Source organism: Chionomys nivalis, chromosome 19 (assembly GCF_950005125.1).
Source record: "Chionomys nivalis chromosome 19, mChiNiv1.1, whole genome shotgun sequence".
In the NCBI taxonomy this organism is placed as follows: domain Eukaryota; kingdom Metazoa; phylum Chordata; class Mammalia; order Rodentia; family Cricetidae; genus Chionomys; species Chionomys nivalis.
The window spans coordinates 47,565,952-47,854,309 of record NC_080104.1 but is presented as its reverse complement, the minus strand read 5'-3'; the positions used below and the strand labels follow the sequence as shown (position 1 = coordinate 47,854,309).

General features: G+C 43.7%; 1 protein-coding gene across 4 annotated transcripts; it reads left to right on the top strand.

Moving 5' to 3' along the window:
* Nucleotides 1–69,298: 69,298 nt before the first annotated feature.
* On the top strand, nt 69,299–245,270 carry Arid5b (AT-rich interaction domain 5B). Of its 4 annotated transcripts, none has more exons than XM_057751065.1 (10): nt 69,299–69,342; nt 69,860–70,114; nt 101,176–101,401; nt 154,136–154,366; nt 202,787–202,899; nt 208,579–208,783; nt 210,801–210,829; nt 219,665–219,762; nt 235,145–235,340; nt 239,146–245,270. In XM_057751065.1, exons 1-10 carry the CDS (start codon nt 69,322–69,324, stop codon nt 241,306–241,308), a joined length of 3,537 nt encoding a protein of 1,178 aa, XP_057607048.1. In that variant the 5' UTR covers nt 69,299–69,321; the 3' UTR covers nt 241,309–245,270. The 4 variants fall into 4 exon arrangements, with proteins under 4 accessions (XP_057607048.1, XP_057607047.1, XP_057607049.1 ...); XM_057751064.1 differs by having other exon boundaries at nt 210,777–210,829; XM_057751066.1 differs by lacking the exons at nt 69,299–69,342; nt 69,860–70,114 and adding an exon at nt 71,125–71,209 and having other exon boundaries at nt 210,777–210,829.
* The last annotated feature ends 43,088 nt before the right edge of the window (nt 245,271–288,358 follow it).

The window sequence follows — 288,358 nt, the reverse complement described above, 5'->3', positions numbered from 1 at the left end:
TTCTGGTGTGTCCTGGCCAAAAATACTTTGTGTTCCTCCTCGAGGAAAATTAATCTGTTACCAGTTCCCTGACCTGCAAGTCAGGTTTCAGTCAAATAGGCACCCAGGGAGGAGGGCAGAGGAAGGGGGTAAGCTAGGCTGGGTAGAGAGATAAGATCTCTTTCTTTGACTAAGGGAGGGGAGAGGCCCGAGTGTGGGTAGCTAAGAAGAATGTCTCAACCCAGTCATGCCATCCGATGACAGAAGCGGAAAGACTATCCCAGCAGTAGTGGTAGAAGACATTTATTAGCTCCGCCCATAATGACATTCGCCGCAGGAACAATAATTGTTAAAAATGTTCGGCAATTATTTCTTTAATGACGGCGGGGGGGCGGGGCGGGGCTGTGGTCAATGGAAACTCGGCTCCTTGTTTCTCTTTTTTCCACCTCCACGGATATTTTCAGTTTAAAAAAATAAACATATCTAATGTTATGAAATAAGTCCGATATCAGGAAAGCTTGTAGCACAAGCGGACACAAGGCAGTGTTGGAGGACGAACGCTTAGGCAGAAACAAAAACATCAACGGTAACATTTTGTTCCTGATTAAATTTGCACTCCCCAGTACAGTAGATTAAAAATAAGTCCAACTGTTAAACGCATTAGTGTTCAGCCACGGCCCTGGTGCCAGAAAAACAGATACTATGCCCGACTCGGCCTCTCTCTGCTAGACTTGAGGAGCCAGGGGAAATCTGACCCCCTGGAAATCTGAGCCCCCAAGTCAATCCATGACCCTGCAGTTTGGGGATTCCTTATTTTTGTCTGGTGATGAAATCCCAGAACCCTCTTAATATTTTCTCACACTGGGTCAAAACTCAGCATCTCTCAACAAGGCTGTAAGAAAAATATGAGCTAGAAAAATGGACGAAAGAATTGCGAATGGCCACCATCAGGGTAGTCGGGAAGGAATATTAAATGAAGTTGTAGTATATTGAACAGGTATTTGGGAAACTTGCAGCTTTTAAAAAGAGTTGTAAGCCATGCTTTACCCTGTCCCCGAGGATTTTAATGGGCTCTCTATATGGCTCCAGAGTTAAGAGGGCACATTGATCCTACAGAGGACCCAAGTGTGGTTCCCAGCACCTACACCAGGAGCCTCAAGACCACCCGGAATGCCAGCTCCTGGGGCTCCTCTTTTGGATGCTGAGGCACCTGCACTCACACCTGCACACACCTACGCATATATACACAAAATCAATATTCATAATATTCATAAATGCAATGACTCTCTTACTTTAAAAAATCAGTTTAACTAAGGCCAAGACTAGCGTGATTCCTCAGCTGTCCAGCTGACCCTCCAGAGATCATGGCCATCCGTTGTCTAGTGTCTAGAGGAAGTTGGAAAGGGAGCTTGGCCAGGTCATGAAGGGCAGTCCCAACTCTGCTGGACATAGAATGCAAACATTGACTTCCCCAGGTCTGTCTGTTGTTGTGGAAGCACATGGCCCCTTGAATTTATTCAAAAACAAAAACTGGCATCCAGAGCGATGGCTCAGCAGTTGAGAGAACCCAACTTCAATTATATCAGGGGGCTCACAACCACCTGTAACGCCAGCTCCTCTGTGGACACCTGCACTATTATGTGTGTACACACACACACACACACACACACACACACGGTGGGAGGATATATAGTTAAAAAATATTTTAAAAAGAAAACTAAACTAATATGTTAAAAATTAATGCATTTTTGAGGTAAATATATATGAATGCTCTTTCCCTAAAGTGTGTTATTCCTTTCTTTTTAAGCTTTCCTCTAATGTATATCTTTGTTGTAACAAAAATACCAACTCTTAGTCCTCATTCCCTTCTTCCCACAGATCCTCCCCTCCTCACCCTGCCCCCCACCCCTCCTCTGGCATATTTTTCTGGTCTTTGGTCATTCTAGTTTAATAGGTTACCTGCTGCTGACACTCCATTTCACACAGACATGGCGTTTTCTGCTGTGACATGTTTTCTGGGAGAAACGGGGGATGGGGCTGTAAAATCTGTAAATCTACGAATAATTCCCCAAAAGCAATGCAGATAGCTGCAGATATTGCCAGGAAAAAAAAATGGAGAAGAAGAACAGTTAATTGAAACTATTTGGGGCATGCAGTATTGAACAATGAGACGGTTTCCGAGCAACACATATCTAAACGTGGCTTGCCAAAGACCTGCACACATTTAATTTGTTCTACAAACTTGGTTAACCCAATAAAGTGTAAACATCAAACATTGGTCGTAGAGAGCATTAAACATTAACCAACTGAAACCTTAAAGACTTAGGCAGAACATTAAAATTAGCGGCGAAGATGGGCTGGGCAACTCTGGGAAATTAGGTTAAGAATCTAAAAGGGAATGTTTGTGGCTGGGTTTAAAAAAAAATACAGTATAAACTATTTTGAGATTGGTAATCATTTGTCTCCATGGACAGGCTATTTTCCCCTTGGGATCATATTTTTAAAATCAAGCAAACATACCAAAGTCAATTTGATTTTCTGATTGTTCTCCAGGATGAAATGTATTACCACCCAAATGAACCCTGAAAAAGGGTATTTCGATGGCTGTTCCCAGATCCATGAACCCTGGGATGGAACTCTGCCTTTTGTTCATTTTTTGTGTTTATGAGTGCTCCACATTGCTTAGCCTAAAGCTCAACCCCTGTTAAGGTTCAATAAACCTTTGTTGAACAACAGAATGAAAATGCCTTCCAAAGAGATAAGGATGGCTCTCAGGCTCACCTATTTAGATGTGTTCTCTATCTGAGGAAAACCTTCTCACACAAAGCAATAAATGCTTAAGTCTGAAAGAGACAAAAAATAATAATATCATGTTCAAGTTATTATGTCGTAAGTGCTCTTGGCCCAGTGAGCCTCGCTAAGTAAATCCCTACAAAGCAAAAGCACTTTTTTCTCAGAAGACTCTTTGGTACATTTTCTCTTCCATCTTGGCTGAGGTCCTGGGATATAGTAGGTGACACCTCCCACCAACCTCAGAAAACTCCTGGGGGTGCAGAAGCTAAAACACCACTGGACTAAGATTTAACTCATAAGAATCACCTGTAGCCCCTACAGCCTATGGCTCAGAATCACTGTTAACAATGTAAAGTACAGCAGAACTCTGCAGAGTCCTGACTTAACTCACTCCCTAGAAAGCAGATCCTGAGACCACACACACACACACACGTGCGTACACATACACAAACACAATCACATGTATGTTTACATACACACACACCTGTGCGTTCACATACACATGTGCATTTGCGTTCACATATACACACACGTGTGTCCACATACATACACACGTGCATTCACATACACAAACACACTCACACGTGCATTCACATACACAAACACATTCATACGTGCATTCACACACACACGTGTGTGTTCACCTACACAAACACAACTACATATGTGTTCACATATACATGTGCATTCACATATACACACATGTGTGTTCACATACACACACATGCGTTTACATACACAAACACACTCACATGTGTATTCACATACACACACCTATGCATTCACATGCACACACGTATGTTCACATATACACATGGGTGCATTCACACACACATGAGTTCACATACACACACACACACACATACTTGAAGATCTAACCAGCTACCACCAGGAATCACATTTAAGATGCATTTTACCCTTTACCTAGTCTTTTCAGACTCGTAATCTTATTTCTGGAACAGGCTTTGAATTTAAAAATCTCTAACTCCACACGTACCCCCAAGTTTGTTTGTCTTTGGCTTAAATGTTATAAAATGGCCCAAAGACCTACAAAGACTAAAACACGGGTGCCTATAGGGAAACTGGCTTTAAGCAATGATGGTTGATCTGGCCGGGAGAGAGAACGATCATCAGGGGCGTGTCCGTGTAGGTCCTTCAGGCTTGGGCGCAGGACGGAGTGTCTAGAGACTAGGAATTAACCAAGAGGAGGTTGTAAAGAAGGAACTGTTGACTCACTGGGATGACTACAAGGATGCTGGCTGGAGTGGATTGGCAAGCAGGGCCTTATTTACTCACATCAGGGACATAAAAGCCTAATTTGGGGGAGGGGCTGATAATCAAAATATTACATCACTAACTACCTGGTAGGCAGAGGAGAGGGTACAAAAACGAGTGCCCTTCTTTTATATCTAGTTCATTGACAGTAAATTTGAGGCTTACAAAAAGAAAAGAATGTATGAGCCCAAGCTACAAAAACCAGAAAACCAAGTTTATCTGATGCCTGAGTATTTTAAATTTCTACCCAATACTCACTTCCTACAGTACCAAAACACTTGTATGTCATGCAAAAGAGAACTATAACAGGAACCAGGGATGCAACCGAGTAGGTAGAGTTCTTGCCTCCCATACATGAGAGCATGGGTTCCAGTGTCATCACTGTATATACACACCATAAAGGTTACACCTTTAACCCTAGCGCTCAATAGAGGAGGTAAGAAGATCAGAAGTTCAGGGTCATCCTCAGCTACAAATCAAGTTCAAGGCCAGCCTGGGGTGCAGGAGGCACTGTCTCAAACACAAACACACACACACAATAAAAATAAAATCGAATGTATAATATTTTTCAAACATTAGGCATCTCTAGGGGAAAAGTTTTTTACAACAAACTATTGCCAGTCCGTGGACTTACCACTGAAGTGACAAATATACCTTGTAAAAAAAGACAAAATCCTGGTCATTAACTTTCTAAAATCTCTCATCCTAAAGTATTTCTGCCTTTCCGGAAGAATTCAGTCAACAAGAATACATTTAAGTAATTAGTGTAACTTTTTTCTTAGTGCAACTTTTCCCTTCGTTACATCTCAATGAGCTTGTTTTAAATAAAGGGATCTGAGAATCAAATCATACTTGCTAATTTACTGTTCCTAACTGAGCAGCTGAATGTCTCACCTAAGCTGTGGCATTCACTCCCAGACCCTCCTCCCCTTTAGCAGACTCAAAGCGGGAGCTCAGACTGACAGCAGAATCTTCTCAAGGTCAAGCAAAAGCACTGGACCTGTGTTCACCCACGGCAGATTCCCAAGTTCTCGAAGCCTTATGACTGCTCACTTCTGCTTCCACAGACCTTGTCACGAGCAACACTTTTCAGTACTGTAAGCAGCAGGGTTTTTTTCCCCCTAAATGCACTTCAGCAAACTTAGTTCCTAAGAATTCTTGAAAACAGGCTTAGATTTTAAAATACGAGGAAACTCTCCCAAATGAGCCTGGTTGTGGGAGAATAGGGTTTAAAAGATGGATGTATAATTACGCAAGGCATATGATTTCAATTTCTTTTTTTTTTTCAGGAAAAAGAATTGTTTTATTCCTGATTTCAACTTCTTAAGTATGTTTTTAAAAATTCCTAGAAAATGTATGTTAGTAAAATTTTACTTTGAGTAAATAGAATATTTTATATACAAATTCATTACTTCATGAGTGCACAGTCTTTGTAATAGCATGGAGGAAAGTTTCAGAAAAGCATACATCAGATGTCAAATGTGATCTCTATTTTTTTTTCTTCGATTGTCTAAGAGCAGGAAGTGTTATGTGGATTGTCTGGAAAAAAATGAATATTCATGTTTTTTTCATTGATCTTGGGTTAGGAACAGGGCTGCGTTTGCTCTGGCTATTGTCTAGCTAATATCCACAGCAAGCTGTTGCTACGGCTCGTATTTGGTTCTATTTATAAATCAGGAAGTCGGGTTCAGAGAAATTAAGGGGCACTTCCAGGGTCATAGGACTGAAGAATGTCCAAAGCAGGATTGCAGCTCTTTCTCAGTCTAAGTGGACAGCCCCACGCTACATCCCAATCCACGATACAAATTATTTAGGTGGACATCCAGGCATGTCCCTGTGACAGGAACACTCATTCTTGGTTTTGGAGGGGACTAGAAATATAATAGCATTTCCCCTCCCTCCATAAAAATGACAGCAGGGTGCCTGGCTCTGTTGGAGGAGTAAGGTTCAGGGGAGAAGGACTGAGCTCCTGAGAGACAGGATGGGGTGCTGGGTCTCCAGAGAACTTCCCTCACCAGGCCACAACCCAGGCATTTTGATCAAAGTCTTCTTCAGCTTAGCTCAAGGTGACTATGGTGACTATGCTTGGCATGTGGATGCCTCGGTTTCTCAAAGCACAGTTTAAAGACCTCCAGGATCTCCAGTCAAACTCACAGAAGCGAGTTTTCCTTTGTCAGGGCAGGGTTCAGATTCAGCAACAAGGAGGCTCCTCTGACACGCAGAGGTTCCCCCCCACACACTTCTCTGAGGCCTCTGCCACACTGAACCCATTGGCGGCACACTAGGGCTCTGGTTCTCAACCTGTGGGTCACAACCCTTTAGGGTTCTAAAGATCCTTTCATAGGGGGCCGCATAACAGATATCCAGCATATCAGATATTTACGTTATGATTCATAACAGTGTCAGAATTAGTTATGAAGTAGCAATGAAAATAATTTTATGATGGGGGGGGTCACCACTACATGAGGAGCTGTGTTCAAGGGTCTCAGCATTAGAAAGGTTGAGAACCACTACACTAGGGAATTCATCCACACGGGCGGGAACAGACAGGACCACAAAGTGGAATAGATAGGGACTGGGGGACACGGCTCAGAGGGTAAAGTTCTCGCTTTAGCGTACCTGAGTTCAAGTTTCAGAACCTACATAGAAAACGCTGTGTGCAACGGGCATGCATTTGCATTCCCAACACTGAGAAGGTAGAGACGAGTGGCAACTAGCCTAGCTCCAGGCCAGTGAACACAAACTCTCACCAATGGGGCCGGGAAGGGGTGGAGGGGGATACCTGAAGAAGGAAGGATACCTGAGTTTGACCCCTGACCACTGCATTCACGAGCACACGCACCAATTTGGTGGGTACTCTACCAACCCGCTGGAGGTACTACCTTCGAAAGCAGCCACTGGAGGAACAAGGTTGCCCTTTGGAGTGGGAGGAGTTGACTACCAACCCGAAGGATCCCAAATTCCACAGAGCAGCCCAGGTTATGCCGGGTGCCCTCTTCCAACAGGAGCCATTCTTTTTCTCTCCTCTAGCGTTGGCCTCTGTCACAGGCTCCACCTCAATCATTAGTGATGAAAAGAAAGTATGGGGCGAGCGCCAAGAAAGGTCTCTTTCCTCGGAAACAGGCAGATGCCATTGCTTGTGCCGGGGCCACGAAGAAGCAGAAGCGAGGCCATTCCCCAAAGCCCGCTCTGCGCGCGCGAGCTCATTAAACGTTGGAACGAGGTTCGTCCTTTGTGTGCATATGTGTTTCCAAGCTGTTTTGTGACACATTGTCAGGAGCGCAGGTACCAGGCCTCTGGAACTCTAGCTTTCAACAGCTGCTTTTACACTTCCCTTTCACACAATTAAACACCCTCCGGTACTTAACAGAGCAATAACTAGCACATCAATAGAGCAATAAATAATCGGGCTCCAGCAAACTCTGGGGCCTTACCAGCAACTATGAGCAATCGTGAGCAATAGTTTTGTTTCCTCAATGAGCTTAGATAACAGGAAGGGGAAAGGTAGTCGAGGCCTGGAGACAACCTGCTAGACTCCCACACTGTGAAAGGGTCCAATCTCTGACCGACTTACCTACCACCAATCCAAAGAGCTAGCCCAGAAAGGAAAGGACAGCCGTGGGAAACCCCGCCACCAAAAACTAGTTTAAAATGCTTAAGGGGTGAAAGGCAGAGGGCCGCCTGTTGAGACAAGGGGTAAGGGCCCCCAGACAGTGTTCTTCAGTGAATATTCACGGTTGAGCTGGAGGCTGGAGCTGAATGGGACTGGATCTAGGACTACACCTCCCCTCACCATATGTCTGAGAAGAACATCCTCAGATAGGATGGGAACTGGGAGGATGGGGCCAACTGGGTCCTCTACCAAGCAGGGACCTGTATAAGGATGCTGATGATAGGCCCCTCAGGCCTGCAGGCCAAATCAGCCCAGGACCGAGGGAGTAATGGGGGAAATGCTAAGAAACCCCTGAATACCCTATAGTGACCATTCTCTCTCGTTCTCATAGCTTACCTGGATCTCAAGAATCTATGTCTCAGGGAGCAGAGTCCAGGAACTGATTTTATTTGTGCATATATGTATATATATATATATATGCATGTATGCATGTGTGTATGTATGTGTATATATTCCTATGTAACTGTGTGCATGCACACATTGATATCTATGTGCATGCCTGAGGACATCAGAAGAGGGTTTCTCACTGGTCAAGTAGACTAATCTGGCTGGCCAGTGAGCTCCATTTCCCCAGTGCTGGGTTTGCAGGTGTAGGCCACCATGCTCAGTGTTATTCAAGGAAAGAAGGAGAATGAGGAAGAGAAGAAGAAGAAGAAGAAGAAGAAGAAGAAGAAGAAGAAGAAGGAGGAGGAGGAGGAGGAGGAGGAGGAGGAGGAGGAGGAGGAGGAGGAGGAGAAGAAGAAGAAGAAGAAGAAGAAGAAGAAGAAGAAGAAGAAGAAGAAGAAGAAGAAGAAGAAGAAGAAGAAGAAGAAGAAGAAGAAGAAGAAGAAGAATTCTGCAGCAGCAGCAGCAGCAAGGGGCCAAACTCCAGTTTTTATGCTTACACAGCAAGCACTTAGTCAACAAAGCCATCTCTCCACCTCAGAAACCTGCACTTAGAATATGCCCCTAAATGGTATTATTTCATGGCTCATCTAAATGATCTTCCTTCATGGCTCATACGAACTATAGAGACCTGTGTGCCACTGAGCTGGGCTAGCCTTGTCATCTGGGATCATGAGGCTTCTGTCAAGGTCCTCTGGAGCTTACAGCATCAAGCAGATCTTAGGGTTCCTAGTTTTTTTTTGTTTGTTTTTTTTGTTTTGTTTTTTTTTTTGGTTTTTCGAGACAGGGTTTCTCTGTGGTTTTGGAGCCTGTCCTGGAACTAGCTCTTGTAGACCAGGCTGGTCTCGAACTCACAGGGATCCACCTGCCTCTGCCTCCCAAGTGCTGGGATTAAAGGCGTGCGCCACCACCGCCCGGCCCAGGGTTCCTAGTTTTGAAAATAAGTCACAACTCTGCTTGTTCAATAGTCATCTGATTGTGGGAGGGCCTTGCGCAATCTCAGGGTATTGCATAAGTAGCTGCTTTAGTTACTTCCCTTTTGCTGTGCTAAGACACCATTAATAAGGCCCCCTAAAGAAGAAAGAGTTTATTGGGCTGACCGTTTTAGAGGGTGAGTCCATGACCATCCTGGTGGGAGCACACGGCAGCAGGTAGGCAGGAAGGACGCTGTAGCCACAGCAGAGAGCTTCCATATTGAAACAACTGTGAAGCAGAGCAACATAGCTGAGAATGACACGAGCTTTTGAAACCACAAAGCACACCTTAGTGACACACTTCCTCCAATAAGACCACAGGTAATCCTTCCCAAACAGTTCCACCAACCAGGAACCAAGCATTCAAATATATGAGCCCCTGGGGGCCATTCTCATTCAAACCACTACTAGTCTGATGAAATCAGCTTCATCTCTGTCTCGTCGAGATACACCATTCACCTTATAAAAATGGAGCACCTGCTATAGGAGCTAGAGACTCCTCTAACACTGGAATCTACCAGGAATGGCAGGAAGTTAAACTCCATAGTCCTGAGGAACGTCATTATGGTAGTACCCCAGGAGTTTTCTTGGTGTTTCTGGACATAAGAGGATGCAGACCAAGATGGGGGAGCTTTGCTCACCCCATCTCTACTTCAACAGGATAGTGTATGGCTTCATTATAGGGGTGGTAAGTCACATATAGAAGTAGAGAGAGGGACTGGAGAGATAGTTCAGTGGTTAAGAGCTTGTATTGTTCTTGCAGAGGAACCAAGTTAGGTTCCCTAAACCCACATCAGGCAGCTCACAACTGTCTGTAACTCCAGCACCAGGGGATCTAGTTCTTATGACCTCCTTGATTACTTGCACTCATATACATATCCATACACATCCAGATAAAGTGAGGATTTGTTTAAATAGAACAAAAGGGCTGAAGAGAAAGCTTAGAAGTTAAGATTGCTGTCTACTCTTGTAGAGGTCTCAAATTCCATTCCCAGCACCCACATGGTGGCTTACAGCCATCAGTAAAGCCACTTCCAGAGAAACTACAACCCCTATGCAGATATCCTGCATATTAAATATTTACATTACAACTCATAACAGTAGCAAAATTACAGTCATGAAGTAAGAATGAAATAATTTTATGCTTGGGGTCAACACAACATGAGAGACTATATTAAAGCGTCACAGCATTAGGAATGTTAGGAACCACCAATCTATAACATCATCTCTAGATATTAAGCTGCTTAAAATCTTAACATTAATTCTGTAATATTATTAAATACAGTGCAAATATTTTCCCAGGCATCTTGTATCTTTTTAATTGAATGGGTTCAAATCAGGACCAAAATAAGATCCATACATCGAAATCAGATCTGTTAAACCTCTTTAAATCTACGTGTTTCTTTTTCCTATCTCTCCCTCTCCACCCATCCTCCATTCCCTGTAAATCATGTCCTGTGTTGTATAGATGCTGTATTTTGCGAACATTCCTGTAGTATCACTGAAAATGTTTCTCTCTCACGCATATGTTCCCTATAATATGGAAGGTAGAGCCAGAGGCTTGCTCAAAGATGGTTTTATTTATTCATTTTTATTGCCTAGCAATAGTATTTTAAAGGTTGATGGCCTATCTGGTCTTATGTCAACTTGACATACAACTAGCATTTTCTGAAAGGGGAGACTCTTAATTGAGAAAATGTCTCCATAAGATCTAGCTGTAATTCATTTTCTTAATTAGTGATTGATTGGGGATGACCCAGCCCATTGCAGGTGCTTCCATCGCTGGGCTGGTGGTCCTAAGATCTAAGAAAGCAGGTTGAGCAAGCCAGGGGGAGCAAGCCAATAAGCAGCACCCCTCCATGGGCTCTGCATCAGCTCCCACCTCCAGATTCCTGCTTTGTTTGAGTTTCTGTCCTGATTTCCTTTGATGATGAACAGAGACGTGGAAGTGTGAGCCAAATCAACCTTTTCCTCCCCAACTTGGTTTGGTCATGGTGTTTCATCACAGCAATAGTGACTCTAAGACAGCTGATAGAGTTTCGTAAGATTAGTGGATTCTGCTCTGTTTGTGATCTTAGTAGCCCTGTGTGGTCTTTACCTGAATCATGTAAGTTACTAGGGTTCCTGAAATGGTTTATAAGCCATTAGGAGGACCCCCAGGTTGATTGCATGAGATCTCATTTCAATTGGTGGTATTCTAAGTCTAATAACACCATCAGCTGGAAAACTTACACGATGAAAATTCATCATCAATGCTCTGATTACCCTAAGGTACAAAAAAAGCAGGCTAAACTACCTACTTCTTTATCTCTCTTCGAAATGAGTTGGTCCCTGTTTTATTCAGAGTTTCTATTGCCATGAAAAGCAACTTGGAAAAATGGTTTGCTTTAGTTTATAGTAGTAGTCCATCACCAAGGGAAGCCAGGGCAGGAATTCAAAACAGGAACCTGGAGGTAGAAAGGAAGCAGAGCCCTTAGAGGAACCAGCTTGCTCCTCATGGCTTTGTCAGCCTGTGTGCTTATACAACCCACTATACTAGTCCAGTACCCGACTGAACATACTTTATTGTGTTGTAGCTAATGTTCTTTTTCTCTCAGGGTGAGATGAATAGAAGATAGATGAGAGATGAGAGAGAGAGAGAGAGAGAGAGAGAGACAGAGACAGAGACAGAGACAGAGATAGACAGAGACAGAGAGACAGAGAGAGACAGAGACGGAGAGAGGATAGATACGTCTCCATCACCTTTGTCCAGTGGGACCTGACAGTTGATGCTTGGTCTTCATTCTCACATGGCACTTGTCCTCCCTGGTAACTCTCCCCAGTACGTGAAAATGTTCTCAGTGCCTTGGTCATTTACTACCCCAAATCTGACGTAACTACATTTCTAAAGAGTCCTGGCTTATTTTTGTGAGCAATTGTATTTAAGGATCACATTCTGCAGCTCCAAATTTATCCACGGCATTTGTCAAGCTTTGGCACAAGAGTCACGCTGAATAAAAGGTTTGGGTTCTAAAATACGCCTTTGAAAGTCACATATTTTAAGTTTGCTGACAAATACCTGAGAAAAAGACCTGAAAGTAAGAACGATTGTTTTGGCTTTGTTTCAGGGGTTATGAGCCAGGGTTGACTAGCTCCATTGTTTCTTGGCCTGCCATACGGAAGAAGATCATGGCAGTGGCGTGGCAGGTTGGAGTCGAGCTGGAGATCCTGGGGAATAGGCATATATTTCTAAACAATTCCCCTGGTGACCTACTTCCTTCAACATGGCTCTATCTTAATAGACAAGTGAGAATAAGAAAATACAAATACACAATGAACACACACACACAAACACAAAACCTTCTATCTGTTAAAGAATTTCACCAATGAGATAGATACTAGTTTTCAGGCTTCAGTGTACCAGAATTTTTAAATTTAGAATTATGTTCCAGATGATGGCAGAGGTAACAGAAATCAGGAACTCTCATGGCCTGATGTCAGGGATGTTCATTGTCCCAGCTCTAAAGATTCCTAATGTGTTGTCCCTTGGCTTTGCAATCCCACTTCTTCTAGAAATCCAGCAGACAGAAATGAAAGAAAATTATACATATGCACACACACACACACACACACTCACACACACACAAGCACATACATAATAAACTTGTTGCACATTGTTTTCAACCAGGAGACAAACAATAATTTAAATGTCTGCTGGTAGAGAACTGGTTAAATAAATTGTGATACACTCTATGGAACATGATGCAGAATTTTTAATATTGTAAACATCCCCCACGTATGTAAAAATATATTCCACATATCCATTTTTTAGACTTAAATAATCATGATGATCTCATGTAAATGTGCATATTCATGACAGCTAGAGACAGATAGGTAGATGACAATAATGATGAAGATGATAGCAATTTATATAGATTGTAGAAGTTAAATGATGAGTAAATTATAGATAGATGATAGATAGAGGGATGGCAGAGAGAAATTATATAGGTGATAAAGAAGTGATAGGTAGATGATAGAAGATAGACAGACAAATAGAGAGACAGATAAATGATAGGTGGGTGGATAGATAGATGGATGGATAATAAAAATTAGATAAATGATAAATGAGTGGTAGATAGAGGATAAAAATATATGATACAGATAGATGGATGGATAGATAGACCGACAGATACACAGACAGATATATAGAAGATAGATAGACAGATAGATGATAGATAGATAGATAGATAGATAGATAGATAGATAGATAGATAGATAGACTGACTTTAAATAACTCAGAAAAGGTACACAACAAAACCTTTGGTAGATGGAATGCTAACATCATTTTTTTACTTCAGTATTTACTATTTTATAATTGACAACAAAAATAGTGACTCTATAACTATTTTAACTCCTTTTCTCTGGGAAAAAGGGGGAATGGGGGTGAGGAAGAAACCCTACAATGTTAGCACAAGCTGAGACAATAGCATTTACTGAAGACTCTGGCATGAATCAGTTGAAGGCCTTCTTTCTAAACCCATCCCAAGCACATGTCGGGAAGCACCACACTCTTGATGTGGGATTTCCCTTTATATACTGTGATTACCATTGATTAATAAAGAAACTGCTTTGAACCTATAGCAAGGCAGAACTTAGCTAGGCAGGAAAAACTAAACCGAATGCTGATAGGCAGAAGGTGGAGTCAGAAAAAAAGCCATGCACCAACCCCCCACACTCCAGAGACAGACACCGGACAGAACTTTACCTGGTAAGCCATAGCCACATGGTGATACACAGATTACTAGAGATGGGTTAGTTTAGGATATGAGTTAGCCAGAAATATGCTTAAGCTATTGGCCAAACAGTATTGCAAATAATATGGTTTCTGTGTGATTATTTCAGGTCTGAGCAGCCAGGCGGCTGGGAAACAAACAAGCGACCTCCTTACAACACACTCAGGTATGATAGGCTGATCTCATCCATACAATTGGTACTCAGCTTTCACATCCTTCAAGCCTCTGGGAACAGTCAGTATCCCCCAGGGTTCCTCTGTAGCATTACTCATATCTCTTTGGGTCTCCAGAACCTTCTCCCAACAAAACCAATGTCTCTGGCAACTGGGGCCGCTGCAGAGAGTGTGTTTCTGGGCACCATTGCTAAGCCATAATTCTGCAAATCATTCCTGGCCTCCCATGACTCTTTCCAACACACAGTCACTTCTACTCCACAGGCTAGTCAAAAGAACTCATCACCAAAAGGCTAAGGCAACTGTTGAGAAGACTGCAAAATGCAATCGGACACACAAGCATGCAGTGAGTGGCCTTAAGTGGCATGGCAGCTGTTCTCTGAGGCTTCTCCCTAAGTCCCATAATCCTCTGCAGGACAGGGTAGGGATGTGGCTTGCCCTCCTTGACTTTCACAGAGAATGCAGTTAATCAAACCTAAGACCCTAGAAATCTGGATCTGTGTCCCACATAGGAAGCCACCTCATTCAGTTCCACGAAAGCATTCCTGAATGTTGGCGCACCTCCCAAGCCTCCATTCCCAGGATTGTCCTTCCGCAGGTATTTCTTCCTCCCTGGGATTTATGTCATTGTTGCATTGCCAGGCCCCGTGGCCAAAGAACTGAGAAGAATCAGTCACTTGTCTGATGCCAATCTGTTTCCTGTCACCATATTCCATAAATTGCTTCCATCTTTCAAGGGATGGCCACGAGTCCCCTACTCTCATGGTTCCTGTTCTCCATCCCTGTGCCCTTATTCTAGTCCTCTGAAGCACTGAGTCATCTAGATTTTGGAAGGAAATTATAGATTATGTACTAATCTGTGATTACTTACAGCCCTTACTTACACCTAAAGAAATCATTATACTGAGAGTGGTAGCTTCTGCCTATAATTCCAGCACTGGGAAACTGAGGCAGGTCAATCATCCTGAAGCAGTGTGGTGCTTAATCTTGAGTTTTCAAGTTGATTGAATTTGGAAACAGCAGAGAGGCCGCTGGGTATGTCTGTGAGGGTGATCCCAGAAGGACTAACTGAAGGGAAAGACCCTCTGTCAGAGTGGGAAGAACCTTCCAGTGACAGCCCAGATATCAGGAGGAAGAGGGGAAAAACTGTTTGCCTTTTGCCTGCCCAGTTTCACCACTTGCTGGTAAGGCTATCACTTGCTGTTGCTGTTACCATCCTTCACTGATAGCAGAACCCAGTTTCTCCAGTTTTCCAACATGGATGAACAACCACCACCTGTCCAGAAATCCTCAGGGACTTCATCACCAGACTCTACTGAAGCATCCAGCCTCACAGACTGAGCAGCTACCAAGTTCTCAGTCTCTCTAACATGAATGGCTGCTTTTGAACTACCTAGGCCATGTCACATAAGGCAGGCTAATAAATCTCTCTAGAATATGTATTATTTCTATCTGTTCTGCACCTCTAGAGAACTCAGTCTGATATAAGCGGTAAGGGACACACAGACGCGATCTAGGCATTTGTTTTCCTCCACCATGCAAATCCAGCTCTGTCTCTGGTGGGATCGACAGTGTCAGCAGCGGAAGTGGTTGTGAGATCCAATGTTGTCAGTCCCATCAAGCCCCAGCATACCTCCAACTTGCTTCTTGCAACAAAATAAGTTTCTGGCTTCACCACCAAGCCAATACTTCCTTCCAACGTATGAGCATTTGTTGAGCTCCTGAAATGACTTTCCGATTGTTTATCTGAAAACAGCAGGTTTCTATGTAACCTGCCCCAATCAGTTGTCTACTGGACTGGGTTTAGAATCTTTTAGAATCACCTATGAGACAAATCTCTAGGAATGACTGTATGAGTTCGTCTCCAGAGACATTTGCTTGGAGTATGAAGATTCACCTAAAATATAGCAGCTGCCTTTCCGTAGGCCAAGGTATCATACTCAATAAAAAGGAGGAAGTGAGCTGATCACTAGCGTTCTTCTCTCTCTCTTCCTGATTATAGATGCAATATGAATAGTTGCCTAATGTTCCTTCTACCATCCCTTCTTTACCACAATGGAGTACCTTGAAGTGTAAACCAAAACGAAACTTTCTTTACCAAGTTGTTTGGGCCAGGAATTTTGCCACAACAACAGCAAATCGAACCAGTATTATACCCTTCTCAACTATCACATCCCGTAGTTTTCCCTGTAACATCTTTACTCTTTGTCTAGCATAATTTTCTTGTATTGATCCGTGCTTTTATTTATTTATTTTTTGACATTTTGGCCTCTTCTGCTATGCTCCAAACTCCTTAGGTGAGACTCCACATTTCATTCCTTCTTTACCCTCAAGGTAGAATGGTTGGCCTATGATAATAGTCTGATGGATACTTATAGACACGAAAAGAAACTGAGCCCAGGGCTGTGACTGGTTGGCAGAGTGATCACCTTTCATGACCATGCACAAAGCCCTGGGTTCAATCCTGAGCACGCCATAAAACAAACTTGGTAGTGTGTGCCTGTAATCCCAGAACTTAAGAAATAGAGGCAGATGTTTCAGAAGTTCAAAGTCATCCTCAACTACATAGTAAGTTTGAGCTCTTGTCTGTAAAGGACAAATGAAAGAAGAAAGTACATAAAGAATAAAGGAAAGGGAGGGGAGAGGCAGGAGGGAGGAAGGGGGAGAGGAAGGAGGGTGGAGTAGGGAAGGAGAGAAGGAGGAAAGAAAGCTAATATCAGAGGAGTAGATGTTTACATGCCAGACAAAAATTCTCCGTTTTCCTTCCTATTTTCTTTTCCTGTTGATCTTATTTATAATTTCTCTGTAGTTTCTGCTTTTAAGTCTCACACATTACAGCCTGAACATGTTGGGATTAAAAGCATTTGTAATTACTAGATACCATCAGAGTGGGATGTCATACATAATGAAATGTTCAAAATTTCCAGCAATATTTCCTAATTTTAATTAATTGTTGACGACCTTTTCAAAGAGCGCTGTAGACACCCCTACTTTCTTAGAGCGGAAGGTTGTAATGCTCTGTTTTCTTGATGCGCTAGGCAATTTTGTGCACACCAATTACTGTGTTCTAATATCCTATAACGAAGTCCCTGGGGAGGCAGTCAGATAAGTAGAGCTGTCAGCCTCAACACTGAGACTCCTGGTTTCTGGTTTTGAGTATTTGATTCTTGGGTTAGAACGTTGTGTTCCCCTATTTCAAGTTTAATTATCATTTTGTTACCATCACGCAGTGAGGCCCGGCTCTCCTTGTTCACGTTACACCTTCAATATATGACTGTTGAATTTGATGGATTGGTTAAGAAGCAGGGCTTTGGGACAGCAACTCTGTTGCTGCTCTCCAAGTAAAAGGAGTGTCATCAACATGATATGAGAATAGTGAGCTTCTGAAGAGCCTGCCACGGAACAAGGGAAATGCTGGAGGAGTTTTGGTGGCCGGGCTTGTGAGCGGAGACACTTTTAAAACCCTGAAAATGCAGGTGCTTCGTGTGGCATTTCACTGGGCAAGCCGGGCAAAACTAGGCAGCAAACTCACACTCGCTTTCCCTTCTACCTCTCACGCCTACCTCTTCGCCACCTCTAAGCCTCACAGGGTGGCAGACATCACTAAGTCCCTAGGGCTTCATCTCCATCAGAAAAGGCCCTCACTTCTTGTGAACGTCAGTCAGAAAGGCAGTGTTGATCAGCCGAAGAATGACATCAGCAAATACAAATGATCTTCCAGGCTGGGCGGTGGTGGCGCACACCTTTAATCCCAACACTCGCGAGGCAGAGGCAGGCAGATCTCTGGGAGTTCGAGGCCAGCCTGGTCTACAAGAGCTAGTTCCGGGACGGGCACCAAAGCTACAGAGAAACCCTGTTTCAAAAAAAAAAAATGATATTCCAGGACACAGACTTCATTCTAGGAAGGACATCTTCAGCACACCATGGGGCATTCATCTAACGGTCAATCTACCAGGTTCTACCTGGAAGCCCAAACCATTTCTGTTTATTGGGTGTTAGCTAGGCATTGACCAAGTATTTTATTTTGATCTCATCGAGGATCTATCTATTAGTGTGCTTTCTGTCATTGTGTTGTTGGAGAGGGGAGGATTTATTTGGCTTACTGGTTACAGTCCGTCATCCAGAAATGTCAGGTCAGAAACTCACGCAGAGGTTGTGAAGGAACGCGGCTTATGGGCTTGCTCCCTGGTCCATGTTCCACTACCTCTCTTACATAGCCCTAAGCCACCTTCTTAGGGATGATACCACCCACAGTGGACTGCACCTCCCTACATCAGTTAAATGCCCCACAGACGTGCCCACAGGCCAATCCGATGGAGGCAGTTCTTCAGCTGAGGGTCCCTCTTCCCAGGTGTACTGGGTTGACGACCAAAATCAGCCATCACAGTTCAGAACCATCCAGGACCACAAGCATCGTCATTTCTCCTGCTTTGAAGAGAGGGTGGGAGCAATAGCTAGAGGTGTCTTATAATTTCCGAATGGCAAGGGACTGTAAAATAGTAGCATTGAGAGTAAATCTTAGCGCCCGCCTGCCCCATACCCCGTACTCCGTACTCCATGCTGAACTCTCCTCCGCTGCGGTGGGGAGGGGCTGCTTCCCAGCACTGCATATACTTTAACACAGATTGAACACCCACTTGGCAGGGATATTATAGAAAGGATTGAAGTATCAGATGGAGCTCAACCAAAAGACCATTTAAATCCCTGGCAATTCTGACAGCCTTGTATTTCCATGTGTTCTTTGAAAATAGAATCGCATAGATGAGGCAGATCTCATGACTCTCAAATGTCAGGAGACAAATTTGGAGGTTTCTGTGTGTTTGTAGTTTTAGGATAATACACACGAGGGTGTTATTGATGATGTTTGTCTGAGAGGAGCCATTTTACTGAATCTGTTTACCAGAGAAATGCGATGGGTTTAAAGAGGCAATTAGCTGGGAGCGAGAAAGAGCTGAGCAGTCTCCAGAGCTGGCAGGATCAGGGTAGAAAGGGTCTATGCTCACATGACCTCACGCTTCACCTTGGGGGTGGAGAGCGGTTCAGGTGCCCCTGACCACACACCGCTGAAGCCCGACCCTTCTCAAAACAGATCGTTCTCCATCAGGATAGTTCTAAGGAAGAAGAAGTTCTCCTTCAGATGATTTTTGAGCCTTTGAGGAACCCCAGAATCCATCTCTCATCTCTTTTATATGGTTATGGTCTCTCGCTGGCTCCATGCATTCATCTCCCTCATCTCCCACAGTCCTCAGCTGTTCAGTCTAGACCCTATCTCCCACGGCCACACATCTGCGCTGTTTGCTCTCAGAAGGCCCTGCATGCCCTAGCTCCTGGTCCAGGACAACAAATGAACTTAGTGCAAGCATAGTCCTATTGTGTTTTAGCTATAAAGAGCGCACTAGTCTGGCTCTGTTCTTTGTGAGTTTTCCTGTTTTCTGATGATCCGAGGAAAGAACAGATAAGAACAATAGTTGCTAAGAGACACAGTGGTGTCATCTATTAAGGACCTATGATGGAGCTGGCACTGTGTTAAGAACTTGTGCATTTGCTGAGTGTGGTGGAGCATGCTTTTGATGCCAGCATTCAGGAGGCGGAGACAAGCAGATCTCTGAGTTCTAGGCCAGCTCTGGTCTACAAAAGGAATTCCAGGACAGCCAGGACTACACAGAGAAACCCAGTCTCAAAAAAACCACCACCAACAACAACAACAATAATAATGTTTGCATTCATTCATACCTCAATTATCCTCTCCCTTTCAAGTACAAATAACCTCACATCATTTTCAATCACCCTTTTCCTTTTAAGTACAAAGATCCTGAGGTCCTGAGAAGTGGCCTATGACTTGGTGAAAGTTACATTTCTAGCACGCGCTGTGACTGTGATTCAAAACATTAAACCAAAGCTTACCATCTCCCAAGGCCAAGGTCTTTATCTGTACATTGCACGTGACCAATCAGAGAGCATGCCTTCCTGCCCTGACATTCAGCCCCCGAATTCCCACAGTAACCATTAACAGGAAGGACACCGCAGACACACAGCCGCGGCTTTCTCCCTGTTTACTCCACCACTTAACAGACAGCGCACAAGCTCACTCTTCTCTCTTCGTCATGTCACAAATATTTACCGAGCGAACAGTAAATAGCAGGCCTCTCACTCTGGAAGATGCGCATTGGCGGGGCAATTGAGAGCCCAGCTCTTCTGCCCGACGGAAGAATGATAATAAGAAGAAAACAAACATTTAGGGGTGCTTTTAGGATGTGGGCATGGGAGTGCTTTAGGAGAAAGTAGAATCCAAAAGTGAATAAGGATTGGGGTTTTACAGTGTGCACATTGTTTTCATTCGAGTGTGGCGAGACCTGCAAATCGGCAGGTGGTCGGCAGGGACAAAAAAAACGTTTACTGTTCACCGTGTCCAGGATGAAAAGCACGTGAACCATAATGGGCCCCATGGTGAGAGATGGGATGTACCATTGATCTGGGATACAGACAGCAAGGGCAAAGTCTTTGCCATGGTTTTTATGGGGGTGAGTGGGGAGACTTGGCTAAGCAAGGGGAAATCTGGTGAGATGTGGGGCATAAAGGGGTGCTTCAGTGTTCGAGCACCTGGTCCTGGGGTGGTCCTAAGGATGATGCTTCCGTCTGCAGGAGCCCTACTCCAGGATAGAGGGCTGGGGATGGACCAGGCCACAGCTCGTTGCATGTCAAGTCAAGGCTGTGCTGCTTTGAGAATACAGGGAAGCCTGGGGAGGGAAGTACCTCTTTGGTTTGTAGGGCCCCAAGGTGCAGATGCATCTGGACGTGTAAAAAATAGGATGATTTAAATATCACGGGGGTGAAGAAAGGGACAGTGACTGTGTAGGGTGACGAGAAAAGAAACTGGAATACAGCCAAGACGTGGAGGAAGTCAGGTCTGGGTTAGAGGTGATGTATATGCAACAGCCAGAGGGCCAGCGCAGGCAGAGTGGAGGGAGTCAGGGAGATGGACTTGGTGACCAGACCCACGGGAGACGATGATAGAGAGTGGAATTGTTTTCTGAACGACTGCAAAAACCGTCTGACCAGCTGATGGCTCGCATGTTTTCTTTAGAAAACACCAAGCACCTACAGTAGAGACACTGTAAAAATCTCTCATACTTTTATCAGCCAACAGTGACAATTGTCAACTCAGATGACCTAATGTCACCTAAACCCAAATCTCCAAGACCCCTAGCCCTGCCCTCACTACTGTACCCGTCTAGCTCTTCCCCCTTTCCCGGCATTCTGCTGCTCCACTGAAGCCCTATCCCAGCCATCCCATGGCTGCAACAGGCTCTTGTTCATTTATCAGAACTCCCATGAGGAGCCAGCGGCTTCTCCTCCCTGCTTCCCCGACTGAGCATTGTCATCAGACACTTCTTCACATAGCTGTTGAATTGTCATCCACAGCTGCCCCCAGGTAATGGTCAGAAAGCACAGTACAGGGCTAGCTGATTTGAATCTCAGAACCCTGAGTCTTTTCACCTGCTTGGCATCTCAGAGTTACTGAAGAAACAGTGAGTGGACTCAACTAATCTCTTCCAAGCAAGCAAGGTTCGTTGTGTGCTTAATCTCAGAACTCGTTCTGATTCGACTCTCAATTTCATCTGAGATTGACGTAGGCGATGGCCCGATTATTATCACTTCCTGAACACACAAGCTGGGGACTTTAAACACACAGCCTCATCTGCCTTTCTACCCATTGGTGGAGCAGGCCCTGGGCATGTTGTCTCCAGCTAACCTTCCCTCTCCCTTCATCGCCTGAACTGGATGAAGTTTCTCTCTACAGAACTGTCTGCCCCCCACCTGATGCTAACACTGAGCAATGCAGGAGGAGGGAAAAGTGAAGACACACCCAGCAGCAGCGCCGATGGCACAGGACAAAACAGAGAGCTTATTGAATGAATGCCTTGGCCACAATCATTGCTTCGGGGATTGGAATGTGAGCCAATCAGAGATTAAAAAAAAAAAAAATGACTCAAGAGTTGGGTCACAAAGGCAGCCAAGGTGCTGATGTAACTGAGGTAGCCATCTTGTCCCACCTGGTCATCAAGAGAAAACCCATGGCAGAAGGGGAAGAGTTCAGTGAGCGGTAGGAAACCACGCCTGAAAACTGGACTTGTCATTTACCTGGAGAAACCAACGTTGATTTGTTGTTGTTGTTGTTGCTGTTGTTGTTTTGAGCTTTAGTCAATGGAGATCAAGCTTGCAAATCAAAAGTCCTCCTCCACAAGCCTATAAAGAAAATGCAACTGGAAATAATTATTATAAATTGAAACTAAAATGTACCACTTTCCACAAATTATAGCTAATAAAGAATGTGACAATGTTTTGAGTTTGCAAATTTCCTCGGTGTTCTGTTTTTGGTCACAAAAGTTTAAGACCTGGAACAATATAGATAAAGGGAAACACACATATCCACTCATGCATACATGCACACAGGCGTATACATGCATGTATTCACACATATGTGTGCATGTACACGCACGCATTAATGTGCACACATACATATACAATCTCTATACTTTAATACGAAGTTTTAAATGATGGTCTTCCTCACACAGGGCATGCATGCACGAACTTTCTGTGGTTTGTGGGGGCCAGCTTATGGATGGCTGAAACCAAAGACGCTGACAAGGATCATCCCAGGACATTGCCTTACACCCGCAGAACTATGATGAAACTGAACTCACAAATCAGACAGCAAGAAACTCACAGTAACAGAATTCACGACAATACACAGTAATAACTATGAATCATTTATTTCTGGAATTTCCCATTTAATATTTTCGGATCACTGTTTGGCTATGGGTAGCTGAAACCATAGAAAATTGGAAGCACAAAAGACAGAGGACGAGTGTATTCAAAGACAAGTACAATGCAAAACATTTTGTATTCATCATGTTTTATAGAGCAGGAATAGCCTGCTTATAAAGAGAGACGATTGTGAGCCTTCTGCAAAGTAAGAAACCTTGATTTTTATTTATTTTTGTGTATCTATATGTGTGTGTGTATCTGGGAGGGTTGTGTGAAGATACCATCAGAAGCCAAAAGAGGGTATCAGATCTGCTGGAGCTGGACTTAAAGGTGAGTGTGGGGTTCCCAATACAGGTGCTGAGAACTTGAGCCCTCTGGAAGAACACTATACCACTGAGCAGTCTCTCCAACGTCTTTGTTTTGAAAGGAAATTAATGCCCTAATCTTAAAGAAGACAGTCATCAGTCAGGATCACTTAAAACATAAGTTAGGCTTAAAATCTGGAAGAGAGAGATTCTCTGTAGGCATTCAGAGCTGTGTAGTAAAACTTGGTAAATCTACTGGAGGAATTAAAGTATCTATCAACTTTTTTTGTTTAGAAATTTTATTTTGAGCCGGGCGGTGGTGGCGCACGCCTTTAATCCCAGCACTCGGGAGCAGAGGCAGGCGGATCTCTGTGAGTTCGAGACCAGCCTGGTCTACAAGAGCTAGTTCCAGGACAGGCTCCAAAACCACAGAGAAACCCTGTCTCGAAAAACCAAAAAAAAAAAAAAAAAAAAAAAGAAATTTTATGTTGTGCACTTAAGAAACTTCAGGAAGCATTTAGTCCTTGGAATATGACAGGAAGCTTAGACAAAGTAGCTTGGCCTCTCAATAGTGTGACCTCTTGGAGTTTGGATACAAAATTGTCTTCCTTCATGCTGTGCTAGCAACTGGGTGCGCAGAAGTAAATAAAACTGTCAACTCTGCCCTCGCGGGCCATGGCCAAGGACAGTGTGGCTAAGCTTTTCTGACTCTTGCATTCCATTACTAGAAGAAGGGGGAAAACATGAGTCCCCACCCCTAGTAAATGAGGAATTTTTATTTATAAACTATACTGCCGCTGTTTTCAAGTATGTGTAATACATAGCACATTCGTACAGTAAAGAAAGAAGGAAGGCCAGTTTTGTTTTGTTTTTAAAGCCGTTGTGAGCACATGTGATTGGGTGTTATCCAGACAGACACCTTATTTGCTCTCCGCCTTATTTCTTTCTTTTTTTTTTTTTTTTTGGTTTTTTCGAGACAGGGTTTCTCTGTGGCTTTGGAGCCTGTCCTGGAACTAGCTCTGTAGACCAGGCTGGTCTCAAACTCACAGAGATCCTCCTGCCTCTGCCTCCCGAGTGCTGGGATTAAAGGCGTGCGCCACCACCGCCCGGCTCTCCACCTTATTTCTTGAGACATAATCTCTCTCTGAACCTGGGTCACCTACCGGCTACATTGACGAGTCAGTGAGTTCTCGTTATCCACCTGTCTCATCTCCCTACCCTTTCCTTGTGGTTACAGAGGTGTACAGCTAGGCTTACTCTCAATGTTGGTGCTGAGTATCCAATCTCAGGACCATATGCTATGCGACAATCCAGAAGACCATATTTAATATTAAATCTGAGTACTTTTCTCACAGCCATCTTGGAAGACCAGGCAGAGGCTTAGTCACATTAGACACCTTCAAAAAATGAGCTTCCGGCTCAGCAACTAAGGGCACTGGCTCCTCTTTCAGAGGACCCAGGTTCAATTCCCAATATCCACGTGACAGCTCACAACCGTCTGTAATTTCAGTTCCGGGAGATCCAAGACCCTCTTCTGACCTTGCGGGGAACCAAGAATCCAGGTGGTGAGCATATTTACACGCAAGCAAAGCATCCACAGAATAAAATGGAATAGTGTCAAAGAAAATAAGATATAAAATTACAACATTAAAAAACCTGAGTTTCTACCCTGAGGCAAGGGTATAAAGTTGATGATGTCGCAATCAAATGCCTGCCCGTCATCACTGTTACCTTTCTCAGTGGGAATCTGTGGACGCTTGGCAACCAAGCTCAACTGTACAGCTGGTTGAATTTTTGACTTTTAACCACATGCTTGGCCGCTGAGTAGGCACACAGCAGTCCTCACGAAGTATCTTACTTGCACACTAAATACAACTCGTTCATTGACTGGTACTGGAATGCAGCGAGAGGCGGCATCGCCTCCACCACAGTTTCTCCAGAAGAACAGCAGCACCTGGATGAGGCTGGCTGCATCCTCCAGCCAGGCCTTCGATCGCAGGACATCAGCATTCCTGTCAGCTGTCTCCGAGACTAAACCGTGCGGCTCACAAAACACCAAAAATTGATGTTTCTTTAAACCAATCTCTACGTGTATTTCTGCAAATCCTATTTAACCAACATTTATTGAGTGTCTACCGTGAACAAGATTTTAATTTTTTTCTTTTTTTTTTTTTTTACCAAATGGCCTGAGCCGATTTGTATTTGTGTGTGTGTGTGTGTGTGTGTGTGTGTGTGTGTGTGTGTGTGTGTGTGTGTTAAAGACCCAGCTATATAAAGAGTCCTCGGTTAAAGCAAATTATTTTACGGCAGATGATTGCTAAGTAAAGTCCGTGTGCTCCTCTCCCTGCATGGTTATGAGCACACATTAGCAGTCCATAGCATGCCTCATTCCCAGCTACGCTAATGAAAAACGATGGCTTGTCTCTCCAAAACTAAACCAATTATTCTTGGTTTTGTTGAATGGAAATTTAGCTTGTGTTTAGTGGCAGGGTAACTGAATCAGGCTGATTTGGAAACCAAGTGTCAGAGTAGACCCTGCGTGTCACTAAGCTGACAGGAAGTGCAACCCAGGTAGCTGATTTGATAAACCAGGGCTGTGTGGGCTTTGAAAACAAACAAACCAACCAAAGCTTCACTCAGATGACGTCTTAGCGAATAGCCCACGTGTCCTCACCTCCACCTCTCTCTTTCTTGGCTTCCGCACTAACACATCATATAACAAAACAGCGTTTTGCATCAGCAGCAGCATCTGCTTGGAGCTAGTACACACACAAACGCCCGCTTGATTGAATATCACCATCTCAAAATTGCTACTTTAATCACATTTTTGCAGGCTGTGTGAACAAAATAATGTTTCTTTAATTACGTGAACTCTTTAAATTTTTTTTTTTGATATTTTAATGACATTTTGGAAGACAGAGTGGTTGCCTCCCCTGGATCGGGTGGCATTAATCAGGTGTGACAGCTAGTTATTTGATACGTTTCAAATCCTACTTGTGTTTGCACACAAGTGAGCTAGGACGGGATTTCTCAGTCCCCGGGTCTGTAATGTCACTTGTGTTTCTGCCTGTAATGAGCAAAATAATTGAACCAAATTAGCACTATCTATAATTCAGCTCTAGCTTAGAGGCATCATTTTATTTTATTTTTTTAAACAATGAAATAAAAAAGCAGTCTCCCCTAGGACACATGTTAATAAATAAAGGTCCAAGATCTCCATTCTACACACTTAGGGACTGTCCGAAATTTTATTTTCCCCAGGGCTACACCCTGTTGCTGGGCTGTAAATGAGGGGCATCTGCTTCTTCATGGAACCCAGATTTAGCGAGAGGAAATTGATCAGATACCACTGGGGACGCCTTCACCTGGGTTAGGACACCAGGGACTATTTAGTGTATGTCAGGTGCTGTTTGGGGATATGGGAGTGGTAGCATCTGGTGTGATATGGGCACATACTTGTCCTAAATTCTATAATTGTTATTTTATTGGTCCCTCCAGCATGGCAAAGAAAGGGCCCAAAGGGCAGGCCTGGGCAACCTCTGCCCAGATTTTGAAGCCTGGTCACCCACCCCAGAGTGAAAACTCCTGCCCAGCAGTCACAACTCTGTCGAGGTTTTCTGTGTGGAATGTGGAGTGTAAAGTACCACCCAGTTCTCTCATATTACAGAGAAAGATGGTGAGGCCAGAGACCCAACTTAAGTCACAAAGCAAATATGCTCAGATTCCCTTCTCCTTCCCTCACCGGCTTTCTGTCCCCTGCACTGGCCTGAAGTGAGCTTTACACAGTCAGTAATAAGAGCTACGAAGCAACATATCTCAAATTGTGTGTGCTGGGGTTTAACGTGAGTTCCGAGACTCTCAATGAGTAACGGTGCCAAGACGATGTCGGCTTCCCAGTTTGTGCCCTATCCTCTGGGTAGAAAGGCTGGAGAGGAGAGCGATACATCCCACTGGTGCTGAATCAGCCTGACAGAATTCCACACCTGACTCAATTACTTTCTGCATACTCTACCAAACACAGTTAACCCATGGGTGTGCACAGCCCGACACTTTTGTGGATAGCAATGGCATGTTGCATGTCAAAAGCAGCAGTTCTCAACCTGTTGATCCTGACCCCTTTGGGGATCACATATAGATATCCTTCATATCAGGTATTTTCATTATGATTCATAATAGTAGCAAAATTACAGCTATGAAGTAGCAATGAAATAATAATGTTAAGGTTGAGGGGGTCACCACCACATGAGGAGCCGTATTAAAGGGTCACAGCATTAGGAAGGTTGAGAGCAGCTGGTTAAAAGTTTGGATATTGCTGTGAGTCTATGCCAAGCCTAGCAAGAGAGTCTGATATGAGATTCCCCTCTGTATGTTATGAGTATGTTTTAATGCCATTGGCTAATAAAGAAGCTGCTTTGACCTATGGCAGGGCAGAATACAGGTAGGTGGGAAAACTAAACTGAATGCAGAGAGAAAGAAGGCAGAGTCAGGCAGATGCCATGTAGCTGCCCAAGAAGCAAGAGGTAACTCAGGCCCCTTTGTCCTGCAGTGAGGCATAAATGGACATTATTAAACCTCCAAACATCTCTATTCCAAACTCTGGGGAAAGAAGTGGTACTTTGGAAAGAAGGCAAAAGCTGACCCACACAGTATGGCATAGAGAAGGTACCCATCAGCTAGAGTCAAGGACTGAGACATTTAGAAATCAACAAGGGCAATCCATGGTCATTAATCCTTAGTTTAAAGATGTTAAGTCGCTTGCTCAAAATCATTTTCCTTTCATTTTAATTGATTTTACTTTATGCGTATGAGTGTTTTCCCAGCTTGCATAGCCACATACCATACACATCCTACAGAGCCCAGAGAGGGGGCGTTCAATTCCCTGGAGTTACAGAAGACTATGAACCACCATATAAGTACTAGGAACCGAACCTGGATCCTCTGAAGAGCACTTGGTGCTCTTAACCACTGAGCCATCTCTCCATTCTTGAAATGGTGTTCAGCCAGGGCTCAGGATTCTTCCTGTTTTACAAGGGACTCTCCTACCAGTCATCCCTGTGGTGGTAGCTTCTTCATTTGAAATGTTCAGCGCTGTGAGATTTCCTATTCTCTTTCTGGCCCTTCCCATCCCAGTCTTTCCTGTAACTAGATAGGCCATGGAAACTAGTCCCTGGAAATAAAGCATACAGACAGCGGCTTGGGGTCAAACACTCTGTTCTGGGGGGTTCACATTAAAGGCAGGTCCTATTTGGGGACCTGCCCCTTTCTCCTTTCAAGCCGGCCTGTGGGGACAGTCGAGTAGTCTCCCTCTTGGATCTAAACTATTTTCAAGTGGCTCAGATTTCCAGGATGGAAAGCTTCTTTGATAGAGATCAAGTTCAGCTTTGATCATGAAACCATTTCCCACTTCCCTGTGAATTTTGACCAAAGCAGGGAAACTGAGCCAGGGCAATGCTCATCAACCCAGGGTGGATGCTGCAGATCAAGGCAGGAGATAGATGAGTGGGGACCAGCAGGATCCCCGGGCACCACAGGAAGGCTCCCTGTAGGCACCAAAACCCAGGAGGAAGAGAGGCACTTTAAATAGAAATAAAACACCATGCTTCCCTCTCTTCCTCTCTCTCCATGCGCTTACAGATAAACACGCGAGGTTCGGGGCTGAATACAGGCTTAGTTTCATTGCAAGCATAAAAACGGGCTTAGAAGAATTGGGTTTCCTGTCTTCTCATTTTCCTGACCACAAATACTTTTTATTGTAAGCCCCAAAAATCAAGGGTTATTTAAGAAATTAACATGTCGGCTACAATGGGTCCCCCAGTCATCCTGGGTTCAGTTATTGGTCCCCTGTTCTTCACTGAGTTTGGCAGCTAGTTCCACCTCACCTCTCCTCACTCAGGGAGCATTATTTTCCTGCCACGGCTGTGTTTTATGGCTAGACAATACTTTACAAATTGCTATATTGTAATATGTCTGCCCTGCTCCTACCCACCCCCCCTCCCCTCAAGTAATCCTTCATGAGGAAGAGAAACAAGGTCTGGAATGCAGTGAAGTAAGCACAGAAGACTTTATGGCGTTTTACAAATTTCTCTTGGCCTCAGGAACGGCAAAATAATCGCACAAAGAAACCAAGCCCTTTGCCTGCAGGACAATACATGGGTTTTTATTAAAAGAGGAATTTAAATGCCTCCTGTGCACAGACTGTTTTAACTAGAAAGACTTAGAAAATTAATTTCTGCCTATAATCTCTTATAGATAATACTGTAAAAATAGTTCCTTTTTAAGTAGCATATTTCATGCAAATATCAAAAAGCCTTTTATCTGTGTTCAAGATTCCTTGTTCTATTTCTGTCCCCTGTTTCCTTCCCTTAGCTGAAGATCAGGCTTTGGAGCCCCAAGCTTGTTGCTAAGGGGCAGAGCCCAGAGGCAGGAACAGGGTTGGCCCCGGGCATTATCCAAAGAGAGAAACTGAGGAGCAAGCCTAGTTTCCTACTATGTGCTGGGCACCCGTGTCAGCGCTGGGGTAGGATGCAGTGGGTTCTCACGGCAAGCAGGGCAGAGTTCCAGCCACACAGACCCGGAAGTTGTATGTCAGGGCTTGAGCCGGGCATGGAGACAGGAAGAAGAAAAAGAGAACCCTTTACAGACATGTTCTCTAAACTTCTCACTCACAGGTTCCTTGGAGATGTCTGAAGGACCTAATATTTCCATGATATTATTTATTTAATATTTTTCACTTGATAATGAAGTTGTTTTTCTCTAATTTAGTCTTCTTCTAAACAGTAATGTGGTAAAAAAAAAAAATCAGTGATGAATGTTCAAGCTGTATTTTTCTCCAAGCTGTATTTAAGTAAGCATAAAGCTATTAACATAAAGAAATGTTCATCTAGAGAGTCTGAAAAATTAATTCAGCTGTCCCACCCGGTAATCCCACCACGCATGCAGGGAACCACTGGCTTAAAACAAACAACAAAAAAAAAAATCTGAAAGGGGAATGGGGGACACAGTTAGGTGACAACGTAGAGAGGGATTTCCAAGCTCAGTGTTTATTGTTGGGGAAGGAAGCAAGGAAGCTCTCCCAGGAATGCTTTTGGTTAAGCTACTGCTCTGTCTGAATTAGATTTGATTTGATATTTACTTATTTTCTTATGCTGTACTAGGAACCCAATCCAGCCTAGTATGCACGCTAGGCAACGGCATTACCACCAAGCTACACCCCTGTCTCAGGTTGCTAGGTCTCAGTAGATCTTTCCTAAGCCATTATAATCATTGGAACACCCATCCAAACATACACATTGTCAATCCTGTCCACTGGCGCCTTGAAAAGAAAACTCCATATTGGGTGCTACATTCAACTACCATCTATATGGTAAATGTATTGCTGATCCTATTGGTCCACTTAGGATGCAATAATGAGACCCTATAGACTCACCTAACACAACAGGAATTTATTGCATGCAGTTCTCGTGGCTTAGAGATCCAAAGTCAAGATGCCAGTAGGCGTTTCGGAAAGGCACATTTTCTAGTACAAGATGTCACATTGTTGGGTACAGGAAGTGAGTTTCTCACCACATCCTCACCTGATAGATGAGGGTATGTGTGATTCCCTAATTCCATCAGAGACTGCTACAGTCCTGCCACCTAATCTTTTCAAGGGGCCCCATCTCCAGGTACTACCACCTTAGAGTGTGGGATGAATCCGGAGGCAGCATAGAGCCCACTAAAGAATGGTAGCAGGACAAGTCTGGAATGTACAATAGTAATGTCTGTCCTGCCCAATCGTTGACTAGAAGTTAGACTTGGGGTTAGTGACCTAAGCCTATGCCTCACAACTTCCATGTTTATGAATGAAGATGAAGTGAGATGACACATTCTAAATTTTTTCTTCCAGTGGGGGAGGGGCAGGGAGACAAGCTGTCTAGTGTCTATAAAAGCACAACGTTTACCACATGATTTGAAATCAGTAAGTCTACATCTAATAGAAATCCTACATAAATCTGAAATGACAAAATTAAAGGAATGAAGACTATCAAGTTAGCATTAAAAGATCCATGAGATGGTTTTGAAATGTGCTAACATTTCAATATATCCTTGTGTGTGCAGGCGCACTTACGTAATCATTCAGAACAGTTATATTTGTGAAAATATATTACATGAAAATATAAAATACTGCATAAAAATCTAAAAACTTTGTGTGTGTTAGTGTTGGAGCTGTCTCAACTATGGTTTAAAAATATTATTTATTATTTGACATTTATATGTCTGTATGTGTTTGCCTGTGTGTATGGCACACGTCTGTGTAGGTGCCCTTGAAAGCTAGAAAAGAAAGCTAGACTCCCTAGGGTTAGAATTACAGAAAATTGTGAGCTGCCCAGTGTGGATGCTGGGAATTGAACTCTGGTCCTCTGCAACGGAAACAAGCTCTCTTAACCCTGAGCCATTCCCCTGGCCCAAGAACATTGTCATTTTGAAGCTACTGAGCATAGATTTAATCCTAGTGGGATCATTTCCCAGCTGTATAGCTAAGCTAACTTAGACCCTCTCTCTAAGTTTCTCTTTCCTTTCCAGAAAAAAATAAATGAAGACTAGTAGTTTAATATGGGTACAGACCCCATAGGTTGGCTTAGTTGCCTTTGCTCAGCAAATTTGTAACAAGTACTATTGACATTAGGATGTCGGGGAGATGGTTAATACGTCTGTATTTCCAGAACAAATCTCTCTTTGTCCACTGGAATGTGAGTACAGGGTAACTTTCAGTGGGTGCGTGTGACTCAGCTCCAAATTCAGACCATGGAAAGGCAAAGACGCCCTCACCACTAGGCTGCCCCACCAAAGCCTGACCACCTCTGGGCAGCTTGTAATGAGGACGAGGAAGACACAAGTTTGCCTCCCACCTGGCATTTCTAAATAGAAGCTAATGGTCCAAGCAGTTTTTTTTTTTTTCTTACAGAGAACAAATGTGCCTTAAATATCCCTGGGCCACACAGCTACTACTGCCACTTCCAATTTTCCCTCACAGCCACATGGGAAAATTTTCAACCCTCTTCAATTTAGCCTGCTTTTATTTGTATTCAGACTAAGATAGAGTATGTGCCAGGGGACAACTTGACCATTAAAAAAAATCTATTTGACGACATATATTTTTATCAATTTGGGAAAGCAATCAAAGAAGGCATTTTCACTTAAATGCTCGGGAAGAAAGCTGATATCATCTGGTTGGAGGAGAGCTGGGGAAATCACTAGAGGGGGGGAAGCCCTTTTGTGTATCCAATTTCATATGACTGTTGTCATGAACAGGATGTATATTCAAACGTGTTTGCATATTTCCAAATTGATCATACATCAGAATTAGAGCCATATTGTTCCCCTTACATTGAAATTGTTTAGATAAAAAATATTGTGCAAACGGTCCCTGCCTCCACCCCTAGTCGTGGCTGATTGCAGATCGAGATAAAGACAGTTATGTCTACAAGCACAATAAAAAAAGTCTATATGCTTGTCAGAAATAAATAAAAAAAAAAAGGTGTGATTCTAACACAAACTCCATTATCGGCCAAAAAAAATAAAGAAAAAGGAGAAAGACAGACCGCAGGAGTTTATGCAAATTCAGAGATAGCAAAAAGCGTATACTTACACACTGATAGGCTGAAAATTAGGGGTTGGTTAGATAGCAGTAGAATTCAGTTTGATGTGGTTCAAAACAGTCCATCGACGCTGCTTTGTGCTCACGTGACAGAGTGAATTAGAGTTATTTTACAAGAGACAGGATCGGCCCACTAAGGGGATCCATTTCCTAGTTTACTATGGGAAATGGTAATTTAAAGCTGGCCGCTTGGTGCGTGAGTTATTTCTAGTAGAGGCGAGTCGATTTCAATAAATTCAGTTGAATTTTCCCTTCTCTGCACTTGGTCATTTTTTAATTTTTTTTATTGTTCATTTGTTTCATGTTTTTGTTTTTCAGATTCTTGCTCAAAACGTGGGTCCAAGTATGAAGTGGGTCCAAGCGATAATTTGATAAAGAACCCTGTAAATTCAGGTCATGCTCTCAGGACGACGTAATAGTAGATCTGACGGAGCTTAAAGGAGTTTTAGTGATTACTGCGTCCTCGGGATTTCAAACATCAAATAATGTGTTAACGAAATCACATGTAGAGCTCCAAGATGTGACGTAGGGTTGAGCGGTGTTTAACTAGTAGCCCCTGGTCAAAGATTACAGAGCACAGAAAAACAGATGCAGCGTTTGTGAACACTGAAAGATGCTCCGAAGGTGGGGATGGAAAACCACCTCGGCGTGAAGAGAAGGGGACGGGACTCTGGCTGAGCCAATGTGGGAAATCTATGTGACCCTGATGTCGGAGTGTGCCTATAGTTTAAATAATCTTTTCTCTGCTCCTTCCCCCCTTTTTTTGTCTAAGATCCCAGGGAAAACTCTGACGCTTAACACAGCACCATCTAAAGCAGCGGTCCTCACGCGGGTCGCGACCCCTTTAGGATGAACCACCCGTTCATAGGGGTCACCCAAGACCATCGGAAAACACAGATTTTACGTTATAATTTATAACTAACAGAATTACAGTTATGAAGTCACAACGGAAATAATTTTATGCTTGGGGGTGGGTCACCACAACATGAGGAGCTGTCTTAAAGGGTCCCAGCATTAGGAAGTTTGAAAACCACTGCTCTAAAGAGAAGGAAGAAGGGAGTTGTTTCATCCCAAGCATGTGGTCAGTAAACCTGAGAGTCCTCCCGGCCTTCCTTAACCTAACCTCGCCTCTTTTGAACACACTAAATTTCCCAGCCACCTCTGCAGCAGAGGCAGCCACATCACCAGACTCAAACCAAGGTAAGGAGAAAGAAGAAGTGTCTTCTTGGCCTGGCCCCAAAAGCAGACTCCCTCTGATCCACCTCCCCTCACCTCCATGCCCCCTCCATTTTTCCTGCTAAGCATTGACATCTAGCATGACATGGACTGAGAAGCAACAAGCTGAAAATGGCAGAACTCCTGCTAGCACTGATAGCTGAATGAGGCATAGAGCCCTCCCTCATCACTTCCTAAAGAGAGAAGCCTCCCTGGACTTCACACAGATAAAGAATAAAATTCCATGAAGCTAACATTTCCTGTGAATGGCTCTGTATTAGTATGTTCCTTGGCACATGAGTGCCCTGGGAGGTGAGAAAGACAGCCTCGGATCTCCTGGAGCTAGAGTTACAGGCATCTGCGAAAGACCACCAGATGCGGGTGCTGGGAACTAAACTCAGACCCTCTGACAGTGTGAACAGCAGCACGTGCTATTGACCACTGAGCATACCCTCAGGACCCATTTTAAGGTTTGATGTAGTAAATGTCACAATTCTGAACAGAACTCATCGTGTATCAGAGCTGATACACCCTGGATTCTCCTAAATACCTTTGTATTTTCCCTTACACTTTGTATACCCCTCTAAGGTTTTATTTATTTATTTAGTTGGTTGGTTGGTTGGTTGGTTGGTTGGTTGGTTGGTTGGATTTTTTGTTTGTTTGGTTGGTTGGTTTGTTTTCGTTTCTTTATTTTTTTTCAAAACAGAGTTTTTCTGTAGCTTTGGAGCCTGTCCTGGAACTAGCTCTTATAGACCAGGCTGCCCTTGAACTCACAGAGTTCTGCCTGCCTCTGCCTCCTGAGTGCTGGGATTAAAGGCGTGTGCCACCACTGCCCAGCCAATTTCTTAAGTTTTTATGGATTAAAAAAGGCATAATCTCTAGAGAGTAGCTGTAAATGAATTTCAGTTCAGGGTCTTGAAGGAAGAGATCTTGTTTCCAAACAGATGTTACTGCAAGTCCCCAGGGACCTATTTTCTTTACAGACTGAAAACGTGGGCTAGACTCAGGCTAACCCCAAGTGTAGTGTGAGGCCATCTGCTGTGATGTGGAAACTGGTTTGTCCATGATGGCAGGCATTGAGACAACTTCAAGGTCAGGTCCTCTTTCCCCAGTTCCTGACCTCAGAAGCATCATCTATTCTCCGAGGGTCCTTGTTTGTAAAGTAAGCACGCTTGCTTGAAGGACACACTCTCAAGACTGTCATTTACTCGTTCATCAGCCAGTAAGAAGGCACCAGCGAGAGGACAGTGCCAGAACGGAGGGAGAAGGCATGTCTTGGAGAACCTTGGAAACTGTGTTGGCTTGAATGTGAAATCTCCATATAAGGCTCCTCCTTTTGGACACTTGGTCCCAGGTTGGTGGCACTCTTTGGGATGGTTATAGAACCTTGAGGAAGTGGATCTTTTTGCTGACGGAAGTTCTTTACTGGAGGTGAGCTTGGAGGGTTTAAGGGTTTGCCGAACTTCCTCTTCTAGTCCTCTGCTTCCTGTGTGTGGAAGAAAAGCAATCAGTCCACTTCCGGCCCTGCCACTTCTGGATTCTGTTTCCCTCTCTATTATTGCTATGCCTTCCTGCCATGATGGACTGCATCATCTGGAATTATAATTGGAAATAAATCTTTTTTCTCTTCCCTCGCCTTTTCTTGGAGTGTTGTTATCACAGCAACTGAAAAGTAACAAATGTGCAAGCTAACCAGGGCTGATGGCAGTGTTCCTGTATCTTTCCAACTAGCTGAACTCCTGCTAATGCGTGTCCAAGCTTGGAACCACTCAGAAAGGACTGAGTGTCCCATATCATTTTTTTAAAAGAATTATCTCTTATCTCAGAAAGTATAAAGAATGGTTTTTAAAATACTGAATGCCTGACCTGTTTGCCTCTCTGCTATTTCCTCAAGGCCGCAATGCCAGGTCTCACTCCCTTCCCCCTCCGTGGGAACCAGCATTAAAAGCACTGGGAGACCTTTTCTTTTATACTGTCCTAGCTCCATTTACATCAAATAGGCAAGAATTTGGATTTGCAACAGCACTGGGCAGGAAGCTAAATGAATCTGCAGTCTACAGTGCAGTACCCAATTACATGCGAAGCCAGGACTCACTCAAGATATTTCCTTCATGAGTGGGCAGAGATCAGTGGGCAGATCTCAACTCTCCAATTCTCCCTGGCATTAAAGGCCACAGGAAAAACTGGAAGCTGGAGAGAGCTTTGCTCCTTAGCCATGTTACAATTACCTGTCATGTGACTGTTGTCAAGAATCCTTCTGTTCTTTGCTCTCCTAGACTCAGAGTCTGGTTATATGAGGGCAGGGCAGGAAAGTGGGGATCCTGGGCTGTTACCCACTTCCTTTTTTCTCTCTTCCAGAGCTCATTCTAACTTATGAAAGGGCCCTACAACCAAAGCGACCTGAAGGCTGGTCTACCTCTAAACAAGTTTCAAGAGAAAATGACAAATCTTAATTTTCTCAGCTGTAAAATGTTCATAATGGTCTGTGTTCCCTCTGCCACTTGGGGACTGCAGTGAAGCCCAGGTGAGATCAATTCTGGCATGGAGGGGTGCCTGAGGTACTCTCAACACCATTATCTTTACAATTAATTAGCTTACTAAAAACCAGTGCCAAGAACCACCCTTACCTCAAAATCACATTACTGACAGGCCAATTTCTTAATCAGTCATTCCGAGGTTAAGACTGCACTATTTCAGATTGAAAGGAGTATGGGTGTCTTTAAATTGAAGTCTTAGAAAATAAAGTCCTGATAATCCAGACATGGGAACTCAAAATAGATCTCCTTGAAGAGCACACTAATCTAAAATATACATTGTATTAATTGTGGAATATGGGTTCCAGTATCAACAAGGTTTCATGGGACCTGTGGACTCTACTCCTGAGTAAAGCTCTAAAATGTTGTTCTTAGATAATCACAGGCAGACACACACACTCACACATATATGCATGCACACACACAGAGCTACACACACACAGAAACACGCACTCACATGCACAGTAATAATACACTCATCTGTCCATTCACACATATACCCTATGGTCCTTCACAGACAGACACATGGTAACACACATGGCAACATACACACTCACACACAGTAACACGCACACACACATGGTAACACACACATGACAACATGCATACTCACACAATAATATGCACTTGTTCTTCCACACACATAAATAAACATAATAATTTCTCTAATTTCCAAAGGACTTTCTTCCTGTAAATAAGTGATAATAAAGCAATTCTGAATTATTCTTATCTCTTTGTTATGCAAGTCCCATAAGGGCCCTTCATGAAGATTTTGTTAACTGGGTTTTCTTAATTAAAAACGCGTTTGCTTAAAATACTCTATAATTTAACTTTGTACAGTGAATAAAAATTACCTTTTATTGAGAGCTCACAGATGTCAGGACACTGCTTTCAACATGTTCACACACATCATCTCCTTTATCCCAAGGACAAATCCATTATGTGTTATATGGACAATTATTTTACTTTGCCCCGAGGACGGCCAGCCTCTAAGACTTTTAGTGACCCCTTCAGAGTCCTAAAACAATAAGGTGATAATGCAGAAATATCAACATAGGACTATCTTATTCTAAGCCCTTTCTATTAACCATGTTGTTAATGGGTCTCTTAATTAGAATATTTTAATTGAAGACTGCAAAGAAGGGTTTGATAAAGTTGAACACATGAGCTATTTGCATTTTACCGATTTCACTGCGATAAAATATTACAACAGAAAGCAAGTTTTTGAAGAAAGGGTTCTTTTTGGCTTACAGTTCCTGAGGGGATATAGTCCGTCACGTGAGGAAGGCAGGGCAATAGTCAGGGAACACATGGGAGCAGGAGAAAGCTCACTGATCACATCTCAGTCACACACAGGGATCAGAGAGCGACAACAGGAAGAGGATCCAGGCTATAAAACCTCCAGTCCCGCCCCACCCCCAGTGATGTAATTCCTCAAGTCTCCAGCTCCTAAAGGTTCTACACCCTTCCATCAGTGCCACCCACTGAGGACCAGATGTTCAAATGCATGAGCCTGTGGGGGGCATTCTCATTCAAACCACCACAATCTGTAAGATGACAAAGCAGAAACAAACAGAATCACCCGGGTTTAAGTAACCCTTTCTCTCAATGATGTTGCTAATTAAGATATTATTTTTAACTTGGAGAGAGCAAAAAAAAAAAAAAAAAAAAGAAGAGTAGATTTTGATTAAAATGTCTTCTTCTTCTTTCGATCATGTGTGCATGATGACAGGGTTGGGGACATGCAATGTGCAGATGCCTACAGAGGCCTTGGAGCCGGAGGCACAGGCAGGTGGAAGCTGCCCGTGAGTTCTTGGAACTGAGTCTGGGTCCTCGGCAAGAGCAGCAAGCACTCCTAACCACGGAGCCATCTCTCCAGCACCCCAAAATAACTTTATAAAGTTGACCATCTGATCTATATGCCTCTTTTACCATTTCTTCAACTCAACAATGCCAGCTTGTAGTCTCTTCCCCTTCCATGGGTACAACATCACCAACACTGGGTCTCTACATTTTTCTGTTTTTATTTGTATGCCTGTGTGTGGAGGCGGTGCTACTGAAGTTGATACCACAATGTTTTCCTCTATCACCCTTCACCTTATTATGTCGTTACAGGCACCCTTCGTAATGACAGGCTTTTACATGGGTACTGGGGATCCCAATCAGGAATTCATAACAGCAAGCATTGGACCTGCTGAACCATTTCCTCAACCCCTCTACCTTTTTAACAGACGGTATCACACACCCAGTTATCCTGGTAGGCAATGACTGGATTTGCAGCAACAATGAGCATGAGGCAGAGCCAGGGGCTGCAGTGCCATCCCCGATTGCCTTCAGATTTCAGGACGCCACTCACCGAAGCAGCTCCACTAGGGGACAGAGCTTACTCTTCATCTCTGGGAACAGCTCAACGCTTGCTCTCTCAACCTCAGCGTGGCTCAACTCGGGAGGTTCTTTTCTGCAACGAAGCATGCTAAAAGGAGGTCCATGTTTGCGATCAGCTGACACCTAAGGGTAGTGGCCATCCTTGACAGACGCTCGATTGTAAGTTCATTCAGCGCACCCGGGTGCAGAGTCACATCGTATGCAGGTGTCGCGAAGTCTGACCCGTGATGACTTCCAAGTCTCTTCGCTGTCAGATAGTTGATTGAGTTTAATAAACGGCCTGTGTACAGTCAGGAAACCATCCAGTCATTGGGCGACAGGTCTGGGAAGATTAACCCATCTGCTGTCTTCCCTTTGACTCTGTACGGATCTTGCTCCCAACAGCAGCTGGGACGAGAGGGAGGGTAAGGGCTAAGGAGCCCAAGTTAGTCTCCCTTCATCCATTCTAGAAAGCAAAGAGAAACAGCTGGAGAGGGCAGTGCTGTGTGTCACAATAATGCCAGCTCGAGAGGGAACTGGCCCCAGCTTCAGGAATGCGAAACCCAATCCTCAACCAATTTTCTCCCCGAAGAGAAACGCCATAGAACATAAACTACCACCAAGAATGGGATTTTTCTTACAATGTCAACAATTATTTGGCTATTAAAGAAAAGAATATCTGGGTTGGGAGATGACAGAAGGGCACATCGGATGTGGATGCGGGAGGGGCCGTGTCCAGGCAATAGAGAAATTGTTCAGGATAATTTGCATGGAAAAGCATGAGACCTCATAATTCTGTAGCGTCAATAAGGTGGAAGACAATCACTTGCAGAATTGAGTCTGTCTACAGCAAGGCGGACCAGCATCTTAATTTAGGTGCCATGCCTTGTTCTGTGCTAGCTTTCAGGTTTGGGTTGCTTTTTTTTTTTTTTTTTTTTTTGTCAAGGCAGAAACAGAAAAACAGGGAACTGACATGAATCCTCTTCCTTGTCTAGCTTCCACAGGTGACCATGGATGTTGGCCGAGGGGTGGGAGAGCCACCATTCTGCTCCAGGCCCGACCGTTAACTTTCTGTTTCTTCCCCGCGTAACAGGAAGAGGTGGGAGAGCTATTTAGCCAGGTGCAGAGAGCTCCAGCTCATGACAGTCCAAGTCTGCTAGGGAAGGATTGGTTTTTCCTTGTTTGTACTCAATCCCCAATGCTGGGACCTTGACTTCATAGTAAGAGGTCATTCAAACTTGTGACCGTAATGACTGAAAAAGCAGCCACCCATCGACCGTACATTCTCAGAGAGAGCCGCCAATATGAATGGGGTTTTCTCCTGTGGAATTACAAGTAATAGTCATTGTGGGGCCTAGAGATGTGAGTGAGTCCTATCCGTCTTTACTGAAGGTCAGAGAGTGTGAGCTTATTTTCACTCTTTCAAAGTTGTTGACAACAGGTGTGGCTACAAATAAGAGATCCTGACCTAGGGTGTGGTTACTTGATGTTTTGGACATTACGATGGCCCATAGAGGTGCATCTACTCCATGCTGACCAAAGGTCAGAGAAAATTCAAGCCTCTTCCTGCTCCTTCATTTTAAAACAAGAGGTTTGACACAGGGAGTGGCGCCCTACAGGATACTTGTTCTAGGGTGTATTTACTGCATACCCTGCCCAAAACATCAGACTGCTTAACTCAGGCAATAGTGACTTGATGTCTCAAATATTAAAGCAAGTAACTGTTCTGGTGTTTTTCAAGACATATTAAAGCAGTCTTTTGCCTCCCCATTTTTGTATTGGAATATATAAATGTATGGAAAATAAATACAGTGGGTTCAATGCTCAGTATTCACTGAGTTGCCCTCCTGGTACTATCCTATGTCTCTGTATTTCTTTTGTAGCACCGTCTATTCTACCTCACAGGATTCCCTTCGAAGGGAATGGTGCTGCCCACAGTGGGCTGAATTTTAAAAAACGTCTTCATGTCTGTGTGCATGCACTACATTTGTTTTTGTTTCCGTGCTGGTTGGTTTTAACTGTTAACTTTGACACAACCTAGAATAACCTGGGAAGAAAGTGCTAATGAGGAATTAGCAACATCATGTTGGCCTATAGTCACATCTGTGGAGGATTGTCTTGATCATGAATTTATATAAGAAAATGCAGCCCACTGTGGGTGGCACCATTCCCTAAGAAGGGAATTGTGAACAGTGCAAGAAAGAAGAAAGTCAGCAAAGAACAAGCAATCAAGGTTGCACCGATTCTCTTTGTCTTCATTAGGGTCTCTATAGCTACGATGATACACCATGCCCAAAAAGCAAGCTGGGGAGAAAATGGCTTATTAGACTTACATTTTCATGTTGTTGTCTGTCACTGAAGGAACCCAGGTCAGTAACTCAAACAGGGTAGGAACCCGGAGTCAAGAGCTGATGTGAAAGCCACAAAGGGGTGCTGTCTACTGACTTGCTTCCCCTGGCTTGCTCCCCCTGCTTTCTTCTAGAACCTAGGACCACCTGCCCAGGGATGGCACCACCCACAATGGGTTGGGCTCTCACCCATCAATCACTAATTAAGAAAATGCTCTACAGGTTGGCTCACAGTCCAATCTTATGGAGGCATTTGTCAGTCAGGGTTTCCTCCTCTCAGAAAGCTATAGTCTTATCGAGGTGACGTAAATCTAGCCAGCCTACTTTACTGTAGATGTGGGATGACTGGCTGCTTGACTTCTCTGAGATGATGAACGGTGATTAGGAACTGGAAGCCAAGGAAGACATTTCTCCCGTAGGTTGTTTTTTGTCAGGATGTTTTATAGAAGTGTTGTAACAAAATTCCCAAGGCAGGCTAACTTTATAAAGAAAAACGTTATTTTTTTATTAAACATACTTTTTTTTTTAAAAAAAAAGGCAAGAAAAAGAAAGAAAAACGTTTACTTAGCTCATAATTTGGAGGCTAAAAAGCCCAAACAGCATTTAGAGATTCTGATGAGGGACCCCCCTGACTCTGTAACCCTCAGGCACACAGGAAGGCAAGGAAATTGGTTCCCAGCAACTTAAGGACCTCCCACTAGGTCCCACATCTCAAAGGTTTCACTTCCTCTCAGTTATATAACACCAGGGATAGCTTATGAACGTTGCAGGGGCTGACTACATCAGAATTCCAGTGTCTTCGTTACTTCTCTCTTGCTGTGATGAAATGAGAAAAATACATTATTTTGACTCACAGTTCTGAAGAGTCGTGGACTTATATTTTCACATAGAGAGAGTTCCCATCATGGTGGGAAAGGCATTGAGATAGGACCATGGCACGGGCCTGTCACATGGCAGCAGCACAACATAAGCAGAGTATAAACAGAAAGTGAGGTCAGGCTGCAAACCCGAAGCCTCCAGCAAGGTTGCAAACTCCCTCTGACAAGGTTCCGCCTTCTAACGAGTCCATAACCTTCCCAGCATCCCCAGCGGAGGACAAAGAGTTCAAGCCCACGAGCCTGTGGGGGAACATTTTATATTCAGCCTGCAACACCAAGTAGATGCAAAACTCCACAGCTGGATCTGGTGTCTGGGGTCAAAATTGCTCCAGGACCAGTTAAGGGCAGCCTCTCTCCAGATGCCATCACTGTTTTGGTCCTGGACCCCTCAGACTCATCTCCTTTCTTAATATCAGTTGCCTGGCCAGGGAAATAGATGATGCTTAATTAACTTCTCAACTAGGCTTTCCCTTGCTCTGAAATTGCAAGAGCCGCTGACAAATAGCATGGATTCGCTAATGGGCTTTTAATAAAGGTGACTGCTTGGTCAGACTGAGTTGTGACTGCGTAGCTTGCTTATTTTCTAATATCAAGGCGATGGTAGCGCTCCGGCCCTCAGTTTCCTCAACAGTCAGTAAAGAAATGCTAAAAGTGGGCTGGGTGCTGCCAGCTGGCCTGGCTTGGCACTGAAGGTGGAAGGACCAGGATGTCCCCTCCGCAGCTGCTTCTCAGAGACGCCCAGGTATCAGCAACTGAGTGAGTGTAAACTGACAATTTTATCATCACCATTCTTCCAGTCAATGAAGAGGCTAATATAAGTTGTAAGAGGTACATTTTTCCCAGGAGATTCAATAAAGCTATTTTTACTTTGAATGGAAAATAAATACACCCCATAAATGTTGTTTATCTTTCCTGAGCTCTGCTTGCTATTTTTCAAATTCTGTGAATCTGCGTTGTGCGTGTCTTTTTCCACCCAGAATAAAAATACTTTGAGACCAAAGATATCCTACAAATATCACACGAGCTAGAGGAATAAAACTGAAATTGCCTATATGCGCCCTAAACGGTCTCTAATACAATCCAATCTTTGCCTCGCAGCGGCTCTATGAAGTAGACAGGATGAATGTAAAACTTGTAACAACAGGAATGAGAAACCAAGCTCAGTGCAGTCTGACTAAAATTCCAAGCTCTTTCTACCTTGCACCTTGCATCCTTGAAAATTCTGTTTCTCAAACTATGACGCTGTGGGTAGAAGTAAGCACTGCATTAAACACGCCTCCATTACTATCTGTGAATAAACAGGGGGAGCTTGTTTCAGGCATAGATAAAGGTGTGTTCATTTCTCTTGTCTATTTTAAATGACTTTTTGTTGTTTTTTTGTTTTTTGTTTTTTGGGGTTTTTTTGAGATAGGGTCTCATGTCACCCAGGCCTTGAAGCCACTAAACTAGGTCCACAGCCAAGGATGAGCCTGAACTCCCAACAGTCCTGACTCCAGTTGAGAGGTGCTGATTAGAAGCACTCCTGGCTTATTGAGCACTGGGGAGGGAGCCCAGAGTTTTGTGCATGCTAGGCAAGCACTCACTGTAGCAACTGAGTCACACTCCCAGCTCTTTCAATGCTTTTATTGTTGAATTTTACTTGGAAGAAGAGGAAAAAGAAGAAGAAAAAGAAGAGGAGAAAGAGAGAGGGAGAGAGAGAGAAGAAGAAGAAGAAAAAAAAGGAGAAGGAGGAAGAGGAGGAGGAAGAAAAATTAACCTGAGTGTGTGGTTCATAACTGTAATCTCCACACTTGAAAGACTGAGACCAAAAAGGATTGCCGTGAGTGTAAGGCCAATAAAGCTCCAAACAGCAAAACCAACGACAATTTTAAAAGCCAAACTTCTAAATCATACCGTTTCCATTGCACTTACTTTTATGATTACATTATTTCTATTGTACATGGATTGTTTTCTTATTCATACTCATTCAGAAATTGTGTGTGTGTGTGTGTCCATATAGAGGCCAGTGGTCAGTATCACTGTCTTCCTCAGTCTCTATCCACTTACTTCTTGAGACAGGGTCTCCCACTGAGCTAGGAGCTCACCTATTTGGTGAGAGTAGATGAGCAGCAAGCCCCAAGGACCCTCTTGTCTCTGCTTTCCCAGCACTGGGGTTACAGGAGTGGGATGCTGTGCCCAGTGCCCAGTGCCTAGCCTTTCATCCTTGGTGCTTGAGATTCAAACTCGGGTCCTTGAAGAGTGCTTGTGAACACTACCAGCCGAGCCGTCTCTCCTGCCCCCGAGAACATGGCAAATGTCAGCAAGAAGACATGCCAACGTCTGAAGTTCCAGGAACACCAACGTGAATGAGGACAGAGCTGGTCAGAGTTCTCAGCAAGGGCTTCCTTCAGCTCCATGCTAAATCCCATCGCAGGCATAGCCATTTGGGAGGGGGGAGATGACATGGAAAGAGCCCAGAAACAAGGAATGTCAAAGCAATGTGCTGGCCACATGGAGAAGCTCCTCATTGCGTGTTTTCTCCATGCTGTCTCCCCAATATATTCCCATCTATTCCTGTCACCCGAGACCATCCCACCCGCATCTCTATTTCCCTACAACAAAGTTCATGATTTTTTACACTCAACCTAACTAGTCACTCATGCATCTAGCTATTCTCTTTAGCACCAAAGTCACCCAATCAAGTAATAATAATAACAAATCAAATAAGCAAAACAAATAAGCAAAATCTCTTCAAGAAAGACCCATAAAGAGCACAGAATAGAAAACCCCAAGCGCTTAGAAAGACAACTACTGTTTCACTATATTTAAATGTTCCAATGTTAGCAATAAATTCTTAATAGCTTGAAATCTAATTTTTTCTACTGTACGTTTTTTTCTTGGTTACTTGGCCAACATTGGCTTTTTTCTTTCAGCCTTTCCTTTCTGCCTCTTCTACCCCAGTGTACAACTGGAAATTTGGATAAATGAGTCCTGAATTAAGAATTATTACAATAAAAATATCAGCCCTGTACTGGGAATAGCCCCCCAAAAGAATAAAAGATGTGGACTCTTATGAACTATTTGGGAGAGCTCTCCACCCTGCTAAGAAAGAAACAATCAGAAAACAGAGACAGGAAGTCTAAGAGGGTCTGTTTCAAACCCTTAATAATTCAGAAGACACAACTATGCTTAACTTTTATACTAACCGCATATCACTCATTTCATAATTACTACAAAATTGAGAATGTTTGATAAATGTACCACAAGCTCAAGCTCTCCCCAGCCCCGCCCCCATGGCAGACATGACTAATCAACCACGGAACTCTGACATACTAAGCATTCTTAGCAAGCCCTGATGTTTTCTTCTCATAAAAGGAAGTACCAGCACTGTCCCCTAGCATCTTGTTTGCCTCCCTGGGGGACAAAAGAGACAGAGTGGTATTGTTGAGAGCTGAAGAGATTAAGAGCACTGACGGCTCTTCCAAAAGTTCTGAGTTCCATTCCCAGCAACCACATGGAGGCTCACAAATGTCTCTAATAAGATCTGATCTCCTCTTCTGGCATACAGGTATATATGCAGAACACTCATACAAAAAAGTAAATTAATAAACTCTTTTAAAAATTAAAAAACAATCTTATTGGTGAGTTTTGAAAGGAAGGTTACCCATAAGGTGCCAATGTCCTCCTTCCGGGAGAGGGCACACTGTTTTATAGATCATGTGCTTCTAATTGTTCCCAATCCTCTGGGTTTTTCTGTGAATTTTGTCCCTGGTCTATCGGGAGAGCAGCAGTATGATGCTACCTGGAGTCTCAGTGAGGTTCTCAGAATTAGAATTAAGAAAGAGGAAGTCTGCCTACAGTCCCCACTCTAACAATACAAATGTAATGTTCTGATCTCAGCTACTTCCCCTCTTAAACAGATTCTGATCTTGAACCAAAATAAAAAAATAAAATTAAATTAAAAAGAAAGGGATTTGAAGTCCCTAAACACCACCATCTGCAGCAATTTATTAGGGTTTTTAGGAAACCACGTACAATATAAGGTATTTCTAGTGTGCTATAATACAGCTCTGTTTATCTGTTTATAGCTAAAAGTTCTGTGGGGTCATTGTTGTTTAGGGCAATCTGATGAATGGACCCTGCTTAAGAAAAGCTCTCTTGCAATCAAAGACTCAAGACTACAGAGATCACAGTTTTGCCTTAAGAGCAGACTTGATTTGTCCCAGGCAACTTACCCAATGGATAAATCTCACAGTCAAGTTTCTTTATAGATACGTACTCTATCTGCAAGTGTATATTTCCTGGTATCTCCTGGTAGAGATGTAAATTAGTACCAGTTGCGGGGGGGGGGTGCTAATTTTGTTGTGTGTAGCTTCATTGTAAATTTACTTACATGTTGTCATGGAAATTCCACTTCTATGAATCTGTCTCACAATGTCTGCACAAAAATAAATGCCCAAGTTCATTGTACTATTGAAATGATGGAAAAATTGACACTCTCTGAATCCCAAGCCCTAGAAAGCTGGTTAAATAGCTGTGAATATTATGACTTGGATCCTAGAGGTTTGTGTTTTGAATGAAATGTATTGTATTATGTCTGAGTCAAGGAGACGGATAAGAGGAGAAGGAATGTCTACCCAGAATTCTGAATTTCTTCCATTTCAAATGTTAAAAAAAAAATTGCTGTAATTTTATAACTGGTAATCAATAAAAATGAACACGACTGTCACAATATTAATTCATAGTAATTTTTTTTCTTAGATGCTGCTCTGATAACATTTAGTGTGCTCCCATCACTGAGCCTGGAAGCTGAACAGGTGGTAAAAAGGGTGACAGCTGAGCCTAGAACTGGGGCCCAGGCAGTGGCAGTATATAGAAGGATTTGTACCAGCCCTAGGCATATCTATAAAGTCCTCCATCCTAATATAGTCTGGCTTAAGAGATCCATGGTTGAAGCAATCAATCTCCATGACTGTGTGTGTGTGTGTGTGTGTGTGTGTGTGTGTGTGTGTGTGTGTGTGTGTGTGTGATGTATGATAATGTATGTATGTATACGTGTATGTATATATGTGTGAATGTATTTGGGGAGGGGTGTGCATGAAGGTTAGAAGAGAAGTCAGATCTGGAACTGAAGTTACAGATGCTTGTGAACTGCAATCTGGGTGCTGGGAACTGAACCCCAGTCTTCCACAAGAGCACTTAATGCTCTGAACCGCTGAGCTATCTCTATCTCTCCAGACTCCAGAACCCTTAAGTGTTAAGGTAAGAGGTGAACACCATTCAAACTTTCAAAATTCGGAACCTCCAGGCCCGTCTTGCACAGCGACTTTCTCCATTCAGGTGTTAACTCAAGGTCACCGCCCTCTAGAACAGTAAAACTTCCTCCCAGGGCCTTCTGAAGTATTGTGTTAGCATTCTAAAGGCTCAGGGAACATCCATTTTCACTTTGTCTAACTCGGATTTATTTGACCCATTTTTCTTCCAAAGAAGCCTGTTCTAACAGATAAAATTTCAGACAGCGCTTTAGAAGAAGAAGAAAAAAAGGACAAGTTTAATTTTCATTTTTAAAAAATCATCCTAGTTCTTTCTTGTTATTGTTGTGTATGTGGTATTGTGAGGAGAACTCCATGAGTAGAGGTCAGAGGGCAACTTTGTAGGGTTGGTTCTCTCCTTCTGCCTTCTCTGTAGGGGCCACAGACTGATCTCTTCCACAGATTGACCTCAGAACGTTGGACTTTTGTGGCAAGTGTTTCGCTCACTGAGCCATCTCACTGGCTCTCCGAGTTACATTCTTCAAAGGCATCAATATCCTCCCTAGACTGAACACGAGCCGTCCACATTGCCCCACAACTGTCTCAGTCATTTGGGATTCTCCAGACTGGATGACATCTCCATGGAGAGGCAATCTCATTGGTTGCAACTGAGTTCTAGGAAGGGTCACCTCCTCCCCTGACCTGGCCCCTGTTGTCATTGCCTTCTCCTCCACACACAGGGCTGGGAATGGGTCGGTTTTCTTTCATTTTGTTTTTAACAATACCAAACAATGCCTTTGACTACGATAGACTGATTCACATCTACTGTTCTCATGGTGCTTTGAAGGAATGAGTAGTTTCGTGTCATCGGTCACATTCACGTAGGAGGAACTTGAAGCTCTTAGAAGTAGCTGAGAATATTTCTTACTTGTGAAATAGTAAAGACTCTAACCATGTTAGCATTCACGCTCCCATTTTGGGGCTTGAATCAGGCTCTTGCCCGTGAACCTTTCAACCCACAGAGTACCTGGTAGGTTGAAGGTACAGTCTGGTAACTGATACCTTTTTTAAGCCACTGGGCTTCATGGTACTGGAATAAGTCAGTCCACATTTTTGCAGAGGCCATGGCTGTCCATTTACTATAGCTCTTTAGGAAATCGAGCCACAAGTCATTGTAAAGCCCCAGCCAAGGAAAGAGAAATCAAGTTTTCCCTGGAGTTCCTGATAGACTGAGAGCCTTGCTGGCTGGCAGCAACAGAGAATTCTTTACAGGAGGACTTGGAGTTGGTGTCCATGAACGAAGAGGAGGGGAGCGGGAAGCAGAGGCATTTATTTGGTGAAACAGAAATGTCCCAGTGGAATCGCAATCACCTAGATTTTCCCATCCTTCCAACACTCTGGTGTCCAGCTTCTTACAGAGCCTTGGAGAGAGTTTGTGCATAGCAGTGAGTGTCCTCTGCCTGACAACCCCTCAGGCTAGACAGAGACCCAAGAGTTAGGGCACCGCACAGGTGCCCTTAGGCTGCTCCCCAACCCTCTACTTGTCCTAGGGACTGTGTCACTTATCGGCTGACCCACTCTTTTTATTTAACTCAAGTGATGTCTTTCTTATGCTAAGTACTTTGCAAAGTCAACTTAAAGGCTCGCCTAGCCACGCCTCCAGTTGCCCTACCTCCTCTCCAGGACCCTGCTAAAGGAAGCTCTAACCTTTTCTCAGCACTTGCGACTTTTGTGTCTGTTTCCCCAGATTGTAAGGGATGGAGAAAAGCCACGTGCCAAAGTTGGAGAACCCCAAGATCACAGAGATCAATGATTATAGAGACAAATACGGTAAAGGGATGCAGGAGAGGCTATCCAAACAAAACTCCCAAATTACCGAAATTGAATTGAATTAACTACTTAGAGGCGCCTCCACAGATCAAATACCCCCTGTATTCCACCCAACTGAAACAGAAAAAAAAAAAAATCAAATCAAGGAAGTGCTTTTCTCTGGCAGAGAAGTTAACTGTCCTGGCAGACATGACAGTTATTTACCCACGCTGGCTTCCTCGGGTAGTCCATCTATACAAAGGGTGGTTTTATTTTTATTCAGATAAACTGATCCTGTGTGTTGGGGTAACCAGCAAACAGGCCTTCCCCCCAGGAACCCATGGCTTAGCACCCCAGAGTCAACTTCGCTCCTTTATCTCAAAATCCTACAAATTATTCACATCCACTTAGAAGCTGCCTCCTCAGTGAACCTGGGTGAGTGCTTCGGTCTCTTTGTGCTTCGGTTTCTTCAAGGATTACAAAGCATGACTGAGGGAGGTTCCTATCCAAAGGGTTGTAAGGATGAAAAGAAATAACTCAAGACATTTCATAGTTCTCCTGCCCATGATGAGTGTTCTGTAAATGTTAGCTATTAATTTGGCTTTGAACTCACTCCTGATAGACTCACGGCACACATGCAGAAAGTTTGCTAATGGTCGACGATGCAGGGAGGTCTAAGCATTATTTACATTCTTTACACGTGCCCTAAGCAATGCCTTGTGGAGGGAAAAGCAGCTGAAGGCTACCAGAAAGTACAGAGATTTGTAATCCCATTGCTTACGTTGTCAAAACTTATATTTTAAGTTTTTAAAATTTCCCTTTTAAACTTAGCATTATTGTAAACATCTGCCCATGTCAATAAATGTGTTTCTATAACATTTTCAATACGTGTGAACAGTTTCTTATTGGTGTGATACCATAATCTATTTAGCCAGTTCTTAATTATCCATATTAATTACTCATGTTAAATTTCATGTTTTTTTCTGATGTTCTTTTCTTCCACTTCAATGTGTTCTATAAATTTTGCACATCACTTCTTTTGAGAACTTAGCCAATTCTTTCCTAAGGATAATTTCATAGAAATAAAATTTTTGACTGATGGTCCACTGTATCAAAGAGACCTCTTGAAAGTCTATGTAGCCAAATTGGTGTTCAGAGGTACTGCGTAAATTGGCAGTTCCACCAGCTGAGCAAATTCCATTTTGTTACTTCTATCCAAACCCTGACTATAATTGAAAATCTTTGCCAAGTTGATGGGTTATTAATGTAATTTCATATTTTAATTTAAATTTTTTTATCAGACAGAGGGATGGAAATTTTAATACATTCATTCATCAAGTGTGTGAATTATTTTTTTCTCTTGTAACATCTAGGACACTATCATCAAACTGATGATAACAGGTGTTATTAAGAATACAGACTGAGGGACTGGAGAGATGGCTCGACAGGTAAAAGCACTTGCTATTTAAGTATAAGGACTTAAGTTCTAATCCCAGCTCCTATCTAAAAAGGCATGACATATGGGCAGGGACAGAAGTATGGCTGGAATGTTCTGGCTGACAGCCTAGCTCTAGGTTCAGGGAGAGACCTGATCTCAAGGGTGATGTAGGTGGGTCATGTGTTATTTTCATTGATTAATAAAGAAACTGCCTTGGCCCTTTGATAGGACAGAAAATTAGGTAGTCGGAGTAGACAGAACAGAATGCTGGGAGGAAGAAGGCAATGGGACAGATGCCATGAAGCCAACCGCCAAATCAGACATGCTGAATCTTTCCTGGTAAGCCACTACCTCATGGTGCTACACAGATTATTAGAAATGGGTTAATCAAGATGTGAGAATTAGCCGATAAGAGGCTAGAACTAACAGGCCAGGCAGTGTTTAAAAGAATACAGTTTCCGTGTAATAATTTTGGGTAAAGCTAGCCGTGCGGGAGCCAGGCGGCAGGGAAGGAATCGGCCCGCAACTCCTTCTACACAAGGGAATACATTAGAGAGTGATGGAGCAGGATATCTGATCTTTGGCACATGTCTGCCAAAGGATGTCTCTGCCTTAGACATTCATGGATGCAAACAAGAACAACAACATGCACATACACACTCACATTCATGAAAGTAACATCAATTCAAGACTGGCCACCCAGTCTCAATCTATTCCATGCCCCATTGGAGTAGGGCCGATATCGATGTTTACCACCAAGAGAGGTCCATGGGCGCATTGGGGCCAATAAATTGCTGTTATTGTTTGTCCATGCTTTCCTTTCTGTGCTGGGCTCTTTCAGGTGGGTGTGCTACAGAGTACAAAATGAAGATCGGCTAGAAGAAGCAGTACACAGAAAGAAGGAAGGGCTGTGAGGTACCGTGATAGCTCTGATTTGGAGTTTCCCAGTGCCTTCGTGTGGTTTGTAGGTTTAAGAAAGATGATGGCTCGCACACTGTTCTATACTTGACAAAATCCATCTTAAGCTTTGGCAAGGTAACAACATGACATGCTTTCTGTCTGCACATGATGCTCCCCCACAGTCAAACTGGGTCATTTTTTACCTAACAATGTACATTGCAGGGGGAATGATAAAAGGTCATTGCATTTACTCACAGAATCCCATAGGTCTAGGCTTCTAGATTCTCAGATACCCTTTCATTCCACCGCACTGGGACGATCTTGAAGACCAAGCCTGGCTCTCATGCTGGTTACAATTTGGATGCCTATGGCTAGAACTCTGGTTTTTAACCTTCCTAAGGCAGCTACCCTTTAATACAGTTGTGGTAACCACCAACTATAAAAGTATTGCATGACTACTTCGTTTTGCTGCTGTTATGAATCAGAATGTAGATATCTGATATTCAGGATATCTAATATGCGACCCCTGTGGGGTCCACAGGTTGAGAATCACTAGTTTAGACCACACACAGCCACCATCCACAGGGGCTCGAAGGTGACTTCAGAGGACACAGCTCGACCCCTGGTTTCACAGGGCTTCTGGATCACTTCTATCAAGATAAATCCAAGGATCTTGCTAACTTTGGAGTGTGGAGAGCTACATCCTCCATTAGCAACATTCACAGTGAATCCCTGGGTTGAAGGAGTCAGCTAATGCTGGAGAAGCTGTGATTCCTCTGGTCTATTCTATTCACACATACTGTCAGGAAAGGCTTGAAAAGAGGAAACTCATGGCATAGAAGAGAGGACCATTTTTCGGATGGAACAAGCCCCCTCTCCCTCCCCCAGTTAATCCCAAAGCTTTCTTCTCGTTCTTCACCTTCCATACTTGCTGCAGCTCCATGTCATGTCGCCATCTCAGTTCCTGCCTATGTTGAATGAAAGATGCTGTTCTGAAAAACATTCTGGAATAAACTTCACACTTCCATATGAATGCCTGTGTATTGACCCAAGGTTATTGAGACAAGACAGTAGAAGATCACCAACTCCATAATCATCATGATTGGAAAGCAAGTTTGAAGCCCCAGCCAAGGCTGGGGAGTCCAGTTGGTAAGGTGTCTGTCTTGCAGGCATGAGGACATGGATTCAATCTCCAGAACCCGCATGGGGGGGAGAAAGAAAGAAAGAAAGAAAGAAAGAAAGAAAGAAAGAAAGAAAGAAAGAAAGAAAGAAGAGAGAGAGAGAGAGAGAGAGGGAGGGAGGGAGGGAGGGAGGGAGGGAGGGAGGGAGGGAGGGAGGGAGGGAGGGAGGGAGGAAGGAAGGGAAGGAGGAAGGAAGGGAAGGAGGAAGAAAAGAAAAACAGGAAATTATAGCACATGCTTGCAGTGTCAGTGTAGTGAGATACAGAGGAGTGGGCCCCAGCCAGCCTAGTTTTTTGGCAAATTCTAGGCCAATAACAGGTCCTGATTCAAAAAAATAGATGGTTCAGTAGACTGGCCTCTGGTCTCTACACACACATGCACAAATATGTGTGCATCTACACACACACACACACACACACAAAACGGGGTACACTCAACCAAGAGCAAGATACAGTTCAAGATATTTCACTCTCAGCCTTTGACTGGCCAGGTACACCCAAAATGGGAGCTGTTCAAGACGTCAAAGTGTGGACACTGACTTAGGAAAAGCCTGAAGACTAACTTAGCCAAAGCATGGGCACTGATTTACATAGAGCATGGGCACTGACTTACATAAAGCATGGGCACTGACTTACATAGAGCATGGGCACTGACTTACATAAAGCATGGGCACTGACTTAGGTAAACTGTTGGCATGAACACTAACTTAGGTAACACATGTACAGTAAGGTAGAGTGTGGACACTGATGTACGATGCCAAAAGAAAATTCACAATTTTACAAAATGTAACTTTTTGGCATTTCAACTTTAAAATATCAAGATTGGCTTCACCCTTGCTTTTTCCGGCTTCATGAAGGCCACCATGCTCTACATGGCACTCAGTCTTCAGTGACTTGACCACAATGGGTGACACACCCCTCCAAGGGGTCCCAGAGGAGCACATTTGTAGCCTACATTAAGCCTTCCTAGTCTAGATGAACTGTTTCCAAAGCAAGGCGCATAGTTAATCAACATTCGGAAACAAATCGGATTGCACACACGCGTATATAAATAAATACAGCTGCCTCAGCCTTATAGATTTATCTGTGATTAATAGCTTTGAGTACATTAATATATGTGTGATATCTGTGTAACAGATTGGTGCAATAGCAAATATTAACTTACAAGAACAAATATATTTATCTGACATGCATTCTAAATCAAGGGTCTAGCGAGAGACAGAGACACTTCAAAGACTTGACCCTAAATATTTCATTAGGGAAGTAGCTATTCTGGCAAAGTCGGCATTGCTTTAATTATGGTCATCTGTGCACTGACTTCCATATTGTTATGTGGCTTTTATTTGGGCTCTGTGTCTTATCTCCCAGAGTAGGCTATAGATGGCTTAAAGACAGAGGCTCTGTTTCTTGCTTTGTCTTCTTTCTCACATCGGTGCTAGGACCCATCAAACTCTGTCATTTGCTGGCTACTGAACTTTGATGAAGCCTCAGTCGCCTCTCTCAGGAATACTGAAGAGTGCCACCCTCCCAGCATCGATGTGGATTAAATTCAAGACGGTTGTGCAGAGTGACTAAAAATGCATTCGGGACTTGATGAATTAGAGTATCCATGTATCACTCATTGAATTAAATTCCCCATATTGTGTGTATATGGGATGCCAGCTGCCGTGTTAGGGAACAAAAAGAACAGATGTGGCCTCTCCTTGGCAAATGTAGAGGGTAACATCAGGTGATTAAACATGAAGTCAGGTGCTACATAATAAAGGGTCTGGGTCGGGTACGCAGTAAGTTCTACCCAAATCCAGCTAAAAGATCTGTCAATATATAGACCTCCCTCCTGCTTTGAAATATGAATAGGAGCTTTCTGTAGGCAGAGAACAGCCATAGACTTGGCAGAACAGCACAGGCAAATATGCACAATGCTAGCTCTTCAGGTATGGTCTGGGAATCTAGACATTTCCGGGAGGTTGTGGGGTCAAGACAACAATCACCACAACACCAAGACATCATTTGCTTCTCTTAACTATTTATCTGTCACAGACTACAGTGGGGTTTCCAAGCAACCTTGTGGCCTTAAATAGTATCTTTTCCCATCACAGTTTATCATTTTTGGAAGGAAAATTATTTTTATAAAAATACATTTTCTCAGCCGGGCGGTGGTGGCGCACGACTTTAATCCCGGCACTCGGGAGGCAGAGGCAGGCGGATCTCTGTGAGTTCGAGACCAGCCTGGTCTACAAGAGCTGGTTCCAGGACAGGCTCCAAAACCACAGAGAAACCCTGTCTCGAAAAAAACCAAAAAAAAAAAAAAAATACATTTTCTCAATGAATTTATTACTTTACAGTAAGTTAATGAATAAATAATTGTAGCTGTTCCCACTTTAAAGTCTAAGATTGGGATCTATGTAGAGCTATGTATATGTGCATTTATGTTCAGAGTTAGATGCGTATAGACATCTCCACCATAAACAAAGACTCTGATGTCCCCATTAATTGTCAAAAGTGAAAAGAGATCCTGAGACCGTCAATATAAAGACATAAAATTGCTTGGTGTGCTCAAGGAATAAATGAATAACTGAATGCCTGCAGTTAGCTGGCTCCAGTTCCTTTTGGAAGTAGACAGAGCATAAATTATAAATACACACATTGCATATTTCATATACAATGAATATGATTATCATATCCTCTCAGCCATGAGAACCAGATAAAATATGTCCAAATTTTGAAAGAGTTAACCTGAATTTATTGGTGATTTCAAGAAAGGATGAGAAAGCAGATTTAGCTAATCCAAGTGAAAGTCATCACGTATAAATTTGCAAACTAAAATATTCCCTTGGCTGAGGTCATGTGTTTAATTTTAGCAAGTAGGGTGAGCATGTTTGGGGAGGTATTTATATGTGCAGTGGACTGAGCTGGGGATGGGTTTGACAGGGCAAACAACGGTACTGCCTTTATTATTTTCAGTGCAAAAAGAAAAAATGAACTATTAATGTGATGTTCTGGTTGAGAACTTAAACTCTCCAAAAATCTGGAAATTCAAAGTCATGGTACCCATAGCAACCATCACTCTGCCCCCTTGCAGGCCCAGTAAGGAGTATTTTGTATCGAGGTACATGCTGTGAAATCTATGCCTAAATGTGCTATATAGCAGAGTTACAGTTGCTGTGGGACCTGTAAGTTTGAATTGCCTGCCTTTTGTGTCATTAAACTTTCAGCTGAAGCATTGCATTAAAGGAGTTTTTTTTTTTCCCTCCATTGCTTTTTCTCATTTAAAAAATGATTGGACATTTTTTAAAAAATAAGATATAAATGATGTTAGATTCAAATGGCAAGGTGATACATGTCTGTTTCCCAGATATATGGGCTGATATAGGATTAGTGAATAACCACATTTCCATATTGCAACTTGCAACAATTCATAAAATAATCCTTTATTTATATTGCACCTTTCATTCTGAAGGGTCCCTTCACACACATAGTAACTGAACCACACTGGGCAAAAAAAACTCAATAAATATTTAATAACAACCAACAAAATTATACAGTGTTTTAGGACAAACACAAAGGGGGAACAACACTGTCATCCACTGGCTGGGGAAAAAATTCAAGGAGTGCTCTGTTCCTACACTAGTGGTGGGTGGCACTAGCAAAGTCCCTGGTATTCAGTCAATAAGCTTCATTGATGTGGGATATCTCTTTGTATGCTGTGAAAATGTTTTATTACCATTGGTTAACAAAGAAGATGCTTTGACCTATAGCAGGGCAAAATTCAACTAGGCGGGAAATCCAAGCAAAGGGAAAGGGAAAAAGATGGTAGACCCAGAGAAATACCAGCAGCTGCTGGAGAAGCAAGGTGTGAGGTAACATCACAGCCACATGGTAATATATAGATTAACAGAAATGGGTTAATTCAAGTTGTAAGAGCTAGTTAATAATAAGCCAGAACTAATAGGCCAAGCAGTTTGTAATGAATATTAAGCCTCAGAATGGTTATTTGGGAACTGGAGGTAGAAGAGAAACCTCTAGTTACAAATGGCACCCACAATCTGGCATGGATCTACATAAAACCAAAAACAAACAAAAAAAACACCAAAAAAAAAAAAACCTTTAAAAATAAGGCTTTTCGACCCACAAAAATGGGAGTCAAGCACAGATTTTTGGTAGCCACATGTTTTTCAGATAAGTTCTGTTTCCTGGTGATGAGCAGATGCACAGCTCCTTTAGAAGATGGCTTCCTAGTTCATGCTGATGGCACAGATGGCTTTTGCGGCAGGTCCTGCTATGAAGCACTTAAATAGGGTTTGTGGGCAGTGTGTTATAAGCTGCTTGATGGTGACATGAACCCACGGTGTTCCTAGAGTTTAGGCAATTAGCATGGCTCCCAGGTGGTGAACATACCTCCTCCATGTTGGAAAGCCAATGGGCAGCAGCCAACAGCTAAAACCATTTAGTTGATCCTGGCCATGCCCACTTAACATTTTAAAACTCTCCTGGTCAGAAAATGATTACAGATACACAATAAAGACAGATTCAGACAAAAAGACCTCTAAACAGTTACAATTTTTTTTATATATGCATAGGCTTAAGAGAGGGAGGTAAAGGATAGACAGAGTCATAGATTAAATGAATAATTTAAAGATAATAAACTGAGGTTCTTAAAAAGGAAATAGAACAATAAAAATTATAATAAACCACACAAAAATGGCAAATACACAGAGAGTCTGGATTATGTATGCTATTGTGTTCCATTTGAATTTTTGACTGTTAAGGAACTAACTATGGCAGACATTTGATTATGGCAACTGCTAAGCTAAACCAGCATAAAGATATCTCGACTTCAAACTTTGGATCTGAGGATATGTTGCTTTGGAAAAGAGATTCTGCTTTTGGTTCCACAAAAGATGAGAACCTGTAGGTGAAAAAACGGTAGATTATTGAATCTATTTTAATCCAAAAACAACTATTAATCTCAAAATACTTTACAATAGGATACAAATTTAAGGTTAATTTTGTGACATTATGTATATATTTCTACTCTTGTTTAAGGTATTATGTTTAAACAATTCATTTAAAAATTAATGTATAGTTAATAGTCATCTGTAATAGTCAAACTTATAGACATGTTAGGTTTTCTAGATATGCAGACATATATTTCAAATAGATAGGTAATCTTCACACACTTCAAATTCCTACAGAATATGGCATTTAAAATATTTTAGGAACTTAGACTTTTCTTGACAGTGATATCTGCTTCTGGCAGCACCAGTTACTTCAAGAGGATAATGGTCATCAAAGAAATTCCTTATGGAGTTTGTTTTCAATGTAACAAAGCTAGCCATTTGGGCTAGAAACTGCTCTTGCCTGGTCAATCAAATTCACTTAAAAACCTGAGAAAGATTTTAAAGGAATTCTAGACACACACACACACACACACAAAAAAAAAAAAAAAACAGAGTTTGACATAGCTTCTTGCTCTGTTTGCTGGTGGAAAGCAGAGACGTGGCTCCTTTAAGAGGCTTCTTGCCTCCGCTTTAGCAGTAAAGACTGCATGGCTTCTTTAGGAGACAGCTTTCTGGTTTGCCAGCACAAATGGCTGTAACTCTTTTAGGAGGTCCTGCTACAGAGCATTTAATTGGGATTTGTGAGCAGTGTGTTACAAACTGCTTAATGGTGCAACATAGACCTGCTATATATGTGGAATTGGGGCAGTGTGCATGACTAGCAGAGGTGGTGAACATACCTATGCCATGTTGGACTAGGCAGAGCCAAAAGGCAAAGCAGCCTTAGTCCTAGCCCTACCGCTTACCACTTTAAGAAGTGGTCCTGGTCAGGAAAGGGTTACAAATACATAATAAAGACAAATTCAGAGGAAAAAGACCTTTAAATGTGTCATATTGTGTTTAAAAAATGTACATAGGCTTTGGAGAGAGAAGAAAAACAGTATAGAGAGTTATAAAAAGAAGTAAATTTTAAAAAATAATAAAACAAAGTCTTTAAAGAGACAGAGTAAACTTGTAGAAAAAGTAATAGAGTAAGAAAAAGTCAAATAAAGATGGAATATACACAGAGAGTCTGGGATTATGTATATTATTGTGTTTTCATGAATTTTTGAAAGGAGCTAAGTACAGAGAGACATTTCATTGTATGGCCTGCTAAGTTAAATGAACATATATATTTTAAAGGTATCTTGACTTCAAAATTTCAGTCTAAGGATTTGTTACTTTGGAAAAGAGGTTCTTCTTATGTTTCCATAGAGGATGAGAATCTATGGATTCCTTCCAGGCTAATGTGGCTTGATGGACCAAGACCCTCTAAAAGGTTGCCATGAACACTCTCTAACACTGCCCAACAAAAAGCAGGAAGCAATTTGGAGAACTATGCCCACATTCCCAAATATTGTTTATAAATGTTTGTTTACATTTAAAGGGAGATATAATATTGAGATGAATACTTTGCATTGGTATGGATCTTGGTCTATTGATACAAATTTAAGATCACTTTTGTGATATATTCTGCTCTTGATTAAGGTATTGTGTTTGCACAGCTCATTTAAAAATGTAATGCATAATTAAGAAATATAGGTTAATAGATAATCATCTATAATATTTAAGCTTGTAGTCAGTTAGATTTTCTAGATGTATAGATATATTTCAGATGAATAGTTATTCTTCAAACCTTTCAAAGACTACAGAATATGGCATTTAAGATGTTTTAAGAATTTAGGCCTTTTCATGATAGTGATACACATCTGCTCCCGGCAGCAGCAATCTACTTCAAGAGGATAATGGGCATCAAAGAAGCTACTCATGGAGTTTGTTAGTCATTTGGACAAGAAAGTGCTCTTGCCTGAACTGCTTGACTTGACTTGCAGGGCCCACAGAAAAATGACTACTGAAGTTGCCTAAAGGTGAGATCATCCTTCAGGGTTCCTGCTTCATGAAAGAGTCTGCCAGACATTCTGCAGGACATAGAAGAAAGTGTCTGACAAAAAAACAAATATAGGCAGAACTGTCTTTGAAATTTCCTGCTTCATGGAAAAGTCTGCCAGAGACTATGGGCCAGTAGGCTGAAGATGGGTACCTGCAGCCTTACTGAAGAACTTTGGGTGACTATCCAGCAGTGAGACATTTCTGTCAATTCTAGAATTTTGGAAGTTGCTTACAATGCACTTCCTGTTTACTTAGGTAATATTATATCCTTCTTTGATGGAGTTGCAGAGTAGATAGTTATAATTATAGTTTTCTTTAGTTATGATAAAAGATAAAGTAGATATGGATACTGTAACTGTAATTCTTGCTTGATACCTGTTTTGTTATATGTAATTTTACTGTGTTAAAACCTTCCATTTCATTTAGACAGAAAAGGGGAAGTGGTGTGGGAAGTCCTTCTGTATATGTGTTGCTTTATTGGTTAACAAATAAAGAAGCTGTTTCAGCCAGTGGCTTAACAGAATAGAGTTAAACAGGAAAAACTAAACTGAATGTTTGTAGAAAGAAGACAGAGTCAATGAGAAGCCATGTGGCTTTCAGAGGAGAAAGATGCAAGCTGCCAGTTGGAAAACTTTGCTGGTAGGCCATGACCTCATGGTGATGCACAGATTAATGGAGATGGGTTTGTTTAGAATATAAGAGCTAGCTAGAAACATGCTTTAGTTATTGGCTAAACAATATTGCAAATAATTTAGTTTCTGTGTGATTATTTCAAATCAGGTCAGTTGGGAAATGAACAAGGAACTCTCTCAACATGTGCATGTGTCTATGTATTATAAATATGGTACTTATATACATATGTACCTGTACATACTATATAGATGTCTAGGTATCTATGTGTGTATGTATGTATACCTAATTGTACACATACATACATATAAGGGGATATAAGGGGATAAAAGTTTGTTATACACTGCTGTGATATGAATGTACAATGTCCCCCATGGGCTCATATGTTTGAATACTTGGTTCCCAGCTTGGAAGGGTGTGAGATCCTTAGGAAGAGTGGCCTTCCTAGAGGAAGTGAGTCACTGTGGGTGGTCCTTGAAGCTTAACAGCCCAGCCCTGGTGTTTGCTCCAGTCTGCAGAAGCAATGTGGTCAGTCGCCTTACACTCCTGCCTCTTTGCCTCTGCAGGCCTTATGAACCACATGCCTTCAAATCAAAAGACAATACAACGATGGTGGTGGTGGTGGAGGTGGTGGTGGTGGTGGTGGTGGTGGTGGTGATGGTAATGGTGGTAAGGCCTTCATTCCTTAAAATGCCTTTTGTCAAACATCTTATTACATCAATGGGGAAAGTAATAACACATACATTTTACTGACAGAAGAAAGTTCCAAATAGTAATAAAATTATCAATTCTGCTCATTACATACAGCAATTTATTCTCACTCTATCATTTTGTAGATATTTGCTTAACTCTATCCATAACTACAGTCTCAAAATGAATAAATAGATGCCACTTGACATTTTCATTTCTCCCAAAGAATAAAACAGAAGTTAAAAAATAAACCTTAAGGGTGCATCCCTGAATTTCATTCTCTCCTTAATAATACAAGCAACTTCTTTCTGGGAATAAATGATGAGTTTCAATATATCCTCCATTTCTGTGCTAGTCATAAAATAGTTGGAAACAGATTTTTAGCATACTTTTAGGTTTAATTCACAGATTAGTCAAGGGTCTCCAGGGGAAGAGAACCAATAAAGTACGCGTGTGTGTTTATGTGTGTGTGTGTTTATGTGTATGTGTGTGTGTGTTAATTTATTATAAAGCATTGGTGTACATGATTGTTAATGGATACTAAAAAGTCTTTAGGGCTGAAGTGAATAAGCAGAAAAGCCATCATGTACCTCCAGAGTCCAAAGGCCTATGGACCAGGGGAACCAGTGTTCTGAGTTCACTCTGAAGGCCTAAGAGAATGACCAAATTCCAAGCTCAAGTCAGGTGGGGGTGTTCCTCTCCTATAAGCTGGTTTTGCTGAGCTTTTGACTGTATCTCCATCTGTATTAGGGGACACAGTCCACTTTAGCAAAGTATGAATCCCATTCAGTGACTTCCGAGGATAACATTTGGCCACCAATGCAGGCCAACCTGCTCCCGCATGGGCCCAGTCAACAGCTAAAATTATCCGCCTTAATCTACCAAATTTCCTCTGTCTTTTAGTTTCTTGGTTAGCATTCTGTTATGGGAACAAGAACTTGAGGGGAGTTTGAAGGAAGAAAAAATTGTCTGAGCTCACAGTTTTGCAGGTCTCAGTTGAGGGTCACAACGTTCCTGTCACTTTGGGTCTGAAGTAAAGCCAAAGGTTTTAGCAAACAGACAGCGTGTGGTGGAGGAAAGAGTCTCACACCTGGTTATAGAAAACACAGAGACCAAGAACAGCTGGGGGCAAGCATATCCTTCAAACTCAAGTACCCAGTTGCTTGCCTCTCTATTTCCTAGGTCTCTACAATCATCCAGCACGCGTATTAAGTGTCTACCTGGAAATTAACCCATGGATGGAATCAAAACCCAACCACTTCCCCCAAGTGCCATCAGCTGGCAGCCAGGCGTGCCTTCGAGAGACAATTCAGAGTCAAACCATAGTCCTCCCCTAAGTTGAACTTATCAATAAGCAATACGTCATATTCTGATGTATAACCTTTATTGAGTCCCATGTACTATCATTCTTTCATGTTTCAAAGCCGCCACTGTCATGTCAGCAGATGCCGAAGAAATATGCAGTAGTAAGGATGTCATTGGGAAGAGGGAAACATGGGATAGAGTTAACCTCCAGAGTAGAGATGGCAGTAAGCTGCAGCAGAATGCAATGTAATGGGGTTCGGGTGTGTTTCCTTGTTCATTAATATAATTTAGGGAACTGTGAATTTATGGAAGTTAAGGCTTAATAATGGGTGCGCTTAATCGCCTGCTTGCAAAGTCCCCCCAAAATGTAATAATCAACTCCGGGGTCCTGGTGGGAATTAGTTCCAGCACACCATTAAAGTGGTGTCACATGGGTAGCGAGTTGGCTTAGTGGATGAAGCGCTTAGCACACAGGCGTGCGTACTGGAGTTTAAACCCCAGCACCTATATAAATGCCAGGCAGGTATGGGACTAATTCCAACACTCTGGAGGAAAAGACGGGGGATGGAGGAGGGGCTGATAAACAGTCAAGCTAAACTGGCTAGAATTGGCAAACTTCAAGTTCAGCAACAGACATGGATTCATAAATAAAGAGGAAAGTGATAGAAGAAGACATGTAATGTGAACTTGGACTTCCCCATACACACGTACCAGTGCACACACACAAAAAAAAACCATGCACGCACGCATGCACACACACACACAAATGCACGTGCCCATATACAAATAAACATATATACACATGAACGTGTATACAAACCATATACAAATATACAAAAAAATTTAAAAATCACATTTTTAATGCCATTGTGCAACTCTCAGAAGACCCATCTGATCCCAGTTTTCTTCATGAAAGCCCACCCAGTTTCACTTTGATCAAAAGTCTTTGACATCGAGGATTATAAGAGTCTCCAGGCACTTCTTGGCCAAGGACATTGACCACTTTCTGCCCTTGGTGATGATGAGATCCATTTATACACTTCAGTCTCTGGAGAGAGAAGCCATGACCTTGCAGTCTGGGGCCCTGGAGGACGTGGGTGGGTACTGGCACTCCCACGGGTTTGGTTGACCACCCAGCACGGGCAAACACTGCACATAGACGATTTTGAGCCACGATTACCCAAGAGATTTTGGCAAAGTCAGAATAGGGCTTTATTCCTGTCACATAATTGCAACGACGGACATGGAGACACAGAAAATAAGTAAAGACTCATTCCTTGACTTTCAGTGCAGTGATTTAGCTTCCAAGTTCCCTCCGTGATTACATAAGAGTTTACTTAATGCTTGTCATATTAATTCAAGTTGTAAATCATCAAATTCAAGGCCAGCATTAATGTCCACTTGAAACTACACAGAGAAAAACTTCTGCAGGCGACGTACATTCCCACCAACCAGTGGAACAAAGATATCATATAGTGCTCATTTAAATATATATAAGAATACATATTATATATAGTTCTTATATATTCTTACATATTATATATTTTATAATAATACTATAAAATATACATTATATCATATAATATATTTAATAAATATGTGATATGTAACATATTATGTGATATATTATATATAACGTGTAACATATTGCATATATTATATAACGCATATTTTATATAATATATAAAAATATATAATGTGTATGGTTATTAGATATTTGATAAATATGTTATATATAGCACATATGACTCACATGGTAGATGACATATATATATAGAGAGAGAGACAAATATATACGTTTGTTTGATAACCTCAGATGCCCTGGGTTTCTTTTTTCTGTATAATATAAGGTAATTGTCCTAGGAATTAAAAAAAAAATCTAACTGAGATCAGACTTGGGAGGCAGAGGCAGGCAGATCTCGGAACTTCAAGGACAGTGGAGCCAGGAGGGTCACAGATGAATCTAAAGAACCAGGCGTCTGTGAATTACCACCACCTTGCCTTTTGAAATGGGATGGTATGCCATCTCAGAACAAAAGGAGATCGTGATTCTGCTAAAAGTCATATGTTATACGCGTCCGTGCAGAATAGGCAACGTTTTTAAAAAGAAGTTTGGTGTTTATGTGCTTAGTAAGCCATAAATGTCAGAGGTACTTAAAGGTGGCGGCTGGTTAAAATTAAGAAGTGCTTGGATAATTAAAGGAAGTTAGAACTCAAGTTTAACTTGAATTAAACAAGCAAAGCAAACAAACAACACAAGACAGACTCGGCGTTGATACTGTCACCGGAAATGATGTGCATATTTTCTAACCCCGTTTCCCTGAAATTAGGAGATTCATCTGCGGTAAGAAGGGACCTTGGGGCTTCCCCTGTCCACAAAGAACATCAGGTGACCTTTGTCCAAGGAAACCTTTATTTCCAAGTGTCCCACGTCATTCCTGGGTCCCATTCGAAATCCATTCAGAAAGGTCTCCCCCAGCCTAATTCAGAGCTGGCATCCCACTCCCACCCCAGTCCAGAAAACGGTTGCTGCAGTTAGAAATCCCAAATTTAAGGTGTAGCTCAACCTTTGACCACTAGAGGTCTCTGGGAAAGCATTGACCCGTATAACCCTGTTTATCATCCTAACCGTAGACTTGTTGCACAGCCGGGCGAGCCCGCTCTGCTGGAGGCGCCTTCTGACGGTCGCCAACCAGCCCTGGCTCGTAGTGGCGCCAGCATGAAAGGGGGATGGGCCAGGCGGTGGCTGACCATCACACGGGGTGGTTTTTAAAGTCACGATTCAATCCACACGGTCTAGGGGTTACCTCTGGATCCCCATTTCTTGGCCTTGCAAACAACTAAGGGGAGACTACCAGGTGGGCAGCTGGAGCCCTTCTGACTGTCACCCTACCCAGGACTAGCCAAGGTCAGGATGTTCGGAGTCACCTGGTATCAGGTCCCCTCAGCAGGCCGGGATCTGCCTCCCAGCTTTGCCCCCCGACCCCCACGTGCTCCCTATCACTCTCCCCTTTTTGCCCAAACCCTTCCCTATGGAAGGACATTAGGGTTCCATCCACCACCCGCCCCTATTTTCAACGGTGTAGATTTTTCTAGAAAAATAATATCGTCTGGCTGTAAGAGGAAAAAAAAAAAAAAAAGAGGGTGTGGGGGCGCCGAGGGGGAGCCAGAAAGGAAATAGCCAGGTTGAGTTTCCAGTTTTTAATCAAGCAATTCGCTCACCAATGAAGGCAAGCTGCAGTGGCAGATTCGAGCCACATGCGGTAGTGTGTAGCAATTAGTAGATAAAATGCTGACTGAAGCGCTAAAACATGAAGTATTATTGTAGCCAAGGTCAAAAATGCTTCAGTTGCCTTTTGCAATTTGGGGGGAGGGGAGGCCCAGAGGTGAGCGGAGAGATTGGCAGTTTCGAAATGGACGCCTTCTTTCTTCAAACTGTACTTTTTTTTTTTTTTATGATCCTGTTTATTATAGCCCAAGCTGCCTAATTGTGTCGCTGCTGGGTTTTGCAGCTAACTTAATCCTCCTGATCCTTTATGGAACGATTCACACACACTGAATAATGTGTCTCTGTCCCCCAACCCCTTGAGGCCCAGGGAATGATTGTTTTTCTTAATTTTTTAAACCTTTTAAATATATCAGGTAACTCAGTTGAATTGGGAGCTCATAAAGCAGCAGGAATATAGATGTGTGGGTGGAGGTTACTGTGTTTCAGTACAAGGGAGAAAAAAAACCAGAAATAGTGGCTCATGTAAACATACACTGCTCCACCCTCCTCCTCTTACGCCCAGCTAGTCCCAGCTACAAGCCTTTTTATAGATAAATAAAGCAGTTGCTTTCATGATTACAACTGTCTTGAATGGATTGTCTTCTTACAACAGTCAATCTGTTTATGAGTATTTACTTTATATTAGCCCAGGGACCCTGCACTGCAGGAGTTTGCCTCTATTCCCCTGGGTGTCGGTGTCTCTGGTCTTACATCTGCTTTGTGATTGATGGAGCCTGAATCTACGTTATTACTCTCTCACAAGCAGAAATCAAACAGGCTATTAACTACATTACTTCAAAGAACTGTTTCAATACAATCGCCTTATCTTAATTGAAACTTTCTTTGTATGGATAGTTGCTCCACAGATAATTTACAGGTGTCTATCAAACATCACATTAAAGAGGTAAAACAAGAGATATTTTGTGTGTGGGGGGGCACTACTACTGTGATCTGTAATTTTAAAAGCCCTTCTTGGTATTGGATAGAGCATTGATTTAGTAGATTTATTATGTTTATGGGATTGGGGATCATGGTGCTGGAGAAAGGGGAAGAGATTCACTTTTGAGATTTAGCATGGGACTGATTATAAAAATGCAAAAATACAGTAATATTCAGAGCTAGGTTTGGGAAACCTTATCAGGGAGATTAAGCAGTTGCTGCCTAGTGTGCTGCCTACCTTCAAGAGACACAGAAGAAGGGCTCTAATTAGGTGAAGTCATTTACAGACACTTAAAGACTTACAGTACCAAAGACTACCCAAGTTGCTCAAATGCTGTGCAAAGCCGTGTGTTTGTAAGGGAGGTTTAATACACAATCCAGGGATGCCCTCAGGCACTGTGTCGAGGTTTCCTGCATAAATGCAGCCGCCTTGGTCAGGCAGGAAACTGACTCACAGTTGATCTCAAAGAAAATCTTGTCAAAATACAGCAACTCTAGCTTTTTTTTTTTTAATATATCATCTCTTGAATTGGATGTATATATTTACACTAGCAGGACAGAGGCTAACAGAAGCCCCCAGGCATCTCATGAATATTTTTTAAATATGTAAAAAACGCCCTTCAGTCAAGTCCATTCATATGTTAAAAATGAACAAAATGGGTTATTCTAATCAAACGTCTGCAGTGTGCACCATAAAGTTAAAAAGAGAGGGCGAGAGGGCTGTAATTTCTCTCTCTAACCCATGTTTATGAAATGTTAAGATCAGATGAAATTTCAAGGAAGATAATTAAGGAGTGGTGTGCAAGTCATAATTTGGCTAATGCAAAAGATGGGAGACTCTAAATTGGTACACTGTCCTCCCCCACGGTGCAGACTTGGGATATTACTTTAAATTATTAAAATAGCTTTTCGACAGCTTCCAGAATACGGGCTTTTTGGCATGGGCTTTTATTACTTATTGTAATTGGAGGATCTGCCATTTTCTTTCGTTTATCTCTGTGTGTATAGAAACAAGATAGATCTTGCCTTTTTATTACTTCTCCGTGTTCTGAATCAAAAATGTGGTTTAGATAATGTTAAGTGCCCTAATTCTTACTGCAGCGGAGGCAGACGTTATGGAAAAAAAGCGTCAAAACACACACAGAGGGTCCTTCCACCGCCAGATCACCGAAGACGAGGCGTTTGTGCTCTGTTGGGTGTATTAACTTCAGCCATGTGAATATAATTTTCATTAAAGTAATCCTGTCTCAACTCGATGCTGCGAGTAGAGGTGAAACGTTGCGAAAGCGTTAAAAATAGCTTGCTAGTAATTTCAACATCCTGTAATTTTATCGCGGATCGAGTTTCAACTGTCGTACTATACAAACCTTATCCCCCATATAGTACATGTTTACTTTTTTAGCCTGCCAGACCCACTCTGGAAAGATTGGTGCCAATATAATAAAATCGCTGGGGGGTTGGGGGGTGCTGGAAAGAGTGGGAGGAGAGCCGGGAAGGGGTGGGGGAAGCGAGTACACCATTTTACATCAACGCTGCGAAAATGCAAGCGAGCCAGGCGGAGGACCGGCAGCTGGGTCGCAGCGAGCGAAGGCTTTGCAGTCTCTGCCTGCTCCTTGTTCTGTCTCTCTTAAGTTTCTCTGTTTGCATAATAGCCGTGCATGCAAACCGCGCAATGCTCCAGGGTTCCAGAACAATAAATATACACATTTAAAACCTTTATTGTCTTACGGTGCGTACCCCCCCGCCCTCGTTTTCAACAGCTTAATTTCTGATGATATTTAACTAGTTTGCAAATGAATTATTTTTTTCAGTTTCAAACTATTGCCGAGGAAGCTCCCCCTCCCTTTTGGGGGGGGCAGGGGAAGGACTGGGGGTGGGGTAGGAGTCGGTATATTATTCCTGTAGCGCCGGGTTATATAAACACATTATCATTTGAGAGAGCCCTTGGCGTCCATCAGCATTGTAAACACGTACGAGTGTATATACTTCAAAATTAAAGAATGCACACGCAGAACCCGGAGCCCGAATTCATATTCCGAGCAGACTCGCGGCTCGCATGTATTGATTTATCATGCACGGTTTATTGTTCCTCTCCCTAAATGCAGTTGCTGTCCGTTCAATATTGTTGCAAAATCACGAGACGTGTGTGCACTGCTCACTTGTCTTTCTGCTCTTCTTCTTCCTTTTTTTCCTGCTGAGTATTTTTTTTGCGAAGCGAACAAATGCATTAATATTTATATGTTTATATAATCGATAACCCACTTTTCCCTTCCGTGTAAATAGGCATCAGAAGATAATTTAACAGATTAGTTCTCTCAAACATGGCAGTGAGGAAGCGTAATTTAACTATCAAACAAATCTACATGTCTAATAACAGCAAATCTGCTAAGGAGCATTAGAAAGAGGAGCGGCGCCCCGGAATCTCTGCAGGAAATGTTCTTTATATTAGACATATACAAGCAGGTCCTGTCAGATGCACAACTCAGATCGAGAACCTTGGGCTGCTTCAAAAATCTCAGCTGACATTACCCGCAGATCCGAGGCACTGAGAGAAAAAGATACACTCATTACTTGGTTTTAGGGTGGGTTTTAATTTTTTTTACTCCTTTCTGTCTGGTTTTTGCCTTGATCAATTTGCTTCCCGCCGAGGTCGGACGCAGTCATTTTCTCTATTTCGAATTTGATCAATCCATCTTTGGCAGCAAACCCACATATTTTTTACAGGAGCTAAAAATTGAGTCATAGAAGAAATATTAGGATATATTTTCAATCATTTTGGTGCTGAGGGGAAGGCGAGAGCTTAGTTTTATATTGAGACCTCACACCGGCTGCAAGCAGAGAATGCTTTCCCCTGCCAGGACCTGATGCAATCCATTCAAGCCAACAAGTTTGGAGAGAATGTTGAGTTCAATCAATTCAGAACGTCGAGATGGAGCCCAACTCACTCCAGGTATTTCGCTCTCCTCCGCTCCTGCGGTCCCGGCGCCCCCCGGCACCCCCCAGCCCCCCAGCTCACCCACCCCCCCACCCCCCCACACACCCCCCACAAACTTTTCACCAAACTTTTACCCTCTGCATCCCCCAAAACCATTTTTATTGTTTAAAAAAAAATCCCTGCGCTGATCATACCTACATAATGTAATTTTATCGCCTCATATGGGGAGCTAGGGAGGGGTGGTGGTGGAGACCCGGAGGGCTTTATTTTTTCTTTTTCTTTTTTTTTTTCTTTTTTTCTTTTTCTTTCTTTTTTTTCTTTTTTTTCTTTTTTTTTAAAGAGAGGCAAAATTTAGTGAGGTTTGTAAGATTTTTTTTTCACCCAGCGTATCTGTGGGCCGGTCTGTATTGAGAGTCTGGCTGTCTTGTGTGTGAATGTGCCTGGGAATAGATATTTGTGCTTGATGGCTACATTATTTACGTGGTGCTTTTTTTTTTTCTCTCTCTCTCTCTCCCTCCCCCTCCTCATGCAGTGGGTCGGCTCACCGTGTGGGTTGCACGGACCTTATATTTTCTATAAGGCTTTTCAATTCCACCTTGAAGGCAAACCAAGAATCTTGTCCCTTGGCGACTTTTTCTTTGTAAGATGTACGCCAAAGGATCCGATTTGCATAGCGGAGCTCCAGCTGTTGTGGGAAGAAAGGACCAGCCGGCAACTTTTATCCAGCTCGAAACTTTATTTCCTCCCAGAAGACACTCCCCAGGGCAGAAATAGCGACCATGGCGAGGTGGTAAACCTATCTCTCTCTCTCTTCCTTCTTTATTATCCACCCCCCCCCCTCCAGTAATGCGTATTATAAGGCAAGCTTGAAAATACTGTATTCAGTTCTGCGGCGAGCAGGATCCGCTCGTTTTTTAAAGGGGTAGCGCCACTAACTGGGGCTGGAGTATTTTACCATTGTCAGAGTTTGGCTGTCAGCTTTACAAAGACCGTCCAACTGCTGATTTTAGTCAAGATCAAATAACTTGTCGAGAAGGGTTTTGTTCCAGGGTGTGTGTGTGTGTGTGTGTGTGTGTGTGTGTGTGTATTGGTTTTGCTACCTCCACTTGAAGATTAATATCCCATGCGTTAGTATATACATTTTTTTTTGATTTTTTAAAAATTTTACCTTCGTGCCTGGCTCCTGGGCTGGATGGATTTCTTTTGGTGGGTTTTGATATTGTTCACGTTATTTTTTTCTTTTAAGTATTTGATATGTTTAAGAGGGCGGAAATTACGAAACGGAGGCAGAATGAGATCAAAAGCGATTGAGTTGGCAAAGGCGTGTTGACTAAAGTGATAAATGACAGGTACTGGGATAATACATTCAAATAACTTGCGCATCTGCCCGGGCGGATTTCAAAGCGGTCGTGTAACCGGCACAAACACGTTCGGCATTAAGAACTATCTCGCGCCCACTCCCCCTCCTCCCGGAACCATTTGATGTTCTGGTTTCCAGTGACTCCACGCGAAGTGGACGTCTTCCAGTGGGGTGTGGGGCCGGGTGCAGGGGCCTCTGCGGTGCGGTGCGGGGCTGCGCGCGGGGTGGACACGGAGTGGACCCGGCGCTGCCACTCGGCCACCTCCCTCGGGCTCTGTCACTGCGGGTGTGACCGCGGCTCTACAGGCTCCCCGGGTCCGAGGGCCGAGCTCGGTGGCGCGGTCTTTACCCCCTCCCACACACACCCCCGGGAACTATTTTGGGGAGTCTGCGCCCAGGGCGCGGCGGGAGGGAGGACCACGGTCCCCTGGCAAGGCTTTGTGTCTCCCGAGACAGAGGCAGGGTGATCAAACTGAGACTTTTGAGGCAGCTAGCTCGACTTCAGGCTCGCGAGCTTTCGAGGTAGGTCTGTTGTTAAATGAATGATTCGGTGCTGAACTCCTCGGGGGCCCTGGAGCTGCCAGCCCGGGCAGAAATTCCTGGAGCTGATGGAGTTGATTGCACTTTTGGCCTCGCTAGCTCACTCCCTCTCCCCCCGGATCGAATTACCCCCTCAGTGGTCCGCGGCCGGTTAATTAAGGGAGTTCGTCAGGATCTCGGCCCAGGAATCTGCCTTTTCGGAAATAAGCTCCGCCCTCCTCCCCGCACACACCCCTCCCCCGCCCTCCCCGCAGCCCCGGGTTTCAGCGTTCGCTTTCCCGGCTCCGCCCGCAGCCTGACTAAGGTGCTGTGGGCTGCAGAGTGGGACCCCTGCAGCCCACCAACAGGTTGAGCGCCTTCCCCCTCCCCGGGCTCAGGCCCCTCCCCCGACCCAACTTTCCTGCGCAGCTGTCTTCCTTCTCCCTCCCCCTTCCTGATTTCTTATTATTTGCTTTTCAAATTTATTACTTCAACATGGCCTGTGATCTGGAGAAGGGAAGGATTAAATATCCAGAAAAGAGCTGGTGCCGAACAGACTTCGGACTAAACCCAGGAGGAAATCATTCTGTGTTTTATGGGATATTTGTGGTCACTCTTTTTTTTTTTTTAATTGAAATTGGAATATTTGCTTAAAAGACCCCGAGTTGACCCCACTGGGTCCTGTTTAATTTCTGTTAATGTAACTAAATGGCGAATTCTGGCTTAAGAATAAAAGCCTCCGACGATCCCATCTGTCTGTCAGAACTGTTGACAATGAATAGATACGTTTTTAAACACCCGGTCTCTGTTTAATTGTTCCTTATGGGGAGTTGTAATAATCTAGGCATTTCGTATCTACTGTATGAGCCATACCTCAGAAAATTAATCTTGCCATTTAAAAGTAAACTCTAGGGGGTTTGTGGAGAGAGGGCGGCTCTATTTATAATTCTCAGCTGCTTATACATAGTCTAATATTATGCATGATTTGTTTTTTAATGCTAACACGGCTGGTAATTAGCTGTATGATTATACTTGTATATTTCATTAGGACTTTGGCTGATGTCATTGTGAGTTATTCAGCCATATTAAAACAATTTTCAATTGAGATAATGACAAGCCTCAAAATTATGCAAATGGAAGCTGCATTGTGCAAAATAATTACGACAAATGGAAAGCAGGTAGAAAGTTTCCCAGTGCCGGATCGGTTTTCCACCCCGGTGATGTCATTTCCCCCCTGGCCTAAGTCAGACGTTAGCAGAACAGCAGCAGCCAGGCTCCTGGGGAGGAGAGTCAGAGACCAGCGTTTACTGCAGGCGCCTGGAGGGGGCAACAGGGCCTCTCATTAAAAAATTTGCTTTGTTTTCGCCTACTCCATTAACTTGTTTATATACATTGAAATGGTTTTTATTATTGATTTTAAATAGTTTTGAAGGATGCCTTGGCCGTTGGTAACTGCAGGGGAATGTTTTCTTGGTGTTCAAGAACATTTAATCAGCCAGTAGAGTCTATTTTAAGTAACCAAATGGAGGTTAATAATTTCTTGATTGAGCTGACATCAGCATCTATCTCAAAAGGACAACTAGGACTCGGTACTCTCTGTTGAAAAGAGTCATTCTGTCTTTTTTTGTTGTTTTTTTTTTAACTGATTTCTTGAAATGTGAAGACGTCAGGTTCTAAAAGCAGGAACATGATCATTGTGCGAGTTTAGAAATAGCGTCCCTGTGTGGTTCACTGTGATTTGCAGAAGATTTTTTTTTTTTTAATTCCACACGGATCTTTGCAATCACTGCAGGATCCTGGATGACGCAGAACTATGCCTACCCATTTTAGAGATGGGGACAGGGACACGCCAAGGTCATGTGGTCTGTCAAATGTTATAGCCAGTGTCACCCAGTCCTTCCTAAACTTTAAGCTTGTCTCCTCCACTCCTCCAATAAAACCTGTTCTTGAAACAAGAAAAGACACCAGAAGCACGTACCAATGAGGGCAGTCCCTTGCTCATTTTAAAACAGAGACTAACTCAGTCCGCTCTCAAAGGTCAGATAGTCAGGTTTCAAAATATTTTGTTCTACGTGGTTCAGGTAATCCTAACTGATGTTACATAGCAATATGTTTTCATAGTTATTAATAATTAGCTATTGATTGGTTTCCAGGGTGATGGTGACAGCACACATATGTATTACTGCCATCAGACATTTCTAGTGCTGGTGGCTTGCACTGAGGAAAGGCATTTGAAAAGGAGTTATCTTTGAGGCTGGGGAAAAGGATCAGTGGATAAAACATTTACTGGGCAACTGTGAGGACCTGAGTTCGAATCCCCTGAACCCATGTACTACTGGAAGCAATAGTCCTAGGGCTCCTGTGTAGAGAGAGTACACAGCAGTAAGCAACAAAACAGAGACAGTCTTACATGAGACAGAAGTGGGGGGCTGACACTTGAGTTTGTCTCTTGACCTCCACAAGCATGCTATGGCACACTAGTACCCTGCGTGCATGGAATGCACACACATAACACACACACACACAAGAAGAGGTACATTTCGATTCAATCCTGTAATTTAGTCCAAGTTTGACCTTAAACAACCATAAGTATCTGAGCCTCAATTTCTTCTTCCACAAAATGAGAATAGCAGCAAGAATAACTGAATTATTTGGGGGATCGAGAGACACTATATAGGAAAACGCTTTCGATATTACAAAATACTTAAAACGAAAGGAATATTATAAACATTCTCATTCTGTAAACAATAACACATCATAATAACTTTGGTGTTTATGTGGATTTCTTTGGACTTCATCATGATGCTGTCTTACACCAGCATGAGAGAGTAAACAGCAGGGCCGTGTGCCAGGAGGTAGTCTTTGGTAATCACCCGCAATTGCCACATGTGGCCAGTAGCTTTTCAGGGGAGGACAGGGCAAAGTAGGTGGGTAATTGGTTCTGTTACTGGGCAACCTCCGATCATGCTCACTCTCAAATTGCCAGCTACTTAATCTATTGGCAGTTGACTTTCAAAATGCGTGCATGTGCAGGCTTGGGTTCTGCATGAAGGTTTGTTGATGGCCTGGAACTAGGAACGGGGAAGGTGAAGCTAATGATGTCATTGCGTCAAGACCAAGCATGCCTGGGTGTTTTAGACTCCAGCTTGCGTTCAGGATTTGTAGCAGTATTTGGTTGTCACCATCCATAAGCCATGAGTGGTGACCCACTTAGAGGTTGCCTCAAAGGTACCTGTTCTACTGAAAGCAGATTACCATAGTTGGAGTGGGATCCAAGACGTTGAAATGTAAACATTTTCAAGTCTCGCTCTACTGGTAGAATCTCGAGTACTTTCTCAAGTATTGTGCCTCAGTATCTTCACCCATAAATGGGCGCGCAGCACTTACTCCTAGGGCTGTTTTAAGGACTCGGTGAGCTACTACATAGAAACTGCATGCAAGCCAAGTTGGTGCACAGTAGATAGATAGATCAATACTGATTGGTGGTGATCACTATCATTAATATTACTACTGCTTTTCTCATTGGAATTTGAGGCATTCCTGGGGACTTTTTTATGTGAGATGGTAATTTCTGTGTTACTTTGCTAAAATCTCTGGCACTCTGGTTCTGTCCACTCAGGCTGTCTTTCCAGTGTGTGGGGTGGGGTTTAGCTGTGTCATCAGCACAGAAGGCTTCTTAGGAATTTATATTTTGCTGCTAAAGAATGCTGCCAGCTGGACCAACCACATTTTTTGAAAGATTACCTGATTTGATCGTATCTGGGGTTAAGCAGGTGCCCTGTAGAATCTCGATGGTTCCGGCTGGGGCTTGTCATAGCCCCCAGTCTTGGTCTGTGTCCAGAAACTGGTTTTCAGAGAGTTCTGGGTTTTGTTGACTGTTAACTGATCTTGCTGTTCTTGAATGAAGTTCTTCCTTACCCAAGCCTCATTTTCTTGACCTGTACAATGGAATTGGTTCTACTGAGGACATCAGAGACGATAACAAAGGGTCACCTAGCACAGGACCTATGAAAATTCAGCCACTGAAGGCTGCAGTTACTCTAGCTACTGGCAATTCTTAGTCGTTCTTTAAAACTAAATGAAGGGATGGACACCTCTGATCATGTGCAGAACAAGGCTAAGAACTAAAGCATTATGTGGAGGCCTCTCACTGGACTGTGATAAGGGTCAGTCAACTAAAACTCGATGGTCAAATCTGGCCAAAAGACATTTTGTAAATAAAGTTTTATTGGAATATAGTCACATTCATTTATTCATAAAGTATTTGAAGCTCTTTGACTTGGACAACACAGCAAATGTTTTTGATGGTTACCATATGATCAACAGAGTAGAAATATTTGTTGCTAGGCCTGATCCTTTACAGAAAAAGTTTTCTGACCTCTGGCCTATAAGGGTGTAGAAGATGGAATATTTCTACTCTTTCAGTGCTGGGGATTGAACTCAGGACTTCATGCTTGCAAAGCATGTGCTCTTCCCATGAGCTTTATCCCTAGACCCTATGCATCTTCTCCTACTTGGCTTGGGACAAAATCTCATATGATAAGACAAAATCACATATTATTATGATGACATTACCATTTACACATATGAAACTTTTAATATTGAGTCTAAAACATTGATTTTGTGAACGAATAAACTTTACCTTAAAGTATATTTTGAATGGCTAAGATCCAAGCTCCAAGCAATCTAGTTATTACCTAGCTTGTGCTCATCAAAAACTACTTGTTGAGTGTTAACAGTGTAGAAGGTAAAGGGATGAACAGGAAAAACTTGGCAAGTTGCCCTTTTCCTCCAGAAGTTGATCAATCTTAATAATGAAGTGAGGCCAACATATATAAAGATGTACAGACCGTCACAATCGGAGATTCCCTATAATATGAGCAAATCTGAAACGTTACCATCCATGTGCTCTAGTATCTCTTGAGTACTTAGACAGAGAAGTGAAAGGGAATGGTCCCTTAGGGGAGCTCATAGCTTACCCCCCACCCTGCTTGCTAGATGCTAGTCAAAGAAATGCCATCAGACTTGCCAGCTTTGCAAAGTAGAGGTGAGCTAAGGCCTCTTTGTGTTTCATGATCTTTCTGGAAAAGGGCAAAGCACTCTTCATCTTTGGGTTCTCTTTTGCCAGACGCACATCAACAGAACAGCTACTGTGTAGCGAGGCTACATACACATCTACAGAACACCCACCATGAGCCGGAGCCCATTCTACTCTGGGACGTGAATCCTCTTCCCAGGAGCCTGTGGGCTAATGGTGTTTCACATCTTGCCTGTCTGTGTGTTTGGCACATCTCAGGGTTCTTTCTCTTTGCATGATAATGTAACTACCAGTGTTCCCCTTTTCCTTGTAGTTTCGCTAAGGTCTCTTCCTCTGCCATGCTCTGTTCACCTCCAAGTCCCTCTACCGACCTCAGCACAATTCAGTGGGTGCAGAATGACTAAGCAATAAAACGACAATACTTTGGAGGGGGCTGAATAGATGGCTCAGTGGTTACAGCCGTACACTTACCTTACAAAGGACCTCAATAGGCAACTCACAGCCAACTGTGTCTCCAAATCCAGGAGGTGCAAAACCCCCTTCTGGCCCTCCCCCCACAAGCATTGCACTCATATTTGCATAAATAAATACACAGAGACACATCATTTAAACTTAAAAACTTTTTTTAAAATACCCTTTCTGTGGCTGGAGAGATGACTTGGCAGTTCAGAGCACTCGCTGGTCTTGCAGGCGCCCTGAGTCTGATTCCCAGCACCCACATCCAATGACTCACAACTGTGTGTGACAGTCCAGTCTTAGGGGATCTGAGACCCTCTCTATCTCCATGGGCTCCTGCACACATGGGATAAATACATACTCACACAGGCTCACACACATACACATAAATGATAAATCACCAAGAAAATCTAAAACAAAACAAAACAAGAACCAAGTTCCTTTTTGCTGGCCGCCTGCTTGGTCCATTGATGGGTCACTGACCTGTAGGCATACCTCGATACCCTATCACATACTTTTTCCTTTTCTGCTAACACTCATAGCCACTTCATCCCTATGGATGCCAAATAGGTGTTAGTCGCACTCTCTGAAGAAATAGGCAAGTGTTTGAGACCGAGGGCTCATCCTGGAACCGCCATGTCTGTCTCTCTGGGTACTTTTCTACTCTCCACCAATCAGCTCGTTGAAATCAGGGACTTTGCAGTGGCAAACTGTGAAACCTAGAGTTATGGACACAAGAGTCAAGCTTCCCCAGGGTACCGTTGGCAGTTCACAAAAGAGAGCATGTTTTTCAGGTGGATGACCTTAGCGAAGTCATGTGTTTAAGAGTGACTCCACACCGTAAGCAATTAATATGTCTCTTGACATTTAAACTGCCAGGCCCGTACTCAGGAAATGTTATTTTTACGAAATACAAGAGTCCATGCGTGTAAATACTTGGTTATTAATTATTAATAAAGCATGCCGTTGTTCCTAGTGGCATCTGGTAACATGCAACTCCAGCTCATTTATCAAAGTCTAGTTTTAACCAATATCCAGCATATAATTGCTTGAATCAAATGCATTCGCTTGTCATTTTTTATAGCATGGCGCTTGGATATCTGCCATCATCTACTCAGAATAATATTGTAACTAATGATTACTTGTTGGCTTTGCTTTTAAGGATATTTAAAACAAATTTATCGATTGTTGGCTAAGAGATTCATTTGCCTCTAAGAGATGTGGTCATGGGTCCTTTGTTTCTGGAAGAATCTGCCTTCAAGCCCTTGTGCAAGGTGGGCTTTTCCAGGGTGTGCCGTGATCCTCATTGTGTTCATGTAGATAAAGAAGGTCTAGGGGCCTTGGCCCCTAGAGTGTGTCCATACAAATCCCAAACGCTCTACTCTGTGTTGAGCACACATTTTAAAATGTGTGGGTCCAAGGAGATAGCTCAGTTAGCAAAGCAGGCCTGAGTTTAGATAGTCAACACCCAGATAAAAGGCGTGTCTGTGATCCCAGGGCTGGGAGGTGAGCCCAGGTGGATTCCTGGAGTTCATTGGCCAGCTCCTCTAATAAACTGTTGTGCTCCAGATTCAGTGGAAGACTCAGAAAGGAAGGTGGAGAGGGATTGAGGGGCGCATCTGCACACAACATCTGACCTACACGCGCCTGTGTACACACTCATGGACACTCACACAGAAATGTAAATGCCCACATCAACATATATGTGCACCATGTCAATTCCCTGGAAAATATGCAGATAATCATCCAAAGAAAGAGGGCTCTGATGTCATGGCTATACCATCTACCTCACGCTAGACGTATGTCCACAACACAAAAGATGGAGATTTGACTTTATCATTCAGACTAAGAAGGTAGCTTGATGACATAAATGTTCTATAAATAACTCATTGTGGCTGTATAGGTACATCAGCCTACACTCTCAAGCCCAAGACCATCCAGTTCACAGCCCTTCTTAATCCTTGCACCCTAGTGAGAAACAACCAAACAAACAACAGCAACAAAAACAAAAGCAAAACAAAACCCAAAAAACCAACAGAGGCCACATTTTGCTAGCCAATCTATTGACCCTCCGCCATCTTCCTTTCTCATGACTCCTAGCAAACCCGACCTGGGATACACCAAATCGCCACTGTTCAGTTCCAAGCCTATGTGTGGCACAAACATTAAACTCTTGTCTCTGCTCATAATAGGCTGTGCTTTCTACACCCTCAAGCATGTTCAGCTACTGTGCAAGCTGGAAAATAAAAATGTTCTAATTGTGTCTTTTAAATAAGCATAGGAATGAATTAATTAGACCATATTTTGTCTTTAGTTGCTTAGTTACACAATAGCATCCCTGAGCACCAGGAAGATAAACTGGCTCTTTTCGTGCGCTATGTCCCTTAATCATAATTACTGTATTGCTTCAGAGAGTAAAGCATACATAGATTTTTTTGCATTTTTTATTAATAGTCCGAAATATGCATATGATCTATAAAGTATATGCTGTTCAACCTGCTTTATGTGCTCTTCTGTAGGCAGAAGTTTTATTGTGGTGGTAACATTTGCATTAGTTGCTCAAAGATGTAGTTCTGGGAAATACATAATTGAAATGTTTTTGAATTGCTTTTTCTGGCCTTTTCAATCTTATTCAAAATAATATGCCTCTGGTCCCGGAGCAGTCACTCTCATTTGATTTAACATCTTGCTTTGCACTGTATGCATGGTGCTGTTTTAACCCCTGCAGAGCCCAGATGCGGTACTGTGATTCCCTGGGTGTCATTGTATCTGGGGGGCACGGGGGGGGGCTCACGCGCTAAGGTTTTTAGGCAATGAAGTGATTTGATGGGCACCCTCATTCTCCAACCGTTGTTTCCATGTCTGTTACCCTTGGCATACTGCCTTATTTTTTATCAGGGGGTGTCAGGATTTGCTCGAGCCTGAGCTGGACAGTCTTGTGTTTTCGGCTTCTGGGGTCTGGTAAAAGGTGGCATTGTTACTGGAGTTTGGGTTTCTATCCCAGCTATGCTGTCCCCCAACCTCCCCTGCCCCCAACCTCCTCCAAGGAAGGCAACAAGAAGGACGCAGCTTAATGTAGTTATTGAACAATGGGAGAGTCTGGCTTAAGATTCAATACATGCTTGGTAAATGTATGTGAAGACCGACCCCATTGTTCTGTTTTGTTTGTAAAGCAAGTAAATTATTTACAGATATTTGCTAATTAAAGCACATTTAACCAGGACAAAAGAACACAGACTAACTGGAGACAAAGAGCCGAGTGCAAAGGCTTCAGCCTCCCTAATTCTGTATATTCTTAAGGGAGAGATATATTTATATATACTTTTTAATTTTACATTTATTTCTTTATTTCATGAGTGATGGCAAGTGCCTGGGCATGGCATGGGGCTCACGTGGGAGACAGAGGACCACTTTAAGGGGCCAGTGCTCTCCTTCCACCATGTGGGTCTTGAGGATCGAACTCGGGTGGCCAGGCTTCGTAGGCAGGGCCTTGACTCACTGTGTCATCTTGCTGGCTTGAGAAATGTGTTTTAAAATGGTCTTTAAGGAGAGCAGGGAAATGAGTCCGGGTGAGGGGATCTCAGGAAGAAGATGGGTAAGATCTGGGGTGTTCGCAGACAGCATGGTGAGTGTGGCTGTAAGGGAGCAGATGGCCTCAAGTGTTGCCCCCAGCCCCAAGTGGCGGTTGCGTGAGGTCGTAGATAGTAATTAATATTTCGCACGGTGTGCATGCATGCATCAAATTGTTACCTTCTACACTTTAAATACATAATTTTATGTGCCAACTACAACCTAATGCACCTAGAGACATTAACAGCGAAAAGGAATGTACATGCTGATATGTGCTTTTAAGTGTTGATACGTATGTTTCGCTTCCTGCCCTCTATGAAGAAGGCTTACCACTGCAGAGGTGATGGGCTAGGTCACCATCCTCTTACCTGTGAGCTGGGCTCACCATAGGTTTCCTAAGGAATGTCAGGCCCAAGTAGCTTTGACAGAATCCTGAGTTTTCTTTGGTTCAACCTTGACTTGCCATTATCTGACTGGAACTCAGCTCGGAGAACTATTGGGAGACAAACAAATTAGTCATATACTATAGGAGAAAATGAATATATTCTTCTGCTTTCCAGAATGAGAGGCTTAAATCCTGGTGTTTTGGGTAGATGGCTTCCTCACTCTGGTCAACTTCCCCTTTGGTCACGTCAGACCTTCGTATTGCCTACAAATGTCAGGCCCAAGGAAACGGTGCAGAGAAAGTTAAATGTAATGTTATCTCCGACCTCCTCTGGTTGGAATGATTGATGGTTGTCCATTGGGCAGGCAGATTCTCTGGCTCTGCTGCTGTCAACAGAAATTTCTAGGTCTAGGCATGACTAGTCCAAGGTCTCTTGGCATTACTGACTGCCAAGGTTTCTTAAGACAAGACTTACGTCTTATTTCCCTAGACGTTTTGATAGGCTCTTGGGTGGCAAGAACTAAAAGAGAGTGAGTTCAGCTTCAGACAGGAAGATACGAAGTACACAGTAAGGATGGGCAAGCCACAGAGGTAAAACTTGAACCCAGCTTCCTGGATACCAAAGCCACAGATGAGCCATATTTTGATACTCCCACATTTATAAGAAGGGAGGAGTGGAGCTAAGAGTGGCGACGTAACTCACCCAAATTTACATAAAAGTGAGACTTAGACCCGAGGCTGAACCCCAACTTCTCCCTGCTTCTCTCAAAGATGCTGGGCAAGCAATTTTATTATTTTGCTGAGAGTCCCTGTAACTTTCGGATATACTGGGAACTCCAAATATTGGGGCCTTTACTAAACACTGACCCAGTATTTATTTGAACCTCTAGAAATCTGTACTATATTAGAGGCTAATTGATACCCATACGAGTCTCTGGTATTGTCATGTGCTGTATAATTGAATTTGCACACTCCTGAGACTCCTCTTGGGGTCCAATGTCACAGGAGAGGATTCTCAGCCTTGGTACCTCTTGGGTGTCTTCTGAGAGTGTCTATTTAGCACAGACTCAGTGTGGGAAGCCAGGCCCTTTAGGAACATCCGGGAAACTAGAGAATGCATATATGGTTCATCAAACTACCCCCAAAAAGGAGTAGCCCTGTGGCATGGTCAAAGTGATGATGGGAAAACAGAGGTTCCTGTGATGTGTGTGACTAGCTGTCTTAGAAACATCTGTAGGGTATCATGGGAGAAATCACTGCTTAACTGAGGTCTAATGAGATTGCAAGGCAAAGACTGAGAAGTTTCTTGGCAAGGGAGGGCAGCAGTAGTGTTCCTATAGGATGGTGGGAAAGGACTTGACCTTATGAGTCCAGTGACCCAGTTCTCAATACTACAGATGCCCTGTGGAGACTTCTATTCTTTATCCAATTGTCTATAAAACATCTCTAGGCTAACGACATTGCTTGACAGTGGCAATGATGGAAAACTAAGGCCCAGACACCAAAATCTGTCCCGTTGCCAGTTTGTTTTGTTTTTCTTTAAATCAATAAAGTTTTATTAGTACATACCATGCCTTGGTATTTACAAAGGTCTCTTTACAGTGTTCACACTATAGTGGCAGAGTAGTTATGAGAGACTTACGGAGACTAAAGTACTTGGTGCCTGAACCTTTCCTGATACCGCTTGCCAAATCCTGGTCTAAAATAATGTTATCAAAGATAATCTTAAAACTCCCTGCTGACAGTTTTATATGCAACCTTTTGTTTACATCTCACAGAGGAAAGAGTATGAAGGTTTCCATGTTGTCTCCATTTTGCAAAAAGAATAGTTTGAGTGTTTGTATGAATGCTCCAGGTTCCTAACCTCATCCATCAAGAAAATGACAGGACTGAACGGGAACTTGAATCTTCTCGGTTCCAAGGAACTGATGGTCTAGATGGAGAAACCTTGGTCTATGCTAGTTATAAGTAGAGAGATGGAGGCACCAGAAAGGGATGCTCCAATGAGTTGAGGCTTCACGATGGCAGAAATTGCACACAAACAGCTTCCATCTTTCCATCTTCCATCCAAAAGCCACTTCCTCTTTGGCTATCTCGAGGAAAGGGACCCAGGGAGGACACGTGTGTGCCTACCAGGTCGGCAGAGAAATCAGCCAGGGAAGGCAGACAGGTGTGAAGGGCAATGTGAAGTTTAGTGGGGAATTAGTGGGGAACTGGGGACTGCATGACTTACATGGCTCTAAACCATTGCTCCTAGGGCCCTACCTGTCACTGCCAGGCAAGAATGATCTCAATTTTGCCAAATCTTCCATTTTTCATGAGAAGCTAGAAACCCATATTTCTATGTGACTTCATTCAATCCACTTTTTAACACACTCTGTGGGCCAAACAAAACACAACCTTTAGCCTGGATGAGACCCATGGACTGCTACCCTGGAGTGCCTAGAGCTTTGAATAATTACATATATGTAATTATTATATATATATAGTCTTTATTTATACACATATATAATTATATATATATAATTATATATATATATATATATATATATATATATATATATATATATAGTCTTTGACTTATTTTCTGTAATTAAACCAGAAGGAACCTGTTGATTTAAAGCGTGTAGCAAGAAGGAAAGGGTAGCTGGAGTGACCAGCTAGATCAAAGCCCTTTCCATTCTCCGTAGCAAGCGTTCAGAGCCTGGGATGAAGGCAGGGATAATGAAGAGCAGTAGATCCCCTGCTACCTACTCTGAGGTCACAGAAGGGTGCAGGGGTTGTGGTGTGGAGAGGTGCCATGGAAAACGAGCAGTCAGACATCGGATATCCTGGAGGTGTCAGTGAGAGAAGGGTTTGGTGGCAGAAGGACCTCTCAAAATACTAGGGCTTTGGTGGGTAGAGATTTGTGACAGACACCATGAAAGGGGGAAGCTGAGGCAGAAGGAAATCCATAGGCAGGGACCAGCATGGCAAGGCTGGGTATGAGCTGCATTTGCTAAGAGAACGTTGAGTCTAGTGGGTAGACTAGAAACCAGGTAGACTGAGGCCAATCTTCCCGTGGCCCAGTGTGTCATTTGGTCTTAAAATTGAAGGCAGGTGGTGATCAATAATTCCACATGTGTGTTTTCTTACTTGAGGTTAAAATGCAAACCCTCAGTGTGGGTGCCTGATAAAACAGTGTGAATATTTACTGTGCCAGCCAGTCACTGTGCTGTCCCGGCCAACTGGCCTCATGTCATTGGCATCGCCATTTCCTCACTGAGAAATGGGCGAATGGACCTCAACCGGGACTATCACATAAAACCCACAAAGGCATCAGAACCAAATTAGGACTGGACTTACCCTAGACCTTTGGCAGATGTTGGGTGTACACCCCACTCTTCCAGTCCTTGACTAATCCTAGCTTATCCTAGCTTTTTGAAGTCTGCCATGGCGTTAGACAACCTGCTAATAGCCCCTTAATCAGTAATTTATTGGTTGAGTCACTGGGCTATTGTTTGAGAAACAATAACAGAGAAAACGATGACGCTCAATGGGCTAAGCTTCCTGGGCCTCCTTCTATCCCAAGAGACTGTGAACAAGTGAGGTTCAAAGGTTTTGATCTATGTTGGAGCTGTCTGGACTCCGAAGCGGGCATGCTCAGATCCATTCTGTTCTGGTCAGTGAAGGTATTAAGGGGCATTAGTGGGCGTCTCTGCATCAGCCATCACAAAATGCGATGAGCCTAGGGGATGATGTAGTCAAAGGGTAAAACCTGTGTCCCAGAGCTTCCTCCCTGGTGTGCCAAAGTTCATACCTGCAGCTTCCCACGTGTCATCCCTTGCCCCTGATTCATGGTGCAGTCACCAGGGAGCCTGGTGTCTACTGAGTTTGGACCATGCATTTATTTTAAATATATCCACCTTCCCTCCATTTCAAATGAGTTCCTACAAATCTTTGCTTCTTAATTTAAAATTTTTAGTTCCTTTTCTGGCTGATCCTCCTCCTCTTTTCTTTCTCTCTTCCTTTTTCTCCTTCTCCATTTCCTGCTTCTCTACCTGTTTTCTTCATCCTCCTCTTCCTTTCCTTCTTCCTCCCCTTCCTCTTCCCCTTCTTGCTTCCTCCTCTACTCTTTTGTCCACCACCTCTCTTGATAGTGGTGGGTAGACGGCTGTACCCTGGTCTCATCCTCTCAAAGATGGAAACACAACACACAAGGGAAGGATGTGTCCCAGCCAGATTGACTGGGTGCACCATAGGGGAAGGATCCACTAAAACCGTGGTTCTCAACCTGTGAGTCACAACCCTCTGGGGGGTTGAAAGACCCTTCCATAGGGGTCACCTAAGATCATCACAAACAGAGATATTTACATGACAATTCATAACAATAGCAAAATTACAGTTATGAAGTAGCAATGAAAATAATTTTCATTGGGTCACTACAACATGAGGAACTGTATTAAAAAGGTCCTAGCATTAGGAAGGTTGAGAACTTGGTCTAAAGGCAGACTGGCAACTAGGGCATTCAATCCTTTTGCTTTGGGTTAATCCCACTGTGTGTATCAGGTTACTAGAATTCAGTTGAAAACACTGCTGTACTGCTCCTTGTCAAATTATTCCAAAGTATATGGGTTATAAATACCAAAAGTCATCAAATTTATTGTCTTAAGTGAAATTATCTGTCCCACTTCTATTTCAAGTGAATATTCGCTGTAATAGTTGAATTGTATTTTGTGTTTTTAAAAGTTGAATATGCCATCAGCAATAATGTATTAGGTTGTAAAATATCTATCCCAGACTCTAGGGACAAGCAAAACGAAGGTTCTGGTAAAAGAGGCTGAATATGTTTTTCTAATGCAAATTTTATGAGTCACATAAATGGGGATATCTTTTAAAATTATCAGTAGGCTCTGCTTCCTGTGTCTTTACAGCAGAGGCCCTGTTTCTTCACATTTTTGATGTTGCTAAATCAGTAGTTTAATAGACAGCCAAGCAGTTACTCGAATCACTCCTAGCCTCGGGATCCTTAAAGTGCCTCCCTGATTGGCAGAGTGGAAAATATTCCTGCCATGCCAGAATGTGAAGATGCCTCAATTGCCTTAGCTTCTTTTCTTTTCTTTCTTCCTTAAAAAAAAAAATCATTTTTGGCGCTTGACCATGTGCACATGTATGTGTGTGTTATGTGTGTGTTGTCTCTCTCTCTCTCTCTCTCTCTCTCTCTCTCCATTTTTTAAAAATTTTCTCTTTGGCACTGCCCACGTATGGGTGTGTGTGTGTGCACGCACGTGCATGTGCGTCTGCTCCTCCTTTCTCAAGTGGGGTGATGGGAGGGGGATGCAACCTTGTCTAGATTTTGGCCACAGATTTTGTAGCGTTGTGTACACACGTGGCCTTACAGATCTAACGTGAAGCCAGCACATTTCTAGCTGCTCACCTGGGTTAGCGGTCTTGAGAAGATGAATTTTGATTGACAAGCTAGAAAGAAGGCAAAAGTCATGAGCCATAGAGGTCTTCCGTGGTAGCTAAGGGCATAATACAATATTACTCTAGAGAAGTATAACATTTCTATTTTAAGCTATAAATCTTTAACTTCCACTGAATTAAACCTAATCAGTGTTTATTAGTATTATGAGGATATCATAGGGGGGCAAGGATAAGAATGATATCAGCCCCCTTTTCTTTAGTTGCTTCTTTCATTGACAATGTTAGATTCCTTTGCCCCTCCTATTTTGAAATGTATGTTGGCATTATTAGGCAGTTCTTGGAAATGTCTATGGGTATCCCATGATCCCGGATGCAAGCAGAGGCACGGAGTGTTTTTCTGTGGTCTTATCATTCGCTTAGCAGTAGTAAGCTCCTTTCCAGGCATATCCGAAAATGGCGTTTAACACCTAACTCCACAGATTCCTTTCTGTTGATGGATGATAGCTGGCAGTATGTCCCCTGTCACGGACCTGGACTTTGGTTATCTGTTTCTCACGCAGCAAATGAGTCCAGCTTCGGCATCTTAGATAACACTTATTCTCTGGCCCTGTGGGTCAGGGACTTGGGAGGGGTTGACTTGGGCGTCTCAGCCTCCATGTCTCTTCAATGCTGCAATCAGAGTGTGAGCCCAGGCTTTTGCCATCACAGACTCAACTTTCAGGGTAACTCCATGTCTGTTGGAAGTCCCGACATCCAGGACTTTTGATCTGGACTTCTGGTGGTCTCTTGCTGTGACGCAGAGGCACCTGTCTATCCAGTCACACATGGTAGCAGGCTTCACTAACTTGCATGGAGTAAGCTGGTTTCAGAAGTGGCCTTCTATCACTTTTTCCTTATTTCTGGTGGTCAGAATGAGAATTTATGTGTAACCCCCACTTCAATGGGTAGTTACTCAAGAGTGTGGATATAAGAGCATGGGGTCTCTGGGTATCTCTACGTGACCTCCTATGGCCATCAGCATCAGAAGTGATTATGGTAGTGGACAGCTGTATGCTGTGTGTTGGATGGTGTTCTTGCTCTGTCTTGTTCTTTCGCTTCCTCTTTACTCTTATTAGGCAGCCTCCTTGGGCAGTTTTTCCCCAAACACCTCCTCCCTCTTGTAGGCATGTAATTAGAAATGACATACACACCAGACAGCAGATTGCTTTAATCTTTTAGGATTTGTTAGTATTACAGCATGTCAACAAGCCATATTGAGTCTTAAAAAAAAAAACTGATGTCTTGATCAATGAATTTGGGGAGTTTAACCAGAAAGGGCATTGTATACAATGTGGTAAATGTACTGAGAAGGGGAACGAGGAGCCAGGGACTGATGTAAGCAGGTATCACAACAAGTAAGAAATAGGAAACCTGACTCTATCCAGCATGGTCGTTGAGGTAGGGCATTAAATCAAGATGGTTCTGAAAGACAACCAACAATCCAGATAAGAGAGATTGCTCCTTGGGTTTGTGTTTCTGATGAGGAAGACCATAGAGGGCCAATGAGTGAATGAGCCCTCTGGGGAGAGTCTCCTCCACGTCCTTCAACCTTGGGACACAAGATGGAAGAACAAATGGAAAGTAGCAGTTCTGTGGGGAGGCTGACCTCTTCTTCTTTAAGGAATAATATGAGCCGATTTTCAGCAATGTGTTCCAGATATCCCCAGGCACCAAATGTATGAAGAGAAGGTAGATTTCTGACAATTCAAGAAACCATATACACTTCATTTGCTTGTCTTGTTTCAGGGCTGTGTGTGGAGGTGGCACCACGCACACCCGGGGGTCAGAGGACAACCTGTGGGAATCAGTTCACTGCTGTCGCCACAGGACTTTGGAAGACTGAACCCGGGTCCTCGGGTTTAATGCCAGCACCTTTGCCCACTAAGTCGTCTTGCTAGCGCTGATCAATGTTTATTACTAGGAATAACTCATGAGGAAGTCTGTGGGAACAGAGATCAAATGGGCCCAGCCCCAGACAGGGAGTCTGCCTCAACTGAATAGCACACAGGTAGGCTGGGTGCTTTCCCCACGGACCTCCTTTGTCTTTGAATTTGACCACGTGCTAGGCACCTTTGCTCTGTCTACCAAGACCTTCCCTGGATACTCTGGGTCCTCACTGTCAGCTCTCTCCCCTTCCCCCCCCTACTACTCTCTCTAGTTATCCAGTTTGAGATATTATTTACTTTCTGGTTTTTCTGCCCTACTCCCTTTTTCCCAACCCCGCCCCCCAGTCCACATACATAGAGGTAACCGGGCACCAGAAGGACCCATGGTCCTTGGTTCCTGGCCATAATCACCGTGCCTGTTACGCAGTTGGTGTTCAGCGGCGAATGGATGGAAAGCATCGCTTGGGATCACTTGACATTAGTCGCTCTGAGCTGAGGGCCTATTTCCCATTCTCACCTCCCACAACTAGACTCAGAGGCTTCCTCCTGCCTCTTTCCTGTCTGATGCAGCCTAGAGTTGATGCTCAGAACATCGAGAATGGGAAGTACAGAGGAGCCGGCTGAGAGGAGCCAATGCCTCTCCAGGCAAGGAACCGGGAGGCTCGGCAGATTCCTTTCTGAGGGACTGTTTGTGTTTGTTCATTCTTATCTCTCCTCGGCCCGGTACCGCGTGCAAAGCTGAGTCAGGACTCAGCTGGGGCCAACTAGACCTCAGGAAACATATAGTAAATCTCGTCTGACAATGTAGGATGACGTTCATTTGGTGAACATGTTCTTTCGGGGATGGTGCCTTCTATGCCTGGATTATGAGAATGTCCGGTAGAACTCATTCATTCATTCATTCATTCATTCACCATCTCAGCTCCACCTGGAGTACCCAGGGCTTTGAGTATGGGAAGCCGTTTTAATTTGACCCCCACCTTTCAAAATTCACTTAGAAAAACTTGGGCTTTACGCTTTGGTTATTAACCACCTCCCTGAGGTCCCCAGAGTTGAAGCTAGCAGGTTAGAGTTGCCCAGATGTGTTCTCTGCGTTGGGCCCCACACCACATTTCCTAAACAGGAGTAAAAATATTACCCCAAATGGTTGCAAATCGGCTCTTTCATTAATCCGGGCTCATTCGAAAATGTTCAACATTTTTCCACGCTGAGTCAAGGGGTTTTAATTGAAGGCCAGCTCATTTATTGAGATATATCGCCGGCGTCTGGAAAAGGAAGACTTGCAAACGCAAAGCTCTTTAAGTGATCCAGTGTGCGCTAATTGCATTATTACACAAAACTGTGGCTCTCCAATTAGCCCACTGCCATTGCGCATGAGCAGGTGAGTGAGCCGAGTTAAAAAAAAAAAGTTTACCAAGAGGGAGCATGCCCAAATAGTGTGTGTGTGTGTGTGTGTGTGTGTGTGTGTTAACTAGAGGTAACACAAGCCATTTCCTTCATGGCTGCAGAAACATTTTCTGAATGAATATATCTTTCAATGATTCTGTCCTTCTCATTAAGGATAATAATATAGCAAGAGTCCGTGCCAGATAGCCTATGAACTTTAATAAGTCAGGGGGGCCTCTGCCTCCATTCTCATAGAGGAAAGGTTTCCTTTATCTTTCTTCCTCCAAGATGATGTTTTGTTTTGAGGTAGGGTCTTAGAAAGCCCAGGCTAGCTTCAAATTTACTGTATGGCCAAAGGTGACCTTGAGCTGCTGATCCCCCACACACACTCCCAGAAGGCTGGGATTGTACTTGTGAGCCATCATGCCTGGTGAATGCGGTGCTGCTGGAGAATCCAGGGCTTCATGCACACTAGGCAAGCATTCTACCAAAGGAAGTGCATGGCCAGCCCACTCCTTTGAGAGTTTTTGCAATGTTGGCTCTGCTGAACTGTACACATGACTAGAGAGAGGGTCATGCATTGAGTTTAAAAACAAATCAAAACACAAAACTAGGAACTGTGATTTGCAGTAATGGTTTTGAGTCATTCCACATAATAAAATATCTGGGCAAGGTGGTAGATGAATTTTGGAGTTAGTGGTACTGGTTATCTTCAACAAGATGTCCTTATAGAAGGCTGGTAAGACAATGACATTGGCAAAGTTTTCACCATACAGGCATGAGGACAGGAGTTCAGTTCCCAGTACCCGCCACAAAGCTGGAGAGAGAAAGAGAGAGAGAGGAATTTCCAAAGGCCACAGGTCAACCAACCCAGCTAACTCAGTGAGGGGCCAGGTTCAGTGAGAGCCTATATCTCAAAAACCAAGTAGAAAGCAATTGAGGAGGAGGCTGGCAATGCCTGCACACAGAGAGAAACATACACACAGGATGGATGTTCTTATAGGGAGCTCAGGTGAGCACTCACACTGAACTAGGCTCATTTAATCTTTCTGTGGGTGGTGGTGTTACTGTCCCAGTAGCCAGAGCTATGTATTTGGGTGCCAGACTAGATAGAGCAATCTGAAAGCAGTCGAAACACAGATTGCAGAGTTAACAGCCCACTAATTTGACCAAAGGAAACACAGCCAAGCCGAGTCCTCCATTCAGATATCTCCATGTATCTAGGACTCTGGGATACAATTTCCTGTTTTCTGTGAAAACCATACTTAATCTTAAAGAGGGAAAATGAGAGGGAAGAAATGGAACTGGAAATTAATTGGAGGCAATCTCTGGGAACTTTATTCCTTCCTTTTTTTTTACTTTTTTTTTTCTTTTTTAGGGGTGTGTGTGTGTGCTCAGGGGAACAGCCTGAAGCCTAACAGGTTTTAGATGAGCAAGTATTAAAATGTATTTAGTAACACGCAACATTCAATACTTTTTGAATTACTTGTTTGATATTCAAGTGCTGTGAGCCTTACCACGAAGGACAGTCACATTCCATTCAACACCTGAGACCTCAGGGCAGTGTCCTGTATGATGAGACCTTCTAATCGAGCCAGGACAGAGTACCATAGGTCATGGAGCTAAAGGCTTCCCTCGAGTGACTGTTGATGGTAACAGAAACGCTGAAGTTGAGGGGCTGGTTTGGAAAACTGGAACTCAATGGCCAAGGAGCCTCCAGGCTCCATGGAGAATCTCTTTCATGAGGCTCAGGACTCCAGATGAACCCTAGCACAGGTTAGGAGCTTTCATCACTGACCATAGAGGAAATTCTCCATATTTTTCACTAGAACATGAGTGGCAATGTCTGCCTCCGTTTGGAGGCAGAGTCACTATGAAATTGAGAGCTGCTTTGGGGTTCAGGTTTTCTAGACCACACCCATCCCAGGAAAATGGCAGATGGGTGGAGCAAAGTCAGCTGAGTTCAATCCCCAGAGCCCACATGCTAGAAGAGACCTGACCCCCACAAGTTGTCCTCTGACCTCCACATGTCAACGCACACACACAAAATAAATAAATGTAACAAAAAGTTTTAAAAGGGACAGCAATGTGACTCTGTGGATAAATAAAGGCACTTACCTCCAAGCCTGACAATAGGGTTCTAGTTCAAAAGCCACAAGGTGGGAGAAATGAATACATTTTCACAAGTTGTCCTCTGACTTCTACACCACGCTTGTTCTCCCCCCTTCAACATTTTTAATTTTTAATGAAAATATATTTTTAATTATGTCTGTGCTCCTTACGTCTAACATAGCTATGGCTCTTTGGGAAGGACAAACAAGTTCAGCAAGGGTACAGATGTGACACTAGAAAATGTTTACAGTCCGAACTCTCGCTGAAGAAGACAGAATCATGCAACCCAGCACCAGTTTCTGATGCCAAAGAGAGGTTTAGCCTTACTTTTCGGGTAATAATAGCAGTGATTCCCAGTGGGGGCACCAACTTAGAGTTGATAGCTTTTTATTTTTGCTTCATAAGGACATTAAGAAATAATAGCTACCAACTATTGCTACCCTCATGCCAGAGAGGATGGTATTGACTCAAAGGAAAGATAAGGACTTTAATGGAGAGTATGTTTGTGTGGTCCCTCCATGTCTGGGCTGTTCTCTCCATTGGCCTATGTGGACTTCATCAACACAGCCCCTGAACCCCTGTGCTTCCAGGGATTTCGGTTCCAGGGATTTGGGTTGAGAAGTGTTTAAAGGCAAGTGTGTTTTCTTTTGTCCTTCCTAGGTCTAACCAAGTGTGTGGGTGGTGGAAGCATCTGCCCCCATCCTGGCCATTAGCCCTGCCCTTCTGGGACCCTTCAGCATAGGTTGGTGTCACTGTGTGGTTACCAGCCTAGCTCCTGGGCCAGCCATCCCTGGTGTTTCCTTTATATCCCACCGCACAGTCTCAGTTTCTGGTGGTTCCTCTGTCATCACTCACCCATTGGGTTATCCTGATTGAAGTAGTCTACTTCTGGCTGGGATCCTGAGAGGTACAAGGACAGTCATCGGAACCAGCAATTGGAGCACCATGAAGCCCTCTGTGCTTCCTTCCTTTTTCTCGCTTTTCCACTGACCAATAGAAATCTTCCTTGTTGCTACCCCTTTACACGGCATGTGAGCATGTATGCTTAGCCTGTGAGCGTCCCATGAGCAAATCACAAACAAGGGTGACTGAAACAACTTTGAACAAAGTGGAGGTGCCTCATGCTATATATTTCGGAGGAGGGCTGTAAATCAGGAGCACCAACAGGGCTAGGCTCTGATACGACATACTTTCCTTTACTGGTGCACACCAGTGCACATGAGAGGTCTGTCTGTCTCTCCAAGCAGAAAACGTTCTAGGATTTGACATGATCGTTTTAGTCGTTCTTAGTTTCCATCTGGATGAAAATGTATCATTTTCATCTTTAAAAATGTAAATTTCATCTAATTCACTAAAAAAAGTTCACTTTTGAGAATTTCATACAAGGTATTTCAAACATACTCATCCCTTCCCCAGCCCTTCTCTTAACTGCGTTCCCTTCCCTTTCCACCCAACTTCAAGTCTTTTCCCCTTACCCCCATCTAGCTCAGTTTGTATTGCTCAACTAGTTTCTGGAGTGGGGCGTGCTCTGGCGTGTAGTCAACCTACCAAGATACCCCATCATTAGAGAAAATGGACTCCCTCTCCCCCCTTGCCGCTGTGAGATGCCAACCACTCCTTAGTTAGTAGTAGATTTCAGGTCCACATCCCTACTTCCACACGGAGAATTTTCTGGGGCTTGTGCTTGTCTGTCTATCAGTATACAGTGGCTTGCTGTGAGTTCATCCGCGCAGCTGCCCTGCTGTATCCAGAAACCAGCTTCCTTGATGTTATCTCCCACCTCTGGCCCATAATCTTTCTACTCTCTCTTCTGTGAGGGTCCCCGAGCCTTGGGGGCATGGATGGTGTGATAATAATATTCCATTTAAGGCTAAGCACTCTGTTAACATCTCATTCTCTGCACCTTGACCCATTCTTATGGAACCCATTATTTCAGGCTCACTGTTGGCTCACTTACTGCCATATATGACTGTGTTCTGTGCTCCTGAGTGCTGCCATGTTTTAAGGGCTACAGAGCACATTGCGAAATCTCAGATGTTCATGGCAGATTGAGATGAACACGTCCTGCTCTCGTTCCCTCCCCCTCCCCACATGCCCTTTGCTATGACATTCATGGTAGCACCCTTGGTCTCAGCTGACTGTAACTCTGCTCCACAGTGGTCTGCTGTTCGGTGCCACATGGTAGGAGGGCAGGGGTTCTATCCCCTCCTCTCCCTCGACACGGAACTTGTTAGCAAAGACAGCCAAGACATAGGCTTAGCTGTGTGTATCAAAGATTCATCACTGTTAATTAAACACATCAGGAGTTCAAAATCTCTCTCTCTCTCTCTCTCTCTCTCTCTCTTTCTCTCTCTTTCTCTCATGGAGATCTACAGATGGTCCCAGGCTATGGCTGTTGCGACGGGGCCAGGCTCCTGCTATCTGTTTTTCAATTGTGCAATCTAAAGCCATGCTCGTTCTCTATGTGGACAAGAGCGGAAAGGTTCGTGGTTCACTACTATGTACCACCACTCATGAGTGGGCCGCATGGATGCGCCCAACTGTAGGGGAAGCAGAGAGATGGTGTCTCTGTTCTGTGCTTTGCAGGCTTTCACTGGGAAAGAACGCAAGCCTGCCTGGTGAGGAATAGTTAGCCATCGCTGGGACTGGGGTGTGTTCAGGTCCCCTCTGTGCCAGGTGAGGAAGCTTTCATCACGTGAGTAGAGTCAACTGTATAGTCAACTTGAGTTGATGCTGATACACAGAAATCTGGCTAAATTTTGGGGATCAAACTTCAGAATGTAGTCACGGGCCTTAGAGACGAACATGTGACACCCCATGGAGAGTGACTTCCTCAGAGAACGAAGCACAGAAAAGGAAAATCTGGACCACCTAGACCGCATCTAAGAATTGTCCCCTCCATTTTCTCCTGGGGCATGGAATGAGGAAGCAAAAAAAAAAAAAAAAAACCCAGGATACAGGAATGCAGAGAGGAGCCTGCAGGTATCAGGCAGCTGTCCTATCCGGGCAGCTGTCCTCCAGGGGTCTGCGTCCTATCTACGCGCTCATCACCTTTTTTCCAGACCTCTCTTTTCAAAGATGTCCATGCAGTTAGCAGCCTGGGGGCTCAGAAACAGGGTCTGACTCCAGAACAGAGAACAGGTCCAGCACCAGGCATGCGGGTGACCTAAGCAGCTATATCTCCCGGCAATGCGCGCCAGGTGTGGGCAGCTCTTTCCTTATCTGTTCCCCCCTCAATTAGGTGGGTCTTCAAGCCACAGGAACAGATGCATGACAGTGTGGCAGGTGATCTCACACCCATGTAAGGATTGCGCTAAGGGTTTTAGCGCACGGGTAATTTAGGACAAATACTACAAGGAGGTCAAGGAAAAAAATATAAAAACTCTAGTTCAATGATATAATACAGAAAGTTTTTTGTTTTGTTGTGTTTTCCAAAACAAGGTTTCTCTGTGTAACTTTGGAGCCTGTCCTGGAACTCACTCTGTAGACCAGCCTGGCCTCGAACTCAAAGACATCGGCATGCCCCTGCCTCTCAAGTGCTAGAATTAAAGGCATGCACCACTGCCGCCCGGCAATACAGAATTCCTTAACATTTGTTTGTGTTTTCATTCAGTATCCTTTATAGTAAAAGTGTGGAGAACTCACTTAACATCTCTTTATGTGAGCACTAGCTGTGGATTTTTATTGTATCAAAAGCAAAACAAATTATCAAAGTATAAAATTCATTACAAAATAATAGCATGCTACCCACAGGTGAAAACAATGGCTGTCACCTGGAATCCCTAACCCTGAGTTGGAATGAATCATCCCTCTGAATGCGGAAGTATGAATGTTTGGATGCAAACACTGATTCTTAGTGGCCTGAGATTAGGCAGAGTTAACACAATCTGTAAGAGAAAAAGCAAGCCCGTGAAACATACATTTATCTAAGACTTCTTCGGTGAAAGGCTCTGCGACAGTGAGAAAACATTATTTTTTCCAAAGATTTATGGTTGATTGGTTTCTGTGTATCTTTGGAGACTGTCCTGGAACTCGCTCTACAGACCAGGCTGCCCTAGAACTCACAGAGATCTGCCTGCCCCTGCCTTCCGAGCGCTGCCAATTAAAGGTGTGTGCCATCACTCTCCAGCTTAATTTTATTATTATTCTTTATTTGTGTGTGCACGCATGTGCACATGCTCATGCATATGTGCACACCTATGTGCCTATGTACAAATATTTACACATGTGTGGGAAGGTGCCCACAGAGGCCAGCAGAGGTATGGGGTCCCTGGAGCTGGACTTCCAGGTGTTTGCGAGGTGCCTGATGTGGGTACCGGGACCCAAGCTCAGTACCCTGAAAGAGCATCAAGCCTTCTTTGTAACTGCCAAGCCATCCCCTGCCACTGAGAGAATGTAATTCCAATCAACAAATCTGACAAATGACTTAGATCCAGAAGTTATAAAACCACTCAAAGCTCAGAAGTAAGAGCTCAACCACATTTTAAAGACTGTATAAAGGATTTAAATACATATTTAGCCAAATAAAATAAAAACCATACTGATACCAAACTAGCACCTGAAAACTAATATTTTGGCATCATTACTCACGATGGGAAATGGAACTGGAAACCGACAAGATGTGAGAAACCACTGTGCGTGAGGTTAGTTAGAATTGGCAATAGCCAGTGATGGCAAGGGAAGAGTAACTACCTGTGGAAAAACAACAAGGTAGAGCCATCCCAGAAAACACAGGGGTGGTTGCTCCAACACTAGATAGATGATAGATAGATAGATAGATAGATAGATAGATAGATAGATAGATAGATAGATAGGAGAAAGAAAAAGAAAGAAAGAAAGAAAGAAAGAGAGAGAGAGAGAGAAAGAAAGAGAGAAAGAGAGAAAGACAGCTAAGAGAACTGAAAAGGTGTGTTTGCACAAAGAAGACCTGGGCATGGAAGAGAATAGCAGTTCTGTTTGTACATTTTCCAAATCGGAACATCCCCGATGCCCCTCTGCCTGTGAACAGTTGAACCAAACTTTGTGGTCGTCCACCCAGTGGACAGTATTCATCAGAAATTCAAGCTGTCTCTTCAAGTAACGACATGGGTGGCTCACAAGGCATTATATGGAATGGGTCAATGTGTATGACGCTTAATATGGTAGCTACCAGAATTTGGTGAGATAAATTGTAACGACCACAAAAGAGGAGGGGGCTAACGACCACAAAAGAGGAGGGGGCTGTCTAAGGTGAGAGTATTTCTCGTCTGTTGATGACAATGACGGTGGCTATAAGAGTTTGTGAAGAAGTTTGTGACCATGTAGCATTTTTGTGGCAGTTAGATATGATGTAATGTTGTCTCGAAAACTAAAGGTTTAATGAGAACAGTACATGGCCTTGTACTTGTGTTCATCTCTTTACCATCTAGCTACTTCCTGCTAGATCTCGTACCTGCTTCTGCAATCAGTCTATTGTGACACCTGCCGTGTGCTACAGCCTCAGGGAAACCCCTCGACGCTCTTGAAGGAGAGCGAGCGAGAGAGAGAGAAAAAAAAGCCAACAACCCATGTGATAGTGGTGATTTTAGATTGGACGCTGTGGATCCCCTGAAGTGAACAGGGATTCCCAGGGGCTCCTGGGCTGTCCGTTGAGAATCTCAGATATAATGCGCGACCCCATATTTTAGTCATTTTCTTTCCCATGCCCGCATGGCCCCTGAGTTTGCGTCATGACTCTGCTCAAATTGATCCTTTTTCAAAAATTAAATTTATTTAAAGAAGAAACTTTCTATGTTTCACACAGCTAGGAAAAAAGTATCAATTTCCAGTAATTAAAATAATCACAAAATAATTAAGCAAGGAATTATGTTACCCCTTGCTTAATTATATGTGTGTACACACACACACACACACACACACACACCTTGGCTTTGAAATTAAACTAGTTTTTAATCAATGTGTATGTGAGTCACAGTAAGACATCATTAGATCCTTCTTCCCCCTTTCATCATTGTTTCAAATGGATTGTGTGTGTGTGTGTATGTGTGTTTCTATGAATCATCTAAATTCACCTCTTCATGTCACAGTTTGGAAGACACACTGGTAGGGAAATAGTCACATGTGACTGACCCCGATAAACTCTGTGTGTCACCTCTGGGAATCCTGGCAATGACCGTGGCAAGGAGCTGGTATCACCCTTTAAAAGAAACTATGTCTCAAAATCATTGACGCCCAGGAAGAAGTGGCTCAGTGTTTCCTAGCAACAAATTCCAGGCTTGGGATTTGAACCTAGGCCCCTTGGTTGCAGTCAGCAGAGAGGAAACCTAGGTTGCCATGCACACCTGAGGTGAGTCAACACTAAGTTATGTCACTGACCTCCAGGGCCCTCATCAGGTACACAAGGGAGAGGGATGCAATCAAGACGTGACCACTGAACTAGATGGTGTCTGGGTTAGGCAGAACACGTCAGGGGACGACAACTGCATGGAACTCGGCCTAGAGGGGATTTCTCAAGTTGAAAAAGAAAGCGTGTGTTGTTCAGTTTCTGGTGGTTTCTGTTGTTGGTTTTGGTTGACTTGTTCCTTTTTTTTCTATCTCCTTCCTTATTTTGTTGTATAAGAGAAGATTGAAGTCTAGATTTTTGTGTGTAAATTTTCCTACGTTTGTAATGTGTGCAGGGGCCAGCCATGGCATTGAGTTGGCTGTTCTGTGGCTTCTGGCCCAGATCGTCCCCTCTGAGTTAAGAGAGTTCATGCTTAAATGAACTGGTTTTGTAAAAGTGGTCAGAATGAAATCCCAATTACAGAAAGAGTTGAAAACAATGATAAAGGGGGAGAGGACATAGTGACTGTCTTAACGCGTCCTACATAAATATTGATTAAAAGCGGGGTTAATTGAAAAGTCAGGGTCCATTAACAGAATAACGACATGTATTTCTTTGTGATTCTTTTGTGTTGTATTAGAGTAAACTAGGGATATTTATTCAGTACTAATTCTCAGTTTGCTGAGAGCTCGTGTAATCGTGGCATGAGCTTACTGGGGTTCTTTTCAGAGGCACACAGACTTGCCCGAGGACCGGCACTGTGAGAAAGTTAGTCAGCACTGACTCAGAATAATGAGTATGACCATGTGACAGGCGCCATTGTGAGCCCAAAGTAAGGTTTCCTGACACATTTTCCATGTCCATGTGGGCTGCTTTGTTTCAGAGGGTTGTATGCTGTTTCCCGTTCTTATCAGATTTCCTTCAAAATCCTGGCATTTAACAATGGGGAAGAGACGGTGTCTCTCTAAATCCACACAAAGCCCACGGCTCTGTTCACAATTAATCCCAACTTGGGTTTTTGATTTATATGTTTGGTGAATTCCTCTCTCTCTCTCTCTCTCTCTCTCTCTCTCTCTCTCTCTCTCTCTCTCTGTGTGTGTGTGTGTGTGTGTGTGTATGTAAGAGAGAGAGAGAGGGAGGGAGAGAAAGTTGAGGTCAAATCTATAGAGACGATCTTGAAAGACAAGTTTATTCATTAATGACATCATAAGGATTGTATTTTCTCTTGGTTAATAAACTATTTGTTCGGCGGGTGCTGTAAGGCAGCCAGGGCTAGTCATGTCATTTCTCGGAAAAGATCTGAAGCAACTGGTAATTGAAACGATAATCGTTTGATCACAGGGCTATTTGAGAATAACACTCATCTCCAAACTTGTCTATTCTAGAAAGCCTTATTTGGTCAAAACGTTGCCAAATTCCATCTGTGCTAATGTGGAGGCTAATATACCATGCTACATAATTATTTTCCAGAATATTCTAAATGCTGTGGCTGGTGTACACACTCCCTCTCCCCATCCCAGAAGCCTTTCCCATATGCTTTGAAACAATACCTAGCCTGGATTTTTTTTATTCTAGTATTTCATAATCATCGTGTAATAGTTATAAAATGCAGGATGAGGAGAGATCTATTTCAAGAAGTTGGTGTGGTGATTGTGGGTGAAGTCAGCCCTGCAAATGGCATTTTGTCATGTGCCCCCTAGTATATGAAGTCTTGAGGTATTTTCTCGAGAAGAAGGTTAAAACACAATTTCCACTTTGTCTGTTTTTACTGGAAGTTCATATTTGATCAAGATAAGAGAAAGGATCCCGTTACCCAGTCTTGTTTTCCATTCTTGAGTGAGCCCTTATGACTGCTCTCTGTAAGAAACTTCTTTTTCTCAGAAGCAGTCCTGAACCGGACAAGGAAAAGCAAAATTTACTTCTTACCTTAAACCATTTAAAATAACAAAACTGAGTGCTCTTTACTGTGTAAACATCATCTTTAATAAAAACCTTTTTGTTTGCGTTGGAGCGGTGTGTGTGTGTGTGTGTGTGTAGGGGGTAGGGAGTAGGTTGTGATATGTGTAAGTGTATGTGTAAGATGTGGTGTGTATGATGTGTGTGTGTGTGATGTCTGCATGTGGTAGGGTGTGTCTATGTGTGTGTGTGGTGTGTGTGTGGAGTATGTCTGGTGTGTATGCGGTATGTGGTATGTATGGGTGGTGAGAGTGTGTGTTTGTACGTGTGTAGACAGGTTAGGGAAGAGAGAGTCATATTTAAGAGCAAAATTAGCCAAGTTCCGTTGTGAATTTCTTTTTGTCTAATAGCTTAGAGACGTCTTCCTGTTGGTGTTTTGTCAGAACTATTTTGAAAATTTCTGTAAGCTTTAGGGGTTTTTCACGGCTAAGCCTTCTTCAGAAAGGTTCAGTCAAAAAAAAAAAAGTCAGTTCAAGTTAAAATGTCAAACACTTCAAATAAGTTCATTTAGAGCCCGGGAGAGGAGATCCATAAGCCTTTTCCAGAGAATCTCTGGGCCAGAGGGGCCCCTCTTTGTTCTTCATAGAGATATCTACTAAATATCTTGCTGGGTTAATTCTGAGGCAGAAAACTTGTTTCCTGGAAGCAATTAGAGATGCTTAAAATTCAAATTTATGATCCTTGGGAGGAACTGAAGCTTCAACGACTTTTCTTAGATTCAAAGGCTTTCTCACCGCCCGCCTGCCCCCTCCCAGTCATATGTATTAAAAGAGAAAAAAAAAGAAGTCCACTCATTTCTCAGCTTGCAAAGTTTTGCAGAAACACGAGAATGTGTCGGTTGCTTTCAGTGGGAAGCACATAACATTTATGAAGTATTTCTTTGGGGATTACGTCACAGTTTTATTTAATTTTTAGGACAAAAGTTAAATTCAATATTTGTGTATAAGCCAAGGGAAAATGTACCATAAACATAGGAATTTGGGGGTGAGTCAGAGTTCCAAGAATTCTAGATTTACTTAGGCCATTTATATGGAGACTAACCATTAGTCATCCAGTCTCCCATTTTACATTCGCTATTAATTGTGTCTAAAAATTAGCTTTCACTCGAAGAGGTAGATAGGTAGATGGACTCTGTGGCTGGCATTTAAAATGCCTCTTACAATCACTGCCTTATTTTTGTAGACCTCCTAGCTCATAGCGAACATGTCATATCAATTATTCTTTAAATAAAGAGGCCTGGAAAGCCAGTGAGTGAGCTGAACTGAGCTCATGGTACGCTTCTCATCCTAAACGTTACACATTGTCTGCTTGTCCAAGGTTAGACCACTTGCTGAAGGTGGGATCGTCCCTGTGGCTTCCAGGTGGGCTTTGCTGAGAATGGATCACTTCCCTCAAACCCAGAGTAACAGTTTCTGCTCATCCCACTTCTTGTAGGATGAGGTCATCGCCGTCTCCGAAAAGGTGATCGTAAAATTAGAAGACCTGGTCAAATGGGCGCATTCTGATTTCTCCAAGTGGAGGTGTGGGCTCCGAGCCACACCCGTAAAAACAGAGGCGTTTGGAAGAAATGGACAGCAGGAGGCTCTGCTCAGGTACAGGCAGTCAACCCTCAACAGTGGACTCAACTTCAAAGACGTTCTTAAGGAGAAGGCTGATCTTGGTAAGTATGCTTCCTGCTTCTAAATTCAATGTGTCGGAAAGTGCAACGAGCTACACTCATGCTGTAGAATGTTCTAGAAACCTTATTATCGGTATATTTACATAAAATGATGTAAATATTATATATGTGACAACTATGTAGCATGTAAGAATTATATAGCGTAATTATATCTTATGGGGCTGGAAAGATGGCTCAGTGTTGGTTAAGAACCCTACTGTTCTTAGACTATGGCAGCTCCGTTCCCAGCACCTATGCTGGGCAGCTCACACGCCCCTGAAATTTCAGCTTTAAGGGAAATTGAATGCCTCTGGCCTCTGAAGGTACCTGCACGCATGTGCACATGCCGTACACATGTGCACCTGCACACACACACACACACACACACATGGTTAGAAATAATAAAAGTGAATCTTTAAAAATATTATAGATTGTGTATAAATTAGATAATAGGGCCTAGAGAGATGGTTCAGATAGGGAAAAAAAATGCTTGCCTTATAAACGGGAGGACCTGAGTTCGATCCCAAGGACCTATATTACAAAGCCAGGCACAATGGTGCATGTGTGTGATCCCAGCCCTGGGGAATCAGAGGCAGGAGGATCCCTGCAGCCACCCTGCCTAACCACATAGATGAGTTCCAGGCCAAGGAATGACCCTGTCAAAAAAAAAAAGAAAGAAAGAAAGAAAGAAAGAAAGAAAGAAAGAAAGAAAGAAAGAAGCCAAGATGGATGGCTTCTGAGACACACAATACAGGACACTGTCTTCTGTCCTCCACAGGCAGACACATGCATACACAAGCACAGTGAAACACAATGTGTACCTCTACATATGCACACAAAGAAGTATATCTTATAAAATTACATATTGTATAACATTATAGTATATAATTTTTATTAGAGCTTATATGTAGGCATATTATAAATGTGCATAAAATTGATTTACTCTAATGGGGTCCAAAGCTATGAACTGGGAAATGCCTGGGCAGGAAGGGATGAATGCGGCCTGTGGTATTATATTGTATTATAAAGTGTCCTTTATGTAAAGCCTCGTACTGGGTGACATAGCACGTGGCCTCAGATAACATTATATCTGAGACTTAATTAGGGCTAATATTGAGTTATCGAAGATGTTAGATATTGGCTGTAGGTGGATAGTATGACATCTAGGAATATCAAGTCAGAATTTCAAGTATGAAGCAGCATGAGGCAAAATGATGATTCACTTAGTGTGGGGCAATAGAAGGAGCTAGAAAGTGCTGGGGTAGGTGTCCTTGAGCCTTTTCTCCAGCAGAGAGGTGTTCTACCCCTCTTCCTCCTCGTCACAAAGGAGAGTTTGGACTTTAGAAAAATTCTTTCTCCAGCTTTGGAGTGTGTTGGCCATATCTGGCCGTCAGCTCTGCCCCTGGGTTGCATGGCCTTAGGTAAATAGGTTAAAAGTAGAACCTTCTGTCCTCCTATATGGAAAACAGGGACATGAAGACCTCACATGGTGAAGGAATTCTCCTGCCTCAGCAATCACTCCTCCCATGACTATGAGGCGTTGTCCACTTTTTGTCTTGACTCGTTTGCACCTCCAGTGGCCGTCACTGCCCTGTGCTTCTAGTGTTACTCAAGACCAAAGCTACTGACCCCTCTTTTAGGCGAGTTATTTCCTCTTTACACAAAGAGGAACTTCACTTTTAACATACTGAGGCATCTTTTTCTTTCATTCCAGCACAATGCTGATTTTTCAGGGCCCTGGTTTATGCCTTAGTGTGACAACTTCCTGTTTTTATGGGTTTTTTGGTTTTTTTTTTTCTTTAAAAAAAAAACCTAGACCTTAACTTTTACAAGAAACCTTGATGATTTCTTTCAACTGACATAGAGAGACTGACTCGCACCAGGGAACTGACTCCCTGCCATGTGATTCTGGTTTGCGGTAAGCAACGCTGTTTGAGCGATAGCATGAAGACCATCCTGTAGTTTAATATCAACCATTCCCCTGGCAGCTTTTTGAGAGATGCCGGGTGGCAACAGTTTAGACACACAGCCAAATGGTCATGCACGCAATTAGAGAGACATGATTAAGCTAGCGTTCTTTCTTCTGAGCCACGGAGTTCGTAAAATCGTCTTCACATATTTGCTGCTAACAGCCCCAGTTTTTTTTTTTGTTTTTTTTTTTTTTCGACACCGCCTGACTACTTTTCATGACGTGGGAGAATGCTGGCTAATAATGAACCTGCTGGGTTGGCTACCATCTGAACGTGTGGTCACAATTCTATCTCCATTGTCTTGTTTCTTTGCCTTAAAATCAAACCCTTTCTTTGTTTGGCTCTTTTTTTTTCTTCCTCTGAGTTATGGAATATAGTGTTACTAATAAAACATTAAACAGGAAACCCATGGGGCACAAAAGGCTACGTAGATGGTTAAGCTTGATGTCACACATGTAAACACGAGTATTTATAGGACAGTTGTTTTGTGTTTCAAAGGGAGAGTTTACTAATGAGCACAAAACAAAGTCCAATTTCTTTTTTTTAATCTTTAATTTATTTCTTTAAAATTCATTTTATATTCCATCCACAGTTCTCCCCACCCGTCCTCGTGCCTCCCCATCCCTCCCCCAGCCCACCTCCCATCCACTCCTCCCAAAGGATAAGGGGCTTCCATGGGAAGTCAACAAAGTCTGGCACAAAGCCCAATTTCTTAACTCTGTTTGAAGAAAGTTTGAGAATCTTGGATTCTAAAGACAACAACAACAAAAGTCTTTAGTCTATGTAATCTGTGTCATCTGCCCCTTCACCAGCCCCTCAATTCTCAGATGGTTCCAGAAGAAATGAGTTTGTCTAACTATTCAAAGCACTTGCTGGTGATTGGGTCTTGAAAATGTAGACTAGTAACTTTGAAATTGAATTGCATTTTATATTTTCCAAGGAAAACCTGGTTAATGGTTGTCTGGCTGCCCTAGAATCATCTGGACTCCTAGATGACATGGTGTGTGTGTGTGTGTGTGTGTGTGTGTGTGTGTGTGTGTGTGTGTGTATGAGAGAGAGAGAGAGAGAGAGAGAGAGAGAGAGAGAGAGAGATTTGGGGGACTCATGTCTGAGATTATTGTTTGGGAAGAGAAGCTTCAACAGGAAGCTTGACTGACAGACCCTTGGGGAACAAGAAAGACCGCATACCTTTTATTTTTGTAAGTGTAAAGTACCCCTTTAAGGACAGGATTTAGGGCCTTGAAATTCTACTGGGCTGGTATGAACTGTGGGGAATTCGAGACAAATAGCTTTCGTAATTGGAATGCACGCTGTGTTGTAATAATGTGCAAAGAGAAACACAAACTTTCCTTAATGTAACGTGTTTCCATTATCTCTCAGATCTGAAATTTGTGAGTCTTGTGAGTCCCACATTGTTGGGATTTCAACTGGGTACTTCTAGACCAGGAACGCAGGGGATGTTGTTGGCCATACACAAGGCCTGAACTGGTGACTTTCTCCTCAGCCTCTTCCTTTCTCTTCCTGTCACATCAAAAGCTTTGCTGGCCTTTCTTTCTACCTCAATGTTCTTTCTCTCTCTCTCTCTCTGGCTCTCCCTCCCTGGCTCTGTGTGTGTGTGTCTGTCTGTCTGTCTGTCTGTCTGTCCATCTCTGTGTATCTCTCTGTCTTTGTGTATCTCTCTGTCTCTGTCTGTGTGTGTGTCTGTTTCTGTGTCCATCTGTCTCTCTGTCTCTCTCTTTCTCTCTGCCACTCCTAAACCACCTCCCATAGCACACTGAGTGGACGCTTTCAGCTAGGCCTTCCTTCTGTAGAGCCTTCCTCATTGTTCTCTTCAAAGACAGACGAACTTTGAGATTGCTCAAAAACCCTTCCCCCCCTCTTAGCCCGGAAGTGAGTAAAGAATGGGAAACCCACTTTTTTGGGGATACAGTCAAGTTCTCAGTGTGCTATGTTTTGAAAAGCCCAGTTCCCCTAGCCTATTAAAAACGTCAATAATAACGAAAGAATTAGGTTGATTCTTAAAGACAGATTTTCACAATATAAAACCCAGTAAAACGAAAGTGCTTCTCTTGCTCATGGGTGAGCAAGGTCCCTCCCATTCCAGTTTGTGTCATTTCCTGTCTCTCTGTGAATAGTAAAAGAACAAAATAAAACAACACAAACGTGTGTCTGGCAACAAATTAATGCTGTACACAGAAAAAAACTGCCTGCTGGCTCCCAATGGCTGTTCTGACTGCGGTCAACACCCTGTCTTTTTTTTTTCTTCTTCTTCTTTAAATTACCTCTCCCCTTGAGGGTGTTTCTGTTTGTTTTTTAAAACCTTCCAGAGTTTTCATTTAAGACTCTAAATGAGTGCTGGCAACAGCTACAGATGTGGATAGTGAAAAAGCTAATCATTAAAACAATAAACACTTCTGAGATATGATACAGTACATTTATCGCGCCCCTCCCCTACTTTATCCCTCGAAAAGAAAGTTCCACATGAAACCCACACCAGTTGGGGCTTTCCTGGGGTGGGGGTGACTCTTTCAGCCCATTTCATACTGAGTTGCTTTTTTTTTAAGTCAAGAAAAATAGCCGTGTAAAAACAGAAGGGTTAAGGAATGTGTTATTCATAAGCATAACGAACACAAAAACCTGTTCTTCCAGAAGAATCAGACTGATTAAATCATTCACTACACAAGCCTCTAGTTATTTATTTTTGTCTTTAGAATTACAGTCCTTAGCTTTGTAATAAAGTGGACCTGATACCCATATTTGGTATGGCAGTTAGGAGTAGTCAAATGAAGAATTATTTCATTTTACAAAAATTTTTAGCAACTTAGGAGTATAAATACTATCAGTTAAACATAGCAAACTTGCATTTTTTATTCCTTGGGCTATAGTTTGAAAAAAAATCAAATTATTTTATATAACACTGTTTCTCACAGAGATCCTTTAAGTGAGGTATGAAAGCCGCAGTGTAAGCTTTATTGGCCTATAAATATGTCATTATAGTTGGACTACATTTATATGCTTGGGATTGTTGTTTAAGCCAAGAAAATATGTCTCTACAGGTTGATTTTTTATTGAAATCCTTTGAGGCATACAGCAAAATGTGTTTTAGGCCAAGGTTATTAAAACAGCGTTTTCTTTCTTTCCCCCCCTTTTTCAACAGACTCAGTGTCAATTACCATACTGCTCACTGCGGATGGGCAGTTCTGAATGGTCTCATCTCTAAGCACGTCTTTAGAAGAAAAATATTAAAGAGAGAGGAGGCTGAACAAATTCAGGAGAAAGAGAGAGAACGCATGCGTGTGTGTATGTGTGTGTGCATGCATGTGTGCATGCGTGTGTGTGTGTGTCTCTCTCTCTGTGTGTGCGTGCATGCGTGCGTGTGTGTCTGTGTGTGTGTGTAAGACCTGCCTGAATTTAATGTTGGTGAACATTAATGTTGGTTCTACATCCTATCAGAGAGTGGCCTCTCCTTTCCCTAACCCAACAGTGGTTTTCTCTGCATTTTGTGTAGTAGATGGTACAGTGGATGAGCCATGAGAAGGATGTTGCTTCTACCCATAGATTCCTTTTCTTTTTTAATTTATTTAACTTTATTTATGTACATTGGTATGAAGGTATCAAATCCCCTGGAACTGGAGTTACAGATAGTTGTGAGCTGCCTTGTGGGTGCTAGGAATCGAACTCGGGTCCTCCGGAAAAACAGCTAGGCCTCTTAACCACTGAGTCTACCCGCCAGCCCCCTGATAAGTTTGTTGTTTGTTTGTTTTGGTTTTTCGAGACAGGGTTTCTCTGTAGCTTTGGAGCCTGTCCTGGAACTAGCTCTCATAGACCAGGCTGGTCTCGAACTCACAGAGATCCGCCTGCCTCTGCCTCCCGAGTGCTGGGATTAAAGGCGTGCGCCACCATCGCCCGGCGCTTTTTTTTTTATTAAGAAATTTTTAATACAATCTTTTATCATTTTACATAGTTATCCCTGTTCCCACTCCCTCCCCTCCTCCTTCTTCAGCCTTCCCTTACCCCACTCCACCCTTCCACTCCTTAGAGAGGTTAAGGCTTTCCATGGGGAGTCAACAAAGTCTGACACTTCAAGGCAAGACCAAGGCCCTCCCCCTTACATCTAAACAGCAAACATCCCTCCAAACAGAATGTGCTCCTAGATGCCAGTTCAAGCACTAGGGATAAATTCTGGTCCCACTGAGAGGGGCACCACAACTGCCCGATCCTCACAACTGTCCCGCACATTCAGTGGGCCTAGTTTGGACCTATGCAGTTCCCCCCACTCTCAGTCCAGAGTCAGTGAGCTCTCACTAGCTCAGGTCAGCTGTTTCTGTGGGTATCACCAATTTGGTCTTGACCCCTTTGCTCATATTATCGCTCCTCCCACTCTTGGGCTGCTCTCCAGTAGCCCAGCCCAATGCTTCACTGTAGATCTCTGCATCTGCTCCCATCTGTTGCTGGTTGAAGGTTCTATGATGACAATTAAGGTAGTCATCAGTCTGATTACAAGGGAAGGCCAGTTCAGGCTTCCTCTCCACTGTTGCTTAGAGTCTTAGCTGGGGTCATCCTTGTGGATTCCTGGGAATTACCCTAGTGTTATATTTCTCGATGGTCCTTTAATGGCTCCCTCAATCAAGATATCTCTTTCCTTTCTCTCCCTCACTGTCCTTCCCCCTTCTTGAGTATCCAGTTCCCTCATATTCTCCTCCTCCTTCCCTTTCTTCCCTCCCCCTCCCCTTCCACTCTCCCTTTTAACCCCCACTCCCAATTTTCTCGGGAGATCTTGTCTATTTCCCCTTCCCAGAGGGATCCACGTATGTCTCTCTTAGGGTTCTCCTTGTTACCTAACTATAGGCTGGTTATTCTTTGAATCACAACTAATATCCACTTATGAGTGAGTCCATACCATGTTTGTCTATCTGGTCCTGGGTTACCTAACTCAGGATGAGTTTTTTTCTAGTTTTATCCATTTGCATGCAAATGTCAAGAAGTCATTTTTTTGTTTTTGTTTCTTTGTTTTGTTTTTACATATGAGTAGCACTCTATTGTGTAAATGTACCACATTTTCTTCATCCATTCTTCAGTAGAGGGGCATCTAGGTTGTGTCCAGGTTCTGACTATTATGAATAATGCTGCTATGGACACGGAAATTCTTAAGGCCTGGTACCATGAATGGCTATTTGGAGTCAACTCTGAGTGTGGAGTGTGCGTCACGTGGTTTCCTGGAGTATCTAAGGCAAAGACTTGTTGCTCTTTGCTGCAGGGAAAGAGCATGGAGGTTTTCCATTAGAAACACATTGTAATCATGAGCCAATCAACTCACTAGGATGGGAGACTTCTCATGAAGAAAGCCCTCCCTCCTTTCCCGTCCCCCTCCATCCTTTCTTCTTCCCTCTCTGCATGTGGTCAGGGGCCTTCTGAAAATGCACTTCTGGAAATGCTTGCTGAATGTGCTATATTCCCACTTGCTAGGCTGAACCATTTCCAACTGAAATTTGAGAATTTTCGTAGATGACATACATGGGCAATATTCTATTTGTGAATAACTTGAGAAACCCCCAGCAGAGTCACTCGGAAGACTTTGACCTTTATCATGCTCTTACTTTCAAACTAGAAAGATCCTTCTGAGATATTCTCTGATGAGGTCCTCTGATGGCGATCATGTCTTTGTAGAACATGATCACATCACATCTGATCCCGGGGAAGCCTGCTGCTCCATTATCTTCCAGGAGTTGCTTCTTGACATTATAGAGTGATAACCCAGAAACCCTTTACGGTAAAGCAGGAGGGTCATGAGTTCAAACCCAGCCTGGACTCAGAGTCAATTCAAGGGCAGATTGAGCTACCTGCTGTCTAGGAAGATTCTGTCCCAGGAAAGAAAAAGAAAGAGCTGGCAAGGTTACTCAGCAGATGGGGGAGGGGATGCTGCCAAGCCTGATAAACAGAGTTCAATCGCTAGGACATGCTGGAAAGAGAGAACTGACTCCCACGAATTGTCTTCTGTTCACAATACAATAAATGTTTTTTTAATGAGGATAATCTAACATCCATAAATCTATAACTAAGGTATCCAGAATGTCAGAGTATTATCTAAGCATCAGAAGCCACAAACTAGCAACTCAAAAGGAAAGAAAGATTGCTTATTTTATTTGAAAGCAAAAATTTGACTTGACTATCTCATTAAACAGTGGAAATTATCCCAAAATCGTGATGGAAAAAATCAGTCACAAGTTTCTCCAAAAGAATTATTCAACTATGTTTCCTGAACCCTGCTATTACTAGTGGGAAGGAAGTCTTTGCCGAGCCCTGTCATGCCTGAGTTGATTGACAGGCAGTAGTTGACACTGCTCTCCACACGCACTGCGGTCCCACAGAGCTCATTCCTACCCTCCTATCCAAGACCTGTTCATTTGGAATTCCCGTAGACCTGAAACATATCCGAAACGTCCTACATTGATACATCCTCTGAAGATGGACAGTCAGGACAAGAGAGAAAGTCAGAGAACCTGGAATTTCTTGGTTTGAGAAGCAGAAAAAAAGTGGCATTGGAATTTCAAGGGATGTGTTTTATTACAACTTTTGTTTCATTTTGTTTTGCTTTTTGAGGTCTTTGTAAGATCGCCAGGGTGGAAGGGACCTTGATGGACATTAGTCAAGCTAACATTTCTCCCCTGCTTCTCTTGGGACTGTCTTCAGTGCTGTCTCTGTTTAGCTAAACAACCTCAATGTTTTCAACTCTTTCCCCGGATGTGGTTTGCAGGCTCCCTCACCATCCTGGTTATTCATCTTAGGACGCATCTTGAGTGTTTGTACTACAGTGGTTTATTCATTTATATTGTGAGGTACTGTTTGGCTAAGAATCCTACAGTCCCGAGTCAAAGTGGCCTTCGGGGGTACAGAGACCACCGTACAGTCATTGCATACGGCCAGATTTCAACAGCTGCCTGTGCCCTGGCGCCTCTAGATATGACGTAACCCCACTGAGGCTTAGACTCTCCCATGGCTCTTTGCAGTCTTGGCTTTTCTATACCTCTGGGAAAAGTAGGAATGTTATTTCACCACCACCCCCTCCTCAAGTTTACTTTCCTTTTTTTGATTTGAGTCCTTTCTATGTAATACCAAGTGCAGGCTATTACTTAATGGGCATCATTATTTATGAATCATGAATACGCCTTTTGTGAAACATTGCCAATAAGGCCAGGCCTTTCAGTGGCTGGAGTCCCTATGATGGCACAGCAAAACATGTGAGGGGTAAGCGGTACAAACTGGGTTTAGCTTCAGTGAGGATCCACGCATGAAGGCCAGCCCGATGCCTGGCTTGTTTCACCTGCTCTAACAAAGCCAGTGATGTCATGTCTGGTGAGTCCTCTCCATCTTACCAAGTGTGGCAGTTTAGCTCACTCCATCCTTCTGGACTTCCGGTGTCCTTGCCTTTGCACTCCATGTCTTCATCTTGTTGGTGTTTTAGGGCTTTATTTTTCACTGGTACTCTTTCATGGATCAAATCTTTTATGGCTATTTCTATCATAAGTTCATGAGAGGGAAGGAAGCCAACTCATACTTTTGTTCTAGCTTCGTTAGTGCGACTTGTTAATTTCCCAATAACGGTCTGCGGGATTGGCATCTGGTGAGAAGATAATGGAAGATGAAGAATGATTCAATTGTCACCCAAGTCCCATCTCACGGATTCCTTTTTTTTTTTCTCTCTTCAACATATTTGAGTCTGTTGGGAAAACCTCGTGGCTCATACATTTGGCTTTTATAGAAGCTCATGCATTTCTAGGGTCATGAACAAACCTCTGAACTGAGCAGTGACTCCAAGCTGCCTTTGGTGACAGCATTTTAATGACTTTCTTGTCTCTAGGACAAAATGTAAGGGAAGAAAGATTTATTTGACTCATGGTTTTAGAGGGTAAGGTCCATCGTCAGACTACCCCTTTGGCAAAGACATCACAGCCAACAAGGAAGCAGAAGGCCAGACAAGCTTATTGGACAAAGACGGTAAACCCAGAAGACGTGTCCCCTCAGTCATCTACTGCCTCTAGCTCAGCCACACCCCTTAAAATCCCCACAACCTCCTAAGATGGTGCACCAAGCATTGAAAACATGATCCCCTGTAAGGCAGTTCATCTTCAATCTATGATCAAATTCCGTTGACCCATCTTAATCTATTAAGTATCTCTAAAGAGCGTTACAGCTTGGACCCTTCTTCAGGTACAGTTTTAGAGGTTTAATTCAGCACTGCCTTCTTTTTGTTCTAGTCCGTAATGTGTCTCTCAAGTCACTAGGGTTCTCTTTGTTGCCCTTCAGCCTCTCAAATCTAGCCATGGTATGATTACCCGCACCTGACCACTAGTACAGCGTTTAGCATGCAAAACACGTGTGTCCCACAGGTGAATTGACATGAGCCCCATACTTGATCTGAACATTCAGTCTTAATATGCCTTAGTATTGACACCTATTCTTCTAAACAGCTCATTTATCTTTCAGAGCACCTTAAACATGAGGTTTTATTGCAAGACATTAGATTCTCTAAATGTCAAAGATTTGCTTCCCTTCTCTCCTCTGCCGTTATGTATTTAAGGCTGTGGTTCATGCAGGCCACAGCGACGGGAAGCTGAAATTTGGGCTCTTAGACCATTTTAATAAATATATTTATTTAGGACAGGTTGGAACAGAAGGGGATTTTCAAAGGCCCTGCAAAGTGCTCCTTGCACAGTGGGGCTGAGCAAACAGGATTGTTTGTAGGAGCTTTCCCCGGTACTTTGCTCTGGGTACTCTCATTTGTTCTGTGTTTCTGTGGAGTGCTAAGTTCTTTCATTTCCCCAAATCCTTGAGCTGGGCCTCGCATAGAACGTTCTTCCTTTGGGTCTCCTCCTCTGCTTATAGCTTTAATAATTTATACCGTGCATTTATGTCTGTTTCTGAGCCATTGTCAATGCCACTTGTAGTCACCCCTCTCCTTGATAACGCCATGCCTGCCAGATGAGATGCAGATGTTGCAGGCCAACATCCAGGGAACTGTCTCACTCAAGTCTCTCTTTCCTTTAAAAAAATAATAATTTGAATTTGTTGCTTCTGTATTCATTTGGGGAAAATGTAAGTTAAATGGAAAAACAAGAAAGCAGAAATGTGATTGCCGATTTTCTTCCCCCAAGAGATAAGTCTGCTGACCTTTCTTTACATGTGAGCTTCTGTGCGGATAGGCAGGGGGTTTGTACTTAAGCACCCCACAATCAAAACAAAATGAACTGTGTGGGAGCCTGCCCCCCTTCCTGACTGTCCAGAGAACGGTGTGACTCTGCCCTTGGGTTGTAATCCATTTTTATTTGGCCTGGGACTGTTTCTCTGTTGAGGTGTTTCTCACTCTGACTAATTATTGTTGGACTTTTCAATGGTTTGTGGTTCTCACCAGCTCTGTGGAATGCTCGGAGCTATGCCCATCCAGTATAGTTTATACATTATAGAGGGGAAGGACCCATTGTCTCCGAGTGCACCCAGACTGTTAAACCAGCCTGTACTCGCCCCCTCCCCTACCTAACCCTGTCCCTGCCTGTGTAAACTTCTTCTGCATGAACCTGAGGATCCCCCAGCCTCCCAAATTCTCTAGTGTGTTTTTGACTCGCTTCTCTCTTTCTGAGATAGGAGTGCCCCTTTCGAGACCTGTGCGTGGGAGAACTCTCTTAGCTCCCGAAACCCTTGGTCATTGAGTGCCTGAGATTCGCCTCGCCTGAGTGGGCTCTTAGCACATACTGTGTCCCTGCCACCTTGCTGAGCACCTAAGTGTGTGCGGACGCTTCTGGCTTATCTTCCAGGAACAATCTGAGCTCGGCAATGTTGGACTCTGACTTCAAAGCTCTATCTAGTAGGCTCAGCAAACATTTGGCTTTTATAATCAGCCTGCTGAAATCTCTCCTTCAGTCCACCTGAGCCTTCTCTGTCTATTCAAAGGCCGATCTGACTTTGTTCCCGCGCTTCCTGACACACCTTATAGCGGAGAGGCTATCTCATGGAGGGTGTTTAATTGTGGACTCTTGGGGAAGGGAGACAAAATCAGTCCTCAAGTACCAGCCACTAATTCTGGAAAAAAACTTTGTGAGTGAGATTTTAAACATGACCGAGGCTATTTGAAGATTAGTAGTAGCATGAAAGGGAACGTGTGTGTGTGTGTGTATTGTGTCAGTGTGTGTCAGTGTGTGTGAATGTGTATGTGAGTGTGTGTATGTGCATGAATGTTGTGTCAGTGTGTGTTAGTGTGTGTGAATGTGTATGTGTGTGTGAGCGTGTGTGTGACTGTGTATGTGTGTGAGTGTGTATGGGACAAACTTTCCATATTAAATACTGGTACTTGTTAATGTTTCTATTCCTCAAGGGAATATTTATCCCGCTACAGATTTACAGCAGAGACAAAAACATTCAGGGAAGTAAACAAGTCCAGACTGAACTTGTTCGGTGTTATCTTTTCTTATTATCAGCTAGTTCGTAATCTGCCCTTTTTATTTATTTATTTTCTTTTTAGGTGACAGGTTATTAAGGAGATGGCTTTAACTCCTCATCTAATGTTTCCTTTTTCCAGGCGACTGCCCTGATGTAATTCTCAGCTCTCCTAAAATGGTTGCTTTGCTAATCGCGGAGGAACCCAGGCCCCACCTTCCAACAGCCCAGTCTACTCCTTTGGCTCACAAAGACAGCATTCTGTTAGGCCTTGGAGAAACAAAGCTGTGGGCCTGGTCTATTCTCTCCATAAGAAATAAAACATTGTTTTCATAGCCATGCTGATAATAAGGGACTGTTCAAAGCATGACAAAACATATACTTTTCTAGTGAGGAAGGAAAAAAAAAACAACCTATGGTTACCTGGTTAATTACCCGTCACGTGACGGCTGTGTGCATAAATACAGGCTTTTCACCTGTGCGGTCTCCATGTGGCTTTCTTTTCACCCTTCCTCCTTCTGTTGTTTCTCAAATCGACAATGCCCACTTAGTTCTCATTGTTTTCTATCAATGTTTTCAATCACAGATTTGGAGGAGTGAGGAGACACTGAGTAGCTTCTTCCGAGAACTGGGTGAGCTCCCCGCTCCCTCTCCAGCCCCCGCCTGTCGTAGACTTAAAAGACCTACTTGTAGTGCCTTCATTGTTCCGTACAATATATGGCCCTGACATTTTAAGTATGCCTTGATTGCTTATCTGTAAAGCAAGGTCAACAATACCTGTGTCACGGGACCAGGGTGGGAGGGGAGGGGGGGACATGGACCTAATCAGACCACGTGTGGCGGGCACCCACACATACTGGGCACACTTAGTTAATGATAGCAGTTTCTTTTTGTGTTTCCTTCAGCAAAACAAACCTTCTCAATGCTGTCTCCTCCCCTCTCCCCAAGCCCAGCAGAGGGTTGTGAGTCTAAAGAATGCGAAGGTGTATTAATAGGTAACCGCCGTATTTTAATTCTTAACTCACAGACACCAAGTTATCTATTACAAAGCATCAAGAGGAACTCGGGACTGTGTAGGCCACACCCCCCAGTTCTCCGAGGGCTCCAGAAAACCTTGAGAGTTCCTTTGAAGTGCTGTTTAATATGATTTTAATCTTCTGATTCTAAAATTCACCAAAGTAGGTGTTGTCCTGCAAGCCACCTGCCTTGCCCTTTCTCTGACCTCTCTTTGATCACAAGTGAATGGTACTTGGTCAGAACTTCAGCCGCCAGGAACTCAGCGGGACTCTGTGTGTACCCATGTGTCACCGGCCTCCTCCGGTGTTTTTTTCTGAGAGCGAACAGACAGTTCCTCGGGTTCTGTGGATCATTGTGTGGGTCACTGTGCCAATAAGCTTGTTGGTTGTTGGAGAGCGACAATCCCCGATGGAAATCTTACATCTTAGAGGGGTTCTAATGATTCCAAAAACAAGCAAACCGTATCGACTTGGCCACGGTTTGGGATGTCTTTGGAGGGAGTGAGCAAGAATTCTTTTTCTGCGTGAGAATAACCTTTCATGGAGCCAGAGTATCAAGCACTTCACAATTTTAAGGGCAGCATACAACAGAGGCTTGTGTCTTACTTAGGTGCAGTTCATCCTTCAGAATTTTCCAGAAGAAACTTTCTCTACCATGCCTCTGCAGGGGGCCACCGTGGCAACTTGTAATTCTGTGCTCAATATAGGAAGGGGGAACCACAAGGAAACAGTTGTGTGTGGTAACTGGCGTCGTTTCCACTCATTCATTCATCAAGGGTGTATTTTGTGCCCGTGTCTTACTTCAAGGCACTGGGGAGGTCCTACCCTATTCCTGGAAGAAGTAGAATTGGATGCTCGAGTTAATACTGTCTCAGACGTGCATGTAGAAAAATGATGAATATTAGAGGATCATAAAGTCTCAGGGTTGAAATGAACCTCAACTTTTCTAGTTACAAGATTCTAATCTTGACCTCTTTCCAGCATCAGCTACATCTTACATGTCCTCTGCAAAAATCCTACTGGTTAATGTTTTATTATTTTCAGCGACTGGAAATATATTACTTTGTATGAGAACCCAATTTTATCTGTGATTTGTCATTTTATATAAAAAAAATCCTTACTTTTCATAAATTAAATTTGAATGAATGGATAAGCTGTAGTATTCACTGGCTAGTATTGTCCCTGCTTCTATCTCTGTGATGACCTCACACAGAACAGACTGAATAATCCCCATGCTATTGGTAATATTTCAGATCTTTGAAAATAATTCAGCTCTTTCCATTGCGTGCTCTCTGTGTCCCCACTTCTACCTCTCTGGGATGTCTTCCACCAGCCCCCATCCGTCCGTCAGTCCTTCCCTGTACCTTTGTCATTCTTAACCGCAATTGTGTTAGTCTCTGATGAAAAGGTAGCGATGGGTGGCGGCAAAAGATTGCGCCAAGGAGATTAGGCAGAAGGACGATCTCAAGTCGGGGCTATCCTGAGCTACATAGTGAAACAGTCCCAGAAAAGAGAAAGAAAACACAACTTCAATCTGTGTTTCCCTTATTTCCAGCCTTTACCTAAAGTGTGCAAAAAAAGAAAAAAGTGAGCTCCATGTAGAAGAAAAAAATAAAGCAAAACAATGACCCCCCCCCCACACACACACACACTTTCTTCTTCTCTGCTTTGGGTTCTTCTGGAAGCAGCACACTGGTCATGAGTAGTGGTCACTGCTTCTGTAGTGGGGATGTTCTTTGTCAGTCAGAGGCAGAATCTTGCATCCGAGTGTTGAGCAGGAGAGTCACATTTGGTGACCACTGTGGGACAACCAGCCCCAGGCACCTGTAATTCATATATATATATATATATATATATATATATATATATATATATATATCTTAGTCTTTAGATCAAAGTGTCTGCATGCCCTTCTGAAATATAATCAGCTGCAACTCTCCTCGAAAAACTACTTGGGCATGCCAGCTAAACCCCTATTTTTTTTTTTTTAATTTCCAAGTAGCCCAAACAGATCTGATAGAGGAGGGTACAGCCAGCAAAGCCGGCCAGTCCTAGCGAGTGTCCCCTTTAGAGAGTGACTTAGAGACTTGGAGGAGTTAGTGAGTACCAGGAAATATTTACTTACACAAACTCTGAATGAAGTTTGAAGACATTCACAGGCTACTTTCCGAAATCAGTGTGTGTATCCTCAGTGAAGAACTGCCAGGTTGATTTCCCCCAAAAGTACAAAACCATCATTCATGGAAGAGCAAAGCCAAGGACGTGTGCCTGCTCACAGAGGGTGGGTACCACGTTCGCACAGAGACTTCAGTTCTTCACACACAGGTGGGAGGGAAGGCATGGCTCGCCTTTCTCGGGTTTTCTTTATTTCCAGCGGACATTAGCATCAGGGACAGGCAGTAACGTTTGGTCTGCCATCTGGAGGTCCAGATATGCTATGCCCGTGTTATGGCCTCTGCTATCTCTCTTTAGACCAGTGGTACTCAATCTGTGGGCCCTGACCCCTGAGTGAGTTTGAAAGACCCTTTCACAGGGGTTGCCTAAGACCATCAGAACACATAGATGTTTACATTGTGATTCATAACTATAACAAAACTGCAGTTATGAAGTAGCAATGAAAGTGATTTTATGACTGAGGGGTCACCACAGCATGAGGAACTGTATTAAAGGGTCACGGCATTAGGAAGGGTGAGAACCACTGCTCTAGAATGTTCAAAGAAGATTTATAGTCATGGCGAGCCTGTGAAAACACCTTTTAGCAAAATACCCTTTGCCATGGACATATATTTTCTATGGCTTAATTTTTCTATATTAGGTTTCATAAACCAAGGTCCACTTACGTATTCTTTTGAAGTGCCTTTCCCTCCTCTGATGGACATGTGTTTATTATGCGACTCAACCTCACATTCAATGCTCTAAATATTTATAAATCAGTGAGTTTTTCTCTTTTACACAGGGAGATCTGGATATTGTTTTCCCTCTAAATTTGGCCCATTCCCTGTAAGCATGATTTAAAGCTTGGGATGAGAAATCTTTTCTTTTCTTTTCTTTTTTGCTTTCCCTCTCATCGGGGCCCATCTGCCATTGACTCAATTAAAATACTTTCAAGGAAAGGAATGAGCAGCCACCCTCCTCTTCTGTTAAAACGGAATTCCAAAAAACTATGAAATGTGAAAAATGAGTGAGTGAGTGTGTGTGTGTGTGAATGTGTGTGTAGATATACGGGAGTGTGTGGATAAGTGTGTGTATGTGAGTGAGTGTGAATGTGTGTGTAACTATACAGGAGTGTGTGAATAAGTGTGTGTATGAGTGTGTGAGTGAGTGTGTGTGAATGTGTGTGTAAATATATGGAAGTTGTGAATAAGTGTGTGTATGGAGTGAGTATGTGTGTATGTGAGTGAGTGTGTATGAATGCGTGTGTGAGTTGCATGTGTGTGTGAGGCTATGCGTGTGTGTGTGCACATGTGTGTGTGAGAGAGAGACTGTGCGTGTGTGCTGCTGCACATATATGGAGGTTAGAGGACAACTCTACACAATCAATTTTTTCCTTCTACCTTCGCGTAGGCTCCAGGAATTAACTCAGGTGACCAGGTCTTGTGACAAGTGCCTATTCCTGTTGAACTTTCTTGAACACCCCAACACACATTCCACCCCTTGTACCTTTTAAGTGAGCACATTGTCTGTTTGCAGTGATACTGGTGTGTGTTCAGGGATGCATGGATGGCTATCTTTAAATCTTACACTTGGAGGTAACAGTATCAGCCCAGAAACCTGGCCAATCCTTTTCTGCCTTCATGACCTTCAGCAAGTTACAATTTGGGTTTTGCCACCTATAAAACAAGTCTGCCTTTATGGAGTAAAAGGATTTAATAACATACTGAGCTCCATGTGATTAAAATGATGTCAGGTTCAGCAAAGAGCTTGGTAAAGAATAACAAGCATTAACAAAAGCTGAGGTCTTAGATTAGGAAGTCCTGGGGTCTCATGATTTATAAAGTAGCCTCACACTTTTTTGTGATATAAATAACTGGCAATTTTATTATTAATTTCCTCTATGTAAACTGTTTGTTTTACTTAAATGACTATCTTAAATGGGAAATTCTATATTACTACTGTACATAAAAAATATGGAAGATTTTCTATAAATAATGGCAAAGATAAGTAAATAGATGTATACCTTCACAAAATAAGACTGACATGTATTAATTGCATTTCTGTTAGTATGTTAGGATATTTGGTCAAAATGAAAGCAACTTAGAAGAGGAAAGTGTTTATTTGGATTACGTTCCAATAGGGCTCATCAAAGTGGGGGAGGGTGTGGTAACAAGAGTGTGTGGCTAATATGACAGCCAGGAAGTAGAGAGATCACCTTTCATACTCATACAGAAGGCAGAGAGCCAGAACAGGGAGTCAGGTAAGGCTATGAATTTATCAAGTCCAGCCCCCAGTGATGTAATTCCTCTAACAAGGCTCCGCCTCTTAAAGGTTCCGTAACCTTTTCAAACAGCACCACCTCCTGGGAACCAAAAGTTCAGGCACGGGAGCCTGTGGGACACCATTTCATATGCAAATCATAACCCTTGGGTACCACTAGTATATATAGTTCTGTCATTTTCTGGAGGTTCTGCTCATGCTCAAAAGCCCGACCTAGGTTATGGATAGCAATGAAGGTCACATGCAAACCTGTCAATCAACATCATGCTTCGAAGGCTAAATCTCTTCTGTACTGAATGGATCTATAAGCTTGGAAAGATAACTGTCCCCCACTCCCCAAATGTGTAGTCTGAAAACAACCAACCATGCAAGTAACATTTTGTGGGTTAGTTGTTGTGTATGTTAAAGACCAAACGGCTAGATGTTGTAGAAATAGGTGAAATAGGAATCTTACCTTCATGGTACTTGCACTTTTATAACTCAGTTCATACCCAACTCCTGACTGGGATGAAGAAACCTATAAATCTCAACTCTAGACCCTTACGTCTTAGAGTGAGTAGAAAACTGATTGCTGTGGTTCCCTGCTCTGGTTTTAATGGGACCTGTGTCTGCACAGACTCATATGTAGAACACTTGGTTGCCAGTTATCGGGTTATTTCGGAACAGTCTGTAAACTTTACTAGGTAGAGTCTAGTGGGAGGAAGTCTAAAGTCATGAGGGCACATCTTTGAAGCTTATGACAGTTTCCTGATCTCTTCCTTGTTCTCTGCCTCTCAATCACCCCCAAAAGAAGACCGTTCCCCCTACATGGCCCCATCGTAGTAACACTGACACTCTGCCCATGGACGTGGGGTCAAGGTGCCACGGACTGAAGCCTTAGAAACCATAAACCAAGATAAATCTTTCTTCCTTTAAGATTGTTCATCTCGGGTATTTGGGTCTCAGCTTAGGCAAGAGTCACTGCAGCTGTGGTGTGCCCTTGCGAACACTTGTCCTGGGCATAACTTGTTTGTACACAATATGCTAGCCAACAGTCACCTGCTGACTGTCAGTTCTCAAACTCACTTGCCTAAGTGTGGGGCTTAAGCTAAGCAAAAGGAAATAAACACGGATTTAGATGCAAGGTGCTTTAGCAGCTCACGAAAAGTACAAGTAAGGCTCACATTGGGTCCCGTTGCATAACTGATAAAGGTACAAGGCCCACAGGAAGCAGCCTCAAGACCCCTGCTAGTCCTGCTAATTATTTCAACACACACAGTATATTTCAGGAGGCTTGTATAGGAATCGACTGAGACCCTTGGTAGTCTGAACGTGACTCATGGCTTGAGAAATGGGTCTAGATGCGTTTGCCAGACGTTTGGACTCCAGCTGGGTTCTGAAGGCCATCTTCAATGACTGCACACCACTCTGGACCCAGGAGAAGAAAAATATAGTCAGCCAAGCACACCACCGCGGACTAAAAACAACTACCCACAGATATTCCAACGTTAAAGGAGTCATTAGAAGAATGTACTGGAGTAAATTTTTTCCTGCCCAGGATCAGGATGCTAAATCCATTGAATCATAGTTATCCATGTAAGTCGCCAAAAAACCATTTATGATCTTAGAATGAATGGCTGGTAATTATAGCTTACAGGTCTGTACATAAATGCACGGGGTGGAGAGGGGGATATCTGGTGACACTACGAGAAACCACGAGAGAAGCTAGCGCCGCTTCTAATGATAGCGGAGCCGCGAGAGCTACACACACATGTGTAACGCTAGCCTTGTTTTTGCTGTTTTCATAAGGGAGGGGAGCAGACGACTCGCGTTTTGCTAAAAATAGAAACTGTGTACCCCTCCTCCATTGGAGCCAAGGAGAGGATTTAGATGAGGCATCCTGTTTGTATAATGCACGATCACCTCATGAACTAGAAAGTAAATGCAACGAGAATCATCCCTTCCTGTCTCCCTTCTTGGAGTTTGCTGCAAGTGAGAGTAGCCTGCATGGCAGAGACTTAGGTCTCTCTGCTCCTTGTCTCAGACAAGCTGGTAAGACTCCCATAGCCACAGATAAAAACTTCAGCATGATTCTAGCAAATTCATTATTGTCTCTACTTGTTATATCTTGGTCTGTTATGGAGAAGATAGTGAAAGAAGCAACAGCCCACACTGGCTTTTTGGCCTTGACATGAGCCACAGCAAAAGTGGCCTGTCACTGAGGTGGCAAGTTCAAGACTGTGGCCGGAACTCAGGATGTCATAGCCCTACCTTGGGTGAACCTCTGGACTGACAGTCACTCTCCAAGCTAATGTCACTACCTGTAGGCCGACTTGGTAGAGCATCCCTTCTTCGAATAAGGAGTGAGGTAATTCCTCATCTACGAGTTCTCCAGAATGTTCCACAGAACAGAATGCATGTTAAGTGTGGGTTGGATTTCACAACTGGTCCCTGCCCCTTGGCTGCATTCCCCGTGACCCTTGGGAGATGTCAATCCTTATTAAGTCCCCCTGCACGCTCTCACTATATGGTAAATATGTGGTGTGCTTACGGTACTGGAAGAGAAACGACCTGTGGCTTCTCCAGCCGTCTACAGCTGTGGTGGCATTCACAGTGGTCAGCTAAAGGAACAAACACATCAGGACTCTTGTGACTGGTGTCAAAAACACTACTAGCATCAACACCAGAGTCATTTTCCTTTGGCCTATTTCTTTGCCCCTTTTTCAGATTTACGTCCTTCCTGGTTTTGAAATCTGGGGTCAAAAGTAGATTCCAATTTGCATGATGATCAACATGATGAAGGTGGGGAGGGGCCAAGAAAGTTGTAGAATCAATATACAAATCAATGAAGGTCACGGATGGGCACTGGTCAGCATGGGCAGAAACATACCTAGGAAGTGCTAGTGTCTGCCAGGAACTAAGCCTTCAGTTCCTAGACCCGTCTCTCCAGATGGGAGACAGTGAGCCTTGCCTGGCCAGAGGAGCTGGGCCAGGGGCTATTTCCTGACCTACATGGAAGTCTTCGCTGTTTTCGCTTGGTGAGATCCTACTAGTGTGGACCAGCGGCAGTCCTAGCTGCAGGCCTGGTGTCACTGCGTGAACGCAGGAGGCCACGACCATGTAGAATTTGTGTGTAATTTACTGACATCCCACCCCACAATGCTGAAGTCAATGGTGCTCTTCATGTGCTCGGCCTAAAAATAGTTTCATCTGCAATGGGAACATAGTTTCACATTTATACGAGCATCTGGCCTACGGAATCCAGTACTCCATTCTTTAAATAGCCTCCCCCCCGGCTCTGGAATACTCAGCTCCACAGAGTTCTCCCAGCCGCCAAACACCTTGTTTGCACAGCCCTGTCGAAACACAAGCAAACTCCCCTATTAAAACACAGAAGAATATTAATTTGGAAATGGGACACATTTTAGGGTTATCTTTCACATAGGTGTTGGTGGTGGGAACTGGTGACTAAGAAGATTTTTAAAAGCCCATTTAGTGAGGTATTTCTGGATTATCTATTGTATTTAAAACTTAGTATTTTCCTGAATTTGGTTCAGATACAGGTAAGCCACGTGTGAGCGTGGAGTCTCTTCTAGACCTTCATATGTGAATCCAGTTAAATGAAAGTGTTGGGAGCTCGAAAATTCATGCCACTTCTAGTACCCAAGAATAATAGAAACATAATCCTATGTCCACTTCGCCTTCTCCACCAGAGACATTTGGGGGCCGGAAATCATTTGGCAGCAGGCAATGAATGTACTTTTGTTAGTCTTCGGGGGCTACTGATGGTTAGTCCTCGCGAAGAAAAATGTGAAAATAACACACTGAAAGGTAAACATTACAAATGGATGGCTAATGGTTAGCTGTTTCAGTCCAAAGGGGCAGGTGTGTTTTTTAACATAGCTTTATGACCTTTGCCCAGCCTTTACTGAAAGACACCGTGTAGCCGCAGTTACAGGCTTCGAGTCTATATCTCCCTTGAACTTCTGTCTGCAAAGATGATAGGAAATCATCTCCACATCACAGAGGGAGGGGGAAAGAGAGAGGGAGAAGAGGAGAGGGAAGGATAGAGGGAGAGGAGTGGAGAGGAGAGGGAAAAGAAGAGGGACGAATAGGGACCGATTTTTCAATGCATATGAATTTTAAGGTTATACTCAAAAACCAGAAGAGATTTTTAAATCTAATTCATGAGCCCATGTCATGGGGTATAGTAATGAGACGACAGGAACCCCCAAGTTCCCTACCTCAGTCATCCTGAAAATTAGCACATGTTCAAGGAGACACAAGTACTTTCATAGTCATTCAATACTTCACTCTTGCGAGGCAGTCAAGATGTGTCTCTCTGTGAGGTAAATGGGTTTTGTGCATAGAGATCAATTGGGAGTTTGGGTGGAGGGGGAGAGGAGAGAGGAAGATAAGAGGGAAGGAAGAAAGGAGAAGAAAAATAAAGACTTGTTTCTATATACACAACAAATTGGAGTGCCCAGGGACTCTACTTTTACAGTTAACATTAACTTAAAAAATAAAAGTGCATGTGAATCTTTTAGGAACATAGGAAGGACTTGCAGAGTAGCGAGAAGTCAGTCCTTGCAGACTAACTCTTTTGTCGAGAAGAGAATGCCAGCAGATCACAGGTCACTCAACTGCCAACATATGGCTGTATTTGACAAGTAGACTCATTAAGGCCCGGTGTTAGTCATCAATGTTAAAATTAGATCTGAGGCCATCATTTCAAAGAGGTAGGCCGGGGTGGTTTCTCATGGTCCACCAAAATAAATGCTTCCACTGAACTGAAGTTACGCCTATTCTCTGCTAAGCGTTGAAATATCTTTATTTAGAGATCATTTTCCTTTTCACCAGTGGAACATTTTTAGATAAAAATCTAATCCCATTTTAAATCATCTTTACAAAATGTTTTCCCCATTGTGAGTAGAATTGGTTTGTATTGCAGGAAGTGGAGAGAAAGAAGAAAAACCAGTCCTGGTCCTCCAACCCAGAGACTAGCACTGTTAACAGTTCATTTCCAGTTTACTGTTTGTCCTGATACAGAGGTGCTCCTGGTTGTAATGATGTATTAAAGATGTATAACAGTTTGGGGTAACAGGACATAACAAGGTCATTTAAGACACAGTGATTACAGATCACGGCAAAGAAAGGCAATGAAAGCATTATAAAATGTTTTTTCTTTTCATATTTGGATGGTGGTGATGGAGGTGATGGTGGTGGTGGTGATAGAGGTGGTGGTGGAGGTGATGGTGGTGGTGGTGATGGAGGTGGTAGTAGTGATGGATGCCCATGAAGAGAGTATGTGTGCCCATGCACATGGAGGCCTAAGGTTGGTGTTCAGTATCAGTATGTCTAGTGTCATGAGCTAGCTTGCTCTTAGAATCCGATGGCTCTGTCTGCTGGGACTCAAATCCTAAGTAGGCTGCCATACCCACCAGGCGTTTACTTAGGCTCTGATGATCTGAACATTAATCCTCAGACTTGCATAGCAAGTTAAGTGCTGAGCTGCATTCTCAGCCCTGAAAAATCTATTTTAAAAGTCAGGTCTGACCTTTCTCAGAGTCATAATTCTCTCTAGAGTCCTAGCTCCTTGTCTAACACTCCCATATTCTTAGAACTACAAAGAACTGCAACATTCAGTCTGGTTTCATTTTATACCCAGCACAAGCATCCTTCATTGCCCTCCAGGGATGTCTTCCCTACTTTACACAACTATGGTTATGTTTTGTTTTTGTTGTTGTTGCTGTTGTTGCTGGTTTTCCACGTACTCTGAATCTTATTATTTTTATGTTGATTTTAGTCATGTGTTTGTTTATTGGCTTTGAGACAGGATTTCATGTAACCCAGGTGGCTTCAACCTCACTACATAGAGAAGAATGACTTTTATCTTTATACCGCTATCTCCTGAGTGCCGGAATTCATAAGTTTGCATCACTACGCCTGGTTTATGCTGTGGTGGGGACTGAACTCAGGGAGTCATGCATGCTAGACAAATGCTCTCCTAACTGAGCTGCAGCAGCAGCCCTGTCTTGGGTCAAATAAACAGCAATACGACCTCCTCTCCCCCAACATTCGCTGCTCTCAGAAGTTCCTGAGCTCTTTCTAAAATCCTCTAGTGTTTGGGTGAAACACCTCTGCTGCTCTCAACTAAGAATATCCCATATGTGCCCCTTCTATCCAGGTGCTTCAGCCTTCAGTGCCCACTGTCAAAACCCTTCCTGCAGTCCCTGTGTGTGGCATGGTAAAAGCTCTTTTGTCTTGTGTCCTGCACGATGTGTCCATTTTCCAGCCATGCCTCATGCTTTCTCAGTAGCAGTACTCTCTGTTGGCTCCCCTAAGAATTATAGTGAACTAAAGACATCAGCTTTTTTGAAGGCGAAGTGTAAAGCTGCGTTTTCCTTTATTAGGTTTGGTATGATTAGCTTCAGGCCATTCTTCAGCCTTTTAAGAGCTTTTTTTGCCTTTAACTGCATACATTTAGATTCTATCTACCAACTATGCCATTTGCAAGTTTGAAAACTATCCCCTGTCTTTACTCAATCAAATTGATTAACGGAGCAACTATCAAAACCCAGTCCCCTGGTGTCATTTCCATGGTACTCCATTTCTATTAGAATTTCTTCCTAAAGTATAACTTCTTAATTCAGTCTCAGATATTTTATAGGAAGCGTTCCTTACTGGTAAATAAATATTTGTATTATGCAGCACTCGTAGCTTAGAGCAAAGTTTAATAAATCCGTTGGCATTAGCAAATTGCGTCTCCACCTTATGATCTTCCATCACCTCACGGCCGCAGCACTCTGTAGTGGAGCAAAGAGAATGAGCATGGTGAGACAACAGCATGGACTCAACTCGATCTGGTTCACAGCGCTGGACAGATGGCTGAGTGGTTGAGAGGTCGCGCTGCACCGGGAACCTCAGTGGAGTTCCCGGCACCCATGTTGGACAGCTCGTGACTACCTGTAGCTATATCTCCAGGGGATGCAACGCCCTCTTCTGGCCTCTGTGTTCATGTGCACATGCACAGCCACACACACACACCACGCACACACAATTTTAAAAGAAAATATTCTTTTTTATTTAGGAAAAAGAAAGCATTTTGAGTTATCTTTGTAAATGTACCTAATGCTCCTTAGCAGTAATAAATTTACCATGGCAAAATGGTTTGCCCCTGCACACACAATGTATGTGCCTTGTACGTGTGTATGCATTTAAACAACAGAGAGTTTCACAAAAAACTACTTACCCTCTCTGAGTGGGAATCCTGACACAGTCTTATTTCTTAAAAAGCAAAAGTCCCAGTTGCAGCTCCCCTCCCTGGGTTTGGAGTCCTACCAATGGACTTCAGACTTTAGTTTGGAAGCATCAACCTAAAAAAAGATCATCTAGCCTTGTGTCCTCTTTCCAGGCAAGTGCACACTCCTAGATGTCACTAAATGTTTAAGGGTCTAAATTGTCACTCACGTTCCCACAACCCTGTAGCAATCCAAGCAGAATTGTCATGTGTTTTCTAAAGCCTTAAAACCCTTTTGAGATGCCCTGCTTCCAAGGTGTTTAGGTCTGGCTGCCCTTGCTTCTTTGGCGATCGAACTCAAAATGTTGTTGTCTTATTAAACTTGCCTGTGTCTAAAGGAGAAAGGTGATCCATCTATGATACAATACCCTTGGGTCTTCTGAACCCAGGGACAGGTCTGCTCTTCCCGTGGGTGGTGTCTCAAAGGGATCCATCTTGCAGGCGTCATCTGAATGTAGATATTAGTCCTTAGAGGAGAAGGAGTGATCATTTCCCACCTCTTTGCCCTGGACTTAATAGAAACTTCTCTCAACATCCTGAAGATAGAAAGATAATTCTATTTATAGGCTTCATGTGGTTCCTTACATTTTAACCAAAAAAAAAAAAAAAAATAGATTGCCTTTGAGTTTCTGCCCATAGAATTGTTTGTTCAGTGTTTTCTGTAAAATAGGAGATCTTCCATCCATGTGACAAAGACTGCATTTTGATTGCCTGGGAGATTTGAAATGATTTCTAATCTCGCCACCACCGTCTTCTGCTGTCTAAATGAAATGTTTCATTTTCAAAGAGACCGTGAAGGTTTTCTGAAGATGGCGCCTTTGCTGCCCGGGAATACCCGCAGCCCCTTTAAAAATAAAGTGCTTTGCTTTGTGTTTTCCAAAAGAACAATGGCATTGTTACTCATATTGGAAGACAGAGTCCTCAGCAACTCCTAAAGTACTTACTTCCATCTTAGCAGTTTCTTTGTTTCCTGAAGTTGTTGGTAAGAATTATCTTCTTTGATTTACAAATTCCTAAGGGCCGCCATTTTGCGGGATGGTCAAAGGGAGAGGTAGCCGTCTGCACGTGTAGAAAGAATTGAACCTGAAGTATAATATATATAGGATTGGGATAAGAAATATCCACAATGCTGCTTTCTTTTGTTGAACTAAACAGGTCACTTTCCTGGCAGCTGGGCCAACTCTACCAAGGGCCTTTCACTTTTGGGGAGACAATGGAGCTGAGGTTCCCAGTCAGCCTTTCTGTTCCTGTGGGTTGAGCATTTTCAAATCCTTTAGGATCTCAGATACATAGACCCTGATAAGGTCTTGTTATTTCTATTATTCTGTGGTGAAGGAGGTTGACCCAAGGCTCCACCACTGAACCAATCGGAGAACTTAGGGGTGAGTGTGTGTGTGTGTGTGTGTGTTTGTGTGTATGTGTGTGACACTCACAGATTTAGGGGTGTGTATGGAGGCCAAGGGGCAACTTTCGGGAGTTGGTTTATACCTTTTACCTTGTTACGAACGTCCCTCGTTTCTGCTGCCCCCCGTACACTTCCGGCTAGCTGGCCAACAGCGAATCTTTGGTCTTTCCCTCTCATCTCCAGGTAGGAGTGCTGGAATCACAGGCGTGTGTCACTGCACCTGACGTTTTACAAGGCTTCTGTCATTATCGAGGTTGCAGGGCTAGCGTTACCCGCTGAGCCATCTTTCCAGACCCAAACTTACTTTGCAAAGGAAGCTTGACCCAACCGACTTTTAGTTCAGTGTGGCTGCTCCTTGTGTTTTGACTCTTTTTCTGCTCTTTATTTACCGCACACCTTAAGTTCATGTATAAATCACTCCTTGGTTTCCTGAGATTGGTTCTTTCCCCACAGGTTGTGTTGGGATTTCAGACTCCATCTTTACAACTGATAAGGCCAGGAAAGACATTTTTTTAAATTCATTTTTAAGTCATGAGAAAGAAACATATGGTGGCTTGTCCCCACCAGAAGAGTGACTAATATCCAAACAGACCAAAATAGTTAGTCAGCCCCTTATGTATGCTCATGTGAGCAAGTCTATAAGATGCATCTAATCAGCGTATTCTTCCCCGATTCCATATTGAAGTACTTGAGGTCCAGATTTATAACATGAAGCTCAGGCACCCTTTTACATGCCAAGAGCTTTTATCTAGAGTCAACCATTGATGAAAAAGCCCTAACTTAAATTATCAATGAGAACAAGAATGCGAAAAGAAGCTGTACTCATTTCCCTTGTAACTGTGCCTCCCTGCTGTAGACTTCAGACTCTGCCACCATATTTGTAAGCATCATCTACATGGGATGTTGCCGGGAGTGCTAAGGTGAATTCAAACGGGATAATTCTTGAGAATGCCACCTAGAACGGAGTTCCAGGCAGTGGAAAACACACTGTAATATGGACAAAGGGGTTGTTCCTACAGATTAAATGCATGTCTATAGAAGGATCATTGTGTCTGCCTCAGATGTAATTTCATGCCTGAAAATTTACACTGAGGAGAAAAATGGTCTGGACCCCATTAGCAAAGGCTCTGTTTTTTTGCTGTCAGTTTAATGAAATGGAGACTGCTGGCGAGAGCCAGGGAGGTTCGTAGAAGCAGGACGATTTTGTATGTTGGAACAGGGCACTGTAAGACCTTCCGGTTTGAAAAGGACACAAAATGAAATCTGTGATTCACGTTTGTTTACAGATTTCCTCCCACTTTAGCAAGGAGTTTAGTGATAAGCTGGCTGTAATAAGTTACAGGCAGTGTGGGGGACAACTGCCTGACCCCAAGGTAGGGAATGCTAATCTCAGTGAGGCTGCTGGGCTGATGTTGACATGATTTCCCCCTAAACAATAGGGGGAGGATCACTTTCTTCAGTAAAACTAATTGTTTCCTTTGTTTTATGGGTAGGTGGTGGCTGGGGAGGGTACGAGGACTGTTTTAAAAGTGTGCGTGTTTGCGCGGGGGCGTACATGCATGTGTGTGTGTGTGTGCATGTGTGTGTACGTGTGTGTATGTATGTACATGTGTGTATGTACATGTGTGTGCGTGTGTGTGTATGTGTGTTAAACAAAAGAAGTAAAAGGGGGGAAAAAGAGTAGAGCAGGGGCCCAGGGACAGTGATTTATCTGTTAAGTGTGTTTGGCACCCTGCCTTTTGGCTGGAGTTTTAGAGAGAAACATATTTGGCTTACTTTAATAGGCAAAAGCTCTGAACTTCATTTGTAAGGGGGGAAAAAAGAGCGTGTTTTCTTTTCCCTTCTTCAGTTCAACTTTATTGCAACTTGACATTCTGGCTTGTAATTGAATAACAATTCTGGACCTAGCAGAGAAAGAAAGAAAACTCAAATCCCTCTTCCTCCTTTTTCTCCTACTCCTCCTCTCCCTCCCTTCCCCTTTTTTCTCTCTCTCCACCCCCACCCCCACCTCTCATAGTGCAGAGAAAGGAGCCCATCCCCAGGTTTTATCTCGCTTTTACAACGACTTCCCCACTTTGAACTGGCATCAAAAAGTAATGAATGTTTGATTTCGCTGAAACGCTGGCGCTGCCCTTGTACCTTGGACTGCAGTGAGGTTGTGCTTGTGTTTGTGCCTATTCTAATAAATCAATCAATATGGGTTATTCAAAGAAAATGTTCAGTCACGGTTCAAAAAAAAAGATATGTAGACAATGAAAGTATTCATAGAGATATTGTCACAGTGGAGACGCATAATTATGCCTGTGGCCACACCCAACAAACTATATAACATAGAAAGTAAACCTCCTGTACTGTGTGGCTTTAGTAGAAATGGGCATTTAGTTAAAATATTATTTTTACAGTGATAATACAATATGTTTAACAAGCTTGGTACAGAGAGCCTATCAGGGGAAGAAAAGGATCCCCGAAGCCCATAAACCAAAATCATTATTTTCCCCTTTAATTTGGCAGAGCACTGTCATGATTAGACTGGAGTGGAATATATTCATTGGGTTGTAACTCCCTGACAAGGTGTTTGGAGTGGGATTTAATCAACCACAATCCATAAAAGCTGGGCATATTGCTCAAACGCTGGCGAGCAAATATTTGAACAGTGAGATATGGGAGAATTTGCAGGATGGACATTTTTTTTCCTTCTCTTTGTCAGCTTTTTTTTTCTTCATTTGTTTTATTTTTGCTCATTTCATTATACTAACACTCGTGGCCACTTATCGAGTTGGGAGAAATACCGTGACAGAGAAAGGAAGCATGTTGGATTCCCAGCTAGTGTCCTACTGAAACATCGAACGTTGGCACACTCCGTGAGCTCACCTGCTTCGATGCCACCTTTCCCCGTGTGTGACACCTTCGAATTTCTGACTCAACTGTCTTCACTGTGACATCATCGATTGAACTATTTCCCCTCTTTCATTCCCCACCCCCCAGTCTTTCTTATATAAATTTCAGAGATATCTTAACACCCATCATAGTTTGTGTTCCCAGAGAAAGTGCCTAAAGAAGTTGGGACTCATTAAGGTCAAAGGTCATAGTAGAATTCTGGGGCATCTGCTAAATGGTGGTTCAATATACAGAACGTTTTCAATAGATACTGTGTGTACCAAAATCATCCCTCGATGATTAGCATAGCTAAACCCATTGAAAAATATGTGAGTTTATCTTCAAGTTTCAAAAGAAACCGAATGACAGAGAAGTCGGCCATCTTGGACTGATGTACGCTGGGTAGAGTGAGCCTAAAGGCAGGCTCTGGAATTCTGTTGCTGGAAGTCTGACCCAAGGAAAGACAGCCCTGCTCCACCACACAGCTCCCAGCCAGTCCCCCTCTCTGCCTACCAGAAACCCCTCAGGGCTGACCAGTGACCAGGTCGGAACTTCTATGGAAGGGCAAACTGCTGTATCAGCCAATGAGCATTCGTCCTGATGACGTCACCACAATGACATCAGAGGCTCCCCTGTGTTTCTTAGGAAATACTCAGAACTGAAAACATTCATTCTGCCTTTAGCATAGCACTTCATGTGAGGATGAAGTGGAGCTCAATAAAATGGGGCCGCTTGTGTTGCTCCAGGGTCCTAAAAATGTTTGCTTTTAGCTACAAATTAAATAAATGCACGGACACACATACACACTCTCCATGGTCAAGCATGAAACCCAGGACACAGGAGACTTTTAATCTTTACTCCTGACTTTCTGCATGTACAATTTTATCCAAAAAAGTATTGTTTATAGGCATACCCTTTCCATCCCAATGCTCCTGAGGCTGGGGCAGGAGGATCACAAATTCAGTGCTAAAGGTTCAGTCCAGCCTGAAGCACACAAAAAGACCCTGTGTCAGAAACAGAAGAGGAGCAGAAGGAAGAGAGAAAGAAAAGTATGAGTTAGCAGCCACTATGGAGCTGGACTTTTTAGGCCCATAAAAAGCTTGGGTTGGTCTTTTGAAAGCAAAACGAGATATTCAGGTGCCGAGTTTATTTTAATTTCTTTTCTTTCCCAGTTCGTGACAGTATTTCAAATAATTAGGTTGATTTATGATAACAGATAGCTTGGAGCTGTAGGGTGCTTTTGCAGCACAAGGCCAGTTTATTGTATCAGGCCTTATCCAATTATAAAATTGAGTTTAGTCATGTAACGATGCCCTAACTAAAATATCAATCACTGCAAGTCGACTTTCTCAGTATTTATACCAGGAGGCTGTCGGGAGCATCTCCCTTTCAGGCAACCACACATGTGACATGCTAATATGGATACTCAGCTTTCTTCCTTAACATGTAAACACACAGGAAACTTTGGCTAAATTTAGCCTCCTAAGTCTAATGCCCATGCGTGCTGAGAGCAGAGAGGGAGGGAGGATTTGATGGCCAGCAGGATATGATAGACTAATTATTTCCCCCAAGAAAATGAACGTACAATGTTATTTGTACAAATTACATAAAGTGATTATTTGGCCATGCCACTGATACGGAACAATAAAATCATATTTGATTTTAAACACCATTCCCTGGGGTCTGCTGTTAATGTTCCTGGGTATTTTTGGTTGCTGATCCAAACAAAGTTGGTTTGCTGTTATGCTTAACAACTGCTTCTTAAAGAATGGAAGGAGGGTGAAGGAGAAGGAAGGGGGGCTGTGGCAGCTCCTTCTCTCCCTCCCCCACCACAAGGGCATGTGGGGGACAGGAATGCTGAAAGAGAGGCTTTGGAATATGGTTTGTATTCCTCTGTTCTTTCCATATTGTTCACATAACCATTTATTTACAATAATTTGAGTAATCTCAGAGTTCCTCTTAAAGGCTTTTTCTTGGCCTGGATAAAAAAAGTGCAGCTTTAAGATATTTCTCCTAAAATAAATCCGAGACGGTCTCATTTGTAGTCAGCACGGTTGACTACTTGCAGACATACTGGAAATTTACATGCGCGTCCCTCCTGTATAGAGCACTGATCTGTTCATATCATTACGACTAGGGCTTGGCTCTTCGCCAAGGGGTCGGAATCTGCCGCTGTAAATCGTGAGTTGAAATAGCAGAAAGTAGATTTGTAACTTAAAAAGTGTAAACAGTTTGGAAAATGAAGTAATTTCAGAGTGTGATTGATTGCCTTCTGATTGTACTTTCAATGAGCCTGGGGTCTCCAGGGCAGATATGCACTGTAACTGCTTATTATACATTTTCAGTTTTCGAGGCAATAATGGCATTGTTGGTAGACTTTTAAACAATGTATGCATCTCCTGGAGTGACCTTTTAGGAAATGAATAGTTTTATTGTATGTCCATTACTTTGCCTGAAACAACGGTTTTGAGTTATTAATTTGACTTGTTCTATAAATAAAGAATTTAAAATGCAAAGCAGCTGTGCAGCCCAGAGCACAGCGTGTCATGCTTGGGCTTCACATCCACTGTTTTAGATGGAGGACCCAGGAACAAATGGTTTCGTGGGTGATAAATTAGTAATGTTTCTGGAGCCCATGGTTACCAAAGATTAGCCTCTCGGTACTGCAGGGGCCAAGAGTTATTACCAAGGAGGATGGCTGATCAGTGGTTTCTCCAGTACCAGAAGGGTAGATCTGCCTTTGGGAAATAGTCAGTGCTCTGGATGGCATCCAAGGAGGGATAGATAGTAGGTATGCAGATGATGGATGAATGGATGGATAGATAGATATAAAGGTAGATGATAGACAGATAACAGAGAAATAGTTAATAATAACCAAAAATATGTGATTAAGGATAAGTAGGTAGAAATAATAAATAGGCAGAAAATAGATGATAGATAGATAAATGATAATTTATAATTAGATAGATATACAGAAAGATAACAGAGCAATAGATGATGAATAAAAAGATATAGATTGAGAATAAATAGGTAGGTAGACAATAGATGATAGAAAGATGGATGGATAGATAGATAGATAGATAGATAGATAGATAGATAGATAGATAGATAAAATAATAGCTGTGGTAGCCATGATGGGTTTCAGAATAGCTCTGAACTGTTCTGAGCATCAACACAATGTGGGAGGGCTTTGTGAGTAAAAAGTGTTCTGTATTGAGTGAGCATCCTCCTGGACACCTCAAGGCTACTGTGTGTCCACAGCAGGGACATTGCCAATCTGACCCTGTGAATGCCTCATGGGTGTGTGTTCTACAAATAATTTTTTTATACTCACAGTAATATTGTAGGTTTTTTTTTCCTGAATGGAAATAATTTGCCCAATATAGGCCCTTTTTTTGTATTTGTTATTTCTTCCTTGTTTAACTCAACATTTTTGGAGGATCACATTTTGTTCCCATATTTAGAGAGGAAAATTTGCAGTTCTTAGGCAGTTTTTGGAGCACTCACTACATTTCAAGTGCAGGCACCAGGGCTATAGTTGCAAACGGGACAAAGTCATTGCGTTCTGGATGTTCAGGTGACATTTTCCCATGGAACTTTCTTGATTTATAGTTGTCATGTGTCTGGGCTCTCCAGTCTGATATACCAACACATGGCTGTCAAACTCCAGGGGTGTGGCGGCTCCCAAAGCTCAGAAGCTGAATTTTTAGTGTTTGGACCCCCTTTGCTTGAACTAACTAGCCACATAGCCACATACAGCCAGCAGATATCGTACTGCAGCAGTCAGAAAAGTCAAAACACGCTGCCTTATACAGGCTGAAAGTCAAAGTAGAATATTTCTAGGTGGGAACAAATTGGCAAGAGTCTCTATTCTTCTCAAGGAAGTACTGTGTCGAAGCACCAAAAGTTAGTGTTTGAAGAACTACATCGGGAGAAATAGGGGGTTTGCTTTGTAGTGTATGTATTGTCTAGACAGGGATTGATAGAGATCAATGGAGTAATGGTAAGTGAATACATTTTGAAACAATGTTTCAGCCTAGTAGACCGCAAAGATGGCGGCTCGTACATTTTGAAACAATGTTTCAGCCTAGTAGACCTCAAAGATGGCGGCTCGTACATTTTGAAACAATGTTTCAGCCTAGTAGACCGCAAAGATGGCGGCTCTTTGAAGACACCGCTCTAGCCTTCTGGCTGGAAGGGAGTGCTCGCCAAACCAGCGTTAGAATGTTTCTTTGGTGACCAGCGGGAGATTGGAGGGCCTGTGTGCCCAGTGGGTCCACACAGTTTACAGGAATCCTAAATTATTCAGCACGAAACATTTTTATTTTGAGTTGATCAAATCAATTCACAGCTATGGCATAGAAACATCCATAGGTGCCGTGTGTGAAAGTGTGGCTAAGACTGGAGCCCAGCAGGACGGGGCCTGGCCCTGGAAGAGCTACCTTGAGTATCTGCATCTGTAGCCTTAGATTGGGAGTCCAGCCATTGAGTGGCCTTCACTCAAGAGTATCCCTCTGGGAAAAGAAACAGCCTGTGACCCTGTGGTAAAGAGTCTAACATTTGAGTGGGAAAAGAGGGACATTAGACACCATGGAATTCCAATTTCTTTCTTTATTTGTTTATTGTTTATTTATTGTAACTGTGTATTATTGGTAGGCACTGTGGATCACAGGGATTTTTCAAAGCATAGATAGAAATAAAGGAAATGAATGGTTTTATTTGAAACTTTAGTTGCAGATTACAAATCCCCCCTATACCTCTCTTCTCTGTGTCTTTTTGTCTTTTTTTTTTTCTCTCCTAACATTTCTCCTCCCACAGAGCCCCTCTTGTGAAGAATTACAACCTCTGGGACCCAGGCTTTCTAAATGTGTTCTTCCAGCTCCAACCCTTCAAACAAGGGTCACCACTCTTTTATCTAGGAGCCCGGGCATGCATAGTGACTAAAGCCCTGAGTAGCTTTAAGACTCCACAAAAATGCTTTTACATCTTTTCAAATCAGGAGAAAATACCGTGACCTTTAAGACAGTGGGGAAAAAAATCTGAATATGTACTGTTTTTATATTTGTTGATTTTCATCCTTTTTCTTATTGACTCCTACAATGTAATGGCATCTTCTGGTTTGTTAAGGCAGAAAGTCAGCGAATACTAGCTACACTGCTGTCTGCTGTTGGTTGCAAGAACCCCATCCAGCCCCACATTCATCTTAAGGGAATTCCCCTCAAAGAGGCATCATTTTATCCTTCTTCTGAGTCTTCTGGATGTCAACTTTACCTTTTCTTCTGATTGGTGACCTCACACCTCCTCCTGTCCTCCATCCCATTGTGGGGTCTCCAAACCAGGGGACAGCAGACTGCCACTGAGTTGTATCACAGTCAGTGCACCCCTCTTCCCGTGGTCAGGGTGGCCATCTTCCCACCCCAACACCTTTGTTGACTGTGAAGAATTCCTTCTGTATCCTGGATCATGAACATCACATTTTCTACAGTATCCAAGTTTCAGCCTCTAGAGTGGTGAACTTATTTTTTAGACATGTACATGGAAGAGCCTGCATCTCAGAAGTGTTTTAGACACTTGACCAAAAGAAGCCCCCCCCCTACACTCAGGTCATGACTGTCCCTGTGGCCCCACTGAAGGCCACAATGCCTTAGGCATTTGGCTACCTTTTTTTTTTCTGCCAAAGCAGTTCTAACCTCTAAGTTTTAAGTTCCTTCTCTATGGAAGATAAAGCAAAGGAAGGCAGAGGTGTCTCTGGGCCATCAGAAGCCACAGTGCAAGGTGCCCTTCCTGGCTCACAGAACAGTAAACTCAAATGCAGACATGGTAAGAGCTAGCACATCTCCACAAAGCCTGCCTCATGGCTTCTTCTGTATGACTTCTTTTCAGGATCCCCCTCTCTTATGCCTTCCTTTTTTTATTATTATTATTATTATTTCAACTTAGCTTATTACAATTTCTCCCAAGTATGGCTTGTACCTTGAATGTATTTACCTCCCCCGGTACTCGTCCCTCTTGCCCTCCCCACCTTAGAGATTCCCTTCTCATTCTCAACGAAGCCTCTCCTATTTCACGTCTTATCTGTGTGTGTATCTGTGTGTGTGTGCGTGTATGCGCATGTGTGTGCTGTGTGTTTGCGATCATACTGACTGTGTCATATCAAGAAGGCAGCATCTCATAGGATCCCTCTCCATCCTCCAGCTTTTAGGATCTTTCCAGGTCGTCAGGTTATGATGGTCCCTGAGTCATGAAAGGGGGGATGCAGATGTGCTATGTAGAGCCAGGCACTTAACAGCCACTCCTTCTCAACAGGTTACCAGCTATGAGTCACTATATTAATTATTGCCCGTTGCAAAAAGAACCTTCCCTGGCCATCATGGACAGCCGTATTTTATCAGGCCGCTGAGAGCCCTCCACTTCTTCTTAAAATGTTTTATTCTAGACCTGATTTCCCCCAACCATAGTGTGATTGTACTTTAATCAATGAAAAAAAAGAAAGAAAGAAAGAAATATCTGCAAAACAACACGAGGGCTGGGGAGGAGAGGAGCTGGCAGATGTGAATCTCTGTTTACTTATCTCTCCGAAACAATGTTCACATTAAACCAGCTCCTAATGAATTGTACTATAACAACCTTGGAGAAATAGCTGTTGATCTCATAAATTCGTGGGACTTCCTGCTTCCAGCGGCCTCTCTTAAAGTCACAAGTATTTGGTGAGCTCAGTAAGTACCTGCTTTCACTTAGCTGCCAGCTAAGGAACTATTGCAAAACCAGAATGTGCAGCCTCCTGCATGCCTGCATCCTCCAAGATGGGAACTTATTTTTTAAATCCCTGATTCAGAACCAGAAGGCGAGCCAGGCTGATGACTCCTGACCTCTATTTTGTATGATCCTGGGATTCCAAAGACCATCAGTCTGCTAGGAAGCTCCTCTTGCTGTACGCATCTCCTGTCCCAGCTAGCAGCTCCATTCCCTGCTGGCTTTTGTCTTTTCTCTTTGGGTCACAGGTTTTCCTGGTTAGCCCTGTGAATGGTAGCTGTGTTAGTAGTCTGTGGGATCAGACAGTCCCAGGTTCCAGAGTAAAGCTACCTTAAACAAACTGCTTAATCTCTCTGAACTTCAGTTTTCTAATGCACGAGTTGGGAGCAGCAGACACAACCCTCTCCCGGTTGCCACTGTGGTTAAATACCCAACTGAGGGCTCAGCGCTTGCCTGTTTATAGCATATGTTCAACAAGAGGCACCATTTTCTGGCAGAACTGTGTTCAGTAACTGAACATTCTGGCTAGGCGCCTGGGGTTTGGTTGTCATCGTCTCTGTAGGTTTGGTGTCAAGTGTTGCAGTGACTGCCATAAACACCAGGAGAAGCATGGTTGGTATCTTGCAAACAGAGCCGTATCTTTCCTGGTGAGGTATGGGAGATCTTAGGAAATGGTTCTGAGTCTGTTGTGCTTGAACGTTGTCGGAAATGGAATAGGTTTGTCAAGTTGAAGATCTCAGTGCCAGCAACGTGCATCCTGATACCCAGGTCTCTTAACACCTGTCCTTTATTGGATGTTTGATGTATGAAGATACGTTAAGCAAAAGCGAGACACCTGACCGGAGTATTGCTGAACTCCATTTTCCTTCTGTCAGATGTCTGCAGCCGTCCAGGATCTGCCCTTCACTGACTGGAATTTCCGAAGGCTTTCACTACCTGTCTTTTTATCATCTTGTTTAAAACAAATGGTATTTTACCCAGTTTTTTGTTTTTTGGTATTTTTTGCGGGTTTAGAAATCTCATTTAAATCAATATAATGAGACACCTTTGACAAAATGCAATCGTTCTCACTTCCCCGTCTGTTGGAAGACACCCCGTCACGGCTGGAGTTTGGGGGCTACCTTCAATGGGTTTTCACACAATCTCTCATCCTTGTCGTGTGCTCTGGCGTGTCCCAGAGCTCCACATAGGTGGGACGGTTTCGTGTCTGTACTAAGCAAACCATGTTGCTGAAGAGATGATAAGCGCATCATTTGATTTTCTGAGAGAGGCAGAAACCTTAGACTAAGCAGGCCAACCAATTCTCGCCTCAATTTTGAAAAGAACATCCAGGATCTGAGGTAAAAGGGGTTATCATTTTATCATTTGCAGCTATATTTGTATGTTAGTTCTGAATTTTTAAAAAAAATGGTTTTAGGGAATTGATGAGTGAAGACATGAGGATCAGCCTGGTTTTTGTAGGTGAAGACTATGGTCTAGTCATAGTTGCCCATGGTGCAGTAACTCCAGAGTACGTAGCAAATGATGTTCTAACTCCAGATAGCATGTGGGGGGCAGGTTATGGGAGGTCTCTCCCACTAGTTTGTGACTGAGAACACTATCTCCAGCACATTGTTACAGAAAGGTTCCAGGGTACCTGGGGGAGCTTGAAGTGGTAGCTGCCTTTCTTCTTACAATGAGCGTGTGGTAGTTTGAATGTAATTGGCTCCCATAAGCTCATAGGGAGTGGCACTGTTGGGAGACGTGCCCTTGTTGAAGTGGGTGTGGCCTTGTTGAAGGAAGTGTATCGCCGTGGCGGTGGGTTTTGAGGTCTTTTTTGCTTAAGCCTCGCTCGGTACCGCAGACCATTGCCTGTTGCCTTCTGATCAAGATGTAGCCTGCACCATGTCCGCCTGCACGCCGCCGTGATGATAATGGACAGAGTCTCTAAACTGTAAGCAAGCCACCCCAGTGAAATGTTTTCCTTTATAAGGGTTGCTGTGGTCATGGTGTCTCTTCACAAAAATAGAACACCAAGACAAAGGGCTAAGATTTGGAAACGTGCTTGCAGCAAGGAAGAAGCAGCTGAGACGATGTGATACATATTCCACTTAGTGGAAAGAGCAAAGACGGCATTGAATAATTGGATGTCTTGCAAGGTGGAAGAAACTTCCTTCCTGGAGACCTAAGACCCATTTACCTAGGCTTCTCCCAAATCCCGCTCACATGGGTGCCTCCCTGAGTTCCTGGAACCGTTGTTTCTGAAAGTCCTCAAAGTTTTGGCGTTTGTTACTGGAGCAAGAAAAGGGTGTGGGGAATGACCCACTGGGCATAGAATAAAAAGGCATCTGAAAGATTGACTATCAATTAAAAGAATGTGAAAAGAAGATTGCTAATTTCCCTTCTTCCGTTCTTCTCCCAGGTAGATAGACTAAGGAACTTCAGTGTGGGGTTGGGAGTTGTGGGGAGGCTGATTTTCTTTTTCTATAGGAGAAGAGACCCACAAATAGCATTTTATATGGTAAGTATTTGCTGGTATTTAAGCATACCTTGGTGTATCCAGGCTGGGTTTGGAGACTGTTAAAATCATCTCGATTGTGAGGAGCTGCTAAATGGAGCTGTTCAATTGTGCCTTACGAATAGCACTTAGCCTGAAAGTATCCAAGAGGCCCGGCGTTGCCAATGATAACATCTATTATCTAGATGCTCTGCTCTCATGTCCCACCTGAGGGGGGAATATTAGGCTGGGTTTAAATTTCAGTTGAGGCAAAATATATTAGTACTATCCTTCATCATTAAAAGAGACCTCGGCGGCTTGCAGGCACCAAGTGTGAAATCTCACCTTGCTGAAGACGTGGCAGGCCAGAGGCCTGAAGAAAATATGGGAAAGGAGGATTCAGATTCCTGGCAAAACAGTTGCTATGTCCTAGTTCAGTCCTGCGTGAGCCTGCTCATGTTATTAAGTGTCTTATTTTTATACATATGTTTGTATGTGCATGTGTGTGGCTGTGTTGCAATAAAACTTTATCCATAAAAACAAACCAGGGGCTGAGTTTGGCTCGCAGTTTGCCAGCCTTTCAAATGTCAGTCATCTCACTGAAATATCTGGGATATGCCCACAACCGTCATCCAGGGGAACCGTGGGTGTGAAGCCACAGCGCTGTAACTGGAGGTCATCTGTAGGCATCAACTATTCGTTGACTGCCTCTCTGTGAGTAAAGGTGAGTAGGTTTGGATATTGGATACTGGGAGCCTAGAAGACATTAGAAATGAGTGTCTAAGGATGGGGGATGTTATAGGGACTTTCAGTGAACCAGAGCCACCTCCCTTCTGACTTCACCTTGTTTGGGACTAACACTGTGCTGGGCAGAAAGTAAAAGGTAGTGCCTTCTCTGTCATCAACTCTCAGCGACTTTCTTCCACAGAGTCCTGAGAGAATGTATTAAAGGTGCAGTGTGTGTCACATGGCCGCCTCACCAGAAGATTGAGTTACGGTTTCGTTTTCCAGTAAATTTTGCAAGTATCTCCTTCAGATGATAAACTAATTTCAGTACTGAATACTCAAGGAAGATGGAAAGGTGTCTGTTCTGACTGGCTGGTGTTCTTCCCAAATCATGACCGGAAACAGTAGGTGGTTTGTGGAAGTGACGCCAGCTATGCTTGTAACTCGTCCCAGAAGAGTGAGGGAAACGTATAGCAGACGGCTCTGGAGAATTGGATGGCGGGAGCTTTATAAATAAGCAAATGAGAAATAAACAAACAAATAAGTAATATTGTCACTTTGTTTATAGTGATGGCTCTCACCCTTCTCAATGCTGCATGCGACCCTTTAATATGGTCCTTTATGTTGTGGTAACCCCAACCATAAAACGATTTTCGTCGCCACTTCATAACTGTAACTTTGCTACTCTTATGAATCATAAATATCTGGTATGTGATCCATATGGGGTCGCGACCCACAGTTTGAGAATCGCTGGTTTAGAGGCAGCCAAGGGCTATCTCTTGGCTTTTGAGTAGCAGACACGGCTCTAATTTTTGCCTCCTCCTCTTAGTCTCTTCTCCCAGTCGTGTTTCTGAATCTCTTGCTTTCTTGGATTCTATAACCCAAAGGCATCTTGGGACTGTGCCTTGTTCCCAAGAAAGCTCTGTTTTTCCCGGGTTCCCCTTCGCCACCGGGCTGTCTAACACAATAGTTCTCAAATTTCTTCTCTTAAGACTCTTAAGTTTTTCTGTCCAATATGGCAGCCACTATTATTAATCCCTTGAGAGTTGGCTTGTCTAAATCAAAAGATGCTGCAAATATAAATATGTATGGGATTTCAGAAACTTGGTATGAGAAGCTTAAGCTCTGGCACTAATCCTTCTGTCTTCATCTCCTGTTGAAGTAATATTTTAGGTATTTTTAACTAGATGAAATAAAATTTGTTTTGTCTGTCTAGTCCTTATCTCTTTAATGTTAATTACACACTTGACTCAAGGTTGAGCAGTGCTATACTAAAGAACTTCTTTCAAAAGTCTGTATATTCCTTTGCCCAATTTCAAGTGGTCATATAAAACATCGCTGCACATGCTGCGAACGTTAAAAATGATAGAAGAGGAAGTAAGACGGCGGTTAACTATAATTAGTATAAACATTACCTGCGATGTGATAAGATTTGAAGATGTAAGGTGTACGTTTAATAAAGCATAATCGTTCCCAAATAAATCCTGTACCATTTTTATCCATCAATTTATCCAATTCACGTCAAAAACATTACTAGGCTTGCAGAATGTTCGAGCTACATTTGAAGTGCTCAGCATCATTAACCTTTACCGTTCTGCCTTTGCTGATTTACGGCATCCTAACACAGGCCTGCAGTGCTCTAAGCTCTGCTGTGCTTTCTGCTTAAGAGAAATATACACAGGAATCCAAAAATCAGAAGTCTGTGACTTGAGGCGCCTAGACATACCTAGACAGCAAGCTCTCAGAAGCAGCGCTGTGATTCAACTGTATCCTCATCCTAGTAGGATGCTGGCTCGTTAGGGAGATGAACTGAGGAGTGACAGGGACACAGCAGCTGCCCCAGACCTCTGTGGGTTCCCCTCAGAAACCCTGGTACCCTCTGGGTAGGAATTCACTAGCTCCAACACTCATTTCAGATGAGTCACTAGGGCAAGAAAGAGAACTTTGCCCTCCCTTCCCTGTAGCATGGGAGCCTGTGATAAGATGAAAGAAGCCATACAACCACAATCCTGGCTTTTCCTTAGCAGAAGAGCTCCCAGAAGTCAGTGCAGAAAGTTGACCTGGCTTAGAAGTTTGAGGGTGAGATTCAAAAATCTCAAGTGGGGACACACCGAGAGAGACACAGAGAGAGAGAGACAGAGAGAAAAAGAGAGAAAATAACTGCCTAATTTCACAAGCCTTCCTCGGAATGGGTCTGCCAGGCACAGACAGCTTTCTTCCCATTCCTGTGGCTCTTTAGGATGAGCTGTTGATCCCCAGCCTAGCGTGAACTGCCACGTGACTACTTATACTCTGATGGGAGGGTCATATGTTTATCTCAAACTGTCGGTCGGTTAATTGAATTTGTTAAGGCTCCCAAAGGTCTATAGTGAGGAATCAGGACACTGATTGTGAGCCTCCCTGCAGCCCCAGGAGTTTATATTCAATAACTAATTGGAGAGACACATCCACCCCCCGACACACACAAAATAACTAAGAGTATATCCACATGGAAAATAGAACGCTCTCCGGCCACCAACATCCTTTCTTCATCGTGTAAAACATGCATACTATGAAACTGGCCATTCTAGTCCTTTTCTCCAGAGATGTTACGTGCCTCTGTGATGTTATGCAATGATTGATACTCTCTATTGACGGAACCCCCTTCATCCCTTCCAAAGCTCTGAACTGCTAAGCAGTGGTCCTTCATTCATCCCGTCCCACCTCCAGCTCCGTGCAGGGCCTGGCAACTTCTCTTCTACTTTCTGTCCTGGGAATTCGTGTGCGATATCTGCCCTTTGGATTTATTTTGCTTAGCATGAAATAATCAAAGTTTATTCATATTGAATAGATATCACATCCTTCCTTTTATGACTTGACAATAGTCTGTCATCCAGTTTCCCTGCCTATATAATGACGTTTTTGTTCGTTTGGTTTTAGTTTTTTGTTTGTTTTGATGATGATGATGATGATGATGATTTGGTTTCTCAAGGCAGGGTTTCTCTGTAGCTTGAGAGTCTATCCTGGAACAACTAGCTCTTGTATGTAGACCAGGCTGGCCTTGAACTCACAGAGATCCGCTCCCGAGTGCTAGGGTTAAAGGCACGCATCACCACCGCCCAGCCACTATTTGACATTCTTATCACTAATGCATGAGGGTCTCAGTTTTTTACAAGTGAACTAACACTTGATATTTTTTGTTGTTGTGTACAGTAGCCATCCTCATGAGTGTGAAGGAATTTCTCCCTATGGTTTTTATTCTCGCTTCCTAGAGACTAATAATGGCATTGACTATTTTTTTCCTTGCTCCATTTGTATATCTTCTGTAATAAAACATCAATTAACTTCCTTTTGCATTTCAAAATAAATGGGTATTTTTTTTATCTTTTTGATATTGATTTTGAGGACTTCATACATTCTGGCTATGACTCTCTCATACACATCTGTATGTATGTATATATGGATGTATGCATGTATGTATATGCATGTGCATAAAATCTGTAGGTGTTTTATCCCAGCCCACATCTGTCTTTCCACTGCATAATAGTGTCTGCACTGCAAAAAGGGGTTTAGATTTCACCTAACCTTTCATCTGTTTCAGCTGCTGTGCTGACAAAATTGTGAGCTATCCAGAGTCATAGAAATGTTTCCATCTGCATTCTTGTAATAACTTAGGCGTTCCAGCTCTTAGATTTCAGTGGTTGGTCCAGTTTTAGTTACCATGTGAACCTAGAGTGAAGTAGCAGCATCACGACTCTCTTTTGCCAGAGTGTATCTCGTTTTCCTACTGTTGTTCTTGGAGGGGCTACCTTCCTCATTCTGTTTAAAAAGGAAAAAAAAAAAAAAAAAACAGTTGACCATGGGTAAGAATGTTCCTTCTGGGCTCCCTGTCCCTTTTCATTAATGCATATTTCCATCGAGATATCAGACCACATTTACGTATTTTATTTATTTCTCTCTCTCCCTGTGTGTGTGTGTGTGTGTGTGTGTGTGTGCATGCACACATGGATATGGAAGCATGCATCCAAGCATGCATATGCAGAGACCACAGGAGGACTTGGGGTGTCTTTTTCTACTGTCCCCTCTTTTATTTCTTTCACTTGCACAGAAAGTGCTGCTGTTAGTGTTTAGCTCATCTCCGCAACGCCCTGTCCCCCCCCCCCCCCCCGTGGTCTCTTCTACAGTAACGCTGTACTAAGTTTTCAAATCTGGGAATGCGAGTCCTCCCAACATCTTCTTTCTTTATTTTCAAGATGAGTGGTGTCTTGACAGATATATACATCGAAATAAATAGATACATGCATTCAGACATATATGTATACATACATATACATGTGTAATGTATATATCTATATTATGTTATATACATATATAACACATATAAAATAATATTACATATACATATAATCTATATATACATGTAATTTATATAGAGATACTTACATGTCAGATTTTAGATTTTACATGTCCATATTTTTTAAATACAGATGAAATACACACAGCCGGAAAAAAAAATGTGGTAGGGAATTTCACAGCCTCGATGCGCCTATGTTAATTAATATTTTTTTTGTACTAACAAGACTGAAACACTACTTTATATCCATTCATAGAGCTCTAAAAAGACAAAAAAACAAGTAGAGCGATCAGAACCACCTTTAATTGCCGGGGGAAATCAAACAAGTACTCACTTTGGTATCCGGGTAACCCAAAACCCAAAACCCACCGGACCTGCTGGCAACGCTGCTACATGTATCCTAGAGGGAAAAATCGAAGTGTGAATCCCTGAGAAACTTTCATCCAGATGTCGATAGCAGCTACTGATCTGTCCCGGCTGCACCTTGCTCGGGTTTGTTCATGAGAGCATCTCAATGTCGAGGGTCCTCACAGCTGACCTTCTCACAGAACCGCGATCCTCGCAGTGACAGATGGAAGACCCAACTGGGAAAACAAGTGCTGGGATGGTGGTCCCCAGAGGAAGTGTATGTGGTGTGAGGGGAGGGAAAACGTAGACAACTTTTTCTTCAGTTTGGAGACTGGTTCACCTAACAATGGTTCTGTTTCTTCCTCTGTAAACTTGGTCGTGGTAACCGCAAGGTGGACTGGGTCTTAGCAGTAGAAACTCTTTGTAAATCAAGAGAGAGCCGACTTTAACTAAGTTCAAGTCTGAGAGGACATCTTTGCCTGGGTCACTAGTAAATAAATAGTTGCATAAATTAAACTCTAAAAAAAAAAAATGCTGTCAGCATTATCTTGAACTGGGACAAATTATGTCTCTATGCCCAGAACTTGGAACCTGATGGGCCAATGGCTCTTTTTATTTTCTTCTTCAGATACTTATACTATTCTTATACAAGAATGAATGACTTGCAATAGGTTAAAGGTCAACCTATTTGGGGCTGAAGAGAGGGCTCAGCAGTTAAGTGCACTTGTTTTTCTTCAATAAGAAAGACCGGAGCTAGGTTCCCAGCAGCCATACTGGATAGCTCACAGCTGCCTATAACTTCAGCTCCAGGAAATCCAATGTCCTCTTCTGGCCTCTGCAGGTATCTAGACACAGGTGCAAATATGCATACAGACATATAAATTAAGATAAAAAAAAACCCTTTTTATTCCAAGCTAACCTGTTTGAAGTGGGCCAGATTGGAGGTGGGTCAGGCAGGCCCCTGGGGTCACACCTCACAGGGGCTGAGAACCCAGTCCAACCAGTGATCGCCCAGTGCGTGTACTTATTGTATAATCCCTGTCTTGTATGACATTTAGATTTGGCTGAGACGAGACACATGTAAATGAGATGCAAAATTCTCAAGATGAAATTCAAAGAGGCTCCTGAATGTGGCTTGTTGTTCAGTGGCCTTTTGGGAGGACCAAGGAGGTGGAGCTGGCTGGCTCCCCAGTGGCTTCATTTGCTACTTAAAGTGATGTCTGCATTTGGTTTGAATTTAGCTTTGCGTTGTTTTCTTTCTTGCGAGCTGAAGCAACGTCAGGGGTAAAAGCTGATATTCACTCGGCGATGCATAATTTTATGTTTGTGTGTGTCTGTTTAAGCGATGTCTTTGGATACAGCTGGCTAAAACCCTGGCTTGTGCAGTTAATGTGTTCTTTGTTTCCATTTGCGACCATATACAGATGTATTTACCCCCACGTGTTCTTCTGCTTTTTTTCCCCCTCTCCTTTTCTCACTCCCTCTTTTTAAGTTTTCCAGTCATGTTTTTGTTGCCTACCCTAGGAAGATCTGTTTTTCCATTTATCAAAACAAATGGCAAGCTAGGGACCATTTAAAGTCGTTTTCTTAGTTAATAAAGCCAATCTCCTTGTTCTGTTATGTTAAAAGTACATTATCTTTTTATTGCCAGTTCTGTGGGGGCAGGTCTGTTTTCTGTCTTCGCAATCTCAGGCTGCCCCCACTCACTCACTGTGTGGAGAATTAGAGAACGGCTCAGGGCGGAGCGGCTGACTTTACAGTACCAGCCATTCTCAAAATAACCACAACAGTACGATCCTGATGTCCCATTGACGTCACACCGTGTTTTCACGAAATAGTTTGGGGCCTTTTCATTGCTATTCCTGATAGCATCTTGCTCTCGCTCCTTTTAATCAGGCATTTAATTTGTTTTTGTTATTAATATTTTCCACTACATGTCCTGGCCTGCCTCCAGTAAAACAGCTCTGATGGGGGTGGGGGGGCATTAAAAAACCCCAATCATCTTTCTCTCTCAGCCTTGGTTTCCTTGCGAATGTGTTGTCTCTTTTTGATGTGTCTAAACTACCAGAGCTAGCTCTGAGGCCTCGGGAGAGGTTTGGGACTACAGCTAGGGCACCACACGTTGACACGCAACCACAACCAGGAATTGATAAAGTTGATGAACGACTTTGGAATTTTAAACAGTTCAACCAATTTGGGCCATTTAGTCACATACCCTGCCTGCATTTTTTTCCTTTTACAAATGTCTTTTCTGTATAATGCCTTGTAATTAGAACAGGAAGTCATTGAGTAACTGTAAGATGAATAAGAGCACTTAACACAGAAAGGAAAATCACCTTCCGAGAAATTATATTCTCCTCCCCAGCCGCCCCCCCAACCCCACATGTTACAATGTTGGTAATGATAGTAACAGCTGTAGCTACTCTTATCTGTAGAATTTTTGTGCTGGGGTTTTCTGAAATTTTTTTTTTTAAAAAAATCATTTTCAGTAATAATCAAAGATGAATGGGCAGAAGATAGGAAATGCCTAATTATGACAGATATTCTGTGTCACAACAGAACAGCAATTAAATGGGAACGGTGTAATTGTCAGGAGCAGGAAGAGCTGGAAGCTTGCCAGGTACGTAAAGTTGAGGCTGGGCTTTCAGCTGGTTGCTAGGAGCAGGCGGAAAAAGTATAAAGGTTTGAGAAAGCAATGCCTGATGTGGGAAGCGACAGAAGGCGGCCTAGATCCCTGGGCAAGCCCTTCCTACTGACGTGATTTTGCTTACACTGTTTCAAAAGTAGACCGTCGCCTTTATAACGCCAGCAAATTCATCAGTTGCTTGGGGAGGGGAAGAAGAGAGGAAATTGTGGGTTGTCTGTTGGCATGGGGGACATTGTGTTTCAAAAGCAGCCTCCATGCAGATTTGGAGTCTCTTAAGTGAAAAAAAAAAATCTTTAAATGTTTGTTTCTGTTGGCATCCAGACGCATTTGCCCTAATACGATTAAGAGAACGAAAGGGCGAACTATTTGGCAGAATTTTCAGCTGAGGTAATTAGGTACAGGGAAGGACACGCATATTTTTTTCCACCAAGCTCTGTAAAATCCTGGTGTGAAGGATTTTATGAAAGTTTTGTTTTATTTTTGTTTTTCAGGTTTACTGATGTTAGAAGTAGGCGATGGTGATTTTTTTTTCAGTAAACATATAGTGTGGTGTTTCCCAAACAGACCCCCAACCCTGCCAGGAGGACAAAATTATGCTTCTGCAGTGTTGTGTAAGAGATGAAAGCAAATTTCTCCTCCAGAATAGACGTTCTCAACCTCCTGCACATTTGACCACCATTAACTATTAAAAAAAAAAGCATTATGGATATTTGAAAGTCAACGCTCCGGTAATTTATTGTGCTTGCCATTTCACGCATCTCTTTATACAAAGACAGTTTGAACAACTGGCAGAATGAATGCTTGCCCTACCCCCACCCTCCCACCATTCACCCCCCCACCCTCACCCCCCCACACACCCCACTCCATGAGAGCCTTGGTGTACAGTTACTGTTTGACAAGTCAGGGTGGAGTCTCAGATTATAATTACAGTTTCTCTGTGGAATTCTGTTTTGGACTTTGAAAAATATAAAAATAAGTGAAAAAATTGACACAGAGAGAGGCTAACAAAACGTGTAATTATGATATAAGCACGGGATTAGAGTCATTTCAGTGGCGCATTACAAGCCGTGCACTTTAGGTATTAACTTTTAATAGGCAAAGTTCTCTTTATTGAAGTTGAAACAAGGTTTAGTCATTCTGGGTTTCTTATTCCCTTTGAATATTTCATTTAAAAACAAGCACATTCGCATTTTTCTTGGGGGGAGGGGGTACTTAGGAAGTGGGATGACGTTTTAAGAGAATATCATAACTGTTGTTTACAATATCAGTCTTGAGTACCAGCAAATTTTTTTTTGCTGATCATTTTCTACTGACTGAAATCAAATAAAAAAAGTATATACAACTCAAGGAACTAGGATGTTCTAGAAAAATACTTTGTAGGGTTAGTTCCTTAGTTTCTTTTCTGATGTGGGTGTGGTTGAAAGAAAATCATTGTTCCGGGAACGCTCTGTTTGTCTTTTGCTAAACAAATGTGCAATTTATCCATTCTTTGTTCATTCTCAGATTTATCTGCTAGACCTCTTGTGAAACAGAGACAGGGAAACTGCAGACCATTTACTGCTGGCCCTTGCTTCATGTATCAGAGTATTTATGAGCAAAAGAAAGGAGAAAGGGGGAATGGGTTAGCTGCAGAATCTCCGTAAGAATTCTTGAAGGGACTGTTTGCTTTTATTTGTTTCTCATTGTACTGTTGCAAAATCAAGCACGCCAGCCCAGCCGCTGAACAGTTTAATGTTCTTATGACTGTGTCAGAAGGAAGCTGATTTAATGTATAGGCTTAGGAAGCCGTTAATGGATCATAGAACTTAAGATCTGCAAGACTCTTTAATACAATCTTCGTGTGTCTTCTTTCCACGCTGCCTCCTCTTTCCTACCTGGCTGCCTTTATTAACTTCTATAAGGGTCTGAGGGTCTCCCGGACTTTCTATGGCTTTATAAATATGAAAAGCAGTTCCTCTGGGAATGTCTACTTCCAAAGTTGGAAATTTGCCCGCATCCAAACAATGCCAAAATTCTGGCCCAAATGGTGGTTCTGTCCATAAGCAATGGAGTTTAGCATAATTTTTGTTTTGGCTTCACCAAAGCTTGCCACATTAGACCAGACCCCAGCTGTGCCTTTGGCCTCCTGGTGTAGAAAGAGTTTAATGAGGAAATAGGGGAGCCAGAGTATTAGGCCGGCAAATGTAAGATTCGGGCTTCTTCCATCTCATGGGTAGGAAGTGGTTACGTGAAAATCACAATAATTTAAACGTTTACAGTGAGCATTGCAGGCCCTCAAGTCATACCCTTGGATAATTAACCCAGTGGAATTATTAACCAGAGTAGAATAATTCTGTCTTATATGTGGGTGGAGTCTCAGGTTTTACCTGGCCAAAGCTTACTGTCTTCATTAACACTATAAATTAGTTACTAATAATAATCCAAAGCATTTTGACATACTGCAGAGTTAGTCAAGCAAGAGTCAAAAGATTAAAAGTCAGCTCAGAGCCTCCTCCTGTCACTTCCTATGTCATGGAGACACATGCCTAGTCACTTTGGTAGCAACTCCAGTTATGTCACTACTATATTGGGGAATGTTCACAAATTGCAACATTGTTTATAGGGTCTTCATGACGAGCAAAAGTTTCATTATTTAAAAATTTTCCTAAATTGTAATATATCGCTCTCGGAACTAGAAATAGCATTAAAGCTCTCTCTGTTCTTGAACACACCAACTGTGTCTGGTCCTTTGTGTTTTTGGTGAAAATCTTGTCTCTGTTAGTTTTTTTAATTTAGTATCTTCTATGATACCTACCAACAATCACAAAAAAGTAGCAGAGGCAGATGAACTTAACCCTGGATTTTATTCTAAGCACTAGATTAGAGAAGAGAAATAAAAATAAACACAATAAACACACATATCTGACTCGTATATATTCATGTGTGTATGTATATATGTATATATATGATGACTTTATGTTAATATATGTGCACTTGTATGTTGGTACCATATAATTTAATATAACAACATGTCATACACAATGTATTATATTATAATGTAGTAAGGTATACATGCATAATATACATTTTAAGTACATGGCATATATCATGTATAAGTCATAAATACATATGTAGCATATAAGTATAAATCATTTAAGTATTATGTATACTACAACTGTGCTTTAACACATGTATTTTTAAACTTTAAATAAGTCACTTAAGTCTATGCAAAAAAAGAAATTCAGAGTCAGAATTACTTCCTTGGAAGTGCAGAGTGCAAGAACTAGGCCGAGTGTTTGTTAAAAATATAAAATAAACTCTTGTCTACCAATCTAGGAGAACCTGAGCCAATCATTTTGGGTGGCATCCTGAGTCCAGCCCTTTTCAGGCACCCCATGAGATCTTGGACAGCATTTCAAGGACAACCCTGATCAATGTTGTTCCCAGATACAGTGGGCATCCTTAGGACACCTTTCCTCGTGAGCGTGCTTGTGCTCTTTCAGTAATTATGAGAAGAAGTCAGAAACTGTGAGGGGCAGAGTAGGTGTAGGTACAGAAAACAAAGGGGAGGCCATGTTTAGACATTGAAGCTTGCCAGAAAGATAACTCTACCCCAAACAGAGAATCATGAAAAATTACTCAAAGAGTTGGGTGGTGGTGATGCATGCCTTTAGCCCTAGCACCTGGGAGGCAGAGGCAGGCAGATCTCTGTGAGATAAAGACCAATCTGGTCTACAGTGTGATTTCCAGGACAGTTGGGGCTACACACACAAAAAAAGAAACCCTTTCTTGAAAAACAAACAAAAGAAAAAGTACTCAAAGAAAACCGGGAGACTGAGGGGTAGAACAGCAGGGAAGTGGATCCTCGACCTAAGAGGCATCTCCCAAGACACCAACTCAGAAGCAACTGTTTCTTCAACTTCCTTCCCCTGGAAAGCACAGTGTCTTCCATATTTCTCAAACTGGTATGAGTTTCCTGTCTTCACGGAAAGCCAAAGGCACTCTCTACCAGACTAGATTGAGGAAATCATGAGGTATTTACGCAGGGTTTTCTGTCCAGAAAAGTGGAAGGGGGGCTGCACATGCCCAGCCGAGTGAGCTCTGGCAGTTTCTGGTTGTCTTCTCTCAAATTCACATCTAACAAATAAGGTGTAGAAATACAAATCAGGTTTGGTGCCAGTAGTACATGGAGGCCACTCCATGGCATAGCACAAAGATATTGTGGGTTCTGGCAGTGTTTGGTGAGTACTTCCGTTATAATTTCCCAGGCTTTAGTTTATCAGTAACAAATAAATCTATAAATGTAGAGTTTGAACTCAGTGTCTTAGTCTACTGTAGGAATCACAGCGTGTTGTCCTGGCCCACCTGTCTGCATCTCGGGGCTAGTTTTCATTGGTAGACGTCTCTTCCCTGTCAGCACACTGCCTTCTAAGTGTCCTAGCTGCTAAAGCAGCTGCCCACAAACCAGGCAGGAGTCGGAGAAGGGAAAGGCCCTTTGAAGACATCATGCTAGAAGCAGCTGAGCACCTCTGCTTGCGGAGGAGCCTCCAGCCTGAAGAGCTAAATGAGTGGAATTAGAGATACAGCTGCTAGCCAGCCTCCTAGCTGCAAAGGTCACGTGCGCACCTTGCCACAGTCCTGGTTACTTTCCATCGTTACATTCTATCCCAATTCATCTCCCACTGGTTACCAGATGGTCTCAATAAAGTCAGTATCCCTAACAACTGTTTCATGCAGTTCTCTGCAGTACAGTAAGGGCTCCAAATAGCGCAGTGTTTTCCCATTGGACGTACAAATGACAAGTCTGGGAATGGCTGAGCAGCACGCTGATGGTGTGGGTCAGGAAACCCAAGTTCAGCTTGGCATGGCTGCAGGTAACAGACTACCAAAGGGGTTGCTTGCCATTTCTCAAGCTGGAAACGAATGAAGGATTTCTCTGTGATGAATCTGGGTTATGCAACTATTCCCAAAACATAGTGGGCTAGCACTAGGCATCATGAGCATTTAAGAGGAAGATTTGCGGTATTTTCTGAAAGGATCTGAGTTAAGATGGTCCTGATGGGACTGTCTCTCGAGGATGTTTGGGGAGCCTGTCAGCATGATTCTCTGGGATGTGCCAGGTTACCAGGTGGCTATGAGAAACATTAAAAGATGGTGGGCACGGATGCGAGGAGAGGTGGAGAAGATAGTGGTATCGATCAAGTTGGGGTAACAAGTTGAGGTAACAATTCCTAACAAGTGATCCCCTGAACTGTGTCCTTAGAAACAACGTGGGCATCGTTTCTGCTGTGTTTGCATCCTTTTCAAATCAGCCAGGGTCTCTGTTCCATGTCCTTTTAACTCCAAGACCCAGACTCGCAGAGGGTCTGTTGTCTGAGCAGTACAGATGGCAAGAACAAAGACGAAGGGACACGGTGGTCCATGGTGCCCTGGCTCTAAAGCAGACACTATTTCTGTCACATTTCATTGGCCAAAAACAAGTCCAGGGCCTCCTGGACTCCCAAGGGTGGGAGGTACAGCCTTTCTCTGGGCCCATAAAGAGAACACAGAATGTTTGTTGAGCCCCAGGACAGGTGGCAATGCTCCTTAGATCTATGGACCCTTCTCTAGGATCCAAACATTTTTGTCAACCCCAAGCGCACATGTGTGCGCATACATACAAAACGTGTAATCAATCTAAACCAAGCAATAATTGTTAAAAACTCATCAAAGTTTCCCTATCATGGTGATACCAATGAGTAAAAAATAAAATACATTGAAATCTCTGGGAGAAGAGTTTTAGTTTGACTGCCCTAAATCACTGAAGCATCGCATAATATGTATGCCCATGGGGCCACAAAATGGTTACACTCAGGGTGGCCTCTGGCTTTGAGGATGGGGAAGCTGGCTGGGGAGGGGGATTCTGGAAGATTCTGGCATTGCCAGACCAGGGTAAAGACGAGGCCTTTGCTGAAGAAGACATCTCTAGTCCCAACGCAAAAGTGACCATTGAAATTAAGTCACGGCTGTGGCAGCTCTCTTTGGTGGCGGGAAGAAGGTAATGGACGTGTTTGCTTTTCTGTCTAGGGGAAGACGAGGAAGAAAGCAATGTGATCGTGCTCAGCTATCCTCAGTACTGCCGGTACCGGTCCATGCTGAAGCGGATTCAGGATAAGCCATCATCCATCCTCACGGACCAGTTTGCATTAGCCCTGGGGGGCATTGCAATGGTCAGCAGAAACCCCCAGATCCTGTACTGCCGGGATACCTTTGATCACCCTACTCTCATAGAGAACGAGAGTATATGCGATGAGTTCGGTGAGTGTTTGTCGTTTACTCTACTTGATACTCGTTTTTCAGTTTACGCCATGAGTGGTGCCGGGAGGCAGGGCTTGCCTTCGCCACCTTACTCCACCCAGACCCCGTGTTATTGCAGCCACAAAGCGTCCTCACGTTCCCAGCAGTGACCGTTCACCACAGGTGAAAGATGATTGTCTTGTGTTCGCTGTTCAATATATAATTGGAAGGGGCTTGGTGGGTCTCGAACGTAGACTTTGAGACTGGACGCTTCCATGTTCTTCCTTAGACGGCTTTGGTTATTTAAATATTGGTGCTTAAATTTTCTAATTTTATAAGGTACTACAAGAAGGCATAAATTATAACTGTTCAATACTATAAGGTAGAGATGAAAGATGGAGGGAATGTTAGATAGGTAGGTAGGTACATACATACATGCATGCTTACATACATACATATATGAAATGTAGATGTGTAGGTACATACGTACATACATACATGCATATATACATACATATATGAAATGTATATGTGCCCTGTCCTTTACATTTTCACACACATGTCCAGTCCTGGGCCTCACTGACTCATCACATGTCTTGTTGGCAAAGGGCCTGTCAGACACCATATCTGATCTTTGGAGACCTTGCATCGTGCACTGCCAGGGAAGGCAAGTTAAGACACTGTCGTCATCTATCTTGCCTTCACCATCCATCTGTTGAAGAAATTGCATCATGCCCATGGCTCTCCATTGATTGGGTGTTCCTATGCATACAGAGACATGGACACCCCGCCCCTGGCTTGTCTTGGAATCACCTTCATAGATGGTATGATGGTACCCTGTTCATCAGGAGAGCCAAGGAGGAAAAGAGATTGAGACATACACGCATACACAGACTTTCTTCAAGCCAGTGCCCTCCCTGATCCTGTTGACTTACATTGTCCCCAAGGATACCTCATTTGCAGAATATTCAAATCCACATTGTCCCAATTAACTCTAAGATACCTCTCCATGGTTTTGTGAGTCTACAGTGGCCTCTTTGACACTGTGGGTGCCTTCGGAAGCTCTTAGGCCGCTACAAAGGATGCGTAAACTGCCGAGGATCAAGGGTGAAGGGATGGGATCTGGTAGCCTGAGGAGGCCAAAAAGAAGTGGGAAAGGGACAACAAGATCTAAGCTCACTGGAGCCCGAAGGTAGTGACTATGTGAGAGGGGCGAGTGCGTGTCATGTGATGTCATGTGTGTGCGTGTGTGCATTAGATTTTCCTTCTACACAGAAGTCTATATTGTCATGTTTTTGTAGTCAAATAGCTTTCTCATTAAAGTAGATCAGTGTATCCAATACAATTATCAAATACCCTTTCCTCTCAGATGAGCATTTACAGATCCTCCCTCTTCATTATTAGAGAGAAAAAGTCACCCACTTCCTTGCTGCCAAGACCCGTGTCCTACCAGCTGATCCAAAAGTCTCTAAAGTCCTAACACTGAATAAAGCCGAGAGAATGTTTTCCCTACTTAAAAGTATTTGAAGTTAGTCTTTAACAATGTCACATAATGAAAAAAATGTTTTAACCTTTTTGGCTAATTTAGGAATTATTAGTCACTGAGTTTCAAAGCCGTTCTGTCTAGAGTTGGAAAATAGAAGTTCCTACCCAACAATGACCAGTGGTTGTTGGCGCATTCCTGAAGGAATTTTAAACGGCCGAGCAAACATGAGCATCTCCGTGAATGGGCTCCTGAGCTTTCTTTTGGCATACCTCACTTTTAATTCTGTCTTTCTTCTCCAGCCTCTGGAAGGAGACAATTTCTCTTGGAATAAAGGCTCTGTAGTGAGCTTCCAGCAGGCGAGTTCAGTCATGAGCTAGCTCATCATCAGTGCTTAGTTTGGCCCTCAGAGGGTTTACTCATCTGCCAGTAGCTCCCACTCACACATAAGCCATGCTGCTCGTCTTGACTCCGTTTGAGCACTTTTCCCCATATGTGGCCCCCACATACGTAGGTGCGCATCTAAGTTTCCAGATGGCGACTCTTTAACCCTCCCAACTGATCGTATGTGAAATTGACATGGGTTAAAGCACTTGTTAAAAACGTAGGATCGGGATTCTCCAACCGACTAACAGTTGATAGAGCATCAATTTAATTAGCAGCTATCACTGAACAAACGTTCCTGAGACTGAAGCGCCCCTGTCAGGTCACCCAGAGTGCCAGGGGGCTCACAGATGCTGTCTATGCAGCCTCTATTCTGTGCCGCTCATTCAGTGACTTCAGGGATTGGTCAAATATAATTCAAGTAACAGTATGCCTCGGCTATAAAAATCAGACTTTATTAGCCATACCACCAGGTGGATGAATTGTGGAGCGGATGGTAAAGAATTTACAGTATTTGACAACTCCATCAATTATTTGAATTATTCCAAAATCGCCATAAAATCCCTCCTTGTTTCTTCTCCAAAGTGCAGCAACTCATTTTCTATGAGCGATGATATTTGGTTTATTAACGAACTGATACGTTGCTTTTCTTCTATGGCATGAGTGACAGATGGGGTACAGAAAAAAAGAAATAAAATATGGTCCTTGTTTGTTTTGAAGATTAAGAATCTAAATAGGGAAGACAGGATTAACACACCTGGAAGTCAAATTGTGTTACAAAGAAAATCAATGATGGTTCTCATGGGAAACAACTGGGATAGGGATTCAGCAGTGGTTTGGGGTAGGACTGGATGCCAGAGACAGCAGTTGGGGTGAAATGTCAAGGAAAGTCTTGCAATAGCATCAGAACTCGGTCTTTGGGTTTTTTCTTCTGTGTGTGGCTGCATGCTTGTATGTGGGGGTACACACGCATGTGTGCACACATAGAAGCAAGCGCACAAACTTGGGAGTCATTTCTGAAACTCCCACCACCTTTTTGTTTGAGACAGGGTCTCTCATTGGTATGGAATGTTCCCTAGTAGGTTAGGTTAGCTAGGAGGTAAACTCCAGAGATTGTCCTGTCTCTACCTACCCAGGACCGGGCTTACAAGCATAGGCCCTATCTGGGTACTGCATTGCAGTGTGCGTTTACCAACTGAGCCATCTCCCTAGCCTTTTCTCGGCTTGGTTTTAAAAGATGGAGATCCATACTTTAGAAACCTGTTAGAAAAAAAAATGTAGATTGTTGACAATTCGATCGTCAAGTCTCTATTGGCTGGGGTCTACCATCACTTTCTTATGTTGTGCTCCTAAGAAGATATGACTATGGGAGCTGGTAGCCAGGCTGGGAAGAAGCCAGCCAGTGACTTTGAAGTAGGAATGAACTCTTTTGGACCAAGATGAGCCCACCTTTTCTCTGGCTCACCAACATGGCTTACGTGTGCGTAACCGAAACACGTCTCTGAAGTGAACCTTCGCTTTGGGGCACAGCCTTCTCCACTGCCAGGCAGCTTTGCCCCCTCCACGCTAGTCTAATGCTGTCCACCGAATAACGGCTTTAATTGAACAATAAAAGTAAACCTTTTAAATCTACAACCGGTCCCTATAAATAAATTCTCTGTGGAATTTTTATGAAGCCGCTTAATGAAAAGTTTGATTAGAAACTATTAAAGAAAAATAAAATAGATGAAATTTCATCATTTAATCCAACATTACAGTAGTGTCATTTTGATTTTTATTTACATTGAGATATTCGGAATCGAGTAAATATATCCTGGTTTTAATTAACTATCCTCCTTACTTGGGAAGGTTATTTTAGGCTTGAAGGGTTTTGATAACATGCCATCTGCTTTCCTCGCTGTGTTATGCAAGCCCCTTCCTTGCGTACAGTGCTGTGTAATGTCTAAACCCATGACTTGAGCAGAAATTGAATCATATTAATGGTAACTGATTGAAGAGCTGCGGCCCCCACATCCTGCCCATATTCTTCTCTCTTTTCAGTCACACGGCTCTGCTGGCAATGTGCTTTCTTAGCACGAGATAATTGACGATTTTTTTTTTTTAACTAACGCATCGGACTCCCCATTGAAGCATTATGAAAATTCATTGTATGACACATGCAATTAGGAAATGAAATTTTAATAACAATGAAGGGAGCGTGACGTGAATGACATGTTGTTTTTCTTCATAAAATCCTCGGCCACAAAAGTGGTTTCTGCCCCCACTGTCCCGTAGCAATCCTCCCAACACAGACGTTTTCCCAACAGCTCCACTTCCTTCTTTTACCTGGTTATGTAAGGATTTCTGTTTTATAAAATGCACTCTGGCATTTATATTATGTGCGCTAGAGAAGAAAACCACACCAGTAAACAGTTTGTCTGTTCTTTGCAGCTAGAACAATAAAAGGTCCACCGCTTAATGCATGGTGTTTACAGTAATATCATGCCAATTGATTTCACTTGTGTGGAGTGTTGACAAACTAAATTCAAAGAGAGGCACACGGGATGCTACAGAGAAATGGCTAACTCCAAGGTACTGGCTCCCATCAGAGAAGTGCAAAGGTAGCCTCATTTACATAAACAGTAAGTCTTTAAAAGTAGGTAGGATTGCATGTCTTTAGATGTGGTTCAGTGTGTGTGTGTGTGTGTGTGTGTGTGTGTGTGTGTGTGTGTGTGTGTTGAATTGCAGAGACATAGGAAACAGAAGTCACACTTTTAAGAGTTTTTTTGGCAGTTGGGGTGTTCATGTGTTTGTTGATGAGAGAATGGGGCAGAGTGGAGCCTGACTTTGGTCAACCACATGCAAAGCAACGAGATGAGATGGGCTGTCGTCAGGCCTTTGACTCTTAGTAGACACCATGAGCTCTGATGTACAGGAAGCCTGGCTGTTTATATACTAAGACACACATTCCACTAGGGATAGGGTGTGGAAAAGGAGTGTAAGATGCAGTCAAGTAGAGTGCTAAAGTCACGTGCAAAGGGGTCAGGTGCAAACCCAGGCTCAATCATCTGATTCTCTAAGGCAGATGCCATGAGGCCCCTTACTGGACTGGTTCTGTCTGTAAAATCAGCCAAACACAGTCATCTTCTCAGGTTCAGAGTAAGTCAATCCTGTCACTTACACACACACACACACACACACACACACACACCAGGAAAGAATTGATTGTTGAGAAATAATAGATAAATACCTTGATAAGAGATAAGAGTGTTGGAACGAGGACCAGTATAAGACTGTATTCTCCTGCTCCGCTGTGTGTGCCTCTGTTGAATTTGCTTTATTGACACTTCATACATGTAAAATCAACGTGTATTTTGACTTGGGTCTTAGTGTGTATTCATAGGAAATCATGGTGTTTGTTGAATCCTAAGGGAACCCCATCCCTAGGCAAACTGGGGTTTTAACCAGAGCCTGAAGGGATGTGTAAAGTTGTCCACACATCACAGTGTGTTTGAAAGCCGCTCCTCTGAGTCTGCATTGAACTTTGCCCTTCCCCATTTCCTGTTAGTTGAAATGATGACATTACAGACAAAAGAAGCAAAAGCAAAGGGAAAAGCCAGAAAAGAGAAGGGACGAGACCTTGAGTTTTTAACGAAAGGAAATTCAAAACATGCAAAATCATTAATAAAGCATCAAGGAGAGCTGGACGCTGCCTCCTCCCCTCTGAAGATCACGTGCTTGGCTGGAAATGAAGGAAAGGCGGTAGTTGTGTCAAGGATCATGGAAACTTGAGAGTAAATTGTTTTTGTTGTTGTTGCTTTCCTTACCAAAGTGGCTTTCATGGTCGCAGCGGATTCTGATGATCAAATGTCTCTCTCTGCTCCTGGCCCCTGTCCACATTTGGGATTTCACTGTCTTTGGTTGTCACCAGTCTCCCGAAGGAAAATGAAGCAGTTCTTTGTCTTTAATTGAAAGTGGGTAGGAAAAGAGCCACGGGCTGCAGACGTGTTACTGTTTGTGCGGAAGATCTCGGCCATCAGAAATCTCATGGTGCCCCTGGACGTTTCCTAGAGTCTGTTTGTCCTACAAGGAGAGTCTAAGCAAGTCACTCTTGCTTAGCGTGTTTAAATTCTGATATAACACAGCGAGCCAAACCTATGGAAGTCTGTGGGTGGAGGTGCCTCAGATGTGTGTTGTGTTCCACGTAACGAGTAGCACATGGGCTCTACCTCTGCAGATGGGCTTGAGAGCAAACCACCTTGGTCAGGGGCACTGGGATTCTGGATCCCAGCTCACTTAGGGATTTAGGGAAAGAAATTGTATGTTGCTGCTATGAATTAATTTAGAGTCACAGTCTAAGGAACTTTGAGGATTAGTGCTTTTTTTTTTTTTTTTGCTTTTGGGAGAACTTGAAAGGATATTTTAAAATAGCTTAGATGCCTTTTTGTAGCTGAGGGGATTCTGGGAGTTAGTAGCCACTGCTGTTGGACTCTCGGGTGTGATGTGTTCACCTCTACCCCAGAAGGAAGACACCATGTCTGTGTTGACTAACCCTTGGCCTGACATTCCATCCAGAAAATGGCTCATTCTCCATTAAAAAACCAAGAGCCATATATTCCCCGCTATAACCATATTTTTTAATTAAAAAAAAAAAACATTTGGGATGCAGCTTGGTTGGTAGCATACTTGACTAGCATTTTGTTGAACTCTGGGTTCAGTCTCCAGCGGCCCATAGTCGGGGAGTGGTGATGCAATCCCTCTCATTCTAGCACTTGGAAGGTAGAGGCTTGCGGAGTAGGAGTCCAAGATCATCTTTGGCTGTGTAGCATTTTTCAAGCCAGCTTAGGAAACACGATACCTTGTTAATTTTACACACACACACACACTATGAAAGAACCAGCTATTGAAAAATAATGAGCAAATATCTTAGTAAAAAGTAAGGCTGTTAGAATGAGATTCAGTATCTTTGCTCTGTTTAAAATTCTTCTTGAGGGACTAGAGAGATGGCTCAGTGGTTAAGAGTACTGCTGCTTTTACAGAGGATCCAGGTTCAGTTCCCGGCACCCATATGGCAGCTCATCTGTTCCAGGGGGACCCAATGCTCTTTTCGGACTCATATGTAGTACAACTAAATACATACAAGCAAAACATACATACATATAACATTTAAAAAAGTAAATATTTTTTAAAAATTGATCTTCCTTTTAATCATGCATATAGTTTGGGTCTGTGTGTGGCTACATGCGCCTGTGCACTGGGTGTTTTCAGGGGCCAACTTTGATCTCTCCCTGACATGCAAACTGAAGTCAGGTCCTCTGAAATGTACTTTTAACCACTTCCCCAGTGCACCCCAATAAATAAATCTTAAAGCAAGCAAGCGACAGCAACAAAAACCTTCCTGTTACATGGAAGGTTACATGTTACAAAAACCTTCCTGTTACATGGAAGGTTACATGTTACATGTTACAAAAACCTTCCTGTTACATGGAAGGTTACATGTTACATGTTACAAAAACCTTCCTGTTACATGGAAGGTTACATGTTACATGTTACAAAAACCTTCCTGTTACATGTTAGGGGAAAGAGATTGACTTAAGTCCCTCTCTTATATCTGAGACACTTAGGTTATAGCTTCCATGAGTGACGGACAGTAGGAGCCCATCTGCTCAGTCAGTGTCTACGCCGCACCTCTCGTGATTGCCACCATTATTGTGGGGCCAAGCACAGTTCTGATCCTGGTGAACAACTGAGACAAAATTCCCTGGGTCTCAAATTGCTCCCACTGAAGGGCATGCGGACGAGAATGACAAGATGTAAGAGAGTTAGGGATCACACCTCCCAAGAGCAGGCCTCCCCAGATGGCTCTGACGATGAGCAAACACTACCAAACTCTATTGTTACTAGAACATTTTGCCTCTTGTATCACCCAACACGACTACGGCCGCACACCAGAGTCACGGGGAAAACACCCACAGGGTTGCTTTAGAGCCGTGGCAACTGCTTGGGAAAATGAGGTATGGGTTGGTTCTAAAAGCCATTCAACATCTGTTCTGGCCAGAAAGACTTGTTTTGCTGTCCCTTTGGAATGTATTCCCCCAGGCGTCAGAGATCTCATCATTTAGGCCCCAGTCCTGCTGTCTCCTCCCCAGAGAGACAGTATCTAGCCATCCCTCTTCCAGAAGTCCAGCTCAACCTCATCACCCAACATGTTATTACCGTCCCACAACTCATCATCATCTGACATTAACTCCTGTAATTGTTTATTCACGGGTCTACCGGCTCTCTTCCCACTCCCCCCACGCACCACTGTCAGCCCTTGGTCACGGAAACAGCACGCTTTCTGTCCTGTTCACAGCTGTGTGCCCAGGGGCTGGGAGAGTAGTTGCATGTGCTAGGCACGTGATGGACCCTGATGGAATGGGGGAATGGTTCACAAGCTGCTGCTCTTCCGTGTGCGATGAGTAAAGACATCAGTGTATAGCAATGCTACCGAGCCAGAGACTGGGTGGGCTGGGATTTGAACCTAGACCGCTTGACTCCAAGCCTGTAGCGTTCCCCTTCACATGACTGCTTAGAAAGAATATGTTGACTCCTTGACCTTGGTCCAACTAGATGCACATAGCTGGCCATCATCTTTCTAGACAAAGGATTTCCAGTCGTGCCCAAGGGCTTTGATTGAAGAGATGGATATATCTGGGAATAGTTAGAAAGGAATGCTCTGGAAGGTTCAAAATCCAAAAAGCACTGGCTTGAAATCACAAAACTCTGATGCCAGCTGCCACCCTCTCCTCTCTGTGACCCCTTGGTCGCTGCTTAGCCCTTTGCTCTCTGTAACAAATCATCTTGTGTTTTTCCTTCCCCTGCTGAGGCCCTCGCATCCCTTCTCACCTGAGAAGCAGCTAGGGGGAAGGCCCTTTAAGAGGTGCAGCAGGTTGCAGTGCAGAGACTGAAGGGGATGGAGAATAAGAGCCCTGCCTTCTTCTGGACTGTAGATGCAGGCAGCCAGGCTCTCGGGACTTGTCCCATCCACCTCTCTGTAATTTTCTGCTTAGCGAGCTTTGGCTTTCCCAACTTGGCACCCTCCTTTAATGAAAAAATTATAGGCCTAATTTCAAAAAATGAAATGTGTGTAAGCTTTCTGCCTCTATCACTTCTTTTTTCCTGTAGCACATAAATCATTTCCCTTTTTAAAATTAAATTTAGCCTGCCATGATTTGGTAATGGGTCTTTCGAAGGAGGCCGAGTCGCCAGGCTATTGGCACAGGGGCCAGTTGGGCTTGCCTATTCGGGGAATCTTCTCAGCGGTGACTGGCATGTGCCTCGGCTCCTTTATGTAGGCTTTGTACCCCCCTTTCAAAGCTGCACAGAAACACTCTCTCTGACAGCTTCTTCTCTGAGGGCCTTGTTGCTGCCCAGTGGTCAACTTGGAGGACTGCAGAACAGGTGAGATGAGCAGAAAAAGTCCAGGGCATTCCCATGGTCCTGGGCGCTCACCCATTGGCTCACTGACCACCAACTCTGTTGTTCCAAGCAGAATTCAGGGCGCTGTTGGGGTACCAGTCTGTATTCTCAAAGCACTTAAAAATTAGACAGAGCGATGGCCCACTGCAAATGTCGCTTAGTGATCCTCTTAGCAGGCTCACATTCTGCCTCTGAGTGGCCTCCGAGAGGCTCACAGTCCCAGTACCTACTGAAGAAGTTGTGTTGACTGTTCCCACCCAGCACACAGACTCAGGCCTGTGCACCCTTAAAGTGCACATGCGTGCACAGGCCTTCCAACCCTCAACACACACACATACAAACACAAGTGCATGCGTACACAGAGGCCTGTGGACACTTTGGCCGTAGAACAAGAGGAGCTGAGAGTCTCTTTCTTTGAGGAAAATGGCATGAGAAAGTCTTGGTAAGTGGGAACTTTGGACCAGGTAGCAGCCCCTGCAGGATATTCTGCTGGGGAAACAGAAGAGGCTATGTCGGCGTTCACAGATGCCCAAAAGAGGAACCTGGTGCTGGGGAAGCCTCCCAGGGAGGTGGCTCTCTAGCAGGATTTTGAGGGATTCATGGAGGAAGCCACTGCAGGGGAAGAACTGGAAAAGGCCCTAGACTTGTAGTGCAACTTGTTTCCTCTGCTGCCTTTAGCTTTTAGTTGTCAATCAAAGCAGCTCCCAGAAGCAAGCTTGTCCCCTTAGCTGATGTCATCTTCCCCTGAGGAAGCATGTCCTTCTCTCAGAGACCCCACTGCGGTTAAGACCTCAGAAAGGCCTCTTACAACAAAACCCAACTTCCTTCTTATTAAATTGGGTCGTTCTTCCCATCTCTAAGAAAGGGGAGAAGGGAGGCTGCTGGGTTAACTGAAGGCTCTCTTGGTGAACTGGCTCTTCAAAGGCAGAGTCCAGGCTGGAAGAATGAGTTCAGAGTAGGCATTTTTAACATTGTACTTGATGTCCCTCCTGTGATGCTCAATATGTGCCCAACCTTTTTGTTTGTTTGCTTTAATTTTGGTGCACACCTTGTGTGTGCGTGTGCACAGATGCACCTCCGTGTCTGCACCTGTGTGAGTGTGAGTGTGAATATGGATGTACATCACATGTGTGTGTGCGTATGTGCACAGGTCAGAGGTGAACCTAAATTACTGTTCCTCGGGAGCCACAAATATTATTTCTAAAGACCGGGTCTCTTGCTGGCTCATAAGTCTCTCAGATTAGGCTAAACTGAATGGCTAGTGAACCCCACAGGTCTGCCTGCCTTTACCTCCCCATCTCTTGAATTATAAATGCATGCCATTATTCCTGGATTCTTACTTGAGTATTGAAGATCAAACAAAGAATGTTCGAGCACCCTCTCCTTGTTGTTAAAAATAAAACACTAAGTACTTATTTGTGGGAAGGCACATGCATGCCCCTGCCTGTGAAATCAGGGTCAAAGTGTGAAGGTCAAAGGACGGCTTGAAGAATCCTTCCTCTCCTTGTACCATGCAGGTTTCAGAATCAAACTGAGGTTGTAGCAAACGTCTTTACCAGCTCCCAGAACCATCTCCTTAGACACCTACCTGTAAACACTTGGCCTGTTATTAAAATTATTAGTCTTATATATACTTTTCATTGGATCATAAGGTCCTTCTTGGGGTAAAAATCAAGCCTATTGGTGTTTGTAACAATGTGTTTGTTAAAATAATACAGAAACCACTCCTGGAGTCCAGAAGATTTCAGGCCCCCATTGTCCTTATCTCCTTTCTTAGATAAGTCAAGTATTTGTTGAACCCAGCCCTCCCAACTTTTGCTTTGGGTACGGAATTCTCAAGAGAAAGGGTTAGTTCAAAGAGAACAGGCTTTTCCCCCCTCAACATTGATTTATCTTTTCAAAGCCAGCAGTGTTCTTCAGAAGTTAAGCAGTGTCTTTCACTGAGGATTGTTCGCTTGCAAGGATGTTTAGAGACCCTGTAACTTGCCAACCCTAGGAGTGTACTCTTGTCTGCTTTGGCAGGGTGTTGCTGTAGAATCCAGACTAGCCTTGAACTCTTAATTTTCTGGTCTCAGCGGCAGAGCTGGGATTATAGGTGTGAGCCACCATATCTGACTTTAGCCAAACCCCACATGCTGCTCAGGGTTTGAGGGCATGCCATGGTCAACAATATGACCAACCAGAACTTTCCACTCACCAGATAGACCCTTTCTCTCATCACCATGGGATAATAATTTAATGAGGAAAAGAAAAGAGAAGAAAACAGCTCATTTACTTTTCAAAAATATTTTTCTCATTATGGAAAATTATTTCTATTATGAAAAGCACTAGCATAATAATAATAATTGCCAGTCCTCTGTGGGCATACACCATATGCCGGGCCCTATGCTAAGCCCTATCCACACATCTGATGACCTAATCCTTACAGCTTCACTCAATAGAAACTCCCATTAAATACTTCAAAGGGAAAAACACCAGCTAAGAATAGGTATGTGGTGGTCAGACTGGAGTCTAGGTTGTTTATGAGGCCTCATAGCACCTACATTCTTGTCTTTATGAATATTGTCAATCATCTCACCAATATCTCAGTTCCATTCCCCAAAAGTCATCAATGGTCTTACATAAGCCATCATTTCTAAGTAGTCTTTTTTTTCTTCTTTTTTGGAAGCATTTTCGGTAACTTGAGAACATCCTGAATGCAATTTTGTCATCTTTAAATTTTCCTTATTAGAAAATAGACATTCCCCATGTTAAACATTTTGTGAATACCATTTTAATGGCTGTTCAGTATTGCATAAAATGAGTTTATCCACGTTCACACAATCTTTCTACTTGAAGGTTAGATCCCTTCCTCTGTGACTTTGGTAGTATTATGACATGTTATATGCTTTTAATCCTGTTGTGAGCATCTTTAAGCACAAAAAAAATGTCAACATTGAGATGGTTTCCCTGGGAGAAATCATAAGAGTTTCTATTATCAGGACTTTTTTTTTCTTTTTGGTAAGTAAAGGCATAGATAGCGGCTACCCAGCTATGGATTAGGGTTCTATAGGGCTATAGCCTCAGAGAAGAAAGTGAGTGCAGGTGAAGGAATCCTATCTCCTATAGCAGTGGCTCTCAACCTTCCTAATGCTGTGACCCTTTAATACAGTTCCTCATGTTGTGATGGTCCCCAGCCACAAAATTATTTCCATTGCTACGTCATAACTCGAATTTTGCTACTGTTATGAATCGCAATGTAAATACCTGTGTGTTCTGAAGGCCTTGGGTGACCCCTGCGAAAGGGTCGTCTAACATCCCCCAAAGGGTCACGACCCACAAGTTGAGAACTGTTGTGCTAGAGAACTCACTGGAGCTATGATGCCCGAGAATCTGCCTTTGATCTCTCAGGTTTGAATGGGTAATGTCTTGGTACCGAAATGTTTTATATGTCAAACGGGATATATTTACAATGTATTTGTTGTGAGCTAAGTGTTGTTTTGAAAATATGCATTGTGGAATTAACACATGCGTTTCCTTGCCCACTTAATTTTTTCATGATGAGAACAAAAAAATATTTACTCTCATCAAGTTTCAAAAATACAATGCAGTCTTCATAGTCAGCAAATCTACAGTAGATCTTTCGGACTTCTTCCTCCTGTCTGATCGAAATTCTGTGTGCGTTAAGCCACATTTCCCAGTCCGTAGTAACCACCACTCTATCCTGCAGGTCTTCTTGTGATCTTGCTAGATCTTTCCAATAAGTGATAATGCTCCATGTCTATTCCTCTGCACCTGGCTTAGTTCATTTAGCATAGTATCTTCCAAGCTCATCCACGTTGCTGCAAATGAGATTTTCTCCATTTTTAAGGCCAGGTAGTGTGTGTGTGTGTGTGTGTGTGTGTGTATGTGTTTGTGTTTGTGTGTGTGTGTGTGTGTTCCACACTGCTCATTACCGGTCATTGACATCAACAGGTGTTCCTTCTGTATTGTATATAATACAACAGTGGAACTGGGAATATGGGTTTCTTTTCAACATAGTGATTGCATTTTCTTTGGATAAACCCAGTCATGGGCTTGATGGACCACATGACCATTCTATTTTTAACCTTTTGAGGAACCCCCCCACACACACGTTTCCCATAACAACTGTACAAACTTAGATCCCCTCTGTGACCAATATTTTAGTCACATTCTCTGCCCACTTAAGATTCAGACAGTGCTGTAGCAATGTCCAGAACTGAAGTCCTTCACAGAAGGGACAGAGCCAGCCGGGCGGTGGTGGCGCACGCCTTTAATCCCAGCACTTGGGAGGCAGAGGCAGGCGGATCTCTGTGAGTTCGAGACCAGCCTGGTCTACAAGAGCTAGTGCCAGGCACAGGCTCCAAAACCACAGAGAAACCCTGTCTCGAAAAACCAAAAAAAAGAAAAAAAAAAAAAAAAAAAGAAGGGACAGAGCCATTACCTCCTTCCTAATTGGCCTATAGTCAAGTGCATGGAGGGAGTTCAGTTTTGGCGAGAGCAAACATTGGGTAGAATGTGGCTGAAGAAGCTGTTAGGATGTGTTCGTTCAGCGACTACAAGTTCCATTCAAGGGTCTTCCCTTTGCCGAGCCATGACCACAGAGAACTATAAACAATATTTGTAATTATGAAGAAATTAAGGCTAAAAAACACAATAGACCGGAAATGACACTTCTCTGGGTTCTTAGTGTGAACATAGCCAGCAGAGAGGCTGATCCACTCCATTCGCTGTTCTGGGTCTCCATATGTTTTTAGTGGTTTTGGGGAACCTCGGGTCTCTTTGAGGATCCGGTAGAAGCTTTGGGTCATCTCATAAAAATGTATGTGCAAATGTAATTATTACAATAATGGCTCTGAACAATGTTATTAGAAAAAATTCATCCAGTGAGCAAACGTAGACCATCCTGCCTGTGCCGAAGGAATGTGTGATACTCCCAGGGTGAGAGGCCTTCCAGGTGATTCTCTATCTTCACACACTTGTAGGCTATTGGTAAAACAGCAGGCATTTCTAGTAATTCTCCATCAAATTTCAACATCTTTAGGTATGGTGGTCCGTTTCCTGAGCATTCTGATTAATTAAAATAGAATGATAATGACATTAGCTCCTACCTTTTATTGAGAGTTTTAACACATGTCAGGCACTGAGTTATATGCTTAATACGGTTTGTGTGGTGTCTGCCTGAGGAATGGTGTATATTAAATTAACTCGAAGCTTAGTGGAGCCAACCTCATGTGACCTCTATTGAGCGCCTACTGTGGTCATTACCTCCAGTGATTCTCCCAGCAACCTTAGAGAGAACCAAAGAGACAGCACTGTTGAAGGAAGTCATCCGGCCTGTCAATTAACTGGGTGCTGGATTCTCGCTATGCTATTCTTTCTTGCATTCCGCTAACCATTCTAATTCATTAAATAGCTGCTCCAAGAATCTGACTCGTGCCCAGCTTATCTGGGAGTTCCGTGCAATAGTAGAAAGCAGTGCTCTCTTATAGGGAAGCCAGGGGTGTTCCTCAAATGCACCTGCATCCCTTTGCTTGTGACTTCAAACATGATCTTTCACCTGCCCTGGTCCAACATCAGCTGAGCGCCCGCTGGAGGTGAGATGTAAGATTTGGGAAGCTGGCGGGATGACAGGGCATCTTCTTGTCACTGAGATTCCCCACCCTGTGTGCCGTGGGTCGGTATAGGGAAACTCTCACTGACGGTCTGGTCCAGCCTGCTACAGCTTCGTGTGGGGACCTGACTACACTTGAGCGCGTGTCACTCCGGCGATGATGGCAGATTTAGTGTGGCCCATACCACTGAAAATATTTACTCCCAGTTCCATTCCGGGGGAAAAATTAATAAGCACCAACGAGGCGCTATGGTTCATCCATGCTAACACCTCTTCCTGTAGAGGCATCATTGTTGCAGGCACCATCTGGCTGATACAATGCAAAGTCCTGCCAAATGGAAGGAGGAAACTCATTGGTTGCTGCGCCACTGACTCTAGAGACAATGAAAAAAAAATGTGCATCTTGTCATTGAAATTCAGTATCTTGTGGAGTGATGTGTTAGAGGCGTTTAAAGAAAGACGCTGTAAATATAGATTATCTCAAAGACAATTTTCCCTAGTCCATAAGTCTATTGGCATTTCACGAAGCCTAGTTCAGGCCATGTGACAGGGCCCGCTGAATTAGAACCGCGCTGGAATTTGGCATCTGTCTTCCCAGCGACTGTTACTAATAACATGTAGAAGAAATATTTTGGCATTTTCCCTGATACTATTTTCAACTCCTGTTAGTATAAATATTTAGGGTGTTTTAGTGCGGTGAATTGTATGGCAGTAATATTGTTAGTCCTTTTATCTCAGGGCTGGACTATTTGAACAGTACGCCTGTTCTTTCAATGTGTTAAGAGGCTGCATACAAAAGGCTTTGTGGGAGTTTGAAATGGGAACGCTTCTCAGATGTTGTTTATGGTCAGATTCTCACCAATCCACGAAGTACGCTAATTATATACAAGGCTTTGAGGGGAAAGAGTGAACTCAATATTACAGCAGAAACTTCCTCAAAACAAAGGCAGGACTCCATGTCAAGGGTAGTGGCGATTAACACATTAAACAACTGTGCCTTGTGGGTGTACACACACTGTTTCGTATGTGTGCACGCGTTTCTAGAAATTCAGAAACTGCCCAGGGCGTGTGCATTTGCAAAAACAAGGCATGCTATTAAGTTCTTCACCGCCTCCACCACCACCTCCTTTCAAAAATAGAAACTAAGGGGCTCTGAGTCAGGCTACAGATTATTTGGCTAGTTCAGTTGTAGAATAAGCTATTAATGACACCCAGATGTTGTTTTTAGTGATTGGATGCTTTGGGTTGTGAAATAATATTTTCTTTTGTGTGTGCTCAAAGTGATGTTTCTTGCTGTGCTCCACAACATCTGAATACCAAGTCCAATGGCAGAGGCGTTTGCCTGTCCAATGGCATTGCCGATAAGTGCTTGCTTCATTCTTTATTTTTAGCTCGAACTGCTTTTCCCATATGTCTAAAAATAAGTCTTTGCAAGCTTTGCATTCTGCCGCTCATTGTAATACACAAAATATTTGTACACGGAGCAAAATACACTGATAATGTTCAAGATGAGCTATTTAAAGAAACGAAGGTTTGTGTGGTAACAGAAGATAAAATACATTTTTTTTTATTAGTGTAAATGTCAGGGGGAACCATTCGTCTTATTTTGTAATCGTTTTAAAGGAGTGGCCGGGTAGTTTGACCTCTGGGATGATTTAAATAGATTCAATCGGGAGGAAAAGATTCCGTGTCAAAAATAGTGTGTTCTGCTATCTATCGGATATTGTAAGAGATCTTCAGAAGATGGATTCAGTGGGTGGTTATTGGGGACAGAGGCCCCTCTGCGTGCATCACTGAAGCCCCCCAACTTCTCAAAGACCTCTTCTGCCTTTGAGTTTATTCCAGCTCATTAACACCTCCACCCTAAGGCTGGCAGAGAAAAGTAGAGGATGAAAAAAAAATGAAATCACTTCTGTTGCTCTTAATAGCCCTTGGAAAGGCCAGCTCATGAGTGAGACAGAAGCCAGTGGAGGGAAGAAGCCATAAGATTTTCTGCTTTCTCTCTTAGCCTCCCCTTCCTTCCTCAGCACAGGTAATCAATATTTGACTGAAAAAACATTTCGATGAACTTGATGCCGGAAGGCCTTGTTGACATAATTGTGTATCATGTCTTCCCCTTACACTCCCAGAGACGGGGTGAGTGCCCGAGAGTTGAATTGTGTCCCGCCTCCATATCTGAGTGACTCCCTCCTGGGCTATTTTCTCCCTGAGACCTGCTCCTAACCAGGGGCTCCACCCAGCAGGTGACAGCTTTGAATCCACCTTCAGACTTAACAAAGTCTGTGACAGCTCCTTGGTGTGACCACACCTCTCGGCCTTGAACCTGGTCATATTGAGCCTTAACGAACTTGGCAGGCTGGCCTGCCCCCGTGCGAACGTGTGAACGTCTTCAAGTGCTACTGTACTTACAGTGCACCCGGAACAATCTGGGCCCAAGGTTGGCTCTTATCAGGACAGGTGCTGGGATGATAGCACATCTTGGGTCCTATTAGAAGGGACAATGTGATCATTCTTCAGTGCTGGCTGTCTCCAGCCACCCTTGCCGATACAAATTCCTTACAGCGCCCTGGCTATGCTATACCAACCTCCAGTTTCAGCTCCACTTTTGGGCCAACCATGCAGCTCAGAGATTTGGGACTTTGTCTTGGAAGCTCCTCCATCCATCAGAATTCCAAATTGACATTGTTAAGGTCCCCAGAGGTGTTGAGGCTCTGGATTCAGCAATTATTGTGAATAAAAGTCATGCAGCTAGCGAGGGTGAATGCCAGAATTCCAGCTACTAACACAATGGAAAGGGGAAGTGGTTTATGTTAGATTATGGTCATACTCTTCTGATTAAACCCACTCAAAAAAAAAAAAATAAAGACAGCACTGTAATATTTTCCATTGACTGTTTATCATGAATTACGTCAGCCTTCATTTAAGTTGCTGTTATTTCTTCCTAATGCTTCTCTGGTGCCCTGGCAGCCTCAGGACTATGAAATAAGCTTTCACAATCTCTGTACAATAGTAAAGAACATGGCATGGGTTTTTTTTTTTTTTTTTGGTTGTTGTTGTTGTTAATGATTATCAACCTCCTTTAACTTTTTACAAAGTGATATAAAATATTGTTGAGGTATTTTTGGCCCCAACTACTTTTACACGGATCTCTTTTGCTTCTGGCTAGTTCTTAACTAAAGCGATCATTTGTGGTTATCAGGCTGCCGGCGATATTATGTCAGAACTAGTTTAAGACTATTATTATGTATCACATGTCAGTACTTGAGGCTGCCTTTCCGAAAAAAAAAAAAAAGCTTAATTTTCATTTATGCTCTTTTAGAGATTGGCGATTTATAAGCTAACTGGAGTTCTATCCAAGGTGTACCCATCATTTGGGAGCTGGTCTCAAACCTCCCGCCATCCACATTTAGTCTCTTTCCTGTGGATTTAAGACCCCTCCAAATCAAATGTTGGCAAAGGTTGAATTTGTTTCTGAGGAGCCACAGAATTAGCTGGGACTGGTTAATGGCCCATAGCTGGGCTAGTTCTGAGTCCCCCTGTTTGTGTTTTTTCTGGGTAGATTTCCTAAGCATTGGGACCAATGGTTATGAATCCCTCCATGAGGGGACAGTGCCAACTCATAGATGACCCCAACTCATGTACTCAAAAAGGTTACCCCAGCTTTCTGAAAACAATCTTTGGGTGAAGGATAATACGTGGAGAAAGGCTGAGAGCCACATTAGAGTTTCCACAAAGCTGCCCTTCCAAGCAAACTTTCAATTAGTGTGCTGCTCTGCTGGGCTCCAAATACTCGTATTTCCCCCTCTTTGCGTATTTAAAGCAAGAAAGGAAGGGCGTGCCAGAATATTTTACAAAGAATGAAAACACATTAATGACTCATGTGGACAATTACTGATTTTCTTAACATATAATTTCTTAATTACTGTCAACCAAAATAATTTGCATGATAATATCCTCGAGCCCCTTCTCCCCCCATGGTATTTCAGAGCCCTAGCTTTGGGTCTGTTAAATCAATAATGGGGGAAATTTAACTCTTTCCTCTGAGTGGATTGACAGGATGCTGACGGGCTGGTCCTCACCATAATCACCTCCGACACAATGGGCAGAAAAATCTAACTCTCCAGAAAAACAAACAGTTCTGGAAAGAGCTTGGGGCATTTTCTTTAGCTTGAATTCAAGGAGGAAATTGTGACTTTTGTGAAACTTGCATAAATTTACATGTATCCTGTCAGGGTTTTAAAATTAGACAACATGCCTGAATGCCCTGGAAATGAGTCTGCCATCCAGATTTAGAGAGCTTTTAGCTTTTTTAATTAAAGACATTTCACAAGCCAACACCAGAGGAGAGGAGAATTAAGCATTACATAAGAACACAGCAAAGTTGGGAGATTTAATGAGGGAATATTATGGATTTATGAAGGAGATAAAAGGTGTGAAAGGAACAGTTATGGGGAATTTTCTGAATTTTTTTTTAAGTGTTAGGGAAAAAAAAATAAAATCAGAGATGCAAAAAGGCCAAGCTGCCATTTGCTGAAGCCCTCATTCTGGAACGGGTTCAAAGCTCACAGAACTGAATGCGGGGTTGTGATGTTCGCTAATGAGTACGCGTGGTAGCAAGCTGGGATCATGGGTTTCTCTCAGATATATATATATTCACACATATATTTGTATATGTATATGAAACTCATATATATACGTATATAACTATGTAACTATATATATATAAATATATATATATACATATATATATAATTCAGAAGATAGAAGACAAGACTCATTACCACAGAACATTATGAGAAAGCCCCAAACAATCATCGTAATAACGACACCATATCCCACAAACCTCCTCTCTGGGTGCCCTAATAGCTGCTGATAATGAAATACTGTTATTGAACATGCTAAACCATTGAAAGGAACTTAGACTAAATACTGTCAGTTCATGTTTGCTTTCCTAGCGTGTTCCTCATTTATTGAGAAATTTGGAATGTTAAGCATCTGGGGATAGCTTGGTGCACACAGACCCATCTTTAAAATGTGTATATCTCAGAATCTCTTTAGTGCTCGTATTTAGGAATCTGGGAAAAACGGTAAACACGTTGGAGGATCTATGTAACATTTGAATATGAAAGAGAAAGTCGAGCGTAATTGAAAACGCAAATTTCATTTTCTATAAATATTACTCTGTCAGAAGGGAAGGCTTCTGGAGTTAGAGAAATCCAGGTTATGATCAGGGCTGTTAACTGAGAAGTAGCCCCCCTTGTCTTGCACCAAATGTATGAACCAGAAAAGCCCCATTCTGGCCCCTTCTGGGTATGGGATAGAATGTTTATGTCTTTAAAAATAGAGAGAGGGCTGGTTTATTTCAGCACTTTACGATATGGTTGGAGTTGCACATGCGAGCTGCATAGATAAATGGGAGCATAGCCTGTGGCCCACACACTGCGGCGTTATTGGCCTCTGGTTCGAGCCAACAACTCGTCTATATCTTTTAAAGATTTATCATTATTCTTACTATTTGTGTGTGGATGTGCATGTCTGTGTATTTGCCATGTGGAAATGGATGTCTGTGGAGGCCAGAAGAGGGCATCAGATCTCCAGGAGCTAGAATCCCCGATGGCTGGCAGCTGCCCAGTGTGGGTGCTAGAAACTAGACTAGGGTCCTCTGCAAGTGTCCTTAGCTGCTGAGCACCTCTCCGTGCCCTAGCCTGTAAACTTTCTAGCATTCAGCCTCCAAGACACCAATCCCATCAACACAATTCTTGCTATTTGGGAGGGGGTGCAATGTAGGAATCAGAAGGGCAAAGTCATGCATGGGTCACTATCACCCTGCCCTGGGAAAGAACAAGAAAGGAAGACTGGCATGCCCCAGCCCTTTCCAGTTCTAATTTTACCTTGCTTGGCCATTTTGGCAGCACTCAGACCCCAGGCTACCTATAGCCTCACAATCCACTTTGATTTGTTCTCTGTGATGCAGCAGAGCTTTGCAGCATAGACCAGGCTAGACCACAGAAGTGGTTAGATCCTGCAGACCAGGCGTGCTCAAGATCTGAAGACCCCGACTGGAGGAGCAGCCCTCTCCTGGATGGCGGTTCTGGTCCATGTTGGTGGTCTGAAGTCGTGGCATTTTTTTTCCTTCTTTCTAAAGTTACAATACAATGATATCATTTTCCTCTTTCTGTTTCCTCCCTCCAATTCCTCACATGTACCCCCCACCTCTATGACTCTTTCTCAAATTCATGGCCTCTTGTCTCTTTTTCTGTAATTGTTATGGCATGTTAACATGGAAGGTGAGGCATGTTGGACCCAATCCCTAATGAAGAACTCCAAGTGCCTAAGGGATGCTGAGCATGGAAGAATTCGGTCTTCCCCTGCATAAGAGCACCCCAGTTGGCCATCTGATATCAAGTGGTCAGGCCTGAAATTGTACACATATTTCATTTCTTAATTTATTATTGTTGGAAGGGGCGTGTGAGTGCCGTGCGTGGCACATAGGTGGAGGCCAGAGCCCAGCTTTGTGGGGTTGGCTCCCTCCTTCCAATGGGTTCTGGGGATCCGAGTCAGGTCAAACTCAGATCATCAGGCTTGAATGGCAGGCACCATCACTCCCTGCTGGCTCACAGCACCATCTTGAGCCCCAGGCCTCTTTGCTTATGGCTGCCTCAATCCTTCACTTGCCACTAGATGAACAGAAGGCCTTCACGGATGAAGAAGAAAATTGATATGCTTTTCTGGATAGATCTCTCCTGGGCTTTGTAAAGAACTGGGGGGATAGTTCAGTGGGTAAATGTCTGTGGCCCAAGCTATGGAGACCTCATTTTGGATCCCCAGCACCCATGCGAATGCTTCCCTGCCTCAGAAAGTGAGGTGGAGAGTCTGGTAGATAAGCCAGCAGGTGATGGGACTTCCTTCCCTCCACACCTGGCAGCCGGAGTGGGCTCCCCACAACCCACATGTTGAAAGGTGAGAACTGACTCCTGAAGGGTGTGTGTAAGTTGTCTTCTGATGTCCACACTATGTGGTGGCCTATGTACATGTATGCACACATGCATATACGTGCATGAACACACACATGGGTGCATGCGTGCACACACACATGCACATACAATGTGCATACACACAATAAATAAGTGAATGAATGAGTAAATATATTTAGATAGATAGATAGATAGATAGATAGATAGATAGATAGATAGATAGATTTAAAATCTTTAAAGAACAAGGAAGGTGGTGGTCACAAAGGAAGACTGAGGTTGATGTCTGTCTTCTGCACGTGCACAAACATGCACAGAGGATGGGGACTAAGGGGACTGAAATTACAGGAAAGAGCAGGAGTGTACTTTCTGGCAAGGAAACTGACATAAACATAAACTATACGCAACTTGTTTAAAAGGACAAGCCCTGCATATATAACCCATAAGGATCTGAATCTACAGTTTGGAGGGTCAGTTTGTTCAGTAACCCATGGAGCCAATGTTACCTCGTTTGTTTATTTATTTATTTATTCATTCATTCATCTATTTATTTATCTATTATTTGTTTATTTACTTTTGCAATTTTATGCAAGGAATTCTAGAACAAGAAAATACTAGAAACAAGTCAAAAGAACAAACTTCTGACCCTCTCTCTACTGTGGGCTTCCACGTCCAAGGGCCCATCTCCCATCTCTTGGCTGTACACGCAGTGTGGCAGAAACACCCAGTGGCGGCAATAGGTCCTTCAGAAAATGTCATGTCATACCTTTGGATGTGACAGTGCTCATCCGTCCAGTGAAGTAACATTGTTTTCGGACAACTCCGCGGTTCTCGACCTTCCTAACTCTGTGACCCTTCGGTACCATTCCTTCATGTTGGGGGAGGACCCCCAGCATAAAGTTATATGTGTTACTACTTCCTAACTGTAAGTTTGCTACTGTGATGAAGCATAATGTAAGTGTTTTTTGGAGGGGGAGGCTTGTCAAAAGGGTACAAACCCACAGGTTGAGAACCATTGGAATAATCCCTGTGAGCCAAGAATCAGACATTTGAAAGTAACAAGCTTTCCCTTGTATGTCGGCATTCAGACTTCCACAACTTTGATCCCTAACTTTAAGCCTGGCAAGCCATTCCTGCTATTACTTCCGGCAGTCACCATCCATAGCATGTAATTTATATGCCCTAAAAGGACACTTGGATGCATGCATGTGTGACATCAGGCCCTCTTCACTCCTCTCATACAAAAAAAAAAAAAAGAGTGTGCTTAGTCACACATGGGACAAGCTACTGCCACATGTTGAGTCACGTTCTTAGACATAAAGAAGAATAATGCACCGCCAAATTGAAAAAGTCATTCAGTCTAAAGTAGGTTTGAAAAAGGTACCCAGGCCAGGGATTTAAAAGCAGATGGTCAAGTCTGGAACAAGAGACTCTTGGCCACATCCAGAACCAAAAAGTAAGAGGAAATAAAAGCTAGACATCGACCACCCTGAGGAGGACAGACAGGGACATGGGGGTCAGCCAATTTCCAGAAGCCTTACCTGTACAATTAAGAAGATTAATTCTTCTGGACCAAGTTAAGTTTATTTCTGGTCTTCCAATACAGCCACAGACATTTAACAAACACAGGCTGTTCCTTGAATGATGCCTTAGACACATTAGCTGGGGAGGCTAAGTGACCTCTGAGCTGGTTCCTGAAATAGATTTTGTGTGATGATGACACCGTGCAACATATCAACAATGACACCGCTGTCTGCAGTCGTTAGGGCAGCTTCCCAGACGTCCTTAGCTTCAAGAAGGACCATGAAGACTAAGGAGCCCTCACACTAAGTAGGTGCCTTTGTCGTGAGTAACTTTACCCCTGACGAGACTTCCTCAGGGAAGCGCCCTTCATCCTCATGGGCTACGGGATAACGGAGCTCTGGGTAAAAGGTTCCTTCCGACACTGCGGTCAAAACTTTGGTGAGGGATTATGAAGCTTTGTGGGTAGTTTTCACACCAGTGCCCTCCTTCCTGTTCACATTCCTCAGCAGCATCTAACTGGCGAGCATGATCCTGCTGGCTCCTCCAAGAGTCTCCGAATAGTAGGAGGGAAAAACCAAGAGCCCACTATGGTTGGATGGGTCAACTGTGGCTGGGACTCGTGGAATGCAATCCAATGGAGGATTCTGGAACACAACAATACTGACTTGGACCACTGGCACCCTTCAAGCTTTGTAATAGGATACTGAGTGTCCCAGCCTTCACGCGCCTTTAGGAGCCAGGTCTTATCTACAAAGCAGCTGGTGGACTCACCCTAGACAGAGAGGCTACCTGTTTCTGTGACTCCCCTCAGGCTATGCTAGCATTTTCTCCCTTCCTTGTTTGTGCTGTTGTTTCTAAGTTGCCAAACTTTTTTGAATTTTCTTATCTTTCACAAAAGAGTAGCACCACCTGCTTCCCACGGTTGCGGTAGGGTCAGTCAGGATTGTATCAAGCGTGGGAAACCCTGCACTGAGCCCCCTCGCGTCCTATGGTCTTTGAAACCAGAAAGTAGCATTTATGCTCCACATTAGAAAGACAAGGCTGGCGCTGCACCCTCTCCCATTCACACCCTTTTAGACTCTAAAGTTTAGAGTCTTAGAGAAACCCAAGAGAATACTTAGCATCTTAAAAAGACAGGGAAGACACCAAATTAAGTGCCTACCTGACTGCATGCCACTTCACTTTTGAACCTCGTCCTCCTTAGTATTCAAGTTAAGATAATAATCCTCTCGGCATAGAATCTCCCACCCATTCATCCAAGTCTGTATGCTTCTTCCTGTCCAAGTTATCACTCATCAATTCAACCAACGTGTAAGGAGAACCTAGTATACACCAGGACCGCCCTTGATTCAACCTTATTTAATCCAACAGGCCTAAAACCCCAAATTTGTGAATTGTAGACAACAAGGGTATGCAGAATAAGCGAGTCAATACACAGATATGTGTGTGTGCACATGCATACATGTTGTTTCTATGTGTGCATGTGGGTGGGTGTGTAATTATAAATGAGCATGTGCAGGTGAGTGTGCGGTGTGTGTGGTGTGCTCAGGAGGCAAAAGATTGAAACAGAGAGCACACCTGACGCCCCATCTGGCTAAACCACCACCTGTTGTCTCTGTGGCAAGAGTCACGCATGCTCTGTGCCTGGTGCTTAAATGGCGACACCCCCCTCTCCTTTGTGCCCGAGACTTAGTTCAGAAAGCAGGGTGGAAGGAGCCTTTCTGTTGGGTTTATATTAGCAATTACAAGCTGATAAGGGCAGGCCATTCATTAAGCGCCCATACCTCCGGACTTTTATCTCTTTGGGTCAAATGTTTCCTGATTGATATTGGCTCCCATATCTTAAGCAGCTCTGAACAGATAAGAGGCTAGAAAAGAAATTCCTTTGAAGGAGATTTGACAAAATTATATTTTTCGACTTTCCCCCCTTTGAGAGTGAGATTAACGTCCCATTGTTCTTATTAAAGAGTACAAAAGCTACCAGACCATTGAATTGAAGAAAAATCTAGAAGAGTTTCCACGGGTAGATATTGACTCTGTCCCCAGATGCATGCAAATGAACACCCACAGTACATTGCATACCTTGACCTGAGATTGCTTGGACAGAACTTTGAAAGTCTTGAGCATGGCCCTGTCCCAAGACACTTAAGAATACACAGTGCCTAAAGACCAGGCAAGCATTTGGTGTACAGAAAGATCTTGCTGGAAACTGCCCTGGAAGCAGTGTTTTAAAGGGCAGGAAGACAGGTTGGGGCACCTAAGATAACAGCTTTCCATTGAAGTAACCACAAGCATGGTGATGAATCAAGTATTAGCTTAGAAAGTGTATAATTTCATTCTGAACAATAAACACCTTCTGATAGTGTGTGCAGATCAACTAAACGGGCAATACAGTGGCCAGTCACATAAAATTACATTTCATAAAATGTGTCATCTAAGGAGAGAAACACGCACAGTTCTCTCAACTTTACATCTCGTGATTCATTCCCGCTGTGTTTTTCCGTCAGCCAATCTCATGGTCAGGAGACCATTTATCACCCTGGTTAAATTCAGTGACATCGTCCTGGACTGTTTCACGTGACTGTCTTTAAAGAGAGTTTGAAATGGGGAGATGTGGGGTCATTTTTCTAATGGCTTCTGAGGGAAGGTGGTTCAGATTTGCCTGCCTTCCTTCCTTCATTAGCCGTTTCTCTACAAGTCTGGCCGTTAGCACTCGAGTTAGGGTTTTGCTGTTCAGCCCCATTTGTTGCCTGTTGCCTAAAACAAGCTAGGTGACCTGCACTGCTGTGTCTCCCACAAGAGCAGCCGGATATTACAACACAGGAGTAATTAAAAAAACATACCAAAGCCAGATGTCTCTGGAGCATGCCACTGCACGTTGCAAAGCTGAGGAGCCACACCACAGCTCCTGTATTTACACAAAGCCTTGAAGTTGTCTGTGTCTAACGAAACAAGCCATCTCACGCAGGCTGACCCCAGGCCAGTGGAGCCAGAGCTCGGAGAAGCTGATTTGCATTTAAATGGCAGCTTGGAAAAGTAGTCTAAGATATTTGATAAATATATTCCAAAATGGCATTCATTAAATGAAAGCCCAAGATGGATATTTGCATCTGGGGAAGGCCTCGCAAACTCTCCTGTGTTACTCGGAATGGTTTGATGAGGAAATAGCCGAGTCACAAAAAGCTGGCGACTTAATAAGGTCCCCCTTGTACCTCTCTCCACAGCTTCAGAGGGGTTCAGAACCAACTGATTGGGGTACCTCCTCCTGAGCACTTCTCCCTATTCCCTGACCCGGCCTATGGACCACCTGGCCAGACAGAACTCCAAAATGTGTGGCCACAAGGTCTTCTTGTCCCTCGTGGATTGGGACCTGTGGCTCTTTTGGTGCTTGGGTTTTCTGTGTTACCTGTGAGCAATATAGGTGAACAGGACAGTTTTTCTATCCATTTACACATGTCCAGTTGACATTTGTTGCTTAACAGCTGTGTCATTGTGTGGAAGGAAACCCACACAAGGAAACACGATCGCGCAATAAAGAATGCAACACTGTGTTACCCCAGGCACTCGCGTTCCGGGGTGGAGACGCCTAAATTACAGTGATAATGGAGAACAAATACTGTCTGGAGCTAAGGGAATCCTTCCTGTCAGGTCTGGTAGACAGAGAATAGAGTTTTAATTTTTCTTTATTAACCCCCCAAATATTTTACTGGAACTCGCGTAACAGGGCCTGGCCCACGTCGCCAGTGACTAATGCATTAATCTCACTCTCCCCTTCAGCTGTGTAGGATTGTCAGTTGAGTCAGGCTTTAAAAATGGGACTTGGGGAGATTTGCTCGAAATCTGTTGACTAACATCAATTAAACCCCAGAACATCACACACAAATTGAAGATGTCTTATTCACTCCTCTTAAAGACCCAAAGACGCACCTAGCCAATAACCTGTTCCATGTCCTTAATAAAGAACAGGCTAATTAAAAATTGTTTGCTGCCTGAAAAGGAATAAATGAAGAATCATCTATTAAAATCAGCAACTTCCTTTGACAGAAGGAGTTGAATGTGGGCTGAGGTGGGCGGGGCCGGGGGGTGGGGCAGAGATAGGCAAGAAATAATTGTGAGCTTTTTGTCATCTAAGATGACGCATACAAATGAAGGGTTATGTCACCCTGACAAGGCACAGGAGGATGGAGACTCCGGGCAGGGATTAGCATCCATAGTACAGAGGCGCAAAGGAATAGTCTGCGTGTTAAGTTTTAAATCTGGAATGCCCCTGGACTTGGACTGACCGCTCCCACCTAGTGGCGCTATTCTGGGAGGGCTGTGGAACCCCTAGGAGGGGGGGCCTAGCTGGCAGAAACTGGGGGGTGTGTCTTTAAAGGCTACTGCTGGCTGGCTCTGGTTTAGCTCTCTGCTTCCTGATTTGTCATACGGTGGTGAATCCTCCAGTCACACAATCCGGCCACCAGGGGCTGACCTGCTTCACAGTGAGGATGGCCTGAGTCCTGAAACTGAGAACTGAGTAGTAATCACCTCCTCCCAAAGTAGCTAAGGCACTGACTTTCTTCCTCTCTCTGCCTCTACCAAGCTGTTCGCTGCTCACCATGCTGCCACATCTGGGCCCAAACCGTGCGCCATGGTCTTGAATTTTCCTTCCGTAGGCCTTTGAGCCAAGGCATCTCGCTAGGTGATGCGTTTGTCACACAGTAAGAAGACAGAGGTGCTTTAGAGTCTGTAAAACCTGAAAATTCAGGACTTCCATGACATCCTGAACTGTATAGTGCCCTCCGCTGAGGCAAAACCTCGGCATGCATGCTTTTTCTGAGCCCTCGGGCTAGCAATTTCTCCTTCCCTCATGCAGACCTCAGTTGAAGCACCACTCTTCACAGATATCTTTCCCCGATGGTTCCATGAGGTCTGAGCCCTGGTGGCACTCCCAGAGGCCTTACTTTTTCTTTTATACCACTTACAACTTTCTCATGACATATTGGAATCACCATGTCTCCTGTGTGCAGCTCACTAATCCAAGGTAATTGTGAGTAATCTGGGCTTATTCTGTCTTAGTTTGGAATACTACTTGATATTGTCCCTTGAGCAGCCTTACATGGAATGACAGCTCCCACTGCATTCTGCTTTAGATAAACCCCGGCTTGCTTGCAGATCAAGAGTCAAGAAGCACAGAGCCAGGGCCGGGGGTCTGGGGCTGCACACCTTTAATCCAAGCACTTTTGAGGCCAAGGCAGGAGGATCTCTTTAAGTCTGAGGTGAGTTCCAGGGTAGCTAGGGCTCCGTAGGGAACCCCTGTCTCAACAACAGAAAAGAGAAAAGGGGAACCCCATGGAGTGTGGGTCTGGGGTGCCTTGTTCACCAACTGTTGCCTGTGGACTCCTAATGCCTCTGTGTCTCTGATTCTACATGAGGACTTAATGATGGCAAGGTACCTAGCATCAGACACCTCCAGAGGATTGCAACATCTCCCCAGACTGATCTGCAAGCCTGCTCAAAGGACTGCCTGGCATGGCAGGAGGTGCACAGAGGACTAGCTAGGGTCTGTCTGTCTGTTCAGAATATCCCCAGCTATGACGCTCTAGTTGCCATTTTTTTCTCTTCCTCTCTCCCACCTCCCTAACCCTTCCACGCATCACACAAACTGCTATCCATTCCAGGGAACCCACGGGCCTCTCCCACTTGTCTCTATGGCTGTCCCAAGCAATGGTGATTTGACTGAGGACCTTACTTATTTATGAATTTGTTTAAGCATTTTCTCCCCTGATTAACTTACAGCCTCTTTGGGGTGTGTCAGGCTTAATTATCTTTGGTATTTTTACAACTTAATTTCTGAGGGAAGGCACAACTAAGACAAAAGTAGTCAAGATACAGTGCATGTGTAAGGTCTGAGGAATGGGAGTCAGAAAAGCAGCAAGAATAGTGGCTAGTGATTACGTGTGTGACACTAATTGGATCCCTGAATCACACACACACACACACACACACACACACACATATGAAAATGCATTGTCCATAGGAGCCACATAGTGGAGAGGGTATGAGGTTATTCCTCCCTGGCTTCGTCCATGGCTCTCCACTTAATATTAACAGACAACCAAGATTTCCTTGCCACAGAATCTAGCTTTCTTTAGTTTTAAATGTTTGGCTTTGATTTATGGAAGGCTTTGTGGCCAGTCATGACGTTGGAATGTCAAAAAGAAAGTCGGGGCGGAGGGGCGTGCTATAAAATGAAATGTACGTTTACTGGTAAGAAACGGAGAACATTTGGCATCAGCGGAAAAGCCGAGCCTTTGATGTGGAACGCAAAAAAAAGTTCTTTTTGTTTCCATTTGGGTTAGAGTAAGAGATGATCGTTCTGTGATAAGTTCAGTGGTTCCCGAAGCTCAGTGTAATAATTGATGAGCCACGAGCTGTCCTGCCTGGAGGACACACGACTATGAAACACACATGTGCGGACAAGCCAGGAGGAAAGAGAGGCGCCACATAGCAGGAAGAGCAGAACGGATTGAATGAGAGGGGTTCCTCTGACTTTATTTGTGAGGCTTTGTTATGTAACAAGGCTACTTACATGTGTGAGTGGGGGTGCCAAGGAGGGACAGCTAGAAACACAGCAGCGGAAGAGAACACTAATTTTTGTTTTGATTTTATTTATTTATTTTTGTGATTTCTCTTATCCAGTGACATACTGAAGCCATCCTACCTTGAGTGTGGTAGGGGTCCTCTGTTTTAAACAATTTCTCCCCGTTTTGTTTTGCCTTGTTTTAATGTTCACCCAATTAATGGCCCTCTCATGTATTCAACAATAGTTGCCTAGCAACCATCAAGCAGTCTATCTAGAAGGCAAAGGGTCTAAAATTGAATGAAGAGCGAATATGGCTCAAGCTGTAGCAGAGATGAGCGGGTTTCTGATACCACTTTCAAAGCATAGCCCCTCCCCCAGCAGCCAAGAAAGGGGCCATCTGCTCCGGGAACCATAGAGACACACACACAAATGTCCTATATATCTTGGACCCTTGCAAAGAGGAAAACACACACGACCAGAAGGATCTCTGTGTGTCACTGGACTGATTTTTCTTCCCTTCAAGCAATCTGCCTGTGCATTCCCTCATAGATATGTGTCTGTCGTTAATACTGTCACCTTGATGGGATCTAGAGACACCTAGGAGACAAACGTGATGATATTCCTGTGGGGGTAGTTGAGGTGGAATGGCCCACACTAAATGTGGTCCCATCATTCCATGGTCTGGGGTCCTGGACTGCAGACAAGGGAGAATTGTCTCTCTCTGCTTCCTGACTGAGGACACAAAGCGACTGGCTGCCTAATTCTCTTACCACCGTGACCAACTGTACCCTCCTTCTGTGAGTGGATGTAAACCTGTCCTTGTTTCTTTAATATACTTTCGTCAGGTATTTTGTTCCAGCAAGGGGAGGAGTCACTAACAAAGGAGGTAGCGTGGTATTCTAGAAATCTCCTAAGATTGATTAGGCGTTTCTCTGGGAGCTTGGTTTAGGATCCTGCGACCTTGAGCTCACTAGGAAAAAAAACAAAAACAAAAACAAAACAAAAACAAAAACAAAAAAAAACCTTAAGTTAATCAATGAGTCCCCATGGGAAAATATCTGCTTGTCTGGAGGCTCTCGTAGCCACATCTTGATCAAAAGCCATCAACTCTAGTGAGAAACCTCTGGTGAGCAAAGATACTGGAAAGAAGAGGAGCCAAAGAAGAAAGAGGGAGGAGGAGGGGAAGGATGCCGGTCCCCAAGCCTGAAGACCTAAGTTTGAGAACACACATAGTAGAAGAAGAGAATTAATTCCCACAGGTTATCTGATCTCTATAGGTGCCTTAGCATGTGAGACCACCCCCAATAAAAAGTAAGAGTAATTTTTAAAAAATTCTAAAAGAATATGAGCCCAGAATAACACATTTGTGAGTCTTTAAGAAAAGCCAGACAAGTTGGGCAGTGGTGGTGCATGCCTTTAATATCCTGCAGGCCAATCTCTGAGTTTGAGGCCAGTCTGAGCTACAGAGTGAGTTCCAGGACAGACAGAACGGTTACATAGAGAAACCTTGTCTCTAAAAACCAATAAAAAAAAAAAAGAAAAACCAAACTAATCTTATAGTTTTCAGTTATCATTGGCAGTGTGTGTGTGTGTAGGCCTAAGGTGCTTTCCTCTCAACCTTGATTTTAATTAGCCTGGCTGCCTTAGCTTCAGAGATCTGTCTCCAGCCACCTCACCGCCCAGCACCATGGTTACAGATGTGACCTTCAATACTCAATACAGATGTGAGCCCAGCTTTCACATGCATGCTGGGAAATGCACTCAGCTTTCATGCTTGTATGACAAGCACTTTAGCAACTGAACTACTCCCCCAGCCCTTCAACTGACATTCTGTGTTTAACTGTGCCAAATGAATAAGCCGACTAGACCTACTTGGTCCATAAATCCCCCTTCTTGTCTAATGAGGTCGTCATTTCCCAGATATCAGAACTGAGGCCTGGTGAGTAGGGATTACTTAGCCAAAATCAATGGAAAAAGCAAGGACTTAACGTCAAGAACTACAGTATGTTCTTTTATCACCAGCTGTAATAGCACAGTCGGCTATTGGCTGACATACCAGCAGACAGCAATTCACTGAAAGCTGGGACTAAGAAACAGAGTTGAACCTTGGGTTGGTGAGCAGAATTAAAGGTCCTTGCTCCGTTTCTGCTCTGTGACTTGTCCTGACTTATAAAGAGTTTGGTTCTGTTCTCATCTTTTGCCACACATAAGCTAATGATCCGACTAATAGGAATGTTCTAGAGAAAGATTCCAGAGAACTTTGACCCTTAACCGAAGCTCAGCCTTCCCGAATGATCTGCAAATCACTATTAACACTGCTGCAGCTAACAGGTTGTCTCTCTTCGCTGCTCACTCTATTCAAGCATGTTAGATTTGTTGTCTGTTTATCCTGACATGCATAGGACCTTCTGCATGGTGATTCTAGACGTAGGGGATTCCTCCCCAATGTAGACTTCTTTGGGCCAAGATTACCTATGTGACCCTTCTTTTTCCTCACCAGACACACATGCTCATCTTTTATCAGCCCAGTCACAAGAAATCTTATTTTATAGACAGCCTCACTTTATGGCTTCTGGAAAGGCATGTTGATGCTCACAACAAATGATACTGTCTCCATGTACTTATTTTTTCTTCCTTAAAGCTGCAAGGTGCTAAACTCTGCTGAAGGACCAAGGGTCTCCCAGTCATCCATACCTCTCTCTTCAGCCAACTCTTGACTTCTGAACTATTCAATGTGATGTGTTCCTTCCAAACATGTCTCTGCTTATCACTGCAATAATAATGACCTCTGCCACTCACTGGAGCTGGAGTCCATGGCACGCTGTCCCGTCTTGCTTCATCCGTATTCTTTCTGCATCATAATCTGTGAGGATAGCGCAACAAGCCCTCCCTTTTAGTAAGCAGGTAAACTTACCGCAGAGAGAGTTGACAAGTGGCTCGTGATTGTACAGTTGCTTAATCAACACCGTGAATCTGGAGAGCCACCTGCACTCAAGGTTGTCCCTTACCTGCTTTCTTGTGAGACTTGGGTAGCCAATAACAATCTTAACTTCACCAGTGGGAGACACATGAATGGAATGAAAAGATCACACACACACACACTACACACACCACACACACACACACATTATTTTTCAGAAACTGACTCCAAAGGTGATTTTAAATAAGGTGAACAGTACTGAAAGAGCTATGTTGAATTTCAAGAAAGTATCCCCTTGCTTGTGAACATAATCAGATATACTGTCATCTCATGTGTGTGTGTGTGTGTGTGTGTTTTCACAAAATGGGTGTAGCAGCTTCTTATTATTAAATTAAGATAGCGTGGAACACACCTGGGATGGGTGCCAGCCAAAGTAGACAATGAATGGTTATTTAAGGTTTGGGACGAGCGTGTGACAGAACACAGGCTCACTGTATTTTTCTTCTCAATTGTCTCCTGTTCGCTAATGTTTCCTTTTCATTGTCACTGCCTCTCAATTTAATAGCGCTCACCGTCGCCGTCCCTGGCTTTACAAAGCCAAACCCAAGTTAGTTCCAGTCCCTTCTGTACTAACGCGACTACGTGTATATCCATCCACAGCCCGGCACGTTTTGCTAATGCGTTATTTGGGAGCTATGCGCTTATATAATTAAGTGATGTATGTAATTTTGTGTTAACACCTTTGCAATGTGTGTTTCTCCGGTGATTGCGACGCTGTATTCCATGTAAAGCGTGACATTTTAATTCCCGCTGAACAGCTTTCTGCCTTGATTCGCCTTGTTTTTTTGACAGGGGATTATTTTGCAATCAAGATAAAAGCATTATTTGGGAAATTTCTAGCCGATCCCATTACTGGGAACTTTTGAGCACAGATTAGTCTCCTGTTTTATTGATCGTTGTTTTAAAGATCTTTATTGGAATTTCAATTTCATCTCAACGTTATCAATGTGCCCAGATTGACACCTGCAAGAACGTTTTGTTAATGCAGCTTTGTGGAGATGGAGGTCTTTAAAAGCCCTCACAGTGTGACATCTCCCCCATAAAAACATTTTCTTCTTTTCTTAAGTGTCCTGGCTTTTCCTAGGGTAGAGCTTCCTAGACCAGCAAGCATCTCTGTGGGGGCTGTGCACACTTTCCCCTAATTGCCGGTGCTCCTGACTGAGGGGAGGCGATGAAGGCACAAAGGTGAGCTGCCAAGGGTAGCCCTGCCACTTTTCCTTCCTTAAAGATGTCTGCTGCTTTCCCTACCATGCTGGGGGCCCGGAAGACTGGTTGATTAAAAGCACTTACCACTCTCGCAGAGAACCTGCATTCAGATCCCAGCACCCATGACTGGCTAGCAACCACTTGTAAGAGAGTCTGTAACCAGCTCCAGAGAGTCTGATGCTTTCTTCAGGCCTCTGAGGGCACCCCCCAAAACACACATGTACATACACACATACACATAAATACAAATTCTGAATCTTTTAGTAAAGGATGAGGAAGCTAATATTAAGTCCCAGACACTGGTTTCAAAACCTGATACAAAATGGAGTTCCACAACCATTCGTTAAGCATCTACTATGAAGGTGCCTTGCTGATAAGGGCAGATAGCATCCCTTTAAGTGTTTGCTGAGGCAAGCAACATGTACTGGGCAGAAGAAACCTGAGGGAGGTGGACAAAGTCACCCCCACACAGCTGGAGAAGAGCCGGAAGAATTGTAGGGTAGGTCATGGTCACTACTCTGCCCTGTTTGGAAACTGATCTCTGGCGATCGAAACTCAGGTACATAAGCTTGCTCAGCGAACGTTTTTCAAACTGAACCATCTTCCCAGCTCCTCAAGCTGTGGGATTCATCGCTCTGTACTGTAAATGACCCAGAAGAACCCTATGAGACACAGAGCCTTGGCTCCACCGACTCCTCGCTGTGGTCTTTGGCTTCAACCCAGGGGATCTGCCAAGCGCGGCTCCCCACATTTCAGGTCTTCTCGGGTCTCTCCGGCTCTACATTCTAAAGCAGCGTGTCTACAGGAAGCCTCAAACCTAGAACCCTTGGAGCCTCGGCATGATCCTAGAATACAGGCAGCCTAGATCAAGTCATCCAAACCTGTAGCGTCACAAAGGGGTGACACCTAGAAGCTCTGTATTGTGTCCAGGCCCCGCCCCCGCCCCCACTTCCCGGAGCCCGGAGCAATGCTTAATAATGCCAAAAGAATGTTTTCAGATTGTTCTTCTGTTGCTCCCAAAGAATGAGAGCCCTCACATGGTTCTGGTTCGAGACCTGGGCCAGAAGTCAAATTCTAAATTTAATCACAGCCTCTGTGGACTTATTGCTCTACGCCCCTTTATTTGAAGCTGTTCAGTTTTCTCATCTACAGAATCAGCAGAGGACACCTCCCTCCGCAGACACGTCCATCTTTCTACCACACAGGGTTATTATTCTACTGGGGGCAGAATATCATATTTCCTACCATAATAGGAATTAAACAAAAGCCCTCTGAGCGAGAGGCCTGTGTGCAAACGCCTGTGCTTAAAAGTAGATGCGCATCAGAGGCCAGCAAATACCACCCCTCCTCTATTATTATTTTGTAAAAGCTAAACAAGGCTAGCTAGAGAATTCATTTGGAATTAAAATAAAAGGACATGAAAGAAAGGGCAGTTTGGGCTTGCACAAGGGCACACACAAAAATAAGAGCGGTCATGTTTTGCTGAAGAAGGCACAGCTGTTTAATTTTACAGTAAAATTACTTTAAAGACTTTGTTCATTTAAAGACAAACACACACTACATACCACACACACACACACACACACAACTGTTGCTGCCAAAGTGGACTCAAGGCCAAGTCAAGAGAAATCTGTTCCTAAAATCATCTTGGAATGACAGAGCGCTTGGGTTCATGCTGGGCGGAGAAGTGGTTTTATTTGCTTTCTTATCAAATGACGGGGGAGCTGGTGCCTTTGCTGGTGATGGGAGGCCAGGGAGTTTGGTTTTAATGTTCTGGGCTCTGTAGCCTCGGCTCCTCCAGCTTCTCTTTTAGCTGCTCAGTTTAATACCAAGTTTGTTTGCTTTGGCGGGGGGGGGGGGCGCACTGGCCTATTCAACAGGAAACTGTCCAAAATCATACAACAGAAATTTGAAATGAAATTTAAAAATCAAATTAAACACCCAATTGCATAACTGATTATTGAATTTGGGCTTCGAATTTTAGAAATTATTGTTATTGTTATTTTAGATGGCATGGAATGGAATAGTGTATCCCTTTGCTTTGTCTTATAAATTCCAAGTTTCTCTATACTGCCTATTGTTAGAAACAAATGAACTGGCCTTTTTTTTTTAATGGTTTTTCTTCCATATTAGGGAGTTATTCAGACTTCTTTCGTTGGTTCCTGTAATTCCACATCAGTTGGAGTATCAGCCTATTTTTGGCTATGAAGGAACCTTTACAATGTGGGCATGATTTTTTTTAAGGTCATAAAACTCATTAAAATCAATTGGCTACAAAATAGAATAGCTATGGCCATCGATACAGTGACTCCATTATGTTCTGGGAATACATTGTTCTAACTTACATTCTTTAAGCCCCACTACCCTCACCCAGCCACACCCAACACCACAAAGGAGGCCTAGTAAAAATAAATGATAATGCATCTAAAGCAGCCTAAAGTTAATGGCTCACACCTGCTTCCCTCCGCGATAAATGCTCTACCTGTATTTGACTAAACTTTCTCGTTCTGGAGGGGGTTTTGTGGTCATTCCGCTGCATCATACCGATTTACCACAAGAGGGCGATGGAGAGTTTGCTTAAGGCTAACAAAGCCAGAAATGGTTCTAATAACAAGCTAAGTGTTTTAACTTGCTGGGGATTTATTTCTCCGCCTTTCGATTGCCACACTTGCAGCCTCTGGGTTTCCCAAACAGCGAATAATCCAAATAAATTTCTTCTGAGACGAAACACAGACAGACTGATAGAGACAAGGACTTTTGCCCAAATAAGGAGGCTTTTTTTTAATGGCGACCCTGTGTATTAGATAACCATCTACTGACAATTGGTCCTGAGTTTATAATGATGCTGAAATATGCATGTCATGTGTTGTAAAAGAGTTTGGGGGACAAAGATAAATTCTTCTACAGTTAGATATCACAAACATACCAAAGTCTCTCAGATGGGCTGCCTAATGGGGGGGGGGAGGTTGAACCCACCAAAAAAAGTCATTAAAAGCAATTACCTTATAAGTACCCTACAGTAAAATATGCACTATCCAGTGTGTGTTTTGTTGATGCTGTACTAGTCTTGGCCTTCAGCCCTCTGCATATTAACTGCTTTAGATGCTGTAATAGCAGCTCTCATCATTGGAGAAAAAGAAAAACACTTCCTGGATGTATTTCCATCGCCATCATCACTGTTCTTATGTGTTATAAGCAGGGTGGTCTTTTAAAATAAAAAGAGGGGTTCTGTCTAGGAGAGTGGGTAGCATTTATTGTCTCCTTATATTTAGAGATCGGTTTGTAGCTAGCTATTGTTTTTGCATGGCTGCTGTCGCAGGAACCTAAAGCTGAGAGGCCAGAGGGAGGGGACTCTTACTTCAGACACGGAGACTGGGTATGTGGAAGGCGGGGATGATGCTAGACTAGCCTGGTGTTGGGCAACCACCATCAGAACAGTGTCTGATGGCCTTTTTCTCTATTGTTGTTTTCTTCCTAAGTGTATGTGTGCACACATATGCACGATGCGTGTTGTGGGCACACAGGTAGAGGTCAGAGAACAACTCTATAGAACTGATTCTCTCCATAGAGTCTTATGTGGGTTCCAGGAATCAAACTTTTGTTGCCAGCCTTGCATAGCAAGGACCCCATCCTTAGCCACACAGTCTTCTTTCTGGCCTCTCTGTTGGCCTTTCGATGCTAAGGATGACTGGGGAAAGTTCTCACCTCCTCTATGGGTCCCAGAATTGAAACCCCTCTGTTTTGTCCAACTTCTCTGGGTTTATTGGCAACACGTCATGTGAAGCTGTGGGACCTGAGGCATCTGAACCGTGCCAAGAAGGTCACATTCTTGCCTTCAGGTCTGACTATATCTGACCCCTCTACTTACTTTCAAACAAAATCTCTAAAAGGCAAACACAGTTGGACTGCAAACTCATTCAACAATTTGTGGTCAGGAAATTTCTACTTAGGATTAGCCAAAATCATTCAAGTTCTATTTTCTCATATCGCATCTGCACTGAATGATTAAAAAGGCTTACAATACACCCAGCTTATGCTGTCAACACATGAAAATATTCATAAGGAGTCAGAGCCTCTCTCCCCCTCTCCTTTTCCCTCTCCCCCTATACCAATCTGTTTGCATTGCTACCTTTGCTAAGGAACTTAAATGTGCTAACAACTTCATCAGGGCATTTAGCAGCCTTGAGCCAATAACTGCCAGTTTTGAACTTTACAGATAGTTCAGCATCTGCAAATTTTGGGTTACTAACATCTGTCCATAACTGTCCTTTTACAGTGAAGATAGCTCTACATTTTGTAAGAACTTTGAATTGAGATCTTGCCAGTTGTTCTAGCTTCAGATGTTTATCCGGTTTGCTTGCTTTTTGAGTCATGTCCAAGGACACACTGACGATCCTGACATTGATTTGTTGTCCAAACCAGCATCGCCCATGCAGAAGATAACAGAAGCCACCTGCCGCTTAAAAAAGGGAAATATGGAGTTCATTTTGATGATATATCTTAGTTGGTCCATTATACTAGCCAAAATATTATTATCTCAGTATGTACTTGATTTCAAATGCTGACAGTGAGATCCTTTGCTTTCTGACCCACCTGGTGAAAAGTAATGTGCATTTCATACAAAAAGTACACCTCAGTGTGGGCTTGGCATTTCAAGGGCTTCGCATACACCTGTGGCTGTGGTTGACTGTATTGGACGCAGCAACTTTAACATAAGAGGAATGTTTTCCCTTCCACTGACAGGGTGGAGCTTCACCCTGCTCAATGATGATGATGACGATGATGATGGTGATAATGATAGTGATGATGATGGTGGTGGTGATGGTGTGGTTTCCACTGCTATCTGCCCTGCTGGTCTCCTGTGTCACGTATGATCATTTCCAATGTCTGAGCATTCCAGCTGGCCCAGCCCAGTCATAATCACCTGGCCCTGGTTAATGTATCCCTGGGGGATTAGGGACCTTGTTGCTGCCTCTGCATCTGTGCCGCATCGCAGGCTCCTTTCTCTTCTCCTTTTGGACCTTCTGTCCTGCAGTTCCCACTCTCGTCAGCATAGTCAGAGCTTTGGTACCACAGTTTTTTTTTTTCAAGTGACTTTTCAGAATGATGGTTCTTGGAACTCCTTAAAGGAAGCTCAGGGAACATGAACGTGTTTCTTAATGCATCCTGCTGCCTCAGACAGAGACTTACTTGAAGAAAACATCTCAGGATGCCAGACAGCAAAGTGGTAGTCTTCTTGGGGCAGAGATATTATGTCCAGGTGTGTGTGCGTGTTGTGGGTGTAGAAGCTGGTGTATATGTGTGCATGCCGGGGACAAGACAACAAGCTCGCTTTCTCATCTCTGGTCACTGTCCCCCCGGGGGTGTTAGTTTTTATTTGTTGGTTTTTTGAGACTTGAGCTCACCAGTTAGACTTGGCTCAGCCCAGGGACCTGACTGTTTCTGCCTCCCCAGCACTAAGTCGCATGTACACACACCACTGTGTAGGGTTTTGCACATGAGTCTGGGGGTCCTTGTGTGGAGATACAAGCCCTCACAGTTGTGTAGCAAGTACTTTATCAACTGAGCCATCGCCCCCTCCCTATTTTTAAAAAAAATTATTACATTTTTATTTGTGGGGTTATGTGCCACCAAGCACTTGTGGAAGCCAGAGACCAACTGGCAAGGGTCAGTTCTCTCTTTCTACCACGGGGATCCTAGGGATGGAACTCATGTCCTTATTCTTTAAAAGGGAAAAACACTATGTGTTAGATTACACTTCCTGGTGGCATAAAGAAACTGAGAACTGTACCTTCAATACAAATCCCTTTTGGAGGTCTTTTTTTTTTTTTTTTTTTTTTTGGTTTTTCGAGACAGGGTTTCTCTGTGGTTTTGGAGCCTGTCCTGGAACTAGCTCTTGTAGACCAGGCTGGTCTCGAACTCACAGAGATCCGCCTGCCTCTGCCTCCCAAGTGCTGGGATTAAAGGCGTGCGCCACCACCGCCCAGCTTTTGGAGGTCTTTTAAAAGAAGATGGGACTGTATCCTTTGTTTTTGTTGTGTGGATTTAAGAGCTACACTGTCTCTCCTAGGGTATTCACCCATGTCTGTAATGATTTAAATATATCCATGCTAAACCATGTAAACACAAAGGAAACAGACAAGCAAACAAAACAACATAAAAAAAAAAGCCCTTATTTCCATGCAGTGGGAAACATTTTCTTTATGAAACTGGCAAATCAATTGCCTTCGGTGTTGAAAATGGACAATCTCATTTCCAAACCTGGAGAGATAGCTGAACACGAGTGCTGTTTTCATGTGAGTCTAAATGTGCTCCCGCCTTTACCATGCCTGGTGAAGCCATCTGATGCAAAACTGTAGCTTTCAGTTCGGCGTAGCCATGTTCAATCGGAGTACCTCAGAGCATATCAATCATAGGCGGGAACGAGCTTGTTTATTGTGTTGTCATCAAAAAAGAAATAGGAAGAGAGAGACAAAAAAAAAATCCATTCTCTGTTTCTGAGGGCCTGCCTTTCTAACCTTCAGAAATTGTGGAGATTAAAATGTCCTTCAGAAGCGTGTCCACAGCAGATGCTTAAACAGCTTGAAACAATAAACAGACAATAATATTAAATTGTGATTCATTCTCGTTAATGGTAACATGCTAAGATAGGCTTAATCTGTGTTTTATTTTAATGTTTTTCAAAAGATGGAAAAAAACTGATTTCCTAGGAAAAGTACAACACGGGGTTGAAAAAGTACAGTTTTCTAACTGTAAAGTGTGTGTTTGTGTGTGTGTGTGTGTGTGTCCTCCACTGTGGACTCCAGGCTGTCAAGAAATGGCCCACTGGACCCTTGGCATCTGGAAGGAGGGACAGTATGTGTGCATGATCACATGTGGGCTGGAATCACAGCAGCACTTTGCGGAGAACACTCTTGGCCTTGCGGGGCCTGTCTGTTGAGACAATGAGGAAAGGGAGCCAGAGGTTGTGTTAAACATGAAGGCCTGAGTCTTGCAGTCACTACCCGGGACCCAGCTATCCACACGAGTGTCCTCTCTGTCTTTGTATCTCTCTAAAGAGTCTGGGACATTCTGGGGCAGAAGAGTCTTTGCACAGGTCCCTGAACCTTGGGGAAACTAAGTAAAACTAAAGGCCTGGGTCACTTCCAGGCCATAGTGAACCAACGACCCTGTTACCTGAGAATTGAATTTTTCCCAAACAACTCTGAGGCACTTCTACCACCCTGGAGTGTGCCCACAGAATCCTCCATCAGGAATAGCTTCCTCACAAGGCCCTGGGAATGGCCAACCCAGACCAGAGGGAGGCTGTGAGACTATGTAAGATCTTGCAAGGATGGTTAGAAACTCCCACAATCCATTTCTTCTTCCTCAGCATCTTGTGATCATATACTTGGGGGTTGGAGAATCCACATGATGATTTTATGCCATATCCAAATCATATATGATCATTTGTGTCTGTCTCCCAGGGAAACAAGGCTAGATAGAAATCAGCTTATTTCGAATGATAAACCCTGACTACAGAAAAGGCTGGCTTGTTTTAAGGCAGGAGAGTACTTGGAGTCACATGCTCTCAAACCAATTAGCAATACAGATGAGCTAGCAAGCCCTGTTCCATTTATGGGGTGGGGGAAGGGCCAAAGTGAAATAATCTGTGTTTTTAAGTGTTTCTGAGAAATGAAGACCTCCAGGGCAGAGAGAGAGAGAGAGAGGGTGTATCAGGAAATAGCTATGCAAATCGCATGCCTGTGAAGTTACTAATTCCCTGATTGGAGGCATTAACAATGCCCCGGCATTCAGGAGTATGAACCAAGAGTGAGTAAGACCAGGGCATGTTTTGGATGAGACTGCGAGAGTGTTTACTTTACATGGTTTGTTGAGCAGCCAGTGAAGTCCCCAGCTGTTTGGGATGTGGGCTGCCTGATCAGTCCAGGTAGAGGGGAGATAGTCAAACACTTTCCACTCTCAGCCGTGATGCGTAGTGGTCTGGGTAATTCTGACAAAGCGCCAAAGTAGTTTAGGTCTCATTCTGCCAGCTTTATTTTTATTTGCTTATTTTCTCGTCCTCTTCCTAACGAAACAACCGCTCGTCCTTTGGGGAAATTGAGGAACCTGGATCCCGTGAGCCCAGGGTTCAGTGGGAATGCTAATCGTAGTGATTGGCAGCAAGGTGGGTTCTTGACTTGGACTGCAGCACCTAGGAACTCAGCCCAGTCCTCCAGGAGACCAGTGTGACCACAAGACAATTCATCCAGGGCATGTGACCTGCGGTTGTTCCCAGCGATATGATCTTGGTGGCATTTAAAAGTGATAGCTTTTAAATCTGGCCCTAGAATCTGGGCCCTTATCTCTGGGTTTCTCCTTTCTAATGTTTTTATTGAGGGAAACAATTCTAGAAGGAACTGTCAGCGAAATTACCAGAGTACTAGCGCCCTTGTAACATCCGGCTCTAATTGCCGTTCCCCCTTCATCAATTAAGGTTAAAGTGTTCCTGTAAGACCAGCTGTACCTGTGAATGGCCCTGAAGTGCTCACAGGACACACAGAACACGTGCTCCTCAAGTGTTTTCTGCTGGGTGTGGAAGATTGTTTATAGAAATACAGAATAAAAATAAACTTGAAAAGTCTTAACTTGATGTGGCAACCATGTTTTGTCAATTCACAGAAAACTTCAGTCTTGTAAATAGGCATGGAGAACCAGCATGCATGCCCTCCGAAGAATGACACTGGGTTTTGAAGGGGATGGGGGAACTCAGGGAATCATTTATGAATTCTTATGTTAAAATGCTGGCTCAGTGGTAAAGCCACGATGAGGGCCGAGAGCTTTTAGGCTGTTTTGTTTTTTCCCCCAAGTATTTAAAAACTGAAATTCTGTAAGAGATTATCTTCGAAATGCCTTTCTTTTATTACCACCCATAAATTTTAGGAGTGGCTTTGATCAAGTGTTCTGCCAGTCTTGGTTTCTACATCCTTGACTCATACATTAATAACTGAAAACATTCATCCTATTTTTGCTAGACCGAAAGAGGAAGTTTCTAAATAGTCAGAAGGGAAACATTGAAAATAGAACGCAGTCAACGATAACTAAATTAGGGTAGGGTTTTTTTTTTCTTTTTCTTTCTTTTTTTTTTTTTTTTTTTTTTCTTTTTCCAGAAAGAGCAATACTCCGTGCTGAAACTTGCCAGGGTATTTTAAGATTATTGTCTGTAAAGAAAAAGTCCCAGCACCTCGCTGTCCTCAGAGGAAAGGCATTACAGAAATGCAGAATCAGATCGGGAACGGGGAGGGGGCATAGAACAATACCATTCTGGCCAGTACTTAAGACATCCCCAAGCGGGTTTTGCTTTCTAGCTCATATTTAAAATACACATTCGCAACTTGAAAAATGTGAGGAGCTAAGACTCTGCTCACCTCCTGTAGACTCTGACCCCTGGGGGTCTGCTCTACGGAAAATGATGTTTGTTGTTTCCATTCCTGTTTCCATGTCCTCCCAGAGAGGAAGACACTGTGTATCTCACAAAGAGCTTCTCTAAGGGATCTGTGGCTGCTTTGGCGGGGAGGAGAAAGCCCTTCTGCAAAATGGGAAGAAAAAGTTGTTGGCTTGATTATGAATCAATCCAGTTTTTAGGGCTGTTTGTCTTTGTGGGACTCCAAGAGCATAAACGGTATTTAAAAAATAAAAATAAAAATTCGACAGCTATGATGTGGCCATAACAACAGGAAGAACACAGCAGAAAGTGGGGGGGGGGAGAAGCAACATCTAAGCCAAGAGCATTGGCCTTGCCAGCTTGCCAGTAAGTGGTTACATATCCTTTGTTTTATTAGTATTATTTTAAGAATCCAGGCTGAGATGAGTCTCCCACTCCTGAGAGACCTGACTACATAGCTTGTCTGAACTCATAGTGGAAGTGAAGACGTGCAAACACCTACTTTTATTTTATTTTATTTTTGAATAAACAGACCCTTTAAGAGCAGAAAAGAGTAATAGCAAAAAGTTGTCCTCTGTTGTCAGGAAGACAGACTGTCTTTCACTGATAAGAAAAGGTTAACAAAAGAAAACAAAGTCCTAAGCAGGGATTAGACAGCAGTCTGTAGAAGTGGCTGCCCTGCTCAAACTGAGCACGCGTTAATTGGCCCTCAGGAAGATGGACAGAGGGACAATTGGAGAGGAAAGGAGTTTCTGTTCATTTCAATCACAGAAGCCTTTCACTCGTCAGCCAGAAGCCCCCACTGTAAAAGGGTCATGGGTATGGCGCTTTGACCAAGTTTTACTGGCCTTAGTGGGTTGAATGGGAGTCTTGTCGCCCACTTCTTAGTCTAAACTGAAGGGGCCCCTGCTCGCTGGGGGTCCAGGAGAGACTGGATGCACCCTAGGCTGGCAAAGTAGGCAGTGTTTGAGAGTGTTTTTGGTTGGTAAAAGCTTGTTGTCAGGGTTAATCTGTGTACTCAGAGGTAGGGTGAACTTGTGAGCTTGCAGGTGCCCCACAGAAAGAACTTCGGGTAGAACAAGGGTGCTGGGAAAACGGCAATTGCCCAGGTGGCAAACCCATTGCTGATAATCAGGGGTATGGTCTGAGGTTGCTGACTTCCTCACTGTCTCAGTTTAACAATCTGTAGAATGGGGAGAATAGTAACCGTGCTGACCTCCTGGGTGGGCTGTGACTTTTCGTTACTATTGGAAGGCTGAGCCATGGCTGGTCCTCAGGAGGTATCAAGGAAGAAAGTCTCTATTGAAGGCATTCCTGCAAAGCACAATTACTGAGGGGCTGGAGAGATGGTTCAGCGATTTAGAGATCTCCTGTGTGTAGTAGGCGGGTGAGGGAGCGCAAGTCCCTCAGAGGCCAGAAGAGGGCATTAGATCTCCCGGAGCTGAAGTTACAGGAGGGACGAGGGTGCTGAGGATGTTGAGATATTGCTCCAGCATCAAAATAAAACCTTAAAATAAACAAACAGCAACAAAACCACTTACTGACCTCTGAGGATCCAGGACTAGGCTGGGTTCCCAGCTATTTGGACAAGTGAAGCAGCCTTAATGTGGACGGCTTTACAGAGTCATTTGCTTTATGTGGAGCTCGTGAGGGGGAAAGTTTCACGCATCCTTAAAGCCGAGGCTCACACCAGGTGGAGACTCAGGATCTTGGTTTTCGGTACTGACCTCCCAGAAGGGAGTAAGCATAGTATCTAGGGTGGCTAGAAGGTATGGGGATGTTTCCTCGTGTGAGGGAATAAAACACAAAGTTCCACTTCACTCCCCCCCCCCCCACCACTAGACCACTTTGTATCACTGGTCTGGAGAACAGCTTCTTTCTCTGCCACAGAGGGAAACAGATAAAGCCCCGGACAAAGTTCTACGGGGGGAGGGGAGGTTGTATTAAGAGTCCAAACGGTCTTCTGTTGCATTATGGGGGACTGGTCGCCAGTTCTTCATGCCCCACCGCCCCTGGCTCATTGATGGTTTGTGACTGACCCCGTAGGGTAAGGCTACAGTTAAGGCAATGATTTGACCGGTCGTCAGGAGCCCAAAACGTTGGGCTCGTCCTTGCTCTTCCGGTGTCACCTCAAGCCACCAGCATCAGATGTAAAGTGTAAAGGTTCCCAGGGTGACACGTGTATCACGTGATCCTATTGGCAGGTTCCTCTCAGGAGGATGTGAGGAGTGTGTGGGCATTTGTGGGCTATTAGTCATTTGTTCATCCAACAAAGTCAGGTTATACAATGCTACCTCGCTAATGTTATGCAGAGGAGAGGTGAATCCGATGGCCCTACCCTTAAAGACAGCCCAGTCAGGTATAATAATACCCCTGTCAAAAAAAAAGAAAAAAGAAAAGAATAAAAATAAAATAAACATATAGCTCAAGTACTTCTGGACAAAGACAAAGAAGGATTTGTAGTTGTGGGGTCAGCAATGCTGGTTTGGCCCACTTGTCCCTAGGACATTCCAGCACGTGACCAATTAAGAAGCAAAGACCCCAGATTCAGAGTTGTGTGATCACAACTAACCCTAACCTGTTCCTCTGCTCAAAACTGAATTTGTAGTTCTCTAAATCTTCTGGGTCTCTGGGTTCTGGAAGCAGCCTAACATCGACCCAGTTTAGGGATGGTTCCTAAGGCTCTTGGAACCTTTGCTTTGCTATTTAAAACCCTGCTCAGTTCGAGCTCCGTCTTTAGACAGGGCCTTCGGGCTTTGAAAGCTTTTCTGGAAATAAATGCCTTTTAGGTTTTAAGTGCTTTTCAAAAATGCGAGGAGTGGAAAGATGACAGTGACAGGTCTGGGAACAGAGGCCATATTGTTCCGTTTCTGCTGACTGCTGAATGGCACCTCTCAGAACTCCTCTCTCGAGTCCTGTTTGCTTCTGTCTGCTCACTGCCGGGCTGTTATTTTGATAAGGCGACTTGCAAGTCCGTCCTACCCCTAGCAGTCATTAAAGCCTCAGCACTTGGGTCATTGTGAAAAAGCTTCTGAGCTACACAAAGTCCTCTAAACAAAACAGTCCACACCCTGGCTCCAGGCTGTGGACCGTGGCGAGTTCTCGGAACTGGGCTCTGAGCTCCCACCGAGGAGCCAGAGGTCAGGAGCGCCACCAAACAAGCTGGGTGCAGTCAGCAAGCCGAGCCAGGGAGGAGGAGAGAGCAGAGCCTTCCCTGCCAGTCTGGCAGCTCCCCCTAAGTGCTCAGAGCTCAGAGCCCATCCCACACACCCGCGCTAGTCATTGCTGTGTGTTTACATGAGTAATGGAGCTGCCGGGGGGAGGGGAGCGGCGCTGAGCTCGCTCGCTCGCAGCTAGGAAGCCGATATCCACATCAAGTCCAGACTTCCAGGGATGAGGCTGGGGAGCAGTCCCCTGCCGGAACTCTCCTAAGCATAGGCGTCAATCAGGCAGATGTGTGGCGACTGGAATGGGTAATGTCTATTTTCTCTTTGCTTGATTTTGCTTGTGTGACTTTATACTGGAGAATTCCAGTCAGGTTTTCTGGGACGGTCTCGGGGAGGCCAGCATTTTGAGGAAGGAGGATGTGATGAGAGGTCTGCAGTTTGGGAGAGAGGGTCCTGAGCCTCCAGAAACTGCTTCTTAGCCCACGCGCACCACTCTGATTGTAAAGAGAGTGTTGCCTTAACACAGTTTCACTGGCAGTAAAACTCCTCCATGGCAGAAAAAAACAAATTAGTAGGAAATAGCATGGATGTAAATTGAGTCCAACATGAAGTGTTCTGAAGTCACTAGCTAAACGTGTGTATGTATGTATGTGTGTGTTCGTGTGTACATGTGAGACAAATAACAATTAAGAGGCTTCCTGCTGCTCGGATATGATTTTTCATAACTGTTCAAAGTAATAAAAATGTAGGTGATTTGAGAGCTCCAGAGAGATTGGGGGTGGGGTTGCGCATTTGTCTGGAGTTGGTTAATGGACAACTCAGTGAGTTGGTTAGTTTTAGATTTTTGGGACTTGACTGACTGATGGAGCTGAATGTGAGAGCTGGTGGGGGGCAGTCAGGGCACCCCACAAACAGCCCAAGTTCATTATCACCTGTGTCATTTGTAACTACGGCTTTAATAACGCGCAAAAAAAAAAAAAAATCAATCCCCACTGGAGTCAGGCTAACCCTGTGTAAGCTTTGGGATTTATTTTAAATAACCCTCCAGATCTTCATAAAAGTATATTGAGGAGGAAAAGAGAACACGCTGACTCAAGTCTTTGCCAGATTTGCTGAGATTTGAGACACTCTGGCCACAATATTATCAGAAAATGTGTGTAATAGCAGCTTGTTACTGTGAGCACCTCTCGCCAGAGCTCTCTCTCTCTCATCAGTATGGTAATTTGAAAAAAAAAAAAAAAAAACGCTGCTGTCTCTAAAACTCTTCCGGCAGAGTAATGTTTTCAAATGTTCCTTGACTATGACGCCATCACAGGCTGGCGTATCATTTTGAGTTTCAAAGAACGAGATACCAAACAAACAGAAGGCCCGCTCTCCAAGTCTAGCTAGGGGTTACTTCTCTTCTGATGGTGTATTCTGGGGGTGGGGGGGGAGTGGAGCACAGGGGTGGGGGGGGTAGGAGGGGGCGTGTGTCTTCCTCGTCAGCCTCATTTTATTTATATTAATTAGACGTGGGAAAGTTTATAGCTTAGCTTCTACCAAGGTTCCACCCTTCGGAGACAGCAGCATCCAATGAGAGCTGGTGGCTGGTGTGAGCGAGTCCATGCTGTCCAAGCTCAATAGTAACCTTCTGTGTCTTTTACTGAGAATGTATGACGATTATTATTCTCCGTTTGTTTTCAGCGCCAAATCTTAAAGGCAGACCGCGCAAAAAGAAAACATGTCCCCAGAGAAGAGATTCCTTCAGTGGCTCGAAGGACTCCAACAATAACTGTGATGGTAAAGCCATCAGCAAGGTACGATCCTCCTGATTGATGCTTCTCGTGATTTTCCCTTTTGACCTCCCTGATAGCTGGTGTCTCCGTGGCTGTGTTCCATTCGGAATCTGCCTTTGGTTTGGCCGCTTCTGGAGCTTGAGGCCATGTCTGGACTGGAGGACACTTCCCCTGTGGCTCGGGGTGGGGAGAATCTGGTAGGAGGCAGGCATTTTGATTAGTCAACAGAATGACTTCCCACCTCCCGGTCTGGCTTGTTGGGTAAAGGACATGATTAAGTGCCCTCGTCACCGAAGCTGAGATTTCATGCTAGATGACACAATGACATAGTTTACTCTGCGCGTATCAAAAATAGACCAGCTGAACCATCCTGTCTCTGAGTGTGTACCTCTAAATATGCCTCAGAGATTAACTGGAGATGAAATTAGAAGTGGCTAGAATTAATCTTTTTGGTCATGTTTTTTTTTCCCCCAGAGTCACCTCTAATTCATATTGAAGTAAATTAGAGATAGATGGGAAGCTGTTTATATGTGTGCGCACACTCGTAGAGGTGACTGTGTCTTAAAGCTCTCTCTGAATGCAGAAGGAAAAGGCCTGTGGGCCCATTTCGCATGAGCATTCTCTGGAATCTTTGAAGCGCCTGAAGTCTTGAGTGAAGAGTCACTTCTTATTTGTAGACTTATCTTTGTGAGTTTTCTGAGCTGAGGATCACGTTTCCATATTCTGGCTCTTGGGTGTTTTGTGTTTCATGTTGTTTCTAGGCCACAGTTCGAACCCATCTAGATCAGAATCCAAGATCAGATGGGAATTAGCAAGGCGGTTCCAGATACGAGGGCTGACGTGGGCTGAGTGGGGGGGGGCACATTGAGTATCGGTGGAGATTCTGACATAGACAAAGAACGGGCTGAGTTTCGTGTTGCCTGCCCTCTGGGGCTTGGACTGTGCCCTCTGCCCCCTTCCCAGTGTGTCGGAGTGAACTGTGAACCTTTGCATTCCGTAAATCTTATCTTCAAGTATCCCTCTTACCACAAAGTTCTGAGGGCTCTTTGGTTAGGATTTTGTCATGCTCCCAAGATTTCATAGAGTGGTTTTTTTCATAAGGTGGGTTTTTTTTTTTTTTAAAGTCAATTTACAGAAGTGTATTTTTCATTTCTCTGGCTAAACACAAGCCTAGCATTCTCTGCAGTTGCCTGTCCCCTACACACATGACCTCTGCACGTGAACGCACGTGGATGCCACGAAGGACGTTCTCTGGTGATTTGAGTGTCTCAGCCCTGGAACTGCCTGCCTAGGGCCTTGGTGTCTCTAGCCTTGAAAGGTGGCAGCGTAACGGATTCTTTCCCTGAAATGCAGACTGAGAGTTCTGCAAGGTAATACAGACGGAGCGAGGTCTTACCATGGCAGACATTCAACAGAGAATGCCGTGACCATGCTGTGTCTCTTCCGGGATGTTCTAAACCTGGGCCCACCCGGATGAAGTGTGGAACGACAGCTAATGTGGAGGAATTACAAAATTCACACGAGGTCTCACAAAACAGAAGACCAGCTGCTTGAGCGTATGAACTGGTTAAATGTTTACCGATTTACTCTCTTTATGAGCCAAGCCTGGGTTTTCCGTCACCCTCCTCCCACGAGTGCGGCCCCTGACCATGGTCACCATGGGACAGACCATCCTTCCAATGTTCCTGTGCTGTGGCCAGTTCCTGGGGACTGGTGGAATATCTCAGCTCCTCTTGGAGTCTTGGATTACAGTCTTGCCTTGCACGCTTCAAATGCGTCTGAAGAAATCCGCTATCTGGGAGAGATTAATTTTAAACTATGGTGAGTGTTTCTGTTGGCACCTGTCTGGAAAATCCTGCAAGAGTAACAAACCACCCTGGAGACCATGCGAGCCATTTAAAAAGGCATTGGGGTCTTAAAGTGGTCTTTTGCCATGAAATGTTGCAGTAAAGATGCTAAGTCTACAACCATCTGCTTATTTCCGGAACCTGGACCAATATTTTACATGATGGCGAGCTGCTTGGCTCTCAGACCCATGTGTATTTTCAAAAGTGCCTCAGACAGACCGTTTCTCACTGTGGATAAGTACCAGCTTCCTGCAGCTCCACACAGCGGAACTTCCAGCATGGATGTACCGGTTTGTCTCTGGTCATGATGTCACCTTCAGAAGGTTTCACTCCCTCGGGTGTGAATGGACCAGCATCAATGTAACATGCTGTTTTCCCTGGGAAACAGAATTCTGTGGCTTTCTCAAGACATGTGTCTCAAGTGGAGCAAAAGCGCCAGCCCTGGGATGGCATTATGACGAAGATCAGCTTGGATCCCGTTGCTTGCTGAGACCATTTATTATCTAAGATCCTGGCCAAGGCTTGGTTGACTATACTAAAGGGCTGTTCTTGGCTTAGATCTCTAGTGATAAGACCTGTAGTAATGGAAAGTAAATGCTCGTGTGTGTGTGTGTGTGTGTGTGTGTGTGTGTGCGCACGCGCGCGCGCGTGCGCGCGCGTTAAGCATTTTCTAAAGACTAGACATCTAACAGGTGGTTTCCATGCTGGAAGGAACATGGAAAGACAAAGGATGCTACTACGCTGTGTGTCCATCCGTTCTATCACGTCCTTGCCACTCCATGTTGGAAGTATGATGCATGCATTACTTTGTTCGCCATTATCTAGCCCCAGTGATCATCACTCTCGCTTTACCGAGAAGCTGAGAGTAGCCTGTTCCTTGCTGCTTCCCCACAGTTGGCTACGCCTGCTGACGGAGAGAGCAGCAGTAACCCAATTCTGTAGAAGAATGTGGTTAGTCCCAAATAGGTCTACAGCTTCATTGAGAACATTAAATGGCACTTCTATAATTAGCATCCTGTCAATCACGCTGAAAACCCTCAGAGTTCTTAGCTCAACAGGTGTGTGGTGCTCAGGCCAGGACGCTAACAGCCACCCTTTAAAGGTCATACCTTCTCAAGGCCAACACGAAGACTAAGTGCTATTTCCATTCTAACAGTTGAATTACAGTAATTCTCTAGATTAAACTGCTGAGAATGGTTTTGAGTAAATGTAGGGGAAAACAGGTAGACAATACCTTGACCGAGTCTTAAGGGAAACCAAAAGCTCACTGGCGCTGAGAAAGGATGCACTGAGCTAGTCTGAGATGCAGGCCAGGGCTCACTTGTTACCTACTTGGGGAGCCTCCTCCATCCCCTTAGTGGGACCCCTGGAATGCAGGATGGAGTTCAGCAGGTGGCAGCAGGGCCTCGCTTACAGAGGTAATTGGTCTGGTATCACTGCAAACTTAAAACGTCCAACCGCTTTACACACAGCTCATAGCTCTGCTTCCCTGTGTGTGAGATTGATTGAGGCCAGGAGGCAGGCAGAAGTGAGTTCTGAACTTGGCGTTTTACATTTAGCCTCAGTGAGCTTGTTTTCTCTCCTATAAAATGGGTCTAAGCAGCTGCCTTTCGCAGTTCCTGTGGACACTGACACAGCACACGTGAATAGAGCAAGGTTGTGAAGTTCACTGTCAGCATGGCCTAGGTACAAGGTTCTTTCTCCTAATTGGCTGGGTACACATAGGGAAAAAAAAAAGCACTCCTGTGACTTGAAAACCACCTAGTTTTCTTTCGCATGGGACTTGATAAATCACGTTTCTCAGCTGTAGATGTTGTGATGCCCGGAAATATAAGATGTGCTTTCTAATTGAAAGTTTGTTTGGAGTACCAGCTTAACGTCTTTATTAAGTTTATCGTATGTACTTAAACATGTTACTCATTCTGCCTGGGCCACGGCGTCTACATTTTTATGACAATAATAACCTACTTCACGAGAGTCATGAACATAAAGATTAGGGAGGTAGATAGCTCAGTTGCTTTAAATGCTTGCCTTGCAAGTGCGAAGAACCTCAGTTCAATCCAGAGAACACAAATTATAAATAAACAAACAAACAAGCAAGCAAAAGCAAAGCTGGGTGCGGTTGCACGTGCTTATAGCCCCAGCGCTGGAGAGGCAGAGAGAAGCATGCAGGTCCCTGGGGTCTACTGGCAATCCTCCTAATCTAACCAATCAGTAAGATCAGACCCCAGTGAGGGGATGAGATGATGTGTCAATCAGTGTTCCATCAGCACCAGGGCACTGGGGTAAACAAATAAGACAAGACAGACAAAAACTAGGATGATTTTGTGATTTCAGAGGCCAATAAATTATGACGTGCATAAATTTAGACCCACCAGCCTAAAACTTGGCAAGGAAAGTTGATGATGGCACCAAGAGCCACAAGACAACTGTCTCCCAATCACAAAGTGGAAAAGTTTGAGAATATTGTCAATAAAAATCCTACACGGGGGAAAAAAAAAGAGAGAACATGTTTTCATCCTATTTCTGCAGCCCCAGTGAGTTGCCTAGGAAGTTTCAGGATTGTGAGACCAGCCTGAAGTTAAAGCAGTGTGCTCCTTTGAGAGAGGGAGCACTAAGGAAGCCCTCTTAGAGAGGATGTGCTCTCCTTTAGTCAATAAACAGAACCCTTTCCATGTGCTTAGTGCTCAGAAAGACCTACGGAGGCTGCACAGTCTGAAACAGAACAGTGGAGAATCTGTGGGACATTTCCATGCACGACGTTCCCCGGCGCTTGCCCTCTTCCTGCCCGATGTCAGCCGGGAGATGTAAAGAATATTGGAATGTACACATTCCCCATGGGTGCATTTGAACTCCGAGTCTGACCCTTTGTACTTCCCCCTTTTACAATTAAAATAACTCAGCAACTTAGCGTTATATTTAACAACCATCAAAGGCCGCTGTACAACATGGCCGTAAGGAGGGAACATTAGGTTAGCCAAGCTCCAAAGCCTATCCCGTGGTGTGGAAGGAAGAACCGTGGAGCATCTGCCTCCATTTATGTCTTAGTTGGGGGGAGGGGCTTTCTATTTGTTCTGCTTGGGATTTTAGCTGCCCTCTCCTCTTTCATTTCTGGCAAGAGACCATTTCCTATCATAGTCTCAGCTGAAGGAAAAACCAAGTCCTCATTAAAAAGCCAGCTTTTAGGTGTACTGCTTTGGGTTATGTGTGGGTAGCAGCCTTAGCAGCCTCAGGTGACACATGACAATGACCTTGCTGGTATATCCCAGCATGGAGAGCTCTCTCAGGTGCCTGGATAAGAATACATGTGTCTCTCATTTTTTAAAAGATCTAATACAGTATCAGGATATTATGAAAGCAAGGTTTCATCAGTGAAGTTAACAGTGGGGGAGGGAGGTGGGGGGGTAGGGGGGCTCAGGAAGAAACAATATATCTATAGGCAAATCAGTCATCCTACCGGACAGCAACACTATTTCTGGTTTGATATGAATGTACTGTGAAGTATAGAAGTATAAAAAGGACACTGGCACAACCAAGCCAACTGTGGCCCTCTGAAGACCTGTTTCTTAATAAAGTTTTATTGACATTCAGCCCCACCATTCATTTACGGAGCACACCCGTGCTAGACTGGAGTACTTGTCGTCGAGACCATAGGGCACAAAAGCCCACCACGTTTGTCAGGTGGCTCTTTACAGAACTTTGTCCCCATTGTCTAGGACAGTTCTTACACAAGGCTGTCTTTTGGTCCCCCTATCTTGCTGATTCCCCATCAGGGGTGAAGTGTCACTTAGATACGTCTTTGCAAGCCCTCCAAGGCTAGGCTTGATTTGACAGACTGTTATTCCTTTTCCAGGTGAAAGGCGAGGCCAGGTCAGCCTTGACCAAGCCGAAGAATAACCACAGCAACTGTAAAAAAGCCTCCAATGAAGAAAAGCCGAAGCTGTCCATCGGCGAAGAATGCAGGGCTGATGAACAAGCCTTCTTAGTGGCGCTTTATAAATACATGAAAGAAAGAAAAACGCCCATAGAACGAATTCCCTACTTGGGTTTCAAACAGAGTAAGTATACTTGTTTTTGTTTCTTAAATATCAAAATTGCTCAGATTCTTTGAATTTGCAAGGGGAGGGGGAGCGGGGAGTAGAATTCTTCTTTTTTTTTCTTTTGGACTAGTGATTATGTTGAAACCCTAATCTAGGCAGGGTGTTTTCTGTTTATAGTAGATCCACGAATTGTCCAAGCCAAGAATTTTCTCCCTGCCTCTTCCGCTTGCTGCATTGTTGCCTTGTGGGACAATTGCAGGGATATTTATAGGCAGGACTCCGAGGATGAGGCCTGGAAATAGACATGTTGAAAGCTTCTAGTTTTCTGTTTTGTCAATCTGGAATGTCTGTAACTCCTTTCTTATGAGATAATGATGATGATGTAGCCTTATCAGGCCCAGATGTTGCCTGTTCAGAGACAGCTTCTAAGAGGAAAGCCTTTAAAAGTGGACAAAACAGCCACAGAGGAAAAGAAAACAAAACAAAACACTCCCTTAGTCTTAAACTTGGCTTTCTTTTTTCTTTCTTTCTTTTTTTTTTTAAATCTGAATTCACAGTAAACATGAAATCAGTCCACTGAAGGGAAGTCCCAGCTTGGAGCAACTTTGAGTTAGCTATGCATCTAGGTGTTTTTGTGTGTACAAGAGAGGAAACTCATAGCTTGAGCAGAATTCCACTGAAAAAGAGAGGAAAATCCCAGATCCTGCCCCTGAGTTCACAGCCAAGTATATATTTTGCTCTGTCTGAATTGACCGGTGTGCAAAGCCATGAGCCCCTCTTGCTTCTAATCGTATTTCCCCCGAATGCATCTCCCTAGATTAAAACCATGTGCCATTCTGATGAAGATCGGCAAACCTGTATGTTTTACAGAACAATTTACATAGCTAATAGCACTTGGCACTGATTGCAAGAGCACACTCGCAGCCATTATAAACTTATATAACGACAGATGATCACACTGTCTGGAAACGAGCTGCTTGGAGTGGAAGTCAAATCAATGTTCTGTGAAGAGCTCTGTCCCATTATCACCAGAGACCAAGGCCGAGGCCGGGCTCTTGATGGCCCTGGAAGAGTACAAGGTTCAGTGTGGCCTCACAAACATGTTGAGCTCAATAGCCTTTTCTTTTTTTTTTCTTTCTTTTTTTTTTTTGGATTGTTTAATTCCCATTCTGTTCATTTCCCTTACCAGAGGATTACTTGATGCCCGATACCCTCACACGCCGAAGTATCAGGCACAAAATGAACAACAACGAAATCTCTCAATCCTGACTGAGCAGAGCTGCGTGACAGTATAAACACGCGAACCCTATACACAGGATCTGTTAAGGAAAAAGATACATTTTTTTTTCTTAGTACCCCACAGGTATCACACAGGCACCTTTAGGGAGCTCAGGGAGCTGTGACTCCATCCCTCTGTGAACGACTGTCTTCCCTTTCTCTGTATTACTCATGCCTTGGCATGTGACCTGTGTGTTCTCTACTCACATGCCAGCCACATGTTGGCAAAACTACAGCGTGATTCTTTACTATAGCCTCGCTATCAAACAGTCCAAGGAGGTAATCTTGTAGAAGAGTGACTGTTGATTGATCACAGAGAAATCTGATCTGAAGGAGGCGTTACCATCCCACCAAGGGTTTCTTTCTGAGACTGGAACAAGACCCACCCCGTCCTGAATTCCCACACACTCCCCCAAGGTCCTTCCAGTGTGTTCTCTTCCCTTGTGGTGATGGTACAAACAACATTATGCTGTTTATCCTTAAAGTTCAACTGTCTCTGTAGTCTTGTAACCATCCTCAAGAAATATTTCCAAGTATTAAATATAGTAGATCCTATAATGTTGAACGCCCTTTGGCGGAGTTGTTTCCTAAGAATTTAGGTCTCTGGGGTACAGTTGATTTTTTTGTTTTCTTTCTCTTTCTCGTTAAAAAACAAAACAAAATGTTTGAATTGACATTTCTTGGCAATGTGTTAATGCAATGCTTATCTAAATACTTATTGTCCCTCTAACAGTTAACCTTTGGACTATGTTTCAAGCTGCTCAAAAACTGGGAGGATATGAAACAGTAAGTGTTTAAGCAACTTAAACGAAATAATTTCACAATCTGACTCCCCTCTCCTTGCCCTGTCTCTGACCAAAATGGAGGAAACTCAAAAGCAAGCCCTCATTGGCTGCCTTTCCCAATGGCTCTTCCACTTTGGGGGGGGGGACGTTTATTGGGCCAGTTTTGGAAATGGTCCCAATTAGTTCCAGGTTTGGCAAAACCGTAAACTTGTCGTAAAAACTACAAGTGGAAAACATATGTAACTCTCCCCTGTCAGGGAAATTAGTTGGGTCTGTAATTTTTTCCCATGTTGAGAAAGGGCTATTATTGTACAACAAGCCAAGATTGCATAAAAGAAATCTCCCTTGGCAACCTACCTGACATCTGTTCATGTCTAATATGGGAAATGTATTAAAGGCTTTCAGAAGTAATCAGGATTGGCCATTAAGGAATAGAATACAGCAGGACCTTCTCTCATTGTAGGGCAAAAAGGCTTTATTAGACAAGGGTCACTGCTACATAAACAGGAAGTTATCAAATTTATTCAGAACGGGCTCTGACGTTCTTTATCAGCTAATTCTAACTGACAGGAGTGAGTTATTTTTAGCCCACGGGAAAATTTGATGGCCATGGATTTTTACAGCGTGTATTTCTGAGCCAATAAAATGTTAGAGAGACAAACGGAGATTAAGATCTTGAAATGGGAAAACAAAATTAAAAAAAAAAGATCTGCATTAACGTAGCACAGAGAGACGACATCTGTAATAAAATTAATTGACAGAGGAAGATGGCGTCACTGAAAAATGTTTTCTCTCCCACACAATGATCAGATTAAGTTGTATAGTTCCTTTGGCAATGGAGTGGGAAATTATTTCTTCTCTTCCCTTAAGGAGTAATCCGAGAGACCTCTGTATTGCAGTGAAATGACAGCAACAGCCACCAAATCAAGAAAATGATATTTCTCTTACCCCGAACTCCTAAACCAGTGGCTCTTGCCCTGGAATGCATAGTGTTTCTCAAACTGAGAGAATGGGTTGATGTCAGAGTCCGGGCACAGGAAAACACAGGAAGTGTTATTCGAGTCAGATACCCTGGTATTTACCATAGAGATATCTGCTAGGAATTCTGTCTAAAAAGTGATGTGAGTATGTGGATTGACAAACTGCCTAATGGATGGGAGCACATACGTTTATAAAGAAACCTAGCACATGCACACACATAAAATATTCATCTCACAGATGCAAATTTACTTGAGAGATTGGTTTTTATAAAAGTAGCCTGTGCGAAAAGAAACAGTCTTGGCTAAATTTGCTGATGGATTAGGAGACGGACTCCTTGCCACAGTTACAGCTAGCTCGGGCTTCTGCAGACTCTTGAGCTAATTCTAGCACTCCCCTGTGTGAAAAGATGGAAACTTAGTCCCATCAGCTTCAGGAGTCACCTTCTGAAGCTGGTCTTGTAAGCTGATCTTTCAGCATGAGGACTACGAGGCCGCGCTTTTATGAACTGTGACCGCGGTTGGTTACATGATATTTGCTCAGGGTTATGAAATGTCGTTTTCAAACTCCGGGGCTTCCTGCCATGAGCAGGTTTCACAGAACTAGTGCTTCTGGTTTTCATATCTTTTGTGTCTTTACAAGGCACCAAGTTGGTGTAGAACATGCAGAAGGAACTTCCGATAAATTGGAGGGCATTTGCAGTACTCTTGGGGGAATAAAATTTGTTCTTTTATTGAATGAATGAATGACCATAAATCAGCAAATCACCTGACTGTTTATTTACTGGTGTGTGTGTGAGTGTATATAATATATATATATCATATATTATATTTACTGGTATATATTTATATATTATATTTACTGGTATATATACATATATATGTGTGTGTATAATATATTTACTGGTATGTATATTTATATATTGTATTTACTGGTATATATACATATATACATGTATACATACATATATACACATAATACATATATGTGTGTATACATACATATATATATATATATATATGAGACATATATTAGAAAGCACAGGAGGAAGGAAAGATCTAAGCCAGCCATCCGGATCCTTAAAGTACTTACTTTCAAGAGTGTCAGCCACTAAATTATGAGTGAAAAGTCAAAAAACCATTGCCCTGTAGAAACAAAGAGCTATTTTCTGCAGAAACAAGGGAAGGAGCCTTCATGGCTCAGAAGTGCTGAGATGATCTGCAGATAGGTGTGTTGGATTAGGGATGTTATAAGATGATTTGGAGATGCAGGTGATGTTTTGGATCCAGCTACAAATGATCACAGCTTTCCTTAGGAAGAGTATTTCAATCCGGAGGTAGAATAAACTCACACAGGGAGAGGTCAGGAAATTAGAGTGACTAGTGACTGGGGACAAGGGGCTGAGAAGAGGATTCTTGATAGATGAAGGCAAGAAAAGGAGACCACGAGAGAAAGGGTTTTGGATGCTGTGTCTGGGGATGGTTTGTAGGCTGCGGAAGGGAGCAAGCTTAAAAAATATGTCATCCCGCCAGGCCATGGTGGCGCGTGCCTTTAATCCCAACACTCAGGAGGCAGAGGCCGGTGGATCTCTGTGAGGTCGAGGCCAGCCTGGTCTACAAGAGCTAGTTCCAGGATAGGCTCCAAAGCTATAGAAAAGCCCTGCCTCAACTCCCCACCCTCCAAAAAAGATGACATCCCATCTCTAGGGATGAGTTGCTCATCTCTCTCTCCTACTGTGAAAAGTAACTTATCCATGGGAAATCTGTAGCGATGACAAGTGGATGAGGCCCGGTGGACTCTTTTTTTTTTTCCATTTGTTCTTAACTACCTCCAGCTCAAACCCTTATGTCTAAGTAGCATTTGTGGGAGATGCCTATTCTGGAGGAAATACGGAGGACTTGATTGATATCTTCTCTCCATCTACTTATGGAGGAATTTTTAAAGAAATATAAAATTTTTAAAGAAATTGTCCTCCCTCCCTCCCTCCCTCCCTCCATCTCTTCCTAGCTCCCTGCTTCTGGCTGCCTATGACCCTGTTGGCACTCTGTTTCTAACACCCGCCATTTAAGCGTTAGCCATCCTAGATACACGATAAATCCACCTCCACCCCCAGAGTATTTTGACTGATGAAATTTAGATCCTCAGGAACGATTTGGTTTTGTAGTCTAGAACATTCCAGAATGTTTGTTTTCCCTGCGCTCAAGAACAGCACAGCATTTTCTTTTCATTCTGGGGAAAGTGCCGATACATTTTGAATGCAGCTTAGAGCCATTTCCATTTTGAGTAAAGGAAATCGTAGTGCCTTGATAGATTAATTTTTTTCCTGACTTGACCTTTGCATGGAAAAGGATTCTTCCTTGCTCTGTTCCAGTTTATGTTTGAAGAAAGAAGGAGTCTTATGAGACCATCATGGTGGTCTTCAGAGTTTAGTTTGCTGGCAATCCCCATAATCATATTTTTCAGATTCTGGCTTGCTGGCAATCCCCAGTGCAGTTAGCTCTGTCTCCACCTAGTATAGGTAGAAGGAAAGGGAATTATAAACTGATGTCTCTTATGCCTTCCAATCCTAGCAGCTGCTCATACATCTAGAAGATTTGCTTTCTATTAGGAGTGATTTAGTGTGAAAAGAACCATCTAATGACCTCGCTTTTGTTGACATCATCTTCCCGCCCACACCTGGTCTAGTACTCTTCCTAGTGGCATTTGGCTTCAACTATGTCCTCAATCAAACTCAAATATCAAAGATTAGAAATTGGTCTTTGAGCTAGTTTCTTGTTTGCCTGCAGTCATGGCTCATGAATGCAGGCAAATACTGTATCACTGAGATACATTCCCAGGCCCCGTCACGTTATTACCCCATATACATATCCAAATACTGATGTTTCCTAGCAACAAACCAGTTACTGCCTGAGATTATATCTGGTTCTTGAGGGGGAAAAAATGGAAGAATTCAGAAGAAAGGTTAAAAAAAATCTAGGTAATGCAAATACTCAGGACCAGGACACCCCAAGCATAAAGTTTGGAGATGTGTTACTATGTGCCTGGCTGAAGCCAGCACTCTGGATCTCACTGGCTGGGAACAAGACCGTCTTACTTGGCTTGCTCTCGTTTGTGGCTGCAAACGATTCCAAAACTTCTGGCTTGGGTTTTGGATTATGGATTATTTCATTTCGGCTCTTTACAATCCTCCAGTTGAATTTTTTTTAAGTTGAGCAGGGGTTTCATTTGGAGCCTGTAGCACTGACTGAAGAGTGCACACTTCTCTCAGGCTCTCCTGCCTCTGCTGGAAGTGATCTCTTGTCTCTCCACTTTCAGGTGCAGAGATCGTAACTGTATCTATATTTCGCATCTTAAATGTATCTAACAGATCTGATTCCTTAAAACACCGCATCCAGAGTGTTTTGATTGGTTGCTAGTAATGCTACACTCTTCGCAGACTTCTGCCTACCTCTCTCTTCCCAGATACATTAGACCATAGAGCTCCCTGTAAGAGGCAGAAAAAAATAAAGCTTGGTCCCTTCCTGTGTGTCTGGGCAAACAGTTACCACTAAAGAAGTATTTGAAATATGATGCAGGACATCGGCTAGAGTCTGTTAAGATGATTTCACCACAGCTGACCACCTGACAGAAAGCCCAGAACAGTATTCTGAGAGACAGTAGTATTAGCAAAGTGCATGTTGAGGGAATGTTACCCCAGAACAGAAGGTGGTATCATCAAATTAGTGCTCCCCAGCCCCACCAATAAGGCAGCTGCTTGATGTTTTCATCTGGGAGAAGTCCCTTGTTTTCCTGCCGGATTATGCTTTAACATCAGATTCTGGCTCTGACATCAATTTGAAGACATCCTCTGATTCTGTGCTTAGCATTCTGGACATACAAAGCCTTCGGCTTTCCTTCTGAACTGTCCAGGCCAAGGATGATGTCATGTCGTTTTGAATGGCTTCAGTTCCTGGAGTACTACCAGGAATAAAAACGTCATCCTTCTTGATTTCAGCCCGCCCTCAAGGTGTCCACACAAAACTCTGCTTCTCGGGCAGCCTGAGCAAGGCTAGGTGCAAGCCCATGCATTCCTTGACTCTGTGCTGACTTCCCAGGCTTAATCAACTGGGAAAACACATATTCAAAAAGCTTCTGATTCTGTCATCTTCACTAGAGCCCTAAGTGCCAGCATGATGTCATCCCTGTGACCTAAAAGGTAGAGAAATGAAAGGCTACAGGACTTGTGCTTTAAAACGTGACTGTCCCAAAACTGGTGGTGGTGGTGGGGGGTGGGCGTGAGTGTGTAATTGTGTGAGTACATGTGTGTTTGTCTGAGTGTGATTGTGTGAGTACATTTCTCTGTGTGCGTGTGGGTATGTGTAATTGTGTAGCTACACTTGTTTGCATGTGTAATTGTACTTTTCTCTGCGTCTGTGTGTGTATGTACATGTGTGTAATTGTGTAAGTACATGTGTGTGTGTGTGTGTGTGTGTGTAAAACACCTTAGGTGTATTTCCTCAGTTGCCCTCTACCTGTTTACAATGAGAATATCTTTTACTGTTTCACAATCTAAGGCATATGAATAATATACTTGATGGATCCACCCCCAGCTCCCCACTTCCACTTTCTGCGGGTGCACCCCATCATGTCTCTCCTCCTACTTCACGTCCTCTTTGTGTGGGTGCGTTTTATTTTGTTTTTTGATTTCTTTGTTTTGTTGGTAGTGGCTTTTGTTTTGTTACTCGCTGCGTCCGATAAATGCCTGCTGGAATGTTGACCGAGCGTGTTGGCTTCGTCCTGTGTGGGCCTTGTGCAGGACCCAGAGCTGCTGTAAACTCTCGAGTGAATGCCATGGTCGCATCGTGTCCAGATGATAGGCTGTCACTGTTTTTGTTTTTGTGTGTGTGTGTCGGGGGGGGGGGTGAATGGGGCAATCTTGTGGTTGTTGTTTTGTTTTTGAGACATTGTCTCTCATTGGCCTTGGTATTACCAAGTAGGTTAGACTGGCTGGCCAGTGAACCTCCCAACCCCTAGATCCACCCATCTCTACCTCGCCAGTACTGGAGTTACAGGCATGAAATACCCCACCCGTGGCTTTGTCCATGGACGTTCTAGAGAAGAAACTGGGTCCTCATGCTTATGAACAAGTATTTTACTGACTGAGCTATGTCTCTAATCCCTCCCCAAACATTTTTGAAACAACAGGATAGTTTCATCAATACAGCTGAGGAAGGGATCAGTTTTCTTCCACTCATTAGCCCTGTTTTCTCAGACAAAGGACCACACAGAGAACTCCTTTTTATATACCTCCAAAATAGCACCTGGGCTCCAGAGATCACCTTGGAAACCCACATGTGAAAGCCATGAATGCCTGCTGAATTGAACGGGTGTGGTGGTGTCCTTTTCCCAGTTCTTACGGCTGTACCTACACTAGAGAAAGAAGTGTTTCTCAGCCGTCCCCAGCGTGAAGTTGTCGTGTGTATCCAGATTGCTTCTTTCACTGGGGTGTAGTCTCCTCCTGACTATCCTTTGTGTCTGGACTCACGCTACCCATTAAGTTAGGAAGCTTCAATGCCTTATCTACCCCGATCTCCTCTGCCCTCTGCCCTCTTCCCCTTTTCTACCTCCATCACTCTCTCTACCCAGTGCTGTCCTAAAATGGGACATGGTGTAGGTAGATGGTACGTCCTGAATCCCCAGCATCTTAAATGAGTTCCTTGGGGAATAACAGCCCCCCAAAAATGACTCAGCAGTGAGAATAGCAGCATAGCCCCTCCATCCTACCTAGAGAGACAAAGGGTCAACCCAGATGGTACCATTTAACTTCAGTATGCGAGAGAGTGAAAAATCAGAAAGAACTGTTCGTATCACCTTTAGACTGTTGCTGACCCAAACCCAAAGGCTGAGGACCCAGCAAAAGCCTTCATCCCCGGCATGGGTTGTCTCTCAGATCATCCTGACTGACGGGCGGCAGCTTTGATAACAGTACAAAGACATTGGCTCTGGGCACCAGCAGGTGACTGTGTGGATCTGGGTTTACTCCTCCTTGTGCCATGGGTCTCTGGACAAGTGGTGCCTCCATCTTGAATCTCAGACCCTTTCCCTATGATTGAGATCCCTACGCCTGTCTCCTAAGACATCACAAGGGTTCAATAGAGGCACTAACTGTTGATTATAAAATGTAAGATGCAGTTGGTGCAGATGACCAGAGTGAAAACTGCTGCTGGTGTGATGACAGGGACACGGGAAGGCTGTTACTGTGGTCCTGTGTCCTGTGCCCTCTCGTCACACAAATGAGGGCCTCGGTACCAGGCGCTTTTGAGGAGAGGGATTTTGCCTTTTGGGGGTGGTGGTGGATGGGGATTGACAGCCTCAGAATAGATCAGCTCAAGATTGTATCATTTCCAAACTGGATGGAGATTGTGATTAGACATATAATAATTACTGTGTTTGCAGTGTCAGGAGAGAAATTTGACTCTAAACCGAGCTACACACAGAAGGATTTTACATCATTGTCCCTGCTGCCATGTGTACTGGGTGGCCCTGTATATTGAAGTCAAATGATTAAGATGACTTCCTGAGAAATTGAACAGTGTAAGACTTCACGTTGTCTGGGGGCCTTACTTGGCCTATAGCGGGGTTTAAAGATAAAGGAGGATTTCTTTTATTAAATATGGCAAAGGCGCCATTTTGCTATTACCCCCTCTTCCTTAGTTAGGATTAGTAACGCAGCATGTATCGTAGACTGGAGAGTTCCTCCCTGTGACCTCCGTTGACAGTGGTATTTTTGAAAAGAAGCCTTCTGCCCTGTTTGTATTAAACCGCACTGGCACCTCCCCAACACCCTGTCCCCCACACATCCGATAACGGCGTCTTTCCTGAACACTGTTTAGCAATGTCCACACGGACTTCAGAACTTGTCCGGTCCTATTTTCAGAGGAACGCTAGGCAGGGTAGGTGTGGTGGGCAAGCTGTGTGAGTCCTTCCCCCGCCTCTAAAATTGTTATTTCGCAATACCTTTATCTATGGACAACAGTAAAATTTAAGAATAAAACTTTTAAAAATAAGACCATGCTGTAGAGAGCAGGATATTGCTTGCTCTGTTTCTACTCACTCAACTCGATCATGTACACAGTGAGCATTTCACCTTTGGAATATGTTCCCTTCTGTGGGATTCGGTTAATATCCCATTTTCCAGCTCAGTGTGAATAAAAACAGATTCGATAGGATTCGCTTGAGTGATGGGAGAAAGCGGAGATGATTATAAATTCTTCTACCAATTTTATCACTTTCATTAATCTATATGGTCATTAGTTTTTTGTTTTTTTTTTTTTTTTTTTTTTTTTTTTTTTTAGCAGGAAGCACACTGTATGGTTCAAAGAATCAGAAGATGCATAAACATGTTTGGTGAAAACATATTTTCTTTAAGTAGTGTGGCTGGCCCTCCGCCTCCACTAGCTTCAGGCAGTGGCAACCGCGACCCATTTAAGCCACTGAACTAGCATACGGTTCAGCTGAACTGGGACTTTATTTAGTATTGTATCACATAGCATAAAGGGATAGGGTGTGCGTTTGGGACCTTGGAAGCAAACAGCTGTATGAATAGCTGGGGGGTGGGGGTGTGCCTTAGATGAAGTTAGCAAAGCAAAGCAAACAGCACCAAAAGGCGGAAGCCCCCACTTTTTTAAAATTGTTAAATGAGAGATCTTGTTTGAAAGCCATTGTCTCCCTCCTCCCACCCCCATCCCCTAAGCTCACGGGAACCTCTGTTTATGGCTGTCCAGAGCAGTCCGTTCTCTTCTGAATGTTGCCTATATATGAGCCTGGTGCTACGGCTCTTTCACGATGCTAGATTGAATCTCTGTTGCGGTCTTTCCAGATAACAGCCCGTCGCCAATGGAAACATATTTATGACGAGTTAGGTGGGAACCCGGGGAGCACCAGCGCGGCCACCTGCACTCGCAGACACTACGAAAGGTAAGAGGCCCTCTCCCGCAAACATCCTCGCTTAATGAAACCGTGTTCATTAGAAGACGACGCTGGACAAAGACAACATAGGGGAAATCTCAAAGACGTTTGGGAAGGCAGAAAATCCCTCCCCGTCCCCGGCCCCCACCCTGGCGGGCTCCTTTCCATAGCATGTTCTCTGGTTACCCAGACTAAAATTAGATGTGCCTTTACTTAGGGTTTGTCTCGTGGCCACCTGTCTGGCAACGCCCTTCCCCCACCTCCACGAGTGTGGATTGCTGGGGTGTTCTCAGCGGTCTCATTTACCATGAGATCTTTTGCCTTCTGCAAAACAAAGATGGGAAATGTTGCCATGACGGAGCAGGCATTCCTCGGCACCAGGGCACTGCCAGAGAGAATGTCTGTGTGTTTACCTTGTTGTGAGGTTTTTTTCACTTATAGATCCGCTTTCTTTCAATCAAGGCAATTTCGAGCTGAAGTCTGCATGGCTTGGTTTTCTAATAATCTCTACCTGTTTCAGAAAAGTACCAATGATGTAACCAAGAAAGATTAGCAGAGCCTTTGTGGAAGGCTTTGTGGATAGGAGTCGTGTCCCGCCTGTCCTGTCCTGTTCTACTCCCCCATGGACGCTGTGTGATAAAGACACTGTGCCTACTGGCTGCAAATTCATAAATGGCGTTGGCGCTATCCTTCAAGTCCGTATTAAATGTTCAGGTTGTACCAGCTTCCTTACAGCTGGTACTGCCCTGTAGGTGGGGAGGGGCTCGGTAATGTGTGTACACTTCCGTCTGTGTGAAGAAGTGTGCACACATGTGTATCGTTGGTGAAAGCCAGAAGACGACTAGGAATCCTTCCTCTATTGGTCTGTTGTCGTTTCCTTCCTTCCCCGTGGCTGCCATAAAACACCCTAACGAAAGGAAAGGTGTATCTGCCCAAGAAAGCTCCCTGACTTCAAATCCAGAACTGGAGAGTTCAACTAGAGAAGAGAGAGTGCGTGCGTGTGGGCGTGTGCATGTGTGTGCGTCTTTATGTACGCATACACACCCATACATGCTATGTAGAGGCCAGATGAAGATTTCGCATGTGTTTTAATCATATTTATTGCATACACTGAAGTCAAGCTACACCGAGTTAGCTAAACAGGGCAATTAAAATGCTGGCCAAAAGTTAAAGGGCTAATAATATTCATTTTGCTGATTATTCTTCTCCCAGTCCAGCCGTCTTTACCCAAAGTCCATGACCCCCACTGTGGGTGGGACACATCATCCTTCATGACTCTCCACACACGTTTCCTTGACGTTCAGGCCTGGGATTATCTGTATCTCATTTAACTAAGTGGCCAGCTCACAAGCGCTAGAATGCTTGTTTCAGAATAATAGGAGTAAATTGAGTTGGGTTTAGTACCTCATGAACATTTTCCCCCAGAGTATTCCCAAGAGACTGCCTTGGCCCTGTTGGAATCCAGAAGAATTCTTAAACATCAGTAATAGATGTTCAAATTACCACTCTTGGTAGCACTGTGTTTTTGTTTTTGTTTTTTTAATATAAATGTGACTGTGATTTCTCTCAGTTCTTAACACCAAAGCCCACACATTCTTGTTACCCACTGTACTGGGCAGCTGATCCCCAATACAATGCCTCCCCAGGCGAGGGCTCTGCCCACAGTCCTGGAGGCTCCTGTAACCTACTTATCTTTGGTTTAGGAGCCTCTAATCAAATCACGGCCTTTAGAAACATAAAAATACACTTTTCTCTGCTTCAAAAGTTCCAGCGCCTGAACCATTAATCTTAAAAGGACCCAGTGACAAATAAAATTGCCCAAAGGAGCCACAGAGCCACAGCCTGCTCACCTTCTTGAAAACTGAGCCCCATAATTAAGTGAATTTTACAAGGCATCACACGGTCAGAAGTAGATAAGAATTGGGAGGGAGAGAAGTATTAAATTGTGTGTGTGTTTCATTTTTCTTCAATGATGTGCATGAGAATTTTGCCTCTTACTTGTGTAAAGGAGTCTGCAGAGGCCGGAAGATGGAGTTGGATCCCCTGGAACTAGCATTATAGACAGTAATAAAAGTTACCATATGGGTGCTGGGAACTGAACCTAGGTCCTCTGGAAGAGCAACTGGTGCTCCTATATGCTAAGCTAGGTCTCCAACCTGTGTGTGTGTGTGTTACTCAAGAGGCTTTGCAAGAGTAGCCACAGAGCTGAATGTAATTCCAAAGGCAATGTACTGCATTTATTGATCTGCCGTTTCTAAGACTTCCAGACGATGTCAGCTGGCAGCTTGGGAAGGCCTCGCCACTACAGCCTATTGTGAAAGGGTGTTTTAAACTTTTCATTCTGAATTCCTAGGAGCAGTGTAAAGATCTGGTCTCCCATCGGATTACTTTTTCCAAGAGGTGTAGTATAGTTTTCCCGTTCTAGAACGTCTCGGGTCAGTGTTTGAGGGAGGGTTGTCGGGAGGAGACTGAAAGTCACATTGAGTTTTCATTGATGAATTTCAGAGTATTCGTTGTAGGGGATGGTTTCAAGTGCTGGCACGCAGCACATAGGAAACCCTACAGGTTCCCTGGGATAGGAGTAGAGAGAGGTCATGATGACTCCACCCACAAGTTTCAGGAGTGTGCCTGGAAGAGGTGGAGATAGGGGGAGCCACCCAAACAGCCCTGTTACTCTTTGACCTCAGGGAGCAGCTCTGGGAACCTCAAGCCTGACTATGCCCAAGGGCTTCTGGTACTGTTGAGAGAAAAGAGAGTCTAGAACAAAGGGTTATGGGTGGACAATAGCGTCTAGGAAAACAAGGAGAGAGGTCTTTTCTGCCTTACTCTCGTTCCCAGGATCCCATCTGGAAGATAGCTGATAAAAGGGGCATGCCATTTAAGCTTCCACATGATAGCACTGGAGGGGAGAACTGGAGTTGGAAGTCAGAGTCCAATGGCACGGGGGAGTCCTACCACAGGAAGTTCTGAGCTGTGTCTGGCCACACCTGCAGGAGGGTGCAGAGCCTGCAGCCCAGGGTAGCATGTTCCTGGTCTGCACTGATTGCAAGCACGTGGCCTTTCTTCAGTAATAGCCTTTTGCTATCTAGACTGCTGTAGACTTGCGATCAAATACAAAAATTGTCATGAACAATTAGTAATTAATTAGTTTAATTAAAATAAATAGTTAGCTACTATTTGAAGATCTGGCTTTCAATGTAGACTCTGCATATATCAGTACCCTCTCTTTTAAACCAATCATGATCACACTAGGTTGTCTTTTGGCAACCTGACACAACCAGTTATCTGGGAAGAAGAGGTCTCTTTTGAGGAACCGCCTTGGTTAGATTGTCTGTGGGCAGATCTGTGGGGCGTTTTCTTTATTAGTGACTGATGTGGAAGGCCCAGGCTGTGTGGGTGCCCACCCCTGGGTGGGAGTTCCCATATAAAAATGGTAAAGGAGCCAGTTACACAGAGCAAACCTGTAAACTGCCTTCCTCCCTGCCTCTGCGGCAGTTCCTGCCTTGAGTTCCCTCAGTGACGGACTGGGATCTGAATGAGCAAGGCAAATACATCCTTTCCTCCCCACGTTGCTTTTGGGTCATGGTTTTATCACAGCAATAGAAAGTAAAGCAGGATAGTGCCCTTTAAGGAATCAGCAATAACCCCAAGGGCCATAGGATGGGAAAGAGGCTGGGACGTACTGCTTTGAATGTCTGCTCTTTAACTGACTCCCCAGAGAAGGACAGAGAACACTAAGATCAGTTCAGGGGCTTTGACTGAAGAAGAGGCTGGCCTCTTGCTAAAGCTATACGGTCATGGTCATTCATTTTTGTTAGTCACTGGCTGTCTGGCCATAGAGAAAACGGCTGGCTGCTTTGGTGACGAGCCACCATTTTGAAGAAAGCCTGGGAAGTTGAGAGAGGTCAGAACATTGTGGTGGATTTCTAAAGCCTTCCAGGGTTGAATCAAAACCACTGGAACCCTTCCTACTTCTACTTCTGTCATTTCTTCTCACCTCTCTCTCTCTCTCTCTCTCTCTCTCTCTCTCTCTCGTCTGTTCTGTCTATATAGATCACTGTGTGTGTGTGTGTGTGTGCGTGTGTGTGTGTGTGTGTGTGTGTGTGTGTGTATGGAGGTCAGAGGACAACTTTTGGGATTTGAACCGAGGTCATCGGGGTTGATGGCAAGTCATGCCTTTACCTGCCGAGCCATCGCACTAGCCCCTACCTTATTCTTAGAGACAGGATCTTTTCATCCCTCTGGCTCAGCTGGCTAGCCAGTCAGTTCCAACGATCTGACTGTCGCTGACCCACAGTGTTTGGGTCATTAGTGCTTTGCTACCCCTGGGTTTTACGTGAGCACTGGATTTCAAACTTAGGCCCCCAGGCTTGCTGAGCCATCTCCGCAGCCACTTTCCCATGGTTTCATACTCTTTTCCTTCTAACATGGAGAGTTGTGGTTTCCCCACTCCCCTCCCTACCACTCTGCTCTTCTAGAAAATGATAGAGGGACAAGTGATCTACATCACATTATCTACTGATGTATTTTTTATGCAGTGTGGTTTGTGATTCCAGTAAATGTTTTTGTTTTACTACAAGGAAAAAAAAAAACCCTCACCAGTTCCTCATTAAATGTTACTTGTATATTATTAGTTGGGCACTTTGGGTTTATTAATGAGCGCAATAATAAAAGTGCGGGCTGTGGAAATGAATCAATGGGTGTTTTTATTTAAGGCACAGGCGGAGACTGTACAATGGCTGTGAAGGCCTTGCTGTCGCTAAGGGCCCTACTCGTCCAAACTTGTCTCTGATTGGTTTAAATCAAATAGGTCCAAGCACTTCATAAAAATGTCTTTGTCAGCCTGGTTTTGCTTCTAAACCTATTCATCTCTGTCAGTTTTTAATATTAGTACCAGGCTCCTGGCCATAGTCCATTAGTACTGTACTTAATTGCTCGTGTTACAGATGATTACCAATATAAAAAGCCTGCGTGTTTTCCCATCGCGAGGCTGTTGCTATGTAGATGTCTCAGACTCAGCAAAGCTTATGAAATGTGGCTGCTTTCAACATTTCTTGCTGAGATTTATAGATTAAGTTTACTGTAGAAGATGACGCCAAGGAAACGCCTGTGTTCTCCTGGGCAAACGGCTCTTCTGAGGGCCACATTTTCTTTCTTGTCCAACCCTGAAGATGCCCTGAATTGCCCTATTTTTATCAGTTAAGGAACAAAAACAAAAATGGCTGTAGAGCATAGCTTGATTTTTCTGGAATAGTAATTCATTTTAAAGGCTTTGTTTTTTATATGCAAATTTTCTTCCCTTTTTTTTAAAAAAATGTTTTTGAAGCACAAGGAGGAGGGGGAATCTTTACACAAAATACTAGATTACTGGTTTTAATTTTCTCGAATAAATTGCGTGGTCTGTTTGTGTGGAAAACATGAAGTTGTTATTAGGGTTTTTGAAAAGGAAGCATCAAGGCTAAAGTTCTTTGTGATGTGCTTTTCCGAGTATTTAGAAAATCAAAATCATAAGCAAATGTATTTGCTTGTGAGGGGAGCGAGCCATTATACTTCATCTTCTCGTATGCATAATGCCTAATTTCAAATTCCAACCTTCTGCTTTCCCGGAAGGGTTCCTTGGTCAGGACTGTCACTCCTCCCGGCTCAAACTGCTTACTGTGGAGAGTGGCTGAGGAGTAGCCACACCCCGCCCAGATGCAGGGGGCAGAAACTGAGTGACAGACAGCCCAGAGGCTCTGCCTAGCTTGTTGGAGAGTGATGGGGAGGAAGAGGGGGACAGGCTTCGTGCTCTGTGCTTAAAATCATACTCCAAATCTTTCAGGTTCTGAAAAAAAGAAAGAAGGAAGGAAAGAAGGAAGGAAGGAAGGAAGGAAGGAAGGAAGGAAGGAAGAAAGAAAGAAAGAAAGAAAGAAAGAAAGAAAGAAAGAAAGAAAGAAAGAAAGAGAAAAGAAAAAGCAACTTAGCTAATTATAACTGGGCATAAAACCAAGGGTAAGAGAGTCAGCGTGGGTCCTCACCCTGCACATGTCTGGTACAGGAGTCCATGTATCTCTGACACCCTGCAGGCTAATAAACACACGGTTGAGAAAGTCACAGACGGGATCCCAGAATGTTATAGGTATGAGGGCCCTAAGCCCCTCCTCCTATACTATGTGTCATGCTATGGCGTGACACATCCGTGACTATGTTACTAGCCATAAAAAAGTTTAGGGAAGTGGGGCAGCTGCTGATTAAGTTTGGTGAACTCGCCTTGGAAGAGTCATTTTATGTCCACTGAATATAATTTAGAAGAAAAAAAAGAAGGAAAGAAGGACTTTGATATGCTGGCGCATTGGTGGCTGAGATGGATAAGGAAGCAGGGTTTTCCCGAAGCCCAGGGTCTGATCCTCCACTGGGTAGCCACCTCCAGGGACCATGGTTGGTTCGTTAAAGCTGCAGTGACTAGCGGCTTAATCTCACTTATGGAGAGGTCTGACTCGGGCGGGCGCAGAGCCTTAGACAGTCAAGAGTTTAGAAGGCAGAGACGGCAAAGAAGACAAAGAAGGAAGAGAGCCTTTCTGTGGGATCGAGAATCCAAGCTGGATCTTAAAGAGGTAGGGTTAGGACTTATGTCCACCATCAAATGTAGAACTAAACTGTTTTTAGGGCAAAGACCAAGTGACATCACCTCCCTTGAAGCTTCCCAGGACACCCAGTTCTGTATCATGGACACGATAAGACAGAGCGAAAATCTCTGAAAGGACAGTCCCTTTCCAGATGCCTGTACAGGGGTAGAGGATGAGGTGATGATTTCTAAGGCCTGGTTTCCCAATTGTGTGACTCAGAGGCGCGGGATGACGGTTGGTCCTCTCGTTGCCCAGAGATTTAATCAAACAGGTGGATCACTCCACTCCTCACCCAGGGCGGAATTGTGAGAGAAGGTATAGTTGCTTCAGTCCGCCATCTTGTCACGGGCGTCCAAGCTAGTGGACGCCTTCATCTTCCTCTCTCTGGAACACTGCTACTTAGCAAGCTCTCCTTGTCCCCTCAGTACCAGAGGTTCAGCTGGCTCTTACTGCACCCAGTAGCCCGAGAGAGCCAAACACAACTTGCTGCTCATCTGCATAGCTGGTCTTGGCCTGCCTTGTATAACCCTCGGGTATACCCCCTCCCCAGGTATACCTCTCCCCAGGTATACCCCTCCCCAGGTATACTCCTCCCCAGGTATACCTCTCCCCAGGTGTACCCCTTCCCCAGGTATACCTCTCCCCAGGTATACCTCTCCCCAGGTATACCCCTCCCCAGGTGTACCCCTCCCCAGGTATACCTCTCCCCAGGTATACCTCTCCCCAGGTATACTCCTCCCCAGGTATACCCCTCCCCAGGTATACCTCTCCCCAGGTATACCTCTCCCCAGGTGTACCCCTTCCCCAGGTGTACCCCTCCCCAGGTATACCCCTCCCCAGGTATACCTCTCCCCAGGTATACCTCTCCCCAGGTGTACCCCTCCCCAGGTGTACCCCTCCCCAGGCTCACTCCCTGGACAGACCAGGATCTGGTCAGTGTCCCCCTCCCTCACTAGCTCAGGTGGCCTCTTATCATCGGGAAAGAATTTCTCCCCACAGGCTAGCCAGGTCATTTCGCCCCCAAAGGCCTCACTTCAGATTGCTCAGCATGCCTAAACTGTTCTGGTAACTTCCCAATGCCTGGGTAGTTCAAGAAACTTGGGAAAAAAAACGAAAACAAGGCTCTAGCCAGATCCCAAAGTTAAAAATAAAAAAGTGAATGAATGAATGAATGAATGAGTAGAAGCCTTTTTCCTCCTCCTCCTCCTTTTCTTCTTCAGCGTAAGCAGCAACATCTGAAAAATCTCTATTTAAAAATTCTTAAATTTGCCTCTAGCTTCGCGCTCTAATTAATAGACTTTGGAGTTTACGCTGTGAGGGTAGAAACAGCCTCGGGCAGACACTCTTCAAGCTGCTGTCTGTGCTGGAAGCCATGGCAAATTCTTTTCCCGCCCCCTTCCCCCAAAAGCTTGCCAAACAGCCCTTTTCCTTATCTGAGTCTTTTACCGGCTCCTTTCGGTCCCCTCATTGTGTCCTTTATCCCCTTCCTGGCCTCTCGTGCACTTAACAGCAGTGCTTAGGAAACTTTACAGGTCAGTCTGAAATTTACTGACCGTTGCCATCAAGCGTGAATTTAAATTGGAGAATAGATCGTGTGCCTTAGCCCCTCTTTCTTCCTGATAAATCACAAGAGGTTTCCACTTATGATTTTCTCTCCCCGGGGCTTTATCATTAAGATTAAGGAACCGAATTCTCAAGCACGCCATTGCACAAACATCTTTTCAATTATGAGAGTAACAGGCCCGATGCCTCCACAAAGGAACTATTGAAAATCCAGAAAGCATGCTTCCAAAAGAGAAAGCAGGAGGGGAAGAAAAGGCTCGGATGACAAAAGCGATGTAATTGTTTACCATTAAAACATATCTTCAGTCTGGCCACTGAGAAAAATCTCCTGGAACATTGTGTTTTTGTACAAGTTGTTACAAAGTTTGGCCAAAGTTATGAGCGCTGTGAGAGACTGGTGAAGGTTTCAGAAGCCCTGGCACCAGTGGCGGCTTCTAGCGTGCCAGGACTCCGCACCATGGCCGGCGGTGGACTTTTCCATAAAGCCTCTGCCTGCCATCGTTTGTGGGTTGCGTATGGTGCGTTATTGATTATTCTTGAAATGATGTCCCTCTGCCAGTGAAATGGGTCTATGCCGCTCCCATCAGAGGTGGTCATTGTGTTCCCGTTGAGAAGAATAATCTCTACCATCTTTGGTAGTACCGTCAGGCACTGTGGAGGGCTGGGTCCTCTTTCTGGTCTATTTCCTGTCGTGAGCATGTATTGTAATCCCAGGGGCATCGAGGCTGCTTCTGGAAACCCATTCTAGCTTTCTTCAGTGTGGTCTTCGTTTGGCGGGCATGGAAATAACATCCACCTCGACGCAGAAATCCTCAGGAGTAGAGAGCAAGCATTAGGAAGTCGAGCTGAGAAGAGCTCCACTAGAGAGACCATGGAAAACTACAGCCCCTAGCACTAAGTCCTGGGGGCGAGATTTCATAGAGAAGCTGTTCTCAGCTCTCCCTTACCATTTATAGCAAATCGGGCCTCATAGATGGGATCAACCCCTCCTGAAGCATTCTGGCATGCCTCTTGTGGTATACGTAACAGAAGGAGTGTGCTCTTCTCTCCAGCTATGGGGCTGCTTCTGATGTGACAGGTTGACCCTTGGTTGAATGGCCATGTGGAGTCCACAGACCTGTTGCCTCTGAGAAGAAGAGAAGGCTCACCCTGATTTCTATTTTTTTTTTAATTTTATTTTATTATGTATATAGTGTTCTGGGCACCAGATCTCATTATAGGTGGGTGTGAGCCATCATGTGGTTGCTGGGAATTGAACTCAGGACCTCCAGAACAGCAGTCAGTTCTCTTAACCTCTGAGCCATCTCTCCAGCCCTCACCCTGATTTCGTAGACATCTTTGTCGGAGCCTGGAACTCCCTTAACATGGGCAGGTGCCATCAGATAGGCTATCTCCCAAGGAGATGTTTCTCTATGAAGATGGCCACCCCAGTGCTAACACAGGAAGTCCTGCCTGTTGTTCTTTTCTTTTCTTATCAAAATTAACACCATAATATGAAAATATCAGTCAAGACCTGGTCATTCTCAAACGGAGCTTGGCTTAGCAAATTGCAAGAGTACGTTGTCTCCGTCAAAGAGACAACGAACGTCCTTGCTCCACAGGGTCACAGAGCACAGGTGTGTGTCTGGTTTCTGTTCTTATTCTCTGATGCCTAAATACCACTGTGCCATTTTCACAGGGGTGGGCTCGCACTTAGAGAGGTGGGCAGCGTGTGTAGTCCCGGCTTTGGTACTCATTTGTTCCTTAGTGAGGGTGCATGCTCCATCTTCACAAAGGGAGAAGGCAATTTTACCCGTCCATACTTGATGAAAGATTGCTTCCCACGCTTCACAGCGGAGCTATATATTCAATTTCTGCCTCAGAAGGGAAATGTCTGGCCAAGGCTTAGAATTTATCAAGCCTGGAATCAACTCAGAGATGTAATGAGTCCATTTGGGGTCAGGTCAGGTCCGAAGCCCCAACAGAACCAATATCTTGTTTCTTTTCTGCTGCCACAAAGAACCCTGTTAACGTAAGAATAACAGTCCTGTTTTTGGCCTACCATACACACTAGCTTTATTATATCTGCCCCTAACTTGTTCTGCTCCAGAGTTTATAGCACATGTTCAAACTTGAATTCTTAAAAACAAAAATCAGTTTAATACAATAAGTATGCCTGTGAACTAGCTGAGGAAGGCTTGAGATTCAAACACAATCCTAAAGACCCCCCGACTCCCTTCCCTAATTCTCTGAATTGAATCAGTTCCGGATATGATTATAATATCCTTTTCAGAGCTCTCTATCAATAGATGGGTTCTCATTTTTCCTCTTAAGGACCATTTGCTAAATGTTTCGGCCCAAAACTTCACTCCATCCATACAAATATGCATTGATTCAGGAGACATTAGTGGTCACTCATTAGGATGAGACACGATATAATTTTTCCTCTTCTGACGGGAAAGAGAGGGGGTATTAATAAATATAGGGTCTTTTCTTTTGTATGAAGTGCAAACGACGTGGCCCAAGCATACTTCTCTAATATCAGACTGCTGCTTTTTTGTTGAGAAAGAGAGGCAAGGCCCTGGAGGACGGCAGACTTTGTAAATATAAAATTATCTGCCTCAGTGTTTAAAAAAATAATAATGAAAGGGAGAGCTGGCGAGTTGCCAGATTTCTTACATTACAGTAATAGATTTGCTGACCCCTGACTTCCGCTGGAGAGAAATGTATTGAATATTTTATAATATCAGATGACGCATATCGAAAAACCTAGTGTGCTGGGTGCCATTATTCAACTTGAGATTTAGCAAAGCCACAGTATTTTCCAGCCGACAATTTCTTGTATGATGATAATTTAGTGGTTCAGACATTAATAAATCAAGGCCATCATGCCATTGATTTGTTAATTTTAACTTGGGTTGATTTTTAAGTCTTCCTTTTTTTTTTTTTAAGGGAGAAGAATAAGGAGGGGGTTAGCATCTGTCTTTTCACAGTGACTGAATTTAATAAGGATCTCTGTGATAGCAAAAGGCTCCCCTACTGTTTCTGCTCTGAGGTGGAAAAATGTTATTCTTGTATTATTCCTGGGGAAACTAAAATCTCATGCTGTTCCAAATCTCATGCCTAGGAAAAGCTGTTATTATTATTTTTTTAAAATGTGTGATGGCTTGCCTAGTTCACATCCATTAATGGCATCGTAAATAAGCATTTTGCTAATCTGAAATCTGGACAAGAAGGGAGAACCATTTATCTCCCCAGCTTTCAATCTCTGACCTAGATGGGGGGGGGGGATCTGTATGGATTTACTAATGAGAGTATTTCTTCTCCTGCCCACCGCTTCCACCCACCCGAGACTCAGCTTACATTCTCTGAGTTGTAACAGGACGAGAATATTTCTTCTGTATAATGGATATATTTCTTTCATGTGCTGGGATGGGGGAGATACATGTTTGCTTTTGATCCGTCCAGTTTCGAAACTGATTAAATCTTGGTTATCCTACAAATATTTGAGAAACCATCCTCTGAGAGGCACTGGCATGCTGTATTACACTGCATTCTTTCATAGGCTCCAAACCTGCAGAGCTTCCTGTATTGGGCAATGTTGATCTCATAGTGGCTAACCTGTTTTTAATGATAACATGAGTGCGTTGATCATTGAAATGTTCAGAAACTTGTCGTAGCTTTTGTCTTCTTGTGCCGGAAAAAAAAAAGGCCGAACTTCTAATAATTGGTTGATAAGATCACATCCGGTGGGGCAGTTGTGCTGCACTGAGACAGGAGGATTGACACAACACTCAAGGAAGTCACCACAAACGGAAGTCACTGAACGAAGCAGGGTTTGTTTATGCACTGTATGGGAATGTGCCCTGTTCTCCAGAGCTCATATTTCTACTGCTTTCTGTTTAGCTGATGCCTCTCTTGTTTTATTTTAGGAGGTTTTTTTTTAATCCCTCTGAGTAACTATAATTATCTTTCAATGATTTAGAAGTTGATTTAGAAGTAGAAAAAAAAAACCCACATTCGTTTGACCTTCACACACACATAAACACACACACACACACACACCCTTCTGCAAGCTTTGAACAAGCAGCGCTTGTGTTTGGATTCAGTTTTACCCTTAGTCATGCCTCTTTCCAGATACAAGAAACATTTAATTTCTGATTTCTTGCCTTCTGGCTTCAGGCCTTTGACCAGCAAAGTGAAATATATTTTGTACAGCTGGAGGCTTGCCAGCTGCTAAGTTAAGTCCAAATGAGAAAAGATGAGAGAGAGAGAGAGAGAGAGAGAGAGAGAGAGAGAGAGAGAGAGGAGAGATTGCCCAGCCTCATGAACTTGCAAAATTGTAAGATAGAACCATGCTCTTCCTTGGTTTATACTAGAGAGCTAGGTTAACATAAGCCTGTCAGTACCCAGAGTAAGGGTCTTCTTAGGGTCCCCGGTGTCTCCCCCACCTTGCTCTCTGCTTTCCTTCCTTCTCCTCCTCACACTCAGCGCTGTCATTCTCAAGAAGGAGGGCCCTTCAGAAACTCACCATCTTCACCAGACAAGGGAACTGGGGGAAGGGAACTATCACAAATGGCAGCCGGTGGAATACCACCGCTTCTGAGCTCCTTGGTTCCCATGGCAACAAAACAAAAGCACAACAAACCTATCTGTCCCGACAATAAAATGTGTTTTCATTAAAATCAATTTAAAATATTTTTCCAGTTTAAAATATTCAATGCGTTCTGCTCCTGGTTCAAAAAATCCCTTACCTCCCAATATCGGAAAAGGGACTAAGTCCCTGGCAGAAAAACGCAAAAGAACAGAGGAATTGGAGGGAATAAGTCAGGGACTTTAAAGATGAGACAGTATAAATTCAAGTATGAACAAGACTGCCTCTTTTTCTCTTCTGCGTAGTTATGCTTTTCCCTATATAAACACACACTGTAATATTATGGTGGGAAGCAGGTATTTGGCAACCATATATTATTTTAGTAAGTCTACATTAAGAGAGCAGTTTCCAGTTTGAGCAGCTGTAACATGTTTAAACTCGGGTTGTAATGGGATCTGAAGATAACTATCCCCCATGGGTTGTGTTGATCTTCGTGGCTGGCCCGCTGCCAGACAGAGAGGCCTCGAAAGTATTATCCATGCATCCTTGCACATACCTTGTCTGAGCATGCTCAGTGAACGGATTTGGGTCCTAAAATACCAGAAACCGGCATTTGTCTTTTCCACAATTTGCTTTGCTGTTAAAGAATGGACCATCAGTGTCTCAAATGTCCCCATGTCTTGACTGTGGAGCCTGGAACGGTGGTGTATATTTAAGAAGCTAGTGGACAAATTGTAGAATCAGAAACCAATTTTAAGATACTCAACAAATATTCCAAATCAGGATTTTTTTTTCTTGCCTTGGAGTCCTAGTTTAAAAATAAAGGATTCCCAATATTTTGAACAGATTGTTTTCTGTCAGCCAAGTACATTTTCTTCATCGAGTCAACTTGTCGTATTTAAAACAAATTATGTTTGCTGTATTAAGGTTCATATTTTTAAGGCTGAGTCTTGTATTAATCCCACAGTGAGTCATTAATCATACCAAATGCATTAGAGAAACTTTAATCACTGAAGTCGAAACTCGGATTGTAATGCAATCCATGCCTTTTAATTACATCAGCTCCTTCCCCGTTCAGATCAAGAGCTGTGTCGCAAAGGAAACAGATTAAAACCAGAGCCGTTTGATGCTTCTCTTTTTTAGAGCAATTTTACGCACTTTGTTTTTAAAAGTTATGTAATTAAAATGCTCAGGGTTTTCAGCCCTCTGATTTTTGTTGCTTTCGTGGTTAGCTGGTTTCCTCCTCGCTGGGGCCCTTTCTAACTTGGCACCCCCTTCTTCCTCAGTCCCCCAAAATACAGAGCTTCTGATGGCCTTCAGGGCTAGAGGATACAAGATCTGTCATGGCCAAATTGAACTTCAATGTGTAGAAGTGGGGAGTGATTATATGTGTGTGTGTGTGTGTGTGTGTGTGTGTGTGTGTGTGTACTTTATAAGCTTACATTTTTGTATATGTTATACACATATAAAATATATCTATTTTTCAGTGGTGTATGTTTGTTGTACCTAGGGTTGGATTTCACGATAGCAGTTTCTTTCGAATGTATACCGTCGGGTCTACATTTTGAGGTGAACACCAAACTCCAGCTCTTACAGATGTGGGGACCCTTGGGCCCTTTGTTTAATCTCAGGAGAAGGATGATGGTCATGAAACTCATGGTGATGATAAGAGCATTAATCTGAAGAGATGCGGTGGGGATTATATGGAATGATTTGCATCTTGTACCTAGCCTGTCTTAGAATAGAAGCTGAATGAGGTCAGAGATCTTGAATGTTTTGTTCAGGGCTGTATTTTCAGAAGCTGAAGCAGTGCCTGGCATAGGGTGGGTACTCAGTGTACAGAAGAGTACATGGACAACAGCTGTCCTTATTGGCCGATGTCGTTGGCAATCAGCCAAGTGCTACAGGCCATGGTGACCATGTCAACCTTGGCTACCTCCATTGGTAGCAGTCTTTCAGAGACATGTTTAAGTGACCAGATAACCAAGTTGTACTAATAAAATAGATTACGTAGAGTAAGCCCCTGGAAGTATGCATGTCATGGTGATTGAGGTCACTCAACAAGTTGCTTATGCATGGTTTTGCTTCGCATGGTTTCAGCAATATGGTCAGCCATAGTTAGAAAACAACACCCATCTTCACTTGTTCAAGAGAGTTACATTTATGTAACTAACTTTTATTGCAGTATGTTGTTACAGTTGTTTTATTTTATTGTTACATCTTCTTCTTCTTCTTCTTTTTTTTTTTTTTTTTTTTTTGGTTTTTTGAGACAGGGTTTCTCTGTGGTTTTGGAAGCCTGTCCTGGAACTAGCTCTTGTAGACCAGTCTGGTCTCGAACTCACAGAGATCCGCCTGCCTCTGCCTCCCTAGGGCTGGGATTAAAGGCGTGCGCCACCACCGCCCGGCTTATTACATCTTCTAATCGCTTACTTTGCCTAATTTTTAAATTAAACTGTTTTAGGTATTCAAGCATAGGAAAAGTATAGGATAGAGAGAGTGAGCTTGGTGCTTTAACAGCTTCAGCATCCCTGAGGAGTCTGAGAATGTATCCCTACAGAATGCACCATCTACAGGAAGAGGAAGCAAGCCCAGAATGATGCTGTCATGAGAACTGGCCATCTGATATACCATCTCTCTGCTTTCCCTTCAGGTTAATCCTACCATATGAAAGGTTTATCAAGGGAGAAGAAGATAAGCCTTTGCCGCCAATCAAACCTCGGAAACAGGAGAACAATTCACACGAAAACGAGAACAAAACAAAAGTGTCGGGAACCAAGCGCATCAAACATGAACTGCCCAAAAAGAAAGAAAAAGAGAATACACCAAAGCCCCAGGATACATCTGAGGTGAGTTGCTGTGTCTCCCGGAGATACCAGCCCTGGGAAACCTACTCTGCCCCCAGGGTTTCCAGACCCCAGAATATCCAGCTGGGTCTCTATATGTCATGGCTGATCTGAGAAGTAACAAACCCTAGTCTCTGGACTGGCAAGAAGGCTCAGTGAGTAAAGGCGCTTGCTGCCAAGTCTGACGGCCGGAGTTTGGTCCTCAGGACAGTCATGCTGAAAGAAGAGCACTGATTCTGTCTGGAATGTTGGCCACTGGCCTGCACACACATACATAAAATAGACAAACTCTCAAAAATAACTTTCCAAACCCTTCTCTGGAGAGATGGCTCAGCACCTGTTGCTCTTCCAGAGGATCTAAGTTGGGTTCTCAGAACCCACCTTAGAGGCATAACTGCCAGTAACCACAGTTCCATGGAATCCAATGCCCTCTCCTGGTTTCCAAGGGTACTTACACACACACACACACACACAAATAATAATTAATTAAAATCTTCTAAAAACCCCAAAGCTTTCTTTCCCTTGGGAACTCAGGTGCAGTGTGCATGGTAAAGAGAGGCATAGGCTATGACTAGAATCTAGAAGAATCTAGAAAGACGAGAATACCCTGAAGGAAATTGGAAGCAAAGACTCAGAACTGGAGACCAAACTAAACTAATTGGGGACCGAACTAAACCCTCCTGAAACTTAGGATTCCCCTGAGTAAACGTGGCTTCTTGGGGGATTTCACAACCGTTATTATTTAAGGAGTCGGTGTGACTTAGGGAGTGGGGGTGGGGAGCAGGTATCAGGAAGGAGGGCTAAGACCCTGAGTGTCTCCTTGGGCCCCTCTCCCAAAATTTAGGGATGTTTGCTTCTCATTCTTGACCTCCATTCAAAACCCTTGGGTTGAGACCAATTCAGCGAGATCTTTGGTCTGTATTGTTTACGGAGAAATTTCGAAGTGATTTCACAGAAACCAGTGCTCTTGTTCATGGTAAGAGGTGGTTTCTGAGCCTTTCAAACCAAAAGCCTCAGCGCTAGGAGCTCTTCAGCAAAAAGCATGACTGGTAGCATCCAGCCAACCAAGGAGGCCGAACTGGGCTCTGTTTCAACATGAATAATAAAAATCCTGCTGCCCGGTTTTAAAAAAAAAAAAAAAAAAAGCAGTTAGATTTGGAGACAGCATGTTCTAGGATTCAAGCCCTGAGGGAATTTGGGTACTGATATTAAACACTCTCTAAAAACCAGGCTTATAATAAACATGTAAGAGACAGCTTCATTAAATATCAGTTTAAAACACAGTCTGTCTGTCTGTCTCTCCCTCTCTCTCTCTCACACACACACACACACACACACACACAATAACTCCCAGCAGATTCCTCCTTAAAAAGATAATTTTAATACTTTGTTTCACTGGAAATGGAACCTCAAGCCTCAAGTTTGGCAGACAGTAGTGAAGTGTCCTATCCTTGAGCTATATCCCTGAATATCTATTAGCTTTTTGTTCAGACAGAGTCTCCATAAGTTGCTGAAACTGGCCTTAAATTCATGCTGTAGTCTAGTCAGGAATTGAACTCACAATCCTACTGTCCCAGTCCGGGCCAGGCCTGGATTTATTAAGTTTTATAATTATTTTAAGTCCTAGTCACTCCAAAAGGAAGAAAAATACAAGATGATGCAGACTTCTAAACATTTGTAAGTTTGCAACATAAATGGCCCAAAGCAAGGAAATTCCAAGTTAAGGGTTACATTCCATTCCTCCTTGATCCTGCTGGCTTGGTGATTTATCACGGGTCTTTGGATTGGTCAGTTCCATTAGACACCAGATGTCCACCCCAGCCAAAGCACCAGCAGATGCCTGGAGGATCATGGAGCCAGCTGACCTTCCAATGGCTCCGCTGGAGTGGGGAAAATTTGAAACAGTGAGCTTGTGAGCCGTGGGAAGAAGGATCCTTACCTAGTCCGCTATGGAGCCCCTTAGCTCAGGTGATGACCATTCCCGAGACTAGAGTGAGCAGCCTTGCTCCAGAGTCCAGCAAACCTCTGACAGCTGTGGGGCTCCCTGTCCTCCACAGGGAAATCATTCTATTACCAATAATTGCCTTTTCTGAACTGGGCTATGGGCATTTGGAGCTTCTAAATTCTGCCCTAGGAAGTTCTGATGTCTCAACCCTTTAAAATGAACCGCACAATAAGAACCAAGCCCACGGACTACCTATGTTAGGAATTCAGCATATCTGCGAGCCAGGTTTTGGGTTTGCATTTAATGCCATACTGTAGTTTTTGATGTTTTCAATCTGAAGCACTAAACTTAGTGAAGAGAGGAGGGGTCTAGTCAAATCCACTATCCTCGGGGATTACAAAGTACAGAGTGAGACACTGTCCTTGAACAGATCCAGGAAGTTCAGAAAGCATCATGGGGGGGGAGGGGGGAGGAACAAATCCTTTTACTTTCGTTGGCCAAATTTTCAAATCCATCCATAAACTGGATTTATAGACAGACATGCAAGGCTCCAATGTAGCCTAAGGCCGCGGTCACATAAACTTTGAAGAACTGAGCAAAATTTGCCTTTTGCGGTTACTCATTTTTATGTCTTTCAATTGAATGTATAAGCGCAAGGGACAAATGATGATTATCAGTGTAAAAGTAACAACGATGCCTGCACTTAAAAACACAGTTATTAGTGCAAGAAGAGGGGCAGGCTCTTGAGAATCACACACTTGACTGGTGAGGATATCTTCATGTGGATCCGAGTGGGGAATAAAGCTACAAAATGGGTATTAATCCTTGAGATTACTTTTCCTAAATACCCTCCACACTGCTGTCAGAGATATGATGCACTTGGTGGGGTCTTCATAGTAAAAAAATGTCCTGGTGATGTGATTGGGCTGAGGGGGTGGGGACCAACTCAGTTCAAACGTCTCATGACTGTTCCACTGAGGCATGTCAGATCCATTATCGAAAGGCTCGTCCACGAGCTCTATCGCAGGTGAAAACTTAGATTCACCTTTGAGGTTAAAGTTTCTATGACTCCAGGTAGTAAATGGGTTGAGCTGTGCCCATAACTACTGCACACAGGAAGCATCCATCCCCTTGATGACAGTATATTTCAATAAACATCAACTTGTCATGGGGGGTGACACTGCCCACCTGAGTCACGTTCGGCTTTGAAAACAATCAGTTTGGTGTGCCATGGGCGGACCTAGACGAGTCCCTAGCCCTGGGTGCACGCACTCCATCTACGTGTGTCTTTGGTATTTTAACAAGATCTACACATCCTGGAGTTCTAAGTAATGATGAAGGTGTAAACCTCGCTGGTTTCCGGCGGATCCACTGAATTCCTTAGGAAGGGACGGCTCTCCAGGAAAGGCCAGGAGTTGTTTGTTGTTTGTTACTGCCATGGGGTTGGTTCAATTGTTTGAAGGAGAACGAGAGATGCTCTTAAAAAAAAATCTTTCAGAGAAGCATCATGAAATGCAATGTGTAATTTAAAACCTATTTGGATAATTGACTGATTTGACAACCTCAGGATTAAACTATATATTACGATGAAGGAGTGATACTGATCATCGTACGTCACTCTGCTGTTTTGATAGGTGTCTCATAAGGGGCTGAAGCGAATGTGCTGGTTTCCCCGAATGTTTCTGTAATTTAGATTTCTTTGTTTAGGGCGTGATTGGGGAGTAATAAAGCCTTATGAAAACTTGGTGAGCTGATTGACAAGCCCTGTTTCAAGCCTGCAGTGGGTGATGATGCTTTATTTCCTAGCGAAGTGTGTCGGTGTGTGTGGTCCTCTTCTAAATGTCTCCTGCAATATTTGTCCAGGTTTCAGTGGAGCAGGGGAAGGAAGAGGAGATGCTGAACCAGAAAAGTGGCACAGAGCCTCTCCCAGCTCCAGAGGTGAAGAAGAAATCAGAAGGACACAAGGACCTTGCAGCGAGGGCCCCAGTGTCCAGACCAGAACCAGAAAAGGGCAATGAAACTCACCAAGGTTCCAACAGTGAGGAGGCTGAGGAGGTGGGTGACAAGGGCCCTGCCCCTCTGCTCCCAAGCCCTCCCCTGCCTACTGAAAGAGAGTCAGCTCCTACCCCTGGGGCTGGCAAACAGCCCCTTGCCTCTCCCAGTGCCCAAATGGACTCAAAGCCAGAAGCCAAACCCTGCAGCTTTACAGAGAGCTCTGAAAGTGACCTCCAAGAAGCATCCTTCGCCAGCTTCCCCACCACCCAGCCACCACTGGCAAGCCAGCACGAGGCAGAGGAAGACAAGCTTCCTGCCATGGCTAATTACATTGCCAACTGCACTGTGAAGGTGGACCAGCTGGGCAGTGACGACATCCACACTGCCCTCAAGCAGACCCCAAAGGTCCTTGTGGTCCAATCATTTGATATGTTCAAAGACAAAGACTTGACCGGGCCCATGAATGAGAACCACGGACTTAATTACACGCCCCTGCTCTACTCCCGGGGCAATCCTGGTATCATGTCCCCACTGGCCAAGAAGAAGCTTTTGTCTCAGGTGAGCGGGGCCAACCTCTCCAGCAGCTACCCCTATGGCTCCCCACCCCCTTTGATCAGCAAAAAGAAACTGATTGCCAGGGACGACCTGTGCTCGGGTTTGTCCCAGGCCCACCATAGCCAAAGCTCGGACCACATGGCCGTCAGCCGGCCATCGGTAATCCAACACGTCCAGAGCTTTAAAAGCAAGGCCTCCGAGGAGAGAAAGAGCATCAATGATATCTTCAAGCATGACAAACTGAGTCGGGCCGATGCTCACCGTTGCGGTCTCTCCAAGCACCAGCTGAGCACCCTGGCCGACTCCTACGCCCTGAAACAAGAGGTCCAGGAGGGCAAGGACAAACTGTTAGAGAAAAGAGCGGTCTCCCACGGCCACGTGCCCAGTTTCCTGGCCGACTTCTACTCTTCCCCGCATCTCCACAGCCTCTACCGGCACACGGAACACCATCTTCATAATGAACAGTCGCCCAAGTACGCCTCTAGGGACATGTACCAGGAATCTGAAAACGGCGCTTTTCTTTCTCACAAACACCCGGAGAAGATCCACGTCAATCATCTCGCCTCTCTCCATCAGCAAGATAAGAAGTTGGCTGCGGCGGAAGCCGCTAGAGATGATCAGCCAACAGACCTGAGCCTTCCCAAGAACCCACAGAAACTAACCAGCAAAGTCCTAGGCCTGGCCCACTCAGCTTCAGGGTCCCAGGAGATCAAAGGCGCCTCCCAGTTCCAGGTCATCAGCAGCCAGAGTCGAGACTGTCACCCCAAAGCCTGCCGGGTATCACCCATGACCATGTCGACCCCTAAAAAATACCCCGAGTCGATTGCGAGGTCGGGAAAACCTCACCATGTGAGACTGGAGAGCTTCAGAAAAATGGAAGGCATGGTCCATCCCATCCTGCACCGGAAAATGAGTCCTCAGAACATTGGAGCTGCTCGCCCCATAAAGCGCAGCCTGGAGGATTTAGATCTTGTGATTGCCGGGAAAAAAGCCAGAGCTGTATCTCCCTTGGACCCCTCCAAGGAGGCTTCTGTGAAAGAGAAGGCCTCTGAACAGGAGAGCGAGGGCAGCAAAGGAGCCTACGGTGGGCATTCTGGGCCTGCGTCGGAAGGCCACAAGCTTCCGGTCTCCTCCCCTATCTTTCCAGGTTTGTATTCTGGTAGCCTGTGTAACTCAGGCCTCAACTCCAGGCTCCCGGCCGGGTACTCCCATTCTCTGCAGTACTTGAAGAACCAGACGGTGCTTTCTCCTCTCATGCAGCCCCTGGCTTTCCACTCGCTCGTGATGCAAAGAGGAATTTTCACATCGCCGACCAATTCTCAGCAGCTGTACAGACACTTGGCCGCAGCGACCCCCGTAGGAAGTTCCTACGGGGACCTGTTGCACAATAGCATCTACCCGTTAGCTGCTATCAACCCTCAGGCTGCCTTTCCCCCGTCTCAGCTTTCATCCGTACACCCCAGCACGAAACTGTAAGCCTCACTGTGCCCAGCAACCCCCAAACTGCGGGGTCCGTGCACCCAACCCTGGAGGGCTGGCTTGCAGAGTTGGAAGTCAGTATTCCTTCTGATCCAGTGGTACCCTTCGTCCCAGCCATAGAGGCCTAAAGACCAGGTGAACATGCCTATCTTTTGGGGGACAACCCTAGCCTGGCTGGCCAGTTTTGACCTCCCTTCCAACACAGATGGCCTAGGGCCTCCAGGTCATTTCTTTTTCGATGTTGGTCTTCTGAAGGTATCTGTGTCTATCCCAGAAGAACTCAGAGGACCCCTCTGAGTTTGGATGGTAAGGAAGCAACCTGGGCAAAAAAAAAAAAAAACAAAAAAACAAAAAGTGGGGGCAGGCTTTTCGAAGCATAGGGCAAGAAAGACTGGCAAGTAATAGCCAGGGGAACGCCCCTCTTTTTCATACAACTCAACAAGTTCAATCAATGCAATGTATAGTTAAAGAGACCTTCGTTCTGACACTATTAAACAATCCAGAGAAGTAAACACTGTTAAACTGTATATATTCGCTTCTTAAAGCTACCCGTCTCACTGTCCGCTCACCTAATTTATACAGATAGTTCTGTTTTCTCCTGGTCTTTCTTGTTCCTGCCCTGGGGTATTTTTTGGTTTGTTTATCTGTTTGTTTGTTTTTTAATTAAACAGTATCCCTTCTATTTGCAGGTCTTTTGTTTTTGTTTTTTTAGGTTTTTTTTGTTCTGTTTTGTTTTGTTTGCAAGGCTGACTGACTCCCCTAGTTGTTAATGTGTATTTTCTCAATCCCCCCTCCCCCCACATCTTCTTTTGAGCAGCTTTGGGTGGTCAAGTTATTGTTTACAAATTGAAGCAACTGATTTTAGTGGAACAGACTGAAAAGAACCCCCGCAAAGGAACACGAGCCAGCCGAAAGCCTGTGCCTTCGCGGGTCTGCGCCTTGAGGGATCCGTTCCTCATAAGGGGCATAGTTGAGAGAGCTTAGACACTGCTTCTCTGGCCAAATGCTTTGCTTTGAAGTATTGGATTATGTGAAAATATTAAACATTGGACCTGTGCTATCTAGGCTGTGAACCCGTCCTGCATACCAGAGAAATCATAAAACAAAAACCTTGTTGGCAAAAAGCCGCGGAAGAACAGTCTAGAGGACGTACTAGTCAGTGGGCTGTGAAGGTGTTTTAGAAATTTCACATCTTAAGACAAGAGCCAGGGTGACTCACGCTGGTGTTGGAACTGCACCTTTTAAATAGTCTGAAGAAGGTGATTGGAAAGGGATGGTGTGTGTGTGACCATTCAGTAGAGGAGGAGTTACCTAAGGTCTGATCACTGGGCATCCCAGCCAGGCCCTTGGCCCGTTTGAGTGACAGAGTTATTGCCACCGTCAGCTAACTTCTTGAGTTTCCTAGCAAGATTCCTCCAGGTTACAATCTTAGAGGAGTAACTGGATAATCTGTTTCAAAAGAAAGCCATCCTCCTTGGGTTTCTGGGGGGTGGCTTTGATGAGGATGTGTATACATAAGGTGGTTTGTATCAAGTTTTTCACCACGTGGTCATAATGTCCACTTTGGGGTATATTTTTTTTAATTGTCACTCTTGACTCTTGATTCCTTTTGCTCCCAAGGCACCACATCTGCTAAGTGTAGCAAGTGGTTGCATAGAGTAGACTCCTTTTCCCATCTCCACCCATCCCTGCCAAAAGCTGCTTTGAGAGGTCCCCAGCCCACTGCCCTCCTCTCCCCCAACACTACCAATAGACTCTAGGACCATAGTTAACCAAGTCTTTTTATTTTTACCTCTGACATATTTAAGTCTATGAAACTTGATGACAGTTTCCAACATCTCTGAATAGGTAACTCAACTACAAAAATAATCGAAGCCAGTGACCGTGAAACTGCGGTTCTTACGCAAAGCCATGCATGCCACTCATTTGTACGGAAATGTCCTCATGATATGAAGCCAAATAGTCCATGTAGTAACATGCTATCCAAAGGTGGAAACAAAAGAATGTAGCGACCCAGTGTTAAGAGTTCCATTCGCTTCAATTAATTATTTACCTTCCTGTGGAATAATATATATATTATATATTTAATAGGACCATAGATAGACTAGTATAACTTAGATCATAAATGTGCACATGCAGATTATTCTGCAGTTGCGCAAGAAAGAGTGTGTGTGTGTGTGTGTGTGTATGTGTGAGGGGACGGGTCTCAATTCCAGCCAGCAGAATGCTGGCCAGGACACAGTATGAGAAAGTTGCACTAGATTGAATAGTGACAGAATCAGAAGAGGAACAAAGGACCAGGGACTCTGCAGCAGGCATGGGCTGGAGCCAGACGTGGTCCCTGTGTGTTCGTTTCTCGAAGAAAACGGGGATGTCTGTGTGTTCCCCCCACCCTGCTCCCTCACCCATTTGCAAGATGGGGCGATTGTTTTCCTCACTGTGGTGAGTCGAGATGTGTTCATCGTGTAGGAATTCGATCACACCATTTTCAAACAATGTCAACATAGTCCAGCTATTGTTTTTCTCATCTCTTCCGAGAGGAGACTCGCTGTTTCTGTTGAAGGAAGCTCAGACCCTCGGCAAAACATCAGGACAAAATGCAAAGAACAGAAGCGGGGTGTTACTTATTTTAAAACTCCAAACGGAGATCTTGGAAATCTTTCAAAAAGACCATTGGATTTTTTCATTGGCTGAGAAGGACGTTTTAAAAAGTCTTAAATCAGGCTTTGTTTGCATTGAGTTCAAGGGGCCTTATTATTGAATGGCGTTGCACAAGCCTTTCTTTGTGCAATCAAACCATTGTTATTGGTAGTTCTGTAAAGGAAACTGTGGAATCCAATTGGCACTGGAGTCATAAATCCATTTACCAAGTGTGGCTTCCGAGAAATGTTGAAATTCAAAATGCACTCAACCCGTGAATTATTGGAGAGTTGGAGATTCTAAATAATATTTAAAAATATATCATCTCCATGCAACTCCTGGCCTAACTTTTGGCAATTTGGCTTAAAGATAAAATTATAAAGTAAAAATAAAATGACAGCCCAATCAAGATTTAGGTTTAAAGTATTTTTTCCTAGTAAGTGATTGAAACGCGTAGTGTTTGCCACAGGACTGACTGGTTTGTTTCCTAGCTAGAAGCTCGCAAGTTCGCTGGTTCATCAGGGCATATATGGAAGGGTTTGTCCAGACTCTGTGTTGACGTCACAGCTTTGCGACCTGGTGCATGAATCCTCAAGTACTGTATTTCATTGTGTTGGTGTGTCTGATGGAAATGTCAAGGTGATCCCACAAATATATTTTATGTAGTGTGCCTTCAAAGAGAACCATTATTTCTCTTCACTTCTTGTCCCACTGAGTCACATTTGGTGGTGGTTAGCCACGTCCCGTGTGGTCTAGTTTGACTCTCATTGTCCCGAGCTAAGAGAGTAACGGGAATGATTTTGCCCTGGTGAGACCCACGCCCCTGGAGTAGTGACTTTGAGCACCTCGGCTCCAGTGTTGGTTGTTGATGTATTTGATATTCTGCTTGTCTCCCCGTGGCAGAAAGATCTCTGCAAAAAAAATAAAAATTTAAAAAAAAAAACAAAAAATAGCAGCATAATCTCTTGGCTGTTTATACTTTTTTAAACTTCCCTGTGTTGTAAATATTGCACACTTCGAGTGACTCCGGCTATGTAACCTCTAAGCTCTGTAAGGTGATCATTTGTATATAACAACCTGGCCCAGTGATGTTATATAATAATTTCCCAATGGAGAGGTTATTGAGTAACCTTTGCGTTAGTTTGAACACTACCAGAAGAATGCTGAGCCAACTATAAACACTCAATTTTGTATGTTTTCCAAATTGTACTTATTACTGCTTTTGATACTGTATTCCGTGCCAATAGTTTCCCAATCACATAGCAGGCAAGAGATATTTTGTACTTTTTGATCCACTGTAATATTTAATAAAAAACGTTGCTATCTGTTTCCTTTGGGGCGCCTGTCACTTATTCCTGGGGAGCTTTGCGGCCTCAGCAGAGGATTTTCAGTCTCTGGGCTCTAAGTTAGAGATGGGATACTAGTGAGTGTGCCTCATTGGGAACCTTCTGGAAGCTTCGTGTACATACAGTTATGGCTGATTTACTAGTGAGGAAACTATAGCTTAGAGAGTCATCACTTGTCTACTATCTACTGCAAGTGGCAGAGTTGAGATCTGAAGTCAGGGTCATAAAAATCTGTCTTTCCTGTGCTGACTGGTCACACCAAGTTACCGTCCGTTGACTTAGTCAATAAATGTGTCTTGATACCTCTAGGGCCAGGCTGGTTGTTTGGAACAGCAAATACAATAGAAAGCAAAAGAGAAACACCGTCCATGGGACCTGTAAATCTTACTGGAGTCAGTCAGTCACCCTGAGAACAGAAAAAGCCCAACATGGGCCCATTCTGGGAATAAGAGTCTAATGACTAATGTCTAAAGAGTACAAGGAAGTCATCCCTGAACCTTTAGGCAGGATAAGCATGACTTAAGTGACAGGGAACTGGGAGACAGTATCAAGCGCCAGGGACCATGTGCGCAAAGGCCCCAAGGCAGAAAAGAGTTGAGCTTCTTACGCGAATTGTAGGGACTCCGGGGATAATAGCTGACAAGGCATGATTAGAACACGGAAGGAATGTGGTTAGGTGAGGTTAAAGTATGGCAGGCTTCACCTAAGTAGGCCAGGCCAAGCCTCTGGTCCTTATCCTGACCAAAAAGGGAGGTTTAAGCAGGTAGGTCACAGGATTGGGTTTGTCCCCACTAGAACTGCTGTGTTAAGGCAGTTGAGCACAGTCTAATATACGGGTGGTGACCCTTTGGCCTGGGGTGGTGGACTGGATGATCACATCTCAGAGGGCCTCTGGCAGATAGAGCACAAGGGTTGAAAAGGTAGGCAAACAGATTCCGAGGTCTTTTGTATTCATTGGGTGGAGATGGTAGATAAAGATGTCTTTCCTTGGAGCCTGTAGGCTTGCCCGTGGCCCTCCTCGCTTACGTCAGTTGAAATGAGGCATTTACAAAGCAGTGCTATGGATTCCTTCCCTAAGGTGGCTCAGAGATGAGGCAGGATGGACAGGGAACCAGGTTAGGGGGGACTTTGGTAATAAGTTAAGCTTAAGATCACGTCACATCATCAGGATGGGCTTTGAGTAGACAGGAGAGAGAAGCAAGCCTGCAACCATAGCTCTGGAAGGATGGGGGGAAACATATTTAGACAAAACAGCAACCCAAAAAACCCTAGGACCCTTTTTCTCATTAGAATGAAATCTCCAAAGAACTATGGGGTCAACAAGAATTATGACAACATGTCTGTGGTCTCACCCTCTCCTTACTGAGAGCTATCCCTTTTCTAATGGAAAGAACCCTAGCCCCAAGGTTACCTGACTCTCATTCTGACCCGTGTTATTTCATCATGCAATGTGACTTGGTTGAATACATCAAAAGAACATCTTTCCCTCTGTGACACATCGGCCTTTGTAGATCAGAGTCCGTGATTCATGCATAACAGGAAACTTCATGATAAGTTATCTATTTTTAACCAGGCTTGGTTGGCAAATATTGTCAGAATGGGACAATACTTTTGGTAAAGATTCACTTGGGCCACAAAAGCAATGAAAATGCCTAATGATACATTCCAGGAAAGGGGCCAAAGAGAACAAATGTTTCACAGCTGATAGTGACCAGGAACTAAGTGGTTATTTACAGTAAGTCCAAGTGGCAGGGGCAAAGTTGGAAATGACCAGTGGTCGGGAATAGGGTTAAAGAAAGGAGAGCCTTAAAAGTGAGCTGCTAAATAAAAGTAAATCACATTAATTTGTGGTTCATGAATTCAGAATTCCTGAATTTGAAGACCTCTGGGCAAGTTACCAGCAGTAACATTGTGAAGCATTTGTTGAAATAGTGGACTATTTTTAATCATGTTTTCCAGAACCATAGGCATTCGGCCAGCTGCCTTGTGTATAGGTCAAAACCACAGGCATTCAGTCAGCCGCCTCATGTGTAGGTCAATCAGGTCGGTTCTCAGAATCTCCACCGCATTCATTGCTGCTGACTCGCTGTAGGATGGAACTGCCTGGTACAACTTCCTGGGGTGGTGGGAATGTTCTGGAAGATTTTCCAGTATCATATCTCATGGTCAATGTGGCTACTGAGCCCCTAAAATGTGCCCTGTGTAACAAAGGAACCGATTCCTGAATTCTATCTAGTTTTAGACCTTAAGTTTGAGTAGCTACATGTTGCTCAATAGCAAATAGAACCATAGAAATCTAGAAGATCCAGCTGACCGGTTTGTGTGTGTGACTAGACTCAACTGCAGATATCCCATATCTACACATTGCTATTACTGTGAAACAAATGACATTCTTTGCAAAAAGAAATTAATGAACGGTGATGCTCTATTTCATCCCGGATTTACACATCGCAGGAATTAAATTCTTGCTCAATGAGTAAATCAATCACTGAGCAAGCACTGAGGAATGCCTATGATGACATCATCCTGCAATCCAGCCCAACCTTTTGGGTTAAATCTATGGGAAGAATGAACTCACTTTTCAGGAAGCCTATGACATGCTAGACACAGCATTATTCAAGTCATCCAACTTCATTCCATAACAATTCACCATTTTCTTATGGGGCTGGGAGAGCAGTCAACATGAGATGGATTGCCAGGTAGTCAGGTGGGGTGGGGTGAGGAGGGCATCATGTATGTCTAAGCCTATGACAACCATGTTCTGGTGTTTTGGTGTTTCCTTCAAGCCTGCGTCTGTTACTTCACTGATGTAGAGATGATCAAAGTGATTAATTATACTGACTGAAAACACACCACCCATGCTGCTTGAAGTGTTTTTAATTGGGGTAGGGTCAAGGTGAGGGGTGGTCTTCATTCATCTAAACCATCATCATAATTGATGACAAAAACGTGATACTTATTTCCACACAAATGCAAAGAATCAAATCGGAAATGATATTTATTTGTACTTTACAGTTGAGAATAAAAAAAAAAAAGAGGCATTATTAAGATTTTGCTAACCTGTCAAGATGAACCAGGCTGCCCTGCGGTGCTGGCAGAGCCATCTGTTTGCCTTCGTGCCTCCAACTATATCGCATCTCCGTCATCCCCCACTTTGACCCTAAAATGCCCCAGATGGAATCCACCAAAATGCTGAGTCGGCACATCCTTAGGCGATTTGAAAATTAGTGATACAAACAGAGGAAAAGCAATAAAAGGAGGGGCTCTCAGTAGACAGTGTTGGGGATGAAAATAGAGGCAAGAGACTAGCTAATTTATGAGGATCTTAAGCTTCAACTGGGGTGAAAAACAGTTTTGTAGGGAAAGAAATAACAAAATTTTCCAAGAGTTGTGAAGGTCATATAATTAAAAAAAAATTGTTTGGCATGTTAGTGTTTTCCTAACCAAAAAAGCGCCAGGTGCATATAGCTATAGAATCATTCAGAGTGCTGACGACGAGAAATGGCTGTGCAAGGTTTTTATGAGTTCTCTGGGATCTCGTTTCCAATAACTCAAAATGGATAGTGAAAGACAGGAAAAGTACAGACTGATCTCACTCATAAGCCACAAGCAGAAATCTTAAGAAAGGTGCTATCAAACTATAAGTCTATGTTTTCCTATGTACATCCCTGCAGACAGATGCCTGCATGTATCCATAAACATATGAAAATATGCACCCAAAACTTACATATTTTAAGTATATTAAAGTAAAATTAAATCATGCCCAAGAAGCGTTTCTTTTAGAAATAGGAGGATGTTAAAGGTTAGACATTTTACTAATGAAATAATATGTAGAACCATCTGAAATAAAATTATGTTGAGCCCACTCCTCCAGCAATTGACAGATGAACTCCAAGTGGATTAAGGATTTCATTATTTTTTTTAAAAAATGGGTTAGCTGAAAAGATCTTGAAAAAAACAACAGAATCAATTCCTAGTCCTCATAGGGGAAAAGTCACCCTAGCCAGGACTCACAATGTAGATGCCAAGCCAGCTTGATCAAGCTTCAGCAGTCCTCAGTACAAAGTTTCAATATGGAGAGGCAGATCTCAAGTGCAAATTGTATTTGGCAACTAAGTATTTGCATCCACACACAATGGCTTCATTTCTTTCACAAAGGGTTTCTAAAAATCAAAAGGGAAGCAGGCAAAGGTGACAACGTGCAGAAATGTGCAGCGTGCAGTTTTGACAAATATGTCCAACTACATATATTTACCCTCAGTGTTCCCAGGGGACTGCTTTTCCGATCCCTCCCCCCACCGGGGTGCTCAAATCAACAGATGATCAAGAGTCTAATACAGTTGACTCAGTATTTATAAACCATCTGCAAATGTCCTCCTGAATACTTGTTAAGAATCATTGTTAAGCAACCTTTAAAAATATTTTCATTTTTGGTTGAAGGGGAGGGGAGAGGCAAGGAGGGGGAGCAGAGAAAATGTATAGTTCAATAAAATCAGTAAAAAAAATTTCCGCACACCCTCATTTTTAATTATGTATGTGTGGGCGTTTGTGTGGGGTATGGACATGTGAGTGTCAGTGCGCACAAAAGCCAAAAGAAGGCATTCAGGTCCCCTGGCACTGGGGTCACAGGTAGTTGTGAGCCACCTGCCCTGGGCTCTGGGAAGCAGCCTCAGATCGTCTGCAAACACAAGTGTCTTAATCACTGAGCCATCTTGCTGGCCCATCTAGATTACTTCCAATAGCAAAGATAATAAATAACCATTATACTGTGTACTTAAGGGAAATGACCAAAAATCTAAATAATATCCTTTCGTGTCTGGTAGAGGCTCATTGATTTTCTTGTCAAATATTTTAATCCCATTTGTTACACTCACAAATGTAGAACTCAAAACGACATCATAGTTGAACATTGTGCCAGGTGTTCTGTTCTGTTGGGTGGCCCTCGGGACTGAGGTCAGCCAGCCACTCTGACCCAAGCTGTCAGTCATCAGATTGCGATCCACCTTCAGAGAGGAACTTTGATGTTTTCTGACACCCTTCAAACACCTGTTTACCACCTCTTTAATTGTGAAACCTTGGCAGTATCACTTGTTTAGATTGTGAAATAAAAGAGATGAAGGGACCAGAGAGGGCTCAACATTAAGGGCATTTACTGATTTCCCAGGGCTCACAGGTTGGGTTCCCAGCACCCCCTCAGGCAGCTGCCAGTAACTCCAGCTCTAGGGGTTTGAACACCCTCTTCTCTCCTCCATGGGTATCTGCACATATGTGGCAGATTTACATGAATACACATTAATAAAAATAAAAACAAACCTTTTTAGAATGTTTAGAAATGAAGAAACAAAATTGGTACTTTTTAAAAACTAACATGAATACTCATCTGAAAAATGCCAAAGAATTTGCAGATAGATTACTATAATGAACAGGAGATTTCAGCACACTTGGCTTAATTTAAGATTAAAATACTGGTGCCTGTAATACTTTCAGCTTCCAACCATAGCTAAAGTGATATTTTAATTTTTTCCATTAAGGACAGCAATACGACTAAAATGTACCCATGAATTAAATCTAAAATAATATATTTTTGAAAATAATTTGGCAAAATGGAGTGCAGATGTGCTTCATGGGGGTGGAACCTGAGAAAGAACGCGTTTGAGTCCTGCCTGGGCCTCACACTTTGGAGGAGTGTGTATGGGTGTCAGTTGTCATGTGGTTCTCCACGCACAGACGGAGAACGACCTGCAGACTTCTCAAGACACAGAGGAAAAATCAGCAAGTGGAACAACGGGCCACAGCTAACGGTGTAAAGCACCTGCGAATGACTGAAAGAAGCTATCAGAAACAATGTGCGAAGGGATTCACTACCAGAACATTCAGAGTGTGGGTAATAATAGCACATGGTAAGTGTGCTTGCTGTGAAGACAAGGGAGACCTGAATTCAAGCTCCCAGGACCACCGTAAAAAACTAGACATGGCCACAGATGCCTGTCACCTGAGTGCTCTTGAGAGCAGGCAGGCAGATCGCTAAAACTTGCCGGCTGGCCAGCCTGCACAAAATGGTGAACTCCAGGTTCAGTGAGAGACTGTGTCTCAAAGACATAATATGGACAGTGATAGAGGAAGACACCCCAGGACTCCATCTGGCCTCTACATATGCATGTATGAATGAATACACACACACACACCAAACATTGCTTTAAAAAGAATTAAAAACAAAGTAATAAGATACATGCTCCTATGCTGTTTGTGGATATGCTTAAAGAATGTATAAAAGAACCGGGCGGTGGTGGTGCACGCCTTTAATTCCAGCACTCGGGAGGCAGAGGCAGGTGGATCTCTGTGAGTTCGAGGCCAGCCTGGTCTACAAGAGCTAGTTCCAGGACAGGAACCAAAAGCTACGGAGAAACCCTGTCTCAAAAAATCCAAAAAAAAAAAAAAAAGAATATATAAAAAACATAAATAGCAACACATGATAGTCTAGTTCCAAGAGGAAGGGAGGAAGTTCTGGTAGAAGAGACAGTAGTGTGTATGCGTGTGTACATATATGTATATATAATTATATACATATATGTAATTATAATTATATATTATATATAATATTTTCTAATTTTTTTTGTGTATGGGTGTTTTGCCTCCATGTCTGGCTGTACACCACATATGTGCCTGGTGCCTGCAGAGGTTAGAAGAGGGCATCAAATACCCTAGAACTGGAGTTACAGATGGTTGTGAGCCATTATGTGGATGCTGGGAATTGAATCTGTGTCTTCAAGAAGAGCAGCCAGTACTCTAAACTACTGACTCCTCTTTCTAGCCCCTTTAGTTACATTTTTAAGATCTGAAACAAAGTAGAAAAGCATTATACTTACTGGATTTGGGGCGAAAAGAGTATGTGGATATATTATTATCCACGTTTTCGTTTATTTCTAAGGGCTCTCCCTTTACAAAGCAAAGCAGCTGACATGCACCACTGCATATAGCATGCTGGCTTGCCTCCTCCAAACCTCCAGGAGCAGTTCTCCACGTTGGGAGCGAATAGCTCCTCCTGGCTTCCTTCAGTAATGCTGCAGGCCAGAGCCCTCCAACAGGCGGTGAAGTTCCACACAGCCAATGCACGGCCAATGCAGATGCTGGGGAAGGGACCAGCACCGCAGCTCCAGGGGGCTCTCTTTCTGGGACACACACCAAGTTGTGTGCATGGGTGAGCCCCTTGCTAAGACCTTCATTTGCTTTAGCATGCAATACTCAGGGCAGTTTGAAGGAAGAAGGCTCACCCTGACACTGCCACCTATTCAAAAACTTAGGAGATGCAGGCATAAAAGCTCTACGTGCACTGTGACCCAAGATCCTTGCGAAGCAGGAAGCAGAGGCAAGTTGGACCATGGGAATCATTCTGGAAGCTCTGTGTCTCATCACCAGGGGGCAGCTCCACATTTAGGCGTATGGCGATGCTTGCCAACACTTCTGGGTTATCAGATGCAGCTCATCTCTTGAGGTGTCCATACCTGTCATCTAACTTCCCATACCTGTCATCTAACTTCTTCACAAGGACCACACCTCCAAGCATCGTCCAATTGGAAATCACATTTGAACACAAATTTCAGGGGGATATAAATACCCAATTCATAGCAATAGTATTCTTTCAGTGAGAAACTAGGTGAAGTTTAATCTTTTCCGTTAAAGACAAAGAGTTTAAATCACCGGTTCACTGAGGCCTACAAAGAAAAAGCCATGCTGGCCTCATATTATATTCATTTGCTCAGACATTAAAAATAACACAATTTTTATAATGAAAATAACAGACGTATTATGGGGAAAAAAAGCATGCTTTCTTCTAAAGTTTAAGACAATAGCAAAGGCACCAAACAATGTCATATTTGGGGCAGGCCATTTCAGGCTGCAATCCAAAGTTTTTTTTTTGTTTGTTTGTTTTATTTTGTTTTTGTTTTTGGTTGTTATATATATATATATATATATATATATATATATATATATATATATATATGGATTTTATTCAGTAAAGCATGGACTCTAAGTAAAGATGGGAAATTCACCTTTTAGTGACAGACAAGAACCCTGCTTGCAGTACTGATGTGTATCCCAGAGCACAAGGTCTGTCCTGGATTCAGAAGTCTAGAGGTGGGAGTACGACCAAAGAGACCAAAGGAGAACAGCCAGTGGACAGCAGCTGCCCAAAACGAGGGAGCCAGTGTCAGCTGGGGCTCCGGGAAGACGTGGCTGCTCAGCTGAAACCAGGAAAATGATGACCAGGCAAAGAAAACGCATGAAATCCCACAGACCATGTAGCGCATGGTGTTCTAGGAACTGAGAACGCAGAGGGCTGCAGAAGAAAGGGGAAGCAGGGCTTTCAGGGGGAAGTACAGACTTGACAAATATCCCTGCATGGAATAATTTACGTTCAGTAGAGCCAGCCAGGCCCAGGAAACACAAGCACTCCATGTGACAAAGAGTAAGGGACACTCAGAGAACTCAGGGAAGAGACAAATTGGAAACACACACACACACACAATTGCGTAAAAGGTCTCACTCAAAATACCAACCAAAATAATCCCGGACTTAAATGTAAGAGGTAACTTGCAGAATGCTTGTCATAAACACTTTAATAAGTACGAACAAACCCCCCAAACGACTTAAGTAGAAAGACGAACTGCAGCCTGATGGGAAAACACCATTTCCTCACAAATTAATATTTAAATTGACTGAAGTTCCAATAGAAATAGTCATTTCCAACATTTTTGGTATAAGTTAAAATAATATTAAAGTTAATTTATAAAACCAATTATGAAGATTAATCTGAAACATTCTTGAAAATGAAATGTAATGGAAGGGATTATCCCAGCTTGACAGCTAAGACCAATTTAAAGCTCCAATCACTAAAATAGCGTGGACCAGAAAAAAGTAGACCAAGAAATAAGAATGAAGGCTCCATTAAATGAAACCAGGTCCACCTGAGAATTAACATGTGAAAATGAGACATTTTAAAACAGTAGGAAAAGGAGATTTCCCCCAATTAATGATGCTGGATCAATAGCTCATTAGCAGAGGAAAATTAAGTTGGCTATCAGCTTCACCCAATACCCTAACATTGATTCCCAGTGGATCAAAGATTTAAATACAAAAAGCAGTGAAGGAGCCAATAAAGTGTTGGGAATTCAGTCTCCGACACACACGCGCACACACACACACAAACACACAAACACACACACAAAGAGGTTTTAAAATCATAAAAATTTGAAAAAGTGAATGGCTAATTTTATATACTCCTGGAATAAGGAAGGATTTTTAGGAAAGACTGGACCCATAGAAGCCCTAGAGACAAAAAAAATCAATATTCTATTACATAAAACTGCAATTGGAGTTGTGAGAAGAATGTCCTAAACCAAGAGGAAAGAAAACTGGCAGTGATGGGCTGGGAAATCTTCATAATTCATGTGACATTGAAGGGGCAGATTACTTATTCTTTTTCTCAAAAAGTACATGTAAATAAAATAGAAGATTGATCAAAAGAGCACCCAGAAGGAGTGTTTGACTCATACAGACAGTCAATTGCTAAGTACAGTAAAAATTAATTTTAAAAAATCTGTAATTAGAAAAGCCAATGAACAGCAGGCAGAGACTCTTTTTTTTAAACTCAGACTTCAAGACACTAAGTGGCAAGGCCCTTTGTTCAATCACTTATGAAGAACAACTAGACCTGGCTGAGGCCGAGGTGGCAGACTAGGTCATCACTGGCAGCAAATGAGAGAAAGCTCATCTAATTTTAAAGGTACCAGTTGTACATAACTGTTACTCTATCAGGAATTTTCCTATATAAACACTGTTGATCAAGAGTATGCGCAAGCGTGTGCTTGGAGGCACTGCTGGTCCAAACAAAAAGGAAAGTAACCCACAAGAAGACATTAGTTGCACCAAGATGGATGGCCCTTTACGAAGAGTTAGTACTGAAGGCTGGAGAGATGGCTCAGCGGGTAAGAGTTTGTTGTTCTTGCAGGCGACTGATGTCCGGTTCCCAGCATCCCCATGGTGTGGCTGGCAACCATCTGTTGACTCCAGTTCCAGGGGCTCTGACACTCCCTTCTGACCTCTTTAGGTACCAGGCACACTCATGATGCGCAGGCATACATGCAGGCAAAACATCGCACTCATAAAATTAAGCTTTAAATAAAACCTTCGTAAAAGCGTTACTATTCGGTTGAAATGGATGCCTGTGCACATGGGTTCCTCTCTTGCTGGTCAGTTTTAGAGGAAACAGGAGACAGATGTTTGTGCTGGCATAAAGGAATGCCATTTTTATATTTGATTCTAGTCTTTTTTCTACTACTAGATATTTTCTTATTATTTTTAAGTATATGAGTGTTTTGCCTGAATGTATAAATGGACACCGTGTTTGTGTGTGTGTGTGTGTGTGTGTATGGTGGCCTTGTAGCCCAGAAGAACAGAAGCTACAGATGCTCATCAATTTCCATGTGGGTGCTGGGAACCAAACCCAGGTCTTATGCAAGATTAGTGAGTGCTTTCAACTGCCGAGCCATCTCTCCATCCCCACTATTAGACATTTTTAAGTATATAAACTAATCATTCATTACGACATAAAAACGGAGTTGAGGGATGCTGAGGTGATGGCTCAGTGACTAGAGCATCTGCCATGCACACACGAGGACTGGAGTTTAGATGTCAGCAGCTGTGTAAATGCTGGGTGGGCGTGGCCAACAGACTGTCATCTCCCCACACTGGAGAAGCAGAGACAGGAAGGAGCTCCTGAGAATCTGGCTAGCTAGATCCCCACATTGACAAACTCTGGGCTCGGCTGAAAGACTCTGCCTCAATGTGTAAGGTAGAAGCACTCTAAGAAGACTCAGTGTGAACTCTGGCCTCCACAGATTCAGACACATATATGCACACACACGCACACACACACACACACACACACACACACACACACTGGTTCTGAGACAGGGTTTCTCTGTGTAGCAGCCCTAGCTATTCTGGAACTTGTCCCTGTAGACCAGGCTGGCCTTGAACTCACAGAGATCTGCCTACCTCTGCCTCCCAAGTGGTAGGATTAAAGGTATGCACCAGCTCTGCCCAGTCAGAAAATATTTTAAAGAGACACCAGAAATACACTGGCTAAGAGAAATAAAACTGAAGTAGCCCTGAGGACATTTCCAGGGTCCCTGGAGCAGATATTTCTAGAGCAGGAGATGTTCCTGGGTCTCACAGATTTCTCCTGTGAGAATGAGCCCTCTACGCAGCACCCCACACACAACAATCAGAGTACATAGCCTCAGTACCAGGAGGGTTAAGACAAACAAAAGAAAAAGAGACTTTAAAAAGAACATCGTTACAGTTTGTACACGCATTTCCTCTCTGCAGATAAAACAGAGAGAGATGACAAAACCAGATACAGGCTCACCTCCGGTCTTCTTCCCCATCTGCTGATCCCTGGGCAGGCTTGAGATGGCTCACACCGTCCCATATTTCCTCCCCCCATGCAAGCTCCAGGACCCTTAAACCTCTTAGGCTTTGGGCTTGATGCCAGATCCCAGGCATGCGCAGAGGCTAGCCTTAATGTAGGCAAGACAATCCCTCAGAGCCATGCCCTGAGTCCTACCTCCTAGGTGTCCAGCTGATAATATTAACCATTACACTAACTTCTCTACCCTTCATTTGGCTTTCAGAACAGGACTGTGTGGGAAGGGCAGGTCCTAGGAGGGGAGGCATTTACACGTGATTGTAAGACCCAGAAGGGTCTGTGGAGACCCTCTCGACACCAGGCATGGGCTTAGCCGTGGGCAATATCATCATAACAGAAACAGGACATCTGACTTCCTGAAGAGAGAGTCAGACAACAGGTGAGAAAAGAAATGGATAATGTTAAAAAATGAGAAGGGGCATGCTTAAGGAGCCACCAATAGATCAAAGACGAGTGTCCAAAGTGAGAAAGGTAACTGAAAAGAGAGACGTGAGATAGCCCACACAGAAGCACCAGCTGCTTCTCCTCCCTGCAGTACTCCTGACTAAGCTCTTGGCTGGGATATCAGACTCAACAGTGCTGCAAACATAATTCCTAAAATCGCTTGGCTCCCAACCAAACCCCCAGACCCACAGTGCCATCATGATGGGCCCACCCTCTGGGTCTTCATGGTCCATGGAAACCATCAGGGTAGCAGATGTAGTCAAGTCTATCAGAGAAGAGTACGGGGAGTCTGGCATCTGCACAAGCCAATTCAGAAGGATGAACAGGACACTGTGCTCACTCTCATCTACTTCTGATCTTTCTCAGTGTGTGTGTGTGTGTGTGTGTGTGTGTGTTGTGCGGGAGGGTGCTCCTCAGAACAAAACTGACCTATAGCTGGAATAACAATAACGGTAAATGGTAATTTTGGCTTAGTCCTTGGACATGGTTCAAAGTGCACCATGTGTGAACTCACTTAGCTTCCATGATAACTCTCTGGCACAGACTGGCATCACCCTTTTTTTTCCAGCTGGAAGAACACAGACACAGTTCAGAGAGTGGTCTGACCAAGTGTGGAGGGGCAGAGATGGAGACAGGCCATCTGACAGTGTGGTGATTCCTTTCAACCACTGAGCTGTGCAGCCTTTCATGCCCATCGTTTGCTTGTTCTTTGGCTGCATTGTGGTTCCTTGGAGGGTCAAGTTCACAGTTTTACATACGGACAGCGATGATAGAGAATGACCAAAGTTCTGGAGGTGGATGGTGAGAGTGGTTCAGATAATGCCACCAAACTGAAAACTTAAAAATTATTAAAGTGTTCAATTCTACCTTACATACGTTGTAATACATAGGTGACAAAGTAAAGTAAAAAAATGTAAAATTCAAACAAATTTCAGAGCAGTAACTTTCATCATTAAGTTTGTGTAACCAATTTAAATGTTTTCAAAAATATTTGCTATCGTTGTTGTTATTGTTGCTTGATATGGAAGCCTTGCTATGCTTCTAGGCTGCTCTTAAGTGATCCTGCAGTCTCGCAGCCTCTGAGAAGATGGGACTACTTGAGTGTCTTAGTTAGGGTTTCCATTGCTGTGAAGAGACACCATGACCATGGCACCTCTTATAAAGGAAAACATTTAATTGGGGCTGAATTACAGTTTCCGAGGTTTAGTCCATTGTCATCAAGGTGAGAAGCATGGCGGCATGCAGGTAGCCACAGTGCTGGAGGGTAGCTGGGAGTTTTATATCAGGATTCGCACGTAGCAAAAAGAGAATGAGATGCCGGGCCTGGCTTGAGCATCTGACACCTCAAAGCCCGCCCCCAGTGACACATTTCCTCTAACAGGTCACACCTCCAATAATGCATCTCCCTATGAGCCTGTGGGGGCCATTTTCATTCTAGCTACCAAAATGCGCATGCTGCTATACCTGTCTCACTGAACTTTGGAAGAAATTGAGTAGATACTGAGAAGGATTTTTCCAGAGTCTGGAGAACAGGGACCAAGAATCCCTCCCTCTTGTGAACTCTTCTCTTGGACATTGGGTCTCTTTGGGCACCTTTCCTGGAGATTCAACTGCCTTTTCCGCTTGTGTTCCTCCTATCTAGAAAACCAAAGTGTGCTAGTTTATTGATTTGCTGAACATTTTTCTTGCGTAGTTCAGAAACGGCCCAAGGAAGACCTCTGCATCCGTCACCTTACAGCCATTACCAAAAGTTTCAAATCACAGATTCAGAAGTGTTCTTGACACGTCCATGCAATTGAAATACAAATTTCTACACAAGTCAGCATGTCCTTAACCATCACCAGAGATGGAACTCTCTTGGCCTTTGCAAGAAGCCAGCACTACACTGAAATCCTAAGTAGCTCTGGTCTCAAGAGCTGTGCAGTGCTAAAAGGGGAGGGGCAAGGACTGACAACTCACTGTGTTCAATGAGTAAAGGATGCCCAGGCATGCAGAGGAGCTCTGCAAATCTCTGAAACCTGTGTCCTTACCAAGTTGGCCTCCTTCACTCGTTCAGCAGAATCCCTGCCTGGACCTCAGCTTGACTGACCTCTGTAGTCCTTTAAAAGCTTCTGACTTTAAGGAATAAACATTTAATGTTGGCATTTCTGGCCGAAGACTGTACAACTAATCAGGAGGTGTTTCCTCAGAGAGACTTGGATTCTGACTTTCTGAGCTAGTGAATATGCTGAGAAGCCCTGTGGGAGGAGTGAAGAGATTCCAGCTGAGAAGGGAAAGGCAAGGGAGTGGGAATAGCTAAACCAAGAATGGGGAGGAGGGGAAGAGGAGGAGAACAACAAAGATGGAGCACTCACTCCTCTGCGCTTTGGAAACCAGTTCATCCCTTCTTTGAAAAGGTTACTAACAGGTTAACCACGCAACTCAACAACCCCACTGCTAAGCCTGTCTACTGCAGAAATGAGGGGTGTTTAAATAAAAAAATGTATATGCAGATATTTACAGCATTTGTTATTTATAATAGCCAAGGGATGCACATGGTCCTGTGAATGTCACCTAAAGAATGGATAAATAAGGTGTGGTCTGTGTGTGCCCTGGAATATCTGTCGTCCAGTCATAAAGCAGATCAGAGTACTGATATGCATCATTACACTTAGAAACCTTGCGTATGCTCAGCGCAACAAACCTGGCATAAGGGACCACATGATTGGACATTTTAATTTATAGAAAATACACTGAATAGACAAAAACTAGTTGCAAGAGGCTGGAGAGAGAAGAAAGCATAGAGATACTGTGCTGATGGGTACAATTTTCCTTCGTGGGATAAAAGTGTTCGGGAATTATACATCGATGATAGTTTTGCAACCCCATGAATAAGGAACCCTGAATAAGACATCTCAAAAAGGTGAGTTTCTTAATATATGAATTGAACCTACATAAAAGGTTAGTAAAAATGATCCCACTCAGTATTAAAGAAAGCAAAGGGGGCTGGAGAGATGGCTCAGAACTTAAGAACACTTACTCATCTTCCAGAGGACCTGGGTTCCCAGAGCCCACACTGAACAGCTCATAACCTGGAACTATAGTTCCAGAAAATCTGAAGTCTTCTTCGGGCCTTTTTGGACATTGTTCTCAGTGTATGCACTCGGCATACACACACACACACGCACGCACTCACGCACACATATGCATGTATCAATTTTTTTAAAAAGTAAAATACATTTTAAAAATAAAATAAAAAAAGAAATATAGTGTTTCTTTTTTCTCTGTTTGAAGTCTATGCCGTGTAGGACAAAAAATAACCATCCCATGAGTATTGAGTATTAGGAAACTCAAGGAAAGCCTTTTCCAGGGAACACAAATGACTTTTTCCAGGGAACACAAGTGTCTTCGTATGCCCCAAACCCAGACCCCAGGATAAACACTGAAGTGCAAATGAGTCCTTTGGGAGGTGAAGGAAGTACCAGACTGGGAACACAGGACTCAGAGGAAAGCAGGCATCCTACCCAGGTCTCATCACCAAGCAAGCTTCATTGTGGGTACTGGAGCTGAAGCCATCTGGAGCCAGGGGAAAAAAGCTCTTCAGAGGGACCCTCAGTCCCTCACCCAGAACCCAGTCAGTTCAAACCCCGGCTCCTCGCCTTATTTCTATTAATTCACGGTGAACTCCTCCACAAACAGGAGGCTCGCTACTAGCCAGAGGCCAATGCTTGGAGTTGGAAGCAGGGTATGTGTGTGTGGGGGGGGAAGGTTGTGGAGGGGGTTGTGAGGTGGGGGTAGGGTCTGACTTCCGCAGAGATGGAAAGCCCCAAAGAGGAGCCCCCTGCAAGCTGGTGTCAGCTCATAGGACCCTCTGCAGAGGGCTAGAGGTCAAGGATTCTGAAATAAGACGCGATGGGCTTTAGCTTTAAAGTCACCATTTAGGGGTAAATTAGTCCCGGAAGACTGATTTCTTTATATGCAGAGCAAAGGAGGGATAGGGCAAATGTCCACAGGTCATTCTAGGAAACTTCAACTGGAAGGGACAGCCCTGGATGAGTCCCCTTTGGCCTGAAGTGGGAGGAGCCTGAGCAGGCTGCCATCTGCAGTTAGTATCTGAGAGAGAGGAGTCTAACTTAGGGTCTGTGCCAGTCCTGGGTAATCGATTTCAGAAATACCCCCCAGGTGCATCTGCATGAAAGCTCAGCCAGTCTTCCTAGAGAGCTTGCCCCTTGCTGTGCAGCGCCCTCTGTAGCTGTGATACATTTCCTAGTTCCAGTCTCACTTTTTCTGAATAGGGCTACTGCAGATTGGGGGGATGTGTTATTATTATTATTATTATTATTTTTTTTTTTTTTTTTTTTTTTTTTGGTTTTTCGAGACAGGGTTTCTCTGTGGCTTTGGAGCCTGTCCTGGAACTAGCTCTTGTAGACCAGGCTGGTCTCGAACTCACAGAGATCCGCCTACCTCTGCCTCCCAAGTGCTGGGATTAAAGGCGTGCGCCACCACCGCCCGGCGGGATGTGTTATTATTAATGTCTATCTTTCTCCATTCCTTGGCTTTTTAAATAAAAAGCAAGTAGGTATATAAGGGTTTGCCTGCACATTGTACAGGCACCACCTATGCTTGGTGCCCTCAAAAATCAGAATAGGGCAATGAGTCCTCTGAAAGTGGGGTGATCGAGGGTTACACGCCCCCACGTGGGTGCTGGGCTCGAACCCAAGTCATCTCCAAGAACAGCAGAGTTCTTAACCATCAGTCACCCCTCTAAGCCCTCTTTTGTATTTTAATGAGCACCTGTGTGTTTTTTTTTAATTTGAAGTGAGCTGCTTGCTGACAACATATAGCTATTTGGGTCTTATTTTTCATTCACTCTGTGAATTTCTAGCTCTTTATTTTGCATTTAGACTAATGGCATTTAAAGTGGCTATTGACATAGTTGGATTAATAGCTACCAGATTTCTAACTGTGTTCTCTTACTGCCCTTATTCTACTGATTTATCTGTTTTGTTTTTCCATTCTCTTTTTCTACCGTCTCTGGCTTTAATTGAGCATTGCATATTATTCCATTTCCCCCCATCTTGCCTGTTAATCATACTCACAAATATGCTTAATAACTAGGAACACATCTGTAATCCTAGTTACTCAGAAGGCTGAAGCAGGAGGAATGCTTCAATCTAGGATTTGGGGGTCAGTCTGGGCAACATCATCAGGAGATCTCATGTCCAAAGCGCATGCTCTCTCTCTCTCTCTCTCTCTCTCTCTCTCTCTCCCTGTATATGTGTGTGTGTGTCTGTCTGTCTGTCTGTCTCTGTCTGTCTCTCTTTCTCAGAGTCACAGTGTATTTGCTGAGCAGGAATTAGTGTGGCTGTGTCTTAGAACCTCCGACTATGCTATGTGGAAGCTCTCAGTTAATCAGTTTGTGAACTGAAAACCCCAATGTTCTCTAACAGATTTCCCTTTTCACCCCACATTGCTTCTCCATTTGTTGTTGTTGTTGCTGCTGCTGCTGCTGCTGGTGTGTGTATGTGTGTGTGTGTGTGACAGAAGCCAGGGTATAACTCCATTTAGTCTTCGCTACTTAGCGTTTCCATTATTGCAATGGCTACTTTATACCAAGCTGCGACTGCAAAGCCACGCCCCATAGGCTCCAGGTATCTCTGCCCACCACTGCCTGGAATCATCCCCAGGTCGGACTTCAATGTCTCAGCATCCAGATCCTTAGTGTGGGCTCCACCTTTGGCCCCTGGGAGTGACTGACCCTCGGAGTGAGACAGTCGGCCACCCAGGGTAGATAAGCACATGGAACATCTGTAAACTCCCATTCCATCTTCAGGGACATCTGTAAACTCCCATTCCATCTTCAGGGAGAATTCTCTTTCAGCTGGGTCTCGGGCTTCACTTCCGCTGCTCATCACATCTTCAGAACTGAAGAGAACAAGACAAGACCCACTGGGCTCATCCACTTCCTCTGCAGAGAGTCCACTTCTGCATTTCAAGGGATGATGAGAGAGGCAATGCTGTGGAGGCCCTGATGGACCTCTAGGGAACTAACCTGAGGCTGCAGCCACTTTGTCTGTATTTGGACAAAGCTGGAAGACATTTCGAATTTCTATCAATCTCCCTCACGAAGATCATCACGAAGGTCCCCTGCCTCCGACTAGACATTCTACATCTCTTCTGTGGAACCAGAACATCTCCATCTCTTTATTTGGATCTTTAAGATCTTGTTCTACTTTTTCCCACACCCTTACCCATCCTCATCCACTTCCGTAACCAAGCCATTTCTCATGACTCTCATCTCAGCCGTCCTGGGGACACCATCCAAACAGGTCAAGGTGGTGAATGCCTTCTTTATGGACAAGTCTGGACTTCAAAGTCATTTGGTTTCTTCACACAGAACAGCTAATACCATTTAAATGGCAGATGCTCATACAAATAGAAATATAAAAAGACACAGAAATATATTTCTGGTACATATATACATATATATTTCTATTTGTCTGAGCACACACACACACACACACACACACACACACCTATGCTTACCAAACAAAACTCAATGATTTTGGTTGTTTCCAATATATTTACTTAGTATTTTTCTTGTGACTGTTCTTCAGAGGCCCGAATATGGCAAGAGCCCTCCCTCCGTAGCCAGGGAATTCATTTATTTGATTGGTCACTCCATCCCAGACTTGAGTCACACTTCCTGCTTCTTCCTTTCACAGTGTCTCTTTACCTCTTAATGGCTTCATTGAGGTAAACATGACACCTGTGTCTTGCCCTCCCCACCGTCCTGTTAAATCCTGTTTTCTTGGGAAATGATTAAATTGGTGAGTAGCTGAAGCATTCCACTTTGGCTTTTCTTCCTTCGGCAGTAGAGGGAATGCCCTGGAAGGTATTTCAGGAACCAGAACCTGGGGGTGAGGAACCTGTTGGAGCACAGGATCCTGAAGAGAGAGGCTTTGGTATCAGTGTCGGATACGTGGAAGTTGGGCAAAGGCTTTTTCTTTCTTTTCACAGCCTGTAGATCAGTCACAGGAGAAAGAGCAGAGAACCCTTGCCCTCACATTTCTGTCCTCACCTGTTGCAGCTGAGAGCTAACCACAGAGAATGTCATGATATTGCAACCAAGTTCACTAGATTACAACTTCTGTTCAAATTCTGGCTCTATGCTTGCTACCTGAATGACCTTAAAAAACAAAACAAAACAAAAAAAAAAGTCACTTAACCTCTTGGTGACTCTATTTCCCTACACACTCTCTTGTGTAGAGAGTGGTGCCAAAACGTAAGAACAGCAGTGTGTATAAGAGCCGCACCAGGTGTTTGAGAAGGGCGGATCCAACCTACGCCCCTCAGCCTATGAGGGTCAGTCAAGGAAGCTGCCCTGAGTCTCCACTGCGCTTCTCTGGCTCAGGAAATGAAGCCCCTCAGCCAATAAACCCCTAAAGTTCACATCATGAGACTTTTACATTAAAAGACCCTCTTCTTGGCACTGGTTGAAGCCTCCCATCTTGCCAAGACAAACAGGCCTAGAGTATTGAGGGGGCGTGTCCAAAGTTCAATGTGCCACTCCCAGTTAGTCAGCACTCCTTTGGAGTCTATGTTCACAGGTCCCGGCTAAAGTTTCGCCCACTACACCTCCAGTGTTTCCTCCAAGTTGTCTCCACGTGGGGTCATCTCGGGGCTACTCCAGAGGGCAAGGTAGTGATTCTCTACAGGGTCATGCTGGTCCTTGGCCACTGGTCATGGGTTCTAGATACTTCATTCCTCAAAGAAGACCACTCTGGATGCACATGTGTTCTTGCAGAAACATGAGGCCAAAGGAGAGTCTCTCAGAAACAAGGACAACTCATTCAGCTTCCTGGCCATTTGCAGGAGGCTTTCTCAGCCCCATGGTTCTCTATGGACAGAGACCTTCCTGTCTGCACCCAGGATCTCTGCCCCAAACCCAGAGATCCAGAGTAAGAAGTCCTGATCCTGGAGCCTCAGGCACTCCAGAAAGCCTCCATCTTGCCAGCGAGCCTGCTTCTGCCCTATAGCGTCACTGAGGAGGGACAGTCCTATACTCTGCCTCAGAAACAGAGCTCAGGCAAGGAGGCCAGTCAGTGATGAGGTGGGTTTGACAATTCCCAGAAGAGCTGTCCTCATGGTGCCAAATGGGGTCAGTCTCACCTATGGGCAGAAGAGTCATGATAGGTACTCTAGGGACCTAGTCTTCCCCTAGCATGCCATGATAGCTGGTACTCTTCTGCAATGAAACCCTTGGTCTCCACAATCAGGGGTAACTTTGGGAGGATATATTGAAGGTCATAATGATGGGAAAATTTTCCAGTGACCTGAGGAGCTGCTCTAGCCCAATCAAGATTTAGGGTAGCTAGATTTAGCTAATCCAAAACAAAACCCAGAACAGCAGGAAAAGTCCAAATTTCAGATAACAATGTGTACTTGTCAGCATTGGTTGTTATGTGATCTTGGGGGTGTACCTATTTTAAAGATGTTATTTATCTGAAATTCAAAGTTAATTGGGCATCGTGTACTTATCTGGCACTCTTCCACCCTCCCTACCCTCAGACAGGAAAGTGACATTTGGAAATATCATTCTAAAAAAACATGCATTCAGTATCAAAAAATGTGGAGGAGGTACGCAAATAAAAATAAACCCAGCGATGATTTTGTCCCCCCCAAATTAACAAGTCTTAACGTCTTCTGATCCTAGCTAGTCAGTGCACTCTTCTCTCTCTCTCTCTCTCTCTCTCTCTCTCTCTGTATTTTAATAAGCATCATATGCTCATAAAACTTACACTATAGCACACATCTGACTTCATATTATATTTTCACCTGTAACATCATATGTTTAAGAAAATGTGTTCTAAACATTATTTTGGATGAGGTAACCCAGACACAGAAAGACAATTATCACATGTACTCACTCATAGATGGTTTTTAAACATAAAGCAACGAAAACCAGCCTGCAAACCACAATCCCAGAGAAGTTAGACAACAATGAGGACACTAAGAGAGACTTACATAGATTTAATCTACATGGGAAGTAGAAAGTAGAAAAAGACAAGATCTCCTGAGTAAATTGGGAGCATAGGGACCTTGGGGGAGGGTTGAAGGGGGTAGGGGAGAGGCAGGGAATGGAGCAGAGAAAAACGTAGAGCTCAATAAATATCAATAAAAAAAATTAAAAAAAAAAGAAAATGTGTTCTAGGGCTGAAATGATGATTCGATGGTTTAGAGAACTTACTTCTTCTGCAGAGGACCTGGGTTCGATTCCCACCACCTACATGACTTCACTACAGGCCCTAACTCCACTCCTACGGTATCTGTCACCCTCCTCTGACTTCCATGGACATCAAGCATTCATGTGGTACACTTAGATATGTGCAGGTGGAAAAATTGTACACATACAATAAATCTTTAAAACATATTTTCTTTTCTTTTTTTTCAAGACAGGGTTTCTCTGTAGCTTTGGAGTCTGTCCTGAAACTAGCTCTTGTAGACCAGGCTGGCCTCGAACTCACAGAGATCCACCTTTCTCTGACTCCTGAGTGCTGGGATTAAAGGTGTGCAGTACCACCGCCAAGCTTTTAAAACATATTTTCTGTGTATTAGAAAAATGCACACTTTCAAACATCTATGATGCTGTCGTCATATGTTCTTTTTTTTCTTAAGGACTTCCTATGTTTCTGAGGGAGGGTCTTACTATATAACCCTTGGGGGATTCCTTCCTGAGCTCACTATGTAGACCAGGCTGGCCTCGAACTCACAAAGATCCACCAGCCTCTGCTTCTCAAGTGCTGGAATTAAAGATGTGTTGCCGCCATGCCCTGCCTTAAAGTAGCCTTCAAGCCTTTCCCAGTAGACTTTCCATGGATGCTGATGCCCACTCTTCCTGCATGCAGGCACGTAGGGGCATGAGAGGACTTGCTCTTCCCTGATGCTATTGATGCCTGATGTGATAGATACCCAGTACCACTTCCCACCCATCGGGGGTCCGTGAAATGCCGTGGAAGAAGCCAATGAGGCAAACACTGATCTTTTGCAGGCCTAGGGACCCTTGAGCTCAAAGATAATCCCTGCTTCTCCACCACAGGCTCCAGCTGTAGGCAGCACAGCTGCCTGGACTTACAACAAGGAGCTGATTAAAGGTTCTCCCTTTACAGTTCATGAACATTCAGCACATTTGGATCCAAGTCACACTGCTGAGGGGCAGAGGGATGGTGGTCCTCTGAACACACAGATGAACAAGACAGAGAAACCACAGACAAATTCAATTAGATTTCTCTGCAGTGGTGGCAGCAATAGATAATCATAGGTAAACAGAGGAGTAAATGAGAACCATGACGGTGTCATGGAGACCCGAAACCATGTCAGCATCACCACCATCGTACCACGACATTCTAGCCTTAAGAAGGTGAGGTGTCAAACAGTAGTGCTGTGGTCACAGGGCTTTCCGAATCATGTTTCCATCCGAATAACAGACTCTTGACTTAATCTGCACCTGATAAGTCCATGCCTTCTTAGAACAAACCAAAAAAAAAAAAAAAAAAACTGGTCTCCACTGGTTTTCAAGGAATCCCCCTACCCCACAAGATGCTTTTATTAGTCCACATTGATTCAGTTCTAAAACAGTTATTTTAATGTGGAATGTTCCCCACAGGCTGGTGTGTTTGAACACTTGGTCCCCAGCAGGTGGTGCTGTGTGGGAAGCAGTGACATACAGTGGTTCTCAACCTTCTTGATGCTGCAAGCTTTAATATGGCTCCTCATGCAGTGGTGACCCCCCAACCATAAAACTATTCCATTGCTACTTCAGAACTGTCGTTAGGCTACTGTTATGAATCGTAATGCAGGTATCTGTTTTTTTGATGGTGTTAGGTGGCTCCTGTGAAAGGGTCATCTGACCCAGTGGGGTGGCCACCCACAGGTTAAAAACCATTACTGGTTTTAAGAGGTGAGGCCTTGCTGGAGGATGTGGGTCACTGGGGACAGTCCTTGACAGTTTTAGAGGACATGGGTCACTGGGGACAGTCCTTGACAGTTCTAGAGCCTAGCCCAACTTCCCATGTGGTCTCTGCTTCCTGACGACAGATGCAAGGTAACTGGCCAGGTCTCCATTCCTGCCAGTCTTCCTCCGCTCCATTCGCATCACAGTGGACTCTATTCCTGGGATTGTAAAGAGTCCCTTAAATTGCCTCTTGAAGGGAGTTTGGTCATAACTACATACTCCAATTCCAATTCATCTCCACAGTACAGTAGAAAACCGCCTAAGACTGAACCCTCAAAATCTTATCACTCTCTCCGACCCTCGACATCCCCTCTCCATCTAAGATGCTTGTATGGGGTTCCACATACTATACTCAGCAATAACCTTGGCTCTGCGCCATCAGCTCTGTCTCGCTATCCACGGGACTCATGTGAAGTGAAAGAATGGGGGCCATTGGAGCCACAGCGCAAAGCTGGGGCTGGGAGTGATCGTGGTTTTGACTGGATGACATATATCCAATGGGATGGGAAAAGGTGATAAAATTTGAGCTTAATAAAGACCCAAAACTGATTTTTTTTCTGTACTATGGGAACAAAAATGTTTAGGTAGGATCTAGTGAGATGGCTCATTGGGCAAAAGTGCTTGTGGCCTGGAACCAACATGGTAGCAGGAGAGAATTGACTCCTGCCAGGTATTTTGTGGTTCCTCAACACAAACACAAACAAATAAATAAGTCTATTTTTTAAATTTTTAAACCCTATTTCTAGACTTGGGATAAGAGATAGAAGACAGAAAACAAGGTCAAGAGAACCACGGAGGTAGGGGTGAGGGTCCCAGAAGGCTCAGTTCACTGTTGACCCACACAAGGGCTTGAGAGTTCATGCACAGTGTAATTTACAATCCAGACGATCTGTAAAGGATCACTACTTCTCTCCCTGTCTGTTCTTCATGTTTTTCTCTTGCCTGGCATTGGTGGGTCACCACTGCAGTTGAATGTGGAAAAAAGAAGCCCCACCCATTACCGAAATGATGGAGAGAAAATCATGGATGGCTTCTATGCCACATAGCCACTGGCCCTGTCTTGTTGGGATTCTGACTTCTACATTTCCAGATGTGTAATGTTCCTGGCGGTGTTTGCATCTGCGAGGTGCACAGGTTGCAACAGCATCCCTGTGTTGTTGATGGCCCAGGGACACCTTCTGTGTTGGGTTTGTCTAAAGAACCTCAGTGCCGACTCATACCCTGGAAGAGAGTCTAGGTCAACACCTAGCAAATGCTGGAATAGATGGTCTGCTCTTTAGTGACCTATGCTCCAACTGTCTCCAAAATGTCTGGACATTGCTGTGTACAAAACTACCTGCCTTATTTTTAAAAAATAAAATAAATGAAATGAAATTCAATCAAGACAATGGAAAAATACGATAAGCCCTGGGTTCAATTTGTTGGTTAAAAATACCCAGTGAGGGGCTGGACAGATGGCTCAGCAGTTAAGAGCACTTGCTGCTCTCGCAGAGGACTCAGTCGTAAGACTGTTCTTTAGACAAATGCCTGGTGAAGGCCTACCTGCTGAGCAGATAACAGTAGGGGCAGTGTCTGGTGCTACAAAGGAGTCTAAAAAATATTTACAGCAGTGTTTTCTTTCTATCTATCTGTCTGTCTGTTGATGGAGGAGTTAATTTCATTGGTTAAATAAAGAAACTGCTTTAGCCCTTTAATAGGACAGAAAATTAGGTAGGCGGAGTAGACAGAACAGGATGCTGGGAGAAAGAAGCCGAGTCAGGGAGTCGCCATGATTCTCCCACTCCAGACAGACGCAGGTTAAGATCTTTCCTGGTAAGCCAGCTCATGGTGCTACACAGAATATTACAAATGGGTTAGATCAATATGTAAGAGCTAGCCAATAAGAGGCTGGAACTAATGGGCTAGGCAGTGTTCAAAAGAATACAGTTTCCGTGCAATTATTTCGGGACATAAGCTAAGCCATGCGGGTGGCCGGGTGCCAGGGACGCAGCCCCGCCGCTATTATTACAACAGTCAGTCTGTCTGTCTGTCTGCCTGCCTGCCTGCCTACCTACCTATCTACCTATCTGCCTGCTATCTATCTATCTATCTATCTATCTATCTATCTATCTATCTAATCTATTTGTCTATCTGTCTATCTACCTCCCTATCTATCTGTCTGTCTATTTCTATCTGTCTATTTATCTACCTACCTACCTACCTACCTACCTACCTACCTACCTATCATCTATCTACTTACCTACCTATCTACTGACTGTGTATATCTGTATGCTTGTCTATATATCTACAGACTATCTATGTTTCCTCTGTCTCTCCATGTCTCTCAGTCTTTGTCTTTCTATCTGGTCCCCCCCCACACCGCATCTCTCTCCCTCTGTGTGTGTGTGTGTGTGTGTGTGTGTGTGTGTGTGTGTAGATCAGAGGACAACTTCATGGAATTAGTTCTCTCCACCTTTATTTGAGTTCCGGTGATTGAATTCAAGAGGTCAGACTTCCGCTGCAAGTGCTTTTACACACTGAGCCAACTTCCTGGTCCTAAAGCTGTGGTCTTAACAACAGGAAAAAAAAATGCAAATATCTATGGGGAACTCGAGGCAAACGGGACTATGGAAATAAACGTAAATTGATTTGTGTCCTAAATGTAGAAAAAGAAACCAAGGCACCCTCCAAGGATCCCAGCTACAGATTGGAACAAAAGTCTGCTTTGCAGTAATCAGTCTTCTCAGAATGGGAAGGGGCTCTTGCCTGACTTCTGCATCTAGTCAACTCGGATTCCTGGGTTGCTTCAGACTGCAGGTTTTCCAACTATTACTACCTCCAATCTACAACATTGTTCCTCTGCGCTTACACCAAACAGCCACACCAATTTGCGACGCTAATGAAGAAAATACCCAAGAATCTGCGTTCATCAGCTATTACCTCCATATTGATTGTACCCTTAATTGACAATTACTTGAATGGGTTGGGCTACACTGAGCTTTTATTAATTTTCCGTTGTGATGCTCATTACTAAACTTCATTACAATTGTGTAACAATGCAAACTCCCCACTGTGGCTAATTGAAGTGGAAAATTCCACTGGCCGCGGTCCCCAAATCTATTTATCCTGGAAAATAAAGAATTTGGTATTATTAAATTTGATATCAGGACTCTCGGCCTCCATTCTGTGGGAAGAGAATCGTGACTTCAGCTGTGAAAAATAAATAGAATTTGCTCAATTGTTTTTCCTGTGTTGTTATTTCGGAGGACGTGTGGTACTCGGAGGCTTGATTTTCTACTTCGCTGCCTAAAGAAACACTGTTCTCCGTGCTACTGCCAAATTGAGTTCATCTCCCCCTGCCTCACTTTTAAAAACTTATTTATTTAGTTAGTTAGCTGGGTTAATTTTAATTAGGGAGAGAAACGTACAGAGAGATTGCTCTGCTCTAGAATTTCCGCCATCAGCTCAACCTTGCGGACAGATCACGTGTCTGTCCTTGCTCTCCCCAGCAAAATCAGCGTTCATATTAAATAATCGAACATCCTTAAATCATCGAATAGTCAAACACCAAGACCCTGCTGGAAATAGAAGTCGGAACTTTGTCACAGAAGACTTTTGGGAAAAGAAAAAAAAAATTGCTGCCCATGGAACTCACAGAGTCACCCAGGGACACCATCCCTCTCTTGGGTCTGGCCATCTGGCCAAGATCATGGTCTGACCTCCCCTTATCGTCTAGAATGCCCCTGATGGTCTGTGCTCAGACTGAAAATGGAAATGAGCAAGGATGGCTAAATCACAGCCATGCTTGGAAAATGGGAAAATATAGAGATGGAGGCCACTCTGTCTGACCTATGGTTGGCACAGGCTAAGCTTAGGGATACAGTTATGCATCCTGATTCTGGATTCACCCATGAGATCCACAAAGCCCCTTCCATCTTATACACGTATGCACTTTTAATGAAATTCAAACTTTATTCTTTTATTCATAAAAATTTTAGAAGTATATTTGAGATGTCTTAATCATTTTTTTTTTCTGGAAGGAAAGTTTTCTAAGTACCTACAGCTTTATTGGACACAGGAAATGAAATTCCGGTTTCTGTTTTTATTTATATAAACAGGAAGTTCCACTAGAGCCATTCTTAAAAAATGCAAAAATCATGTGTATTATTTCAAAATAAAATTTAGTGGGATAAGAGAAAGTAAATTATGAGATCACAAAGAAAAATAATTTAAATGATGGGATGCTGACTACAAATTCGTTTCTATATATCTATATTTGGATGATTGATGGTAACACGAAATTGCTCTGGGTTTAACTTTTGTTAATGCAATGCAAAGTTTTGGGATTTGGGGGGGATTTAATTTTATTTTTATCTTATGTATCTGGGTGTTTGCCTGAATATACATGGCACGCCACAGGCCAGAAGAAGGCTTCAGATCTCCTGGGAATGGAACCTGGGTTCTCTGGAAGACCCGCCGGGACTCTTAACCGCTGAGCCATCTGTATGTTTAAATGTCACTGTTTCCTGTGCACTGTGTGCTGCCTCTTAACCGTGGATAGTGCCATCTTCCAAAGGGAGGTCTCAGAAGTGTTGACTCCCCTGGATCTCTAAGCACAAGGCTGAAATAGAGAAATGAGCAGTTTTCTTCCAATTCCTTCTGTAGCTCCTTCAAGACTAGTCCACGGATGAATAACGGAGTGAGAGATTGATTCAAATGATTTACGAGCTCCATGCTTGCCCTTCCCCCACCTGCTCATAGCCCAGGCTAAGCTCCTTCCGACTCCATAAACAACACAAGCGTTGGCCTCTCCAACATTACCAGCCCTCAATAACACCCATGTCCACGCTCCCCAGTGACTCCATTTCCCTCGGGTACATGTTCTCTGCCCCTAGTTAGAAGTTTCGTAAAGACAACGCGTACTAGCTAGAGGATCAACATCACAGAGGCCCTGGCTGTTTCATTTCTGTTTCCAGTTAATTCGCTGGAAGACACTAGCCACAGTTCAGGTCAAATCTACTGTCACAAGAATGGCCACCACCATCTGGTTGCTCATTTAATGCGCTTTACCCAACTCGTCTGTGTCCAGACATGAGGCAACCGATATTAGGTGTTAGTCCTTTTCAGGGCTTCTGCCGCTGCTGTAGATACCATGACTGGAGCAGCTTGGGGAGGGAAGGGTTTAGTTCACCTCACAGGTGGCTGTTATGAAAAGCAGGCAGGCAGGAAGTCAAGCAGAGGCTGCGGAGGAATACTGCTTCCTGGTTTGCTCCTCACGGCTTCTTCATTTTGCTTTCTTCTGCATCCCAGGACCACCTGTCCAGGAATGGCACTGCCTGCTGCGGGCTGAGCCCTCTCCCGTCAATCATCAATCAAGAAGGTACCCCGTAGGTTTGCCGACAGGCCATCTGATAGGGACCTTTTCTGAGTTCCCCCTTCTCAGATGACTCTAGCTTGTGTCAAATTGACAAAAAAACCTAACAAGCATAGTTCAGTAAAGGCCTGCTTTCTTGGGTTTTGCTTGTTTGTTTCTTGAGGCAGGGGCTTACCCCTTCCATCCAGACTGATCTTAGAACTCACAGTGTAGCCCAGGCTAGCCTCAGATTCAGTAGACGCCTCAACGATGACAAGGTAGAGATCCAAAATTGTCATGTGTTCTACTGAATACTCCTGAAATGATTTTCCATCTGCATGTTCACTCATTCATTCATTCATTCATTCAGGTGATTTTTGTGGTTTGGTTTTTAAATGGGCTGGGAACTATTTTCAGTTTAGAGCTAGCTGGAGAATCAATCTTGACTCAGTTGCTAGGATACTATGTCTTTGGAGCAGAAGTAAAGAATCAATTTCCCTCTGCTTTAAAGAACATGTATTTAAGTAAATTACTTCCCTAGAAATATTGATTCATTTCAAAAAGCATTAAATAATACAGAAACAAGAGGACTTTTCTGCGAAGCCTGCATCTCAACAGTGAAGCGGGTGTGCACTTCAATAAAATATATTTACAAGGATAATCTCGACCGTGTTCAAGAGAGAAAATAAACTTAATGCAGCGAGAGGCCTATTCATGTAGTGAGCTCTCACGGGCTGCTGCATAAATAATGTTTGCCAAATGGTGGGAGTGTTTTTATGTGAGAACCAGCTTTGTGAATTTTCCAAAGAATTCAGTCCTGGAATAGCATCCAAGGCTGAAGTCGTTCTAGCAAACAAAGTATTCTTGAGACACGAAGGCATATTCTAATGGAGACATCACAAGTAGACGCATGTTGTCTTCCAAGATGTGTTTTAAGACTGCATAAGCTTCTTCCTGGGCTCTGTGTGCTGGGTCAGGTCCCATAGGCCAGCAACTGGGCTCTCAGGCATCCTTGGACATCAGCAAGCCCTGCTCCAAGGAGGGAAAGCCAGCCAGCCTGCAAAATGTTTCTGCGGGAACTTTTGGCTGCCTTCAACGCCTAGAGCAAATGTTTGTTTGCTTCGGTACGCAGAATCAAATGCTCTTGTGTGAAAACACTTGCTCGAGAAACAAATGTTTGTTTTCGTCATTGACATTTGGACTGTTGGAACATTACCACTTTGGATATTGGTTGGGGGAAATATACATTTAATATGGGAAACCGTATTAGGATCAAGCACCAATCAGAACACAAATCAAGGCGGCAGGAGAATGAGGTTGAAACTGGACCCTGCTAGAGCTAACCAGGGAAGCGCCGCCTTGCTTCCCGTGTTTCTGCTTGTTTCCCAGCAACAGCATAAACGAAGAGTGATTTACTTCCTCCCAGAAGCGTAGGACTTAGAGATTGTCAAGGATAGCAGCAAGAGTGTATTTATCTAGTATTAATATTTAAATGCCATTTTCCTACGGAATGTACCACATGCTCTGTATTAATCGGTTAGATCAGACTTAGTACTGATTCTTGCTTCCTCAGTGGAGATTTTCCCCTCTCGGTTTGCTGTTGATCATCCGTGCTCAGCGGTGGGAGGACAGATGCCCCCCAAACAGCAGGAAATGCAGAAATAAACCCTGGCTTCTGAGTGCATTAATTTTTTTTTTTTTAGCAGCAGAAAGAAACTAATTACATTTTAAGGGAGAGAGAGAGAGATTTGCAAGCGTGGCAAGAAAGTCATTTATATATTAAATATATTATATTTGGCCATAGTTAAGCCATAAATAGAAAGCACAATTACAATGAGTCTGAGAATGAAGACGAGAACAAAACATCTTATAAATTAAGACTTTTTTTTTCCTGTACAGTTTGAATAATATTTTTAGTTTGATGAAAACCAGGCAGGCATGCAAATGTACTGGCTTTTATGGCACCGCAGTGGGGTTTTCGTTTACATGAACAAAAATTGCACCGTCCAGGTTCATCAGAACATTTGTGAGCTGAAGTCTGGAACCAGACGACTATTTACTTTAAAATAGAATAAAATTATAGCTCAAATGTCTTTGCTGCAAGACCTAGCCCTACTTGATCTTCAGCTGATGTGTATATTACATTATACGACATACTGAAATAGAAAAGTAAGCCAGTATCAGTTTGGAAATGCCAAATGGAAGAATTATTCATCAGACCTTCAAGAAACAGACTCTGTGTCCAAAAATCCACCCATTGCTAACTGTTTCCATTTGTAAATTTCATGAGCAAGATAAGTGATATAATGCATGTATATTTAAAGTACTTTGAGCTCCCAGAACTCAATAATTCAAAGTATTACAGGAAATTCCCATTTCTTCTGAATCCTAACTACCAGCGAGCAGAAATAATGAGATTTTTTTTTGGTACAATTTATAAAATGGTAATGTCCCTAGAGCATTACAAGATTCTAAATTCTTCTGAACAGTCACAGAAAGATTAAATTTTGTTCTGCCTAATTTGGGGGCAGGAATGTTTGGGCGCGTTCTAATTCTTCGGAGATAGTAATTAATCTGTAGGCAGCACGTTACCATTCTTCCGTTTCAGCTTCAATATAGATACCATATCCCGCATTTCCGGGGAACACAGGCTTTGTGTTTTTAATTTAATCCGACCCTAACGGGTATCACCAAACATAAACCATATCAAGTTTGCTAGTGGGCCACATGTGTGGCACTTCAGTAGCTAGCGATGATGCTAAGTGGTTGCAGGTGATGGAAACCCACTCAAGAGCTGAAAGGCTAGGTGTTGTTGATGGTCCTGGGCCCTCCCTGAGAATTTACATCTGTGGTGGGAACACTCAGTCAAGGATCTGAGCTCTCTGGGAATCCTGGGGGATTATGTTTCCTCTCTGTCTCTCAGGGCTCCCACCCCCTTTGCATATCTGCTTTCTTCTCTTGTCAAGAGCGAACCAACCTTTACTCCTTGCTCTTTCTAATAGGTGCCATGTTGGGCCCTTTCTGATAACTCATATGGGGTGCCAGCCCTCACGCACGGGCCCTACCTGAATGGAAAGAGGAAAACAGGTAGGCCTCAAGGGAGTCAAAATCCACTTCCCAAACTCCATCAACCTTCAGCTGCCCCTCAACACACACATCTAAGAAGAGGCAGAGGACAGGGTCTAGGGAAATAACAGCCACCTTGGACAGAAAGGCTGGTTGTAATCAGTGAGGCGGATTCGGTGTATCTGGGAGATGGGAGCCAACAGCTCCCTAACGCAGTGTTCTCAGGATCTCTTTGAGGACTTCAAGTAGCTTTTGTGTATTTGGTGTATGGCTGTCAATATTTACTATATTTATAAACTGAAACAAAGAGAACTAGAATTATTATTATTATTTAGTTCCATTAACGATAACAATTCCCCTTGGGGCTGGAGAGATGGCTCGCAGTTAGGAGCTCATGCTGTCCTTGCAATGAATTGGAATTTAGTTCCCAGCACTCACGCTAAGCAGCTCACAACCTCCTGTAACTCCAGAAGAAATCTGGTGCCCTCCTCTGGCCTCCATGGGTACTGCACCCATGTGCACATAACCCATACACAAGTACGTACTGAAAAATAAAATAAATTTAATTTAAAAATAAATTTTTAAAAAGCAATACTATGTTAATGTATTAAATGTATTAAAATGAAATTCCAAAATGACAAATTAGAAATATGTGAGAAGAGCAACATCATTTTATGTCTGTCTGCATTTTACAAATCTCTTTAACGTCTGGCTTGATTAAAAATAAACAACTACCCGATTCTCAGCGTCTGCCTTTGTGCTTAATCTGTCTGTCACAGTAAGCTGGTTTGGATGAAGCGCGTGCCGAGCGGAGGGCCCATCTAGAGTTGTGTTTAGGAAGTAGCCTTCTCTTGTACCATGGCTGTCGCTCTTGCTCTTGGTCACATTCCAAAAGCTGACAAGGGACAGTTGTTGCCGTGCAGTCATGGCCACAGACAGTTTGTGCTGTCCCAATCGCATCCGAAACTCCCTCTTGAACTTTCACAGCGCATAGGATTTTTGTAACTTTTTGCTCCAGAAATCGGGAGCATATGATTGGCTGACACGGGTTTTGCAAGGACCGGTGCATTTCCTCATGCCACACAAAGAATCACGTTCTGCAACATCACTGGCGCTCATTGGAAGGGCCTCAGACACCGGGAAGCCTCGCGCGGAAGGTGACAGAGGGGGTTTCTCAAAGTTCTCCTTTTCCCTGGCAGGCTTACGTTCTCACACTAGCAACGGATACTCGCAGCTGTATGTCTCACGGTGACAGGCTGATCCAGTTCGTTTTTGAGAAATATGCACGTTAAACATACAGGTTGTTTATTCACGTAAAAACAAAAGCGGGGCCGGGCGGTGGTGGCGCACGCCTTTAATCCCAGCACTTGGGAGGCAGAGGCAGGCGGATCTCTGTGAGTTCGAGACCAGCCTGGTCTACAGAGCTAGTTCCAGGACAGGCTCCAAAACCACAGAGAAACCCTGTCTCGAAAAACCAAAAAAAAAAAAAAAGCGGGAGGCTGGTGGAACTCACAGACCAAACAACCATAGAACCACTAGAACCACTTCTTCTTTACCACAGTCACCGAGCTTTGCTTTCTGCAGGGCTCTGTATGACTTCTCTTCTATCGCACAGAACATTATGGGACATTATAGTAATCAAGGGCCAATGCTTATGAAAATTGGTAATTGCTACCTGCTCCCTCAGGACATTAAACGAGGCAAAAATCTCTCTTTTCCCTCCTCTTCTCCCTTCTTTTCCTTCTCCTTCCCTCCCCTCCCCTTCCCTTCCTTTTCCTCTTTCTCTCCCTTCTCTTGCCCCTCCCCTAACACCTTCCCTCTTCTTCAGACACTTGTATCAAGGTATATAGTGACAGTAGGGTAGCCTGGAGTGACAAGCCACCAAGAGTTGTGCTTGCACACCTTTTTCCACGAGGACGCATGCCAACATTGTGACAAACAGGGTATCTTTTTAGTGTTGCTGTTATAATCATTTTGCCTACATATATCGTCATGGTCACACCCACTACAAGCACCACCAAAAGCTGAGGGGGACCTTGATAGGCACTGGTATGCTAGCCTGGTAAACATACATTCACACAAACTGAAATCATCCAAAACCCAAGTCGGATTGTTTAGCCTGATAGCTTCTTGATAAAAAGAAAACAAAGCATTATATTAAATAAAAATAACACCTCCCCAGTGCTGAGAGTACACACATGTATTGCCACATCTATTTTGTGTGTGTGTGAGTTTGGGTGATCAGGTCTTTGTGTTTTTCAGGACAGGCTTACTACTGGGAGTCATCTCTCCTGCCCTCAAGGTATACACTTCAATTCTGAACTTCACTGTCTTCTGTCCCATTTATATACATTATGTTTGTACATATGCACATGCAACCTTTAGAATTTGTGTGATAAAATGGGTCCAGGGAACACGAACGAGCCTCATGAAATCCACCATGGACAGATCCACTGCATCCTCTTAAGCGGTGACACTGATTTCATTCCTCCTGTTCTGAAGACAGACTCTCATTCTGTACCCAGACTGACCTGGAAAAGACTAAAGTTCAGGCTGGTCTTGAACATGCAGCAATCCTCCTGCCTCAGTCTCCTGAGTGCTGGGGTTTCAGGTGCACCGCTCACAGTCCTACCTTTCTGTTGTCTTTTAAGAAAGGGTCTCCTTATACAACTCTTGCTGTCCTGGAACTCACTACGTAAACCAGGCTGGCCTCGAACTCACAGCCATCCACCTACCTCTGCCTCCCAGTGCTGGGATTAAGGGTGTGCAGTTCTACTTTATGAAAGTCAGCGTGTTCTGCTGTTCTTACCTCCACTTCTCTGGAGGCTTCTGGGAAATGTGGAGTGTGTACGTTCTCTCACTCTCGTGACTCATGTTGAAAACAAGTCTGAGAGTTCTCAGTGCCTAGCCTGGCACACAGGAAGTTTGGGGTGGGGCTCGAGATAAGCTGATCAAATAACCAAAATCACCACAAAAACGTGTGTTCCTGAGAGTGGAATACTGCAAGGGTGCGCTGCAGTAGGAAAAGGAGCAGCAATAGAGACCTGTTTCTGCCTTCTCACCTGGAGGCATTCCGGAGAGTCTCTCTTCGCTAAGTATGCGGTGGAATGAGGATTTCTCCCCAAACAGCCTTAATTTTAGCATTCCTGCCCATGTCTCTTGTCAAACAAGATTTCTGCAGTCTTTCATTTGTATCAAGATTTATTTGACTTCAATCTTCAAAGCGTTCAGTTCAAAGTTCACTCTATTAGTGGGTGGATTAGTTGAGTAACTGAAATATCAATGTTGAATGCCATAATGGTTCCTATAATCTCTCTCTCCAGGGCCATTGGCTAATGAGCAATGAAGGGACTGTCCAAATACATGTAACGTCAAGAGAGAGTCTCTGGCAAACACGGACTGGAAAATACATGACAACAGCTCTGCCATGCATTCATCTGATGCTGGTCCATGAACTTCAGTATAGAAGCTTCACATGACATCTGAGGTATGTGGTACAAGGCCTGCTCTATGCGCTATGCGCTACGGTAGAGTTTGTGAGTCGGGCAAGGGGCTGGAGATTGAAACACACAGACACAGGTGATGCCAAGAATGCCCTCTTTATTGTGTTCCAGGGCAGCTTGACTAATGGCCACGCCCTAACTCTCAGCTGCAAGCTCACCAGAAACCAATCCTCTGCCATCAGGAACTCCCGAGGGTCTCATGCTCAGAGCAGCTACAAAACAAGTTGTTTGCTCAGAGCAGCTGCAAGCATAGGAAAACCAGGTGTTTACTCCAGCATGCAGGGGGGGTCACAGGAAATTTACGGTCTGGGGGTCCACAGCCCCCAACACTGGTGGTCTTGGGTTCTATAAGAAAGCAGGCTGAGCAAGGCATGGGGAGCAAGCCAATAAGCAGCATCCTCCATGGCCTCTGAATCATCTCCTGCCTCCAGGGTACTGCCCTGCCTGAGTTCCTGCCCTCACTGCTTTTGATACGGACCTGTGAGTGAAATAAACCTTCCCTTCCCTTCCCTTCCCTTCCCTTCCCTTCCCTTCCCTTCCCTTCCCTTCCCTTCCCTTCCCTTCCCTTCCCTTCCCTTCCCTTCCCTTCCCTTCCCTTCCCTTCCCTTCCCTTCCCTTCCCTTCCCTTCCCTTCCCTTCCCTTCCCTTCCCTTCCCTTCCCTTCCCTTCCCTTCCCTTCCCTTCCCTTCCCTTCCCTTCCCTTCCCTTCCCTTCCCTTCCCTTCCCTTCCCTTCCCTTCCCTTCCCTTCCCTTCCCTTCCCTTCCCTTCCCTTCCCTTCCCTTCCCTTCCCTTCCCTTCCCTTCCCTTCCCTTCCCTTCCCTTCCCTTCCCTTCCCTTCCCTTCCCTTCCCTTCCCTTCCCTTCCCTTCCCTTCCCTTCCCTTCCCTTCCCTTCCCTTCCCTTCCCTTCCCTTCCCTTCCCTTCCCTTCCCTTCCCTTCCCTTCCCTTCCCTTCATGATGCTTCATCATAGCAATCATAGTAACCGTAAGACAAGTACTCTCTTGAGAAAGTCACCTGTAAACCCATAAAAATGAGGAAAAACCCAGATATCGGCCAGTCAAGAGGTATACAGGCTGTTTGTATAAAGTGTTGCTGGTTTCAAGAAAATGGATTCTGGGTACGTAAGAAAATTTTGTAGAACTGAAATTTACCAGAAACATAACTGAATTTTCAAAAAAAAAAAAAAAAACACTACCTGATGGGCTGGTAAACTGCCTGTCACTGAAGCATAAGGGTCAGAGTTTGAATGCCCAGGACCCATATAAAAACTGCATGACTGTCTGCACCTGTAATCCTAGCCTAGCGCATACAGGTAAGCGACGGGAGGCTCCTGGAGCCCACTGGCAAGTCACACTACTCAAATTGGTGAGCTCCAGGTTCATCGAGAGACCTTGTTTCAAAACCTAAGCTGGAGCAACCGAGGATGACAGCTGAGGTCAACCTCTGGCCACACTCATGCACACACCCCCTACACACGCATGTACACATATACAACACACATAAAACCAGAACAAAGAAAATATCAGTCAGAGGCTAGCTAATCCCAGGCTGGGAAATGGCTTCTGCCTGTGAGAGAAACTGGATTGCCTTCGAGGTATATTCTTTGCTCAAGGAGCTCCTAAGTACTACGATTAAGGAATTACATTTACTCCGGAGAAAGACGCCTCAATAAGCAAGTGTACCGAGATGCTAATATTCTGCTCACATTTTATAATTAGTTTGCAATGATCTCAAACAAGAGATGAGTTAGGAGAGCAAACAGGCATTTGGATGACTGAACAGAAAATGGAAGTCTTGCTTTCTGGAGATTTCTTTTGGCTAATGCTCATTTAAGAAGCTTACCACTCTAGGGCTGGGGAGATGGCTTGCTCAACAATCAGAAGCATTTCATGCTCTTGCAGAGGACCCAAATTCTGTTCCCAGCATCCACAAGGGATGGCTACAGTTACATGGGCATCTGAAGCCCTCTTCTGATCCCTGTGAGCAGTGCGCGAGTGCACGCGCATGCACACACAAACACACGCAAATATACACACATATACGAATAAAAATCAATAGAAAATAAACCTCACCACTTGCTGGCAAACCACGTGTCTGACTTCACAGGAAACCAACCATTAGCTGGTAGGTGGTCACCCCTCCACCACTCACAGGCGCTCTTGCTAAGATCTTCCTCATTGCCTTGACTCCCCAATCTGACACTCATGTTCTTCGTGTCAGTTCTGGGTACCAACAACTTTCATTGTATCTTTCAATAGTTAACACATCCGTTTCCCCAAATGTTTCAAAGCCATTGACTAAGATATTGAGACTCGCTTCCTAGTTAAGAGTGTGACATCATACAGGGATGCTTCTGGTTTTGATCTATTTAGGGAGAGACCTGGATAAGCGAACATCTGAACTGATGGCATTGTTAAACTTGACCCCTAACTCCCCACCAGCCTTAAAGTTGAAAGGTTCCTACACAGCCTATCTGCTGTCTTGTGCATGTAATGACTAGGGTTGGGGTAACACTCATAGTTAAAGTAACATTTATTGAGCAATTGAGTACTTACTGATGTGGGCTTCCCCTCTGCGTGTTGTGAATACCACCGGTGAATAAAGAAACTGCCTTCGTCTGTTGATAGGGCAGAACTTAGGTGTGTATGAAGGGAACTAAACTGAATGCTGGAGAAAGGAGGCAGAGTCAGGAGAAGCCATGTAGCCCTGTAGGAGACAGATGCTGGAACTTTACCCAGTAAGCCACAGCCACGTGTCAATACACAGACTACTAGAAATGGATTAAATTAAGATATAAGAGTTAGCCAATAAGAAGCTAGAGCTAATGGACCAAGCAGTGGTTTAAAATAATATAGTTTCTGTGTGGTTATTTCGGGTCTGAGCTGCTGGGCAGCCAGGAAATGAACAAGTGGCCTCCTTACAACAATTTACTGTCTGCTTGGGACTTCAAGTAGTTGATAACATGCTGGGTAAGGCCTCTCTGGTACCACTTTATGAGGTCTAGGCCTTAACATGCTTAAATTGTCTAGCTGAAGGCCAGCTTGTGGAGGCTGCTAGACTCTTGCTATAAGACCGTAAGATGTGCTGAACATGAGAAGTCAGTTGTTTCTACAAACGTGACTGTCAGTTATCTTTCTGTGTTTGGCTTCCTTCTGGGACCCTCCTCCCAAAACACACACACACACCGTCTCTCTGTCTCTCTTGCTCTTAACACATATGCTTACTGTTTTGAATTTGGGAATCTTCTACAATTCAGTTCAAGTTTTCACCGAATGTGGCCGGCCAGACAATGAGGGGTTGAAAGAAGGGTTCCTTTCTCCATACTCCAGTTAAGGGTCGTTATAGCAACTGCACATCTGCAGTTCACACTTGTTCTCTCTTGCTATGGGTAAGCGAAGCATCAGCTTTAAGTGAGGTGGACAAAGGAAACCCTTGATGTGAGGAAGGAGCCAATGTGGAGGGCAGCAGAGAGTGACTCTGCCTTCCACGGAGTTGCAGGGGTAACTAAACCATTAGGATGCTCTTAACACTGGCCCCTTCCCCTGGAATCCCTAATTAAAAATACAAACCACATCTGTGTGCTGAAATGAAATGGCTTTAAGATTTTGTGTTAAATTTTTCTGTGTGTATATGTGTGTGGTATATGTATTTGAGTACAGGTGTGTGCACACGCATGTGGAAGACAGGGCAGAATGGCTAACCTGGAGGCCAGCAAGCTGTGGCAATCCCTCCACCATTGCCAGCCAGTGCTGAGGTTACACGTTTGACATGGACTAGGGGAGCCCGATACAGGTCCTCATGTTTGGTTAGCAAGAACTCCTCTTATACATCAAACTGTCTCCCCAGTCCCAAGATTGCTTGTCCTTATTGAAAAATCTATGCTTGCCAGTGTGGTGGTACCTGTCTTTACAGTACTGGGGAGCTTGAGGCAAAAGGATGGTAGATTCCAGGCTAGCCTGGGCTACATGAGATGCTATCTCAAAAGAAAACCCCAAAATTTTTAAAAATGAAAAATGCTTTTCCTGTGTATGTACAGTGTGTTTCATTGAGATGATCATTGTTTAGGGTTTTCAACGGAATAGTTTAGCACTAAGTAGTCAAAATGTGGGGCAATGTTGCAAAAGAAGGTTCTTTGCAACCAGGAAGAGTGGAGTTAGTCACACTAAAGCCCATCAGCTTCTCTACTGAATAACTAGTGTAAATACTTCATTAGGATTGATTAAGAAGCTGGGCAGTGGTGGTGTACGCCTTTAGTCCCAGCACTTGGGGAAGCAGACACAGATTTATGAGTTCCAGGTCAGCCAGGGCTACAGAGAGAAACCCTGTCTTGAGGGTGTGGGGAAGACTGATCAAGCTAACACTAAACCAGTGTCCTTCAACCTATTCTGGGAGATATAAAAGTCCCCAAGAGAAACTGCTGAGAGTCTGGGGAAGGGGTGGGAGAAGTACCATGGATCATGGCTGGACCAACGCTTCTCACTTCCTCCTCTGATGTGATCTTATTTAGTGAAGGTCTAAATAAGGTTATTTCGGAACACAGCTGGGGAGGGGCAAAAGCACAGAGTAAAATAATCATTTTACTGCTGGTTGATTGATCATAAAAACAGCTTGTTTCCTCCTGACCCTAGAGCTGAACTCCGAGAATCAATCTAACTAATTTGGAATCCCTCGAGGTTAGAGATTGGCCTTCATCCTCCATCTTCAAACACCCTGGCAGCTAGCAGAGACCCACAGATAACAGGGATGAAGGCGGTGCAGTCAGAGGACACCCTGCTCACACTGGTTCTTGTAGTGTGTGTTGAATGATTTTCAGAAAATCCGTGGCAGTGAACTTAAAGTCTTTCCATTGGTGTTGGTAAAAACAATTGTGATACAATCGGCCCAACACTTTCTGATGCCTATTACTATTTTAGTGGCTGTTTTGGGATGAAATCAGTCAAAAGGGGAATTCTATCATCATGGTTTTATGGAATGTTAATTCTTGGGCTGCTTTCTGTGTGATGATGGTTCAGTGTAGATGAAGGATACCCCACAATTACGTCTACTCTCCCCAAAAAGTTTGTACTGTTTTTTTCTTCGTGTAATAGACTACTTAAGAAAGTCTTTGGTATGGGGGATAGGGAGAGAGGGAGAGAGAGATTGGTTTCCCTCAAAGAGAAATAAAGTCCATTCTACACTGTTGGACATGCAATCATCTGAGCTTTGCCCTAGGCCCCTGCCCTTTACTCTCTTCGATCTGCTCATTCCTAAGCACCACCTTCTACAAGCTTCCAGGCCTCTCCTTCACCTTCCCTACAAAGAAGAGAAGTGATCAACTCAATCCTGCTGAGGTATCTGTTATGGATACAACTTAATGTCTCACTCTTTAGTTTAAAAAGAAAAAAAAAAGCTGGCATTGGCATTGGCACAGGGCTGGTGAGACTTCTCAGAGGGTAAGACACTTGCAACCAAGTCTGATGAGCTCAGTTCAAGCCACAGGATCCACATGGAAAGTAGGGTATGCTGAACTACACAGTGAACCTTGGACATCAGTGCTAGAAAATAAGGAAAAATATATAGGAAAAGCTGACACACCAGCACGGCCGAGTGGGTGGAAAGAGCCATCCGTTTACAAACAAAGGAAACTGGATTCTAGTTTATCATTAGGCCACAGCGCTTTGAACAAGCTATTTATTCACCTTTTCAACTTCCTAATCGGTAAGAGACCAGGAACGGCTGCCAATTTTTCTGGTCTGGAAAACCTGTAGCACCCAGCTTGATGTTCTTGGGACAGGGCCCGGGGAATGAGCCTCTCTGCTAGTCTCTGTCGCAGCTGAACAGTCCAGGTACATCTCTCTTATGTCTCACCTCTGTGGGGCAGTGGTACAGCCATCACTACCTTTCCAGACGAAGCCCTGGAGGTATAGACAGCAGCAACCAGCACAGGATTTGAGCGTCATCCATCAGTATCTAGAACAAATGTTTTCACTCTCTCCCAGATACCAACACCCAGGGTATACATGACAGCGACATACACACCCCGACTCCTCCAAACTCTTCCTCACAGTAATGTGCCATCTAAATAAAGCCGGAACTAAAAACCCGTCTTGGCACAGGAAGCTCTGCCCAGTGCTGTCGCAGATACGAATATGACTGGCATGAGCGGAAGGAGGGTCTGGGTAGACCCAAAACTGACTTGATCACAAGGTTGCCGAGAACATCGCTACCTAGGTGATCGGAAGAGAATCCACTCTATCTCATATTTGTCTGGGAGGATGGACGGGAAGAAGTGGCGTTTAGACTGGCCCGTGGAGTGTGATTTGGTCTTCATCATGGTGTTTCCTGTGGCCTTCCTTTCTTCAGGTAGAAACCCATGTGTGGAGCTGAAGTCAAAGAGGAAAACTAAGTGGGGATAATTTATTGAGAATCTACTGGATTCTCCCAGAGGAACAAAGAATGCCTTCACTAAGCTCAGACCAGGCAACTCTCATTGAAAGTGTAAAATCTTTTCCCAGTTTTCAAGAACATATTGTTAAAGTTGGACTGGGAACTTGAACACACTGCTGTTGTAGAGGACCCGAGTTCAGCTTCCAGCAACCACACAGTAGCTCACAACCACCTGTAACTCCAGCCCCAGGAGTTCCCATACCCTCTTCTGGACTTCTTGGGTATTCACTCATGTATGTGCATGAACTCATGTAGACACACACACAAACACAGTTAAAAAAAAAACTGACTTAAAGACAGAAAATCAGTCGTAGGTCTTAGCATACAGGTCTATGTTTCACATATACAATCTACTGATTTTAATACATGAGGTTAGGCTGGTCATTCTCAATACTTCTTTCCGTGCAAAAAGAATCCCAAGCTAAGTTAAAATGTGTATTCAGATAAGTAAGCCCTATAAAGATGTACCCATTCACAAATACCAAAAGGAAACTGTGTGTTTGTGTGTGTGTGTTACATACACCCACATTTGCTCATTAGAAGGCCAGAGGAGGACGTCAAGAATCTTCCTCTACTGCTTCCTGTCTGCCTTACCGCCTTGAGTTAGGGTTCCTACTGGACCAGAAGCTTACGGTTTATGCCAGTGAGCTCTCAGGATCTTCTTGTCTCTGATCCCAAACATTGGGGTTACAGGCACACATGGCTCTGCCATGCTGTTTATGTGAACACGGAGGACTGAATTCAGGTCCTCATGCCCACTGAGCCATCTCCCCAGCCCTACTGGCTTTCTTTCCTGTAGATATTTTGATATCAGAAACAACTCTTCCACTTTTACCAGGATTTATTTTAGTAACTTGACACACGTCTGTGGTTTGTGACAGGGTATAATTACACAGACAGACTCCTTTACAACTGACCTCCCCTGCAGTTGTCGAGGTAAGAGAGCACCATGTTTCCCCTACGCAAGCTGCTACCCATTGAAAACAATTTTCTGCACGGTATTGGTTAACTGTTAAACATGCCAGAATCAGGCCCTTTCCTATACGCACAGAAGGAAAAAACACTTTCAGACATTTCTGTAGCTGTTTATTATTTTTTTCCTTTTTTCTTTTCGATTTGTTCAACCGTAAGGACCTTTGTTTCTGTCTACGCTCCCTGATTGGTTAGCCCCTGAGAGAAATGGAAATTTGTTTTTGTTTTGTTTTAGAAAGAAATGTAGAGGGCTTCTGATCCTACAACACACTTAGAAATAAAATAGTGAAATAGAAAATTTGAAGCAGGAGAGGCATCTTCTTTCCACCTGAAGTGCTCCAAGAGAATACATTATGCAGGAAGGAGGCGAATTAAAACAAGGTATTTCCTAGTGGCTAGTGACTTAGACGGGGGAAAACCTGGCTTGATAAATTACAAGCAGGTACAAAAGATTTTTTTGGAGTACACACTTTTCTAGCAATTCCATGCTATACTTAACTATTAAGGACCTCAAAAGGCCTGATGATGAGTTTCCTAATTCCCGAAGCTGGCTTTCCCTCAGCAGCTAACTGTCCATCCTTCTTTATTAGTTCAGCCTGGAGGGAGAACCTCAGAAAATGTCTTCATGAATCACGTTCTTTAATTATCACTCAAGTTTTAATCATGCGACTTAGGCTTCCTTGTTGACTTTAAGAAAACATTTGATACAATTAATACTATTAGAATCCAGACATTTGACCCACATATAATTAAATAAAAACTGCTAATATTATAAACACATATTAAGAAATAATGCAATCCACTTTCAAATGAAATCTTGCCTTTTAAAAAAA

Coding starts and splice junctions, on each gene's coding strand:
- Arid5b (XM_057751064.1), top strand. CDS start 69,322: ATGGAGCCCAACTCACTCCAG. Junction 70,115..101,175: donor GAAATAGCGACCATGGCGAG/GTGGTAAACCTA, acceptor CACTTCTTGTAG/GATGAGGTCATCGCCGTCTC. Junction 235,341..239,145: donor AGCCCCAGGATACATCTGAG/GTGAGTTGCTGT, acceptor ATATTTGTCCAG/GTTTCAGTGGAGCAGGGGAA.